General features: G+C 41.1%; 1 protein-coding gene across 1 annotated transcript; it reads left to right on the top strand.

Moving 5' to 3' along the window:
* Positions 1–60,888: 60,888 nt before the first annotated feature.
* LOC128657427 (zinc finger protein 2-like) lies at positions 60,889–284,568 on the top strand. The gene is made up of 11 exons (XM_053711779.1): positions 60,889–60,988; positions 74,441–74,590; positions 162,294–162,398; positions 163,793–163,897; positions 167,395–167,493; positions 169,796–169,900; positions 177,293–177,391; positions 219,703–219,804; positions 221,962–222,066; positions 248,587–248,682; positions 283,616–284,568. The coding sequence occupies exons 2-11, from the start codon at positions 74,545–74,547 to the stop codon at positions 284,419–284,421; spliced, it is 1,668 nt and encodes a 555-aa protein (XP_053567754.1). The 5' UTR covers positions 60,889–60,988; positions 74,441–74,544; the 3' UTR covers positions 284,422–284,568.
* Positions 284,569–288,358: the final 3,790 nt, after the last annotated feature.

The raw sequence follows: 288,358 nt of genomic DNA, 5'->3' as shown, positions 1-288,358 counted from the left end.
GAGCTCTGAGGGGTCTGGGAACCTCGACATCTCAAGTCTCCCGCTATTTCACGATCCTCCAGAAATCTTCAAGACCTGTAACCAGCAAACTGAAATAGCGCACAGTGACCCGGGAACCATCTACAAAAAAGAATCCTCCAAAATACTGGAACAATATCGAGCAGGGTTAGCAGGAAAAAGCTTCAGCCTCACTTTGACCACACCGGGCTCAAGATCTGTGACAGGACATCTATCATGGGGTTCAGTTGTTACCTAGCAAAATTTATGCTAGATAAGCAGAGAGAAGACCCATAGGACTATAGCTAAGTACTATAAGCTTACCAGATTCTAAGTTAAAAAAAAGAAAAAAAGTTTTGTTCTGTTTGGGAATGTTGTTCTATATGCAAATAGGCCCTAAGAATTGTTCATGTGGCATTAACTGTTTAATAATGTTTACATCACTTTTTATGCAGAAATCATATAAGATATGCAGAGTCAAGAATCCTAGGACTGTAGCTAAGTGCTATAATCTTGCTATATTTTAAGTTTTTAAAAAAACAAACAAAAAAAAAACAGAAAAGTCTTATTTTGTCTTGGAATGTTGTTCTTTATGCACATAGGACCTGAGAATTGTCTATGTGGCATTGTCAGATAAATTTTGCATATCTCAATTTTTATGTATATAAATTTATTATAGAACCATATACACATTAGATGGGTAAAGAAAAGTAGAATCATCAGTAGGGTGACTGCATCACACGCATTTATTTTAACTGGAGCTCTCAACTAGTATGTCGCTAGGCAAAGTGCCCACATCTTTCCTCAAACTATGTAAATAGGTGTGTGCCTTGGGGGTTTGTGGGGGGCCCCTGGGTAGAAACTACTCAAGCCATACAGAAGGTGGGACATAAGAATTCACGAAAAGATATTTCAATGGGTGGTGTAGATTCATACATGCTGTCTTGTCTGGCGGTCTGCGGCCGGGACTGCGAGGTGGACACAACATGTGCAGCATTTTGCACCCATGATAATATAGCCAACTTTCAGGCATATATATATATATATATATATATAATTTATTAAGATAGCAAGTCACCCATAGTTAACCACCCTTCTCCTTTTAGGCTATTTTTACAAACATGGTAACCCAATCTTCACTTTCAAATTGAGCCCACAGATCAACTCGTATAAATGGGAAGTTTGTTTTTCCCAAACGGATATGCACTACTTTCCTAGGAAAAATGCAGCAGGTGTAGTTTCTAATCTGTACACTATTGGGTCACAATAGAGAATCTTATTAATCTATAGCGCAACTGTTCAATGGTTAAATAGATTGTGTCAAAATGTTATGCACACCCTATGTTCAGCTCTGGTCTTAGTATCTGGACCATAACTTGTTTATATCACACCTACAATGATCTCATTTATGTCGGATACTTTTTTGTTTTTTTTGCATTATAAAATCCCCTGGACTTCAGCTATATCGCTTGAAAGGTCCAAGAGTGACCTAATATATTACATACGGGGAAGAAAAATGAGGACTTTACATTAAAATACCTACTCTTGTTATAAAAGGAATATATTATTTTGTACACTGTTTATAACTGTTGTATGTCTTCTATCCTCAATAAAAATATTATAAAAAAAAAAAAAAAAAAAATGTAAACATGCAAAATCCAATTACATACTGCCCCCTGCTCTCCCCCCTTGCGATTTCCTGCTGGGAGATAAGCTTTCCTGAGCATAGAAATTATCCTCACCCCATTTTTATTCTGTAAAAGTTTGGTGCATTTTGGTCATATGGTGCAGGAGCAAAAAGTCTGTCCTAAAGTAGGGTACTTTTGTGAGGGGATGGGAAAGATAGTTGAAAAGGGCAGAAAGATCAGAAATAAAGGTGACTGGGGAACCATCTTTTAACCCTAGAGCGAATGTGCGGTGGAAGAAACATCTGGTTTTGTGTCACATTAAGTATTTCTTTTCCAAACAGGGCAAATGCACAAAATTTGCTCTAAGTTCATCTGTAGAACTGAAGGGGTGATTTATTTAGCTCGCTGCAGCCGTTACCTCTTCTATGTGGGCAAAATGACACATGCATTACGTGATTGTACTCTTGGACATCTAAAGGACATTGAAAAGTAGGAGGGGACATTGCACAACATTTTAAATTACATCATAATTCATTGATGTTATGGTTCTTGTATGATATCTTAACAGCCTATAAAAATAATTATTTCTTGATTGGATATTTGTTTTAATATGAGCAAGTATAGAGCAACAGATTATTCACCATAAAGTATCCATTTTGAGGTGTATTAACATTGATACATATATATTGTTTGTTATTTATACATGTTTCAACATTGTTATTTTGTATATAATTTTAAGTGGGTTAGAAAGTATTAATTTAACAGTCTAGCGCAATTAACTGCAATTAGTTTGAGGATGACTGCACCATTAATCTTATAAAGCTATCAGAATTGAGTTGACATGTATGAGCCCTAACGAAGCGAAATATGGTGAAACAATGATTGGCCTTTTACTATACAGGACCATTTACACTCCAGGATTGTCTTTTGGGGTTTCCTTTATCCTCTGTATATGCATTTGCTTTTGTAGTTCACCTTATCCTCCATATTTGACTGAGCTCCAATATATATGTTACGCCTGTCTACCATTGCTCGGTAATAGCTGGGTTGTTATGCTGAACAAAGTTTAACTTCTCCACAGCTAGGATTGGCAGAGGTATCAGTCTACTGCTGTGCTGAGATCTTATCCCCTGCCAAGAGCTTCATTTCCATATTGGGTAGCATTACGGAGCAGAGAAACAGCTTTACATTAAGGAGGCATCGTTTGAGTGGAATAACCAGCAGAGGTTAAGGCCTGATTGCAGCCTAAGCAAACAATATTCAATGGCTATTTGTTTTGGAGGTATGAAATTGTTTAAAGGGATAGAAAGGTCAAAATTAAACTTGCATGATTCAGATAGAACATGTAATCTTGAGACACTTTTAAATTCACTTCTATTTTCAAATGGGCTTTGTTCTCTTGGTAACCCTTGTTGAAAAAGAATACGCACATATTCTACACTAGTGGGAGCTAACTGCTGATTGGTGCCTGCACGCATTTGTCTTTTGTGATTGACTAACTATATGTGTTCAGGCTTCCGGTGTGGGTGGAGTTGGTTTGACAAGTGGAATCGACATCTCAAGGCAGTATCGTGGCCACCACTCACCATCGTTCTCCAGGCCTATTGTTAAGAGCGGCCAGTCGGGCTGCTGCTTATCAGGCGCTGCCCAATTTTTGTGGGCTAGAACAGGAAGCCTAATACAAGCCGCTGGAGGTCCACTGGCTAGGGCCACCACCAGTACTGTTCTTCCTTCCTTATTACTGTGTTAACTACCTCCTGTCCCATATGACAGTCGTTTATTGGGAGACCCTTTGATAGCATTCCAAGACTGTGCAGAACTTGCGGTCTCTTTATCTGCCTACTGCTGCTCTGTTTATTGGTTTCTTATGCTGTTTGAGACTGATGAACCAAACCTCAGTCTGGAAATCTCTGGAAGGATTCTTGGTGTAAAACTATAACTCATACCAGGACTGTATTATAGTTGCATTTGCTCTACTGCTTTTATGCAATAATACATGGTGGACAAATTAGGCTGAGACTGTCCATAAAAGAACTTCTCTCTGTGGAGTTTTGCTACATGCCTTTAAGACTTGCACAGCCACTGGGTGAATATATCATGGACTTGTAAACTGCCTAAGAATCTACTTATAGCCTGGTTAATAGGAGTAACTGCATAAAGGGTGTACTGTGCCCTTCTATAATACTGTTATATACATGCTTTACATATGTTCTATAAATGTGAGGTATTCTTGGTAGCCTAACCTTTGGTGAATTTACGACTTATAAATATTGCAAGAAATTTAAATAATTGGAAAGGTTGTGGGATAGAAAATAGTGATAATAACTGCTGAAGATAAACATTTTAACAACCTAAGTTCCTGCTAATTTAGTGGTACACCTATATCAAAAACCTTTACTAAAGTAATCTTTTTAGGTTTTTATAGGTGTGTTGGTTTCACTAGTATATGCTGATATCCCTTGAGGTTGCCTTCTGACCGTATAGGGGTTTTCCATGTTGACCTTTTTAAGACAAGGGATGATGTCTACTAGATATAATAGATACTCTTCTGCTTTGTTTTTCTTACACTGAATATCGAATTGCTATTGTACACTTGTTGGTACATATATTTATTGATAGTGTTGTATACCTATACATATTCATAATATGATCTAAGATAGAAATTACGTTATCTGTGTGTAACTTGCTGCAAAGTCTTAACAAACTGGGATATAGTAGGGAGGCCTATCCTCATACACACAGAAGGGCCTATCTATCAAGCTCCAAACGTAGCTTGAAGGCCCGTGTTTCTGGCGAGTCTTCAGGCTCGCCAGAAACACAAGTTATGGAGCAGCGGTCTAAAGACCGCTGCTCCATAACCCTGTCCACCTGCTCTGATGAGGCGGACGGGAACCGCCGGAAATCAACCCGATCGAGTACAATCGGGTTGATTGACACCCCCCTGCAGGGGGGTCTGCAGGGGGCGGCGTTGCACCAGCAGCTCACAAGAGCTGCTGGTGCAATGGTGAATACGGACAGCATATTTCTCTCCGCATTCAGCGAAGTCTGTCGGACCTGATCCGCAGTGTCGGATCAGGTCCGACAGACATATGATAAATAGGCCCCAGAGTGTTTTAATTATATACACTCACTCCTCTAAAGCAGGGGAGAGAACATACATATATATATATATATATATATATATATATATATATATATATACATACACATACATACACACACTGTCACGAATATCTCAGGATTCGGCTGCTAAGGAGTTAACTTTGTGTAGCTTGAATTCAAAACAGTTATTTGTTTTTCAAGAAAAATTGTGTTTGTGTCTTCTTTGAAGTGCCAGGAGCATCATAAATGCTTGGCAGTGTAAACAGGACAGACTTTTATGGCCTAAGCTGTCAGCAGCAGGGCATGATGTAAAACAGGGCCCCCCAGCACATCTCCTGAGGAGGTCAATAAAGGGACATGGGTTATGTATAATGTGCTTAAAACTATTATAACCTTAAATGAAGGTAAATATGACAACCTATGGCATATTTGATATCAAACGATTCTTCCAATGAAACTAAAAGGTTCTAGATATGTAAATATAGAAATTGAGTTACCTAGCAGAACTTATAATGGATTGTATAATTTCAGGCAAGAAATTAGTCTATTGAAGGTCATAAAGACAGGGGGGTTTTCTTAGCCCGCCCAGGAGGGTGTGGTCAGGCAACTTGATCTCTGGGAAATGGTATATTATGTTTTAACAATAAGATTGTCATTCCTTTCAAGGGGAGCTGCTGTACAGAAGTAAGGAGCCATCATTTTCATGCCAGCCCCGGGCACAGAGCTTGAAGCTAGTAAAGTATTCAATTCTGTTTTTTCTCCTTTTTATTTTAAAACACTGTTTGCGTGTGTAATTTTATTTGTAACAACTTTTTATTAATAATGCATTGTGCATAATATTTTTGGTATAATAAATAATTCATTTATTAAGTTTGGCCTTTGTCTAATACTTGAACCACGTTACTGAAAGAGACTGGGATATTAGAACTGTATAATTTAGGTTATTTTCTGCTAAATTGTATTTAGAGAGTTAATGTGTAAAGTCTGGGTTTTTTCTTAGGATTTTCCCTTTAATAAATTATAAGTGGTGGCAGTATTGGAGCTATAGGATTGTTGGTTTAGTGTGGGTGGCATTAAAAGGGAGTTTAGGGCATTTCTCTTACGTCTAGTACAGACTAGGGAGTGGGATTAACCCTTGCACCCACTAAACTGAATCACAAGCTTGCCTGGTGTGGCTAGATTGTGACCTATTGGTGACAGAAAAAGGGGGCTGATAACCCTTTCTGTGCCAAATAAGTGACTGGCGCAGGGTTGGATAACCTTGGTTCGTCACATATACACACACACATATATATATATATATATATATATATATATATACACATACACATACACACACACACACACACAAAAGAAAAATACAGTAAACCTTATCCAGCAACCCCATATTAAGCCTCAATAAAAAACAATAAGAGCTACCAGTGACTCAAAAACACACATCGATGTTGGCAGGTAACATTAACGCCTTAGTTATTAACCTTTTAAAGCCGTTATGCCGTTCTATTCCGTCATAATTAGACTGGGCTTTAAAGCCGTTATGACGGAATAGAACGTCGTAGCTAACGGCTGTCCTGAAGCCTTCTGTGCTGTCAGGACTTGATCGCGGTCTTGGGGGCATTCCTAGGGTTGTAGGGACGCCCCCCAGACGCAATCCAATAATTGAAATCTCGCGATCGTGTGCACGATCGCGTGGTTTCAATTTGTCTACATTGGAACAGTTGTTCCGATGTAGGCACTTTAGCCCTGACTCGAAAGGGTTAAGAAGCTATGAGAACAACAAAATAATAATAACTAAACAAAAATACCATCCAATAAATGGTCTGATAACTAGAGCAAAAAATTTAATAAAACTTAAAGATATTTGGCGTCTACAGAACCCAGATGCTAAACTGTTTAACTGTGAATCAAAATCTCATTGAACACTCTCAAGGATTCATATGTTTCTGACTGGAGATAATCTGTCATGCTCTGAGACCAAGGCCGATATCAAGGAGGTCTTGATCTCGGATCATGCAGTCATTACACTGTCAATTAAAATTAGGTGGAGTAAGAAATCCCGGGAAATTTTTATTTCCAACATTTCTTATGAACGATTTTTGGTTTAAGAACTGGTTAACTGAGAAATCGACCGAGTTTAAACATTTTAATATGGAAAATTTAGCAAAAATAATGATATTCGGGGAAACTGCCAAGGCAGTTCTTAGAGGAGAGATAAAAGCATACCTAGTGGAAAAAAAGAAACAATGGAAAGTGAGAGACTTGCAAATGGCTAACCAACTAAAAAATAAATATGCAACATGTATAGAGCATCAGAGCACAGATAATTGGAAAGAATATCAAAAAGCAAAACTCAAAAGGGAAACTTTTCTCAATCAACAACTGGTCCAATCAGAGATTAAAAATAAAGCAATTTATAATAAATATGGCCCCAAGTCGGCAAAATTCTTGGTTAACATGGTAAAAACTAGAAAGAAAAAACAAAATTTATGCTTACCTGATAAATTCCTTTCTCCTGTAGTGTGGTCAGTCCACGGGTCATCATTACTTCTGGGATATTAACTCCTCCCCAACAGGAAGTGCAAGAGGATTCACCCAGCAGAGCTGCCATATAGCTCCTCCCCTCTACGTCACACCCAGTCATTCGACCGAGAACCAACGAGAAAGGAGAAGCCAAAGGGTGCAGTGGTGACTGGAGTATAATTTAAAAATTTAGACCTGCCATAAAAAACAGGGCGGGCCGTGGACTGACCACACTACAGGAGAAAGGAATTTATCAGGTAAGCATAAATTTTGTTTTCTCCTGTTAAGTGTGGTCAGTCCACGGGTCATCATTACTTCTGGGATACCAATACCAAAGCTAAAGTACACGGATGACGGGAGGGACAGGCAGGCTCTTTATACGGAAGGAACCACTGCCTGAAGAACCTTTCTCCCAAAAACAGCCTCCGAAGAAGCAAAAGTGTCAAATTTGTAAAATTTGGAAAAAGTATGAAGAGAAGACCAAGTTGCAGCCTTGCAAATCTGTTCAACAGAAGCCTCATTCTTAAAGGCCCAAGTGGAAGCCACAGCTCTAGTAGAATGAGCTGTAATTCTTTCAGGAGGCTGCTGTCCAGCAGTCTCATAGGCTAAACGTATTATGCTACGAAGTTAAAAAGAGAGAGAGGTAGCCAAAGCTTTTTGACCTCTCCTCTGACCAGAATAAACGACAAACAGGGAAGACGTTTGTCGAAAATCCTTAGTTGCCTGTAGATAAAATTTCAGGGCACGGACTACATCTAGATTGTGTAGAAGACGTTCCTTCTTCGAAGAAGGATTAGGACACAAAGATGGAACAACAATCTCTTGATTGATATTCCTGTTAGTGACCACCTTAGGTAAGAACCCAGGTTTAGTACGCAGAACTACCTTGTCTGAATGAAAAATCAGATAAGGAGAATCACAATGTAAGGCAGATAACTCAGAGACTCTTCGAGCCGAGGAAATAGCCATTAAAAACAGAACTTTCCAAGATAACAGCTTGATATCAATGGAATGAAGGGGTTCAAACGGAACACCCTGTAAAACATTAAGAACTAAGTTCAAACTCCATGGTGGAGCAACAGTTTTAAACACAGGCTTGATCCTAGCTAAAGCCTGACAAAAAGCTTGAACGTCCGGAACCTGTGACAGACGTTTGTGTAAAAGAATGGACAGAGCTGAAATCTGTCCCTTTAAGGAACTAGCGGATAAACCCTTTTCTAAACCTTCTTGTAGAAAAGACAATATCCTAGGAATCCTAACCTTACTCCATGAGTAACTCTTGGATTCGCACCAATATAAGTATTTACGCCATATTTTATGGTAAATCTTTCTGGTAACAGGCTTCCTAGCCTGTATTAAGGTATCAATTACTGACTCAGAAAAAACACGTTTTGATAAAATCAAGCGTTCAATTTCCAAGCAGTCAGCTTCAGAGAAATTAGATTTTGATGTTTGAAGGGACCCTGGATCAGAAGGTCCTGTCTCAGAGGCAGAGACCAAGGTGGACAAGATGACATGTCCACTAGATCTGCATACCAAGTCCTGCGTGGCCACGCAGGCGCTATTAGAATCACCGATGCTCTCTCCTGTTTGATTCTGGCAATCAATCGAGGAAGCATCGGGAAGGGTGGAAACACATAAGCCATCCCGAAGGTCCAAGGTGCTGTCAAAGCATCTATCAGAACCGCTCCCGGATCCCTGGATCTGGACCCGTAACAAGGAAGCTTGGCGTTCTGTCGAGACGCCATGAGATCTATCTCTGGTTTGCCCCAACGTCGAAGTATTTGGGCAAAGACCTCCGGATGAAGTTCCCACTCCCCCGGATGAAAAGTCTGACGACTTAGGAAATCCGCCTCCCAGTTCTCCACTCCCGGGATGTGGATTGCTGACAGATGGCAAGAGTGAGACTCTGCCCAGCGAATTATCTTTGATACTTCCATCATTGCTAGGGAGCTTCTTGTCCCTCCCTGATGGTTGATGTAAGCTACAGTCGTGATGTTGTCCGACTGAAACCTGATGAACCCCCGAGTTGTTAACTGGGGCCAAGCCAGAAGGGCATTGAGAACTGCTCTCAATTCCAGAATGTTTATTGGCAGGAGACTCTCCTCCTGATTCCATTGTCCCTGAGCCTTCAGAGAATTCCAGACAGCGCCCCAACCTAGTAGGCTGGCGTCTGTTGTTACAATTGTCCAATCTGGCCTGCTGAATGGCATCCCCCTGGACAGATGTGGCCGAGAAAGCCACCATAGAAGAGAATTTCTGGTCTCTTGATCCAGATTCAGAGTAGGGGACAAGTCTGAGTAATCCCCATTCCACTGACTTAGCATGCACAATTGCAGCGGTCTGAGATGTAGGCGTGCAAAGGGTACTATGTCCATTGCCGCTACCATCAAGCCGATTACCTCCATGCATTGAGCCACTGACGGGTGTTGAATGGAATGAAGGACACGGCATGCATTTTGAAGCTTTGTTAACCTGTCTTCTGTCAGGTAGATCTTCATTTCTACAGAATCTATAAGAGTCCCCAAGAAGGGAACTCTTGTGAGTGGAAAGAGAGAACTCTTCTTTTCGTTCACCTTCCATCCATGCGACCTTAGAAATGCCAGTACTAACTCTGTATGAGACTTGGCAGTTTGAAAGCTTGAAGCTTGTATCAGAATGTCGTCTAGGTACGGAGCTACCGAAATTCCTCACGGTCTTAGTACCGCCAGAAGAGCACCCAGAACCTTTGTGAAGATTCTTGGAGCCGTAGCTAATCCGAATGGAAGAGCTACAAACTGGTAATGCCTGTCTAGGAAGGCAAACCTTAGATACCGGTAATGATCCTTGTGAATCGATATGTGAAGGTAAGCATTCTTTAAATCCACTGTGGTCATGTACTGACCCTTTTGGATCATGGGTAGAATTGTCCGAATAGTTTCCATTTTGAACGATGGAACTCTTAGGAATTTGTTTAGGATCTTTAAATCCAAGATTGGCCTGAAAGTTCCCTCTTTTTTGGGAACCACAAACAGATTTGAGTAAAACCCTTGTCCGTGTTCCGACCGCGGAACCGGATGGATCACTCCCATTAGTAAAAGATCTTGTACACAGCGTAGAAACGCCTCTTTCTTTATTTGGTTTGTTGACAACCTTGACAGATGAAATCTCCCTTTTGGGGGAGAGGATTTGAAGTCCAGAAGATATCCCTGAGATATGATCTCTAACGCCCAGGGATCCTGGACATCTCTTGCCCAAGCCTGGGCGAAGAGAGAAAGTCTGCCCCCCACTAGATCCGTTCCCGGATCGGGGGCGCTCAATTCATGCTGTCTTAGGGGCAGCAGCAGGTTTCCTGGCCTGCTTGCCCTTGTTCCAGGACTGGTTAGGTCTCCAGCCTTGTCTGTAACGAGCAACAGCTCCTTCCTGTTTTGGTGCAGAGGAAGATGATGCTGCTCCTGCCTTGAAAATACGAAAGGAACGAAAATTAGACTGTCTAGCCTTAGGTTTGGCTCTGTCTTGAGGCAGGGCATGGCCTTTACCTCCTGTAATGTCAGCGATAATTTCTTTCAACCCGGGCCCGAATAAGGTCTGCCCTTTGAAAGGTATGTTAAGTAGTTTAGATTTAGAAGTAACGTCAGCTGACCAGGATTTTAGCCACAGTGCTCTGCGTGCCTGAATGGCGAATCCGGAATTCTTAGCCGTAAGTTTAGTTAAATGTACTACGGCATCCGAAATAAATGAATTAGCTAGCTTAAGTGTCTTAAGCTTGTTTGAAATCTCATCTATAGTTATTGAGTCAAGAGTCTCTTCCAGGGACTCGGACCAAAAAGCGGCCGCGGCCGTGACAGACGCAATACATGCAAGGGGTTGCAATATAAAACCCTGTTGAACAAACATTTTCTTAAGGTAACCCTCTAATTTTTTATCCATTGGATCTGAAAAGGCACAGCTATCCTCCACCGGGATAGTGGTACGCTTAGCCAGAGTAGAAACCGCTCCCTCCACCTTAGGGACCGTCTGCCATAAGTCCCGTGTGGTGGCGTCTATTGGAAACATTTTTCTAAACACAGGAGGGGGGGAAAAGGGTACACCGGGCCTATCCCACTCCTTAGTAATTATCTCTGTAAGCCTCTTAGGTATAGGAAATACGTCAGTACTCGCCGGTACCGCATAGTATCTATCCAGCCTACATAATTTCTCTGGGATTGCAACGGTGTTACAATCATTCAGAGCTGCTAATACCTCCCCTAACAGTACACGGAGGTTTTCGAGTTTAAACTTAAAATTAGAAACGTCTGAATCCATTCTATTGGGATCAGAACCGTCACCTGCAGATTGAAGCTCTCCGTCCTCATGTTCAGCATACTGTGACGCAGTATCAGACATGGCCCTATTATCAACAGCGCACTCTGTTCTCACCCCAGAGTGATCACGCTTACCTCTTAGTTCTGGTAATTTAGCCAAAACTTCAGTCATAACATTAGCCATATCCTGTAATGTGATTTGTAATGGCCGCCCTGATGTACTCGGCGCTACAATATCACGCACCTCCCGAGCGGGAGATGCAGGTACTGACACGTGAGGCGAGTTAGTCGGCATAACTCTCCCCTCGTTGTTTGGTGAAATATGTTCAATTTGTACAGATTGACTTTTATTTAAAGTAGCATCAATGCAATTAGTACATCAATTTCTATTGAGCTCCACTTTGGCTTTAGCACATATAGCACAGAGATATTCCTCTGAGTCAGACATGTTTAACACACTAGCAATTAAACTAGCAACTTGGAAATACTTTTCAAAGCAATTTACAAATAATATGAAAACGTACTGTGCCTTTAAGAAGCACAGAAAAAAAGTTATGACAGTTGAGAAATAATAAACTTGAGAAACTATAACATCAAATTCTTTCCGGTAAAAATACAATTTTAGCAAAGGATTGCCCCCATTAGTAATGGATAACTAACCCTGAATAGCAGAAAAAAAAAGTACAGAAATAAACGTTTTTTATCACAGTCAGTCACAATCTCACAGCTCTGCTGTGAGTGATTACCTCCCTCAAAATAAGTTTTGAAGACCCCTGAGCTCTGTAGAGACGAACCGGATCATGCAGGGAAGACAAGAGACTTCTGACTGAATTTTTTGATGCGTAGCAAAAGCGCCAAAATAGGCCCCTCCCCCTCACACACAACAGTGAGGGAGATCAGTAAACTGTCTTAAATTAAATAAATCGACTGCCAAGTGGAAAAAACAGTGCCCAAAACAATTTTTCACCCAGTACCTCAGAAAATTAAACGATTTAACATGCCAGCAAAAACGTTTAACATCAAATAAATGAAATGTCATTAGAAAGCCTGTTGCTAGTCACTGCAAATTAGGCTAAAGTCTTATGCATACAGTATTATCCCAGTGAAGTGCCATTCCCCAGAATACTGAAGTGTAAATATACATACATGACAGCCTGATACCAGTTGCTACTACTGCATTTAAGGCTGAGCTTACATTATATCGGTATGGCAGAATTTTCTCAGTCAATTCCATTGTCAGAAAATAATATGCTGCTACATACCTCTTTGCAGGTTAACCTGCCCGCTGTCCCCTGATCTGAAGTTTACCTCACTCCTCAGATGGCCGAGAACAGCAATATGATCTTAACTACGCCGGCTAAAATCATACAAAAAACTCAGGTAGATTCTTCTTCAAATTCTACCAGATAAGGAACAACACACTCCGGTGCTGTTATAAAATAACAAACTTTTGATTGAAGGTATAAAACTAAGTATAATCACCACAGTCCTCTCACACATCCTATCTATTAGTTGGGTGCAAGAGAATGACTGGGTGTGACGTAGAGGGGAGGAGCTATATGGCAGCTCTGCTGGGTGAATCCTCTTGCACTTCCTGTTGGGGAGGAGTTAATATCCCAGAAGTAATGATGACCCGTGGACTGACCACACTTAACAGGAGAAATAATCTAATTGAAGCAATCAGAATAGATAGTATTAGGCTGACAAACCCCAAAGTTATACATAATCAATTTAAGTATTTTCTGGAGATATATTCTAAGGAGCACATATGCAAAGTTATTAAGGAAAATTTCTGGGGGATGTTAAACCTGCCAAAGATTTCAGCAGATCAGCTACTTGAATTGAATAAAGAAATACAACAAGAGGATATTATACAGGCAATAAAAAGCTCTGTTAATTTGAAAGCACCAGGGCCAGATTAGATGCCTTCTGAGTTTTATAAGATCTTAGTAGAGCCAATTACTCCAGTTCTTTCTTCTTTATTTAATAAATAGTATAGGCAAAATGACAGGTCATCCAATCTTTTTACATTATCTAATATAGTTTTAACTCTAAATAAAGATAAGGACCCTGAATAAATGGATTCCTACCGCCCAATTTCACTTATCAATTGTGATTATAAATTACTAGCCTCTATCATAGCCAAACGTCTCAAAAAATATTAGGTTCCCTTATACACTCAGATCAAACTGGCTTTATGCAGGGAAGAACATCGATGAAAAATATTAGAACAGTACTAACATTTATTGAATATCACTGGGCCAAATTTCACACACAAAATTCTAAATTACACAAAGTAGCGGATTTTGCTTTGATTACTCTAGATGACGAAAAGGTATTTGATTAGATTTCATGTAACCACCTGTTTACCTCTCTTGAAAACTTTTGACCGACTGGCCACTTTTCAAATTTCATTAAGTTGATATATAAAAACCCTGCCTCCTCCTTAATTATTAAAGGAAACAACTCACCTAAAATCCAACTCCAAAAAGGAACAAGACAAGGCTGCCCGCTATCGCCCCTCTTATTTAATATTTCTTTAGAACCCCTGGCAGTCCTTTGCAGAGACAAGTTAGAGGGTGTCGTAATTGGGGATAGAGAGTTTGTTTAATCCCTATACGCAGACAATATTTTACTTTATATGAGAAAAACATAGGAATCAATACCAAAGCTATTAGATATTTTGAGGATCTATAGTTCCTTTTCAGGATATAAAGTTAATTCTAAAAAAATCAGAAATTGTATTGATTATTAAGCACAAAGATAGCTTTTCAGAAAATCCCATTTCCTTAGCAATAGAGAAAATTATGCAACTTGGGATAGTTCTCTTTAAAAACATTAAACATTGGTATGACCTGAATTATCCACAACTATGGACCAAAATGATTACCTCACTACAGGCTTGGTCAAAACTCCCACTATCTCTCTCTGAAAAAAGTAAGTCTGATTAAGATTATATTATTTCCCAAGATTTTGTTCCTCACACAGAATTTACCGGTCTTTATATATAAAAAGAATATAAGAAAGTTTTATTCTCATTGCTCTAGATTTTTCTGGGGCAAAGGGAAACCTCATATTCCTATCTATAGGCATTGCAAATTTAAAGAGGATGGGGGGCTGGCACTTCCAGATATTTAAATGTATAATTGGTCCAGTATAGCGAAAACTGTGTTAGATTGGGTAGCCGGCACAGACTATATATCTAGTTACCAAGTTGAAGAGAGTCAGTCTTTTCCCTTTTCACTTAGAGCGCTACTACATATCCCTAAGATAGAAAATGTAAAGATTAATATCCCTAAGTATACTATTTACAATATAATTAAGGCATGGAATAGAATATGTAAAGGTTTGAATATAGACAATTCAATTTCTAATCTTTCCCCGCTTCAAGGACATCCTGAGTTTTTACCAAGGGTTTTTTAAAAAAATGGGCCCAGAATTGCCTTAAATTTTTAAGTCAATTTAGGGTTAATTCAACAAACTCTATCAAATTATATACTTACACTTAACAAATACCATATATTTTTTATGTAATGATTTAAGTAGAATAGAGAATTACTACAGCTATCCTCATCTCCAGACAATTGATTCTCAAATCCTGGAAGGATAAACATAGTCCAAGCTTCTCTTTGTTTTTAAGAGAGATTAGGTTTCAAATAGCTGTAGAACAATATGATGCTTAGGTATTGCTGAAAACAAAGTTAAAAAATTCTTTAACAAATGGGATAAGGTGATTATGTCTTTTCCTATAGAATTTCAGTCGCAGATTATCCACCCCATGAGACATTCTATAGAATGTAGGTCTATAATTCTCACAACCTCCTGGTATCAAGAGATATGGAAAAATATGCTTTAGGTAAGAGAAGAATTTGGGAGGGGGGAGAGGAAGAAGAGGAGAGATTACAACAGATAATTTATTTCTACACATAAGGCTTTTTTTTGTGTGTTGTTTTTCGTCTCCTTCCTGGTTAAATATCAAAAATCTCAACAATGGGTACATATGGAATATCGATTTTGATTGGTATGGGGGTTAAGATCGCAACCCTTTAATTCTGATTTTGTTTTATATCTGGTATAACTACTGAAAAGGTGTTTATTAAATGTGGTCTATTTCATTTGTTGATAAAGTGTTTTGTATTTTTATGACTATGAGGCTGGCTTTTTTTTTTTAGGATTTGTTTTTCCTTATGATATTGTACCAATGTACCTCTTGTTTGCCAATAAAAAAAAAAAAAAAAGATAAAAAACCCCCAAAAAACTAGATGTGTTCAGCTAGCTGCCAGTAGTGCAATGCTGTTCCTTCTGCAAAGGATAACAAGATAATGAAGCAAATTTGATAAAAGAAGTATATTGGAAAGTTTCCTGTCCCTTTAAATGGTGCATACGCTCTGGAATCCACACTTTTTTTTTTAAACAGCCTCTTCTTGATTCTTGTGAGTATTTTCTCGCATTAGCATTCTGATAAATAAGTTTGAGAGATGAGTGCTACTATAAAGTCTTTGTTCCCTTTTTATTTTTTAGTATACTTACATTTTGGACTTTAGCACCTGTATGATTATATATGTGTATGGAGGGGTCAAGTCCTACAAAAAAAGTGTGGGAACTCACCACGACTTCCACCCCTCCAACAATAAATAATGTTTTATACACTGTATTTATTTGTATATAATCTATACACTTTTGGTTAATGAAAGCAAAATTAAAACCAATGAAAGGTTTAATTGGACGACTCCTCTGTCACAGACTCTCACCCACTTAGGATGCAATAGTCCTATTTCTGCTGAGGGGAGATAAATGACCCAAAGCAAGCCATGCATACATGTAAGCACCATGTGTTCCACACAGTCACCTAGATTACGAGTTTTGTGTTTGTGTTTTAACGCTGAATAAAATGGCCATTTCAGCTTTAAAACAGTAACGCAGCCATTACGAGTCTTGTCAGTATAGCTGTACCGCAAGCCTTTTAGCCTGTAACGCAACGTCAGCCCCGTACTAAAAAAAAAATACGTTTTTGTGTGGGATTCCATAGCGCTGCCATTACAAGTTTTGGGGTGAGGCTAAAAAGCTTGCGTTACACCCTATACCGACACGATCCGTTTCGTAATCTGAGAGCAGTAGTTATGAGTTTTACACAACAAAACTCATAACTAAACTGTTACAAAGTACACTAACACCCATAAACTACCTATTAACCACTAAACCGAGGCCCTCCCGCATCGCAAACACTATTTTAAAGTTATTAAACACTAATCTGCCGCTCCTGACACCGCCGGCACTAATAAAATGTATTAATGCCTAATACGCCGCTCCCCAACATCATCGCCACTATTCTAAAGTTATTAACCCCTATTCCCCGCACCGCAACATCGCCCACACTATAAAGATATTAACCCCTATTCCGCCGCTCCCCAACATTGCTGCCACTAAATAAAGTTATTAACCCCTAAACCTCTGGCCTCCCACATCAATACCTCTAAATAAATCTATTGACCCCTAAACCGCTGGGCCCCCACATCGCCAAAAACTAAATTAAAACTATTAACCCCTAAACCTAACAACCCCCTAACTTTAAATTAAAATTACAAGATCCCTATCTTAAAATAAATAAAAAAAACTTACCTATGAAATTTTAAAAAAACTAAATTTAAACTATAAATTAAACTAACATTACTATAATACTAAAATTAAAATAACTACAAATTAAAATAATTAATTTACACATTAAAAAAAACTAACCCTACTAAAAAATTAAATCTACAATTACAAAAAATACAAAAATACTAAATTACAAAAAATAACACACTAAATTACGAAAAATAACCATAAAAAATAACCATCAAAATGATCCAAAATAAAAATAATTACACCTAATCTAATAGCCCTATCAAAATAAAAAAAGCCCCCCAAAAAAAAAAAAAACCCCTAGCCTACAATAAACTACCAATAGCCCTTAAAAGGGTATTGCTCTAAAGAAATCAGCTCTTTTCCCTGTAAAAAAAATACAAAGACCCCCCGAACAGTAAAACCCACCACCCAACCAACCCCACAAAATAAAAAACCTAAATCTAAAAAAAAAACCTAAGCTACCCATAGCCCTGAAAGGGCATTTGTATGGGCATTGCCCTTAAAAGGGCATTCAGCTCTCTTTCATTGCCCTTAAAAGGGCATTTAGCTCTTTTAAGAATGCCCAAAACCCTAATCTAACCCAAAAAAAGTTTTAAAAGACCTAACACTAACCCCTGACGATCCACTTACAGTTTTTGAAGTCCGGACTTCCATCCTCATCCAGGCGGTGAAGTCTTCATCCAGGCGACAAGGTCTTTATCTATCCAAGCGGCGTCTTCTATCTTCATCCAGGCGCGGAGCAGATCCATCCTGAAGATATCCGGCGTCATACGGTCGCCTTTTAAGGGCTATTGATAGTTTATTGTAGGCTAGGTTTTTTTTTATTTTTTGGGGGGGCTTTTTTATTTTTATAGGGCTATTAGATTAGGTGTAATTATTTTTATTTTGAATAATTTTGTTTGTTATTTTTCGTAATTTAGTATTTTTTATGTTTTGGAATTTAGTATTTTTTTATTTTTTGTAACTGTAGATTTAATTTTTTTAGTAGGGTTAGGTTTTTTTAATGAGTAATTTAATTTATTTAATTGATAGTTATTTTAATTTTAGTAATAGTAATGTTAGTTTAATTTATAGTGTATACTGAGTCTTCAATGCAAGGGAGCCTTTTCAAAATGGCGTCCCTTGAAATTCCTATTGACTGATTTGATTTTGAAAATTCAAATCAGCCAATAGGATGAGAGCTGCTGAAATCCTATTGGCTGTTCAAATCAGCCAATAGGATAAAAGCTACTGAAATTCTATTGGTTATTCAAATCAGCAAACAGAATTTCAGTAGATCTCATCCTATTGGCTGATTTAAACAGCCAATAGGATTTCAGTAACTCTCATCCTATTGGCTGATTTGAATTTCCAAAATCAAATCAGCCAATAGGAATGCAAGGGTTGCCATTTTGAAAAGGCTCCCTTGCATTGAAGATTCAGTATACGGCGGCGACCATATGAAGAGGATGCTCCGCTCCAGATGTCGTCAGGATGGATCCGGTCCACGCCGCCGGGATGAAGATAGAAGACGCCGCCTAGATGAAGATAGAAGATGCCGTCTGGATGGATGAAGACCTCGCCGCCTGGATGAAAACTTCGCTGCCTGGATGAGGATGGATGTCCGGACTTTAAAAACTGTAAGTGGATCGTCGGGAGTTAGTGTTAGGTTTTTTAAAACTTTTTTTGGGTGGGTTTTACTTTTTAGATTAGGGTTTTGGACATTTTTAAAAGAGCTAAATGCCCTTTTAAGGGCAATGGGTAGCCTAGTTTTTTTTTTAGAGTTAGGTTTTTTATTTTGTGGGGTTGGTTGGGTGGTGGGTTTTACTGTGCGGGGGGTCTTTGTATTTTTTTTTTACAGGAAAAAGGAGCTGATTTCCTTAGGGCAATGTCCTACAAAAGGCCCTTTTAAGGGCTATTGGTAGTTTATTGTAGGCTAGGTTTTTTTTTATGGGGGGGGGCTTTTTTATTTTTATAGGGCTATTAGATTAGGTGTAATTATTTTTATTTTGAATAATTTGGTTTGTTATTTTTTGTAATTTAGTATTTTTTTATTTTTTGTAACTGTAGATTTAATTTTTTTAGTAGGGTTAGGTTTTTTTAATGAGTAATTTAATTGATAGTTATATTAATTTTAGTAATAGTAATGTTAGTTTAATTTATAGTGTAAACTTAGTTTTTTTTTAATTTCCCAGGTAAGTTTTTATTTATTTTAAGATGGGATCTTGTAATTTTAATTTAAAGTTAGGGGGTTGTTAGTTTAATTTATTTTTTTGCGATGTCGGGGGCTGTCATTTTAGGGGTTAATAGGTTAATTTAGTGGCAGTGATGTGAGAAGCCAGAGGTTTAGGGGTTAATAACATTATGTAGGCATCAGCGATGTCGAGGGCAGCAGATTAGGGGTGTTTAGACGTGGGGTTTATGTTAGGGTGTTACGGAGCTTTTCATTCCGCGATCACAGGTGTGAGGTTTTTTTCGAACAGTTTCTCCACATTGATGTCTATAGGGAAAGAATGCACGAGCACGTCAAAGCAGTGCTTGGATTTTGTGTGTTATGGCACTCATCGCAACCATATCACACACACCAGACGGCTTTTTAAAAACTTGTAATGGCAGCACTATGGAGGGTGACATAACATAACTTTTGTTGCGTTTGTTTTGCACCCTCTATAGCGCAAAACTTGTAATCTAGGTGAGTGTGAGGTAATCCCAAAGCAGGACCACTGACAGGCTTGCATTTAGTGTATTGTAGGAAGTGTTACTGACCATTACTAGAGGATCTCACTATCCCTTTAACCAGACTGTGCTCCAGCTCCTCCTACCAACAGCAGCAGTGTTTACTTAAGCATTTCTGTTCTATTGCCAGGGGGAACTTAGTTCCACCTGCAAAAATAGTGCAGGAACTCTGTTCTCAATGCGTTCCCGCTGGACTTGACCTTTGCGTGTTTGCCTACTTTTATTTCCTGTGCACAAAAAAGATTGATGTATTATGGTTATGTAGTAGGGCCTGAGAGAGTCATGCAGCTGGGAAGGGGGGCTTGGGTGCTAGGGTTTTTTAATTTCTTAGTGAAAGATTGTATGCGTATGGGGGATGTTTTACAGTGGATGGTTGTACAGAAGTTCCTGGGTATTGGGGAGGTTTTATGATTAAGGATTGTGCAGGGGACCCTGTGTGCTTGGCGGTGTTTAACAGTTGATAGTGTTCCCTGGTTCTGAGGAACATTTTAAAGGGGACAATTGTGTATGGGGCACTGGGTGCTGGTGAAGGGTTAGTAGTGGAAGGTTTTTCAGGCAACCCAAGGCACCAGGGAGGTTTTACAGTGGATAGTTGTGCAGGGGATGCTGGGGAGGTTTTACAGTGAAGGAATGTACAGGGGATCGTAAGTGCTGAAGGAGGTTTTACAGTGTAGGATTCTGCAGAGGACCCTGGCTGCTGGGTAGGTTTTGCGGATGTAGATTTTGCAGGAGGTTGAATTGAAGTTAGGGTAAGTGAGATAGTCTTGCTATTCTAAAGTGAGGGTTAGTGAGATGGTCTTGCTATTCTAAAGTGAGGGTTAGTGAGATGGTCATGCTATTCTAAAGTGAGGGTAAGTGAGATGGTCTGGGTATACTGAAGTTAGGGTTAGTGAGATGGTCCAGGTGAGCTGAAGTTAGGGTTAGTTAGATGGTCTGGGTATACTAAAGTTAGGAGCCAGCATTAGGCTCTTAGTCATGTACATGACAAAAGAATAAAGGTCTTTTAAAAGAAATTGGTGGCTGGAGTTTCTTGAAATTTATGGACTTTGGTGAGACTTGGCAAGTCTGTTACTCCGTGCCCCACTGAAAGAGGAAAATTGGTGTGCTGTTTTCCATTATTTTGATTCTACTATACTAAAGTTAGGGTCAGTGAGATGGTCTGGGTGAGCTGAAGTTAGGGTTAGTGAGATGGTCTAGGTATACTGAAGTTAGGGTTAGTGAGATGGTCTTGCTATTCTAAAGTGAGGGTAAGTGAGATGGTCTTGGTATACTGAAGTTAGGGTTAGTGAAATGGTCCGGGTGAGCTGAAGTTAGGGTTAGTGAGATGGTCTGGGTATACTGAAGTTAGGGTCAGTGAGATGGTCTGAGTGAGCTAAATTTAGGGTTAATGAGATGGTCTGGGTGAGCTGAAGATATAGTTAGTGAGATGGTCTGGGTAAACTGAAGTTAGGATTAGTGAGATAGGTCTGGTGGATCAGAAGAAGCACAGTAAATAGGACCAGTGTCATTCGCCAGCAGCTCCCACCTCTCCAGTTAGCAGGCAGATGATGCCCAGGGCCTGACTCAGGAACTGCTCTGCCATCTGCTTCCTGTATTTGTTCATCTTGTTTATCGTCAGTGACTAAATCAGATGCTATAAATGTGACACCTGTGAGAAGAAAAGATGATGAAAAAATGAGAGGTGGGTAAGAATCAGAGCTCTTCCTATATTTATGTTATTGTAAAAAAATATTTATGTGACATTAAACATGTTTATCTCACCTCAAATGCCTATAAATACACCCCTCACCACACCCGCAATTCAGTTTAATGAATAGTCAAGTAGTGGGGTGATAAAATAAGGAGTAAGAAAGCATACAAGAAGAGGAACTGGAAAGAAAATTGTGCTTTTATACAAAAATCATAACCACCTAAAAGGGTGGGCCTCATGGACTCTTGCCAATATGAAAGAAATTAATTTATTAGGTATTTCTTACATAAATTATGTTTTCTTTCATGTAATTGGCAAAAGTCCATGAGCTAGTGACGTATGGGATAGAAATACCTAAGATTAAGTTTTTCTCATAAATTGAAGAAAAAAACTTAAAACATAAGCAAAATAATCAAACTGAAACAGCTGCCTGAAGAACTTTTCTTTTTTTTTTTTTTTGCTTTGCAAAACTAAACAACCGAAGCTTCATTTTTAAAAAGCAAAGAAGTGGCTACTGAACTAGTAGAACAAGCTGTAATTATCTGAAGCGAAGACTGTCCGTCTCCAAATAAGCTTTAAGAAACAAAAGATTAACCAAGATGGCAAAGAAATGGTAGAAGTTTTCTGACCTTCCTAGGACCAGAAAAAAACAACAAATAGACTAGAAGTCGTCCTGAAACCTAAAGTAGCTTTGACATAATATTTTAAAGCTCTTAGGATATACAAAGAATGTAAAGATCTCTAAACATAATTCTTTGGATTAGGACATAATGAAGGAACAACAATTTCCCTACTAATGTAGTAAAAATTCACAACCTTAGGAAGAAATTTAAACGAAGTCCGCAAAACAGCCTTATCCTGATGAAAAATCAGAAAAGGAGACTGACAAGAGAGCAGACAATACAGAAAACTCTTCTAGCTAAAAAGATCGTTTAAAAATTAACAATACCTTACAAGAAAATAGTCTAATATACAAAGTATGCATAGATTCAAACAGAAGAGCCTGTAAAAGCCTTAAAAAAACAATTAAAGACTCCAAGGAGGAGAAATTGAGAAAATAACAGACTTGATTCCAACCAAAGTCTGAACAAAACAGCAAATGTCAGGAAGAACAGTAATCTTTTCTTATAAAAAGAAACAGAAAAGGCAAAGATGTGTCTCTAAAAAATACTTATAGACAAATCGTAAACCAAACCATCCTGAAGAAACTAAGAGAATTGCACAAGAATTTATGAGAACACCATAAAATATAGATTTATCAAACCTTATAATAAATGTTCTTTAAAACAGACTTCTAAGTCTGCACCATAGTGATAAAAAACTGAGTCAGAGAAACCTCTATGACTAAACAAGTTCTATACCTTCAAAGTAGTAATTTGAAATCCTGATGGAAAAAATAGCCCCTAAAACAAGAGGGCTAGCCAAAGAAAAAGTCCAAGGATGGCAACTGGACATGCAAACAAGATCCACATACCAAACCTAAGAGGCCATGCTGATGCTATCAGACAAATATGAGACTATTCCAAAATGACCTTGAAGAAAACCTTTGGAAGAAAAAAACAGAAGCGGAAGGATGTAGCCAGGTTGCAAAAACCAAGACACTGCTAAAGTATCCATCATTTCCACCTGAGGATCCCTAGACCTGAAAAGGTATCTGGGAAATTAATAGAACACATCTGTATAGAGGTACCACTCTGCCAGTTGTAAAGACTGATGGTTGAGATAATGCATCTCCCAAATGTCTAAACCTGAGATATAAATCATAAAGGAGAGGAAAACCACCTAAGAACATATTCAAGATACTTCCTAATTGCTTAGGAACTGTGAGACCCTATTAAATGATTGACATATGCCACAATTGTGACATCTGAAAGAAAAAAAACCCTAAAAGAAGCTAAGCCTGAAAGAGCTCTGAAAAAAGAACGGAGTTCAAAATATCGATTGGAAATCTCGCCTCTTGAAGTTTCCAAACCACTTGTGCTGTCAAAGACCCTCAGACAGCTCCCCAACCTGCAAGACTTGCATCCATTAAGAATACAGTCCCGGAAGGACGAACAAAAGAGACCCCCTGAATAAAACGATGATAAACTAATCATCAAAAACAGGGAGAGAAGAGTGTTAGAATTTAAAAATATCAACTGTGATATCTGAAAACAAACCCTGTATCATAGATTCAGTATGCAAAGCAAAAAGATCTCAGAAGAAAAACGAGCAAAAGGGATCCACGCCCGATGCTGCAGTTATGAGACCTAAAAAACTTTCATGCACATAGCCACTGAAAGAAATTAACCAGACTGTAAGTAAAACAGGCTAATGCCAAATACAATTGACTTTTGTCCGATAAAGACAAAGACATGCACACAGAATCAATCTAAAAACCCAAAAAGAAGTGACCCTTGTCTGAGGAATCACAAAACTCTTAGGTAAATTAAATCCTCCAACTATGTTTTGAAGAAACAAAACTTAGTTGATTCATAAGAGATTCCAAAAAAGAAAGATCCACATATATGAATACTACTCCTTCATAAGTATGTATTAGGTACTTGTAAGCATGTCTAATTACACATCAGGGACTTAAAACACTGCTCATTTAATTGACCTCTGAAGAATGAAAGGCTGAATTGACTTTGTCCAGAATCTAATCTGCAACCCAGAGGTTTCTACAGGGCTCAGGCACAGTGCATTAGTATGCTGAGCTATCTGCCCATCTTAATAAAAGAAAAGATTAAGCTAATACCAAGATATCATCCAAATAAGGAAGCACCACCATACCTTGCTGCCTAAAGACAGAAGAAGGGCACCAAAAACCTATGAAAAGATTCATGAAGCCGTCGCTAAACCAAATGGAAAAGTGACAAATTGGTAAAGCTTATCGAAAAAAGAAAATCTCAGAATCCATAAGTGGACTGAACATTAAATATGAGGATAAACATCCTGAAAAATGAGTGGACATGAAATGACCTTAACAAAAATGCATAATAGTACTTATAATTGCCAACATAAAAGTTGAAACTCTAACAAAACAATATAAAAATCTTCAGATCCAAAAAATGAACTGAATAAGGGTTTATTCAGTTCATTTTTTGGATCTGAAGATTTTTTTTCTTCTTTGGGACTGAATAGAAATGAATATAAACCCAAACCCTGTCCCTGCAATAAAAACTGGCATAATCACTCCTGAACATAAATCACAGAGTGTACTGAGAAAGAAGATTCGTCCCATAGAAGGTCTCATTCTAAAAATCTATTCAAATCCTAAGAAAAAATATATAGATTTTGGACTGATCCAAAAACAATTCAATCTGCCCCCCACCAGAATGACTGGATAGAGAACCGCGCCTTCATGCAGTCTAATAACTAGTAAATATATAGCGTATTTCTCCCTAAGAGGATACAAAACGCTATTTCAGTGCTTACACTCAGAATTAACCAACTTAGCAGCTGAGAAAAAAACAGTGGTTCTTATTACCCAAATAAATGGTATACAATAAATTGACCTCAAAAGGCTAAAGGGCTGTAATGACCCTGCCAAAATATGAATATGAGACCCTTGGATCTAGAACAACATTTGTAGTCAGGACATTCACCAACTGATCTACATCACCGGACTTAGGGCAGAAAAATTCTTGACCTCCATCAATAGTGGAGAAAATAGAAATCAAATAAATTATCATCCTATCAAGATAGAGATAATAAAATACATTTGAAATCATAATAATAGATACAGTAAACATAATTAAATGATTACTTTTGAAGTAAATAAACAGTTATATACTTGAGAAACTGAAACTGCTCATACTAACTGTTCAACAAAGGTTGAGAAAACAGCAATGTCCGCCACAGATAAAGCTGAGCTAAAATATAAACAGTACATGAATATGCTCTACCAAGGTTATATTCAAAAGTTCTAAAGAATCCTGAAAATAAGTACCAATCTCCATAGAAATAGTAGTAGTACAGTCCCAAGAGGAAATCAGGATAAACATTCTCTAGAGTATACTACAAATAGTATATTGCATAGGAAAAAACCTCAAGAGCAAAAAAAAAATCTTAAAATCCAGTTTTGAAAAGGATTAATAACATAGGCCTAGATTTAGAGTTTGGCGGTAGAAGGGCTGTTAACGCTCCGCGGGTTTTTTTCTGGCCGCACCATAAATTTAACTCTGGTATCGAGAGTTCTAACAAATGCTGCGTTAGGCTCCAAAAAAGGAGCGTAGAGCATTTTTACCGCAAATGCAACTCTCGATACCAGAGCTGCTTACGGACGCGGCCGGCATCAAAAACGTGCTCGTGCACGATTCTCCCATAGGAAACAATGGGGCTGTTTGAGCTGAAAAAAAACCTAACACCTGCAAAAAAGCAGCGTTCAGCTCCTAACGCAGCCCCATTGTTTCCTATGGGGAAACACTTCCTACGTCTGCACCTAACACTCTAACATGTACCCCGAGTCTAAACACCCCTAGCCTTACACTTATTAACCCCTAATCTGCCGCCCACGCTATCGCTGACCCCTGCATTACACTTTTAACCCCTAATCTGCCGCTCCGTAAAACGCCGCCACCTACGTTATCCCTATGTACCCCTAATCTGCTGCCCTAACATCGCCGACCCCTATGTTATATTTATTAACCCCTAATCTGCCCCCCACAACGTCGCCGACACCTACCTACACTTATTAACCCCTAATCTGCCGAGCGGACCTGAGCGCTACTATAATAAAGTTATTAACCCCTAATCCGCCTCACTAACCCTATCATAAATAGTATTAACCCCTAATCTGCCCTCCCTAACATCGCCGACACCTACCTTCAATTATTAACCCCTAAACTTCCGATCGGAGCTCACCGCTATTCTAATAAATGGATTAACCCCTAAAGCTAAGTCTAACCCTAACACTAACACCCCCCTAAGTTAAATATAATTTTTATCTAACGAAATAAATTAACTCTTATTAAATAAATGATTCCTATTTAAAGCTAAATACTTACCTGTAAAATAAATCCTAATATATCTACAATATAAATTATAATTATATTATAGCTATTTTAGGATTAATATTTATTTTACAGGCAACTTTGTAATTATTTTAACCAGGTACAATAGCTATTAAATAGTTAAGAACTATTTAATAGTTACCTAGTTAAAATAATAACAAATTTACCTGTAAAATAAATCCTAACCTAAGTTATAATTAAACCTAACACTACCCTATCAATAAAATAATTAAATAAACTACCTACAATTACCTACAATTAACCTAACACTACACTATCAATAAATAAATTAAACACAATTGCTACAAATAAATACAATTAAATAAACTAGCTAAAGTACAAAAAATAAAAAAGAACTAAGTTACAGAAAATAAAAAAATATTTACAAACATAAGAAAAATATTACAACAATTTTAAACTAATTACACCTACTCTAAGCCCCCTAATAAAATAACAAAGCCCCCCAAAATAATAAATTCCCTACCCTATTCTAAATTAAAAAAGTTACAAGCTCTTTTACCTTACCAGCCCTGAACAGGGCCCTTTGCGGGGCATGCCCCAAGAATTTCAGCTCTTTTGCCTGTAAAAGAATAAATACAATACCCCCCCCCCCCAACATTACAACCCACCACCCACATACCCCTAATCTAACCCAAACCCCCCTTAAATAAACCTAACACTAAGCCCCTGAAGATCTTCCTACCTTGTCTTCACCATCCAGGTATCACCGATCCGTCCTGGCTCCAAGATCTTCATCCAACCCAAGCGGGGGTTGGCGATCCATAATCCGGTGCTCCAAAGTCTTCCTCCTATCCGGCAAGAAGAGGACATCCGGACCGGCAAACATCTTCTCCAAGCGGCATCTTCGATCTTCTTCCATCCGGTGCGGAGCGGGTCCATCTTGAAGCAGGCGACGCGGATCCATCCTCTTCTTCCGATGTCTCCCGACTAATGACGGTTCCTTTAAGGGACGTCATCCAAGATGGCGTCCCTCGAATTCCGATTGGCTGATAGGATTCTATCAGCCAATCGGAATTAAGGTAGGAATTTTCTGATTGGCTGATGGAATCAGCCAATCAGAATCAAGTTCAATCCGATTGGCCGATCACATCAGCCAATCAGATTGAGCTCGCATTCTATTGGCTGATCGGAACAGCCAATAGAATGCGAGCTCAATCTGATTGGCTGATTGGATCAGCCAATCGGATTGAACTTGAATCTGATTGGCTGATTCCATCAGCCAATCAGAAAATTCCTACCTTAATTCCGATTGGCTGATAGAATCCTATCAGCCAATCGGAATTCGAGGGACGCCATCTTGGATGACGTCCCTTAAAGGAACCGTCATTAGTCGGGAGACATCGGAAGAAGAGGATGGATCCGCGTCGCCTGCTTCAAGATGGACCTGCTCCGCACCGGATGGAAGAAGATCGAAGATGCCGCTTGGAGAAGATGTTTGCCGGTCCGGATGTCCTCTTCTTGCCGGATAGGAGGAAGACTTTGGAGCACCGGATTATGGATCGCCAACCCCCGCTTGGGTTGGATGAAGATCTTGGAGCCAGGACGGATCGGTGATACCTGGATGGTGAAGACAAGGTAGGAAGATCTTCAGGGGCTTAGTGTTAGGTTTATTTAAGGGGGGTTTGGGTTAGATTAGGGGTATGTGGGTGGTGGGTTGTAATGTTGGGGGGGGGGTATTGTATTTATTCTTTTACAGGCAAAAGAGCTGAAATTCTTGGGGCATGCCCCGCAAAGGGCCCTGTTCAGGGCTGGTAAGGTAAAAGAGCTTGTAACTTTTTTAATTTAGAATAGGGTAGGGAATTTTTTTATTTTGGGGGGCTTTGTTATTTTATTAGGGGGCTTAGAGTAGGTGTAATTAGTTTAAAATTGTTGTAATATTTTTCTTATGTTTGTAAATATTTTTTTATTTTCTGTAACTTAGTTCTTTTTTATTTTTTGTACTTTAGCTAGTTTATTTAATTGTATTTATTTGTAGCAATTGTGTTTAATTTATTTATTGATAGTGTAGTGTTAGGTTAATTGTAGGTAATTGTAGGTAGTTTATTTAATTATTTTATTGATAGGGTAGTGTTAGGTTTAATTATAACTTAGGTTAGGATTTATTTTACAGGTAAATTTGTTATTATTTTAACTAGGTAACTATTAAATAGTTCTTAACTATTTAATAGCTATTGTACCTGGTTAAAATAATTACAAAGTTGCCTGTAAAATAAATATTAATCCTAAAATAGCTATAATGTAATTATAATTTATATTGTAGCTATATTAGGATTTATTTTACAGGTAAGTATTTAGCTTTAAATAGGAATAAGTTATTTAATAAGAGTTAATTTATTTCGTTAGATAAAAATTATATTTAATTTAGGGGGGTGTTAGTGTTAGGGTTAGACTTAGCTTTAGGGGTTAATCCATTTATTAGAATAGCGGTGAGCTCCGATCGGAAGTTTAGGGGTTAATAATTGAAGGTAGGTGTCGGCGATGTTAGGGAGGGCAGATTAGGGGTTAATACTATTTATGATAGGGTTAGTGAGGCGGATTAGGGGTTAATAACTTTATTATAGTAGCGCTCAGGTCCGCTCGGCAGATTAGGGGTTAATAAGTGTAGGCAGGTGTCGGCGACGTTGAGGGGGGCAGATTAGGGGTTAATAAATATAATATAGGGGTCGGCGGTGTTAGGGGCAGCAGATTAGGGGTACATAGGGATAACGTAGGTGGCGGAGATTTGCGGTCGGAAGATTAGGGGTTAATTATTGTAAGTAGCTGGCGGCGACGTTGTGGGGGGCAGGTTAGGGGTTAATAAATATAATATAGGGGTCGGCGGGGTTAGGGGCAGCAGATTAGGGGTACATAAGGATAACGTAGGTGGCGGTCGGCAGATTAGGGGTTAAAAAAATTAATCGAGTGGCGGCGGTGTGGGGGGACCTCGGTTTAGGGGTGCATAGGTAGTTTATGGGTGTTAGTGTACTTTAGGGTACAGTAGTTAAGAGCTTTATAAACCGGCGTTAGCCAGAAAGCTCTTAACTCCTGCTATTTTCAGGCGGCTGGAATCTTGTCGTTAGAGCTCTAACGCTCACTGCAGAAACGACTCTAAATACCGGCGTTAGAAAGATCCCATTGAAAAGATAGGCTACGCAAATGGCGTAGGGGGATCTGCGGTATGGAAAAGTCGCGGCTGAAAAGTGAGCGTTAGACCCTTTAATCACTGACTCCAAATACCAGCGGGCGCCCAAAACCAGCGTTAGGAGCCTCTAACGCTGGTTTTGACGGCTACCGCCGAACTCTAAATCTAGGCCATAGTTAGTAGGACTCCTCCTAAAAGCTACAAATAATAAATATTTCCTAAATAAAGAACATTAAAAAAAAAAAGTTCAAATGAAAAATAAGGAGAATTTATAACAAACTGTCTGATACAGTATCTTTAAGACAAAGAAACCTTCATCAGTATAATAAACTTAAAGGGACACTGAACCCAAATTTTTTTCTTTCATGATTCAGATAGAGCATACAATTTTAAGCAACTTTCTAATTTACTCCAATTTTCCTTTGTTCTCTTGCTATCTTTATTTGAAAAAGAAGGCATCTAAGCTATTTTTTTGTTCAGAACCATGGACAGCACTTGTTTATTGGTGGATGAATTTATCCACCAATCAGCAAGAACAACCCAGCTTGTTCACCAAAAATGGGCCGGCATCTAAACTTACATTCTTGCTTTTCAAATAAAGATACCACAAGAATGAAGAAAATTTGATAATAGGAGTAAATTAGAACGTTGCTTAGAATTGCATGCTCTATCTGAATGACGAAAGAAAAAAAATGGGTTCAGTGTCCCTTTAAGTATGCTGTTGGTCAAAAATGAATTACATTTTAACAATTTTGAATAGACCTTGTAAGTTTATTTAAAGGCATAAAAACAGTCATAACCTTTATGATATAAGCAATAACATGTAATTTTTGCAAATTAAATAAAAGTACAAGAACTGAATATGTAAAAAAAAACAGCAAATGTTATTGTACATGTAGAAACATAGCTTTTCATAAAACATAAAAAAAACAAATGCCACGGGGGGCGGAGCTTGGCCGCATAGAGTAATGGCTGCTGAGTAGTACAGCTCCCGGACCCATATCCCCCAGTTGGGCATCAATGATAAAGGTTGCAGGACCAAACAAATAAATTTATATAACTAAGGTCAGGTGAAGAAGTGTGGGACCTGTTGCGGTCGCTCTGCACGCATATTAAAGAACCGGAGCTAGAAGATTGACAGGAGAGGTGCACAACGGGCCAAAACTAAAGCAGATATATAGGGACATCAGACACAGGAGCAAGGGGCTTTGAGGTGAGATACTACACTAACGCAAATGTAAACACTTGTGAGGCTCCGCTGCAAAGGCCTGTGTCCGGTACCTCCCAACAATAGGCACTTAACACACAGAAGGGCCCAGAGCGCAGACCCCTAAAGACACAACACGTACAACTATATTCCGGTTGTATCTCCTTAGTTAAACACACAATGCTCAGTAAGAGGACACCAATATTCAAAGAGCAGACAAAAGTAATAATAAAAAAAAAAAAAAAAAAGAGAGGAAAAGAGAAACTGGACAAGATTGTCTAATATACATGAGGCTAGCAGTGTGCACACAGAGCCTACTGAGAGCCGTTAATAGATTAACAGCTAAAAGCCATAGAAGACAGTGTACAGGGGCAATTTCAGCTACCTGGAACATACAATTTATAATAGGCATTTGCCCTGCAAGATATAGAAAACCCAGTAAAACAAAACTGCAAATTGGGCATGCCAGCAAAAAAAATAAAATCTGACATCTCAGTCAAGGCTAAGAAGGTCAATCAGTACCTGAAACCATTTGAAGGGGATATTTTGCATAGTGAGAATACAATAGAGCTGTCTCAAAAAACCACACAACTGACAGAAGTGCAAATGGATAACCATCCTGGGGAAATCACGAAAGCGGACCTGCTGCTCCTAGCAACTAAAGATGACATAAAAACAGCAATGACAGACATGCGAGATATGTTCAATGAAATTAAAAAAGATATCAAGAAAGTGGAGCGCAAAGTCTCCACTCTAGAAGAAGGCCATAAAATAGCTACGCAAGACATCCAGCATTTATCCCAGCTCTCATATAATCAAGAAGAAATTATTCGCAATCTTACGGATAAGGTAGAAGATTTAGACAACAGGGGACGCAGAAATAATCTAAGGATCAGAGGTGTACCAGAGAGTATACAAAATGCTGCAATCCCAGGTTACTTGCAAGATCTTTTCAGAACAATAAAAGGCAATAATACTTCAGCCGACATAATAATTGAATGCGCACATAGAGCATTGAGACCTAAGCCACCAGCAAAGGCTCCACCACGTGACATAATAGTAAAATTTCTCAATTTTCTGGATAAAGAAGAGGTGCTGAAACATGCTCGCCAGAAGAATCCACTCACCCACGCGGGTATTGCTATACAAATCTTTATGGACTTAAAGGGACATTAAACACTTTGAGATGGTAATATAAAATGATAAATTGTATATATAAAACAACTATGCAATATACTTTAATTATTTATTTTGTCCTCTTTGCCTGTAATTCCATTCTGAAATTGTGAGCTTTTTAGTTCCTGTTAGAAATGAAAGTGCAGAACACTGTTAAATCCAGCACAACCATTGGCTGCACACTCTAATGACCTATGTATAACTGTCCCTAATTGGCCATAGCAGAGACGGTAACACAAGTTACAACATGGCAGCTCCCAGTGTTTTATAGACACTAAAACTTTACACTTATTTTGTCACTTTTTAAACAACTAATGAAACTTTAAAAAATACATCTACATGTTAGTCATGGACTAATCTTTTCTTTGAATGCATCATTCTATCTAGCATGTATTTAGTGTTTAATGTCCCTTTAAGCCCAGCCACTTTACAGAAACGCAGGGATCTACAGTTTGTGACATCGGTGCTGAGAGCACAGAAAATACCATATAGATGGGGGTTCCCTGTAAGCCTCCCAGCTACAAAAGGAGACAAAAATGCAACATTCCGCAATATGGAGGATTTACCCGCTTTTTGAGAAACTTTACAGATACAAATTCCTCTTCCTGAAGATCATCAACAAGTGAGAGCGCATATGTTGAAAAACCTCAACACAGAAGAAGATCCAAGGTTGGATGCGTCACTCCATCAGACCACTTCAACACTAAGAAGCAACAGTCACTAACGGACATTAGCATGCAGAGGCTGAAACATCACACACTGGACAGATGAGTATAAGCAAAAGAACTGACTGCACATTGTCCACTGTATATTATAGAACTGGAATGTGGTCTCCCTTGCTTAGTGCTTTGAATTAGGCTTGTATATTAACAATTGTTTGCTTCCACAGGTAATAAACTCCTCACTATGGGAGATGGAGGAGAGGGGGGAAAATAAAATAAAATATATATAAAAGAGTGGGAGTAACATGATGTAAACCTTGCCTTAGTCTCAATATGCAATTTAACATCCTGCAACTTAAATATCCTAAATATATATGTATATACGTATGCCCCTCTGGGGGTGAGGGCCATGGCCCTCAATATCTGTATTAGATTTGTACCAGACAGGTACAGGTTTGTCCCCAGTTTTAAAGGGTACGGCAGTCAGCACAAATTGTATTAACAGTTGGTAATATATATAGCATTAAGGTAAATCAATACACTGTATGTTTATATTTTTTCTCTTTACTGCTTGTTACTGTTGACCGCACACCTATACCACCTTCCCTTTCCCCCTCCTTCCTCTTCCCCCTCCTACCCATTTTCCAATACCATAGTCATTCAATAATATAAGATACAATTGGGTTTCCCAGAGGTCCGCTTAAACTGTATAAATAACTCTGAAACGGTTGCACTGACACACACTGCTCAATATATCGGGATAAGATGGACAAATCACCCTCAGTACACCCAATAAACATTATCACAATTAATGTCAAAGGGTTCAATATACCCAAAAAAAGAACAATAATACTAAATGACCTACACAGACAGAAAGGAGACTTACGCCTAGATTTAGAGTTCTGCGTTACGCTGGTTTTGGCCGCCCGCTGGTATTTGTAGTCTTGTAGGTAAGGGTCTAATGCTCACTTTCCAGCAGTGACTTTTCCATACCGCAGATCCCCTTACGTCAATTGCGTATCCTATCTTTTCAATGGGATCTTTCTAACGCTGGTATTTAGAGTCTTGGCTGAAGTGAGCGTTAGAACTCTAACGACAAGACTTCAGCCGCAGAAAAAAGTCAGGAGTTAAGAGCTTTATGGGCTAACGCCGGTTCATAAAGCTCTTAACTACTGTGCTCTAAAGTACACTAACACCCATAAACTACCTATGTACCCCTAAACCGAGGTCCCCCACATTGCCGCCACTCTAATAAAAAATTTTAACCCCTAATCTGCCGACCGCACACCGCCGCCACATACATTATCCCTATGTACCCCTAACATCGCCGACCCCTATATTATATTTATTAATCCCTAATCTGCCCCCCCCCCAACGTCGCCGATACCTACCTACACTTATTAACCCCTAATCTGCCGACCGGACCTCGCCGCCACTATAATAAATGCATTAACCCCTAAACCGCCTAACCCAGCCTCAAAAACTCTATAATAAATAGTATTAACCCCTAATCTGCCGACCGGACCTCACCGCTACTCTAATAAATGTATTAACTCCTAAAGCTAAGTCTAACCCTAACACTAACACCCCCCTAAGTTAAATATAATTTTTATCTTACGAAATAAATTTAATCTTATTAAATAAATGATTCCTATTTAAAGCTAAATACTTACCTGTAAAATAAACCCTAATATAGCTACAATATAACAAATAATTATATTGTAGCTATTTTAGGATTTATATTTATTTTACAGGCAACTTTGTATTTATTTTAACTAGGTACAATAGCTATTAAATAGTTAATAACTATTTAATAGCTACCTAGTTAAAAAAATTACAAAATTACCTGTAAAATAAATCGTAACCTAAGTTACAATTAAACCTAACACTACACTATCAATAAATTAATTAACTAAACTAAACTACAATTATCTACAATTAAATCAACTAAACTAAATTACAAAAAAAACAAACACTAAATTACAAAAAAATAAAAAAAAAAGATTACAAGAATTTTAAGCTAATTACACCTACTCTAAGCCCCCTAAAAAATAACAAAGCCCCCCAAAATAAAAAAATGCCCTACCCTATTCTAAAATAAAAATGTAACAGCTCTTTTACCTTACCAGCCCTTAAAAGGGCCTTTTGCGGGGCATGTCCCAAAGAAAACAGCTCTTTTGCATTTAAATAAACATTCAATACCCCCCCAACATTACAACCCACCACCCACATATCCCTAATCTAACCCAAACACCCCTTAAAAAACCTAACACTAAGCCCCTGAAGATCTCCCTACCTTATCTTCACCACACCGGGTATCACCGATCCGTCCATTAGAGGGTCCGAAGTCTTCATCCTATCCGGCAAGAAGAGGTCCAGAAGAGGGTCCGAAGTCTTCATCCTATCCGGCAAGAAGAGGACATCCGGACCGGTAGACATCTTCATCCAGGCAGCATCTTCTATCTTCTTCCATCCGGCGCGGAGCAGGACCATCTTGAAGCAGCTGACGCTGATCCATCCTCTTCTTCCGGCGACTCCCGACGAATGAAGGTTCCTTTAAGTGACGTCATCCAAGATGGCGTCCCTCGAATTCTGATTGGCTGATAGGATTCTATCAGCCAATCGGAATTAAGGTAGGAAAAATCTGATTGGCTGATTGAACTTGAATCTGATTGGCTGATTCAATCGGATTGGCTGATCCAATCAGCCAATCAGATTGAGCTCGCATTCTATTGGCTGTTCCGATCAGCCAATAGAATGCAAGCTCAATCTGATTGGCTGATTGGATCAGCCAATCCGATTGAACTTGAATCTGATTGGCTGATTCAATCAGCCAATCAGATTTTTCCTACCTTAATTCCGATTGGCTGATAGAATCCTATCAGCCAATCGGAATTCGAGGGACGCCATCTTGGATGACATCACTTAAAGGAACCTTCATTCGTCGGGAGTCGCCGGAAGAAGAGGATGGATCCGCGTCGGCTGCTTCAAGATGGTCCCGCTCCGCGCCGGATGGAAGAAGATAGAAGATGCCGCCTGGATGAAGATGTCTACCAGTCCGGATGTCCTCTTCTTGCCGGATAGGATGAAGACTTCAGACCCTCTTCTGGACGGATCGGTGATACCCGGAGTGGTGAAGATAAGGTAGGGAGATCTTCAGGGGCTTAGTGTTAGGTTTTTTAAGGGGTGTTTGGGTTAGATTAGGGGTATGTGGGTGGTGGGTTGTAATGTTGGGGGGGGGTATTGTATGTTTATTTAAATGCAAAAGAGCTGTTTTCTTTGGGGCATGCCCCACAAAAGGCCCTTTTAAGGGCTGGTAAGGTAAAAGAGCTGTTAAATTTTTATTTTAGAATACGGTAGGGCATTTTTTTATTTTAGGGGGCTTTGTTATTTTTTTAGGGGGCTTAGAGTAGGTGTAATTAGCTTAAAATTCTTGTAATCTTTATTTATTGTAATTTAGTGGGGGTTTTTTTTTAATTTAGTTTATTTAATTGTAGATAATTGTAGATAGTTTAGTTAATTAATTTATTGATAGTGTAGTGTTAGGTTTAATTGTAACTTAGGATATGATTTATTTTACAGGTAATTTTGTAATTATTTTAACTAGGTAGCTATTAAATAGTTATTAACTATTTAATAGCTATTGTACCTAGTTAAAATAAATACAAAGTTGCCTGTAAAATAAATATAAATCCTAAAATAGCTACAATATAATTATTCGTTATATTGTAGCTATATTAGGGTTTATTTTACAGGTAAGTATTTAGCTTTAAATAGGAATAATTTATTTAATAAGATTTAATTTATTTCTTAAGATAAAAATTATATTTAACTTAAGGGGGTGTTAGTGTTAGACTTAGCTTTAGGGGTTAATACATTTATTAGAATAGCGGCGAGGTCCGGTCGGCAGATTAGGGGTTAATACTTGAAGTTAGGTGTCGGCGATGTTAGGGAGGGAAGATTAGGGGTTAATAAAATTAATTATAGGGTTTTTGAGGCGGGAGTGAGGTGGTTTAGGGGTTAATACATTTATTATAGTGGCGGCGAGGTCCGGTCGGCAGATTAGGGTTTAAGAAGTGTAGGTAAGGTAGCGGCGACGTTGGGGGGGCAGATTAGGGGTTAATAAATATAATATAGGGGTCGGCGGTGTAAGGGGCAGCAGATTAGGGGTTCATAGGGATAATGTAGGTTGCGGCGGTGTCCGGAGCGGCAGATTAGGGGTTAATAATTTAATGCAGTGTTCAGCGATAGCGGGGGCGGCAGATTAGGGGTTAATAAGTGTAAGGTTAGGGGTGTTTAGACTCGGGGTTCATGTTAGGGTGTTAGGTGCAGACTTAGAAAGTGTTTCCCCATAGGAAACAATAGGGCTGCGTTAGGAGCTGAACGCTGCTTTTTTGCAGGTGTTAGGTTTTTTTTCAGCCCAAACTGCCCCATTGTTTCCTATGGGGATATCGTGCACGAGCACGTTTTTGAAGCTGGCCGCGTCCGTAAGCAACGCTGGTATTGAGAGTTGAAGTGGCGGTAAATATGCCTGTACGCTCACTTTTTGGAGCCTAACGCAGCCCTTCAGAGAACTCTTAATACCAGCGTTGTTTAAAAGGTGCAGGGGGAAAAAAAAAACACGTGTAGCTAACGCACCCCTTCTAACGCAAAACTCTAAATCTAGGCGATAATTTTAATACAAGAAACACACTTCAAAAAAGGGGCAGAACCGAAATGGCATCATCATACGTACACAACAGCCCACTTCTCATCCGGCCCTACAAAAAAAGAGTGGGGTCGGCATACTGATTAACCGCAATAGCCCATTGGAAATCACGCAAATAGAAAAAGATGCAGAAGGGAGGTTGATCATTATAACGGGTCTACTATACTGCCAGCCCATTACAATTGTAAACGTATATTTCCCTAATAAGCAACAAGCAGCGTTTATGCATAAACTCTCGGGGAAAATACTTGATAATACCAAGGGAAGATTATTTATAGGGGGCGATTTTAATACTCCTCTCAATCCAGAGATGGACACATCGAATGGCTCCACCAATATTCCAAAAAGGGACATCAAACACATCAATAACCAAATACAATCCTTAGCACTGCATGACATATGGCGTACTCTCCACCCTTCAACACGAAACTTCACATTCTACTCCTTTCCCCATAAATCATACTCTAGGATTGACTATCTCCTAACAGATTCAATAGGTCTCACACTTCCCAAATGTGTGAAGATAAGCCCAGCAACTTGGTCGGACCACGCCCCAGTTTTATGCCAACTTATATGGCCCGACAGCCCAACAACACCATATATATGGAAGTTAGAGGACAGTTTACTGGATCATCCACTTATCCAAATTGACATAGAAAAGGCATTGACCGAATACTTTCATATCAACGTCACACCGGATGTAGCTTGGGTGGACATATGGGAAGCACACAAATGTGTTATAAGGGGGGAATTATTAAAACACAAAGCGACACTACTGAAACCACATAGAACTAAATACAACACACTCCTCGCAGAACTCCAACAAAGAGCGCTCCCATAAACAAAATCCAAAGGACAATGATACAAACACCGACTTACAAAAGCTAGGTCAGAACTCAATATGTATCTGCAACATGAACAACAAAGCAGGGCTTTAAAATTACAACAAAAATATTATGCTCAAGGAAACAAGGCAGGGAAATTACTCGCTAGATCACTGAAACGCAGACACCTCAAAACACATATTTATAGAATAAAAACCAAGGCAGGCCACACTAAATGTGACAGCTCCTCTCTGGTTGGGGAATTCTGTACATACAATTCATCCTTATACAACTTAGCCCAGAGTGATGACAATGCTAGTGCACCATGTAGCAAGAGACAAGCAATATCTGACTACCTGGCCAAGATAGATTTACCCAGGATAGACGAGGAACAATCGGATATGTTAGACTCTCAGATAAACGTCACTGAAATCAAAATGGTAGTTAAATCATTGCCCACAGGGAAAAGTCCAGGACCAGATGGGTTTAGTACTAAATACTATAAAAAAATACATCCATATTCTTGCCCCAAAAATTATGCAGTTATTTAACTCCTTAGATAGCACAAAAGGTTTCCCTACCTCGATGCTAGAGGCACATATCACAGTGCTACCAAAACCCGGTAAGCCACCAAACACACCAGAGAATTTTAGGCCAATATCCCTCCTGAATACTGACGTAAAAATGTACGCCAGAATCTTAGCAAATAGGCTGAACACCCTTCTCCCACTATTAATTGCACCAGACCAAGTGGGATTTATACCAGGCAGAGAGGCGAGGGACAACACCCTTAAAATCCTACAGCTTATTGCTTTAGCCCAAAACACGCGTCAAGAGCTAGCATTAGTGTCAGCAGATGCCGAAAAGGCCTTTGACAGAGTGTATTGGGATTTTCTCAAGGCCACGCTTCAAAGAATGGAATATGAGTGAAAACTTTATAGGGAAAATATTTTCGCTCTATGCTAACCCAACAGCCAGGGTTAAGGCCAATTCGGTCCTCTCAGAACCCTTCAGAATACAAAATGATTCTAAACTAACAGTTCAGAGTAATACTCACAAAGATGTTTGCACATGCAGTGCAATAACAGGTGAGCCGAAGCTTCAGAGCCGCTCGGCTGACTCGCTAGAGGGTGAAATCAGCTGTTCACTGGGTAATCACTTCACCAACGATGTGGGGAAAAAAGATACCTATGACATAAAATATAGATACCGCCCTTGGTGCAGATTATCCCAGGCACAGAATACACATACAACAGATGTCGAGAAGTTATACTCACAAACGGAGTTGCACAAGCAGTGCAATATCAGGCGTGCCGAATCTTAAAGAGCCGTTCGGCTGACTCCCTGAGGCCTGTACAGCTGCTCCTGGATCGTTGGAGGAGTGGTGGAAAATAAAGGTGGATATGCCGATAGAGGTTAATCCAAGCAAGGGATCAATAAGGCAAATAGAACAATTCACCAGCAAGGTAGACAAAATAAAAGTATTTATTAAAAATATAAAAATTACTTAGCAACGCGTTTCTCGGCTAACATGCCGTTTCATCAGGCTACATAATTCTAAGAGCTACCTTGCTGACTTAAAAGGACTGACAGGACCAATCAAAACCCTGAAAATTCACACACCTCCCTTGCTCAGGTGTACTATCTGATTACAGGGTGTCGCCCTGAGATACATAGCACTTTTGTTAAAAATGAATACAATTTATACAAACTTCAAAAAAATCTTTCTATATATACAAGGGCAATTTAACATGAATCGATAGCAAGTTTTAATCTCAATAATTGTAACAATAATATTTAGATATTTCAGTCTTACAAACAATATAACAATATAAAAGAAATACGATATAATAATCAGATATTTATAAATATAATAGATGAATTCTCAGTAATAAATCTATAATAAACATATAAATCATATAATAACAAATTATATATAAATACAAGAATAAATACTAAAAAAATATATAATTACTAAAAATATATATAAAGCCATATAATCAATCATATTACTACATCTAATGGTCGGATTAGAACTCACGACCTAGTGGCTGGGAAACCATCAACCCAGCCACTAGGCTATAAGCGGGCTTCTGATGCAAGTGTTCATAGTGTACTGAATGTATCTTGACAATGCTGTGACTGGTGCAAGTGGTGCATTATACAAAATAAACGTGTGTGTGAAAAAAGGTGTATAAATGTGATGTACTTGTGCCTAACAGATAGTGGTATTTACCTTTATAGTGATGTACATATAAGGAAAGCAATGATGTACCATTATGTGATGGATTGCTATGTGTGGCCATAGCAGATATGTGTGACATGTTGGTTAACATACTAGTGTGATGGCTAAAAATAAAATAAGAATTGACTAAAAGCCAATATTGGAAGGGGATACTAGTAATTATTATAGTGCTAATATGTTAATAATTTGCTAAAAAGATATTATGAATGATTATTAAGAATACTTGATGTATTCATATGACATATTTACTATGTTAATGTATTCTTAATGTGACAGTATTAAGCCACTATATATAATGTGATATATATTAGTATTAAACATTGACTAGATTGGATCTCCCGACCTCATAGTATAAATATCTAACAAGCTAACCGCTAGGCCATGACTGCCTGTGTGCAAAGAGTGGTCAAATAGTTAAAATACTAATGTGGTGCCTAAATATAAATATTGACTGATAGCCAATATCATAAATAATATTGATTATTAAAGTGCTAATGTATTAAAAGATTTTTAACTAAAAAGATATTGTGGGTGAATATTAAGAATGCTCCGTTTACTCGTGTGACATGTTTGATATGCTAAATATATTCCTGATATAGCAAAATTGTGCATCTATATTGTTAATTTAAAAGATAAAAAATTAAAAAAATATAAATAAAATTTAGTATAAATTAATACTAATAAACAATAATGGCCAGATTTGAACTCCTGACCTAATAATATAAAGACTATCAACCTAACCACTAGGCCACAACTGCATGTGTACCAAGATTGGTCGAATTTTCTTATAATCAGCTGTATATGGTCTATTAAGATTATTCATATGCTAATTCAATACTATACTATTACATAAGATAGGGGTAATTTTGATAGGCAGAGAGAGATTATATAACAGCTTTATACTTTTAGTTAATAAATATAATCTAGAGGGCTGCCAAATCTACATTAATCTAAAAGGCTGCCAGATCTACATTAAGGTTAAGTCCTAATGGGTGTAAAGTTTTTAGTTTATGAATCCAAAAAGTCTCTCTCTGCCTAAGCCTCAAAAATCTATTATATGTATGGGATGGTATAATTTCTTCTATGGGTATTATAGTGTAACAATTGGGGTCCCCTTTGTGATTTTTATGGCAGTGTTTAATAACACTGTGTGATTTCTTGTTTTTTAAAACACTACAATAATGCTCTGACCACCTATGGCTCAATCGTCTAATAGTTCGGCCGATATATTGAATCCCACAAACACAAGAGATAAGATAAACTACATATTTTGAAGCACAAGTCATTCTACTTTTGATCTTGTAAGTTTTTTTGTCTACAAAGGATTGAAACACATGAGTACCATGTCCTATGTGATCACACATTTTACATCTGGATGCTCTACATTTGTATATTCCTCTGCCCTTTATTTGGGAATTCAAATTTCTTCTATTCTTAGATTTATGATTTTCTTGTTTGGCCTTGTGTTTTACTACTTTACTAGGTGCCAAAATATTTTTAAGATTTGGGGCCTTTCTATACACAATGGAGGGAGTATCTCCAATTAGATCCTTTAAAATAGGGTCTCTTTTCAGGATTCTCCAATGTTTTTGGAAAATTTCACTTATATGTTTATAATTACAGTTATACTGTGTAATAAATCTTATTTCAATAGGTTTATCATCTCCCCGTTGGATATTATGGTTTTTGTTAAAGTATGTCTCTCTATTTTCATTTCTAGCTCTTTGATAACTAGAATTAATAAGGTCTGTTGGATAATGCTTTTCCATGAATCTCTCTTTGAGCGTCGTACTCTGCTTATCATAATCCGATATTAGGCTACAATTGCGCCTTATCCGTTTAAATTGTCCGTATGGGACATTCTTTTTCCAAGGATAGTGGTGATTACTTCTAAAATCTAGATAGCTGTTGCTATCAACAGTTTTGAAATGGGTTGAACTATCTATTCCACCCAAATTATTAAAACGCAGGGATAAATCTAAGAAAACCACACTCTCCTTATGTATACAACTAGTAAATTTCAATCCTCTGTTATTGGGGTTCAGGTGGTCTACAAATTCTAAAGCTCTATCTTGAGTGCCATTCCAAATGAAAATTAAATCGTCTATGAACCTACCATAGAACACCAGGTTCGCCCCAAATTCCGATTGGTAGATGTAACTATTTTCAAAGCTCCCCATATATAGATTAGCGAAACTCGGGGCGAACCTGGTGCCCATGGCGGTTCCTTTTATCTGCAAATAATATTCATCTAAAAATAAAAAATAATTGTGCTGTAAAACAAATAATATAAGTTGTAATATAAATTGTTTTTGTAATGGGGGGATATATTGGTCTTCTTCTAAATAAGCTGATATAGCGTTCACACCCAAATCATGAGGAATATTGGAGTATAAAGCCTCCACGTCACAAGTAATCCATATATAGTCATTAGTGATCGGTATACATCTTAATTTATCCAATAGATCCATAGAATCTCTAATATATGATTCCAAGTTAATTACATACTTTTGAAGGAAGTAATCTATATAAGCTGATACATTCTCAGTGAGACTACCTATGCCCGCTATTATTGGTCTGCCCGGAGGGTTGACAGTATCCTTGTGGATTTTGGGCAGATGGTAATAGAAGGCACAACTAGGCTCACTGGGAATCAAAAATTCCTTTTCTCTCTTAGATACAATGCCTTCTTGATGGGCGAAATTAATTAGACCTGTCAAAGTTTTTAGGTATTTGGGGGTAGGATCTTCTTTAAGGGGAGAGTAATATGATTTGTCCATAAGAATTCTATTTGCTTCTTTAATATAATCCAAATAATTTTGAAGGACAATACCTCCCCCCTTGTCTGCTTGGCGGATTATCAGTTCAGCATTATTCCTTAGTGTTTCAAGGGCCTTAATCTCGTTGGGAAATAGATTATGTTTAGAAATATTTTTAGGGAGCTGTTCCAATTCCTCTAATACTAATTCTTTAAAAATTTCTACATATGTATTGTTTGAAACCTGTGGATTAAAGTTGGATTTAATCCTAAAATTTGTCTGGACATAACCCTCACTTAGTTGTGCCAATAGTGTATCTGGTTCATATATGGGAATGCCAGAAGATATTCTTGTTTCCATAGTATCTGTAAGGATAGGTAATGCATTAGATTCTTTGATTCTTTTCTCAGCGAAGTATTTCTGCATAGTGAGTTTCTGTGTGAATCTGTTCAAATCAACAAATAAATCAAATGTGTTGTGTGGATTTGAGGGACTGTAAGATAAACCTTTACCCAATACCCTAATTTCATCATCTGATAAATTATGTGATGATAAATTGTAAATACCCTTTTTTAATCTTTGTAATCTTGTTTTTTTGATGGTGGACCTACGCCCTCTGCACCCCCGTCTACGAATGGTCTTTTTCCTTTCTGGGGCTGGGTATGTGTGCTGATCGGTTCTAAGTAGCTGGCTATTTTTCGTTGAGACCATGTGTGTATTGGTCTTTGGCGCTGTTCTAAAAAAGCAGCATTATCCGTTGAATTGGAATGGCTATTATCGTGACAGATCTCATTATTCCCAGTAATTAATGGTTGTCTGGGGTTATTACCCCTTGGGGTGGTAGATTCATCCAAAATCTCGTATCTATTATAAGTGAGGATATCGGTAGAGACAGGATGGTCATAAGAGACTCTTCTGTTGGATTCATATCTATTATCAGTGTCATACTGAAGATGTGAGTCATTATGCCATACCGGTCTATTAGAATTATGGCTAGTTTTGGGGGGGTTAATGGGGTTAGCCATATGATGATTATATGTATCATAGCTTGTTTGAGGGGGGTGGGAGGGACTATTGTTCGTATTAGTGTTGTTGTATGTTCTATTTGATTGTGTTATATTATGGGGTCTATTATAGTGTGGGTTGTTGTGTCCACCATTCCTATAACCATTATGATATAACAAGAATATCTTCTGGCATTCCCATATATGAACCAGATACACTATTGGCACAACTAAGTGAGGGTTATGTCCAGACAAATTTTAGGATTAAATCCAACTTTAATCCACAGGTTTCAAACAATACATATGTAGAAATTTTTAAAGAATTAGTATTAGAGGAATTGGAACAGCTCCCTAAAAATATTTCTAAACATAATCTATTTCCCAACGAGATTAAGGCCCTTGAAACACTAAGGAATAATGCTGAACTGATAATCCGCCAAGCAGACAAGGGGGGAGGTATTGTCCTTCAAAATTATTTGGATTATATTAAAGAAGCAAATAGAATTCTTATGGACAAATCATATTACTCTCCCCTTAAAGAAGATCCTACCCCCAAATACCTAAAAACTTTGACAGGTCTAATTAATTTCGCCCATCAAGAAGGCATTGTATCTAAGAGAGAAAAGGAATTTTTGATTCCCAGTGAGCCTAGTTGTGCCTTCTATTACCATCTGCCCAAAATCCACAAGGATACTGTCAACCCTCCGGGCAGACCAATAATAGCGGGCATAGGTAGTCTCACTGAGAATGTATCAGCTTATATAGATTACTTCCTTCAAAAGTATGTAATTAACTTGGAATCATATATTAGAGATTCTATGGATCTATTGGATAAATTAAGATGTATACCGATCACTAATGACTATATATGGATTACTTGTGACGTGGAGGCTTTATACTCCAATATTCCTCATGATTTGGGTGTGAACGCTATATCAGCTTATTTAGAAGAAGACCAATATATCCCCCCATTACAAAAACAATTTATATTACAACTTATATTATTTGTTTTACAGCACAATTATTTTTTATTTTTAGATGAATATTATTTGCAGATAAAAGGAACCGCCATGGGCACCAGGTTCGCCCCGAGTTTCGCTAATCTATATATGGGGAGCTTTGAAAATAGTTACATCTACCAATCGGAATTTGGGGCGAACCTGGTGTTCTATGGTAGGTTCATAGACGATTTAATTTTCATTTGGAATGGCACTCAAGATAGAGCTTTAGAATTTGTAGACCACCTGAACCTCAATAACAGAGGATTGAAATTTACTAGTTGTATACATAAGGAGAGTGTGGTTTTCTTAGATTTATCCCTGCGTTTTAATAATTTGGGTGGAATAGATAGTTCAACCCATTTCAAAACTGTTGATAGCAACAGCTATCTAGATTTTAGAAGTAATCACCACTATCCTTGGAAAAAGAATGTCCCATACGGACAATTTAAACGGATAAGGCGCAATTGTAGCCTAATATCGGATTATGATAAGCAGAGTACGACGCTCAAAGAGAGATTCATGGAAAAGCATTATCCAACAGACCTTATTAATTCTAGTTATCAAAGAGCTAGAAATGAAAATAGAGAGACATACTTTAACAAAAACCATAATATCCAACGGGGAGATGATAAACCTATTGAAATAAGATTTATTACACAGTATAACTGTAATTATAAACATATAAGTGAAATTTTCCAAAAACATTGGAGAATCCTGAAAAGAGACCCTATTTTAAAGGATCTAATTGGAGATACTCCCTCCATTGTGTATAGAAAGGCCCCAAATCTTAAAAATATTTTGGCACCTAGTAAAGTAGTAAAACACAAGGCCAAACAAGAAAATCATAAATCTAAGAATAGAAGAAATTTGAATTCCCAAATAAAGGGCAGAGGAATATACAAATGTAGAGCATCCAGATGTAAAATGTGTGATCACATAGGACATGGTACTCATGTGTTTCAATCCTTTGTAGACAAAAAAACTTACAAGATCAAAAGTAGAATGACTTGTGCTTCAAAATATGTAGTTTATCTTATCTCTTGTGTTTGTGGGATTCAATATATCGGCCGAACTATTAGACGATTGAGCCATAGGTGGTCAGAGCATTATTGTAGTGTTTTAAAAAACAAGAAATCACACAGTGTTATTAAACACTGCCATAAAAATCACAAAGGGGACCCCAATTGTTACACTATAATACCCATAGAAGAAATTATACCATCCCATACATATAATAGATTTTTGAGGCTTAGGCAGAGAGAGACTTTTTGGATTCATAAACTAAAAACTTTACACCCATTAGGACTTAACCTCAATGTAGATCTGGCAGCCTTTTAGATTAATGTAGATTTGGCAGCCCTCTAGATTATATTTATTAACTAAAAGTATAAAGCTGTTATATAATCTCTCTCTGCCTATCAAAATTACCCCTATCTTATGTAATAGTATAGTATTGAATTAGCATATGAATAATCTTAATAGACCATATACAGCTGATTATAAGAAAATTCGACCAATCTTGGTACACATGCAGTTGTGGCCTAGTGGTTAGGTTGATAGTCTTTATATTATTAGGTCAGGAGTTCAAATCTGGCCATTATTGTTTATTAGTATTAATTTATACTAAATTTTATTTATATTTTTTTAATTTTTTATCTTTTAAATTAACAATATAGATGCACAATTTTGCTATATCAGGAATATATTTAGCATATCAAACATGTCACACGAGTAAACGGAGCATTCTTAATATTCACCCACAATATCTTTTTAGTTAAAAATCTTTTAATACATTAGCACTTTAATAATCAATATTATTTATGATATTGGCTATCAGTCAATATTTATATTTAGGCACCACATTAGTATTTTAACTATTTGACCACTCTTTGCACACAGGCAGTCATGGCCTAGCGGTTAGCTTGTTAGATATTTATACTATGAGGTCGGGAGATCCAATCTAGTCAATGTTTAATACTAATATATATCACATTATATATAGTGGCTTAATACTGTCACATTAAGAATACATTAACATAGTAAATATGTCATATGAATACATCAAGTATTCTTAATAATCATTCATAATATCTTTTTAGCAAATTATTAACATATTAGCACTATAATAATTACTAGTATCCCCTTCCAATATTGGCTTTTAGTCAATTCTTATTTTATTTTTAGCCATCACACTAGTATGTTAACCAACATGTCACACATATCTGCTATGGCCACACATAGCAATCCATCACATAATGGTACATCATTGCTTTCCTTATATGTACATCACTATAAAGGTAAATACCACTATCTGTTAGGCACAAGTACATCACATTTATACACCTTTTTTCACACACACGTTTATTTTGTATAATGCACCACTTGCACCAGTCACAGCATTGTCAAGATACATTCAGTACACTATGAACACTTGCATCAGAAGCCCGCTTATAGCCTAGTGGCTGGGTTGATGGTTTCCCAGCCACTAGGTCGTGAGTTCTAATCCGACCATTAGATGTAGTAATATGATTGATTATATGGCTTTATATATATTTTTAGTAATTATATATTTTTTTAGTATTTATTCTTGTATTTATATATAATTTGTTATTATATGATTTATATGTTTATTATAGATTTATTACTGAGAATTCATCTATTATATTTATAAATATCTGATTATTATATCGTATTTCTTTTATATTGTTATATTGTTTGTAAGACTGAAATATCTAAATATTATTGTTACAATTATTGAGATTAAAACTTGCTATCGATTCATGTTAAATTGCCCTTGTATATATAGAAAGATTTTTTTGAAGTTTGTATAAATTGTATTCATTTTTAACAAAAGTGCTATGTATCTCAGGGCGACACCCTGTAATCAGATAGTACACCTGAGCAAGGGAGGTGTGTGAATTTTCAGGGTTTTGATTGGTCCTGTCAGTCCTTTTAAGTCAGCAAGGTAGCTCTTAGAATTATGTAGCCTGATGAAACGGCATGTTAGCCGAGAAACGCGTTGCTAAGTAATTTTTATATTTTTAATAAATACTTTTATTTTGTCTACCTTGCTGGTGAATTGTTCTATTTGCCTTATTGATCCCTTGCTTGGATTAACCTCTATCGGCATATCCACCTTTATTTTCCACCACTCCTCCAACGATCCAGGAGCAGCTGTACAGGCCTCAGGGAGTCAGCCGAACGGCTCTTTAAGATTCGGCACGCCTGATATTGCACTGCTTGTGCAACTCCGTTTGTGAGTATAACTTCTCGACATCTGTTGTATGTGTATTCTGTGCCTGGGATAATCTGCACCAAGGGCGGTATCTATATTTTATGTCATAGGTATCTTTTTTCCCCACATCGTTGGTGAAGTGATTACCCAGTGAACAGCTGATTTCACCCTCTAGCGAGTCAGCCGAGCGGCTCTGAAGCTTCGGCTCACCTGTTATTGCACTGCATGTGCAAACATCTTTGTGAGTATTACTCTGAACTGTTAGTTTAGAATCATTTGTAGCCAAGGATCATCTGCACCAGAGCGCCTCTTCTTTTTTTGTTTCTATACAGAACGCAGTCATCTCTTTTTCAACATCTTTGGAGAGAGCAGCTATCGTTTGGGACATCATTTCCAGATTGGACATCACTCTATATTGGGACTTTCACTTGCATCTATGGATGTATATTTCCTAACCATATGACTGTGGTGACTATTGTTATGTATTTGTATTTATAATTATACAGTTCATATTGTTTATTTTTTGTAAGATATAAAACTTAGGATCTATCCATATTATCACTTTTTTGAAATAGCATAAATTAGGCGCACCTTATTTCTGGACACACTACTTAGATATAGTAGAGCCCCATTGTTTTTTTTTAGAATACAAAATGGCACAAGACAGGGCTGTCCCCTCTCACCCATACTGTTTGCAATTTCAATAGAGGTACTCGCATGCAACATTAGATCAAACAACGAAATCAAAGGCATATCCACAGGAGAAAATGAATACAAGTTAGCAAGGTACGCCGATGATGTATTGCTCACACTGATAAACATAGATAAATCCCTACCAGCATTACTAAAATCATTTGAAGAATATGGAAGGTTATCAAATTTTCACTTAAACCTAACCAAATCTGAATTGCTCAATATAAATGTACCCACACATATCTTAAACAAAATAAGGTCCTTATGCCCCATTAAAATTCAGCAAACACAGATAAAATACCTGGGTATTTTTATCACACGCAATACACAAGACTTATTCACTGCAAACTACCGTATGTTACTCAAGGAAATAACAAATGACCTTTCAAGGTGGAAGAATAAAACCATCTCTTGGATGGGAAGGATACATGTTATAAAAATTAACATACTTCCTTGTATATTATATGTGCTACAGGCGTTACCCATCACACTGACAAGAGTTTATCTATCTCAACTGCAAAACAACATAGATCAATTTATTTGGAATGGAATTAGGCCGAGAGTTTCCAGGAAAACTCTACATATGACAAGAGACAGGGAGGGATTGGGACTGCCAGATATACGGCTATATAGAATAGCGACATTGATACAGAGGATAATAGATTGGAGTCATAACTCGAGCTCCAAACAATGGATTCAAATTGATAGAGAAATACTTCAAGTCAAAAATATGAGCTGGTTGGCGTGGATGCAGGCGAAACATAGGCCAAACATTATTCGGGAATTTCCACTGTTGGATGAACTCTTCCTGCAGTGGGATGCGTTGGTAAACACGAGCACACATATAACCACTAGACCTGCTCCTCTAACTCCACTTTTGGCAAATCCAGACTTACCCTTCTCCTCACAGATCAAAATTGACCCGGGGACATCTCCCAAATTAACAAAATATATAATTAAAAGCTTAATATCTGGCGATAAAGTTTGCTCCCGTGAGGAGTTAGCAGATCTACTGGGAAACACTCCATCTAACTGGTTTTTACACTCGCAGATATCACATTATCTGACCACGCACAAAGCAAAACAACACATGCTAAGACAGTTAACCCCCTTTGAAACTATGTGTACATCCGCGCATTTCCCCCGTCATACTATCTCCACTCTGTACAAAATACTTCTAACTTCTGATGGAGACCAACTTCCATCCTATTGCCATAAGTGGCATAAGGAACTACACATGGAAATCACTTATACGGATTGGTTGCGGATATTCCGAAACCATAAAAAAGCATCAGTAGCTGCTAAGACACAGGAAACAAACTTTAAATATTTATCTCGTTGGTACCTCACACCAATGAGGATCAAAAAGATCTACAAGCATGCTAGTGATCGTTGTTGGAGGGGTTGTGGAGAGATAGCCGACATACACCATGTGTGGTGGGAATGTGACAGATTAGGAACTTATTGGGAAGATGTTATCAAACACATTACAAAACGCTGGATACAAAGATAGTCAGAGAACCGAGTTTACTCCTATTTCATAACCTTCCAATTCTGAAAGATGACATAAAACAAACATTACTATTTATAATGCTCAACAGTGCAAAAGCTCTTAAACCCCTAAAATGGAAATCCTCAGAGGTGCCGGATGTGGAGAGGTGGAAACAGCAGGTCGATCAACAACTAATCTTGGAGAGATATCACTTCCTTAAAATAGGCAAGATAGACACTAATGAATATATGACTCTAAGGTGGAACTCTCACAAAGACAATAGATAAATTATAATGACAATTCAGGTATTACCTTTCTAGCCCAGTCGGACACACACCAATTTTAAGTTAGGTCAATACATATCCTGGAGCGACCACCACATAGATACACACATGACAGGAGCGGATCTCTGGGAATTGTATCAAGTAACGTAACATAATTGTTAGGCTCTAAACCCTGGCTTCCCTACCAGGTGCTTCCCTAACCATCCCCCTCTTTACCTTACCCTTCTTTCCTATTAATATCCACTTATGATAAGAATCATATGTGATGTAAAATTATATGTAGTTTTATTATGATATATACTAATAGTTTTGGTCCATAAAGGACCTGGATTTATTTGTATCACTCTACTAGACAAGAAGTTAGTACCTATACAAATGGATATTAGAGCGTCCCCAATCCGCTTGCCCATTCTCTACCAACAGACATTTAAACTAAGGTCCAAAAGTGGCCAAGACATTCACCATTGGGTAAGGATTTAGACGCTACTCAGCACTATATGGAATTACAGACTCAAAGGACATTTGGAAACTCTCACTGTTTATATGCCAAAACACTTATTGTACAATCTTTTACTGTTAATGTTGAATGGCTTATATTGTAACTCGAGCCAAACTTGTTTATCTGATAATTCCACAATAAAGCTCTTTTGAAAAGAAAAAAAAAAAAAAAAAAAACACAAATGCCACATAATTGAACTGAAGAAAACATAATTTATGTAAGAACTTACCTGATAAATTCATCTTTCATATTGGCAAGAGTCCGTGAGCTAGTGACATATGGGATATACAATCCTACCAGGAGGGGCAAAGTTTCCCAAACCTCAAAATGCCTATAAATACACCCCTCACCACACCCACAATTCAGTTTAACGAATAGCCAAGCAGTGGGGTGATAAAGAAAGGAGTAGAAAGCATCAACAAAGGAAATTTGGAAATAATTGTGCTTTATACAAAAAATCATAACCACCATAAAAAGGGTGGGCCTCATGGACTCTTGCCAATATGAAAGAAATTAATTTAGCAGGTAAGTTCTTACATAAATTATGTTTTCTTTCATGTAATTGGCAAGAGTCCATGAGCTAGTGACATATGGGATATCAATACCCAAGATGTGGAGTCTTCCACTCAAGAGTCACTAGAGAGGGAGGGAATAAAAATAAAAACAGCCATATTCCGCTGAAAAAAATTAATCCACAACCCAAAACAAAAATAAGTTTATTTCATCTTTGAAAGAAAAAAACTTAAATCAAAAGCAGAAGAATCAAAGTGAAACAGCTGCCTGAAGAACTTTTTTACCAAAAACTGCTTCCGAAGAAGCAAATACATCAAAACGGTAAAATTTAGTAAATGTATGCAAAGAGGACCAAGTCGCCGCTTTGCAAATCTGATCAACTGAAGCTTCATTCTTAAAAGCTCACAAAGTGGAAACTGATCTTGTAGAATGAGCTGTAATTCTCTGAGGCGGGGCCTGACCCGACTCCAAATAAGCTTTATGAATCAAAAGTTTCAACCAAGAAGCCAAGGAACTAGCAGAAGCCTTCTGACCTTTCCTAGGACCAGAAAATAAAACAAATAGACTGGAAGTCTTCCTGAAATCTTTAATAACTTCCACATAATATTTCAAAGCTCTTACCACATCCAAAGAATGTAAGGATCTCTCCAAAGAATTATTAGGATTAGGACATAAGGAAGGGACAACAATTTCTCTACTAATGTTGTTAGAATTCACAACCTTAGGTAAAAATTGAAAAGAAGTCCGCAAAACTGCCTTATCCTGATGAAAAATCAGAAAAGGAGACTCACAAGAAAGAGCAGATAGCTCAGAAACTCTTCTAGCAGAAGAGATAGCCAAAAGGAACAACACTTTCCAAGAAAGTAGTTTAATGTCCAAAGAATGCATAGGCTCAAATGGAGGAGCCTGTAACACCTTCAGAATCAAATTAAGACTCCAAGGAGGAGAAATTGATTTAATGACAGGCTTAATACGAACTAAAGCCTGTACAAAACAGTGAATATCAGGAAATATAGCAATCTTTATGTGAAATAAAACAGAAAGAGCGGAGATTTGTCCTTTCAAGGAACTTGCAGACAAACCCTTATCCAAACCATCCTGAAGGAACCGAAAAATTCTAGGAATTCTAAAAGAATGCCAGGAGAATTTATGAGAAGAACACCATGAAATGTAAGTCTTCCAAACTCTATAATAAATCTTTCTAGAGACAGATTTACGAGCTTGTAACATAGTATTAATCAGGCCTGAGGAAACGGTTGACACCGAGAAACGCGTTGCATGCTACTTACCTAATGTGCATGAGGAATATATGTATTTTATTGCTTTTAATTTTTATTAAAATCCTTTTTTTAAATCATATATCCTCATTGCAATTGTCCATTTCTGAGCTACCTGCCAATCCTGATTGCTGCCTAGTATCCTGCTTCATACTCTACACAGCTAGCTGGGTTGCTGAGAAAGCCAGCCTGTCTCTACTGGCACAACTGAGTGCCGCTACAGAATGTGAGTACCCTGCACAGATTGCTTATTTACCTGTGTACTCCTACAGATTCACACAGTGGTGTGCCTGTGTTTGCACCTAGCTCCTGTTCCCACATTGCTGGATCCAGTATACACAGTCCATCAAGACATAGAGTCCTCTACCTTGGGTATCCTGGTTAGCCGGTTCAGCCAGCTGGTTTGCTGTGAATACCAGCCTGCCCCTATAGGCACATTGGAGTGCCTTTTCACATTGTGAGTACCCTGCACATGTCTTATATTTGTCGTTGGCTTCTTCAGATTCACACATACGGCGCCTCTTTCCTGTGTTTGATTTTAGATTTATAACCTTTGGAGGGTGAAGATCGAGTGCTGCCTCCAGTCCCATAGAAGAAAGATACCTATACCAGATTGGGTTATCCTGGACTTTGTATATTTGTCTATCATCCTGATCTAGGATTGGGTATAATATTGTGAATACACACACTTACATTGTATCTATGCTATATTAGTACTTTGTTGATTGTTTGTCTGAAACATCCATATATGGTCACGTGGGCCTACATATATATTATACACCGTTCTTAGTAGCGCCCCCTATTGGGTTATTCCCTTTGTTCTTATATTGTTAATTCCCCATATATGAAACTGACAGTCTGCTGAAGGAAATACATGAACCTGACTCATGGCAAATATAAGTACAATACATATATTTAGAACTTTATATAAATGCATAAAGTGCCAAACCATAGCTGAGGTGTCTTAAGTAATAAAAAACATACTTACCAAAAGACACCCATCCACATATAGCAGATAGCCAAACTAGTACTAAAACAGTTATTAGTAGAGGAAATGGTAAATTGAGAGTATATCGTCGATCTGAAAAGGGAGGTAGGAGATGAATCTCTACGACCGATAACTGAGAACCTATGAAATAGACCCCCGTTAGGGAAATCATCGTATTCAAATAAGTGATACTCCCTTCACGTCCCTCTGACATTCGCTGTACTCTGAGAGGAATCGGGCTTCAACAATGCTGAGAAGCGCATATCAACGTAGAAATCTTAGCACAAACTTACTTCACCACCTCCATAGGAGGCAAAGTTTGTAAAACTGAATTGTGGGTGTGGTGAGGGGTGTATTTATAGGCATTTTGAGGTTTGGGAAACTTTGCCCCTCCTGGTAGGATTGTATATCCCATATGTCACTAGCTCATGGACTCTTGCCAATTACATGAAAGAAATAACAGTTTAATAATGAAAAGAACACACTTAGCTTTGTAGAGTTGTGTTCTAGAGCATCATAGTTTCTACAGTAACATCAGAGTCAGGATCAGAATGAGACATCTCGCAAAATGTAACAGAAAAAGAAAAATAACATTAGGCAAAATATTTAATTTCCACAATGTAACAGTTTCAGTAAAGAAAAGCAAAAGCAGGCATAATAGCTTTCAAAAACCTATGAAAACAGCAAGCAATAGAGGGAGAGGGGTAAAAATTACTAATTTTTTGCGCCAAGTATGACGCACAACGCAAAAAAGGGAAGAAAAAAAATTTTGCCGCAAAACTATCACCAGGAAATGACACAATTTCCGTCATAGCAAATGCAATTTTGCGCCAAAAACATCAACAAAGACACCGGAAATGACGAAACTTGTGCCATCAACGCAAGAATGACGCAATAAAAAACAGCATTTTGCGCCCTCGCAAGCCTAGATTTGCCCGCAAAAAATGAAAGTCAAATTGAAAAAGACTGAACCCCAAGTATTAAAAAAAGTTTAAATAAACTTCCCACACATGATTCTTATACTGAAACTGTTTAGACTGCAAAAGGGAAATAAACATAGACCTGACTTATGGCAAATATACGTAAATACATATATTTAAAACTTTATATTAATACATAAAGCGCCAAACCATAGCCGAGTGTCTTAAATAACAATATGTACTTACCAAAAGACACCAATCCACATATAGCAGATAGCCAAACCAGTACTGAAAAAGTATCAGCAGAGGTAATGGTATATAGGAGTATATCGTCAATCTGAAAAGGGAGGTAGGAGATGAATCTCTACGACCGATAACAGAGAACCTATGAAAAGATTTCCTGGGAGGAAAACCATAAAATCAATAGACAATACTTCCTTCACATCCCTCTGACAAACACTGTACTCTGAGAGGAATTGGGCTTCAATATGCTGAGAAGCGCTTATCATAGAAGAAAAATCAAGCACAAACTTACTTCACCACTTCCATAGGGAGGCAAAGTTTGTCAACTGAATTGTGGGTGTGGTGAGGGGTGTATTTATAGGTATTTGAGGTTTGGGAAACTTTGCCCCTCCTGGTAGGATTGTATATCCCATACGTCACTAGCTCATGCATGGACTCTTGCCAATTACATGAAAGAAATCATCTTAGCCCAATGTAACATATATACAGTATATATATATATATACATATACACACATACACATACACGTTATGCAGTATTTTGCTTATCGTACCACACAACACACATATATATAAAATATATATATATATATATATATATATATATATATATATATATATATATATATATATATATATATATATATATATATATATATATATATATATATATATATATATATAAGCTGCAGGAGGCTCCAGCAGTTTTGGCTGTTAAATTACAGCTGAGAGCTGGAGTTCCTGAGCTCATGGCATGTGCCTGGATATGGAATCGGAGCACGATCGGTGCTCCAGTTCCATATGAAGGCAGATGCCAGATCATTACAGACGGTGACACTGTGTGTGTCACCGTCTGTAATGATCATCTGCTGGTGCCGGAAAATAAAGGGAGAGAGTGAAGGGGTCCTACACTACAGAAAAAAGGTGGGGTGGGGTGTGGAGGGTCCCAAACTAATGATCGGTGGAGGCGGGGGGACCACTACACTACAGAAAATAAAAATAATTAAATTATATTTTATAGGTACTGCCCTTCTAACTACCAAAAAAAGCCATGCGTGTCTGCTGTTACTGAACAAATGGGATCCCAGAGAAGTGTTTACAATCCTTTGTGCCATGATTGCACAAGCAGTATGTAAATAATTTCAGTGAGAAACCCAAGGTTTGTAAAAAAAAAAGGTAACAATTTGTTTTATATGATCACATTTGGGGGTGAAATGGTGGCATGAAATATACCAAAATGGGCCTAGATCAATAGCTTGGGTTGTCTACTAAAAATTATATAGTTTTGACAGGTAAATAGAAAAAAAAAACAAAGGCACTACTTTTGTTTAAATGGAGTGATAGCAAAAATGCTAAAAATTCTCTGGTATTTTGGGCAAGTTCTTCTCTGAAAGTCCCGGTAGTGAAGGGGTTAAAAGGCTCATGTCCCCCTTTAGTTTTTACCTCTACTTATGCTATAATTGGTTAATAATAGCAATAATAATACTACTAATAATAATAATAAATATAATTTATTAGGAACTTTTTCCCAGTTATGTCACATCATGTAAGGGACCACCATGCAGAATAACTTCTTGTGACCCCATCATCTCCCCACTCCCACAAATACAGCATACTCATTGTACTAGCCCCCCATTTGCGTCACACCCCTGTCCCTCTACAGTCTCTCAGCCCCTTCTGTTTAACACCTAGGGTTGCCACCTCAGCCATGTTATCCTGGACACTTATGAGTTACACATGATGCAGGGATGAACATGAATAGTGCTGACCAGGATCACTATTTGTGTGCTGTCCAGGCATGCAATTCATGTGCCCCTCTGCTCACCCTGCAGCTTGTGTAACCCAAAAGTGTCCAGGAAAACATTGCTGAGGTGGCAAACCTACTCACACCCTAGCCCCTATAAAGACTCTTAACCCCCCCTCTGTCTTACACCACATTCCTTGTACAGATTCTTATAACCCCTGTCCCACATCCCAAACCTTGTACATTCTCTCAGCCCCCACTGTCTCACACCCCAATCCCTGTAAAAACACTCAGTCCCCACTTGTCTCACACCCAAGCCTCAGTGAGCCCCTCACTCTCTCACACCCCAGCCCGTGTACAGAATATCAGCCCCTCTCTCTCTCACATCCAGTATCTGTACTGGTTCTCAGCCACCCTCTGCCTCACACTTAAAAGGACAGTACACACTAGTTTTCATATAACTGCATGTAATAGACATTAATATAAAGAAGAATATGCACAGCTACTGGTCTAAAAATCCAGTATAAAACCTTTTAAAAATGAACTTAAAAGCTAACAGTTTATCACATTTGATGAGGTTAGGAAGGGACAGCCAGTGAAAGAGGCTGGGAAAACAGAAAAAGCAGCCCCCCCCCCTTTCCCTGAATATGAAAAGGCAGATCACATAAACAATAGCAGCAAGAATCTGTAGACATGAGTCTCTACATCTGATACTTTGGTGCTTGGTAAGGAGTCTGAAAATCAGTACAATGTTATTAATAAATAAGCAAAACTATAGATTGTTACAAAAAAATTCTCAGATGGGCTATTTAAATGGATCTTCTACAAAACCTTTATGCAAAGAAAAATCTAGTGTACAATGTCCCTTTAAGCCCCTGTACAAGTTCTCAGTCCCCTCTGTCTCTCACCTCAGCTCCTATACAGGTTCTCAGCCCCCCCCCCTCCTCCCCTCTGTCTCATACCCCGGCCTATGTGCAGACTTTCAGACATCCTTCTGTTTCACATCCCAGCTCCTGTAGACACACAGTCCACTGTCTCACATGCCAGTCCCTGTACAAGCTCACACCCCAGATACTGTACAGTCTCACAGCCACCTCATCTGCCTCACACCCAAGCCCCTGTACAGGTTTTCAACCATCTTTGTCTCACATCCCAGACCCTGTACAGGTACATTGAGCCCTCTGTCTCACACCCCAGCCCCTGTAGACTCTTAGCCCCCTCTGTTTCATACCCCATCCCCTGTACAGACTCTAAGCATCCCTCTGCCACACACCCCAGCCCTTGTACAGACTCTCAGCACCCCTCTACAGACTCGCAGTCCCCCTCTCTCTCACACCCCTGCCTCTGTATAGACGTTCAACCACCTCTGTCTCACATCCTAGCCCTTGAACAGATTTGCAGGCCCCCTCTGACATACACCCCTGCCTCTGTGCAGAATTTTAGCCCCCTCTGCCTCACACCTATGGTTGCCACCTCAGCTATGTTTTCCTGGACACTTATGAGTTACACATGCTGCAGGGTGTGCTGATAGGAACATGAATGTAAACCCTGGACAGCAAACAAATAGTGACACTGAACAGCACTATTCATATCCCTCTCTACACACCCTGCAGCATGTATAACTCATAAGTGTCCAGGAAAACATGGCCGAGGTGGCAACCCTACTCACACCCCAGCCCTTGTACAAACTCTCTACCCCCCCACCTGTCTCACACCCCAGCCACTGTAGACTAAAACCACCCTGTCTCACACCCAGCCTTTGTAGACTCTAAGCCCCCACTCTTACACCCAGCCCCTGTAGACTTGCAGCCCAATTCTATCTCACACCCCAGGCCCTGTATAGAATTTCATCCCCCCCGTCTCACACCCTAGCCTCTGAGCACTCTCAGCCATGCCTCTGTCTCACATGCCAGTCCCTGTACAGGCTACCAGCCCCCGTCTGATTCACCCCCCAGACCCTGTACAGGTTCATAGACCCCTCTGCCTCACACCCCAGCCCCTGTAGACTATTAGCACCCCTCTGTTTCATACCCCAACCCCTGTTCATACTCTCAACCCCCTTTGTCTCACACCCCATCCCCTGTACAGATGTTCAGCCCCCTTCTGACTCACACCCCAGCCCTTGTACAGACTCTCAACACCCTCTGTCTCACAACCCTGCCTTCTGTGAAGAATTTAATTCCCCTAAGTCTCACACCTCACCCCTTCTACAGACTCTCAGCCCCCATCTGTCTCACATTCCAACCCCCCCCCCCATATCTCACACCTCAGCCCATGTAAACTCACTGCCGCCCTCTATGTCACACCCCAGCCCTTGTACAGACTTTCAGCACCCCTGCCTCTATGCAGACGTTCACCCCCCTCTGCCTCACACCCCAGCCCATGCACAGACCCTCAGCACCCCTCTGTTTTACACCCCAGCCCCTGTACAGACTCTCAGCACCCCTCTGTCTTACACCCCAGCCCCTGTACAGACTCTCAGCACCCCTCTGTCTTACACCCCAGCCCCTGTACAGACCCTCAGCACCCCTCTGTCTTACACCCCAGCCCCTGTACAGACCCTCAGCACCCCTCTGTCTTACACCCCAGCCCATGTACAGACCCTCAGCACCCCTCTGTCTTATACCCCAGCCCCTGTACAGACTCTCAGCACCCCTCTGTCTTACACCCCAGCCCCTGTACAGACTCTCAGCACCCCTCTGTCTTACACCCCAGCCCCTGTACAGACTCTCAGCACCCCTCTGTCTTACACCCCAGCCCCTGTACAGACTCTCAGCACCCCTCTGTCTTACACCCCAGCCCCTGTACAGACCCTCAGCACCCCTCTGTCTTACACCCCAGCCCCTGTACAGACCCTCAGCACCCCTCTGTCTTACACCCCAGCCCATGTACAGACCCTCAGCACCCCTCTGTCTTATACCCCAGCCCCTGTACAGACTCTCAGCACCCCTCTGTCTTACACCCCAGCCCCTGTACAAACTCTCAGCAGAGCACCCCTCTGCCTCACACCCCAGCCCATGTACAGACTATTAGCACCCCTCTGTTTCATACCCCAACCCCCTTTGTCTCACACCCCATCCCCTGTACAGATGTTCAGCCCCCTTCTGACTCTCAGCACCCCTCTGTCTTACACCCCAGCCCCTGTACAGACTCTCAGCAGAGCACCCCTCTGCCTCACACCCCAGCCCATGTACAGACTCTCATACCCCTGCCTCTGTGTAGACTTTCAGCCCCCCACCTGTCTCACATACAAGCCCCCGTACAGGTTCTTAGCCCCCCTCTGTCTCACACCCCAGCCCATGTATATTAAAACCACCCTCTGTCTCACGCCAGCTCCTGTAGACTGACAGCCCTCTCTGTCTCATATCTCAGCCCCCTCTGTCTTAAACCCCATCCCCTATACAGAATTTCAGCTCTCTCCCCCTTTGACTCACACCAGCCCATGTAAACGTGCAGACCCCTCTGCCTCACACCCCAGCCCCTGTAAACTCTCAGCCCCCCTCTGTATCACACTCTGCCCCTGTAGACTCGAAGCCCCCCTCTGTCACACACTCCAGCCCCTGTACAGACTCTCATTCCCCACTGACCATCAAGCGGTTCCCGTTAACTGTTGCGTTATCTCCTGCATTACACAAAACTACTAAATTACCAGGTAGCGACTAGATCCAGTCCAGCTAAAGGACCGATTATGTCAGCAGTCACGTGGCTGCTGTGATTTCACTGATCCTCTAGCTGCACGGGATCTAGCTGCACACTCGAGGTTTATGGCTTCATGATGATGAGGACCCGGTTGAATACAATTACCTGGACATGAAGAGGTTTGTTGTAACGCAAAGTCTGTCATGTGTTAATAAAATGATGCGCAGGGATCATGGGGACTAGTGCATTTCAGATATATAGGGGCAGATACTAGGGTGCTGGGTGTGTGAGCGTTAAAAGGGATGAAGTGACACAATACTGTATAAGATATTTAATTTAGTAAGTGCTGAATGTGTCCTGCATTTGCATCTACCTGTTGTGTAGGAACCTCAATAATAATACATTGTGTGCAAGCAAAGGAATTGAGAACCTCTCTGTAATATTATTTATATATCTGTATATAGGCTTACCATAATTTTTAGAGGTTAAACTGGGACCACCTGGTGCGGTGCTAGTGGGGGTGTGGTCAAGGGGGCGTGGCAATTACCGGTCCTTTTAAAGTAGTAGCTTTTATGTGTGTACTGTTTTGTGGATACTCTACCCTTCCTCAGTCAAACAAGTGAATCACACAGTTTAAATAGACCATAACACCACCCCCTAGTGAAAAAGGCACCATTACGTTGTCATCGCAAATAAATCATTAATCTAAATCTCAGATTCTAAATAATGCCAAACATCAAGCATAATTATCACTTTCATAATTATCAATTTCACAATTTAATATCTGCAGTGTAATATGTGTTTTATGTGTCTAATTAAGGAACAGAGCCAAATACTGATAAGGCATAAATACAACATTGAATGAAAGTAAAAAAGAAACATGTACCTGCTAAAGCTGTTTAAGAGGCTACTCTATACCATAATGCAGGAAGATTATAGCCAAAATGCTATCCTGCATGAAGTAAAGCAAGATCCAGGCCAAAAATCCTACCTGTCTGTACTTCCTAGTCATACCCATATGATTCCCCTAAAGGTGTATTACCGGCAATGTCACCAGGGGTCGGGGGGGGTTGTTAAATGTTTAGAAAAATAAACCAAGTGGTACTACAAAATAAAAAAAAAACCCTATGCTGCTCACTCAGCCTGTATTACTAAATGTAAACTTTGAAGGACACGAACGTTAAGCTAAGCAGGGCTGTATGTAACAAAGTACCAGCATCCAACTATGCTGGAGAGCCACAGTCCCGTCATTTTGAATAATGTGTCTGGGTTTCAGATGGTCTGAGAACCGGACACATGATTTGAAACCTGGAGGTGGCAACCCTACTGGGACAGAATGAACAACTGGGTGGGACACTGGGACAGCTCCTCCAAACCGGGACAATCCCAGTAAAAGTGGGACTTCTGGTAAGCCTATCTGTATATAAGGTACAGGGGAGGGGGCTGTGTGTGTGAGAGAGAGGGGCAATGGGAACCTCTTATATCTGTACATAGGGTAGTTTATGGGCTGTGTTTCTTTGATTGAGGCAATGGGAACCTCTCTATAATATATATCTGTATATAAGGTACTGGGGTGGGGGTTGTGTGTGTCTGTGAGACAGAGGGAACCTCTCTATAATATTATATGTCCATATATAAGTTTCTGGGGAGGGGGTCTGTATATGTGAGGCTCTGGAAGCATCTGCAATATTAAACATCTGTGTATATGGTACTGGGGAGCCATTGTGTGTGTGACTGAGAAAATCTCTCTCGAATATTGTATATATGCATATAAGATAACTGGTAAGAGGGTTGCGTGTGTGTGTACATATAAGGTGCTGTGTGTTTAAGACGTGAAACCCCTCTATATTACTGTATATCATTACGTGAGGTGCTATAGGAGGCGGTGATGCATATGAGGCAGCAGGAATCTCTGTTAAGTGTCTGTATATAAAGTGCTGGGGATGAAGTGTGTGGGTGAGACAGATATAGGGGAGAAAGAAGACGGGTGACAATGGTTATGGAAAATGCATTATTAATTACATAATGCAAATGTTTCACCCACATGGCACCAATGTCTGCTACACCCCTGCAGTACACCAGCCTTTAGTTTTAGTTCTGCAGTGTAGACAATGTACTGTACTGAACTAACCATAAAGCCTGATGTGCTGCAGATGTGAAAGTATTGGTGGTGTTCTGGTAAGAGGGCGAACTTTGGAAAACAGCGAACCATGTCACTTCCTGTGACGTTATATCAGCTGTCACAAAGAAAAAGTAGTTGCTAGAGCGGCTATATAAAACATCCTTTATTGTAGAAATCGTGCATATAAAAATCGACCAACGAGGGTGATACAAGCATAACAAAATTAAAAGCTATTACAAACAGACATCCTCACAGAAAGGACGCGTTTCGGGTTGCCCCGTATTCACACATAGCTGTGTTAGTAGCCTGTTAATACTTATGTCCCCACCTGCACTTACACACCTGATGCATAATTACTAAGTTGCTAGTTCAGCTCCGTTACTTAACTGTTTCTTAACTTCGCTTTTCTTACTGCATCTTGTTAGCTGCTAGCAAAACATATTTTACACTGCACGTATTATCCTTTTCTAACTTATTTACAGTTGCATTAAATGTTTTAACAAGTCATACATATAATACCTTCTTATTTGGTCTGATATCTCAACAATTTCATTATTTAACTTAGCCTCTTCTTGCAACTATATATCACTGTTTGCAATAATTGTATATCAATGACCAAAACTTACACTTATTTAAATGTTTGTTTAAACGAGCTTTTTTGTGCTAAAATTTTTTCGTTCCCAATAATTCAGATATATATGATACCCTTTCATTTGTAAGCATGATATTAAATGTTCAAGAGAAACCTACTTATTAAGCCTGATATCTCAACTATTTATTATTGAACTTAGCCTCTTATTTCAACTTTATATCACTGCTTGCAATTATTTTGTATAAATGACCAAAACTGACACTTTTTTGATTGTTTGTTTAAACATATTTTGCTGTGCTTAAGAATTTTGTTCCCAATACTTCAAATTTATGTGATACCATTTCATTTGTAAGCATAATATTAGTAGTACTAGTAGTTTAAATTGATAACAATAAAGGTACCAGTTACAAATAACATTATATCAATAAAGCCAAAGTGACGTTATACGTGATATACTTTGTAAGTCACTTGGACATTTAACATTTAATTAAGAAACAGTTAAGAAACAGTTAAGTAACGGAGCTGAACTAGCAACTTAGTAATTATGCATCAGGTGTGTAAGTGCAGGTGAGGACATAAGTATTAACAGGCTACTCCCACAGCTATGTGTGAATATGGGGCAACCCGGAACGCATCCTTTCTGTGAGGATGTCTGTTTGTAATAGCTTTTAAATTTGTTATGCTTGTATCACCCTCGTTGGTCGATTTTTATATGCATGATTTCTACAATAAAGGATGTTTTATATAGCCGCTTTAGCAACTACTTTTTCTTTGTGATGATCGATTTAGACGGCTAATGGGCTATTGACATCTATTGGAATACATCCGGCTGACATAGAGGATAAGCGGCCTTTGAAATTCAAGTGTACAGGTGGAACTGCACATTACCCATATCAGGGTTTAACAGCGGATGGAGTAAAACACATAGTGTGAGATCCAAATTAGGTTTCCTGGCTGTTCGGAAGATTGACGCTTCTTGGAAATGTGAGTGCAAGTTCTTTTCCTTTCCTTTTATTCTTGTTATAAGGATGCCGCTATAATATTTACACTGTGATCACAAGAGACTTTATATTTGAACGCTTGCAAGTTGGATATTAGGTGATCTTTGCCCTGGTGCTTAGATTATCACTGAGTGTTTTGTTATATCAGCTGTTTCACACATTTTTTACCTAATGCGCATGCGTGCCAGCGTCATCACATACCTTGCCGCATACGTCACTGGTAAAATATTTAGAGCTGTGAAATTACGGAACCCTTTCTAGAGCGCATGTGTGGGATTTTGTATCACAAATGGTGCTCTCATGGAAAGCTGTTTATTCGGCTCCTCTGCAATATTCGGAACTCCGCCCCCCACTGCAACTACTCCCATTACTACTACTACTCTAAAGCTGAGTCTCTGTGCCGGTGCATGACAAACAGCCACTTGGCTATCGCCACTGATTCTTCTGCTGATCCAATTTCACAGGCTCCCTTCAATGTCATTGTGTTTGATCCATCTCCAATTCATTGTTCTCTTTGTTAATCAAAAGCTGCATTGGATCAGCAGAAGAAGCAGTGGCGATAGCCGAGTGGCTGTTTGTCATGCACAAGCACGGAGACTCAGCTTTAGAGTAGTAATGGGAGTAGTTGCAGTGGGGGCCGGAGTTCCGATTATTGCAGAGGAGCCGAATAAACAGCTTTCCATGAGCGCACCATTTGTGATACAAAATCCCACGCATGCGCTTTAGAAAGGGTTCCGGAATTTCACAGCTCTAAATATTGTATTTGTGAAACAGCTGATGTAACGTCACAGAAAGTGACATGGTTCCTGTTACCAGAACAGTGGCAGTGGAGGGGGAAGTTATTTTTTTATGCACACTGTCACCCAACTCTATGCGCACAAAAGATAATTTTTTAGAGGATTTCCACCATTTTGATCACATGCTCTCAAAAAAGTTCCTTTCCCTGATATATATGTATACAAGCAGCACTAATGTGATGTGGTGCGGGTCAGTAACTCATAAACCACTCAGACTTTTATTACACAGACATCTGAGATTTAAAGGGACATGAAACCCAAAAATTTTCTTTCATGATTAAGGTAGAACATACAATTTTAAATAACTTTCCAGTTTACTTCTATTATCAAATTTGCTTAATTCTTGTGGTATCATTTGTTGAAGGAGCAGCAATGCACTACTGGTTTCTAATTGAACACATGGGTGAGCCAATGACAATCAGTATCTATATGCAGCCACCAATCAGCAGCTAGAACCTAGCTTCTTTGCTGCTCCTGAGCTTACCTAGATAAGCCTTTCAGCAAAGGATAACAAGAGAAGGAAGCAAATTAAATAATAGAAGTAAATTGGAAAGTTGTTTAAAATTGCACGCTCTTTCCGAATCATGAGAGAAAATGTTGGGGTTTCATGTCCCTTTAAGCAACTCTCAATAATGCACACACAATGTAGTTGTGAGGCTGCTTCCATACACTCTCATACGTAACTACTCACCTTGCTGGGAAAGCAGATTTTTTTTTTATTATTAATGCAAGCTGAAGATGTTTTCTAAAAGTGCTTGGCCTGTTGAAAAGCAGCAAATAATTTGTGGGGATAACTCACATAAGAAAACACGGCAATTGAATTTAAAGGGACAGTCAACACCAGAATTTTTGTTTTTTGTAAAAGAAAGATAATCCCTTAATTACCCATTCCCCAGTTTTGAATAACCAACACAGTTATAATAATACACGTTTTACCTCTGCAATTACCTTGTATCCAACCCTCTGCAGACTGCCCCCTTATTTCAGTTCTTTTGACAGACTTGCATTTTAGCCAATCAGTGCTCATTCCACAGTAAATTCATGTGCATGAGCTCAATTTTATCTATATGAAATACATAAACTAATACATAAACTTTTTCTAGTGGTGAAAAACTGTCAAAATGCATTTAGATTAGAGGTGGCCTTCAAGGTCTAATAAATTAGCATATGAACCTCCTAGGTTTAGCTTTCAACTAAAAATACCAAGAGAACAAAGCAAAATTGGTGATAAAAGTAAACTGGAAAGTTTTTGTTTAAAATTAAATTGCAAATGGTTGCGGTTTTGGGACTTCCGGTAGGTGTGGCAAGAGAAGCAGCAAGACGCTGAAGGGCTCACGGAGCCAAGCAAAGGAAAAGTAGCCAGAAAAGATCTGCCTTATCTACAGATTCCCGTTTGCGGGGTAAAAGGTAGCTCTGCCCAGAGAACGGCTTGCAGACGAGCAATCAGAGCATACGGAAGTTCACAGATTGCCGCACATTGGCCGGACAGCACTGGCCCAGACACACGCCACAGTAAGGTGCCGGAAAAGGAACAGACAAAAGGCACGGACAGCGGAGCAGCAGGCAGCATGGCGGGACTTCAAGGAGGTAGCCGCAAATCTTCATAATTCCGTATCAACATAAGTACCTGGCGTAGGCGCACGACGGACATGAGATATCGTGACTGAAGTGGGTCTGAGGTAACAAACGGTGAAGTGGCTTGGAGTCCAAGGAAAACCACCAAAGAGTTGCAAGCTTCGCAGAAAGGAAAACCGGAGTAATAAAAACCACAAGTAACACTAAGTGTAAGGTTGTATTATAAATGCTGTGTAACGTGTGTCTGTGCTGAAGAATCAGAGACTTGATGTATGGTGCAAGTGATTGGAAGTGAAGGCGTATAGGGACAAAGCCTATAATATCAGAGACTCAAAACGCAGGGGCTGGAAGGCAAATATTGTGTCGGGCACTGCCTGGAGGTTCTTAGAATAGGCAGAAAATAACCCAAAATCGACAGCAGAAGCCTGAAGGGATTCTAATAACGGAGGAGTCTGTTTAAAGTATTTCAATTGCCTGGGTGTTTATTAGAAAGTACGACAAGTTGAGACTCAGGAGCAGACTGAGACGAGTATATTTGGGAATCGCCTGCTTGCAGGGTTATATTGGTCTGTACAAGGGGACATTGCCGTAGAGACATTAATACTGCAGAGTGAATCATACGTAGGCATTAACTCGCCACAAAGCAAAGAAGCCATAAGACACACAGGCTTCGCTATCAGTTACCCTTAGGGGTCAGAATAAAAGCTAAAGCGCAATAGTATATACAAATAGAGGAGGATTACTGGAGCCTTCAAATTACTTTGCTGCAAACAGCCTTACCCAGCAAAAGAGAAAACATAGGAACTAAAAATATAGGACGCAAAGAACTATAGGATTTACAACAGTGAAAGAGCAGTCGCTGTGCAGATAAGCAGAGGGAAAGTTGGACAGTCCCTATAAAAGGAGTCATTATTTACACATTAAGGGGGAAGTTACCGCACTGAGGAACTGTTATGGTTACATTGCAAAATGCCATAAGGGCATAGAGGATGTATGAACTGCAACTATGGATATATGAGCACTAGGAATGTTTTGATGTATTATAGAGTTTTAATAGATTGTTGAAAAAAAGTCACAAAAGGATAAGATATATAAGGTTGTGGGAGCAATATATTAAGGAGAAAAAACGCAGAATAAGGTAATTCTGCGTAGGCACTGTGTTCACACATTGAGGAGAAGGTTCCCTCACTGAGGATTTTTTTTTAGAAATACACTGTAAGAAACCATAGAGATACAGAAGGTATAAGTGGCTTAATTTTGGATTTATGGACACTAAAAAATTGTTTGGATATGGTATAAAGTTTTAATAGATACATGAAACAGTCACAAAAGGTCAAAAATAGCACGACCGAGAGAGGAGTATACCTGGGTAGAAGGGGTCGAAGTAACTAATAAAGGGAAGTAAGGTCTGCTTTTTTTTCTCTTTTCTTTCTTCTTCTCTTATTCCTTTTCTTTTCTTGTTTTTTTTTGGTTTAAGTAGCACATTCACTATAAAGTAAGGTAGATAGAGACACAATTCAAGGGAGTACTATTTATTAATAGGGACACAAGGGACCTATATAGTCAGATAAAAAAGGTCCGCCCATTGCTTCGCTCTAAGTGTGCTGTTATAATGTAGGAAGGCTAATCAGAGGGGGTGAGACAGCAAATGATATGGTATCAGGTAGTTGCTGAAGCGCTAAGGCAAAAAGTTGCATGGTGGCTTTTTTAAAAACTTATTGAGCGTATATTGGGTATACCCATCTTACTTAAGAGAATTGACATAGTAATATTTGAAGGCTGAATGGTCGGTGTGGCCTGCTCCTCTATATCCTCATTTTTCTTTTCTCTGTTGGTGTATCTTTCCTCTTGCTGGGGTTGCCTGGTAGTTTGTATATGGATAAATATATTACGAATATGAGAAACAGGTCACCTAACATGCCGGTGAAAAAAGACAAAAAATTGAAATCCCTGCATGAAAGTATTGTAGAAGCAGACTTAGAAAATGCGGGCAAAAATACAGAGACCCAGTTAACAATAAATCAATTAGCTGATCTAATCTTACCACAGTTCGAGATTATAAAGAGAGAGATAGCTGACCTTTCACAAGATGTAAAACAATTTTCAACTAGAATGACTGAGGTAGAAAACAGGGTTTCCGACCTAGAGGATAAAGTATATACACAAGAGAAAGATGTAAGCCTACAGGCAGATCAGATTAAATCATTACAACTAAAGGTAGAAGATCTTGAAGATAAGTCCAGACGCAGTAACGTAAGAATAGTGGGTCTACCAGAGACCAAGGAATTTGAGGACTTACTAAAATTTGGGTCAGTATCTTTACCAAAGCTGATAGGAATGCAGATTCAGGAGGAAAAACTGCAAGTTGAGAGGGCACACAGAATTGGACATTACAGAGAATCACAAGAGGGTAACACTCGTCCACGTATGGTTTTAATGAAATATCTAAATTTTCAAGATAAGATTAACATTATGCGGCAGTACAGGATTAACCAACCACTTATAATAGAACAGAAACAGGTGTATCTATTTCAGGACTTCTCCTTAGAAACTTCTACCAAACGAAAAGCTATGGCGCCATACTGTACAGGATTGATTAAAGCAGGCCTAAAAGCAACAATGAGATACCCGGCAAAAATTACAGTACTAAGTATGGAGGGCACCATAGCTTTAAATTCGATGGATGAAGCTAAAACATTCTGTAAAGAAAATAATATTGCAGTATGAGTCCTTTTTTCTTTATAGAGGGCAGCAGACAAAGAGATTGTGAGGACATGACAGTAGTGATAGGAGTAATAAGGTGGGTGGGGAGGCTTTGGGGGGGGGGCGTATGTGGTTTTTTTTTTTTGTGTTTGTTCTATTCTCTCTCTCCCTCTCTCCCGTTCATCCCTCCTGCGTAAATGGCTAAAATGATGGCTCCATTAAATATAATATCTTGGAATGTGGGGGGTATTACTTCCCCTGCCAAACGTAGGAATGTACTCAGAATGATCAAAAAAGGTAAACCTGATATTATATGTTAACAAGAATTGCAATTAAAAGGGCCAGAGATAGAAAAACTGAAAACGAATTGGATAGCGGAGATCATTGCCACACCATGCAGTAAGCGTAAGAAGGGGGTGGCTGTACTCTTTAATAAAAATTTGGGGTATAATATTATAAAACAAGAGCTGGACACTGCAGGGAGATATATAATAATACAATTAAAGATAGAAAATATAGTATGGACTATTTGCAATATATATGGGCCTAATGGGCTAGAAATAGATTTCTGGCAACAGTTGAAACAAAAACTAATACCATTTCTGGGCCAGAATTTAATCATAGCAGGGGACATGAATATAACATTACGTCCAGAGATTGACAGACACAAGTTAAGATGTAAACAGGCTAATTTCAGAGAAGCAAAATGTCTGAGGAATTTTTCAAGTACGTTGAAAGTAAAAGATATCTGGCGTCTGCAACACCCAGACGATCGGACATTTACGTGCGAATCCAAAACACATAGAAACTTTTCCCGCATAGACATGTTCTTGATAGACTAACAGCTTCTCAGACTGGAAATAGAGACGGATATCGCTGACATAGTCCTGACAGACCATGCTATAATCACTCTGACAATATTTGCCACAGACAGATCTCAAAGAAAGACAAACACATTCCACTTTCCAGGATATTTGTGTAATAACCCGCAATTCACAAACTGGTTGAACCAGAAATGGCAAGAATATTATACATATAACCAACATACAGATAATACGGAAACTTTATGGGAAGCAGGGAAGGCGGTAATAAGAGGGGAGGTGAAAGCTTATATGGTAAAGATGGTACGCAAACTGAAAGCAGGGGAGACACAACTAGCAAATCAACTAAGGAATGCTTTTGGGAGATATAGAAGAAACCCTAATGACTCTAATTGGCGCAGATACTTAAGTAAAAAAGAAGAAAGGGAGAGTTTCCTCAAAGAAAATGGGCTAGGGAAGACTTAAAGGCAAGGGTTATATATCAGGGCCTAAATGCAAAACACTGAGCTAAATTAACCAAATTTCGTAAGAAAAATAATATAGTAGGCGCAATCAGGGTAGGAGATAGATGCCTCAAAACATCTTCAGAAATTAGGGAGGCCTTTTTGGAATATTATAGAAAACTCTATAGTAGGCAAAAGATAAACAGTGTAGAAAAGGAAAGGTTCTGGCAGAGGGTGAATCTACCCCAGATAAAACGGGAGGCACTCCTACAAATAAACCTGCCAATTGCCGAGGCAGAAGTTGCCCAAATAATTAAAAGCTCTAAAACAGGGAAAGCGGCAGGACCAGATAGGCTGCCCGCTGAATTTTATAAGATAACAGTAGATTTAATTCCACCCTTATTAACCAGATTATATAATGATTATTACCAGAAAAAGGAGATGAATTCGAGATATTTTACGGATTCAATAATTACATTGATCCACAAAAAAGGGAAAGACCCAGAAAACTTAGCATCATATCGCCCTATATCCTTACTGAATCAAAATTATAAAATATTAATGTCAATTATTTCAGCAAGACTTAAAAAAATAATAGCAGAACTGATCCATCCAGACCAGGCGGGGTTTATCCCTGGACGAAATGCAGTTCGCAACATGCGCAGGGTGCAGACAATTTTAGATCATTTTTATCAGCTCGGCAAGGTGGAAGGGAAATCACCCAAAAAAGACTTAGCAATTGTCACAATCAACGCAGAAAAGGCGTTTGATTCCATAATATAGAATCATCTTTTTTCAACACTAGAGAATTTCGGATTTACCGGAAACCTTGTCGAGCTGATTAAACTAATTTATAACAAACCGAAATCACAATTATTAGTAAACGGGGAGGTCTCAGAATACATTATATTAGAGAAAGGTACACGACAGGGGTGCCCACTTTCACCCTTACTATTCGATCTAGCACTTGAACCCCTTGCAGTAAAGATCAGGATGGACGTACAAGCACTAACTATAGGGGAGCAGAAGACGTTAATATCTTTATATGCAGATGATATTTTATTGTTTATACAAGATTCCAACAAAAATATTCAGTTAGTGATGGATGTTATAGGGAGATTCAGTACTTTTACGGGATATAAAATTAACCCCTCTAAATCAGAATTATTATGGGTGTTTAAAACCAGATTAAGCACAAATAGTGTTTTCAAAGAGGTCAACCATATTAACTATTTAGGGATTAAAATGGGGAAGAACCCAGGTGAGTGGTACCAGTTAAATTATAAAGCAGTTTTTGATAACATGCAAGCAAATCTTGAGAAATGGAATTTGTATTACCTCTCACTTTCAGCAAGGGTAATGTTGCTAAAAACAATCTTTTTTCCGAAAGTATTATTTCTACTACAAAATATACCAATCTTTATACCACAAAGAGATATAGACAGATATAATAAGGCATGTACGCGTTTCATCTGGGGGAAAAAAGAAATCTCTTCTGTCAATAGAAAAATTAAGCGTAAGAAAGAATTTTGGAGGATTTGCCCTTCCTAATATTAAATATTATAATATTATTACATTAATGAAATTCGGTCTAGACTAGCTTACTAATTCGGAATATGTTACATATTACGACTTAGAATCAGAGTTGATTAAACCATTCAACTTAAAGGCCATATTGCACTGCCCATACAATAAACTACCGAGGAATATTGGTAATCTTGGTACCATAGCAAATATAGTAAGGGCATGGCAAAAGTATTGCAATATATTGAGTCTAAAGTTTCAGGTCTCAAGACAGTTACCCATAGTGGGTTGTGTGGATTTTTTACCAGGATTGCAAAATAAGGTATTTGTCGAATGGAAAGCCAAAGGGATTATTGATTTCGCACAACTAAGGATGGGAGAGAGCGGTGAGATAAAATCTTATGAAAATATAGCTACAGAATTTCAATTGCCCGCAAAAAATTTTTTCGCATACTTACAAACCCGACACTATATTGCAACACAAAACACTTTATTTGGCACTGACTGGCAACAAGCGCAAATAGACTAAGGGCTCAAGATATATAAGGTAGGAATAAGGTCGATTTCATACTGGTATCAACAAATAATGCAGGTATCAGGACAATGTCACATAAATAGCCTGAAAGATAAATTCCTAAAATATTTTAGTACAATACATGTAGAAGAGGTTATGGAAAGTATCAAATTGGCAGAGGAAGCCACAGATAGGGGGAACTGGAGAGAATCGCAACTCAAATTAATAAATCAGTATCATCTGACGCCAGAAAGATTATCTAAGTGGGCAACGCCACAACAAAGTGTGTGTAGCAGATGTAGGGAACAGAAGGCTAATTTATTACACTGCCTATGGGAGTGCCCTAGAATCTTGCAATTTTGGTTAAAAGTACAATACTGGATAAACAAATACCAGGATGTAAGTGTGGCATTGGATCTATTACAAATATTCTTTCTGAGTAAAAAGGGGAACGTGGGTGATAGGCTTTTTCTGTATACAGTAATTCTTGCTGCACAGAACTTAATATTCAGTAAATGGAAAAATAAATCAGCCCCAAGTATAAAGGAGTTAGTAAATATCATTAAACTACAAATGATAATAGAACGGCAAGACTTGAAATTGAGATCCAGAAAATCTTACAGAAAATTTTTAAAAAAATGGAAGAAATATATCTGTTCATGGCCGATGTCAAGCCAAAAACAATTTATAACACCGCTAATAAATGCTATACCCTTTATGGAATTAGTTGCAGCAGAGGCTATACCCGCACATTGGGTATTTTAAAGCTTTTAAGGGTATGAGCAAGGGGTAGGGGATGAAGGGGGATGGGTGTCGGAGAAAGAGCGCGGGGCAATTACTGTTTTTTTTTTTGTTTTTTTTTTGTTTGTTCCCCCCCTTATTAATTAATTAATTAACTATTTATTTACTATTTATTTATTCAAGAGATACATAGAGATCTTAGATGACCAGAATTGAGGGAAACCACTTGGATAAGTGGTTAAAATATTTTCCAGGCAGTAGACCGGTCTTTAGGGTCAGTAATCAGTAGAATTCAGGTTAATCCTTTTTGGATAGAGGCATTATGTTAGCCCGAACTTCATGCTATAAGGGATAAAATATAATTTCCAGGTGTATAAGTTAATTAGACAGATGTCTGTTTATTGTGTTTTTTTTCTATGCCGCTGTACAAATTGAGTTCTCTATTGATTGTGATGTGAAAATGAATAAAGAGATATTTAAAAAAAAAATTGCAAATAGTTAGAAACTGCTTCACCACGGGGTTGTTAAATGGCTTTGAACTAAAAAGGGTTAAAGACCTGTAAACCATGATATTAAAATGTTCTGTTAGAACAGTTTTATTTTTTTATTTATTTATTTTTTGAAAATTACTGTTCCTTGTTATTTTAACCAGTTTTATTCACTTTAATCCCTTTGTGACCAAGAAAAGTGACACTTAAATCAGTTTATGATACTCAGATAAGGGCATTGGTCACCCATAATTCACACTATTTCTCTCTATGACAATGAACTGTAAATGAGACCTCTCTTTCTGTTTAGGGTCCTGTTACTGTAGAGATCACGTACTATACACGTCACTGCATTCGTCAGTAAAAGAGAAACATTACAAGAATATCTGACAAATTCAGTTTCTGAACAAGACAATGTCTGACAAGAACCAAACCTCAGACCTTCCTGATGCACACAGAGGTAAGCAGGACGTCCCGTGCATGTCACCTGGTTTTGTCATCAGAATGGGATAATATTTACAGTTGGGTTTGCCAGCTGTTCCCCAGAAAAATAAGCGCCTGGGCACAGTTAGTAGGTGGGGTTGCACAAACATGAGAGCACACCTTAAACCACATTTGTATTTTTCATAAATGAGTTGTTTTATCCTCTTAGCTGCCAGTAAACACAACAATGATTTTTACCTCTGGCTGCCAGGATCATTACTGGTTTTGCACTCCCATAATACCTAGTACAAAATACAGAGCAGCATTTTAAAAAAAAAAAACAGCCTTTTTAGAAAACACAAGACTTTTCGTTTACCATCCCTGGCTGCCAGTAATGCACGAAGTAGTACACATGAAATGTCACGTCTTTCTGTTTGTAATGCATAGAGGCCTAGAAAGCCTTTAAAATGTAGCTGTCATGCAGGAAACCTTTAAAAACCTGAGCATTTAATTGTCCAGTATTTCTCCAACATTGGTGTGTCCGGTCCACGGCGTCATCCATTACTTGTGGGAAATATTCTCCCCCACAGGGAAAGGCAAGGAGAGCACACAGCAAGAGCTGTCCATATAGCTCCCCCTCTGGCTCCGCCCCCCAGTCATTCTCCTTGCCGCTCTGAACAGGTAGCATCTACCACGGGGATGGCGAGGAGTTTGTGGTGTTAGTTGTAGTTTTTTATTCTTCTATCAAGAGTTTGTTATTTTAAAATAGTGCTGGCTTGTACTATTTACTCTATAACAGAAAAGTGATGAAGATTTCTGTTTAAGAGGGCTATGATTTTAGCAGACAGTAACTAAAATCCATTACTGTTATCACGCAGGACTGTTGAAACAAGAGAACTTCAGTTGGGGGTAACAGTTTGCAGACTCATCTGCTTCAGGTATGACTGGTCTCCTTCTAACAACACAGGCTAATGCTAGATGACAGTCATATTTCCCCTCAGGGGAAAAGGTAAGCCATTTTTCTTTCACCTCAGCAAAAAAGATAACAGGCTTCCCCTTTTTGTTTTTTATGCTGGTAGACACTGTTAGGGGCAAAATCGATTGGTTTTTATTACAATATGATACCATTTGAAATATTTTATAAGCTCACATACACTGGGGAACGTTTTTTATTGATCTGGCTTGTTTTAGACATAAATCTAGTCAGGAAGGCCCCTTCACTCTAGTGTGCTGAGGGAGGAAGCCTCATTTTGGTGCTTCAGCTGCACAGTTGATTTACAAGGCAGTGCATGCAGATAGGGTCCTGTGGCTCAGAAAGTGACTCCAAAAGGCTTTTTTCTGTGAATGGTGACCCCTAAGGAAGGTAAAAAGCTGCAACAAGGCTGTAGCAGGGATTGTAGTGTATAAAAACGGTTAAATCCAACAATTAGCTCCGGTTTGCTTGTTTTAAGAGCTAGAGTCTCCATATTTGCTGTGCAATACTTTCTAAGCATTAAGACACTGGGGTCCAAATTTCAGAAAAATCGGATATTGCCTTCATAGTTTTTTGAACATTCAGAAATAAATGTGTCATTTTATTATTTAAAGAGACAGTAACGTTTTTGTTTAAAATCGTTTTTATTGCATTGTTTGCCTGCCTAAATCTGTTTAACATGTCTGTTCCATCAGATAACCTATGTTCTGTGTGTATAGAGACAAATGTGGTTCCCCTTCGAGTGTTTGTGATAATTGCGCCATAGCGTCCAAACAAAATCAGGACAGCTCTGTTATTTTTCATAATGTTGCCCAAGATGATTTATCTAATGAAGGTAGTGGGGATAGCTCTACATCCTCTCCTTCTGTGTCTACACCAGCTTTGCCCACGCAGGCGACACCTAGTGCGCCAGTGCTTATTTCTATGCAACAATTATCAGTAGTAGTGGATAATTCTATAGCAAATCTTTTATCCAAACTGCCAGCTTTTCAGAGAAAGCGTGATTGTTCAGTTTTAAATACAGATAAAAAGGATGAACAATCAGACGCTGACGATGCCTTATCTATTTTACCCTCGCATCAATCGGAATTGGCTGTAAGGGAAGGGCTGTCTGAGGGTGAAATTTCAGATTCAGGAAAAATTTCTCAACAGGCAGAACCTAATCTAGTGGCATTTAAGTTTAAACTAGAACATCTCCGCGCTTTGCTTAAGGAGGTATTAGCTACTCTGGATGACTGTGATTCCATGGTAGTACCAGAGAAGTTGTGCAAATTGGACAAATTTTTAGAGGTCCCAGTGCACGACGACGCTTTTCCAATACCTAAGAGGGTAGCGAACATAGTGGAAAAGGAGTGGGAGAAGCCAGGTGTACCCTTTGCCCCACCTCCTATATTTAAGAAAATGTTTCCCATAGTAGACCCTAGAAGGGACGCATGGCAAACGGTCCCGAAGGTTGAGGGAGCTGTTTCAACACTAGCGAAGCGCACAACTATTCCTATAGAGGACAGCTGCGCTTTCAAAGATCCTATGGATAAAAAATTGGAAGGATTGCTTAAAAAGATTTTTGTTCAGCAAGGGTTCATCCTTCAACCAGCTACGTGTGTTATTACTGTCACTTCAGTGGCGTCCTTTTGGTTCGAAGAACTAGAAAGGCCGCTCCAGAAAGAGACTTCCTATGAAGAAGTCATGGACAGAATTCACGCATTAAAGTTAGCTAATTCCTTTATATTGGATGCCGCCTTTCAAATAACGAAATTGGCGGCGAAAAACTCAGGTTTTGCTATAGTAGCGCGGAGGGCGCTTTGGCTAAAATCCTGGTCGGCAGATGTCGTCCAAGACTAAGTTACTGAATATTCCTTTCAAGGGTAAGACCCTTTTTGGGCTGGAATTGAAGGAAATTATTTCAGACATCACTGGGGGTAAGGGCCATGCCCTCCCACAGGATAGGCCTTTTAAGGCTAAGAACAAGTCTAATTTTCGTTCCTTTCGCAATTTCAGGAACGGACCGGCTAATAACTCCACTGCCGCTAGACAAGAAGGTAACGCGGCCCAGCCCAAACCCGCTTGGAAGCCCATGCAAGGCTGGAACAAGGGTAAACAAACAAAGAAACCTGCTGCTGCTACCAAGACAGCATGAAGGGGTAGCCCCCGATCCGGGACCGGATCTGGTAGGGGGCAGACTATCTCTCTTCGCTCAGGCTTGGGCAAGAGATGTTCTGGATCCCTGGGCACTAGAGATAGTTTCCAAGGGATACCTGTTAGAATTCAAGGGACTTCCTCCAAAGGGAAGGTTCCACCTGTCTCGCTTATCTTCAGACCAGATAAAGAAACAGGCATTCTTACATTGTGTAAGAGACCTATCAAAGATGGGAGTGATAAACCCAGTCCCCTCCGGGGAACAAGGTCTAGGTTTTTACTCAAACCTGTTTGTGGTTCCCAAAAAAGAGGGAACTTTCAGGCCAATTCTGGATTTAAAGATATTAAACAAGTTCCTCAGAGTTCCATCCTTCAAGATGGAAACCATTCGGACAATCTTACCGACAATCCAGCAGGGTCAATTTTTGACTACCGTGGATCTAAAGGATGCGTATCTGCATATCCCAATCCACAAATCTCATCATCAGTTCCTGAGGTTCGCCTTTCTGGACAAACATTACCAGTTTGTGGCTCTTCCATTCGGTTTAGCCACCGCTCCCAGAATTTTCACAAAGGTGCTAGGGTCCCTTCTAGCGGTCCTAAGGCCGAGGGGCATCGCTGTAGCACCTTATCTAGACGACATCCTAATCCAAGCGTCGTCCCTTTCCAAAGCGAGGGCTCATACAGACATTGTGTTGGCCTTTCTCAGATCTCACGGGTGGAAGGTGAACATAGAAAAAAGTTCACTGTCACCGTCCACAAGGGTTCCTTTTCTGGGAACAATAATAGATTCTGTGGAAATGAAGATCTTTCTCACAGAAGTCAGAAAGGCAAAGCTTCTAAAAGCTTGTCGAGTTCTTCATTCTATTCCTCAACCCTCCATAGCTCAATGCATGGAAGTAATAGGACTAATGGTCGCAGCAATGGATGTGGTTCCTTTTGCTCGAATTCATCTAAGACCATTACAGCTATGCATGCTCAATCAGTGGAATGGGGACTATACAGACTTGTCTCCCCAAATTCAAGTAGATCAGGTAACCAGGGACTCACTTCTCTGGTGGTTGACCCAGGATCACCTGTCTCAGGGAATGAGTTTCCGCAGACCGGAGTGGGTCATCGTCACGACCGACGCCAGCCTCTTGGGGTGGGGCGCGCTCTCGGGGCCTCCCTGAAAGCTCAGGGCCTATGGTCGCGGGAAGAGTCGCTTCTCCCGATAAACATTTTGGAACTAAGAGCTATATTCAATGCGCTCCTGGCTTGGCCTCAGCTAGCGGAAGCCAGGTTCATAAGATTTCAGTCGGACAACATAACGACTGTTGCGTACATCAATCATCAGGGGGGAACAAAGAGTTCCCTAGCGATGAAGGAAGTAACCAAGATAATCCAATGGGCAGAGAATCACTCCTGCCATCTATCTGCTATTCACATCCCAGGAGTAGACAACTGGGAGGCGGACTATTTGAGTCGTCAGACTTTCCATCCAGGGGAGTGGGAACTCCATCCGGAGGTCTTTGCTCAGTTAACCCAATTATGGGGCATTCCAGACATGGATCTAATGGCGTCCCGTCAGAACTTCAAGATACCTTGCTACGGGTCCAGATCCAGGGATCCCAAGGCGACTAGCATATATGTTTCCACCGTTTCCTCTCCTTCCCAGGCTCATAGCCAGGATCAAACAGGAGAAGGCCTCAGTGATTCTGATTGCTCCTGCGTGGCCACGCAGGACTTGGTATGCAGACCTGGTGAATATGTCATTGGCTCCACCATGGAAGCTACCTTTGAGACAGGATCTTCTAGTACAAGGTCCATTCGAACATCCAAATCTAGTTTCTCTGCAGCTGACTGCTTGGAAATTGAACGCTTGATTTTATCCAAGCCTGGGTTTTCAAATTCTGTGATAGATACTCTGGTCCAAGCCAGAAAACCTGTGACTAGAAAGATTTACCATAAAATATGGAAAAGATATATCTGTTGGTGTGAATCCAAAGGATTCTCCTGGAGTAAGATTAAAATTCCAAAGATTCTCTCCTTTCTCCAAGAAGGTTTGGATAAAGGGTTGTCAGCTAGTTCTCTAAAAGGACAGATTTCTGCATTATCCGTCTTGTTGCACAAACCACTGGCAGCTTTGCCAGATGTACAAGCTTTTGTTCAGGCTTTGGTTAGAATCAAGCCTGTTTACAGACCCATGACTCCTCCTTGGAGTCTAAATTTAGTTCTTTCAGTTCTTCAAGGGGTTCCGTTTGAACCTTTACATTCCATAGATATTAAGTTATTATCTTGGAAAGTTCTGTTTTTGGTTGCTATTTCTTCTGCTAGAAGAGTTTCTGAATTATCTGCTTTGCAGTGTAATCCACCATATCTGGTTTTTCATTCAGATAAGGTTGTTTTGCGTACTAAGCCTGGTTTTCTTCCAAAAGTTGTTTCCAACAAGAACATCAACCAGGAAATAGTTGTTCCTTCTTTGTGTCCGAATCCAGTTTCAAAGAAGGAACGTTTATTACACAATTTAGATGTTGTTCGTGCTTTAAAGTTCTATTTAGAAGCAACAAAAGATTTTAGACAAACCTCATCTTTGTTTGTCGTTTACTCTGGTAAGAGGAGAGGTCAAAAAGCTAATGCTACCTCTCTCTCTTTCTGGCTGAAAAGCATTATCCGCTTGGCTTATGAGACTGCCGGACGGCAGCCTCCTGACCGTATCACAGCTCACTCTACTAGGGCTGTGGCTTCCACATGGGCCTACAAGAACGAGGCTTCTGTTGACCAGATATGTAAGGCAGCAACTTGGTCTTCTCTGCACACTTTTGCCAAATTCTACAAATTTGATACTTTTGCTTCTTCGGAGGCTATTTTTGGGAGAAAAGTTTTGCAAGCCGTGGTGCCTTCCGTTTAGGTAACCTGATTTGCTCCCTCCCTTCATCCGTGTCCTAAAGCTTTGGTATTGGTTCCCACAAGTAATGGATGACGCCGTGGACCGGACACACCAATGTTGGAGAAAACAGAATTTATGCTTACCTGATAAATTACTTTCTCCAACGGTGTGTCCGGTCCACGGCCCGCCCTGGTTTTTTAATCAGGTTGAAAAAAAATTCTGTATACACTACAGTCACCACGGCACCCTATAGTTTCTCCTTTTTCTCCTAACCGTCGGTCGAATGACTGGGGGGCGGAGCCAGAGGGGGAGCTATATGGACAGCTCTTGCTGTGTGCTCTCCTTGCCTTTCCCTGTGGGGGAGAATATTTCCCACAAGTAATGGATGACGCCGTGGACCGGACACACCGTTGGAGAAAGTAATTTATCAGGTAAGCATAAATTCTGTTTTTTGTAAAGATTTCACTGAACACTGAACCTAGCAACCCCGACACCTCACAATCTGATCCCACTAAGGGCACATAACAGCCAATAGTGTGCTGGTGGTGTACAGAAGATTTTACTAAGCAGCATTTAAAGGAATATGAAATCCAAAAATGTAATTTTGCGTATCAGACAGAGCATATAATTTCTAAAAAAGTTTCCAATTTAAAGGGACAGTGTACACAATTTTTCATATAACTGCATGATATAGACACTACTATAAAGAATAAAACTCACAGATACTGATCTAAAAATCCAGTATAAAACCTTTTTCAAAACTTACTTAGAAGCTCCCAGTTTAGCTCTGTTAAAAAGGTAGCTGGAACACCCACTGCAAGTGGGAAATAGCAGACTCCCCCTTCCTTTCATATAAATAGACCCTTTACACAAACAGGAGCAAGCTAGAGTAGGTATACATCAGTATTCTCCTAAAACTTTGCGGCTTGGTTGGTGTCTGAAAATCAGAGCAATGTTTTTAAAAAATTAGCAAAACTATACATTTAAAAAACAAACAAACCGGTATGGGCTATATAAATGGGTCATCTACAAAACATTTATGCGAAGAAAATCTAATGTATAATGTCCCTTTAATTCTGTTATCAAATGTGCTTTGTTCTCATACAATTCTTTGTTGAATAGATACCTAGTTAGGCGTCTGGAGCACTACATGGAGAAAGTGCTGCCATTTAGTGCTCTTGCAAATGGCCAACATTCTTGAAAAACTGCTTCCATATAGTGGTCCAGGCACTTAGTTCCTGTTATGTTTTACTGACAAAAAACACCTTAACATGTGTTCAACAACATCTCCCGAGTACAGTGATACCACCCATGAATAGGTTTGTCAGGTTCCCTGGGGGCTAAAAGGGACTTATTTTTAGGGGGCGCATTCCCATTTTCCAACTTGTAATTTTCACATCTGTCATCATGCACCCATGTATTATTTGGGAATTTACCCCATCAAACCATATATTGTTGAAAAGTAGACACCCTAGGCCCGGGTATTTGAGATGCTGGTATTTTAACACTTTCATTGCACTAATTCAACCACCAGTCTTTGCCAAACTTTTGGGTAGTCATTTTTTTGTGTTATTTTTCGCACACACTGTACTTTAGGCATGGATTCTCAGTTCCTGTTATGTGTTACTGCAAAAAAATACCTCAATATGTGTTCAGCAACATCTCCTGAGTACAGTGATACCACCCATGCATAGGTTTGTTGGCTTGTTTGGGGGTTGCAATGCCAAACTTCTGACGTGTTTGTGATTTTTTTTTTCACATTTAACATATCCTCTTTGCCTATCTTCCTTTTGGGGTCCTTTTTACGTACCCCAATTTATTTGCTTGCCATGAATATATTTGAAAAGTTTGATGCAACTGTTTTAGCCCAAACATTTGGAGAAAGTGTATGGTGGTAATTTTTCAGTTTTCATTTTTACATTGCTTTTTGCCTATGATTTAGGAGAGCCTGTTGTAAGTTATTGCAAGAAAACACTCCAGAATATTTTCTAAAAGACCCCTGACTACACCCATGCCCCCCATGCATAGGTTTGCCATGGTTTTGGAAAGTTTCAGTTACAATTGTATGACTTGTAATTTGAGTTGAAAGTGAGAGTATTTCTTCTGATAGGCCTATCTTTAGTTTGGAGCCTATTGCATACCCCAGTTTTATGTATTGCCATGAAAGTGTATATATTTGAAATGTTGACACCCCAAGGTATTGTATATGGAGTGCTTTGATGCCTTTGATGCAACCGTTTTAGCCCAAACAATTGGAGAAAGTGTATGGTGGTTATTTTTAAATTTTTATTTTTACACACACATTGCTTTTTAACTATGATTTAGGAGAGTCTGTTGTAAGTTATTGCAAGAAAACACTCCAGATTGTTTTCTGCAAGACCCCTGTGATTACACACATGCCCCCCCATGCATAGGTTTGTCAGGATTTTGGGAAGGTTCAGTTACAATTGTATGACTTGCAATTTGAGTTGAAAGTGAGAGTATTTCTTCTGATAGGCCTATCTTTAGTTTGGGGCCTATTGCATACCTCAGTTTTATTTATTGCCATGAAAGTGTATATTTTTGAAACATTGACACCCCAAGGTATTGTATATGGTGTGCTTTAATGTAACCATTTTTGCCCAAAAAATTGGAGAAAGTGTATGGTGGTAATTTTTAAATTTTCATTTTTACACACACATTGCTTTTTTACTATATTATGATTTAGGAGAGCCAGTTGTAAGTTATTGCAAGAAAACAGTACAGGTTGTTTTCTGCAAGACCCCCTGAGTCAACCCATGCGTAGGTTAGACAGGGGTTTTGGTAAAATACAGCACCAGTTTTAGAACTTATAAAAAATAGAACAGTGAAATTTAAAAATCTGGCACAGTAAAAGTAAAAAACAAAAAGAAAAAAACTCAGTAACAGTAAATGTAACCAACCCCCCCCCCCAACAAAAAAAAAACACAATTGCAAATGTTAAAAAACAATTAAAAAATTTTTTTTTACCAGTGTGTGATGCCGCTTGAAGCAGTCCCCAATGCAGAGTCCAAGCTGTCCAGGGCAATCAGGACAGTAAAAGGTGGTGTTTTTTCTCTGCCCCCTCTTGGTACAGACTCTGCATTTATTCTGAGATTTCTGCTTCGCCACAGTAGGGGGGATTTTGAAAATAAAATGGGTAGCCTCAACTCTGCTCTCTCCCATCACCGCCGGGGAGCAGGTGCATCTTGGTACAAAATCCCCGAAATGATCTGGAGCTAAAACTGTAAAAAAGTCAGTTTCATTCCGGGGTTTGCTTTTTTGAACAACAAAAAAGCTTTGTGGGTTGCAATCTGCATTAAGTAAATTGCAACCTTTTTGTACCAGGCCTTTGTATTCCGCATAATTAGGGCTGCAGCAGCTGATCTGCCAGATCAACCCCACCCATATGCCGGTTATAAGCCTTAATGCACACTGTCTTCATTGTGCTCTCAGCTCTGCCACGTACAGAGACCTCCACAGTCCACTCTGTGTGGATGGTGGTAAAAAGGTATACATCCTTCTTGTCTCTGTATTTAACTGCCAACAGCTCCTCTTGGCGCAGAGCTGAGGTCTCCCCCTTTACTAGCCGGGTGCGTGCAAGTTGTCTTGGGAAACCTGCGCTGTTTTTTCGAATTGTACTGCAAGCTACTGTATCAAAACAATACAGTAGCTTGAACAAAAGGACACTTGTATAATAAGTGTCTACATACAAGTGGTACCCTTTGTTCAATAGGGGTAAAATCAGGTACCAGACAATCTTGCCAGTGGTTCCCATATGTTCTGGGCAGCCTGGAGGGTCAAGGTGGATATCCTTTCCCTCGTACACCCGGAAGGCCTGAGTATACCCAGTCTCGCTCTCACAGAACTTATACACCTTTACTCCATACCTGGAACGCTTGGAAGGAATTTACTGCTTGAATCCCAGCCTTCCCTTATACTTCATCAGGGATTCATCCATGCATTAATTAAAAAAAAAATCAACACAAAATTTAAATTTAAATTAACTGAATGGCTCTGAAAAAAGACTAAAAAAAAAAATGAACCCTTAAAATACACAGAGAGAAAAAAATTGCTTTCTTTCATGTAATTGGCAAGAGTCCATGAGCTAGTGACGTATGGGGTATACAATCCTACCAGGAGGGGCAAAGTTTCCCAAACCTCAAAATGCCTATAAATACACCCCTCACCACACCCACAATTCAGTTTTACAAACTTTGCCTCCTATGGAGGTGGTGAAGTAAGTTTGTGCTAAGATTTCTATGTTGATATGCGCTTCTCAGCATTTTGAAGCCCGATTCCTCTCAGAGTACAGTGAATGTCAGAGGGATGTGAAGGGAGTATCACCTATTGAATGCAGGTTTTCCTCACGGGAGATCTATTTCATAGGTTCTCAGTTATCGGTCGTAGAGATTCATCTCCTACCTCCCTTTTCAGATCGACGATATACTCTCATATTCCATTACCTCTACTGATAACCGTTTCAGTACTGGTTTGGCTATCTGCTATATGTGGATGGGTATCTTTTGGTAAGTATGTTTTCATTACTTAAGACTCTCTGAGCTATGGTTTGGCACTTTATGTATTTATATAAAGTTCTAAATATATGTATTGTACTTATACAGTATTTGCCATGATTCATGCTTCAGTATACTTCCTTTTGCAGACTGTCAGTTTCATATCTGGGAAATGCATTTTTTAGGAAACATTTTTTCTTACCTGGGGTATAGTCTTTTTTCAATTGACTGTTATTTCAAATTCGTGGGCAGAATTAGGCTCGCGAGGGCGCGAAATGCTAAATTTTTTTGGCGTGAAGTTACGTTCGATTACGCAAATTCATCATTTCCGGCGTCTTTGTCGACGTCGAGTGATTTCACAAGGTTGGGTCTTCAATGACGCTAGTGTGTCATTTCCAGATGTTGTTAGCGCCAAAAAAAAAAATTCTGTTTGTTTGTGTGTCATACTTGGCGCCAACTATTTTCATTATTTTAAACCCCATTAATATATGCCTCTTGCCTTTTTTCTCTATCAGAGGGCTATGTTGTTTGCATTTTGTTCCCATTCCTGAAACTGCCATATAAGGAAATTGATCATTTTGCTTTATATGTTGTTTTTTCTCTTACATTTGCAAGATGTCTCAATCTGATCCTGTTTCAGAAATCACTGTTGGAACCCTGCTGACTGATAACAGTTCTACCAAAGCTAAGTACATTTGTTGTAATATTGTGGAGATTATATCTCCAGCTGTGGTTTGTAATAAGTTGTCATGATAAACTTTTACATGCAGAGAATGTGTCCATCAGTAATAGTACATTGCCTGTTTCTGTTCCTTTAACATCTAATGTACAAGATATACCTGTGAATTTATAAGAATTTATTGCTGATTCTATTCAGAAGGCTTTGTCTGCCATTCCGCCTTCTAATAAATGAAAAGGTCTTTTAAAACTTCTCATAAAGTTGATGAAATTTCAACTGACTGACAACATACTGAATTATCCTCCTCTGATGAGGATCTATCTGATTCAGAAGATCCTTCCTCAGATATTGACACTCACAAATCTACTTATTTTGTTAAAGAAGTGTTGATTATATTGGATATTGAGGAGACTAGTCCTCTTGATATTAAAACTAGTAAACGTTTAAATTCTGTTTATAAACCTCCTGTGGTTATTCCAGAGGTTTTTCCAGTTCCTGATGCTATTTCTGATATGATTTCTAAGGAATGGAATAGGCCTGGTACTTCTTTTATTCCTTCTTTAAAGGTTTTAAAAAAAAATAATTGTATTTTTTGCCAGCAGTTACATTGGAGTTTTGGGAAAAGTTCCCCAAAGTTGATGGGGCTATCTCTACTCTTGCTTAGCGTACTACTATTCTGATTGGCTGATGTTGCAGCTGCATCAACTTTTTGGTTGGAAGTTAGCGCAACAAGAATTGGATTATGATTTGTTTAGCATTGTTCCCTTGCTTTAACATGCTAATCCGTTTATTTGTGATGCCATTTTTTCATCAAAATTGATGTTAAATCTATGTATTTAGCTATTTTAGCTAGAAGAGCTTTGTGGCTTAAATCTTGGAATACTGACATGACTTCTAAATCCAGATTGCTATCTCTATTTTTCCAAGGTAATAAGTTATTTGGTACTCAGTTGAATTTGATTATCTCAACTGTTACTGGGGGAAGGGAGTTTTTTTGCCTTAGGATAAGACTTAAGGGTAAGTCTAAAGCTTCTAACCGTTTTCGTTCCTTTCCACTTCATAAGGAACAGAAACCTATTCCTTCCCCCAAGGACTCTGTTTCCAATTGGAAATTTTATTCAAATTGGATTAAATCCAAGCCTTTTAAAGAACCAAAGCCAGCCCCTACGTCCGCATGTAGGTGTGGCCCTCATTCCAGCTCAGCTGGTAGGGGGCAGATTAAGATTTCTCAGGGGTGCCGAATAGGATTCAGAGTTAGACCTCCTGTGAGAAGATATTTTCTCTCACGCATTCCAGCAAATCGAGTAAAGGCTCAGGCTTTGCTGAAGTGTGTTTCAGACCTGGAGTTTCAGGGGTAATCACGGCAGTTCCGTTTCAGGAACAGAGTTTGTGGTTTTATTCAAATCTATTCATTGTCACAAAGAAAGAAAATTCATTCAGGCCAGTTTTGAATCTGATTTTTTTTTTTAATCATTATGTAAGAGTACCAACTTTCAAAATGGTGATTATAAGGACTATTCTGCCTTTTGTTCAGTAAGGGCATTATATGTCCACCATAGACTTACTTTTCAGTTTCTGAGATTCTCTTTTCTAGACAAGCTTTACCAATTTGTCGCTCTTCCTTTTGGCCTAGAGACAGCTCTAAGAATCTTTTCTAAGGTTCTTGATGCCCTACTCTCTGTAATCAGAGAGCGGGATATTGCGGTGTTTCCTTATTTGGACGATTTCTTGGTATTAGCTCAGTCTTTATATTCCGCAGAATCTTACACGAATCAACTAGTGTTGTTTCTTCGAAAACATGGTTGGAGGATCAATTTACTAAAAAGTTCTTTGATTCCTCAAACAAGGGTCACCATTTTAGGTTTCCAGATAGATTCAGTGTCCATGACTCTGTCTCTAACAGACAAGAGATGTTTTGAATTGGTTGCAGCCTGTCGGAACCTTCAGTCTCAGTCATTCCCTTCAGTAGCTATGTACATGGAAGTTTTGGGTCTCACGACTGTAGCATCGGACGCGATCCCCTTTTGCTCGTTTTCATATAAGACCTTTCAAGGATATCACAATTTATATCCTTAAATCCCAATGTTCGACTATCTCTGATTTGGTGGTTAAATCACCATTGTATAGTTCTAGGGGCCTCTTTTGTTTGTCCAACCTGGACTGTGATTTCAACAGATGTGAGTCTTTCAGGTTGGTGAGTTGTTTGGGGATCTCTGACAGTGCAAGGGGTTTGGAAATCTCAAGAGGCGAGATTACCAATCAATATTTTGTGCGATTTTCAGGGCTCTTCAGATTTGGCCTCTGTTGAAGAGAGAACCGTTCATTTGTTTTGTGACAGACAAGATCACAACTGTGGCATTTGTCAATCATCAGGATGGGACTCATAGACCTTAAGCTATTAAAGAAGTATCCCGGATACTTGCTTGGGCGGATTCCAGCTCCTGTCTAAATTTCTGTGGTTCATATCCCAGGTATAGACAATTGGGAAGCGGATTATTTCAGCCGGGGGAGTAGTCCCTCCATCCAGATGTGTTTTCTCAGGTTGTTCAGATGTGGGGTCTTTCAGAAATAGATCTGATGGCTTCTTATCTAAACAAGGAACTTCCCAGGTATCTGTTCAGGTCCAGGGATCCTCAGGCGGAAGCAGTGGATGCGTTGACACTTCCTTGGTGTTAACAACCTGCTTATATTTTTCCCGCCTTTAGTTTTTCTTCCAAGAGTGATCTTCAAAATCATCATGGAGCAGTAATTTGTGCTGCCGGTGGCTCCAGCATGGCCTCACAGGTTTTGGTATGCAGATTTTGTTCGGATATCCAGTTGCCAAACTTGGCCACTTCCATTAAGGCCGGGCCTTCTGTTTCAAGGTTCATTTTTTTTTCCATCAGGATTTCAAATCTTTAAATCTGATGATATGGAAATTGAACGCTTAATGCTTAGTCATAGAGGTTTCTCTGACTTTGTGATTAATACTATGTTGCAGGCTGGTAAATCTGTTTCTAGAAAGATTTATGATCAAGTTTGGAAGACTTACATTTCATGGTGTTTCTCTTTTAGAATTCCTAGAATTTTACAGTTTCTTCAGGATAGTTTGGATAAGTTTGTCTGCAAGTTCCTTGAAGGGACAAATCTCTGCTCTTTCTGTTTTATTTCACAGGAAGATTGCTAAGCTTCCTGATATTCACTGTTTTTTTCAGGCTTTGGTTCATATCAAGCTTGTCATTAAATCAATATCTCCTTCTTGGAGTTGTAATTTGGTTTTAAAGGCTTTACAGGCTCCTCCATTTGAGCCTATGGGGCATATCTATCAAGCTTGAGGCCCTGTGTTTCTGGCGAGCCTGCAGGCTCGCCAGAAACACCAGTTATGAAGCAGCTGTCTAAAGACCGCTGCTCCATAACCTGTCCGCCTGCTCTGAGCAGGCGGACAGACATCGCCGCAATTCAACCCGATCGAGTACGATCGGGTTGATTGACACCCCCCTCTTGTGAGCTGCTGGTGCAATGTTGAATACGGAGAGCGTATTGCTCTCCGTATTCAGCGAGGTCTGTTGGACCTGATCCGCACTGTCGGATCAGGTCCTCCAGACTTTGATAAATAGAGGCCTATGCATTCTTTGGACATTTAAATACTTTCTTGGAAAGTGTTGTTTCTTTTGGCCATCTCTTCTGCTAGAAGAGTTTCTGAATTATTTGCTCTCTCTTGTGAATCTCCTTTCTGATTTTTTCAGGATAAGGCAGTTTGGGGGACCTCATTTAAATTTTTATCTAAGGTTGTGAATTTTAACAACATTAATAGAGAAATTGTTGTCCTTTCCTTTTGTCCTAATCCTAAGAATTCTTTGGAGAGTTCCTTACATTCTTTGGATGTGGTGAGAGCTCTGAAATATTATGTTGAAGCTACTTAAGATTTCAGGAAGACTTCTAGTCTATTTGTTATCCTTTCTGGTTCCAGGAAAGGTCAGAAGGCTTCAGCCGTTTCTTTGGCATTGTGGTTAAAGCTTTTGACTCATCACGCTTATTTGGAGTTGGGTCAGGCCCCACCTCAGAGTATTACAGCTCATTCTACTAGGTCAGTCTCCACTTTGTGGGCTTTTAAGAATGAAGCTTCAGATGATCAGATTTGCAAAGCAGCAACTTGGTCTTCTTTGCATACATTTACTAAATTCTACCATTTTGATTTATTTGCTTCTTCGAAATCAGTTTTTGGTAGAAAAGTTCTTCAGGCAGCTGTTTCAGTTTGATTCTTCTGCTTATGATTTAAGTTTTTCCTTTCATTTATGAGAATAAATTTATATTTGGGTTGTGGATTAATTTTTTTCAGCGAAATGGCTGTTTTTATTTTATCCCTCCCTCTCTAGTGACTCTTGCGTGGAGTTCCACTTCTTGGGTATTGCTATCCCATACGTCACTAGCTCATGGACTCTTGCCAATTACATGAAAGAAAACATAATTTATGTAATAACTTACCTGATAAATTCATTTCTTTCATATTGGCAAGAGTCCATGAGGCCCACCTCTTTTTTATGATGGTTATGATTTTTTTGTAGAAAGCACAATTATTTCCAAATTCCTTTGTTGATGCTTTTTACTCCTTTCTTTTTCACCCAACTACTTGGCTATTCGTTAAACTGAATTGTGGGTGTGGTGAGGGGTGTATTTATAGGCATTTTGAGGTTTGGGAAACTTTGCCCCTCCTGGTAGGATTGTATACCCCATATGTCACTAGCTCATGGACTCTTGGCAATATGAAAGAAATTAATTTATCAGGTAAGTTCTTACATAAATTATGTTTTTGTGCAAGAGCCAGTGAGCAAAAACAAAATGCTGCTATGCTATTACCAGTGATTTATAGTGATCACTGGCAAGCTAGGGGTTAATGGCTCACAATTTTTTACAAAAATTAATTTAAACTAGCTAAATGGCTCTGATAAGAGCCTTTAGGTCTCACAAAAAAATTCCCAAAAAATATTAACCCCTAAAAAAATGCACAAAGCGCAAATAAAGTGCTGCTATGCTATTGCCAGTGATTTCTGTTGATCACTGGCAAGCTAGGGGTTAATGGCTCTGAAAAGAACCTTTTGTGTCTTACAATTTTTAACAAATATATGAAATAAATCTCTCTCTCCCACAAAAACGCAAGTGAGGAGAGGGAGGGAGATCCACACTGATCAGTGTCAATATTTACTAATATTGACATGATCAGACAAATGGAATATTTTATTATTATTTCTTTTTTTATTCTGGCAAGCTCAGATTGGATAACCCTAGCCTGCCCCTATAATGAGGCAGGCTAGGGACACCCCCAGAAGCCCCATGATGCACTGGGCATCGCCATCTTTGAAGCCACATGGGGGAGGTGGCTATATGGGGGCTATATGGGGCTATTTTTATTAAAACTATTGCTATATATATATTTTTTTTATATTATGTCATTTTACTAAGTGCCTCGACCCACCGAGGCACTTAGCACACTTACAGAGCATCAGAAGCCTGCCTGATGGCTTCCGATGCTCTGCCTGACTGATGGGCTCCTCGTGGAGTGAAAACCGGAAGTGATCGCTCCGAGGAGTGATAAAAATGGAGACCGGCAGTCAAGAACAGTATTGCAGGATGCCTCAACATTGAGGCATCCCTGCAAAACTGTTTGAGTGGCTGGAAGCGATTTTCGATTGCTTCCACAGCTCAGATTACCCGAGGACGTGTCAGGCACGTCCTTGGTCGTTAGCTGACACCCTTTGGAGGACATGCCTGACACGTTCTTGGTCGCCAATGGGTTAAAGGGACACTGAACCCAATTTTTTTCTTTTGTGATTCCGATAGAGCATGCAATTTTAAGCAACTTTCTAATTTACTCCTATTTTCAATTTTTCTTCGTTTCACTTGCTATCTTTATTTGAAAAAGAAGGCATCTAAGCTTCTTTTTGGTTCAGTACTCTGGACAGCACTTTTTATTGGTGGATGAATGTATCCACCAATCAGCAAGAACAACCCAGGTTGTTCAACAAAAATGGGCCGGCATCTAAACTTACATTCTTGCATTTCAAATAAAGATACCAAGAGAATAAAGAAAATTTGATAATAGGAGTAAATTAGAAAGTTGCTTAAAATTGCATGCTCTATCTGAATCACAAAAGAAAAAATTTGGGTTCAGTGTCCTTTTAACAGCGAGATAGGCCCCATGTTCACACGCTTTAGTGTCATTCTGTGCTTAAAGCAACATGAAATTTAAACTTTCATGGTTCAGATAGAGCATTTAATTTGTTCTCTTGGTATCCTTTGTTGAAAATGATTTGTACACACCCTCAACAGCACTGGGACCTAACTGGTGATTGGTGCCCACAAGATGTGCTCAGCTAGCTCTCAGTAATTCTTTGTTGCTCTGGAGATTCTATAAAATGCCTCATCAGTATTTCAAGGCCCCTCAAGGATTTTTTTAAAGGCAATTTGTACCTTGGAAACTACAATACATAAATCAGTGAATTAAAGGGCCAGTAAAAACATTATATTTGCATAATCAACAAATGCATGATAAAAAGACAATACAATAACAATTAGTCTGAACGTCAAATGAGTAGTAGATTTTTTTTTTCTGACAAATATCAAAGTTGTGTCTATTTCCACTCCCCTTGTACCATGTGACAGCCATCAGCCAATCACAAATGCATATACTTATATTCTGTGAATTCTTGCACATGTACAGTAGGAGCTGGTGTCTCAAAAAGTGTAAATATAAAAAGACTGTGCACATTTTGTTAATGGAAGTAAATTGGAAAGTTGTTTAAAATTGCTGCTCTATCTGAATCATTAAAGCTTAATTTTGTCCCTTTAATATGATGATTTCTCTCCATGTTGGTGAGTTTTTCAGAAGCGGGCCCATAATTATATGCAAGCAACATTTTAGAGCATTTTAAGGGACACTACAGTCAAAATTAACCTTTCATGATTCAGATGGAGCATGCATTTAAAAAAACAAATATACTCACATTATCAAAATGTGCACAATCTTTTTCTCTTGTTAAGTGTGTTCAGTCCACGGGTCATCCATTACTTATGGGATATATTCTCCTCCCCAACAGGAAGTTGCAAGAGGATCACCCAAGCAGAGCTGCTATATAGCTCCTCCCCTCACATGTCATATGCAGTCATTCTCTTGCAAGTCTCAACAAAGAAGGAGGTCGCGAGAGGAGATAGGAGTTTTTTACCTAATTATTCTTCAATCAAAAGTTTATTATTTTAAAATGGCACCGGAGTGTGCTGTTTTTTTCTCTCAGGCAGTATTTAGAAGAAGAATCTGCCTGCGTTTTTCTATGATCTTAGCAGACGTAACTAAGATCCACTGGCTGTTCTCGCACATTCTGAGGAGTGGGGTAACTTCAGAAGAGGGAATAGCATGCGGGGTCCCCCGCAAATGAGGTATGTGCAGTAATATTTTCTAGGAATGGAATTGACTAAGAAAACACTGCTGTTACCCATATGATGTAAGTACAGCCTTTAATGCAGTAGTAGCGACTGGTATCAGGCTGATAAATGTATGCGCAGTTGAGTTATTTTCTAGGGACTAGAATTTGACTGAGAAAATACTGTTAATACTAAATAAATGTATGAGCCTTAACTGCAGTAGAAGCGACTGGTAGCAGGCTTAGTGATAACTTTGCATAACAATGGAAAGTTGTTTTTTAAAACGTTTACTGGCATGTTATTCGTTTTGTGAGGTACTTTGGTGATAAATCTTTTTGGGCATGATTTTTTTCCATATGGCTAACGTGTATTTCTCCAACATAGGTGTGTCCGGTCCACGGCGTCATCCTTACTTGTGGGATATTCTCTTCCCCAACAGGAAATGGCAAAGAGCCCAGCAAAGCTGGTCACATGATCCCTCCTAGGCTCCGCCTACCCCAGTCATTCTCTTTGCCGTTGTACAGGCAACATCTCCACGGAGATGGCTTAGAGTTTTTTTAGTGTTTAACTGTAGTTTTTATTATTCAATCAAGAGTTTGTTATTTTAAAATAGTGCTGGTATGTACTATTTACTCAGAAACAGAAAAGAGATGAAGATTTCTGTTTGTATGAGGAAAATGATTTTAGCACCGTAACTAAAATCCATGGCTGTTCCACACAGGACTGTTGAGAGCAATTAACTTCAGTTGGGGGAACAGTGTGCAGTCTCTTGCTGCTTGAGGTATGACACATTCTAACAAGACGATGTAATGCTGGAAGCTGTCATTTTTCCCTATGGGATCCGGTAAGCCATGTTTATTACGATGGTAAATAAGGGCTTCACAAGGGCTTATTAAGATTGTAGACTTTTCTGGGCTAAATCGATTCAGTTTTAAAACATATTTAGCTTTGAGGAATCATTTTATCTGGGTTTATTGATATTATAATATCGGCAGGCACTGTATTAGACACCTTATTTCTCTGGGGCTTTCCCAAAGCATAAGCAGAGTCTCATTTTCGCGCCGGTGTGGCGCACTTGTTTTTGAGAGGCATGGCATGCAGTCGCATGTGAGAGGAGCTCTGATACTTAGAAGAGACTTTCTGAAGGCGTCATTTGGTATCGTATTCCCCTTTGGGCTTGGTTGGGTCTCAGCAAAGCAGATACCAGGGACTGTAAAGGGGTTAAAGTGTTAAAACGGCTCCGGTTCCGTTATTTTAAGGGTTAAAGCTTCCAAATTTGGTGTGCAATACTTTTAAGGCTTTAAGACACTGTGGTGAAAATTTGGTGAATTTTGTACAATTCCTTCATGTTTTTTCGCAATTGCAGTAATAAAGTGTGTTCAGTTTAAAATTTAAAGTGACAGTAACGGTTTTATTTTAAAACGTTTTTTGTACTTTGTTATCAAGTTTATGCCTGTTTAACATGTCTGAACTACCAGATAGACTGTGTTCTGAATGTGGGGAAGCCAGAATTCCTGTTCATTTAAATAAATGTGATTTATGTGATAATGACAATGATGCCCAAGATGATTCCTCAAGTGAGGGGAGTAAGCATGGTACTGCATCATTCCCTCCTTCGTCTACACGAGTCTTGCCCACTCAGGAGGCCCCTAGTACATCTAGCGCGCCAATACTGCTTACTATGCAACAATTAACGGCTGTAATGGATAATTCTGTCAAAAACATTTTAGCCAAAATGAACCCTTGTCAGCGTAAGCGTGGCTGCTCTGTTTTAGTTACTGAAGAGCATGACGACGCTGATATTAATATCTCTGAAGGGCCCCTAACCCAATCTGAGGGGGCCAGGGAGGTTTTGTCTGAGGGAGAAATTACTGATTCAGGGAACATTTCTCAACAGGCTGAACCTGATGTAATTGCATTTAAATTTAAGTTGGAACATCTCCGCATTCTGCTTAAGGAGGTATTATCCACTCTGGATGATTGTGAAAAGTTGGTCATCCCAGAGAAACTATGTAAAATGGACAAGTTCCTAGAGGGGCCGGAGCTCCCAGAAGCTTTTCCTATACCCAAGCGGGTGGCGGACATTGTTAATAAAGAATGGGAAAGGCCCGGTATTCCTTTCGTCCCTCCCCCCATATTTAAAAAATTGTTTCCTATGGTCGACCCCAGAAAGGACTTATGGCAGACAGTCCCCAAGGTCGAGGGAGCGGTTTCTACTTTAAACAAACGCACCACTATACCCATAGAGGATAGTTGTGCTTTCAAAGATCCTATGGATAAAAAATTAGAAGGTTTGCTTAAAAAGATGTTTGTTCAGCAGGGTTACCTTCTACAACCAATTTCATGCATTGTCCCTGTCACTACAGCCGCATGTTTCTGGTTTGATGAACTGATAAAGGCGCTCGATAGTGATTCTCCTCCTTATGAGGAGATTATGGACAGAATCAATGCTCTCAAATTGGCTAATTCTTTCACCCTAGACGCCACTTTGCAATTGGCTAGGTTAGCGGCTAAGAATTCTGGGTTTGCTATTGTGGCGCGCAGAGCGCTTTGGTTGAAATCTTGGTCGGCTGACGCGTCTTCCAAGAACAAGCTACTAAACATTCCTTTCAAGGGGAAAACGCTGTTTGGCCCTGACTTGAAAGAGATTATCTCGGATATCACTGGGGGTAAGGGCCACGCCCTTCCTCAGGATCGGCCTTTCAAGGCGAAAAATAGACCCAATTTTCGTCCCTTTCGTAAAAACGGACCAGCCCAAAGTGCTACGTCCTCTAAGCAAGAGGGTAATACTTCTCAAGCCAAGCCAGCTTGGAGACCAATGCAAGGCTGGAACAAGGGAAAGCAGGCCGAGAAGCCTGCCACTGCTACCAAGACAGCATGAAATATTGGCCCCCGATCCGGGACCGGATCTGGTGGGGGGCAGACTCTCTCTCTTCGCTCAGGCTTGGGCAAGAGATGTTCTGGATACTTGGGCGCTAGAAATAGTCTCCCAGGGTTATCTTCTGGAATTCAAGGGACTTCCCCCAAGGGGGAGGTTCCACAGGTCTCTGTTGTCTTCAGACCACATAAAAAGACAGGCGTTCTTACATTGTGTAGAAGACCTGTTAAAAATGGGAGTGATTCATCCTGTTCCACTAAGAGAACAAGGGATGGGGTTCTACTCCAATCTGTTCATAGTTCCCAAAAAAGAGGGAACGTTCAGACCAATCTTAGATCTCAAGATCTTAAACAAGTTTCTCAAGGTTCCATCTTTCAAGATGGAAACCATTCGAACTATTCTTCCTTCCATCCAGGAGGGTCAATTCATGACCACGGTGGATTTAAAGGATGCGTATCTACATATTCCTATCCACAAGGAACATCATCGGTTCCTAAGGTTTGCATTCCTGGACAAACATTACCAGTTCGTGGCGCTTCCTTTCGGATTAGCCACTGCTCCAAGGATTTTCACAAAGGTACTAGGCTCCCTTCTAGCGGTGCTAAGACCAAGGGGCATTGCAGTAGTACCTTACCTGGACGACATTCTGATTCAAGCGTCGTCCCTTCCTCAAGCAAAGGCTCACACGGACATTGTCCTGGCCTTTCTCAGATCTCACGGCTGGAAAGTGAACGTGGAAAAGAGTTCTCTATCCCCGTCAACAAGGGTTCCCTTCTTGGGAACAATTATAGACTCTTTGGAAATGAGGATCTTTCTAACAGAGGCCAGAAAAACAAAACTTCTAGACTCTTGTCGGATACTTCATTCCGTTCCTCTTCCTTCCATAGCTCAGTGCATGGAAGTGATCGGGTTGATGGTAGCGGCGATGGACATAGTTCCTTTTGCGCGCATTCATCTAAGACCATTACAACTGTGCATGCTCTGTCAGTGGAATGGGGACTATACAGACTTGTCTCCGAAGATACAAGTAAATCAGAGGACCAGAGACTCACTCCGTTGGTGGCTGTCCCTGGACAATCTGTCTCAAGGGATGACGTTCCGCAGACCAGAGTGGGTCATTGTCACGACCGACGCCAGTCTGATGGGCTGGGGCGCGGTCTGGGGATCCCTGAAAGCTCAGGGTCTTTGGTCTCGGGAAGAATCTCTTCTACCGATAAATATTCTGGAACTGAGAGCGATATTCAATGCTCTCAAGGCCTGGCCTCGGCTAGCGAGGACCAAGTTCATACGGTTTCAATCAGACAACATGACAACTGTTGCGTACATCAACCATCAGGGGGGAACAAGGAGTTCCCTAGCGATGGAAGAAGTGACCAAAATCATTCTATGGGCGGAGTCTCACTCCTGCCACCTGTCTGCTATCCACATCCCAGGAGTGGAAAATTGGGAAGCGGATTTTCTGAGTCGTCAGACATTGCATCCGGGGGAGTGGGAACTCCATCCGGAAATCTTTGCCCAAGTCACTCACCTGTGGGGCATTCCAGACATGGATCTGATGGCCTCTCGTCAGAACTTCAAAGTTCCTTGCTACGGGGCCAGATCCAGGGATCCCAAGGCGGCTCTAGTGGATGCACTAGTAGCACCTTGGACCTTCAAACTAGCTTATGTGTTCCCGCCATTTCCTCTCATCCCCAGGCTGGTAGCCAGGATCAATCAGGAGAGGGCGTCGGTGATCTTGATAGCTCCTGCGTGGCCACGCAGGACTTGGTATGCAGATCTGGTGAATATGTCATCGGCTCCACCTTGGAAGCTACCTTTGAGACGAGACCTTCTTGTTCAGGGTCCGTTCGAACATCCGAATCTGGTTTCACTCCAGCTGACTGCTTGGAGATTGAACGCTTGATTTTATCGAAGCGAGGATTCTCAGATTCTGTTATCGATACTCTTGTTCAGGCCAGAAAGCCTGTAACTAGAAAGATTTACCACAAAATTTGGAAAAAATATATCTGTTGGTGTGAATCTAAAGGATTCCCTTGGGACAAGGTTAAGATTTCTAGGATTCTATCCTTCCTTCAAGAAGGATTGGAAAAAGGATTATCTGCTAGTTCCCTGAAGGGACAGATTTCTGCCTTGTCGGTATTACTTCACAAAAAGCTGGCAGCTGTGCCAGATGTTCAAACCTTTGTTCAGGCTCTGGTTAGAATCAAGCCTGTTTACAAACCTTTGACTCCTCCTTGGAGTCTCAATTTAGTTCTTTCAGTTCTTCAGGGGGTTCCGTTTGAACCCTTACATTCCGTTGATATTAAGTTATTATCTTGGAAAGTTTTGTTTTTAGTTGCGATTTCTTCTGCTAGAAGAGTCTCAGAATTATCTGCTCTGCAGTGTTCTCCTCCTTATCTGGTGTTCCATGCAGATAAGGTGGTTTTACGTACTAAAGCTGGTTTTCTTCCAAAAGTTGTTTCTAACAAAAACATTAACCAGGAGATTATCGTACCTTCTCTGTGTCCAAAACCAGTTTCAAAGAAGGAACGTTTGTTGCACAATTTGGATGTTGTTCGCGCTCTAAAATTCTATTTAGATGCTACAAAGGATTTTAGACAAACATCTTCCTTGTTTGTTGTTTATTCAGGTAAAAGGAGAGGTCAAAAAGCAACTTCTACCTCTCTCTCTTTTTGGATTAAAAGCATCATCAGATTGGCTTACGAGACTGCCGGACGGCAGCCTCCCGAAAGAATCACAGCTCATTCCACTAGGGCTGTGGCTTCCACATGGGCCTTCAAGAACGAGGCTTCTGTTGATCAGATATGTAGGGCAGCGACTTGGTCTTCACTGCACACTTTTACCAAATTTTACAAGTTTGATACTTTTGCTTCTTCTGAGGCTATTTTTGGGAGAAAGGTTTTGCAAGCCGTGGTGCCTTCCATTTAGGTGACCTGATTTGCTCCCTCCCTTCATCCGTGTCCTAAAGCTTTGGTATTGGTTCCCACAAGTAAGGATGACGCCGTGGACCGGACACACCTATGTTGGAGAAAACAGAATTTATGTTTACCTGATAAATTTCTTTCTCCAACGGTGTGTCCGGTCCACGGCCCGCCCTGGTTTTTTAATCAGGTCTGATAATTTATTTTCTTTAACTACAGTCACCACGGTACCATATGGTTTCTCCTATGCAAATATTCCTCCTTAACGTCGGTCGAATGACTGGGGTAGGCGGAGCCTAGGAGGGATCATGTGACCAGCTTTGCTGGGCTCTTTGCCATTTCCTGTTGGGGAAGAGAATATCCCACAAGTAAGGATGACGCCGTGGACCGGACACACCGTTGGAGAAAGAAATTTATCAGGTAAACATAAATTCTGTTTTCTGCATAGAAACCGTTGTAACAGGTCTCCCACTGTTGTAATATGAGTGGGAGGGGCCTTTTTTAGCGCCTTGTTGCGCAGTTAAAATTATTGCACAGTCTTCCTGCTTCTTCCTCCTTGATCCAGGACGTCTACAGAGAGCTCAGGGGTCTTCAAAATTCATTTTTGAGGGAGGTAATCAGTCACAGCAGACCTGTGACAGTGTGTTTGACTGTGATAAAAGCGTTAAATCTTAAATTGATTATCCGTTTTTGGGTATTGAGGGGCTAATCATCCGTTTGCTAGTGGGTGCAATCCTCTGCTAAATTCATACAATTGCTGTTAAAATTGTTGGCTATAACTGAATTAGTTCATTGTTATTTCAACTGTGACAGTTTTTTGTGTTTTTAAAAGCGCTGCAGCGTTTTTTTTCAATTGCTTGTAAATTTATTGACAGATTTTTTCCAAGCTTGCTAGCCTTCATTGCTAGTCTGTTTAAACATGTCTGATACAGATGAATCTGCTTGTTCATTATGTTTAAAAGCCAATGTGGAGCCCAATAGAAATATGTGTACCAATTGTATTGATGTTACTTTAAATAAAAGTCAGTCTTTACTGGTAAAGAAATTATCACCAGACAACGAGGGGGAAGTTATGCCGCCTAACTCTCCTCACGTGTCAGTACCTTCGCCTCCCACTCAGGAGGTGCGTGAGATTGTGGCACCAAGTACATCAAGGCCCTTACAAATCACTTTGCATGATATGGCTAATGTTATGAAAGAAGTATTATCTAATTTGCCTGAGTTAAGAGGCAAGCGCGATAGCTCTAGGTTTAGGACAGAGCGCGCCGATGACACGAGAGCCATGTCCGATACTGCGTCACAATTTGCAGAACATGAGGACGGAGAGCTTCATTCTGTGGGTGACGGATCTGATCCGGGGAGACCGGATTCAGAAATTTCAAATTTTAAATTTAAGCTTGAGAACCTCCGTGTATTACTAGGGGAGGTGTTAGCGGCTCTGAACGATTGCGACACGGTTGCAATCCCAGAGAAATTGTGTAGGCTGGATAAATACTATGCGGTACCGGTGTGTACTGACGTTTTTCCTATACCTAAAAGGCTTACAGAGATTATTAGCAAGGAGTGGGATAGACCCGGTGTGCCCTTTTCCCCTCCTCCGATATTTAGAAAAATGTTCCCAATAGACGCCACCACACGAGACTTATGGCAGACGGTCCCTAAGGTGGAGGGAGCAGTTTCTACTTTAGCCAAGCGTACCACTATCCCGGTGGAGGATAGCTGTGCTTTCTCAGATCCAATGGATAAAAAATTAGAAGGTTACCTTAAGAAAATGTTTGTTCAACAAGGTTTTATATTACAGCCCCTTGCATGCATTGCGCCCGTCACTGCTGCAGCGGCATTCTGGTTTGAGTCTCTGGAAGAGGCTATTCGCACAGCACCATTGGATGAGATTATGAACAAGCTTAAAGCCCTTAAGCTAGCTAATGCATTTATTTCGGATGCCGTTGTGCATTTAACCAAACTAACGGCTAAGAACTCCGGATTCGCCATCCAGGCGCGCAGAACGCTATGGCTTAAATCCTGGTCAGCAGATGTAACTTCTAAATCTAAATTGCTTAATATTCCTTTCAAAGGGCAAACCTTATTCGGGCCCGGTTTGAAAGAAATTATTGCTGACATTACTGGAGGTAAGGGTCACACCCTTCCTCAGGAAAGGGCCAAATCAAAGGCCAAACAGTCTAATTTTCGTGCCTTTCGTAATTTCAAGGCAGGAGCAGCATCAACTTCCTCCGCTCCAAAACAGGAAGGGACTACTACTCCTTACAGACATGGTTGGAAAGGCAACCAGTCCTGGAACAAGGGCAAGCAGGCCAGAAAACCTACTTCTGCCCCTAAGACAGCATGAAGAAAGGGCCCCCTATCCGGAAACGGATCTAGTGGGGGGCAGACTTTCTCTCTTCGCCCAGGCCTGGGCAAGAGATGTCCAGGATCCCTGGGCGTTGGAGATCAAATCTCAGGGATACCTTCTGGACTTCAAAACTTCTCCTCCACAAGGGAGATTTCATCTGTCAAGGTTATCAACAAACCTAATAAAGAAAGAGGCATTTCTACGATGTGTACAAGACCTCTTAGTAATGGGAGTGATCCACCCGGTTCCGCGGACGGAACAAGGGCAAGGTTTTTACTCAAATCTGTTTGTGGTTCCCAAAAAAGAGGGAACCTTCAGGCTAATCTTGGACCTGAAGATCTTAAACAAATTCCTAAGGGTTCCATCGTTCAAAATGGAAACTATTAGAACCATCCTACCCATGATCCAAGAGGGTCAGTATATGACCACAGTGGACTTAAAGGATGCCTACCTTCACATACCGATTCACAAGGATCATTATCGGTACCTAAGGTTTGCCTTTCTAGACAGGCATTACCAGTTTGTAGCTCTTACCTTCGGGTTGGCTACGGCCCCGAGAATTTTTACAAAGGTTCTGGGCTTGCTTCTGGCGGTACTAAGACCGCGAGGCATAGCGGTGGCTCCGTACCTAGACGACATCCTGATACAAGCGTCAACTATTCAAAATGAAAAGTCTCATACAGAGATCGTTCTAGCATTTCTAAGGTCGCATGGGTGGAAAGTGAACATGGAAAAGAGTTCTCTGTTCCCACTCACAAGGGTTCCCTTTCTAGGGACTCTTATAGATTCTGTAGAGATGAAGATTTACCTGACGGAGTCCAGGTTATCAAAAATCCTAAATGCTTGCCGTGTCCTTCATTCCATTCCAAGCCCATCAGTAGCTCAGTGCATGGAAGTAATCGGCTTAATGGTCGCAGCAATGGACATAGTGCCATTTGCGCGCCTACATCTCAGACCGCTGCAACTATGCATGCTAAGTCAGTGGAATGGGGATTACTCAGATCTGTCCCCTTTACTAAATCTGGACCAGGAGGCCAGAGATTCTCTTCTCTGGTGGTTGTCGCGGGTTCATCTGTCCAAAGGAATGACTTTTCGCAGACCAGATTGGACGATTGTAACAACAGATGACAGCCTACTAGGCTGGGGTGCAGTCTGGAACTCCCTGAAGGCTCAGGGATCGTGGACTCAGGAGGAGAAACTCCTCCTAATAAACATTCTGGAATTAAGAGCAATATTCAATGCTCTTCTAGCTTGGCCTCAGTTAGCAACACTGAGGTTCATAAGATTTCAGTCGGACAACATCACGACTGTGGCTTACATCAGTCATCAAGGGGGAACCAGGAGTTCCCTAGCGATGTTGGAAGTCTCGAAGATAATTCGCTGGGCAGAGTCGCACTCTTGTCACCTGTCAGCAATCTACATCCCAGGCGTGGAGAACTGGGAGGCGGACTTTCTAAGTCGCCAGACCTTTCATCCGGGGGAGTGGGAACTTCACCCGGAGGTGTTTGCTCAACTGATCCTTCGTTGGGGCGAACCGGAGCTGGATCTCATGGCATCTCGCCAGAACGCCAAGCTTCCTTGTTACGGATCCAGGTCCAGGGACCCGGGAGCAGTGCTGGTAGATGCACTAGCAGCCCCTTTGGTTTTCAACATGGCAAATGTGTTTCCACCATTTCCGTTGCTACCTCGACTGATTGCCAGGATCAAACAGGAGAGAGCATCAGTGATTCTGATAGCGCCTGCGTGGCCACGCAGGACCTGGTATGCAGACCTAGTGGACATGTCGTCCTGTCCACCATGGTCTCTGCCTCTGAGGCAGGACCTTCTAATTCAGGGTCCTTTCAACCATCCAAGCCTAATTTCTCTGAGGCTGACTGCATGGAGATTGAACGCTTGATTCTATCAAAGCGTGGTTTTTCGGAGTCGGTTATTGATACGTTAATACAGGCTCGGAAACCTGTTACCAGAAAAATTTACCATAAGATATGGCGTAAATATTTATATTGGTGTGAATCCAAGAGTTACTCATGGAGTAAGGTTAGGATTACTAGGATATTGGCTTTTCTACAAGAAGGTTTAGAAAAGGGTTTATCTGCTAGTTCGTTAAAGGGACAGATTTCTGCTCTGTCTATTCTTTTACACAAACGTCTGGCAGAGAATCCAGACGTCCAGGCTTTTTGTCAGGCTTTGGCTAGGATTAAGCCTGTGTTTAAATCTGTTGCTCCTCCATGGAGCTTAAACTTGTTTCTTAAAGTTCTTCAGGGTGTTCCGTTTGAACCCCTTCATTCCATTGATATTAAGCTTTTATCTTGGAAAGTTTTGTTTTTGATGGCTATTTCCTCGGCTCGAAGAGTCTCTGAGTTATCTGCCTTACATTGTGATTCTCCTTATCTGATTTTTCATTCAGACAAGGTAGTTCTGCGTACTTAACCTGGATTTTTACCTAAGGTTGTTTCTAACAGGAATATCAATCAAGAGATTGTTGTTCCTTCATTATGTCCTAATCCTTCTTCAAAGAAGGAACGTCTTTTGCATAATCTGGACGTAGTCCGTGCCCTGAAGTTCTACTTACATTCAACTAAAGATTTTCGGCAAACTTCTTCTCTGTTTGTCGTTTATTCTGGTCAGAGGAGAGGTCAAAAGGCTTCGGCCACCTCTCTCTTTTTGGCTTCGTAGCATAATACGTTTAGCCTATGAGACTGCTGGACAGCAGCCTCCTGAAAGAATTACAGCTCATTCCACTAGAGCTGTGGCTTCCACCTGGGCCTTTAAGAATGAGGCCTCTGTTGAACAGATTTGCAAGGCTGCAACTTGGTCTTCACTTCATACCTTTTCAAAATTTTACAAATTTGACACTTTTGCTTCTTCGGAGGCTGGTTTTGGGAGAAAGGTTCTACAGGCAGGGGTTCCTTCTGTTTAATGTTCCTGCCTTGTCCCTCCCATCATCCGTGTACTTTAGCTTTGGTATTGGTATCCCATAAGTAATGGATGACCCGTGGACTGAACACACTTAACAAGAGAAAACATAATTTATGCTTACCTGATAAATTTATTTCTCTTGTAGTGTGTTCAGTCCACGGCCCACCCTGTCTTTTTTTGAGGCAGTTCTAAATTTTAATTAAAACTCCAGTCACCACTGCACCCTATAGTTTTTCCTTTCTCGTCTTGTTTCGGTCGAATGACTGGATATGACATGTGAGGGGAGGAGCTATATAGCAGCTCTGCTTGGGTGATCCTCTTGCAACTTCCTGTTGGGGAGGAGAATATATCCCATAAGTAATGGATGACCCGTGGACTGAACACACTACAAGAGAAATAAATTTATCAGGTAAGCATAAATTATGTTTTATATGCACAGATTCTGATGCACCAGCTTCTACTGAGCATGTGCAATAATTCACAGTATATGTGTGTGTGTGTGTTGTGACGCAGTATCGGACATGGCTCTCGTGTCATCGGCGCGCTCTGTCCTAAACCTAGAGCTATCGCGCTTGCCTCTTAACTCAGGCAAATTAGATAATACTTCTTTCATAACATTAGCCATATCATGCAAAGTGATTTGTAAGGGCCTTGATTTACTTGGCGCCACAATCTCACGCACCTCCTGAGTGGGAGGCGAAGGTACTGACACGTGAGGAGAGTTAGGCGGCATAACTTCCCCCTCGTTGTCTGGTGATAATTTCTTTACCAGTAAAGACTGACTTTTATTTAAAGTAACATCAATACAATTGGTACACATATTTCTATTGGGCTCCACATTGGCTTTTAAACATAATGAACAAGCAGATTCATCTGTATCAGACATGTTTAAACAGACTAGCAATGAAGGCTAGCAAGCTTGGAAAAAATCTGTCAATAAATTTACAAGCAATTGAAAAAAAACGCTGCAGCGCTTTTAAAAACACAAAAAACTGTCACAGTTGAAATAACAATGAACTAATTCAGTTATAGCCAACAATTTTAACAGCAATTGTATGAATTTAGCAGAGGATTGCACCCACTAGCAAACGGATGATTAACCCCTCAATACCCAAAAACGGATAATCAATTTAAGATTTAACGCTTTTATCACAGTCAAACACACTGTCACAGGTCTGCTGTGACTGATTACCTCCCTCAAAAATGAATTTTGAAGACCCCTGAGCTCTCTGTAGACGTCCTGGATCAAGGAGGAAGAAGCAGGAAGACTGTGCAATAATTTTAACTGCGCAACAAGGCGCTAAAAAAGGCCCCTCCCACTCATATTACAACAGTGGGAGACCTGTTACAACGGTTTCTGTGCAGAAATACACGTTAGCCATATGGAAAAAAATCATGCCCAAAAAGATTTATCACCAAAGTACCTCACAAAACGAATAACATGCCAGTAAACGTTAAAAAACAGCTTTCCATTGTTATGCAAAGTTATCACTAAGCCTGCTACCAGTCGCTTCTACTGCAGTTAAGGCTCATACATTTATTTAGTATTAACAGTATTTTCTCAGTCAAATTCTAGTCCCTAGAAAATAACTCAACTGCGCATACATTTATCAGCCTGATACCAGTTGCTACTACTGCATTAAAGGCTGTACTTACATCATATGGGTAACAGCAGTGTTTTCTTAGTCAATTCCATTCCTAGAAAATATTACTGCACATACCTCATTTGTGGGGGACCCCGCATGCTATTCCCTCTTCTGAAGTTACCCCACTCCTCAGAATGTGCGAGAACAGCCAGTGGATCTTAGTTACGTCTGCTAAGATCATAGAAAAACGCAGGCAGATTCTTCTTCTAAATACTGCCTGAGAGAAAAAAACAGCACACTCCGGTGCCATTTTAAAATAATAAACTTTTGATTGAAGAATAATTAGGTAAAAAACTCCTATCTCCTCTCGCGACCTCCTTCTTTGTTGAGACTTGCAAGAGAATGACTGCATATGACATGTGAGGGGAGGAGCTATATAGCAGCTCTGCTTGGGTGATCCTCTTGCAACTTCCTGTTGGGGAGGAGAATATATCCCATAAGTAATGGATGACCCGTGGACTGAACACACTACAAGAGAAATAAATTTATCAGGTAAGCATAAATTATGTTTTATATGCACAGATTCTGATGCACCAGCTTCTACTGAGCATGTGCAATAATTCACAGTATATGTGTGTGTGTGTATATGTATATATATATATATATATATATATATATATATATATACTGTGTGTGTGTGTATATGTGTATGTATGTATGTATATATATATATATATATATATATATATACATACATACATACATACATACATACATACATACATACAGGGCTCAAAATCTCCACTCTTTACTAGCCATTGGCCAGTGGAAATTTAATGGTGGCGAGTAAAAGTTAGTTAGTGAAAAAATGTACACTCCTATTGCAGCATTGACGAATACACATTTTGGTCTATGTGCTAAAAATATTATCTGAAGGGATATTGTATATCCTAGAGAGGACAAGTTTATGTTAGTCTTCTAGGGCTGTAGGGACCCCATTAGTGCTTAGACTGTTACTTCTGAGAGGGTAAACAGAGGCAGAGAGAGAGAGATTGGAGAGGAAAAGTAAAAGTGGAGAAGATATTTTTACGAGAGAGTGGAGAAAAAGAGTAAAAAGATATGAGAGAGGGCAAAGAAAGTGTAAAGAGAAGTTATGACCTGAGAGATAAGAGAGAGGGTAAAAAGGGAGATTGAAGAGAAGAGGGAGGGGAGAAAGATAGTTGAGAGATAATTTATTAAAATAAAATCTCCAGGTTCATCAGATTATTAGCTATGCAAAACATCACTCTATTTTCGTCAGATGCTGAAAAGGCATTTGAGAGAGTGGACTGGAACTTTCTTAGGGAGGTCATGCGCAAAATTAATTTCGGAATCCCTTTCGTAAGCATGTTTTTTTTCCCTATACTCTAACCCTAATGCCAAGGTCAGGGCCAATGGCACCCTATCAGACTCGATCAAAATTTCTAACGGCACACGACAGGGCTTTCCTCTCTCTCCTCTGCTATTCGCACTCTCTATCGAAGCACTAGCTTTAAAAATAAGACTAAACCAAAATATAACAGGCATCACGATAAGGGACAGAGATCATAAAATGATCATGTACGCAGACGACATTCTTTTCGCAGTAACTGACACGGAGCATACACTCCCACAAATACTGAGAGATTTGGACGCTTATGGACAAGTCTCCAACTTCCGTCTAAATGTAACAAAAATGTAACAAATCAGAACTTCTCAACATATCCACACCTCCACACATTTTCACCCAACTAGAAAAAACCTACCACATACATATAGCAAAAGGAAAACTGAAGTACTTAGGGATATACCTAGCAAATAATAACGACCTCTTCACAATTAACTATCAAACGCTTAAGAATGAAATATCGAGAGACTTGCAATCCTGGAGTAACAAACTTTTATATCTTCTTCAAGCTCTCCCCATCCCTCTTCCGTCTCCTTTTATCACACAACTACAAAAAATAATAGATAACTACATATGGCAGGGGAAAAAAGCAGAATTAGTAGACAAACCATGTACCTTCCCAAAAACAGAGGAGGCCTAGGGCTACTAAATCTCACTTTATATTGAAAGGCGGTAATACTAAAGCATATAATAGACTGGAGCCACAACACCGCACAGAAAGCATGGGTTCAAATAGATAACCTAATTTTTTCTAGGGGCAATATGGCGACATTAGCGTGGATCGCACCACGCCACAGACCACCTATACTAACCCATTTCCCAATCACCCAAGAAACACTAAAAGAATGGGACAAAATCATCATCACCTCCAATAAAATCTCCACACCCTTTTCCCCGCTTCTTCCTCTTAGAAAGCATCCCGAGATCCACTTAAAGGGACAGTCTAGGCCAAAATAAACTTTCATGATTCAGATAGAGCATGTAATTTTAAACAATTTTCCAATTTACTTTTATCACCAATTTTGCTTTCTTCTCTTGGTATTCTTAGTTTAAAGCTTAACCTAGGAGGTTCATATGCTAATTTCTTAGACCTTGAAGGCCACCTCTTTTCAGAATGCATTTTAACAGTTTTTCACCACTAGAGGGTTTTAGTTCACATATTTCAGATAGATAACACTGTGCGCATGCACGTGAAGTTATCAGGGAGCAGGCACTGATTGGCTAGACTACAAGTCTGTCAAAAGAACTGAAATGAAGGGGCAGTTTGCAGAGGCTTAGATACATGATAATCACAGAGGTTAAAAGTATATTAATATAACTGTGTTGGTTATGCAAAACTGGGGAATGGGTAATAAAGGGATTATCTATCTTTTACAACAATAAAAATTCTGGTGTAGACTGTCCCTTTAACTCACACAAAGATGGCACGCAGACTCCCATACAAGCTGGGGGACGGCGTGTTGCATTGTGCACTGGAACGGGGCAATATAGCACCACTAACATTCTTATAACAGTGGGATGAGGCCCTCTTTTCATCATAGTTCTACCGAATGCAGATAGCACACTTTCACCTGGATTACGAGTCTTGCGTTAGCCTTAAAAAGCAGCGTTGAGAGGTCCCAACGCTGCTTTTTAACGCCCGCTGGTATTCCGAGTCTGGCAGGTACAGGTGTAGCGCTCACTTTTCTTCCGCGACTCAAGCTTACCGCAAATCCCCTTAAGTCAATTGCGTATCCTATCTTTTCCATGGGATTTGCCTAATGCCGGTATTACGAGTCTTGGAAGAAGTGAGCGGTAGACCCTCTCCTGTCAAGACTCCTACCACATTGAAAAGTCAGTAGTTAAGAGTTTTATGGGCTAACGCCGGAACATAAAACTCTTAACTAAAGTGCTAAAAAGTACACTAACACCCATAAACTACCTATTAACCCCTAAACTGAGGCCCCCCCACATTGGAAACACTTTAATAAATATATTAACCCCTAATCTGCCGATCGGACATCGCCGCCACTTTAATAAATATATTAACCCATAAACCGCCGCACTCCCGCCTCGCAAACACTAGTTACATTTTATTAACCCCTAATCTGCCGTCCCTAACTTCGCCGACACCTACTTACATTTATTAACCCCTAATTTGCCACCCCCAACGTTGCCGCTACTATATTAAAGGTATTAACCCCTAAACCTAAGTCTAACCCTAACCCCCCCTAACTTAAATATAATTTAAAATAATCTAAATAAAATTACTACAATTAAATAAATTATTCCTATTTAAAACTAAATACTTGCCTGTAAAATAAACCCTAAGATAGCTACAATATAACTAATAGTTACATTGTAGCTAGCTTAGGGTTTATATTTATTTTACAGACAACTTTGTATTTATTTTAACTAGGTACAATAGTTATTAAATAGTTATTAACTATTTAATAGCTACCTAGTTAAAATAAATACAAATATACCTGTAAAATAAATCCTAACCTAAGTTACAATTACACCTAACACTACACTATAATTCAATAAATTACCTAAACTACCTGCAATTAATTACAATTACATTAAATAAACTAAATTACAGAAAAAAAGAATTACAAGAATTTTAAACTAATTACACCTACTCTAATCCCCCTAATAAAATAAAAAAGCCCCCCAAAATAAATAAATTACAAATAGCCCTTAAAAGGGCCTTTTGCGGGGCATTGCCCCAAAGTAATCGGCTCTTTCACCTGTAAAAAAAATATACAATACCCCCCCCCCAACATTAAAACCCACCACTAACACACCCAACCCTACTCTAAAACCCACCCAATCCCCCCTTAAAAAAACTTAACACTACCCCCCTGAAGATCTCCCTACCTTGAGCCATCTTCACCCAGCCGGGCACAAGTGAACCTCCAGAGGGGCAGAAGTCTTCATCCGATCCGGGCAGAATAGGTGCTCCAAGCGGCAGAAGTCTTCATCCAGACGGCATCTTCTATCTTCATCCATCCATCTGGAGCGGAGCGGATCCATCTTCAATCCAGCCGACGCGGAGCCATCCTCTTCCAACGACGTCCTAACGAAGAATGAAGGTTCCTTTAAATGACATCATCCAAGATGGCGTCCCTTGAATTCCGATTGGCTGATAGGATTCTATCAGCCAATCGGAATTAAGGTGGGAAAAATCCTATTGGCTGATCCAATCAGCCAATAGGATTGAGCTTGCATTCTATTGGCTGATTGGCACAGCCAATAGAATGCGAACTTCAATCCTATTGGCTGATTGGATCAGCCAATAGGATTTTTCCTACCTTAATTCCGATTGGCTGATAGAATCCTATCAGCCAATCGGAATTCAAGGGACGCCATCTTGGATGACGTCATTTAAAGGAACCTTCATTCTTCGTTAGGACGTCGATGGAAGAGGATTACTCCGCATCGGCTGGATTGAAGATGGATCCGCTCCGGATGGATGTAGATAGAAGATGCCGCCTGGATGAAGACTTCTGCCGCTTAGAGGACCTCTTCTGCCCCGATTGGATGAAGACTTCTGCCCCTCTGGAGGTCCACTTGTGCCCGGCTGGGTGAAGACGGCTCAAGGTAGGGAGATCTTCAGGGGGGTAGTGTTAGGTTTTTTTAAGGGGGGATTGGGTGGGTTTTAGAGTAGGGTTGGGTGTGTGGGTGGTGGGTTTTAATGTTGGGGGATATTGTATTTTCTTTTTACAGGTGAAAGAGCTGATTACTTTGGAGCAATGCCCCGCAAAAGGCCCTTTTAAGGGCTATTTGTAATTTAGTATAGGGTAGGGAATTTTATTATTTTTGGGGGGCTTTTTTATTTTATTAGGGGGATTAGATTAGGTGTAATTAGTTTAAAATTCTTCTAATTCTTTTTTTATTTTCTGTAATTTTAGTGGGTTGTTTTCTCTTGTTAAGTGTGTTCAGTCCACGGGTCATCCATTACTTATGGGATATATTCTCCTTCCCAACAGGAAGTTGCAAAAGGATCACCCAAGCAGAGCTGCTATATAGCTCCTCCCCTCACATGTCATATCCAGTCATTCTCTTGCAACCCTCAACAAAGAAGGAGGTCGCGAGAGGAGCTGGAGTTTTTACTTAACTATTCTTCAATCAAAAGTTTGTTATTTTAAATGGCACCGGAGTGTGCTGTTTTTCTATCTCAGGCAGTATTTGGAAGAAGAAACTGCCTGCGTTTTTTATCTATGATCTTAGCAGGCGTAACTAAGATCCACTGGCTGTTCTCGACATTCTGAGGAGTGGGGTAACTTCAGAAACTGGGAATAGCATGCGGGGTCCTCCGCAAATGAGGTATGTGCAGTACTTTATTTTCTGGGAATGGAATTGACTAAGAAAATACTGCTGTTACCGTATGATGTAAGTACAGCCTTAAATGCAGTAGTAGCAACTGGTATCAGGCTGATAAATGTGTGCGCAGTCGAGTTATATTCTAGGGACTAGAATTTGACTGAGAAAATACTGTTAACACTGAAATAATACTTAAGCCTTCTCTGCAGTGGTAGCGACTGGTAGCAGGCTTAGTGATAGCTTTGCATGACATTGAAAGATGTTGTTTTTTTTTTTTTTTTTTTAAATAAAACGTTTACTGGCATGTTATTCGTTTTTGTGAGGTACTTTGGTGATAAATCGCTTTGGGCATGATTTTTTCCACATGGCTAACATATTTTTCTGCATGGAAACCGTTATATCAGGGCCCCCACTGTTGTGATTGGAGTGGGAGGGCCCTTGTTTTAGCGCCTTGTTGCGCAGTTAAAATTATTGCACAGTCTTTCTGCTTCTTCCTCCTTGATCCAGGACGTCTCTAGAGAGCTCAGGGGTCTGCAAATTTCATTTGTGAGGGAGGTAATCAGTCACAGCAGATCTGTGACAGTGTGCTGACTGTGATTAAAAGCGTTAAATCTTAATTGATATCTGTTTTATCCGTTTTTGGGTATTGAGGGGTTAATCATCCTTTTGCTAATGGGTGCAATCCTCTGCTAATAATACACTTCTTGTTAAGAATTGTTTAATTATATCTGTATTTTTGAAGCGCTGCAGCGTTTTTTATATTGCTTGTAAAACTTATTGAAAGTGATTTCCAAGCTTGTTAGTTTTCATTGCTAAGTCTGTTTTAAACATGTCTGATTCAGAGGAAACTGTTTGTTCATCATGTTCAAAAGCCAATGTGGAGCCCAATAGAACGATGTGTACCAATTGTATTGATATTGCTTTGAATAAAAGTCAATCTGTACCGATAAAGAAGCTATCACCAGACAACGAGGGGGAAGTTATGCCGCCTAACTCTCCTCACGTGTCAGTACCTGCGTCTCCCGCTCGGGAGATGCGTAGGATTGAGACACCTAGTACATCTAGGCCTTTACAAATCACTTTACATGATATGGCTAATGTTATGAAAGAAGTATTATATAATATGCCCGAATTAAGGGGCAAACGCGATAGCTCTGGGTTAAGGACAGAGCGCGCTGATGACACGAGAGCCATGTCTGATACTGCGTCACAATTTGCAGAACATGAGGACGGTGAGCTTCATTCTGTCGGTGACGGTTCTGATCCGGGGAGACCGGATTCAAAAATTTCAAATTTTAAATTTAAGCTTGAGAACCTCCGTGTGTTACTAGGGGAGGTATTAGCGGCTCTGGCAATTCCAGAGAAATTGTGTAGGTTGGATAGATACTATGCGGTACCGGTGTGTACTGACGTTTTTCCTATACCAAAAAGACTTACAGAAATTATAAGTAAGGAGTGGGATAGACCCGGTGTGCCTTTTTCCCCTCCCCCGATATTTAGAAAAATGTTCCCTATAGACGCCACCACACGAGACTTATGGCAGACGGTCCCTAAGGTGGAGGGAGCAGTTTCTATGTTAGCCAAGCGTACCACTATCCCGGTGGAGGATAGCTGTGCTTTCTCAGATCCAATGGATAAAAAATTAGAGGGTTATCTTAAGAAAATGTTTGTTCAACAGAGTTTTATATTGCAGCCTCTTGCATGCATTGCGCCTGTCACGGCTGCAGCGGCATTCTGGTTTGAGTCTCTGGAAGAGGCGATTTGCACAGAGCCGTTGGATGAGGCCTTCAGTAAAGTTAGAACCCTTAAGCAAGCTAATGCGTTTGTTTCAGATGCCGTAGTACATCTAACCAAACTTACGGCTAAAAATTCCGGATTCGCCATACAGGCGCGCAGAGCGCTCTGGCTTAAATCCTGGTCAGCGGATGTAACTTCCAAGTCTAAATTACTTAACATTCCTTTCAAAGGGCAGACCTTATTCGGGCCCGGCTTGAAGGAAATTATTGCTGACATTACGGGAGGTAAGGGCCACGCCCTTCCTCAGGACAGGGCCAAACCAAAGGCCAAACAGTCTAATTTTCGTGCCTTTCGTAACTTCAAGGCAGGAGCAGCATCGACTTCCTCCGCTCCAAAACAGGAAGGAACTACTGCTCGTTACAGACAAGGTTGAAAAGGCAGCCAGTCATGGAACAAGGGCAAGCAGGCCAGAAAGCCTACTCCCGCCCCTAAGACAGCATGAAGTCAGGGCCCCCTATCCAGAGACGGATTTAGTGGGGGGCAGACTTTCTCTCTTTGCCCAGGCTTGGGCAAGAGATGTGCAGGATCCCTGGACGTTAAAGATTATATCTCAGGGATACCTTCTGGATTTCAAATCCTCTCCTCCACAAGGGAGGTTCCATCTTTCGAGGTTATCGACAAACCTAGTAAAGAGAGAGGCATTTCTACAATGTGTACAAGACCTCTTAATCATGGGGGTGATCCACTCAGTTCCGCGATCGGAACAGGGACAAGGATTTTACTCAAATCTATTTGTGGTTCCCAAAAAAGAGGGAACCTTCAGACCAATCTTGGACTTAAAGATCTTAAACAAATTCCTAAGGGTACCATCGTTCAAGATGGAAACCATTCGAACCATCCTACCCATGATCCAAGAGGGTCAATATATGACCACGGTGGACTTAAAGGATGCTTACCTTCATATACCGATTCACAAAGATCATTATCGGTACCTGAGGTTTGCCTTTCTAGACAGGCATTACCAGTTTGTGGCTCTTCCCTTCGGGTTAGCCACGGCCCCGAGAATTTTTACGAAGGTTCTGGGCTCACTTCTGGCGGTACTAAGACCACGAGGCATAGCGGTGGCTCCGTACCTAGACGACATTCTGATACAAGCGTCAAGTTTTCAGAATGCAAAGTCTCATACAGAGATAGTTCTAGCATTTCTGAGGTCGCATGGGTGGAAAGTGAACGTGGAAAAGAGTTCTCTGTTACCACTCACAAGGGTTCCTTTTCTAGGGACTCTTATAGATTCTGTAGAGATGAAGATTTACCTGACGGAGTCCAGGTTATCAAAGATTCTCAATGCTTGCCGTGTCCTTCATTCCATTCCAAGCCCATCAGTAGCTCAGTGCATGGAGGTAATCGGCTTAATGGTCGCGGCAATGGACATAGTGCCATTTGCGTGCCTACATCTCAGACCGCTGCAACTATGCATGCTCAGTCAATGGAACAGGGATTACTCAGATCTGTCCCCTTTGCTAAATCTGGACCAGGAGACCAGAGATTCGCTTCTCTGGTGGTTGTCACCGGTTCATCTGTCCAAAGGAATGACCTTTCGCAGGCCAGATTGGACGATTGTAACAACGGATGCCAGCCTTCTAGGCTGGGGAGCAGTCTGGAATTCCCTGAAGGCTCAGGGATCATGGACTCAGGAGGAGAAACTCCTCCCAATAAACATTCTAGAATTAAGAGCAATATTCAAATCTCTTCTGGCTTGGCCTCAGTTAGCAAAGCTGAGGTTCATCAGATTTCAGTCGGACAATATCACGACTGTGGCTTACATCAATCATCAAGGGGGAACCAGGAGTTCCCTAGCGATGTTGGAAGTCTCGAAGATAATTCGCTGGGCAGAGTCTCACTCTTGCCACCTGTCAGCGATTCACATCCCAGGCGTAGAGAACTGGGAGGCGGATTTCCTAAGTCGCCAGACTTTTCATCCGGGAGAGTGGGAACTTCACCCGGAGGTATTTGCTCAACTGATTCGTCGTTGGGGCAAACCGGATCTGGATCTCATGGCATCTCGCCAGAACGCGAAGCTTCCTTGTTACGGATCCAGGTCCAGGGACCCGGGAGCGGTGCTGGTAGATGCATTAGCAGCCCCTTGGGTTTTCAACATAGCTTATGTGTTTCCACCATTTCCGTTGCTACCTCGGCTGATTGCCAGGATCAAACAGGAGAGGGCATCGGTAATTCTAATAGCGCCTGCGTGGCCACGCAGGACCTGGTATGCAGACCTAGTGGACATGTCGTCCTGTCCACCATGGTCTCTTCCTCTGAGGCAGGACCTTCTAATTCAGGGTCCTTTCAACCATCCAAACCTAACTTCTCTGAGGCTGACTGCCTGGAAATTGAACGCTTGATTCTATCAAAGCGTGGGTTTTCGGATTCGGTTATTGATACATTAATACAGGCTCGGAAACCTGTGACAAGAAAAATTTACCATAAGATATGGCGTAAATATTTATATTGGTGCGAATCCAAGAGTTACTCATGGAGTAAGGTTAGGATTCCTTGGATATTAGCTTTTCTACAAGAGGGTTTAGAAAAGGGTTTATCCGCTAGTTCGCTAAAGGGACAGATTTCAGCTCTGTCTATTCTTTTACACAAACGTCTGGCAGAGCATCCAGACGTCCAGGCCTTTTGTCAGGCTTTGGCTAGAATTAAGCCTGTGTTTAAAGCTGTTGCTCCTCCGTGGAGCTTAAACTTGGTTCTTAAAGTTCTTCAGGGTGTTCCGTTTGAACCCCTTCATTCCGTTGATATTAAGCTTTTATCTTGGAAAGTTTTGTTTTTGATGACTATTTCCTCGGCTCGAAGAGTCTCTGAGTTATCTGCCTTACATTGTGATTCTCCTTATCTGATCTTTCATTCAGACAAGGTAGTTCTGTGTACTAAACCTGGGTTTTTACCTAAGGTTGTTTCTAACAGGAATATCAATCAAGAGATTGTTGTTCCATCATTATGTCCTAATCCTTCTTCAAAGAAGGAACGTCTTTTGCATAATCTAGACGTGGTCCGTGCTCTGAAGTTCTACTTACAGGCAACTAAAGATTTTAGACAAACTTCTTCTCTGTTTGTCGTTTACTCTGGACAGAGGAGAGGTCAAAAGGCTTCGGCTACCTCTCTCTCTTTTTGGCTTCGTAGCATAATACGTTTAGCCTATGAGACTGCTGGACAGCAGCCTCCTGAAAGAATTACAGCTCATTCCACCAGAGCTGTGGCTTCCACCTGGGCCTTTAAGAATGAGGCCTCTGTTGAACAGATTTGCAAGGCTGCAACTTGGTCTTCACTTCATACTTTTTCCAAATTTTCCAAATTTGACACTTTCGCTTCTTCGGGGGCTGGTTTTGGGAGAAAGGTTCTACAGGCAGTGGTTCCTTCTGTTTAATGTTCCTGCCTTGTCCCTCCCATCATCCGTGTACTTAGCTTTGGTATTGGTATCCCATAAGTAATGGATGACCCGTGGACTGAACACACTTAACAAGAGAAAACATAATTTATGCTTACCTGATAAATTTATTTCTCTTGTAGTGTGTTCAGTCCACGGCCCGCCCTGTCTTTTTCAGGCAGGTTCTAAATTTTAAAATTATATCTCCAGTCACCACTGCACCTTATAGTTTCTCCTTTCTCGTCTTGTTTCGGTCGAATGACTGGATATGACATGTGAGGGGAGGAGCTATATAGCAGCTCTGCTTGGGTGATCCTCTTGCAACTTCCTGTTGGGAAGGAGAATATATCCCATAAGTAATGGATGACCCGTGGACTGAACACACTACAAGAGAAATAAATTTATCAGGTAAGCATAAATTATGTTTTTTTTTTAGTAATTTAGTTTATTTAATTTAATTGTAATTAATTGTAGGTAGTTTATGTAATTAGTTTAATGATAGTGTAGTGTTAGGTGTAATTGTAACTTAGGTTAGGATTTATTTTACAGGTATATTTGTCTTTATTTTTTTTTGTAAAATAATTTTTATTGAGGTAATAAGGCATACATAAACAAATTCTTAGTAAAATATCATGGCAACACACCTATTGGACAAACATCAATATCTGTTCATCGAACATAACAGGCATGTCTTCAAGGCAGTAGGCCGTACTATATCAAAAACCCATAGGTAATATATCTAGCCATGGTTAATACCTCTTTTTACATATGTATATTTTCAAACGGACATTTAACATGTAGAGTAACATTCAGCCATCATTAGGCCTAGATTCGATAAAAATTGCTTGGTGTATACAGGCCTTTACTTGTCCATGGAATATAAATCACAACATATACCTAAGTAAAATAACACATGAAAAATAGTGAAATATGTAACTAGATGGATACCACCTAGAATATGATTTCTCCTCGAACTATAACTGGCACGAGGGGTCATATTGCATATAAATAATAACAATTTCCAGGTGAATAAATAATATCATTAGTCATTGAGATCCCCGAGGCGACAGGGTATAGAGGAGGGAGAAGAGAGGAAGAAATAAAAAAAAAAAAAAAGGAAGAAGGTTGGGGGGAAAGAGGGGGACAGGGGAAAGTTTTCATGGGGGGGCTAGGGACAGTTCGGATTCCAACCATCTGCACTTTTGTCTCTCCCTTATGCAGTCCCCTTCTCCCAATTTTCCCAAGGTACCCAAACCTGCCCATGTAGGCCCAGTTTGCCTGTGCAACTCAAAGAGAACTCTTCCATTGAACGGATATATACAATGATATCTCTGACCATATTAAATGTAACCTGTGAGGTTCCCAAGCAACATCTTGCTATTGTCAGTTTCGTGGCCAGGAGTATAATGATACAAAGTATTTTCTCTGGTTGGGTCAATTTCCCTAGCCCGAAATGAAAAAGGGCAGTGTCTGGTGTTAGTTTATGGAGTAAACCTAATTGGTCCAGTACTGTCGCCACCTGTTCCCACACCCCCTGAACTCTATTACAGCTCCACCAAATATGGAAATTAGATCCCTTTTGGCCACACCCCCTCCAGTACCTATCTGAAGTGTGGGGGGACATTTTATGCACTTGCTCTGGGACTCTATGCCAACGCAGCACTAACTTTATAAAAAGCTCATATAATGTAACACAGTGTATTGCCGTTCTTGTACATTGTATGGCCTTCTGCCAATCTAATTCTGTGTGCGCCTGCCCCATTTCTCTTTCCCACTCCAGAACACGAAACGGCTTTACGAAAGTATCTGAACCCAATAGGAGTTGATAATGAATCGTCATGGCTTTTCGGAGTGGTCTACCTACAAGCGATCTTCTCTCCCATTGGTTCATTTCTCTAGGGTTAGTTTTGGGAACTTCCAGACTGTCATCAAGGAAATAAATCTAAAATACTCAAAATGTTATTTCTTAGGAATATCTATATTTGGTAGATCTGCAGCTTGCATAATCAGTCCGCGTGGGGAGTAAAGGTCTCAAGAGTATCTTATACCCCATGCTTCCCACATCTGTCGGTGGGATTCATTTGTCTTTATTTTAACTAGGAAGTTATTAAATAGTTAATAACTATTTAATAACTATTCTACCTAGTTAAAATAAATACAAAGTTGCCTGTAAAATAAATATAAAGCCTAAGCTGGCTACAATGTAACTATTAGTTATATTGTAGCTAGCTTAGGGTTTATTTTATCGGTAAGTATTTAGTTTTAAATAGGATTAATTTATTTAATGATGGTAAATTTATTTCGTTTAATTTAAATTATATTTAAGTTAGAGTGGTGTTAGGGTTAGACTTAGGTTTAGGGGTTAATAAATTTATAATAGTGGCGGCGGCAGATTAGGGGTTGATACATTTAATATAGTTGCGGCGACGTTGGGGGGGGCAGATTAGGGGTTAATAAATATAATGTAGGTGTCGGCGATGTTGGGGGCAGCAGATTAGGGGTTCATAGGGATAATGTAGGTGGCGGTGTCCGGAGCGGCAGATTAGGGGTTAATAATATAATGTAGGTGTCAGCGATAGCGGGGGCGGCAGATTAGGGGTTAATAAGTGTACTATTAGGGGTGTTTAGACTCGGGGTTCATGTTAGGGTGTTAGGTGCAGACATAAAATTAATTTCCCCATAGGAAACAATGGGGCTGCGTTAGGAGCTGAACGCTGCTTTTTTGCAGGTGTTAGGTTTTTTTTCAGCCAGCTCAGCCCCATTGTTTCCTATGGGGAAATCGTGCACGAGCACGTTCAGCCAGCTCACTGCTGACTTAAAGGATTACTTTCTGTTATAATTTTTAAGCTAAACAACTAACATATTAAAGTTAATAAACATTAATTAAAACTTAGTGACCTATATTTTCTCCAAAACGAAGTTTCATAACATTCTAAAAGTTATATCTTTTATTCCCCGATGATGTCACGTTATCCTGCCCACTATTTTCAGCACTGTGTGTTCAAAATACTTAAACCAATTAAATTGTGTTTAAAGCGCCATTTTGAAACCTAGGTATTGTAAACGGATTGGTACAGAGCAAAGGATACCCAAGGAGTGGGTTTGGAAAACAATTAAATTTGCAGACAAGATTTCTGATATACGGTAGAGATATGTTAATGAAATGCTATTGATAAAAAGCGTATTTGGGGTAGTTAGTTAGTAATAGGCATAGAAAATATTTACTTACAGTGGCCCTTTAAGCAACGCTGGTATTGAGGTGAGATGTGGAGCTAAATTTTGCTCTATGCTCACCTTTTTGCGGCTAACGCCAGGTTTAAAAAAACCTGTAATACCAGCGTTGTCTTAAGGGAGCGGTGGGAAAAAAAGGCTCGTTAGCAACGCAAGCCTTACCGACAAAAACTCGTAATCTAGCCGTTTATCTCCACTCACAAACATAAAAACAAGTTAAACAGGGAACTCACTCCCTTCAAACACTTATGTGTGCAGCAGACACACCCAAGACACACTATATCTCTTCTCTATAAATATCTGCTGGTACACGACAACCAACTACTACCTACTTATACACAAGCATGGGATAAAGAAACAAACTCAGACACTACCTCTACTACTTGGGGGAGGTCGTTCCAAACGGCTATCAGGGCTTCTTCATCTGCTAACACTCAGGAAATGCATTTTAAATTCACAAGTAGATGGTACCTTACCCCCTCTAGACTACACAAAACTAATCCACAAATCACAGACCTCTGCTGGAGGGGGTGCGGTCACAGGGGAACAATGCTCCATATCTGGTGGACTTGCCCTGAAATCATCACCTATTGGGAAAAAGTATTTGCAGCTATCTCAGAAATAATTAAAACTGACCTTGCAGCCAAAATACAAATTCTCATGTTCCAAGCTCTCCCCAAACTCCAAAATAAAATTGCAAGCTCATTACTGTTACTTATGATAAATGGCGCAAAAAAAAATAATTCCCAAACACGGGAAATCTACCAAAACCCCATCCTTTAAAGAAGACTGGCATACCCAAATGACAGAGCTCCTAGTACTGGAGTGATACCATTTCATATGGATATACACCAACTCATGATGGAACTATGGGACAGACGCACTCTACCAATCTGACTGATAAATAAAAACAAATAAATTGGACACCACCTAGATTACCACTCCGAGTGAGCACCACGTGGTGTAGGGGCAACTCCCCTCCACCCCCACCAACCAGTCTCACTCCCCCCCCCTCCACCGCGATAAAGAAGTCCTTCTCAAACGCTTCCTTCCATCACCCCCCCCCCACTTTTTTTTTCTCCCCCTTCCATTCTCCTCCCTCTTTTCTCATCTGTAGCTCTCTACTTTATTAACCCTCCTTCTATTAAACAAACTATACTACAAAGTTATTTCACTAGATACAGGGCCCAACCTCCTCTGCGACTCCTGTCAATTACTATCCTGAATAACAACCACTTCTATATAAATAGTAATTGCAGCTGACAATACATTTTTCAGATAGAATATTCTCTGAGCTAGCTCAGAACATGTACTATAGTATCTGAACTCTGTAGACTTTATGTAACTTTTTTTTATATGGAAGAAGAACCAAATACCAGCATGCTAAAATGCCTGTTTTTATTTCAATATGGACTGAAACCAGCAGTGATCACTTTGTAAGGTCTACAACATATGGAACATGCAGTCCTCTTCTTCCTCACTTTACAAATGTCATTGTTAGACCATCTTGTTTACGGTCATTGTGTTGAGAAAAATATTTTGCTGTAATATGGAAAAATATTAATAAAAATTTAGAACAAAAAAACAAACAAAAAACAAAACAATATTTAAACCAATCTAAAAAAACATTAAAAAAATCTCCAGGTCTGCTATGACCTTCCATAACTGTCAGCACTCTCTGCATTCTCTTACTTCCTATTTCTATCCAGCTGTTATCTTACCCAGAACCACCAAGTTGATGTTGCTATCTGCTATGCACTTAGTTAATCTAGTGCTGTATGTTGCATTATTTAATTTGTAACGGTATAAAATAAAAAATATTAAAAATGACTGCATAATAATGTGCTTCACAATAGCTAAACCTATGCAAACAGGGGGTAGAGTAGTAGGTGTGGTGTGGGCAGGTAGTGGGTAGGATCAGAAGCGACGAGTAACATTTTGACCTGGCTAGTAGCTTACAACCTGAAATTTTGAGCCCTGTATGTATGTGTGTGTGTGTGTGTGTGTATATATATATATATATATATATATATATAATCAATGTAAATATTTGCATAGGAAATTAGTACATCTAGGCAAGTAACCCTGCTTGCTTTCCCCCAGAAATTCTTAATATGCAATGTTTCCAATGCACAAGAGAATTGTGGGTAAGATATGCAAATTAGATATGCAAATTCTCAGTTTTTTTGCTTCAAAAATACTGTTTTAACACAGCGATCCTTTTAAACAGGACTATGACAGCAAACCAGAAATCACTCACTAGACAAGCCTGTTTCGTTCTTTTTAGAACTCATCAGTAGGAGATAGATTTCTGGTTGCTGCATTGGAAAAGCTATTTTCATGGTTAAACCAAAATTCATTAAAATTATGGGGGGAGATAAAAAACTGAAATTAAAATCCTCCATGTCTCAAAATTAAATCAATGTAAATATTTGCATAGGAAATTAGTACATCTAGGCAAGTAACCCCGCTTGCTGTCATAGTCCTGTTTAAAAGGATCGCTGTGTTAAAACAGTATTTTTGAAGCAAAAAAACTGAGAATTTGCATATCTAATTTGCATATCTTACCCACAATTCTCTTGTACATTGGAAACATTGCATATTAAGAATTTCTGGGGGAAAGCAAGTGGGGTTACTTGCCTAGATGTAACAAGGAGGACAACAGAGATAGAGAAGACAACGCAATTATCGATCCAGATACCTCAACACAATTGATAGCAGCTCAGGCTCTGACAACGAGGCCGGTAGCAATGACCAACGGTATCAGAATCAAACGCCAACAGCATCACAGACACCTTTTTTAGGGGTTACAACGAGATCCGCAAACACAAGAGGTCGAGGCCGCACCCAAGGAGGGGGAACTATTGTGGACAGAAGACCCCCCCTACCCCCAAGATGAATAACCCTGACATTGTCATCAACCTAAGTGACAGGACTTTAGATGAGGGTGAAGTTAGCCTGTTAAATAAAGGTCTGACTTTTATCCCCACATTTACTAATGATGACTTTGAAAACTTTTTAGATATACACAGATTCCAAAGGAACCTTAAACTAAAGGAACACTTTAAAGACACCCCCATGGAAAAAGAAATAAAGCGATTTAAACCAAAGAGCAAATTTGAACCTAAAGCATGCGGATCAAGTATTAAAACCTACACCAGGATGATTGGAAATGACACTAAGGAACTAGAAAATATGAAACACAGACCCAACCTCAATAGAGCAGAGAGAATGGCACTTAAATCACTATCCAATGACACTGAGATCGTCATTCGCCCAGCGGATAAGGGAGGAGCGATTATAGTAATGAACTATGACCAATATCGCAAGGAAGTACTTCGCCAACTAGATGATCATCAGACTTATAAAAAACTTACCCGAGATCCAACTAACGAGTTTAAGAGGGATATTGATAGTGTATTATCTGAAGCACGACAGCTGAACTGTATCAGCTCGGAGGAATATAATTTCCTCAACACTATGTACCCTATTCATCCAATTTTGTATACTTTACCCAAGATACACAAGAACCAAAAAAAAAACACAGGGAGGCCAATCGTGTCAGCTAGAGGGTCCCTGCTACAACCCCTAGCAATATTCGTTGATGCCCTCCTACAGCCCCTAGTAAGATCAATGGACTCCTACATTAGGGACTCTGGTGACCTCATTACCATACTAAACACCGTGAATGAAATTGGCAACAATTACCTTTTGGTCACCATGGACGTGAGAAGTCTGTATACTGTCATCCCCCACAATGAAGGGCGGTTACACTAGCTTTGACATGATTCCCTTATGTGGGACCTCCGATCTCTCTGATTCTTGATCTACTGGAAAAATGTTTAACCCTAAACTACTTTCGTTTTGAAAGTATGTTTTACCAACAACTCATGGGGACAGCAATGGGGTCAAATATGGCCCCATCATATGCTAATCTTTACATGGAACACTATGAGCGGGATATCATAGACGTGTACAACATTGATACAGTAAGACACTACAAAAGATACATAGACAATGTATTTCTAATATGGCAGGGCACAGAGAACTCCTTGAATGATTGGGTAATACGACTAAACGCACTTGAGTCCCCTATCAAATTTGAGCTAAAGTATGATCTGAATTGCATTGACTTCCTGGACCTTAGAATCTACAAAAAACAAGGCAAACTATTTACCACTCTCTATACCAAGCCTACGGACCGGAATTCAATACTTGAAGCAACCAGCAACCATCCCCCACACACCAGAAAGGCAATCATAAAGTCACAGATGATCCGGGTATTAAGAAACAACACTGAAACCAGCAACCGTGAAACACAACTACAAATGATGACTGAAAAGTTCCTACAAAGAGGATACAAAATGGAACTTATACGAAGTGTTATAGATGAGGTGACCACTCCGCAGGAAAATCAGGCCAACCGTCTGGAACAGACCAAAAAAGAAAGGATGATTTTTACCACCACCTACAATAAAGGGAAGGAGAGGATGGCACAGGACATCAGAAAGAGATGGGAGATCCTAGCGACAGATCCGGGATTACCTTTTGAGCATATGGATCCCCCCATTATGGGGTACAGACGTGGAAGGAGCCTTAGGGACCTACTCATGTCTACAGACCCACAACAATGCTATATGAAAGAACAATGGCTCAAAACCAAGAAGAAGGGCTGTTATAGATGCCTGGGATGCACAACATGCAGTGGAATGATCCCATGTAAAGTTTTTAGACATCCACACACGACTCAGAAGTACACAATAAGACACTTTATCACCTGTACAACTACTCATGTGATCTACCTGTTGAGCTGCTGTTGTGGCCAATTTTATGTTGGAAAGATGACGGACAATGCACGACTTAGGATGGCTAATCACAGATCAGCCATAAGGAGCGCCTTGGATAAAGGAGTATCGGACCAACCTGTGGCAAGACACTTTCTTTTGGCCCAACATAGAGTTACTGACTTAAGGTTCATCTTAATTGACCATGTTCCAGCACTCAAACGAGGTGGGGATAGGGATACAACCCTACTCCAGATGGAGTCTAAATGGATTCATAGACTTGGTACCCTATACCCCAATGGCCTGAATATGTCTAATGACTGGCGCTGCTTCCTCTGATACTAATGTTATCCTACTACTTCTTAGCCCGCTCTTGTGATGACACACCTGGTGTGATTCGCCCGCAATGGTGGGACACAAATAATGGCTGGACTATTGTACTGATATTGCACACCAATTTGACCCTGCTTTGCCATACTCTAGGTGGTTAACTAACCAGTGAGCTTCATATGCCCTAGTGTGATACACACTTGGTGGGACCTACTTAAGAGTGTTTTATGGACCGGTATGGTGGCGGCACACAGAGGTAAGCAGGTCACATTAGCACATGGCATATGGGTAACGGAGGGGTACCTTGGATACTCTGGGACTAGTTGAAGGTCACACTGTGGACCCTGTATAGATGGACAACAACCAAACACATGAACTACCTGAGGGGATGGACACATGCATGTCTAGAGTACTAACTTTACTTTGATAGCACGCCTTTGTTGATACGCTAAGGACATCAGGGCTAAACTTTGATTGCCATTTATAACAGTGAACCAATGATATAGTTTGAGGTTCCGCTGTATGGACAACTGAGGGTCCAGGCACAAGGTCTCATGCTTTATTGTCATATGTTTATACTTTTATATTTTTATATGTATATACGCAATATGGATCACTCTGTTTGGCTTAATTGTCACCACACACATGTTAATCATATGGCAGAAATATACTGTAGTATTCACAATACATAAGCATCCCTCTTCATCTCTAACAATAGCTGTAGGACTGTGGATATTTCATGGCTCTTAAATAGGCAGAGTATAACTCTTACGTATACACACCTTGCTTAGCCTTCTTACATTCAAATATATGCCGATTTCATAGGAGGTTGCTCAAATGTGACATAGCTTTAAATATCTGCTCCTAGCTAACATAAGGATAATAGGTTATGGGGATCGCACACTATTTGTATTTTGGAACGCAACAGTGTCACCATGACGACACGTTAACAAACACGCATACGTCATCAGTTTATGTAAATTAGCCATGCGCTAGGCTAAATGAACACTACAGGCGCCGGAGCCGTTTACTGTTGGCGCGTGATATATTGCAAGGGCTAGACTTGTTAATCATATACGATCCTATCTACACAAAACTTGGGGCTTGTGCTGATTCAAAGTAAATGACCTCTTGATACGCCACATAAGGTAGGATGGTTATTATCGGCATAAGGTTTCTATGTACATAATTTTTAAGCACGATTTGGCATTCACACTCTGCATAAACACCACCTTTATTATGTTTTGGAGAGCTTACATATCATACGATTTAGAATGGATCCACAATATAACTTCACTATGCTAAGTGAACAGTATATGTCGGGTATGATTTGACACATTTCTATTACCCTGTTGACTGCATGTTATAGATTGCTATGTGAAAATCTGTTATATATTGCTATATATAAATCTGCCTTATGTGATTGAATGCCTTTCATTAACTATGACATCATTAAGTATACCTTTGCCTCTGATCTAATGATTAAACTAATGATTGAACAGGGACACATAGATGTCTATATGTATTTATTAATTGACATATTTAGTGACTTGTACAATTATGTTAGCATCTGTATAATATTGAGGCTTATTTGACTTTTTTGGATTAGTAGTATGGTTACACTGAGGGGTGTAGGGTTTATCACCATGACAACCCCAGTTTTGGCGCAATTCACTGTTTTGATTTGGTGGTGGGTAGTGATGCACCGAAATGGAAATTCCGGACCGAAACCGAATCCGAAAATCCGGGATGCACTTGGCCGAAAACCGAAACTGATACCGAAAATGTATTTTTTCAAATTAATTTTTTTTAGTTTTTTTTTTTTTTTTGCATAATTAGAGCCAATAAAAAATCCCACACTTTTGTTGAAAGTAACACTAAAATTGGATAAAAATCTTAAAACAATAATATGCTACACAATAATTTTACCAAGAAAAAAAAAACAGGCAAAAAATAATGCCATTTTCAGCCAAAATGTTTCTGCGACCAAAATTTTGGTGCATCCCTACTAAAAACAATTATAAATATCAATATACTGTATTATTCTTCATTTAGTTCTATGTAACAGAGTCATATTTAACAGTTTTTTTTTTACCAATTATCCAAATAAAGTATAGTCATAGAAAACTCATTATATGCAGAACAGTAAGTCAAGTAATAACCTTAGACAGCAGCTCTAGGCTAGCATCAAATTTGAAATATGCTACACAATAATTTTACCGAAAATAACAGGCAAAAAAAACGAAAACCGAAATAGCCAAAAATGCAATTTTCGGCCGAAACTTTCTGCGGCCGAAATTTCGGTGCATCCCTAGTGGTGGGTGGGGCTTAATGTGTTTATAAATCACTGTGTCTAGTTGCATGTCTATTCTGGTCTGAGGAAGGGGTCTGCGAACCCCGAAACGTTACCTAATAAATAAGTATTTTTTTGGAAATCCAGTGAGTGCAGTCCTTTGTTAAAGATCACTGTGAATATTACTGATCTGGCACCCTGGTTGATGACTATATGACATTGTGAGTGCAGATACACATGGAGGATATATATATATATATATATATATATATATATATATATATACACACACACACACACACACACACACACACACACACACACACACACACACACACACACACACATATATATATATATATATATATATATATATATATATATATATATATATATGTATATTATAATATACAATCACATACACAGTTGCATACATATATATATACACTGCTCAAAAAAATAAAGGGAACACTTAAACAACACAATGTATCTCCAAGTCAATCACACTTCTGTGAAATCAAACTGTCCACTTAGGAAGCAACACTGAGTGACAATCAATTTCACATGCTGTTGTGCAAATGGGATAGACAACAGGTGGAAATTATAGGCAATTAGCAAGACACCCCCAATAAAGGAGTGGTTCTGCAGGTGGTGACCACAGACCACTTCTCAGTTCCTATGCTTTCTGGCTGATGTTATGGTCACTTTTGAATGCTGGTGGTGCTTGCACTCTAGTGGTAGCATGAGACGGAGTCTAAAACCCACACAAGTGGCTCAGGTAGTGCAGCTCATCCAGGATGGCACATCAGTGCGAGCTGTGGCAAGAAGGATTGCTGTGTCTGTCAGCGTAGTGTCCAGAGCATGGAGGCGCTACCAGGAGACAGGCCAGTACATCAGGAGACGTGGAGGAGGCCGTAGGAGGGCAACAACCCAGCAGCAGGACCGCTACCTCCGCCTTTGTGGAAGGAGGAACAGGAGGAGCACTGCCAGAGCCCTGCAAAATGACCTCCAGCAGGCCACAAATGTGCATGTGTCTGCTCAAACGGTCAGAAACAGACTCCATGAGGGTGGTATGAGGACCCAACGTCAACAGGTGGGGGTTGTGCTTACAGTCCAACACCGTGCAGGACGTTTGACATTTGCCAGAGAACACCAAGATTGGCAAATTCGCCACTGGCGTCCTGTGCTCTTCACAGATGAAAGCAGGGGCACACTGAGCACATTTGACAGACGTGACAGTCTGGAGACGCCGTGGAGAACGTTCTGCTGCCTGCAACATCCTCCAGCATGGCCAGTTTGGCAGTGGGTCAGTAATGGTGTGGGGTGGCATTTCTTTGAGGGGCCGAACAGCCCTCCATGTGCTCGCCAGAGGTAGCCTGACTGCCATTAGGTATCAAGATGAGATCCTCAGACCCCTTGTGAGACCATATGCTGGTGCGGTTGGCCCTGGGTTCCTCCTAATGCAAGACAATGCTAGACCTCATGTGGCTGGAGTGTGTCAGCAGTTCCTGCAAGATGAAGGCATTGATGCTATGGACTGGCCCTCCCGTTCCCCAGACCTGAATCCAATTGAGCACATCTGGGACATCATGTCTCGCTCCATCCACCAACTTCACTTTGCACCACAGACTGTCCAGGAGTTGGTGGATGCTTTAGTCCAGGTCTGGGAGGAGATCCCTCAGGAGACCATCCGCCACCTCATCAGGAGCATGCACAGGCATTGTAGGGAGGTCATACAGGCACGTGGAGGCCACACACACTACTGAGCCTCATTTTGACTTGTTTTAAGGACATTACATCAAAGTTGGATCTGCCTGTAGTGTGTTTTTCCACTTTAATTTTGAGTGTGACTCCAAATCCAGACCTCCATGGGTTGAAAATTTTGATTTCCATTTTTTAATTTTTGTGTGATTTTGTTGTCAGCACATTCAACTATGTAAAGAACAAAGTATTTAATTAGAATATTTTATTCATTCAGATCTAGGATGTGTTATTTTAGTGTTCCCTTTATTTTTTTGAGCAGTGTATATATATATATATATATATATATATATATATATATATATATATATACTATATTTAAACTACTAACCCAGAGGGAAAAGGTTAGTAGTCCACTCAATGTTGAAAATATGAAAAAGTCAAATTTCTAAGTTGTCCGCTGCATTTTCTAAGTTGTCAAAATAAACACAGCTGTTCAGCACCCAGGTGGAGCAGGTACGTGCAGGCTGCTAGGGTCTATACCAAAACCCCCAGACAATAGCAAAAACAGTCAAAGTTGCAGCAGCACCGTTACTTAAAAAGGATTTGTTGAGCCAAAATAAACAAACAACGTTTCGGACCTCAGTCCTTAGTCATGTATGAGGCATATACTAGTGTGCTTGAACTGTATAGTGCCAGCATACTACTGACTTCTATATCCCTTTTAATTAACTGAATATTTGCTGGTTTAATAAGGTTTATAAGCACAGAGCTGTGTAGTTACTATAATGTGTATGTGGTGTTGTTCACATACAAGGGCAAAAAATCAGGGGTTTAATAAGGTTTATAGGCACAGAGCGGTGTAGTTACTATAATGTGTATGTGGCGTTGTTGGTCACATAGAGGGAGCGCTAAATCAGTAGTTTAATAAGGTTTATAGGCACAGAACTGTGTAGTTACTATAATGTGTATGTGGTGTTGTTGGTCATATACAGGGCGCACTAAATCAGGGGTTTAATAAGCTTTATAGGCACAGAGCTGTGTAGTTACTATAATGTGTATGTGGTGTTGTTGGTCACATACAGGGAACACTAAAGCAGGTGTTTAATAAGGTTTATAGGCACAGAGCTGTGTAGTTACTTTTATGTGTATGGGGTTTTCTTGGTCACTGACCAATAGTTTTTAAGTATACTTTGTAATTTATGCAATCCTTTGTTAAATTGTGTTATATAGCGGATGATTTACTAATTTTAGGACACTCCCAAATCATATGAAGCAATTTAGCAGAAGGATACGAACATTTTGGGCATTTATTAAAACTGGCATTGCCCCACCTCGCTCTTTTTTTCTGGCATATAATATGTCCTATAAAGCAATCTAACATGGGATTCTGTCCAAGTTGAGGATAATGTAATCTGAGAGACCAGTTGGATAGACTTTTGAACCAAGCACATGTTTATATCCTCCAAGGGGATACATTTTTTCCAGTTTTGAGATATATCTTGTAAGTTTAATTCGCCCCTATAGGAGGTACATAAGTGATACCCTGGAGATATAGATAAACGCCCATTTTTAGCCAGTAACAGCCAATTTTCAATTTTGGCCCAGGACCAGCTCCAACCATGTTCAGCAATTAACTTAGAAGCAAAGTGCCTAACTTGCAAATAAGTAAAGAAATATTTATTTGGGATTTGAAATTCTTGACTAAATGCAGAGAAAGTCTTAACTGCTTGAACCTCATAATCCAAAAATTGGGAGGCCCAGTTTAGACCAAGATTATTCCATCTTTGAAACAAGGCAGACTGTGTACCTTGTTGAAATTCTGGGTTCCCCAAAATAGTTTGGAATTTGGGAATACTGGTATTGATCCCAAGTATTGAGCATAACTTCCACCAAACTAAAATTGGTGTATATATCGTTTTAATTTGTTTTACCTTCTTCGGTATCATATTATTTTGACAGTGTAACACTGCATCCATTGAGAATGGATCAATCATGTTACTCTCAAGTTCGTTATTTGTAGAATAATCCAAATTTAAAATCCAATCACTATTCTAGCAAGGAACACTAGATTGTAAATACATAAATCAGGTAAAGCCAGGCCTCCAAATCTTTTTTGGAAAGAAAGTTTATTGAGTGAAATGTGTGGTTTCCTACTCTGCCATATAAATTGCCGAATTGCAACTTTTAAATCCTGTATATCTTTCGCCTTCAGCAACACAGGTGTATTTTGAAGAACATTTAACATTTTTGGTAAGAGAACCATTTTAAACAATGCAATCCGACCAGATATTGAAAGTGGAAAATTCTGCCAATTTTTCAGGTATTATTTGACTTTGTCTTACACAGGAAGAATATTAAGGTTTTACCATATTTCAGGTTGAAGGGAGATGTGAATGCCTAGATATACAAACAAATTTGTTATTACTTTAAAGGGAATTTCTGCAGAGGAGTCACTATTTTTCCTAATCCAGAGGATTTCTGATTTAGAGGCGTTTATAGCGCAATCTTTAATTCTTTCTGTTCTATTATTATGCCTTCTAGGTGCTGCCGAACCATTATGGCTAAGGGTTCGATCGCTATGTCGAACAGCAATGGGGAAAGGGGACATCCCCGGCGCGTACCCCTGCCAAGAGTTATCCCGGTAGAGAGATTGTTATTGACTATTAATTTTGTATAAGGTTTATTATACAAGTTGGCAATAAAATTAAAAAAAAATCTTTGAACCCAAACTTAAATAAAGACAATAGTAAATGATCATAGTGTACAGAATCAGGCTTTTTCAGGGTCAATTGAAATGATTGCTAAATCCGGGGAGTTAAGTTCCTTCTGTCCTAGATGCTCCTGAAGAAAATTAAAATAGTTAATAGTTAAGAAAAGTTCTCGGATTTTAGCAGCCGAATTTCGTTTATGCAGAAAGCCTGTCTGATCTTTATGAATAAAGTTAGGTAACAAATTCTGTATTCGTTTTGCAAGAATGGCAGTGAGTATTTTGTAGTCCAAGTTAAGTAGTTCTATGGGTCTATACGAATTTTTCTTCATCTGCTCTTTCCCTTGTTTCAAAATTAAAGTGGTCAATGACGCCGTAAAGTTGGGAGAAATTGGTTTATTTTCAAGATAGTAATAATTAAAACGTTTTTCTAAATATGGGGCAATATCTTGAGAAAGAATTCTGTAGAACTCATTCGGGAGTGTGTCTGGCCCCGGTGCTTTATCTAGTGATGAGTCTTGAATGGCTTTTTTAATTTCAGTCTCCGTGATAGGTTAGTAGCTAAGTCTATGGGTACTGAAGGGGTTGAAATCTTGGCCGCTAAATCATCGAATTGTTTACTTTCGGGAAGCCCAACTATCTAGAACGGTTTTCCAAATCCTCTATTTTAGACTGCATTTTTTATTAAAGCAGAGATATTAGTTTCTAATTGGTCCTGAGTGACTCTTTAAAGTCCTTTAGATTTGATATTCTCTGTTCTGCCTCCTGCAACCTATTGGAAAATTGTCTGACTTCATTAGTTAATGCTAATATGTTGTGTTTAATTTCCATTTTTAAAATTTCAAATTTAAGTGTTAGTGCACCTGCAATATTTTCCACCAGAGCTTGCATATCAATGGGCTCATTGCCCCGTACGGGGTTGATTATTTACAAATGTATTTCTACAGAAGTCTCTAGGGTGTTCTTATATTTTCTGTCTCTTGGTTTACCGGCCATAGCTGGAGATGTGGTTTTAGAGTGAGAGGGTGGCTTAAAAAATGTATCCATAAAAAGTGTTTATGAGTGTACAGTAAGAAACACAAGTGAGGAAGAGAAAAAAAAAAAGGGGGGGTGGAGGGAGGTGAAGGAGTGTAAAAGTGAAGGCCAATCTTTCTGCTAGGCTAGAACCATAGGACTGTTTCCCTTTATAAATAAAACTACTATGATAATTCTGCAAGAATCAACTTTAGTTCTCTGCCACAGTAATTAGCTTGATTTAAATGTCACCAGGGAATACAAATGGTGTTATCTCAGTATCCTTTAAAAAGCCAATCTACTTACAGACTCATACCCCAATCATATGAGGAACTGTTGAAGCGATGGAATCTGAAACTTGGGCAGCCCTTTTCCCTTCTAGTACTGTATACTAGATGTAATGAATCAGCTCCTGGATCTTTAACCCGTTGTCTGATTGGCTCAGGACCCCGGGCGGCATGGAGGAATATAGAAGGAGAAGAAAGGACGCAAAATAGTGTAATTCTATTTATTCGAATGGATAAAATAACAAAGGAGGGATTAAAAACACTTACACTATATAACCTCAATGATATGAGGTAACGGAAAAGCATATACGTGGATATCCGAATTCAGCTGTTAGAAAATACACAAGACTGCACCGGCCGGTTGCAGCTACGGAAACACTGCGTAAGGAGATAAATTGAAGAGTCCAATGTACAGCGTGTACTGTTAGTACACAGACGCCTGACGCATTTCGAAGGATTTTAAAAATATTCCCTTCTTCATCTGAGGAATAATGCCGAAGTCAGGTGAGGGGCTCTTTTTGAAGTTTGGCATCGACACTCATCTTAGACTGCTCGCCTTCCCATTGGCTTGGTGGACTCACACCCACAAATATTATAATGAGCGGGTTGGCGAGGACTCTTCAAAGTTAATATGTCATGATTAACTAAACATTGTTAAATATCTATACTTAAATAATAGTTGTTGTTGAACAGGATATTTAAAGCGATAGCACAAATAAATATATCTTTATAATTTACGTTTTGCTATTAAGGCAAATCATTTCATGATAGAGAAAGGGGGGGCTTCATATGATTAAGATCATGATAGAAATAGTAATTAAAATTAAAGCTATTGTAAATACAAAAGTTATTCTAAAAATGTCTATTATTCGTTTTAAAAAGACTCTTCAGTTATTCCAAACAGAGTGCTTGTACATCAATAGAACACATATAAATAACAAGCGTCTACAATCCACATATAAATATGTTTTATATTATACATTTTATAAAAACCTATACAAGTAACCTATATTTAAGACACATGTATTAAAAGTGTATTTAAAAAAAAGGGGAAAATATTTCTTAAAAATAGACTGCTACCTATAGGGATAAACAAATAAGCCATAAACTTGATTATATATGCACGCAACAAATCTTTCTCTCTGTCTAGTAAATCTGTTCACAATTTTGTCTCTATTTTGCACTTTCTACACACTTTCTACATATTTTCACCATTAGTATCTCTCATCCTATCCATGTATAAAAACAAGAGGTCTCAAATGAGCGGTATTAAATAAAATTTTGCTTGTGGTCCTAAAACAACAAACATCGTGACCCAATGTGTAGTGAACAATCTGCATGGGTATATGCCTAAAAAGTGTCTAGATCCAGAAATGTCCTACAGTCTAGTATTTAAATTAAAATTAAAAAGGATATATGAATTAGTTAGATGAGAAAAGCCGCAAGGTCGATATCACCAAGGGGGACAAGAGGCTCCATTTTGTGTATCCAATATGACTCTCTGCGTCTCAGATCAAGGGTCCTACTTCCCCCTCTTTTCCTTTGTTTAACACATTCCAATATTGTTCCCCTCAGGCATTGTGGGTCCTGGTTATGAAAATCCCTATAGTGGAGGGATAGGTTATGTGACTTAAGACCCTATTTGGTGTTTATAATGTGTTCAAGTAATCTAGTTTTGTATGGGCGGGTGGTTTGCCCTATGTATTAGAGAGAAAACCCTCTAAACTAATGAAATCTACTAGTAATGGCTCTTTGTGTGAAATTAACCTGCTCTGTAATTGTAAAACAGACTTTGTTGTTTATTTGGTACAATGTAGTTGTAATTTCCAATACATTGGGCGAACCACCCGCCCATACAAAACTAGATTACTTGAACACATTACAAACATCAAACAGCGTCTTAAGTCACATAACCTATCCCTCCACTATAGGGATTTTCATAACCAGGACCCACAATGCCTGAGGGGAACAATATTGGACTGTGTTAAACAAAGGAAAAGAGGGGGGAGTAGGACCCTTGATCTGAGACGCAGAGAGTCATATTGGATACACAAAATGGGGACTCTTGCCCCCCTTGGTCTTAACAAGGATATCAAGTTGGGGGAGGGGAAGAAGCAAGAGCGCAACTTGGCTAATACCCAGAAATGAGAGGAAATAAACAGTTTAGAACCAAAATGTAATAAAAATGTAATAAAAATAATTTTATTTTATTTTTGAAACATATAAATGATTTTTGCAATATAAGAAAAAAGGTGATGATTAGTACTGAGAGACTCACAGAATTGTTTGTTCAATTTGTTTAAAAGGATGTTAGTAGTGCCATCAATTCTATTATTAATTGTACTGTATAATTAAGGCAAATCTTAACAGATCGGGTTGGAGTGTTAAACCTCTAAAATGACTCTTTAAGCAGTTTTTTTAAAACTCTAAAGTAATTCTACATGAAATAAATCAATACACAATATAAAATAATCAGTTTGGTTGGCCAACCTAAACTTGTATGTTAATAAGTTAAAATTAAAAGATATCTTTATAAAGAAATGTTTGCACTTTTCATCAGAGTTTTTACCTTTATCTTCTTAAACATTCGGTATTCAGACCTGTATTATCTGTCCCTTCTTTTTCTCTTTAGGTCGGTTCTGTACCTGTATGATGTCCGCAAATTGTATACGCCGATTCTGGAACTGTCACTTTCCTCAGCGTTTCTTCAGCGGTTAGTCCCGAAACCGCACCTTCTCCTAGATAGGCTATGATTGGTTGTTTTGTGGGAGTAAGAGCATGCTTGATAAAGGCTGAGGTGCTCAGCTGAAACGCGTTGCAGAAACTCCATACTTGACAATCATACTACCGTTCAGGATTGCCGTAGAGCTGTCACAGCGTAAGCAGCAGGATCTTACTCCCACAAAACAACCAATCACAGCCTATCTAGGAGAAGGCGCGGTTTCGGGACTAACTGCTGAAGAAACGTTGAGGAAAGTGACAGCTCCAGAATCGGCGTATACAATTTGCGGACATCATACAGGTACAGAACCGACCTAAAGAGAAAAAGAAGGGACCGATAATACAGGTCTGAATACCGAATGTTTAAGAAGATAAAGGTAAAAACTCTATCTTTAGTGACAAGTGCACTTGTTAGGTAAATACTCAGAGACATCGGGGCCTCTTTTTTCAAAAGGAAATTACCTCATTAAATGTTCAAAAGAAACTGCCCGATCAACTTTTTATGAACTGTTCCGGCTACACAGCGGGTGTTGTAAAAACTTTGTCGGCATAAATAGCCGGCGTTATTACAAAAGATACACAGTCTATCATTGTTACTTTGACATATGTGCAACATTAGCTATGTGTAAAACTATTTGTAACTAAATAGTATATTACCTGAAAAACGCCTGATGAAAAGTGCAAACATTTCTTTATAAAGATATCTTTTAATTTTAACTTATTAACATACGAGTTTAGGTTGGCCAACCAAACTGATTATTTTATATTGTGTATTGATTTATTTCATGTAGAATTACTTTAGAGTTTTAAAAAAACTGCTTAAAGAGTCATTTTAGAGGTTTAACACTCCAACCCGATCTGTTAAGATTTGCCTTAATTATACAGTACAATTAATAATATACTTGATGGCACTACTAACATCCTTTTAAACAAATTGAACAAACAATTCTGTGAGTCTCTCAGTACTAATCATCACCTTTTTTCTTATATTGCAAAAATCATTTATATGTTTCAAAAATAAAATAAAATTATTTTTATTTCATTTTTATTACGTTTTGGTTCTAAACATTTTTTTTCCTCTCATTTCTGGGTATTAGCCAAGTTGCGCTCTTGCTTCTTCCCCTCCCCCAACTTGATATCCTTGTTAAGACCAAGGGGGGCAAGTGTCCCCATTTTGTGTATCCAATATGACGCTCTGCGTCTCAGATCAAGGGTCCTACATGTACAGAACCGACCTAAAGAGAAAAAGAAGGGACCGATAATACAGGTCTGAATACCGAATGTTTAAGATGATAAAGGTAAAAACTCTATCTTTAGTGACAAGTGCACTTGTTAGGTAAATACTCACAGAGACATCAGGGCCTCTTGTTTCAAAAAGAAATTGCCTGATTAAATTTACAAAAGAAACTGCCCGATCAACTTTTTTTGAACTGTTCCGGCTACACAGCGGGTGTTGTAAAAACTTTGTCGGCATAAATAGCCGGCGTTATTACAAAAGATACACAGTCTATCATTGTTACTTTGACATATGTGTGTCAGGACTGTTGACATCTATTGTTACTATTTCTACTGTGCCTTTAAATCCGGATCACCCTTCACCTTGTCATCCTATTTAAGTACAGCTTATTCCTTCCCTCACTGCTTGGTATTGTTTCGTTAGCCACCTTCTGGTAGCCAACGGTATTGTTTCACCTGAGCCTAACTCTAACCGCAACTCTTTCAAGTAGTCTGGTAACTTCTGAACTTCCAGCCAGATCTACATCGGATCACTCTGCGGTGACGTCACACGCCATCCACGGAGTACACGAAGCTACAGTTTCGCCTGATCCTCTCCTCACACCTATTTGGCACTGGGGATAACTTCTGTTACCGGATCCTTGTCCTATCTTGCAGGGAGTCACTTCATCCAGGTACTTGCGATACATGTTTGCACCGCTGACTGGGAGCTAAGTAAATTAAAACAGCTATAACGTGTTTAACATCCTGGGACATTATAAGCATTCCCTGATTCCTAGCATGCTTAATGTTTATTCTCAGTAACTATATGATCATATTCCTGTTAAGTTGTACAACCTTATGTCCTACTTATATAATGTGACATGTCTGATTCATTATAGCTTATTTCCAAACTTAATGTAAAGATGGTTACTACGTGAGATACTCTGCTGCAACCATTCAGTGTTTCAAACACATGTGGCAGCCATAGAGTACTCCTCACACTCTGACCTGATACTAACTATAGCCAACTGATTTAATTGTTGCTTGACACTATCCTGGTGGACATTAATGTTAAGTAACAATAACTCTTTTGCTACAAACCAACTATATATATATATATATATATATATATATATATATATATATATATATATATATATAGAAGTGCATAGATATATCTCAGCAGCTGAGGTCCCACTCTTACACTATGATTTCTTATTTGAAACACAGTGAACTTGACTGATCCTGACAGAATACCAAGCCCTACTACGATGGACCCAGCTGAGATGACAGCACACATGCAGACTCTAAATCAAAGGGTTGATTTACTCACAGAGGGGTTAACCTCACTTAAAGCCGAAATCGATGCCCTTAAGGCTTATATTAAAGATTATGTTGAACCAAAGATACACACATCAGAACCCCAAATAAGCTTACCAGAGAAATTTTCTGGGGACAGGTCCCAGTTCAGAGACTTTAAAAATGCTTGCCTTCTGCTTTTCACACTTAGGCCCCACTCATACCCCAACGATAGGATACGAGTACTAACTGTAATCTCCTATCTGAGAGGGGAGCCCCGTACATGGGCCAACAGTTTTTTTGAAACAAATGAATCCATACTTAACTCTCTAGATGGGTTTTTCTCAGAAATGGGTCAGTTGTACGAAGACCCTTTTAAGCAACAAACTGCTGAGACAGCACTGAGGGCATTAAAACAAAAGAGAAGAATTGTAGAAGAGTACATCACAGATTTTAAAAAATGGGCAAAAGATTCCCAGTGGAATGATGTGTCTCTTAAAAATCAGTTTAGACTCGGCCTTTCTGAGCCTATTAAGGATGAGTTGTCTCGCATAGACCTCCCCCCTACTCTAGAAGGCTTAATCAATCTCAGTATCACGATAGACAGACGCCTTAGAGAGCGAATGTATGAAAGATCCTATCAAGACACACACTTAAAAAAACACAGTACAGCCACTTCCCCCCATGTCTCTAGTAAGACACTTGCAGAACCCATGGATATAGGGTTCCTGAAGGGGCCCTTGACTACCCAAGAGAAAAACAGAAGACGAGAAAACAACCTCTGTTTATACTGTGCCTCTGAGGAGCATACTGTGAGAGACTGTCCTCTTCAAAGACAACGAAAGGGTAAGACTGATCCTACTGTTTCTTGTTGTAACACTTATGATTCTATGAGAACCTACTGTAAACTCACTCTTTTGTTACAGTGGGATCTCCAACGGGTCAACGTTCCAGCAATAATTGACTCTGGTGCAACAGCATGTTATATAGATAAGGAATTCACAAATAGAAATAAAATACCACTTGTGCAGAAAAAGTCTCCCATTCTTTTGCGTGGTATTGATGGAAAAGTTATTACTTCAGGGCCGGTTGAATTCCAAACTATTCCTCTATTGGTTTCCACAAGTGACCATCATAGAGAATATATCTCATTTGATGTAATAACCTCACCAGTCTCTCCCATAATTTTAGGTTTAACTTGGTTAAGCCTGCACAACCCTCATATATCGTGGGCCACTCTTTCTCTCACATTTAACTCCAAATACTGCTCCACTACATGTTTCCCTATAGGTATTCTCCTTACCTCTCAGACTACACCAGACTACCACATACCCACTGAATACAGTGATTTTTCGGATCTATTAAACAAAACTGAATCCGAGTTTACCCCCTCACAGGAAATACGACTGCCCAATAGACATTCTTCCCGGTGCAGAGATTCCCTGTGGGCACATATTCCCTCTTTCCAAAACAGAACTTGAGCATTTAAAAATCTTATCTAGAAGATAATCTCAGGAAGGGTTTTATATGCACTTCTACGTCGCCTGCGGGAGCCGGAATCTTTTTTGTGAAAAACAAAGACGGCTCCCTAAGGCCCATTATAGACTATAGACAGTTAAATAAAATCACAGTAAAGAATAGATACCCTTTTCCAGAATTAATTGAGAGACTGGAAGGGGCAAAGTTCTTTATGAAGTTGGACCTTAGGGGGGCGTATAATTTGATCAGAGTAAGAAAGGGGGATGAGTGGTTGACGGCATTCCGGACCCGATACGGCCACTATGAATATACAGTCATGCCATTCGGGCTCTGTAACGCCCCGGCCACTTTTCAACACTTGATAAATGATTTATTCAGAGACATCTTAGATGTTTTTATTGTCATATATCTTGAAGACATATTAATATACTCTAAGACCCTTACTGAACACATTCTTCATGTCAGACAAGTCCTGTCTAGATTAAGAGAAAACCACCTTTATGTCAAACTTGAAAAATGTATTTTTAATACACAGAGCATAGCCTTCCTGGGATATGTTATCACCTCCTCAGGAATCTATATGGAGGAAACAAAAATACGAACCATCAAAGATTGGCCAACCCCTAAATCAAGAAAAGACGTCCAAAGATTTTTGGGTTTTGCAAATTTTTATCGCAAGTTTATAAAAATCTTCTCTAAACTTACCAAACCACTAACTACACTTACCAGAACCACAGTACCATTCATTTGGAACCAAGAGTCACAAAAAGCGTTTGACTTTCTAAAATTAAAATTCACCACTGCACCTATACTCAGGTTCCCCAATCCTGATTACCAATATGTTTTAGAGGTTGATGCCTCAGACATCGCTGTAGGTGCAGTTCTCTCACAACGAGAAGCTATCAAACAACCTCTTCACCCAGTTGCTTTTTTTTCTCGTTCTTTAAATGCAGCTGAACAGAATTACCCTATAGGGGACAAAGAATTGTTGGCCATTAAGCTTTCCCTTGAACACTGGAGGCATCTTTTGGAGGGTACTATAGTTCCGATATTGATCTACACAGATCATAGGAACTTGCAATACCTCAAATGCACAAGAACTCTCTCCGCCAGACAAGTAAGGTGGAATCTGTTCCTCACCAGATTTAAATATCAAATAGTCTACCGACCAGCGAACAAAAACCACAAAGCAGATACCCTCTCTAGGTTGCCCTCTTTTGAACGCATCGGGCACCCGACCAGAGCTTGATACCAAAAGAAAGATTTATATCTTTTGTTTGTGATTTTAAGCCACAATTAATACAAGAACAAACAGTTGATCAAACAAAACCCCTAACTCTCCAAGATAGGAGAGATGATGGCTTATATTACCATCAAAATCTTTTGTACATCCCACCTGTTCGCCGACAGATGGTGTTACAGACCACCCATGATTCTTTGTTAGCTGGACACCCAGGTTTCAAAAAGACTCTAGAACTCACAAGGAGATCATATTGGTGTAAAAAATCATGTCTCATCATGCCATAAATGCACAGTTTCCAAATCCGCAAAACAAGCACCTTATGGTTTCCTACTACCACTCAGTACTCCATCTAGACCCTGGTCTGAGATCGCTATCGATTTTTTTAGTCGATTTACCAAAATCAAACAACAATAACACCATTTTAGTAGTAGTAGACCTATTCAGCAAGATGTCTCATTTCATCGCATACAATAAATTACCCACTGCTATGGAAACTATTCAACTGCTTATAACACATGTTTTCAAACTTCATGGTCTCCCAAACTCCATTCTTAGTGACAGAGAGACTCAGTTTTCTAGTAGATTATGGACAGAGTTCTGTAAGATATTCAACATTGACAAAAAACGCACAACAGCTTATTATCCTCAAAGTAACGGACAGACAGAAAGATGTAACCAATGGATCGAACAATACTTGAGACTTTATTGTTCCGCTCAACAACATCTATGGTCCACTCATCTTCCATATGCTAAATTCTGCTTTAATAACTCTGTCCACTCCACAACCAAAACCACACCTTTCTTTTCCAACTATGGTTTTCACCCCAGGTTCCATCTACTCCCAGATAATCATAGTCTTTTTCCCAACATATCCGATCTCTGATACTATTTCATCCAAATTCACTATTATACAAACAGCTATTGAAGAATCCAAGAAAACACAGAAAATGTACTACGATAGGAAAAGAAGGAAACCACCGTCCTATGCCATCGGAGACCTTGTGTGGTTATCCACCAGAAATCTAAAACTTAACACTCCCACCAAAAAGTTCTCTCCTTTGTACATCGGACCCTATCCTATAACTCACATTATTAATGTCAATGCTGTAAGGCTCAAACTACCAGACAACATGAAAGTACACCCTACTTTCCATGTTTTTCTCCTCAAACCATATAAAGCCTTAAGAAACCTTTCCTCTGACTACGCTCCTCAGGTCTCCATAGATCCAAATACGACGTTCGTACCATCCTAGATTCTCAGCGTTTTCGTGGAACCCTGCAGTATCTTGTCAGCTGGAAGGGCTACTCTTCAGATCATGATTTCTGGGAACCTGCTGGTAACATCTCGGCTCCCACACTGCTCTCCTTATTCCACCGCAGGAATCCTGAACGCTCTCGCCCCTGAGCACCGGTGTTGCTCTTAGAAGGGGGGATATTGTCAGGACTGTTGACATCTATTGTTACTATTTCTACTGTGCCTTTAAATCCGGATCACCCTTCACCTTGTTATCCTATTTAAGTACAGCTTATTCCTTCCCTCACTGCTTGGTATTGTTTTGTTAGCCACCTTCTGGTAGCCAACGGTATTGTTTCACCTGAGCCTAACTAACCGCAACTCTTTCAAGCAGTCTGGTAACTTCTGAACTTCCAGCCGGATCTACATCGGATCACTCCGCGGTGACGTCACACGCCATCCACGGAGTACACGGAGCTACAGTTTCGCCTGATCCTCTCCTCACACCTATTTGGCACTGGGGATAACTTCTGTTACCCGATCCTTGTCCTATGTTACAGGGAGTCACTTCATCCAGGTACTTGCGATACATGTTTGCACCGCTGACCGGGAGCTAAGTTAATTAAAACAGCAATAACGTGTTTAACATCCTGGGACAATATAAGCATTCCCTGATTCCTAGCATGCTTAATGTTTATTCTCAGTAACTATATGATCATAATCCTGATAAGTTGTACAACCTTATGTCCTCTATATAATGTGACATGTCTGATTCATTATAGCTTATTTCCAAACTCAATGTAAAGATGGTTACTACGTGAGATACTCTGCTGCAACCATTCAGTGTTTCAAACACATGTGGCAGGCCATAGAGTACTCCTCACACTCTGACCTGATACTAACTATAGCCAACTGATTTAATTGTTGCTTGACACTATCCTGGTGGACATCAATGTTAAGTAACAATAACTCTTTTGCTACAAACCAACTATATATATATATATATATATATCTATATATATATATATATATATCATTAGCAAAGATGTGCACTCTCACTTTGTAACAACTGCCAGGGTGCTAGTAAAAATCAATATAAAAAAGTAACAAACTTGCACTCGCTGGTCTTTTTAATGGAATAATTTACTGAAAATTTGTGACGTTTCGAGGACAAAAATCCCCTTCCTCAGACAATGTGTTTAACAAACAATAGTGACTTTATACACTGTGTAAAACCAAACCCCTCCCCTCAATTAGACAAAAAAAACCGCCAAATTGGTAACTATGGTGACCACTAAGTCACATTATACACAAACAAGTGCTATCATATAAAAATATGTATCAATGAGCCATCCTGGCTCTAACATGATAGTGACAGCCCAAGTGCACAATAAGGAAACTGTGATACAATGGAAACAGACGTGAAATACGAACAGATCACATAATCAATAGAATGAGGGTTTCCAATTGATCATTCATACCACCATTTGTTGCTCCATATAATGTCTAAAGATACTAGAGATCAGAATCACAACACTAGTTAATAACTCACCAGAATAGGGACGCATACCAGAGACTCAGTGTCCATTCACTGCCGCACCGGTACACAACGCCGGGTAGGGAACCCGGAACTGCACAGGACTCTCACGTGGGGGGCAATCGGCCAATCACCGGAATTGTTTACCGTTGCCGCAGTGACCATTAGCATCAAGTCACACGTAAGTCTGCAGCGCTGGAATACACACACGCATGATGTTAGCTGAGCGCAGCACTGAATCAAATTAAAGTACAGCAGAATAAGGGTCAATGATGTAAAATCAGACTACACACATCAGGAATACATATCACCACAGTCAGAGATACACCGATAGTCACACCTTCATATACTCTGTCAGACAGAAGCTTCCACATTCAAAAGGGCCCACTTTCACAAAAGATAGAGCTGTAGTTTCCACATTGACCATACTGTGCAATAATGATTGCCAGGAAGATAACCCCCATTCATATGAATATTACAGCCATAAATATCCCAAAGATTAGGACCATAGAAAAGGTTAAGACTAACAAAGATATAGTCACCGGACAACAGACAATATGATAAAATGTCACCCCCAAAAAAGAAATACCTAAATTCAATAGTAACCTACAAATAACATCTCCCAAGCTCTCTACATACCATCAATTAGAGACACATTCAGAGTACAAAGAAAGAAGGGGGAATATACATAGTTAAAAGCCCAAATCACCAATACAGGGTGTAGGAAATGTCAACAGAGCTTAGGTGAATTAAATTGAATTAAATGATAAGTGGACTCTCCCAATCTGTCTATGTGGGTTCCAAAAATTATTATTATGGCACAGGGCAGGAAACTTCAATCTATAAAAAACAGTGCTAATCAAACATAGGGGGGTAGTTATCAAGCTGTCTACTTTTCTGGATTCGCCGGCCCAATACGTCCGCCTAAGCTCGCCTACCTTCGCCGCCGCGGACCTTGAATACGTTCGCCTAAGTTATCAAATAAAGCTGTCAAAAAGCCGCAGGGCGATGAGCAGCGGACTGTGACAGTTATCACTCATCCGATCTCGCTGCCCTTCAGCTTTTTCCCAGCTTTATTGCTAGCCTGTCACTAAGCACTCACACTAAACTACACTGTTCTACCCCCTATACCGGCGCCCCCGGAGCCCCCCGCAACTAAATAAAGTTACTAACCCCTAAACCGCCGCTCCTAGACCCCGCCGCAACTCTTATAAATGTATTAACCCCTAAACCGCCGCTCCCGGACACCGCTGCCACCTACAGTATACCTAGTAACCCCTATCCTGCCCCCCCTACACCGTCGCCACCTATAATAAATTTATTAACCCCTAATCTGCCCCCCCTACACCGTCGCCACCTATAATAAATTTATTAACCCCTAATCTGCCCCCCCTACACCGTCGCCACCTATAATAAATTTATTAACCCCTAATCTGCCCCCCCTACACCGTCGCCACCTATAATAAATTTATTAACCCCTAATCTGCCCCCCCTACACCGTCGCCACCTATAATAAATTTATTAACCCCTATCCTGCCCCCCACTACGCCGCCGCCACTGTAATAAAATTATTAACCCCTAAACCTAAGTCTAACCCTAACCCTAACGCCCCCCTAACTTAAATATTAATTAAATAAATTAACTCTTATTAACTAAATGAATCCTATTTAAAACTAAATAATTACCTTTAAAATAAACCCTAATATAGCTACAATATAAATAATAATTATATTATAGCTATTTTAGGATTTATATTTATTTTACAGGTAACTTTCCATTTTATTTTAACCATGTCCATCAGCCAATCAGATTTTTCCTACCTTAATTCCGATTGACTGATAGAATCCTATCAGCCAATCGGAATTGAGGGGACGCCATCTTGGATGACGTCCCTTAAAGGAGCCGTCATTCGTCGTAGTCCGTCGGGGAAGAAGGTGGTTCCGCGTCGGCGGAAGGAAGATTCAAGACCCGGCTTGGAAGATGACTTCGCCCGGATAGAAGACCTCTTCAGCGCCTCTTTGAAGATGACATCGGCCGGATCGAAGACTTCTTCAGCGCCGCCTGGATGATGACTTCATCGGATGGAAGATTTCTTCAGCGCCACTTGGATGATTAACTTCTTCCGCTCCGGATGTCCTCTTCAGTTCCATCGGTGGCTCGGCTGAGTGAAGACGACTCAAGGTAGGATGATCTTCAGGGGATTAGTGTTAGGTTTTTGTAAGGGGGGTTTGGGTTAGATTAGGGGTATGTGGGTGGTGGGTTTTAATGTTGGGGGGGGGGGTTGTATTTTTCTTTTACAGGCAAAAGAGCTGAACTTTTTGGGGCATGCCCCCACAAATGGCCCTTTTAAGGGCTGGTAAGGTAAAAAAGCTTTGAAATTTATTTAATTTAGAATAGGGTAGGGATTTTTTTTATTTTGGGGGGGTTTGTTATTTTATTAGGGGGCTTAGATTAGGTGTAAGTAGCTTAAAATTGTTGTAAGATTTTTAACATGTTTGTAACTTATTTTTTTATTTTTTGTAACTTAGCTTTTTTTATTTTTTGTACTTTAGTTAGTTTATGTAATTGTATTTAATTGTAGTTATTTGTATGTAGTTTATTTAGTTAATTTAATGATAGTGTAGTATTAGGTTTAATTGTAACTTAGGTTAGGATTTATTTTACAGGTAATTTTGTATTTCTTTTAGCTAGGTAGTTATTAAATAGTTTATAACTATTTAATAACTATTCTAACTAGCTAAAATAAATACAAAGTTACCTGTAAAATAAATATAAATCCTAAGATAGCTATAATATAATTATTAATTACATTGTAGCTATCTTAGGGTTTATTTTACAGGTAAGTATTTATTTTTAAATAGGAATAATTTATTAAAGTATAGTGTAGTGTTAGGTGTAATTGTAACTTAGGTTAGGATTTATTTCACAGGTACATTTCTCTTTATTTTAGCTAGGTAAGCTATTAAATAGTTAATAACTATTTAATAGTTATTGTACATGGTTAAAATAAATTGAAAGTTACCTGTAAAATAAATATAAATCCTAAGATAGCTATAATATAATTATTAATTATATTGTAGCTATATTAGGGTTTATTTTAAAGGTAAGTATTTAGTTTTAAATAGGATTCATTTAGTTAATAAGAGTTAATTTATTTAGATTTATTTAATTAATATTTAAGTTAGGGGGGCGTTAGGGTTAGACTTAGGTTTAGGGGTTAATAATTTTATTACAGTGGCGGCGGCGTAGTGGGGGGCAGGATAGGGGTTAATAAATTTATTATAGGTGGCGACGGTGTAGGGGGGGCAGATTAGGGGTTAATAAATTTGTTATAGGTGGCGACGGTGTAGGGGGGGCAGGATAGGGGTTAATACATTTAATATAGGTTGCGGCGGGTTCAGGGAGCGGCGGTTTAGGGGTTAATATGTATAGAGTAGCTTGCGGTGGGCTCCGGGAGCGACGGTTTAGGGGGTAATAACTTTATTTAGTTGCGGCGGTGTAGGGGGGGTCAGATTAGCGGTGTTTAGACTCGGGGTACATGTTAGGGTGTTAGGTGTAGACATCTCCCATAGGAATCAATGGGATGTCTGTCAGCAGCGAACTTGTACTTTCGCTATGGTCAGACTCCCATTGATTCCTATGGGATCCGCCGCCTCCAGGCTGGCGCTTTGAAAACCAGGTACGCTGGGCCGTAAAAGTGCCGAGCGTACCTGCTAGTTTTTTGATAACTAGCAAAAGTAGTGAGATTGTGCCGCACTTGTGTGCGGAACATCTGGAGTGACGTAAGAATCGATCGGTGTCGGACTGAGTCCGGCGGATCGAAGTTTACGTCACAAAATTCTACTTTTGCCGGTCTCGAGCCTTTGATAACTAAGGCGAATCAGCCGCGCCACAAATACGCTGCGGAATTCCAGCGTATTTGAGGTTGACGGCTTGATAACTAGGCCCCATAGTGTTCAGTCCATGTGGTTGAAGGGTGTTTAATCAAAAGATCCACTTGGCCTCAATTTGTAGAAGGAATGTATCCCTGTCACCCCCTCGCCTCAATGGGGGGACATGGTCTATTAGTGTAAATCTTAAGTCCTGGAGTCCATGTCCTTTTTCCACAAAGTGTCTAGCTACTGGCTGGTCACTCGAACCCTTTTTAAGTGATGTCCTGATTGAAGACCTATGGTTGGCAAACCGAATTCTGGCATCGTCTGTGGTTTTACCCACATAAAAACGCCCACAGCTACAATTTAATAAGTATACCACATGGGTGGTGGTACAAGTTAATACATGCCTAATCTTGTATCTCTGGTTGCGGTGAGGGTGGCCAAAGGTGGCCCCTGGAATCATAGAATTGCAGGTCGTGCATCCTAAGCACCTATAACACCCTGGTTTCTTTTTCTGTGACAACCATGTCTCAGGGGTATAGCAATGAGTCGGATCTGTTAGCATCAGAAGATCTTTAAGGTTCTTATCACGTTTGTACCCCACTCTAGGATGTTGCCAATTACTGAATGGAAGTGATGGATCACCCTGTACAATGTGCCAATGTTCTCTTAGTGACTTTCCCAAAGATCTCGTCAGGGGACTATATATAGTCGTAAATGTCATTCTCTGCTCATCCTTGTTCCTGAAAGTAGTCAGGGTTTTATCCTCATTTTCAGCTAGCACTCTACTCTGATAGACCAGGCGGGGATTGTATCCTCTTTGCGTGAAGCGTTGTTGCATATCTTCAAGTTGCTGATCTCTTCTAGTCTTGTCACTATTATTCCTAATAGTCCGACAGAGTTGGGCTTTCGGAATTGCTTTGAGAAGTGCTACTGGATGATTGCTAGTAGCATGAAGAATTGAATTTCTGTCGGTCGGTTTCCTAAACAGTGAGGTCCCTAATTGGCCATTATCCCTTTTGAAGATATTTAGGTCTAGGAACTCAATGCTTGACATATCATGCTTCAACTTAAACTTTACTGGATTGCAAAGAGAGTTCAGCTGCGCAAACCATGTTTCAAGCTCAGAGACTGTGCCATTCCAGACAATTAACAAATCGTCGATGTACCTTTTATAGAATAGTACTTCAGGCTTGTGGTAGATTCCCATCACTGCTGTTTCGTAGTGCTCCATGTAGATGTTGGCTAGTGAGGGGGCCACATTCGATCCCATGGCCGTACCTGATATTTGCTGATGGTACTTTCCCTCAAACTTAAAGTAATTTAACCGCAGACTTAGATCTAGCAGTTTAATAAGAAAATCTCTCGGAGGACCCACATACGGATATCTATCCAAAGCATCAGACACTAGTTGCTTCCCTGCCTCATGTGGGATGATAGTGTAAAGACTGTTAACGTCGGCCGTTACCAAGATACACGGCTCTTGGAACGTAATAGTTCTTATCTCTTCAATGAGTTGTGTGGAATCCCTTAAGTAGGACCTCATGTTCTTCACCAATGGTTGTAAAAAAAGTCCACAAAAATGGCCAGCCTAGAAGTGATGGAATCGCGAGCAGAGACGATAGGCCTACCAGGAGGCCTCTCCAAGTTTTTATGAATCTTGGGGAGTGTGTATAAAATTGGGCACACTGGATGTTTGATCTTCAGAAACCCCACTGTGTCTTCATCAATCCATCCTTCATGGAACCCCTCTTGCACAACCTGGTCTATGAGTGTTTGAAATTGCTTAGTAGGATCCATATTTAATGCTTGGTAGGTGTCAGTGTCACTGAGTTGGTGCTTGATCTCCTCACTATAGTACTTGTAGTTTAGTACCACCACTGCACCTCCCTTGTCCGCAGTCCGGATTACAATGTCCGGGTCCTTAGAGAGTGTAAAAATCGCTTCTTTTTCTTGTGCAGATAAATTATTATGGTATCTATTGGATCCATAATTTTTCAAATCTTGCGAAACCGATCTCATAAAGGTCTTGATACTAGCATTATTGCTTGAAGGATCAAAAGAGCTTCTTGTCTTAAACATTTGTTGGTTTCCATCGGCAGAGTAATCTTTAAAGAATTCTTTTAGTCTAAGTGACCGTTGGAATCTTTGGCAATCAATATAGGTAGTAAAATCATCACCTTTACCTGATGGCACAAAGCTTAAGCCTCTATTCAAGACACTTCTCTCTGCCATAGAGAGGACTCTATTACTGATATTCACTACTAAGTCCTCCCTGGGGCTAGTAGTTGTTATTGCCTGGATGGTAGTGGTGGCTTTTTCTCTCCAGCCGCCCCTCCGAACATGCGGCCTCTTCCTCGTCTTTGTTGGCCGGCTCGGGTAGTGACCCCTTGAAAAACCTGGTGGCTAGAAGATTGGCCATCCATTACTCCTCTCTGGCCCTGTGTAGCTTCTGAATCAGATCCAGAACTACTATCTACTGTTTGCAGAGACTGTTTTGTATGAAATCTCTGTCTCCTACGGCGCTGTGGAAAGGGTCTTCTGTTGTCACTGCCATTCAACCACCTATAGACCGTTTTTTCTTTATGATCTTCGGTTACCGTTTGCAATTTTCTATTTTTGAATTGCACCAGGGTATCCTTGTATTCTTTAATTTGAGAGGCTAACTTGTCCAGCCACTGTTCAGAGGGATCCTCGGTCATAATCAGCACCTTATCTCTCTCCCATTCTTGAATCTCCACTTTGATCCTATCAAGTTGGTTCCTGACTTCCTCTGTAACCAAAAGAATAAGGTCTAAGGAGCATTTATTGAGTATAGCGCACCAGCGCTTGCAAAACTCTGGGTTGTTGCGTCCAATTGTAGGTTGGTTACGAATTCTAAAGCCCCTTGGGATCATATGCCTTCTATAATATTCGGACAAGTAAACCCCATGTAGTCGTAGGTCAGCTTCTTTCTTTTTTAATTTCAATATTGCCAAATAGATGGCCTGTGCTGTATTGCCACCAGTGGTCTCATCTTCAGGGTTAAATAAAATTCTGGCTGCATCATCCTCAGAAAGGGGGGGGTCTGTATGTTTTCCACATCAGAATCCATTGTAAACTACCACAGTCCAATGGTGGTGCTGGTGATAGGTGTAAGTGTAATAAAACAGAGTCTAATTTAGGAGAGGTCTCTTCCTTGTGGGTGCAACAACGAAAATTGGATATCAGTAGCAAAGTTGTGCACTCTCACTTTGTAACAACTGCCAGGGTGCTAGTAAAAATCAATATAAAAAAGTAACAAACTTTCACTCGCTGGTCTTTTTAATGGAACTGAAAATTTGTGACGTTTCGAGGACAAAAATCCCCTTCCTCAGACAATGTGTTTAACAAACAATAGTGACTTTATACACTGTGTAAAACCAAACCCCTCCCCTCAATTAGACAAAAAAAATGCCAAATTGGTAACTATGGTGACCACTGAGTCACATTATACACAAACAAGTGCTATCATATAAAATATGTATCAGTGCTCCGCTCAGCTAACATCATGCGTGTGTGTATTCCAGCGCTGCAGACTTACGTGTGACTTGATGCTAATGGTCACTGCGGCAACGGTAAACAATTCCGGTGATTGGCCGATTGCCCCCCACGTGAGAGTCCTGTGCAGTTCCGGGTTCCCTACCCGGCGTTGTGTACCGGTGCGGCAGTGAATGGACACTGAGTCTCTGGTATGCGTCCCTATTCTGGTGAGTTATTAACTAGTGTTGTGATTCTGATCTCTAGTATCTTTAGACATTATATGGAGCAACAAATGGCGGTATGAATGATCGATTGGAAACCCTCATTCTATTGATTATGTGATCTGTTCGTATTTCACGTCTGTTTCCATTGTATCACAGTTTCCTTATTGTGCACTTGGGCTGTCACTATCATGTTAGAGCCAGGATGGCTCATTGATACATATTTTTATATGATAGCACTTGTTTGTGTATAATGTGACTTAGTGGTCACCATAGTTACCAATTTGGCGGTTTTTTTTGTCTAATTGAGGGGAGGGGTTTGGTTTTACACAGTGTATAAAGTCACTATTGTTTGTTAAACACATTGTCTGAGGAAGGGGATTTTTGTCCTCGAAACGTCACAAATTTTCAGTAAATTATTCCATTAAAAAGACCAGCGAGTGCAAGTTTGTTACTTTTATATATATATATATATATATATATATAAGTGCATAGATATATCTCAGCAGCTGAGGTCCCACTCTTACACTATGATTTCTTATTTGAAACACTTAGTGAACTTGACTGATCCTGACAATGTGCAACATTAGCTATGTGTAAAACTATTTGTAACTAAATAGTATATTACCTGAAAAAAAACCTGATGAAAAGTGCAAGCACTTGCTCTCACTCCCTCTCTTTTGCTCTCTCTCCCCGTCTCTCTTGCTCTCTCTCTCCCCTCTCTCTTGCTCTCTCTCCCCCTATCTTTGTCTCTCTCTCTCTCCCCTCTCTCTCCCCTCTCTCTCCCCTTTCCTTTGCTCTCTCTCCCCCTCTCTCTCTCCCCTTTCTTTTGCTCTCTCTCCCCCCTTTGTTTGCTCTCTCTCCCCCATTTTTTTTGCTCTCTCTCCCCTCTCTCTTTGGCTCTCTCTCCACCTTCTTTGGCTCTCTCCCCCCTCTCGTTTGCTCTCTCTCCCCCCTCTCGTTTGCTCTCTCTCCCCCCTCTCGTTTGCTCTCTCTCCCCCCTCTCGTTTGCTCTCTCTCCCCCCTCTCTTTTGTTCTCTCTCCCCCTCTTTGGCTCTCTCCCCCCTCTCTTTTGCTCCCCCCCTCTCTTTTGTTCTCTCTCTCCCCCCTCTTTGGCTCTCTCTCTCCCCCCCTCTTTGGCTCTCTCCCCCCTCTCTTTTGCTCTCTCCCCCTCTCTTTTGCTCTTTCTCTCCCCTCTTTGTCTCTCCCCCTCTCTTTGGCTCTCTTCCCCCTCTTTGGCTCTCTCTCTCCTCTCTTTGGCTCTCTTTCCCCCCCCTCTCTTTGGCTCTCTCTCCCCCTCTCTTTTGCTCTCTCTCCCCCCTCTTTGGTTCTCTCCTCCCTCTCTTTTGCTCTCTCTCCCCCTCTTTGGCTCTCTCCCCCCTCTCTTTTGCTCTCTCCCCCCTCTCTTTTGCTCTCTCTCTCCTATCTTTTGCTGTCTCTCTCTCCTATCTTTTGCTGTCTCTCTCTCCCCCCTCTTTTGCTCTCTCTCTCCCCTCTTTGGCTCTCTCCCCCCTCTCTTTGGCTCTCTCCCCCCTCTCTTTGGCTCTCTCGCCCCTCTCTTTGGCTCTCTCCCCCCTCTCTTTGGCTCTCTCCCCCCTCTTGTTTGCTCTCTCTCCCCCCTCTCTTTTGTTCTCTCTCCCCCTCTTTGGCTCTCTCCCCCTCTTTGGCTCTCTCCCCCTCTTTGGCTCTCTCCCTCCTCTCTTTTGCTCCCCCCCTCACTTTTGTTCCCCCCCTCTCTTTTGTTCCCCCTCTCTCTTTTGTTCTCTCTCCCCCCTTTTTGTCTCTCTCTCTCCCCCCTCTTTGGCTCTCTCCCCCCTCTCTTTTGCTCTCTCCCCCCTCTTTTGCTCTTTCTCTCCCCTCTTTGTCTCCCCCCCCTCTCTTTGGCTCTCTCCCCCCTCTTTGGCTCTCTCCCCCCTTTCTTTTGCTCTCTCCCCCCTTTCTTTTGCTCTCTCTCTCCCCCCTCTTTTGCTCTCTCTCTCTCCCCCTCTTTTGCTCTCTCTCTCCCCCCTCTTTTGCTCTCTCTCTCTCCCCTCTTTGGCTTTCTCCCCCCACTCTTTGGCTCTCTCCCCCCTCTCTTTGGCTCTCTCCCCCCTCTCTTGTTCTCTCTCCCCCTCTTTGGCTCTCTCCCCCCTCTCTTTTGCATAGCGATTACTTTGCAAGACATGGCTGCAATCATGAATAATACCCTGTCACAAGTATTAGCCAGATTGCCAGAATTAAGAGGCAAGCGCGATAGCTCTGGGGTTAGACGAGATACAGAGCGCGTAGATGCTGTAAGAGCCATGTCTGATACTGCGTCACACTATGCAGAACCTGAGGACGGAGAGCTTCAGTCTGTGGGTGACGTCTCTGAATCGGGGAGACCTGATTCAGAGATTTCTAATTTTAAATTTAAACTTGAGAACCTCCGTGTATTGCTTGGGGAGGTATTAGCTGCTCTAAATGACTGTGACACAATTGCAGTGCCAGAGAAATTGTGTAGGCTGGATAAATACTTTGCAGTGCCAGTGAGTACTGATGTTTTTCCAATACCTAAAAGGCTTACAGAAATCATTAGTAAGGAGTGGGATAGACCCGGTGTGCCCTTTTCCCCACCTCCTATATTTAGAAAAATGTTTCCAATAGATGCCACTACACGGGACTTATGGCAGACAGTCCCTAAGGTGGATGGAGCAGTTTCTACTTTAGCAAAGCGTACCACTATCCCGGTTGAGGACAGTTGGGCTTTTTCAGATCCAATGGATAAAAAAATTAGAGGGTTACCTTAAGAAAATGTTTGTTCAACAAGGTTTTATTTTACAGCCCCTTGCATGCATTGCACCTGTCACTGCTGCGACGGCATTCTGGTTTGAGGCCCTGGAAGAGGCCATCCATACAGCTCCATTGACTGAAATTATTGACAAGCTTAGAACACTTAAGCTAGCTAATTCATTTGTTTCTCATGCCATTGTTCATTTGACTAAACTAACCGCTAAGAATTCCGAATTAGCCATCCAGGCGCGTAGGGCGCTATGGCTTAAATCCTGGTCAGCTGATGTGACTTCAAAGTCTAAATTACTTAACATTCCTTTCAAGGGGCAGACCTTATTCGGGCCTGGTTTGAAAGAAATTATTGCTGACATTACTGGAGGTAAGGGTCATACCCTTCCTCAGGACAGGGCCAAACAGTCTAATTTTCGTGCCTTTCGAAATTTCAAGGCGGGTGCAGCATCAACTCCCTCTACCTCAAAACAAGAGGGAACTTTTGCTCAATCTAAGCAGGCCTGGAAACCTAACCAGTCCTGGAACAAGGGCAAGCAGGCCAGAAAGCCTGCTGCTGCCTCCAAGACAGCATGAAGGAGCGGCCCCCTATCCGATAACGGATCTAGTAGGGGGCAGACTCTCTCTCTTCGCCCAGGCGTGGGCAAGAGATGTTCAGGATCCCTGGGCGTTGGAGATCATATCTCAGGGATATCTTCTGGACTTCAAAGCTTCTCCCCAACAAGGGAGATTTCACCTTTCAAGATTATCTGCAGATCAGATAAAGAAAGAGGCATTCCTAAACTGCGTGCAAGACCTCCTTGTAGTGGGAGTGATACATCCAGTTCCGCGGACGGAACAAGGACAAGGATTTTATTCAAATCTGTTTGTGGTTCCCAAAAAAGAGGGAACCTTCAGACCAATTTTGGATTCAAAGATCCTAAACAAATTCCTCAGAGTTCCATCATTCAAGATGGAAACTATTCGAACCATCCTACCCATGATCCAAGAGGGTCAGTACATGACCACAGTGGACTTAAAGGATGCCTACCTTCACATTCCGATTCACAAGAATCATCACCGATTCCTGAGGTTTGCCTTTCTAGACAGGCATTACCAGTTTGTAGCTCTTCCATTCGGGTTGGCTACAGCCCCAAGAATTTTTACAAAGGTTCTGGGCTCACTTCTGGCGGTTCTAAGACCGCGAGGCATAGCGGTGGCTCCTTACCTGGACGACATCCTGATACAGGCGTCCAGCTTTCAAATTGCCAAGTCTCATACAGAGATAGTTCTGGCATTTCTGAGGTCGCATGGGTGGAAAGTGAACGAAGAAAAGAGTTCTCTATTTCCTCTCACAAGGGTTCCCTTCCTAGGGACTCTAATAGATTCTATAGAAATGAAAATTATCAAAACTTCTAAATGCTTGCCGTGTTCTTCACTCCATTCCGCGCCCCACGGTGGCTCAGTGCATGGAAGTAATCGGCTTAATGGTAGCGGCGATGCACATAGTACCATTTGCGCGCCTGCATCTCAGACCGCTGCAATTATGCATGCTCAGTCAGTGTAATGGGGATTACACAGATTTGTCCCCTCTACTAAATCTGGACCAGGAAACCAGAGCTTCTCTTCTCTGGTGGTTATCTCGGGTCCATCTGTCCAAAGGTATGACCTTTCGCAGGCCAGATTGGACCATTGTAACAACAGACGCCAGCCTTCTAGGTTGGGGTGCAGTCTGGAACTCCCTGAAGGCTCAGGGTTCATGGACCCAGGAGGAGAAACTCCTCCCAATAAATATTCTGGAGTTAAGAGCAATATTCAATGCTCTTCTAGCTTGGCCTCAGTTAGCAAAACTGAGGTTCATCAGATTTCAGTCGGACAACATCACGACTGTGGCTTACATCAACCATCAAGGGGGGACCAGGAGTTCCCTAGCGATGTCAGAAGTCTCCAAGATAATTCGCTGGGCAGAGACCCACTCTTGCCACCTGTCAGCGATCCATATCCCAGGGGTAGAGAACTGGGAGGCAGATTTTCTAAGTCGTCAGACTTTTCATCCGGGGGAGTGGGAACTCCATCCGGAGGTGTTTGCTCAATTGGTGCTCCGTTGGGGCAAACCAGAACTGGATCTCATGGCGTCTCGCCAGAACGCCAAGCTTCCTTGTTACGGATCCAGGTCCAGGGACCCAGAAGTGGCACTAATAGATGCTCTAGCAGCGCCCTGGTTCTTCAACCTGGCTTATGTGTTTCCACCGTTTCCTCTGCTCCCTCGCCTGATTGCCAAGATCAAACAGGAGAGAGCATCGGTGATATTGATAGCGCCTGCGTGGCCACGCAGGACCTGGTATGCAGACCGAGTGGACATGTCATCCTTTCCACCATGGACTCTGCCTCTGAGACAAGACCTTCTAATACAAGGTCCTTTCAATCATCCGAATCTACTTTCTCTGAGACTGACTGCATGGAGATTGAACTCTTGATTCTATCAAAGCGTGTCTTCTCCGAGTCAGTAATTGATACCCTAATACAGGCACGAAAGCCTGTTACCAGGAAAATTTACCACAAGATATGGCGTAAATATCTTCATTGGTGTGAATCCAAGAATTACTCATGGAGTAGGGTTAGGATTCCTAGAATATTGTCCTTCCTCCAAGAGGGTTTGGATAAAGGATTATCAGCTAGTTCTTTAAAAGGGCAGATTTCTGCTCTGTCTATTCTTTTACACAAGCGTCTGGCAGAAGTTCCAGACGTTCAAGCTTTTTGTCAGGCTTTAGTTAGAATTAAGCCTGTGTTTAAACCTGTTGCTCCCCCATGGAGCTTAAACTTGGTTCTTAAAGTTCTTCAAGGGGTTCCGTTTGAACCCCTTCATTCTATTGATATCAAACTTCTATCATGGAAAGTTATTTTTCTGATGTCTATTTCCTCGGCTCGGAGAGTCTCGGAATTATCTGCCTTACATTGTGATTCTCCTTATCTGATCTTTCATTCAGATAAAGTGGCTCTGCGTACAAAACCTGGGTTTTTACCCAAGGTGGTTTCTAACAAGAATATCAATCAGGAGATTGTTGTTCCGTCATTATGTCCTAATCCTTCTTCAAAGAAGGAACTCCTTTTGCATAATCTAGATGTAGTCCGTGCATTGAAGTTTTACTTGCAGGCTACTAAAGATTTTCGTCAAACATCTAACCTGTTTGTTGTTTACTCTGGACAGAGGAGAGGTCAAAAGGCCTCGGCAACCTCTCTTTCCTTTTGGCTTTGGAGTATAATCCGTTTAGTGTATGAGACTGCTGGACAGCAGCCCCCTGAAAGAATTACAGCTCATTCTACTAGAGCTGTGGCTTCCACCTGGGCCTTTAAAAATGAGGCCTCTGTTGAACAGATTTGCAAGGCTGCGACTTGGTCTTCGCTTCATACCTTTTCAAAATTTTACAAATTTGATACTTTTGCTTCTTCGGAGGCTGTTTTTGGGAGAGAGGTTCTACAGGCAGTGGTTCCTTCCGTTTAAGTTCCTGCCTTGTCCCTCCCATCATCCGTGTACTTTAGCTTTGGTATTGGTATCCCACAAGTAATGGATGATCCGTGGACTGGATACACTTAACAAGAGAAAACATAATTTATGCTTACCTGATAAATTTATTTCTCTTGTAGTGTATCCAGTCCACGGCCCGCCCTGTCCTTTTAAGGCAGGTCTAAATTTTAATTAAACTTCAGTCACCACTGCACCCTATGGTTTCTCCTTTCTCGATTTGTTTCGGTCGAATGACTGGATATGACACTGAGGGGAGGAGCTATATAGCAGCTCTGCTGTGGGTGATCCTCTTGCAACGTCCTGTTGGGGAGGAGAATATCCCACAAGTAATGGATGATCCGTGGACTGGATACACTACAAGAGAAATAAATTTATCAGGTAAGCATAAATTATGTTTTTGTTCTCTCTCCCCCCTCTTTGGCTCTCTCCCCCCTCTTTGGCTCTCTCCCCCCTTTCTTTTGCTCTCTCTCTACCCCCTCTTTTGCTCTCTCTCCCCCCTCTTTTGCTCTCTCTCCCCCCTCTTTTGCTCTCTCTCTCTCCCCTCTTTGGCTTTCTCCCCCCACTCTTTGGCTTTCTCCCCCCACTCTTTGGCTCTCTCCCCCCTATCTTTGGCTCTTTCCCCCCTATCTTTGGCTCTCTCCCCACTATCTTTGGCTCTCTCCCCCCTCTTTGGCTTTCTCTCCCCCCTCTTTTGCACGCTCTCCCCCCTTTCTTTTGCTCTCTCTTTCAAACCCTTTGCACACTCTCTCACAGCCCGTCTCTGGCCACGCCCACATCGAGGCAGCCCGCCCGGCCACGCCCCAATCTCGGCACCCCAGCCAGCCACGCCCCTCGCCGTGCCCCATCATGGCGCTCCTGTCGGTCACACCCCCTGACACGCTGCTTTGCTCTGTGCTCTCTGCTGTGAGGATCCAAACTCTACTGCGCATGACTGCATCTGACAAACATACTTGGCCGTTTATTATATAGGATATTTGTGCTATCGCCTTAAATATCCCGTTCAACAACAACAACAACAACAACAACTATTATTTAAGTATAGATATTTAACAATGTTTCGTTAATCATGCCCTATAAAATTTGAAGAGTCCTCGCCAAACCGCTCATTATAATATTTGTGGGTGTGAGTCCACCGAGCCAGTAGGAAGGTGAGCAGTCTAAGGGGAGTGTCAGCGCTAAACTTCAAAAAGCGCCCCTCACCCGACTTCAGCATTATGCCACTGATGAAGAAGGGAATATTTTTAAAATCCTTTGAAATGCGTCGGGCGTCTGTGTACTAACAGTACACGCTGTTCGTTGCCGTACATCGGCCTCTTTAAGTTATCTCCTTACGCATTGTTTCCGTTGCTGCAACCGGCCGGTGCAGTCTTGTGTATTTTCTAACAGCTGAATTCTGTTATCCACGTATACGCTTTTCCGTTACCTCATATCATTGAGGTTATATAGTGTAAGTGTTTTTAATCCCTCCTTTGTTATTTTATCCATTTGAATAAATAGAATTGCACTATTTTGCGTCCTTTCTTCTCCTTCTATATTCCTCCATGCCCCCCGGGGTCCTGAGCCAATCAGACAACTAGAGAACGGGTTAGAGATCCAGGAGCTGATTCATTACATCCAGTACACCATACTAAAAGGGAAAAGGGCTGCCCGAGTTACAGATTCCATCGCTTCAACCTTTCCTCATATGATTGGGGTATGAGTCTGTAAATAGATTCCAAATAGGGGCAGAACCTTGGGGTTTCTTTTTTCTCAACTTTGTGTCTCTCCTGTTTGCCATCAGGAAACTCCAGGAACTGCATATGGAGAGATTTTGACATCACCCTTTACTCTGTTTCATCATGTTTTATTGTTGATTATTTTATTATATATTTTTTTACCACTTTATTTCTTTTTCACCATTTTATAACTATCCTAAGATCTTAGCCAGCGTGCATTGTGTCTCTCTGCATTTTTTGGGACTTTAATTTTACCATTACGACCAGTATTGCTTGTGAACCAATCAGTTGTTTTCATTTTATTACACTTGTTTGTGTATTTTGATCCAGTATTTGTATTTGTATCCTGTATCTAACTAAGCACTTATTATATCCCAGTACCTTTGTATTATATTTTCTATCATTAGGGACTGAGTGAAAGAGTTACATTACCCCTTTGGGTATTGTATTTTCTAGCAGCTGGTGTAGATCATACTTTTGTCAGACTTTTTTGAGCTGCACTGTCACCAGAGCCACAGGCAGTTAACCCCAGACAGGTCTGGGTGCAAGGTCCATAGGGAAAATTACAAAACAAATTATTACAGCACACAGAGAAAGTCCAGCACTCACTTACAAGCTCTCAGCTAAGATTAAAGGGATACTAACCCCACATTTTTTTCTTTCATGATTCAGATAGAGCATGCAATTTTAGGAAACTTTATAATTTACTCCTATTATCATTTTTTCTTTGTTCTCATGTTATCTTGATTTGAAAAAGCAGTAATAAAAGGTTAGGAGCCGGCCCATTTTTAGTTCAGCACCTTGGTAGAGCTTGCTGATTGGTTTGCTACATTTAGCCACAAATCAGCAAGTGCTACCCAGGTGCTGAACAAAAAATGGTCCAGCTCTAAAGCTTACAGTACTGCTTTTTCAAATTAAGATAGCATGAGAACAAAGAAAAAGTGATAATAGGAGTAAATTAGAAAGGTGCTTAAAATCTCATGCTCTATCTGAATCATGAAAGAAAAAAATTGGGTTTAGTATCCCTTTAAAAGCAAAAATGGAAGAGTTAGTTACCGCATCTCGCCAAATGGGATAAGCCCAGGTACCACGTCAAGGTCTCTTCCCTAAACAGCCACACAATGCAAGCTCTCAATCCAACAAACTGGGAGCAAGTGAAGGGTGCACAGGCTTATGTAATCACCCTAGACATATACAAAACACGGAAGGGGACTGCACTCTCAGACCGGACCGGGTACACATATTATGACCAAGCAAGAGAGTGCAGTCCCCTTGAGTGCAAATGCCTCACTGAATCCGCTGTTGCAACTCAGGGATGTCCGTCTTGAGCCTGTAATGGCCCGTAGATGTTTTCCTCGAGGGTTAGGCTTAAAGACGCGACACCGCCGTCACAATCTGAAAAGTAGATCCGGTGGTGAAAAGTAGATCCGGTGGCGCGGGGTAACAGAGCACAGTGCTAGCGTGACCTGCACTTAGCTCCTACTCCAGAAGTGATCTCAGAGCATGTCATTTTAAGACACTTTTTAATTTAACTTCTATTTTCAAATGTGCTTTGTTCTCTTTGTATGTGGTATGGGTGTGGTATGCACATATCCTACACTAGTGGGAGCTAGCTGCTGATTAGTGCCTGCACACATTTGTCTTTAGTGATTGGCTAACTAGATGTGTTCAGTTAGCTGCATAGTGCAAAGCTGCTCCTTCAGCAAAGGATAACAAGAGAATGAAGAAAATTTGATAATAGAAGTAAATTAAAAAGTTGTTTAAAATTGTGTGTTCTATCCAAATCATCATAAAATTAGGGGGTTTCCTTTCCCTTTAAACTTAATATATTTATATCTTTATATCTGTATATACACTTTTAGTATATTTTCTATAAGTATTTGAATAAAGGTTTTGAGGTACGAGTGCTATTATAAGGTCACTACTTGTCTTCTGTGATATTTACATATTATGTTTATGGACCTTAGCACCGTTATTACTATATACCAGTTTGCCTGCCTATATTACCAGTGCACAAATAACATTGAATATATAAATAGTTTCATTACTTACTTTGCACCTTTTCCTGTAATTTGAGCCGGAAAATTGTGTAATTTCCAGCAAATACATTTAGAAATGCACATGGCAGGTCTCACAAGCCTAACACTGCTACATATCTGCCCCATAATAGCTTCAGCAGACATGATAAAGATACTTCAAAGCAATGGATTTTTCGCTTAAAGGATTACTTTCTGTTATAAATTTTAAGCTAAACAACTAACATATTAAAGTTAATAAACATTAATTAAAACCTACTGACCTATATTTTCTTCAAAACGAAGTTTCATAACGTTCTAAAAGTTATATCTTTTATTCGCTGATGATGTCACGTTATCCTGCCCACTATTTTCAGCACTGCATGTTGAAAATACTTAAACCAATAACTTTGTGTTTAAAGCGCCATTTTGAAACCTAGGTATTGTAAACGGATTGGTACAGAGCAAAGGATACCCACTGAGTGGGTTTGGAAAACAATTAAATTTGCAGACAAGATTTCTGATATACGGTAGAGATATGTTAATGAAATGCTATTGATAAAAAGCGTATTTGGGGTAGTTAGTTAGTAACAGGCATAGAAAATATTTACTTACAGTGGCCCTTTAAATAATGAAATTGACAAGCCTTGTCTACTCCACTAACAAGTCCAGATTGTTTGCTGCAATAGTTTTTTCAGTAGCCAGAGTGTTAATGTATTCCAAAAAAGTCATACTCACCTAGTATGTTAATTTTTTTGCAATACTGCAGAAAATCTTGTAATTACCTGGTATTTACTGTCCCTTTAAGCTAAGAAAAGTAAAAGCACAGAGGAAAAGCACCAGTGTGTATTTGGTGCTATTGTCTATCTGGGAAATACACAAACTGTTTTATGGTAAAGTTATAAAAACTAGATCATGTGATATAAAAACTGAATCTGCTTTATTTGTACAGATACAGATAACACTGACATAGTGAAAGATGAGATAACAGAAGATCTCTGTGTTAGGCGTCAGCTGGGAGCCCCTGATGAGAAAACTAGTGACAGTATCAGCTCAGGTAAGTGTGCGTGTGTGAGGGATGTGATTTACAGGTGAGTGTGCACGTATGTTGTGTGGGAGGGGTGTGAGTTACAGATGAGTGTTCATGTATGATGTGTGTGAGTTACAGGTGAGTGTGTACGTATGATACGTGTGAGAGGTGTGAGTTACAGGTGAGTGTGCACCTATGTTGTGTGTGAGTTACAGGTGAGTGTGCATGCAAGATATGTGTGAGGGGTGTGAGTTACAGGTGAGTGTGCATGCAAGATGCGTGTGAGAGGTGTGAGTTACAGGTGAGTGTGCACCTATGTTGTGTGTGAGTTACAGGTGAGTGTGCATGCAAGATGTGTGTGAGGGGTGTGAGTTACAGGTGAGTGTGCATGCAAGATGTGTGTGAGGGGTGTGAGTTACAGGTGAGTGTGCACCTATGATGCGTGTGAGAGGTGTGAGTTACAGGTGAGTATGCATGTATGACATGTGTGAAGGGTGTGAGTTACAGGTAAGTGTGCACCTATGTTGTGTGTGAGGGGTGTGAGTTACAGGTGAGTGTGCAAGTATAATGTGTGTCAGGGATATGGATTACAGGTGAGTGCACGTATGATGTGGGTGAGGCATGTGAGTTACAGGTGATTGTGTACGTATGATGTGTGAGGGATGTGAGTTACAGGTGAGTGTGCACATATGATATGTGTGAGGGATGTGAGTTACAGGTTAGTGTGCACATATGATATGTGTGAGAGATGTGAGCTACAGGTGAGCGTGCACATATGTGTGTGAGGGATGTGAATTACAGGTGAGTGTGCATGTATGTTGTGTGTAAGGGATGTGAGTTACAGGTGAGTGTACACTTATAAAGTGTGTAGGGGTTTGAAGTACAGGTGAGTGTGCACATATGATGTGAGTTACAGATGATTGTGCATGTATGATGTGTTTGTGAGGAATGTGAGTTACAGGTGAGTGTGCACCTATGATGTGTGTGAGTGATGCGATTTACAGGTGAGTGTGCACATATGTGTGTGAGGGATGTGAGTTACAGGTGAGTGTGCATGTATGATGTGTGTAAGTGGTGTGAGTTACAGGTGAGTGTGCACCTATGATGTGTGTGATTGATGCGATTTACAGGTGAGTGTGCACATATGTGTGTGAGGAATGTGAGTTACAGGTGAGTGTGCACGTATGATGTGTGGGAGCGATTGTGCACGTATTATGTGTGTGAGTTACAGGTGAGTGTGCACGTGTGAAGGGTGTGAGTTACGGGTGAGTGTGCATGTATTATGTGTGTGAGTGATGTGAGTTACAGGTGAGTGTGCACGTACGATGTGTGTGTGAGGGATGAGTTACAGGTAATTGTGCATGTAAATTATAAAAACTAGATCATGTGATATAAAAACTGAATCTGCTTTATTTGTACAGATACAGATAACACTGACATAGTGAAAGATGAGATAACAGAAGATCTCTGTGTTAGGCATCAGCTGGGAGCCCCTGATGAGAAAACTAGTGACATTATCAGCTCAGGTAAGTGTGCATGTGTGAGGGATGTGATTTACAGGTGAGTGTGCACGTATGATGTGTGTGAGGGATGTGAGTTACAAGTGAGTTTGCACGTATGATGCGTGTGAGGGATGTGAGTTACAGGTGAGTATGCATGTATGATGTGTGTTAAGGGTGTAAGCTACAGGTGAGTGTGCACGTATGTTGTGTGGGAGGGGTGGGAGTTACAGGTGAGTGTGCAAGTGTGATGCGTGTGAGAGGTGTGAGTTTCAGGTGAGTGTGCACGTATGATGCGTGTGAGTTACAGGTGAATGTGCACGTATGATGTGTGTAATGGATGAGAGTTGCAGGTTAGTGTACACGTATGATGTGTGTGAGGGCTGAGAGTTACATGAGAGTTACATGTGACTGTGCATGTGTGATGTGTGTGAGTTACAGGTCAATGTGCACGTATGATGTGTGAGCGGTGTAAGCTACAGGTGAGTGTGCATGTGTTATGTGTGTGAGTGTTGTCAGTTACAGATGAGTGCACGTATCATGTATAAGCTACAGGTGAGTGTGCATGTGTTATGTGTGTGAGTGTTGTCAGTTACAGATGAGTGTGCACGTATGATGTGTGTTACAGGTTAGTGTGCATGTATAATGTGTGGAATGGATGAGAGTTACAGGTTAGTGTACACGTATGATGTGTGTGAGGGCTGAGAGTTACATGTGACTGTGCATGTGTGATGTGTGTGAGTTACAGGTGAATGTGCACGTATGATGTGTGAGCGGTGTAAGCTACTGGTGAGTGTGCATGTGTTATCTGTGTGAGTGTTGTCAGTTACAGATGAGTGTGCACGTATGATGTGTGTTACAGGTTAGTGTGCATGTATAATGTGTGTAATGGATGAGAGTTACAGGTTAGTGTACACGCAGGGCCACCATCAGGGGGTGACAGGGGTGACTCCTGTCAGGGGCTCAATGGGCCCCTGTCAGCCACTAGTGGGTACTACAACAGAGTGCTAATTGAGCATGGGGAATGTTATAACAAGGAGTAAAGTATTAGCATTTGAGAGGATTTCTGAGTGTGCACTAAACCACTATGCACAGTGTGAGACAGACTTAGCACTTTGTTTGTACAGTGTGTGCCTGAGTCAGACGGCAGATCACTTTCATTTGCAGAGGAGGTAGGACTTACTTAGTAAATGTTTTTTTATTTCTTTGTGCAATTTCGGATTGTAACTTCAGTGTGGTAGTAGTTGTATGGTGGGGCCAGAGGTCCATAAAAACACTTTTTTTTTTTAGCAGCAGTGTATTTATGATTATTTGACAATGCTGTAGAAATTCTATATTTAAAACCATGCAGAAATGTTTCCTCCTCAATACACAAATGGTAGGTGCCCTTTTGGCAGATATGCATTTATATATATATATATATATATATATATATATATATATATATATATATATATATAAAATGCATATCTGCCAAAAGGGCACCTACCATTAATTGCATTCCAGTTTATTGCCCCTTTATGCAAGGACTTTCCAGATGCAAGGAGGCATTTTATTTAAGATTTTTACATCTGCATAAAATGTTATACTCTCAGACTAAGATTGCTAAGTGTTTGAAATGAGACAGGTTAACTTAAAACTGTTCAGTTTACACTACAGCTGACTTAATTTTGAAATACATACCAACAAGCCTAAATCCTGCATTTAACCAGATCTAATGGTATGAGTACCACAGCTTATGGTTCCACCAAGACCATATAGAGTACAGCTGACAGATGGGAACCTTTGTACACTATATTTGAAGTGGTGCTCTTGGTTGGGGAAAAATCAAACAAACATATGTCAACCTTTTAAAAGTACTTTTCTTCATCTAGCCATCTACCCAGATCATTAATGTACAATTTTGAATTCATAGAATTATTTTTGTTTGCACGTTTACAAATATGATTCTTTAAAAATTGAGCTCTTAATTTCTGCAATTTTTTTATCATGCATGTCACACACTGTTGATTTAGGGGATTCAAGGTGCATAAATGTTTCCTCCTGTGAGTGTTTCTGTGGATGTCTGTGTTCACGTCTTTGTGCTTTGGTTTGTGTCTCTGAGTATGTATGTATTTTTTTTCTGTGGGTTTCTCTGTGAGGGTGGGTGTGTATGTCTGTGTTTTCTGTGGATGTCTCTGTGAGGGTGTATGTTTGTATGTATGTCTGTGTTTTCTGTGGATGTCTCTGTGAGGGTGTGTGTATGTCTGTGTGTGTTTTCTGTGGATGTCTCAGTGAGCGCGTGTGTATGTATGTCTTTCTGTGTTTTATGTAGTTGTCTCTCTGTGTGTGTATGTCTTTGTGTGTTTTCTGTGGGTGTCTCTGTGTGTGTGTGTATGTCTTTGTGTGTTTTCTGTGGTTGCCTCTGTCGGTGTTTCCTTGGGTGTATGTGCAAGCTTGAGTTTGTTTGTGTGTGTGTGTCCATTGTCTGTTCCTTTTTATGACATTTTGACCTTACTACTGATTATTCACATCTTTCTACAGTCTTTGAGACTAACGAGACCTTTTCGTAAGTCACCAATTCACCATTTAACCTTAAAATTATTATTTAGGCAGTTCAGGGCCCTTCCTTTCAGCCACTGCATGCTGTTGTCATGATTTAGTTGGCATCTTCCTTTATAAAAAGATAATCAGAACTCCATATTTTGTTTTCTAAATCTCCTTTCTTTACAAAACTGTAGTTTACCTCATTACTTGTCAGGTCAATGTAAACAAGTGCTAAGTGTCTGTGTGGGTGTCTGTGTCTGAGTGTGTTTCTTTTCATGTTGGCTAGAGTGTCTATATGTGAAGCCTTATGTGTGAGTGTGTGTGTGTGTTTCAGTGTATGAGTATGTCTGTGTGTTACTACCTTTACAACATTTCCAAGTTAAAATAGACACTTAAGAATAAAGTGCATATACGTTTTAGTCACTTGGTCAAAAATTGCACATGTCAAAGAAGGGGGGTGGGGGCTGATCAATGGTTAAGTCATGGGCCCCAAAATTTCTAGTGGCGGCTCTGTGTACACGTATGATGTGTGTGAGGGCTGAGAGTTACATGTGACTGTGCATGTGTGATGTGTGTGAGGGGTGTAAGTTACAGGTTAGTGTGCATGTATGATGTGTGAGGGCTGAGCGTTACATGTGACTGTGCATATATGATGTGTGTGAGTTACAGGTGAGTGTGCACGTGTGATGTGTAAGTTACAGGTGAGTGTGCCCGTATGATATGTGTGAGTTACATGTGACTCTGCATGTGTGGTGTGTCTGAGGAATATGAGTGTGCATGTATAATGTGTGTGAGTTACAGGTGAGTGTGCACATATGATGTGTGTAAGGGGTGTGAGTTACAGTTGAGTGTGCACGTATGATTTAACATTGTAAAATAATTAAACAATAAGAAGGAAAAAGACCAGTGTTTCTATCTGGTGCTATTGTCTGTCTAGGAAATAAAAAAAAAGGTTTTATTATTAATATATAAAAACTGAATCTGCTTTATTTGTACAGTAGAAGATAAAGCTGATATAGTGAAATTTGTGAAAACAGAAGATCTGTGTGTGAGGCATCAGCTGGGAGATGTGGAAACCAGTGACATCATCAGCCGAGGTAAATGTGCACGTGTGTTGTGTCTAAACTATTGTTATAGCTAAAAAGATTAGGGATAGACTGATATCGTTTTTTCAGGGCCAATACCAATTAATGACCTTCTTTCAAGCCGATAACCGATAACAGGGGCCGATATTCTGTACATTTAAAATTTTGAAAAATCAACACAATTTCTACACAAATCTGGTATAAACTGAACATGGTTATTAAAATTTTAAACATTAAAAGTAAACAACTGGGAAAAATAAAGTGCTTGAAAATTAACTTCTTAAATGGCTTCCCAAAACATAGAAAAATGGCATAAATCCCTTTTAAACTGTACACTGGTATAAAATAAATTTAAGTCACTACTGCAAAGCTAGACACTACATGATTTCTTAATACTCCCAGTTAAGTGGAAAAACATTATAGTGCAGAAAGCATAACATTTCAGTATGTTCTCCTGTTAAAAGGCTTTACAGATAACGGTTAAACGTAAAGTTAAAAAAAATAAAATATATATCCTGTTTATACTGCCACTTGACAGGGAAAGACAGGACATGCAGGAATATCAGTGCTAGATTTTTTTTATTTGCTTTAATTTTTAGTATGCTCATATATTTACTGGATTGCAAATACCTTCTCTGGTACTGAGGAGTGAACTATAAGTTTCTTTATTATGTCACTTATGGGCAGTTTTATACATGTTTATTAGCGCCACCTAATGGTCAGAGCATTGTTATCCATTCCTAGAGAATATTGATACTAGTCTCCTATACTGCATAGCTTTCTACTCAAGGTTTTCTTCTATGCCCATGAAAGGGAAAAATAAAATATTTAAAGGGACAGTCAACACCAGAATTTGTTTTGGTTAAAAAGAAAGATTATCCCTTTTTCCATCTAAAGGGGAGGAGAGTCCACGGCTTCATTCATTACTGTTGGGAATTAAGAACCTGGCCACCAGGAGCAGGCAAAGACACCCCAGCCCCAGTATGATGTGTGTGAGGGATGTGTGTTACAGGTCAGTGTGCACGTATGTTGTGTGGGAGGGGTGTGAGTTACAGATGAGTGTGCATGTATGATGTGTGCGAGTTACAGGTGAGTGTGTACGTATGATGCGTGTGAGAGGTGTGAGTTACAGGTGAGTGTGCACCTATGTTGTGTGTGAGTTACAGGTGAGTGTGCATGCAAGATATGTGTGAGGGGTATGAGTTACAGGTGAGTGTGCATGCAAGATGTGTGTGAGGGGTGTGCGTTACAGGTGAGTGTGCATGCAAGATGTGTGTGAGGGGTGTGAGTTACAGGTGAGTGTGCACCTATGATGCGTGTGAGAGGTGTGAGTTACAGGTAAGTGTGCACCTATGTTGTGTGTGAGAGGTGTGAGTTACAGGTGAGTGTGCAAGTAGAATGTGTCAGGGATCTGGATTACAGGTGAGTGTGCACGTATGATGTGGGTGAGGCATGTGAGTTACAGGTGATTGTGCACGTATGATGTGTGAGGGATGTGAGTTACAGGTTAGTGTGCAAGTATGATATGTGTGAGATATGTGAGTTACAGGTGATGTGTGTGAGGGATGTGAATTACAGGTGAGTGTGCATGTATGTTGTGTGTAAGGGATGTGAATTACAGGTGAGTGTGCACTTATAAAGTGTGTAGGGGTTTGAAGTACAGGTGAGTGTGCACATATGATGTGAGTTACAGGTGAGTGTGCATGTACAATGTGTGTGAGTTACAGATGATTGTGCATGTATGATGTGTTTGTGAGGAATGTGATTTACAGGTGAGTGTGCACCTATGATGTGTGTGAGTGATGCGATTTACAGGTGAGTGTGCACATATGTGTGTGAGGGATGTGAGTTACAGGTGAGTGTGCATGTATGATGTGTGTAAGTGGTCTGAGTTACAGGTGAGTGTGCACGTGTGATGTGTGTGAGGGGTGTGAGTTACAGGTTAGTGTGCATGTATGATGTGTGTGAGCAATGCAAGTTACAGGTGAGTGTGCACCTATGATGTTTGTGATGCGATGTATAGGTGAGTGTGCACATATGTGTGTGAGGGATGTGAGTTACAGGTGAGTGTGCACATATGATGTGTGGGAGCGATTGTGCACGTATTATGTGTGTGAGTTACAGGTGAGTGTGCACGTGTGAGGGGTGTGAGTTACGGGTGAGTGTGCATGTATTATGTGTGTGAGTGATGTGAGTTACAGGTGAGTGTGCACGTATGATGTGTATGTGAGAGATGAGTTAAAGATAATTGTGCATGTAAGTTATAAAAACTAGATCATGTGATATAAAAACTGAATCTGCTTTATTTGTACAGATACAGATAACACTGACATAGTGAAAGATGAGATAACAGAAGATCTCTGTGTTAGGCATCAGCTGGGAGCCCCTGATGAGAAAACTAGTGACAGTATAAGCTCAGGTAAGTGTGCATGTGTGAGGGATGTGATTTACAGGTGAGTGTGCACTTATGATGTGTGTGAGGGATGTGAGTTACAAGTGAGTGTACACGTATGATGCGTGTGAGGGGTGTGAGTTACAGGTGAGTATGCATGTATGATGTGTGTTAAAGGTGTAAGCTACAGGTGAGTGTGCATATATGTTGTGTGTGAGGGGTGTGAGTTACAGGTGAGTGTGCATGTACAGTATGATGTGTGTGAAGGGTTTGAACTGCAGGTGAGTGTGCACGTATGTTGTGGGTGAGGGGTGAGAGTTACAGGTGAGTGTGCATGTAAAATGCGTGTGAGAGGTGTAAGTTACAGGTGAGTGTGCATGTGTGATGTGTGTATGGGGTTTGTGGTACAGGTGAGTGCACGTATGATTTGTGCGAGTGATGTGAGTTACAGATCAGTGTGCACGTATGATGTGTGTGAGTGATGCAAGTTACAGGTCAGTGTGCAAGTATGTTGTGTGGGAGAGGTGTGAGTTACAGGTGAGTGTGCATGTATGATGTGTGCGAGTTACAGGTGAGTGTGCACGTATGATGCGTGTGAGATGTGTGAGTTACAGGGGAGTGTGCACCTATGTTGTGTGTGAGGGGTGTGAGTTACAGGTGAGTGTGCATGTATGATGCGTATGAGTTACAGGTGAATGTGCACGTATAATGTGTGAGCGGTGTAAGCTACAGGTGAGTGTGCATGTGTTATGTGTGTGAGTGTTGTCAGTTACAGATGAGTGTGCACATATGATGTGTGTTACAGGTTAGTGTGCATGTATAATGTGTGTAATGGATGAGAGTTACAGGTTAGTGTACACGTATGATGTGTGTGAGGGCTGAGAGTTACATGTGACTGTGCATGTGTGATGTGTGTGAGTTACAGGTGAATGTGCACGTATGATGTGTGTGAGGGATGTAAGTTACAGGTTAGTGTGCATGTATGATGTGTGAGGGCTGAGAGTTACATGTGACTGTGCATATATGATGTGTGTGAGTTACAGGTGAGTGTGCACGTGTGATGTGTAAGTTACAGGTGAGTGTGCCCGTATTATATGTGTGAGTTACATGTGACTCTGCATGTGTGGTGTGTCTGAGGAATATGAGTGTGCATGTATAATGTGTGTGAGTTACAGGTGAGTGTGCACATATGATGTGTGTAAGGTGTGTGAGTTACAGGTGAGTGTGCACGTATGATTTAACATTGTAAAGTAATTAAACAATAAGAAAGAAAAAGACCAGTGTTTCTATCTGGTGCTATTGTCTGTCTAGGAAATAAAATAAGATTTCTCTTGTTAAGTGTATTCAGTCCACGGGTCATCCATTACTTATGGGATATATTCCCTTCCCAACAGGAAGTTGCAAGAGGATCACCCAAGCAGAGCTGCTATATAGCTGCTCCCCTCACATGTCATATCCAGTCATTCTCTTGCAACTCAACTAGATAGGACGTTGTGAGAGGTCTGTGGTGTTTTTATACTTAGTTTATTTCTTCAATCAAAAGTTTGTTATTTTAAATGGCACCGGAGTGTGCTGTTTGTTCTCAGGCAGTATTTGGAAGAAGAATCTGCCTGCGTTTTCTATGATCTTAGCAGAAGTAACTAAGATCCACTGGCTGTTCTCGCACATTCTGAGGAGTGGGGTAACTTTCAGAAAGGGAATAGCGTGCGGGGAATCCTGCAAACAAGGTATGTGCAGTAAATTATTTTTCTAAGGAATGGAATTGACTAAGAAAATACTGCTGATACCGATGTAATGTAAGTAAAGCCTTTAATACAGTGAGAGCGACTGTTAGCAGGCTGATTTAAATATATACAGTAAAGTAATTTTCTAAGGAATGGAATTTGACTGAGAAAATGCTATTAATATTGAAGTGATGTTATAAGCCTTAAATGCAGTAGGAAGACTGGTATCAGGCTTATCAATAGAGATTCATACTCCTTAAAAAAAGGATGTTTAAAACGATTTTGCTGGCATGTTTATTCGTTTTGTGAGGTACACTGGTGATAAAACTTATTGGGGTATACATTTTTTCCACATGGCTGACCGGTATTTCTGCATAGAGACAGTTAACTGAAACTCCCAATGTTGTAATTTTGTGTAGAAGGGGCCTATTTTAGCGCTTTTTTGACGCAGTAAAAATTCAGGCTCAGTCTTCCTGCTTCTTCCTGCATGACCCAGGTCGTCTCCAGAGAGCTTAAGGGACTTCAAAAGTCATTTTGAGGGAGGTAATCAGTCACAGCAGACCTGTGACAGTGGTTTTTGACTGTATTAAAAAATGTTTTTTTCTTTACTGCTTATAAAAATCCGTTTTGGGTATTAAGGGGTTAATCATCCATTTGCAAGTGGGTGCAATGCTCTGCTAACTTAATACATTTACTGTGAAAATTTGATTGCTATAACTGATTTGGTTCATTGTTATTTCAACTGTGACAGTTTTTTTGTGCTTCTTAAAGGCACAGTAGCGTTTTTCTTTATTGCTTGTAAAATTATTTACAGTGTTTTCCAAGTCTGCTAGTTTTATTGCTAGTCTGTTTAAACATGTCTGACACAGATGAATCTGTTTGTTCACTATGTTTAAAGGCCAGTGTGGAGCCCCATAGAAATATGTGTACTAAATGTATTGATTTCACTTTAAATAATAAAGGCCAGTCTTTATCTATAAAGGAATTATCACCAGACAACGAGGGGGAAGTTATGCCGACTAACTCTCCTCACGTGTCAGTACCTTCGCCTCCCGCTCAGGAGGCGCGTGATATTGTGGCGCCAAAGTGCATCAGGGACGTCCATACAAATCACTTTACAAGACATGGCTACTATTATGAATAATACCCTGACAGAAGTATTATCTAAATTGCCAGAATTAAGAGGCAAGCGCGATTGCTCTGGGGTAAGAATAGAGCGCGCTGGTGCTACAAGAACCATGTCCGATACTGCGTCACAGTTTGCAGAACATGAGGACGGAGAGCTTCATTCTGTTGGTGACGGATCTGATCCAGGGAAACAGGATTCAGAGATCTCTAATTTTAAATTTAAGCTTGAGAACCTCCGTGTATTGCTAGGGGAGGTTTTAGCGGCTCTGAATGACTGTAACACAGTTGCAATTCCAGAGAAATTATGTAGGCTGGATAGATACTATGCAGTACCGGTGTGTACTGATGTTTTTCCTATACCTAAAAGGCTTACAGAAATTATTAGCAAGGAGTGGGATAGACCTGGTGTGCCCTTTTCCCCACCTCCTATATTTAGAAAAATGTTTCCAATAGACGCCACTACACGGGACTTATGGCAGACGGTCCCTAAGGTGGAGGGAGCAGTTTCTACTTTAGCTAAGCGTACCACTATCCCGGTGGAGGATAGTTGTGCTTTTTCGGATCCAATGGATAAAAAAGTGGAAGGTTACCTTAAGAAAATGTTTGTTCAACAAGGTTTTATCTTGCAGCCCCTTGCATACATTGCGCCTGTCACTGCTGCTGCGGCATTCTGGTTTGAGTCTCTAGAAGAGGCCATTCACTCAGCTCCATTGGATGAAATTATGGACAAGCTTAAAGCACTTAAGCTAGCTAATGCATTTGTTTCTGATGCCATTGTACATTTAACTAAACTAACGGCTAAGAACTCCGGATTTGCCACCCAGGCGCGCAGAGCGTTATGGCTTAAATCCTGGTCAGTTGATGTGACTTCTAAATCTAAATTGCTTAATATTCCTTTCAAGGGGCAAACCTTATTCGGACCCGGCTTGAAAGAAATTATCGCTGACATTACTGGAGGTAAGGGTCATACTCTTCCTCAGGACAGGGCCAAATCAAAGGCCAAACAGTCTAATTTTCGTGCCTTTCGAAATTTCAAGGCAGGAGCAACGTCAACTTCCTCCGCCCCAAAACAGGAAGGAACCGTTGCTCGTTACAGACAGGCCTGGAAAACTAACCAGTCCTGGAACAAGGGCAAGCAGGCCAGAAAACCTGCTACTGCCCCTAAGACAGCATGAAGGGATGGCCCCCTATACGGAAACGGATCTAGTAGGGGGCAGACTTTCTCTCTTCGCCCAGGCATGGGCAAGAGATGTCCAGGATCCCTGGGCGTTGGAGATCATATCTCAGGGATGTCTTCTGGACTTCAAGGCTTCTCCTCCTCAAGGGAGATTTCATCTTTCAAGGTTATCAGAAAACCAGATAAAGAAAGAGGCATTACTATGTTGCGTACAAGACCTCCTAGTAATGGGGGTGATCCACCCAGTTCCGCGGTTGGAACAAGGACAGGGGTTTTATTCAAATCTGTTCGTGGTTCCCAAGAAAGAGGGTACCTTCAGACCAATTTTGGACCTAAAGATCTTAAACAAATTCCTAAGAGTTCCATCATTCAAAATGGAAACTATTCGGACTATCCTACCCATGATCCAAGAGGGGCAGTACATGACCACAGTGGATTTAAAGGATGCCTACCTTCACATACCGATTCACAAAGATCATCATCGGTTCCTAAGATTTGCCTTTCTAGACAGGCATTACCAGTTTGTAGCTCTCCCCTTCAGGTTGGCTACGGCCCCGAGAATCTTTACAAAGGTGCTGGGCTCTCTTCTGGCGGTTCTAAGACCGCGAGGCATAGCGGTGGCTCCATATCTAGACGACATCCTGATACAGGCGTCAAGCTTGCAAATTACCAAATCTCATACAGAGATAGTTCTGGCATTTCTAATGTCGCATGGGTGGAAGGTGAACGTGGAAAAGAGTTCTCTATCACCACTCACAAGAGTCTCCTTCCTAGGGACTCTGATAGATTCTGTAGAAATGAAAATCTACCTGACAGAGGCCAGGCTATCAAAACTCTTAAATGCTTGCCGGGTCCTTCATTCCATTCCACGCCCGTCAGTGGCTCAGTGCATGGAAGTAATCGGCTTAATGGTAGCGGCAATGGACATAGTGCCATTTGCGCGCCTACATCTCAGACCGTTGCAATTGTGCATGCTACGTCAGTGAAATGGGGATTACTCAGATTTGTCGCCCCTACTAAATCTGGATCAAGAGACCAGAGATTCTCTTCTCTGGTGGCTATCTCGGGTCCATCTGTCCAGGGGCATGACCTTTCGCAGACCAGATTGGACGGTTGTAACAACAGATGCCAGCCTCCTAGGCTGGGGCGCAGTCTGGAATTCCCTGAAGGCTCAGGGATCTTGGACTCAGGAGGAGAAACTCCTCCCAATAAATATTCTGGAGCTAAGGGCAATATTCAATGCTCTTCTAGCTTGGCCTCAGTTAGCAACACTGAGGTTCATCAGATTTCAGTCGGACAACATCACGACTGTGGCTTATATCAACCATCAAGGGGGAACCAGGAGCTCCCTAGCGATGTTAGAAGTCTCAAAGATAATTCGCTGGACAGAGTCTCACTCTTGCCACTTGTCAGCGATCCACATCCCAGGCGTGGAGAACTGGGAGGCGGACTTTCTAAGTCGTTAGACTTTTCATCCGGGGGAGTGGGAACTCCATCCGGAGGTTTTTGCTCAACTGATCCATCATTGGGGCAAACCAGAGTTGGATCTCATGGCGTCTCGCCAGAACGCCAAACTTCCTCGTTACGGATCCAGGTCCAGGGACCCGGAAGCGACGCTGATAGATGCTCTAGCAGCTCCTTGGTTCTTCAACATGGCTTATGTGTTTCCACCGTTTCCTCTGCTCCCTCGACTGATTGCCAAAATCAATCAGGAGAGAGCATCAGTGATTCTGATAGCGCCTGTGTGGCCACGCAGGACCTGGTATGCAGACCTAGTGGACATGTCGTCCTGTCCACCATGGACTCTACCTTTGAGGCAAGACCTTCTAATACAAGGTCCTTTCAATCATCCAAATCTAATTTCTCTGAGACTGACTGCGTGGAGATTGAACACTTGATCCTATCAAAGCGTGGCTTCTCCGAGTCAGTTATTGATACCTTGATACAGGCACGAAAGCCTGTTACCAGAAAAATCTACCATAAGATATGGCGTAAATACCTGTATTAGTGCGAATCCAAGAGTTACTCATGGAGTAAGGTTAGGATTCCAAGGATTTTGTCCTTTCTCCAAGAGGGTTTGGAAAAAGGCTTATCAGCTAGTTCTTTAAAGGGACAGATTTCTGCTCTGTCTATTCTTTTGCACAAGCGTCTGGCAGATGTTCCAGACGTCCAGGCCTTTTGTCAAGCCTTAGCTAGGATTAAGCCTGTGTTTAAAACTGTTGCTCCTCCGTGGAGCTTAAACTTGGTTCTTAAAGTTCTTCAAGGAGTTCCGTTTGAACCCCTTCATTCCGTTGATATTAAACTTTTATCTTGGAAAGTTCTGTTTTTGGTGGCTATTTTCTCGGCTCGAAGAGTCTCGGAGTTATCCGCCGTACATTGTGATTCTCCTTATCTGATTTTCCATTCAGACATGGTAGTTCTGCGTACTAAACCTGGGTTTTTACCTAAAGTAGTCTCTAACAGGAATATCAATCAGGAGATTGTTGTTCCGTCATTATGTCCTAATCCTTCTTCAAAGAAGGAACGACTTTTGCACAATCTGGACGTAGTCCGTGCCCTGAAATTCTATTTACAGGCAACTAAGGATTTTCGTCAAACTTCTTCACTGTTTGTCGTTTACTCTGGGCAGAGGAGAAGTCAAAAAACCTTCGGCAACCTCTCTCTCCTTTTGGCTTCGTAGCATAATACGCTTAGCCTATGAGACTGCTGGACAGCAGCCCCCGGAGAGAATAACAGCTCATTCCACTAGAGCTGTGGCTTCCACCTGGGCCTTTAAGAATGAGGCCTCTGTTGAACAGATTTGCAAGGCTGCGACTTGGTCTTCGCTTCACACTTTTTTAAAATTTTACAAATTTTACACTTTTGCTTCTTCGGAGGCTGTTTTTGGGAGAAAGGTTCTACAGGCAGTGGTTCCTTCCGTTTAAGTTCCTGCCTTGTCCCTCCCATCATCCGTGTACTTAGCTTTGGTATTGGTATCCCATAAGTAATGGATGACCCGTGGACTGAATACACTTAACAAGAGAAAACATAATTTATGCTTACCTGATAAATTTATTTCTCTTGTAGTGTATTCAGTCCACGGCCCGCCCTGTCCTTTTTAAGGCAGATCTAAATTTTAATTAATACTCCAGTCACCACTGCACCCTATGGTTTCTCCTTTCTCGTCTTGTTTCGGTCGAATGACTGGATATGACATGTGAGGGGAGGAGCTATATAGCAGCTCTGCTTGGGTGATCCTCTTGCAACTTCCTGTTGGGAAGGGAATATATCCCATAAGTAATGGATGACCCGTGGACTGAATACACTACAAGAGAAATAAATTTATCAGGTAAGCATAAATTATGTTTTTATGATTAATATATAAAAACTGAATCTGCTTTATTTGTACAGTAGAAGATAAAGCTGATATAGTGAAATTTGTGAAAACAGAAGATCTGTGTGTGAGGCATCAGCTTGGAGATGTGGAAACCAGTGACATCATCAGCCGAGGTAAATGTGCACGTGTGTTGTGTCTAAACTATTGTTATAGCTAAAAAGATTAGGGATAGACTGATATCGGTTTTTCAGGGCCAATACCAATTAATGACCTTCTTTCAGGCCGATAACAGGGGCCGATATTCTGTACATTTAAAATTTTGAAAAATCAACACAATTTCTACACAAATCTGGTATAAACTGAACATGGTTATTAAAATTTTAAACATTAAAAGTAAACAACTGGGAAAAATAAAGTGCTTGAAAATTAACTTCTTAAATGGCTTCCCAAAATACTCCCAGTTAAGTAGAAAAACTTAGTGCAGAAAGCATAACATTTCAGCATGTTCTCCTGTTAAAAGGCTTCTGTTTTTTTCATATATTACTGCCACTTTACTAAAAACACGCTCACTTTTTACAGATAAAGGTTAAACGTAAAGTTAAAAAAAAAATAAAAAAAAAAAATATATATATATATATATATACTGCCACTTGGCAGGGAAAGAAAGGACATGCAGGAATATCGGTGCTAGATTTATTTATTTGCTTTAATTTTTAATATGCTCATATATTTACTGGATTGCAAATACCTTCCCTGGTACTGAGGAGTGAACTATAAGTTTCTTTATTATGTCACTTATGGGCAGTTTTATACATGTTTATTAGCGCCACCTAATGGTCAGAGCATTGTTATCCATTCCTAGCGAACATTGATACTAGTCTCCTATACTGCATAGCTTTCTACTCAAGGTTTTCTTCTATGCCCATGAAAGGGAAAAATAAAATATTTAAAGGGACAGTCAACACCAGAATTTGTTTTGGTTAAAAAGAAAGATTATCCCTTTTTCCATCTAAAGGGGAGGAGAGTCCACGGCTTCATTCATTACTGTTGGGAATTAAGAATCTGGCCACCAGGAGGAGGCAAAGACACCAAAGCCAAAGGCTCAAATACCTCCCCACTTACCTCATCCTTCAGTCATTTCTTTCGTCACAGGAGGATGGCAGAGAAGGGCCGAAGATCGGAGTAGTCTCTTATGGAGGGTAGTACTCTTCGCATTGGGACTGGAGTTTTAAGTAGTCCTGTGAGCCTCTCAGTGAGAGCCTGGCCGAAAGTTAGAGTCCGGAGATGTAGGGAGAGTCTTTCTGCAAAACCATCCTGACTCATATTAACAGCTCCACAAGCAATTGGCGTTGACAAGTTTTGCTGCCTGCTTTCTACACTCAAGTCCATGTCAGGGGCGAGGCTACTAACCTGTCACACTTGAAGGGCCGTGTTCCTGTTCAACTGTGTAGATTCTGGTAAGATCGTTTCATTTTTTATTAATATTAACTTAGAAGACAGGGTCATAGTGTGACACCTTTTTTATCTTTACAGAATCAAGGGTTAATATTCCTGGAAAGGGGATTATTGAACAGGGGGGGTTAATACATGATATTGTTTATTGTGCCATTGCTGCGTTATGTGCGAGATGGGGCTCTGGCAATGTGTGGAACTTTCAGGCTATTTGTGGGAATCTTGCACGGCCATTTTTTGCACGTTTTTCCCTAGTGCAGGGGCGGTCCTGCCAGGCACTCCATGTGACTGGGTGTGCCTATCTCTCCTTCTCTGTTGATCTGTGGCGCAGGAGACGTAGAGGTTTCTGTAGTCCGGGTCCTAGGAGGTGGTGAGTGCCACGGCCATTGGCGGTATAAAGGTGCTTTTTTGTAAATTAAGTTAGTCTGAACAAGAGCGCAAGCTATGGAAGACTGACGCGTTAGAGGGCTCTCCCTCTTTAACAAAGTCTCATTCCTGTGTTTATTGTAAGGAGGTTCTGGTAGATCAGGCTGCTCAACTATGTTCCACATGCCTTGATAAAGTTACAACATCTAAATGTAAACGGATATCTAGTACTACTGAGCCCTTCCACCTCTGAGGGTTCTTCGTCTTGTTAGGTGCATTCCATACATTCATCTCCGATTACACATGCAGCGCCCCGGGGTCCAACGTTACTCCTTTGGGAGAGATTTGTTGGCCGTCAGACTTTGCGGACCAACTGGAATCGGCGGTTTCAAAAGTGATCCATGGCTTACCACTTCTTCTAGGCGCAAGCGTAGGGTGTATCATGGCGGCCCGGCCCAGGGTTTGTGTACGCTGATGGAAGATCCAGAGGCTCTATACAATGACGAGGCCCACTCCGACTCTTCGGAGGAGGTGCCTTCTGGGTCAGAGTCCATGTCATCTAAACCTCCGGCTGCGGAGGAGCCTGGTTATAGGTTTAGGATAGAGAATTTGCGCTTTCTGCTGTGGCAGGTGCTTGCTATTCTGGAGGTTCCGGAACCTAAGATCCTGGAGAAACCTGTGATTCCTAAGCTTGACAAGGTATACGAGGACAGGGTAGTACCTCAGACTTTCCCGGTTCCCGTTAAGATGGCAAATATTATTAAGAACGAATGGGAGCGATTAGGTTTGTCCTTTTCCCCTTCTTTTAAAAAACTGTTCCCCGTTCCGGACTATCAGCTTGAGCTGTGGGGGACCATTCCTAAGCTGGATGGGGCTATCTCTACGCTTGCGAAGCAGACAATTATTCCCCTCGAGGATAGTTTGTTGTTTAAGGAGCCCATGGCTCAAAAGCTGGAAAACATGTTGAGAAAGATGTTTCAGCACACAGGGTTTGTTTTTCATCTAGCAGCGGTTGTTGTGGCGGTCACTGGAGCTGCAACATATTGGTGTAAATCCCTGTGTGTAATTGTCGAAGGGGAGACCTCCATCAACGAGATACAGGAGAAGATTAAGGCGCTAAAGGCCGCCAATTCTTTCATCTGTGATGCCAATATGCAAATTATTCGCCTGAATGCTAAGGTGTCAGGTTTTTCTTTGGGCTCTTTGGCTAAAATCTTGGTCTGTGGACATGACCTCTAAGTCGAGGCTGTTGTCCCTATCTTTTCAATGGAAGATCCTGTTCGGTCCAGTGTTGGATTCGATCATATCCATGGTTACAGGAGGCAAGGGAGCTTTCCTAGCCCAGGATAAGAAGGCTAAGCCTAAGGGATCTACTTTTCGTCCCTTTCGTGCGGACAAGACCCAGCACCAGCAACCCACCGCAAAAGTGGACCAGTCCAAGGGATCTTAGAAGCCGGCTCAATCTTGGACAAGTCTAAGCAGAGCAAGAAGCCCGCCAAGACGAAATCGGCATGAAGGGGCGGCCCCCGACCAGTCTCCGGATCATGTAAGGGGAAGGTTATCTCTATTCTCAGACGCATGGTTGCAAGACGTTCAGGACCCTTGGGTTCTAAAAGTTGTATCCCAGGGTTACAGGATAGGGTTCGGATCCCATCTGCCCGAGGGCAGATTCCTCCTGTCAAACCTGTCTTCAAGACTAGAGAAGAGAGACGCCTTACTAGAGTGTGTGAGAGATCTCGCCTCTCTCTGGGTTATTGTACAATTCCAAACTTTTTGTGGTTCCAAAGAAGGAGGGCACGTTCCGTCCGATTCTGGTTCTAAATTGTTTAAACAAGTTTCTGAATGTTCCATCGTTCAAAATGGAATTAATCAGATCTATTCTGCCCCTAGTTCAAGAGGGACAGTTCATGACAACTGTAGACTTGAAGGATGCTTACCTTCATGTGCCAATCCACAGGGACCACTTCAGGTTCCTAAGATTTGGACCAACACTTTGGTCTGGCAACAGACCCGAGAGTCTTCTCGAAGGTTCTGGGGGCACTGCTTGCAGTGGCCAGATCCAGGGGCATTGCAGTGGCACCTTACCTGGACGACATCCTGGTTCAGGTGCCGTCGCTCAGCCTCGCAAAGGATCATTTGAGGGCTCTTCTTCTTCTGCTCCAATCTCACAGTTGGAAGATTAACTCAGGAAAGAGTTCCCTGGTTCCCAGCAACAGGGTGGAGTTCCTGGGCACGATAATAGACTCTATGTCCATGAAGATATTTCTCTTGTAAGATGTATCGAGTCCACGGATTCATCTGTTCTTGTGGGATATTCTCTTTCCCTACAGGAAGTGGCAAAGAGAGCACCCACAGCAGAGCTGTCTATATAGCTCCTCCCTTAGCTCCACCCCCCAGTCATTCTCTGTGCCTACTCTAAGTACTAGGAAGGGCAGAGCGAGTGTGGTGACAAAAATGTTTAGTTTTTTTATTTATCATGCAAAAGTTTGTTATTTTAAATGGTACCGGTGTGTACTATTTACTCTCTGGCAGGAAAGGGATGAAGATTTCTGCAAGGAGGATGATGATCTTAGCACTTTGTAACTAAGATCCACTGCTGTTCTCACAAGGGCTGAAGAGTGCAGGAAAACTTCAGTTGGAGGAACGGTTTGCATGCTAAGCTGGATATGAGGTATGTTCAGTCTATATTTTTCTAGACAGACTGTGTTAATTCTAGAAAAGGCTGGCAATATCCCCATGAGGGAAGGGTAAGCTGTATTCAGACACTTGGATAGGAATTTCAGCTTGCATAAAGGGCTCATTAGTTACTGGTGACACTGTTAGAAAAAAAAAATAACAACGTTTTTGTTTATTCAGTAAATGATGCAATTATAACTTTTTCTCTTGTAAGGTGTATCCAGTCCACGGATCATCCATTACTTGTGGGATATTCTCATTCCCAACAGGAGGTTGCAAGAGGACACCCACAGCAGAGCTGTCTATATAGCTCCTCCCCTAACTGCCATATCCAGTCATTCTCTTGCAACTCTCAACAAACATGGAGGTAGTAAGAGAGAAGTGGTGAAATGTAGCTGTTATTTTACTTCAATCAAAAGTTTATTATTTTTAAATGGTACCGGAGTTGTAATATTTTGTTCCAGGCAGAAAAATAGAAGATTCTGCCTGTGATTTCTATGATCTTAGCAGGTTGTAACTAAGATCCATTGCTGTTCTGACACATGACTGAAGAGAGAGATAACTTCAGCGGGCGAATGGCGTGCAGGTTATCCTGCTATGAGGTATGTGCAGTTAAGATTTTTCTAGAAGATGTGAATGCTAGAAAATGCTGCTGATGCCAAATTTATGTAAGGTAAGCCTGAATACAGTGATTTAATAGCGACCGGTATCATGCTTGCTTTCTGAGGTGATAAAACTTTATTGGGGCCTAGTTTTTTTCCACATGGCTGGCTTAAATTTGCCTAGAAACAGTTTCCTGAGGCTTTCCACTGTGTTACTATGAGTGGGAGGGGCCTAATTTAGCGCTTTTTTTGCGCAGTAACTTTTACAGACTGAGACATCCAGCTTCCTCCAGAGTCCCCTGAATGCTATAGGACATCTCTAAAGGGCTCTTAGGCTTTCCAAAATCGTTTGTTGGGGAAGGTAGGCCCACAGCAAGGCTGTGGCAGTTTGGTGTGACTGTTAAAAAACGTCTATATCGTTTTTTTGATCCGTTTTTTGAACTAAGGGGTTAATCATCCATTTGCAAGTGGGTGCAATGCTCTGTTAGCTTATTATACACACTGTAAAAATTTCGTTTGATTTACTGCCTTTTTTCACTGTTTTTCAAATTCTGACAAAATTTGTTTCTCTTAAAGGCACAGTACCGTTTATTATAATTGCTTGTTAACTTGATTTGAAATGTTTTCCAAGCTTGATAGTCTCATTGCTAGTCTGTATAAACATGTCTGACATAGAGGAAACTCCTTGTTCATTATGTTTAAAAGCCATTGTGGAGCCCCCTCTTAGAATGTGTACCAAATGTACTGATTTCACTTTAAGCAATAAAGATCATATTCTGTTTTTAATAAATTTATCACCAGAGGAATCTGACGAGGGGGAAGTTATGCCGACTAACTCTCCCCACGTGTCAGATCCTTTGACTCCTGCTCAAGGGACTCACGCTTAAATGGCGCCAAGTACATCTAGGGCGCCCATAGCGTTTACTTTACAAGACATGGCGGCAGTCATGAATAATACACTGTCAGCGGTATTAGCCAGACTACCTGAATTTAGAGGAAAGCGAGATAGCTCTGGAGTTAGACGAAATACAGAGCATACTGACGCTTTTAAGAGCTATGTCTGATACTGCCTCACAATATGCAGAAGCTGAAGAAGGAGAGCTTCTTTCTGTGGGTGATGTTTCTGACTCAGGGAAGATGATGCAACCTGATTCTGATATTTCTACATTTAAATTTAAGCTTGAACACCTCTGCGTGTTACTCAGGGAGGTTTTAGCTGCTCTGAATGACTGTGATACAATTGCAGTGCCAGAGAAATTGTGTAGACTGGATAAATACTATGTAGTGCCGGTGTGTACTGATGTTTTTCCAATACCTAAAAGGTTTACAGAAATTATTACTAAGGAATGGGATAGACCAGGTGTGCCGTTCTCTCCCCCTCCTATTTTTAGAAAAATGTTTCCAATAGACGCCACCACACGGGACTTATGGCAGACAGTTCCCAAGGTGGAGGGAGCAGTTTCTACTCTAGCAAAGCGTACTACTATCCCTGTCGAGGACAGTTGTGCTTTCTTAGATCCAGTGGATAAAAAGTTAGAGGGTTACCTTAAGAAAATGTTTATTCAAAAAGGTTTTATCCTACAGCCCCTTGCATGCATTGCTCCTGTCACTGCTGCTGCGGCGTTCTGGTTTGAGTCTCTGGAAGAGCCTTTACAGGTAGCGACTCCATTGGATGACATACTTGACAAGCTTAGAGCACTTAAGCTAGCCAATTCTTTTGTTTCTGATGCCATTGTTCATTTGACTAAACTAACGGCTAAGAATTCTGGTTTTGCTATCCAGGCGCGCAGAGCGCTATAGCTTAAATCATGGTCAGCTGACGTTACTTCAAAGTCTAAGCTGCTTAACATTCCCTTCAAGGGGCAGACCCTATTCGGGCCTGGTTTGAAGGAGATTATTGCTGATATCACTGGAGGAAAAGGTCATGCCCTTCCTCAGGATAGGTCTGAATCAAGGGCCAAACAGTCTAATTTTCGTGCCTTTCGAAACTTCAAGGCAAGTGGGAACTTTTGCTCAGTCCAAGACGGTCTGGAGACCAAACCAGACCTGGAACAAGGGTAAGCAGGCCATTTTTGGCCTGCTGCTGCCTCTAAGACAGCATGAAGGAACGGCCCCCTATCCGGTAACGGATCTAGTAGGGGGCAGACATTCGCTCTTCGCCGAGGCGTGGGCAAGAGATGTCCAGGATCCCTGGGCATTGGAAATTATATCCCAGGGATATCTTCTGGACTTCAAGGCTTCCCCCCAAAAGGGAGATTTCACCTTTCTCAATTATCTGCAAACCAGATAAAGAGGAGAGGCATTCTTACACTGCGTACAAGACCTCCTAGTTATGGGAGTGATCCATCCAGTTCCAAAGGAGGAACAGGGACAGGGATTTTACTCAATCTGTTTGTAGTTCCCCAAAAAAAGGGAACCTTCAGACCAATTTTGGATCTAAAGATCTTAAACAAATTCTTCAGAGTTCCATCATTCAAGATGGAGACTATTCGTACCATCCAACCTATGATCCAGGAGGGTCAATACATGACTACAGTGGATTTAAAGGATGCTTATCTTCACATTCCGATACACAAAGATCATCATCGGTTTCTCAGGTTTGCCTTCCTAGACAGGCATTACCAGTTTGTAGCTCTTCCCTTTGGGTTAGCTACAGCCCCAAGAATTTTTACGAAGGTTCTGGGGTCGCTTCTGGTGGTCCTAAGGCCGCGGGGCATAGCAGTGGCCCCTTATTTAGACGACATCCTGATTCAGGCGTCAAACTTCCAAATTGCCAAGTCTCATACGGAAATAGTGTTGGCATTTCTGAGGTCGCATGGGTGGAAGGTGAACGAGGAAAAGAGTTCTCTATCCCCCCCTTACAAGAGTTTCCTTCCTAGGGACTCTGATAGATTCTGTAGAAATGAAAATTTACCTGACGGAGTCCAGGTTATCAAAACTTCTAAATTCCTGCCGTGTTCTTTATTCCATTCCTTGCCCTTCGGTGGCTCAGTGCATGGAAGTAATCGGCTTAATGGTAGCGGCAATGGACATAGTGCCGTTTGCACGCCTACATCTCAGACCGCTGCAACTCTGCATGCTCAGTCAGTGGAATGGGGATTACACAGATTTGTCCCCTCTACTAAATCTGGATCAAGAGACCAGGGATTCTCTTCTCTGGTGGCTATCTCGGGTCCATCTGTCCAAAGGTATGACCTTTCGCAGGCCAGATTGGACAATTGTAACGACAGATGCCAGCCTTCTAGGTTGAGGTGCAGTCTGGAACTCCCTGAAGGCTCAGGGATCATGGACTCAGGAGGAGTCACTCCTTCCAATAAACATTCTGGAACTAAGAGCGATATTCAATGCTCTTCAGGCTTGGCCTCATCTAGTGACAATGAGGTTCATCAGATTTCAGTCGGACAACATCACGACTGTGGCTTACATCAACCATCAAGGGGGAACAAGGAGTTCCCTAGCGATGTTAGAAGTCTCAAAGATAATTCGCTGGGCAGAGATTCACTCTTGCCACCTATCAGCTATCCATATCCCAGGTGTAGAGAACTGGGAGACGGATTTTCTAAGTTGACAGACTTTTCATCCGGGGGAGTGGGAACTCCATCCGGAGGTGTTTGCACAATTGGTTCATCGTTGGGGCAAACCAGAACTGGATCTCATGGCGTCTCGCCAGAACGCCAAGCTTCCTTGTTACGGATCCAGGTCCAGGGACCCCAAGGCAACGCTGATAGATGCTTTAGCAGAGCCTTAATCATTCAACCTGGCTTATATGTTTCCACCGTTTCCTCTGCTCCCTTGTCTGATTGCCAAAATCAAGCAGGAGAGAGCATCAGTGATCTTGATAGCGCCTGCGTGGCCACGCAGGACTTGGTATGCAGATTTGGTGGACATGTCATCCTTTCCACCATGGACTCTGCCGCTGAGACAGGACCTTCTTCTTCAAGGTCCCTTCAACCATCCAAATCTAATTTCTCTGAGGCTGACTGCCTGGAGATTGAACGCTTGATTTTATCAAAGCGTGGTTTCTCCGAGTCAGTCATTGATACCTTAATTCAGGCACAAAAGCCTGTCACCAGGAAAATCTATCATAAGATATGGCGTAAATATCTTTATTGGTGTGAATCCAAGGGCTACTCATGGAGTAAGGTCAGGATTCCCAGGATATTATCTTTTCTCCAAGAAGGATTGGAGAAAGGATTGTCAGCTAGTTCCTTAAAGGGACAGATTTCTGCGATATCTATTCTTTTGCACAAGCATCTGGCGAATGTCCCAGACGTTCAGGCATTTTGTCAGGCTTTAGTTAGAATCAAGCCTGTGTTTAAACCTGTTGCTCCACCATGGAGTTTAAATTTGGTTCTTAAAGTTCTTCAGGGGGTTCAGTTTGAACCTCTTCATTCCATAGATATCAAACTTTTATCTTGGAAAGTTCTTTTTTTGGTAGCTATTTCCTCGGCTCATAGAGTTTCCGAGTTATCTGCCTTACAATGTGACTCTCCTTATCTGATCTTCCATGCAGATAAGGTAGTTCTGCGTACCAAACCTGGGTTTTTACCTAAGGTGGTATCTAATAAGAATATCAATCAGAGATTGTTGTTCCGTCTTTGTGTCCTAATCCTTATTCAAAGAAGGAACGTCTATTACACAATCTGGACGTAGTTCGTGCTTTAAAGTTTTACTTACAAGCTACTAAAGATTTTCGTCAAACATCTGCTTTGTTTGTTGTCTACTCTAGACAGAGGAGAGGTCAAAAGGCTTCGGCAACCTCTCTTTCTTTTTGGCTAAAAAGCCTCCAGAAAGGATTACAGCTCATTCTACTAGAGCTGTGGCTTCCTCATGGGCCTTTAAAAATGAAGCTTCTGTTGAACAGATTTGCAAGGCGGCGACTTGGTCTTCGCTTCATACTTTTTCAAAATTCTACAAATTTGATACTTTTGCTTCTTCGGAGGCTATTTTTGTGAGAAAGGTTTTACAGGCAGTGGTACCTTCTGTTTAATTACCTGCCTTGTCCCTCCCTTCATCCGTGTACTTTAGCTTTGGTATTGGTATCCCACAAGTAATGGATGATCCGTGGACTGGATACACCTTACAAGAGAAAACATAATTTATGCTTACCTGATAAATTTATTTCTCTTGTGGTGTATCCAGTCCACGCCCCGCCCTGTCATTTTAAGGCAGGTATTTTTTAATTTTAAACTACAGTCACCACTGTACCCTATGGTTTCTCCTTTCTCTGTTTGTTTTCGGTCGAATTACTGGATTTGGCAGTTAGGGGAGGAGCTATATAGACAGCTCTGCTGTGGGTGTCCTCTTGCAACTTCCTGTTGGGAATGAGAATATCCCACAAGTAATGGATGATCCGTGGTCTGGATACACCACAAGAGAAATACATTTATCAGGTAAGAATAAATTATGTTTTTTGAAGGGACTAAAGGGGTCATTGGGGCTTGTTTAGGGTTTTTTAACCCACATGGTTAATTAAGAGACACTCTGGTGTTTTTCTGATAGGCCTCAAAACATCGAGTGAGGTGGGAGGGGCCTATTTTCGCGCCTCAGTTGCGCAGTTTATTTTTCTCAGAGACATCTAACTGCTTCTCCAGAGGTTCCTGCTGTGTTTGAGGGCTGTAAAAGAAGTTTTTTTTCCCCACAAATCGTTCTGAAGGGCAGGTAGGCACCACAGCAGAGCTGTGGCAAGGTGCTGTGGCAATCCGATTTTGCCATTAAGGGGTTAATTGTTTATTTCCATAGCTGTGCAAAGTTACTAAGGCTGTATGATACTACTGTAAAAATGTTGTTAAGTTTACTGCTTTTTTACACTGTTTTGCAGAATTTGTGCAGCTTTTTTTCTCTTAAAGGCACAGTACCGTTTTATTTCTAAGTGTTATTTACTTTGATTACAGTGTTTTCCAAGCTTGCTTGTTACATTACTATCCTGTGTAACATGTCTGACACCAAGGAAAATCCTTGTTCAATATGTTTGGAAGCCATTGTGGAACCCCCTCTTAGAATGTGTCCCAATTCTACTGAGACATCTTAATTCAGGCGTCGACTTTCCAGCTAGCCAAGTCTCACACGGACATCGTGTTGGCTTTTCTCACGGGTGGATGGTGAACATAAAAAAGAGTTCTCTCTTCCCTCTTACAAGAGTTTCCTTCCTAGGGACTCTGATAGACTCGGTAGAAATGAAAATATTTCTGACGGAGGTCAGAAAATCAAAACTCTTAACTACTTGCCGAGCTCTTCATTCCTTTCCTTGGCCATCAGTGGCTCAGTGTATGGAGGTAATCGGACTCATGGTAGCGGCAATGGACATAGTTCCTTTTGCCCGCCTACACCTCAGACCACTGTAACTATGCATACTCAAACAGTGGAATGGGGATTATGTAGATTTATCTCCTCAACTGCATCTGGACCAGGAGACCAGAGATTCTCTTCTCTGGTGGTTGTCTCAGGAACACCTGTCTCAGGGAATGTATTTCCACAGGCCAGAGTGGCTCATTGTAACGACAGATGCCAGCCTGCTAGGCTGGGATGCAGTCTGGAACTCCCTGAAAGCACAGGGCTTATGGTCTCGGGAGGAATCTCTTCTTCCGATAAACATTCTAGAACTGAGAGCGATATTCAATGCGCTTCAGGCGTGGCCTCAGCTTGCTGCGGCCAAATTCATCAGGTTTCAGTTGGACAACATCACGACTGTAGCTTATATCAATCATCAAGGAGGAACAAGGAGTTCTCTAGCGATGATGGAGGTAACCAAAATAATCTGATGGGTAGAGAATCACTCTTGCCATCTCTCAGCAATCCACATCCCAGGAGTGGAGAATTGGGAGGCGGATTTCCTAAGTCGTCAGACTTTTCATCCGGGGGAGTGGGAACTCCATACGGAGGTATTTGCCCAGCTGATTCAGCTATGGGGCACACCAGAATTGGATCTGATGGCGTCCCATCAGAATGCCAAACTTCCTCGTTACGGGTCCAGGTCCCGGGATCCCAAGGCGGTACTGATAGATGCTCTAGCAGTGCCTTGGTCCTTCAATCTGGCCTATGTATTTCCACCGTTTCCTCTCCTCCCACGTCTGGTTGCCAGAATCAAGCAGAAGAGAGCTTCAGTGATTCTGATAGCAACCTGCGTGGCCACGCAGCACTTGGTATGCAGACCTAGTGGACATTTCCTCTGTTCCACCATGGACTCTGCCAATAAGGCGGGACCTTCTAATCCAAGGTCCGTTCACGCATCCAAATCTAATTTCTCTGCGTCTGACTGCTTGGAAATTGAACGCCTGATTCTGAGTCGGTCATTGATACCCTGATTCAGGCTAGAAAGCCTGTCACCAGGAAGATCTATCATAAGATTTGGCACAAATATCTTTATTGGTGTGAATCCAAAGGTTACTCGTGGAGTAAGATTAGGATTCCTAGAATATTGTCTTTTTCTCCAAGAAGGTTTGGAGAAGGGATTATCAGCTAGTTCCCTAAAAGGACAAATATCTGCTTTGTCTATTCTACTACACAAACGTCTGGCAGATGTCCCAGACATTCAAGCATTTAGTTAGGCTTTGGTCAGAATCAAGCCTGTATTTAAACCTGTTGCTCCGCCATGGAGCCTAAACTTAGTTCTTAAAGTTCTTCAAGGGGTTCCGTTTGAACTTATGCATTCCATAGATATTAAGCTTCTATCTTGGAAAGTTTTGTTTTTAGTAGCTATCTCTTCGGCTCGAAGAGTTTCTGAGCTATCTGCTTTACAATGTGATTCCCCTTACCTTGTTTTCCATGCAGGTAAGGTGGTTTTGCATACCAAACCTGGGTTTCTTCCTAAGGTTGTTTCTAATAAGAATATCAATCAAGAGATTGTTGTTCCTTCTCTGTGTCCTAATCCTTCATCAAAGAAGGAACGTCTGTTACACAATCTTGATATGGTTCGAGCTTTAAAGTTCTACTTACAAGCAACTAAGGATTTCCGTCAAACATCTTCATTATTTGTTGTTTATTCTGGTAAACGGAGAGGTCAAAGGGCTACGGCTACCTCTCTTTCCTTTTGGCTGAAAAGCATCATCCGTTTGGCCTATGAGACTGCTGGACAGCAGCCTCCTGAAAGAATTACTGCTCATTCTACTAGAGCTGTGGCTTCCACATGGGCTTTTAAAAATGAGGCTTCTGTTGAACAGATTTGTAAGACGGCGACTTGGTCTTCGCTTCATACTTTTTCCAAATTTTACAAATTCGATACTTTTGCTTCTTCGGAGGCTATTTTTGGGAGAAAGGTTCTACAAGCAATGGTGCCTTCCGTTTAAGGTATCTGTCTTGTCCCTCCCTTCATCCGTGTCCTAAAGCTTTGGTTTTGGTATCCCACAAGTAAGGATGAATCCGTGGACTCGATACATCTTACAAGAGAAAACATAATTTATGCTTACCTGATAAATGTATTTCTCTTGTGATGTATCGAGTCCACGGCCCGCCCTGTTTTTTAAGACCGGCATATATATTTTTATTTTAAAACTTTCAGTCACCACTGCACCCTATAGTTTCTCCTTTTTCTTCCTAACCTTCGGTCGAATGACTGGGGGGGAGCTAAGGGAAGAGCTATATAGACAGCTCTGCTGTGGGTGCTCTCTTTGCCACTTCCTGTAGGGAAGGAGAATATCCCACAAGAAAGGATGAATCCGTGGACTCGATACATCACAAGAGAAATAAATTTATCAGGTAAGCATAAATTATGTTTTCTCACAGATGAGCGACGCAGGAAGCTTGCGTCCACCTGTTTTGCCCTTCGGTCCTCCACAAGCCCATCGGTGGCTCAATGTATGGAGGTGATAGGTCTCATGGTTTCAAGCATAGATGTCATCCCATTCGCCAGGTTCCATCTCAGACCTCTTCAATTGTGCATGTTGAGACAGTGGAACGGCGATCATTCAGATCTATCACAGCTGATATCAATGCTCGGACCCAGAACTCCCTCTTTTGGTGGATTCGTCCGGAGCAACTGTCCATGGGGCATCCTTCTTGAGACCGTCCTGGGAGATTGTGACCACGGACGCCAGTCTGACGGGATGCGGAGCTGTTTGGGGTGCCAGGATGGCACAAGGAAAGTGGTCCAGGGAGGAGTCTCTCCTTCCGATCAACATCCTGGAACTACGAGCAATTTACAATGCTCTGAAGGCATGGCCTTCTCTGGGGTCGGTCAGTTTCATCAGATTCCAGTCCGACAACATTACCTCGGTGGCTTACATCAACCATTAGGGGGGTACGATGAGCCTCCTCGCGATGAGGGAGGTCTCTCGGATTCTGGAGTGGGCGGAGTCCCACAACTGCTCGCTCTCAGCGATTCACATTCCAGGTGTAGACAACTGGACAGCGGAATTTCTCAGCAGGCAATCCTTCCATCCGGGGGAATGGTCTCTTCACCCTGAAGTGTTTGCGGATATTTCTCTCAGATGGGGTACACCGGAGATAGATCTCATGGTGTCCAGACTCAATTACAAGCTACCTCGATACGGGTCGAGGTCCAGGGATCCCCATGCAGAGCTGATAGATGCCTTAGTGGTGATTTAGCCTAGCTTACATTTTTCCACTGTTACCACTTCTACCTTGTGTAGTGGCAAGCATGAAACAGGAGCGGGCCTCAGCCATACTGATTGCTCCTTGGGTGCAGAGGACGGGGTTTGCGGATCTGATGTGGATGTCATCCTCTGCGCAGTGGAGGTTACCCTGTCGCGGGGACCTGCTAGAATAGGGCCCCTTTCAACATCGAAATCTAGATTCTATGAGGCTGACTGCGTGGATATTGAACGCCTAGTCTTAGTCAAGAGATGCTTTTCTGAAAGTGTGATTGATACTCTAATTCAGGCAAGGAAGCCAGTCACTCATCGCATCTACCATAAGGTGTGGAGGACTTACTTGTCCTGGTGTGAGAAGCATGGATATCCTTGGCATAAGTTGAAGGTATCCAGGATTCTTTCCTTTCTCCAAGATGGTTTGGAGACGGGTCTTGCCGCTAGTTCCTTAAAGAGACAGATTTCAGCATTATCAGTTTTGTTGCATACAAGACTCGCTGAGCTCCCTGACATCCAATCTTTTGTTCAGGCTCTGTCTAGGATCAGGCCTGTCTTTAGACAGTCGGCTCTGCCTTGGAGCTTAAACTTAGTCCTTAGGGTTTTGCAGAGGGTTCCGTTTGAACCTATGCATTCCTTAGACATTAAGATTCTGTCCTGGAAGGTTCTCTTCCTGTTGGCTATTGCATTAGCAAGCAGAGTGTCGGAACTAGCTACCTTGCAAAGTGATCCTACTTATCTGGTGTTTTATGCGGATAAGGCTGTACTTCGCACTGGGTTGGGGTTTCTCACCAAGGTGATGTCTAACCGTAACCTCAATCAGGAAATAGTTGTTCCTTCTTTGTGTCCTAACCCTTCTTCTTCTAAGGAGAGGTTACTTTATAACCTGGATGTGGTTCGTGCTTTGAAGTTTTATCTTCAGGCTACAAAGGGTTTCAGACAGTCTACATCTCTTTTTTGTGGTGTATTCAGGGAAGGGCAAGGGGCAAAGGGCCTCTGCTACTTCTGGCTTATGAGACAGCGGGACATAAGCTGTTTTTGGGAGAAAGATTTTGCAGGCTGTGGTGCCCTCAGATTAGGGTCCGCCTTTTACCCTCCCAGTTTCATTCAGTGTCCTCTAGAGCTTGATATTTGTTCCCAATAGTAATGAATGAAGCCGTGGACTCTCCTCCCCTTTAGATGGAAAACTATGAATTATGCTTACCTGATTTCATTTCCATCGAGGGGAGGAGGGTCCACAGCTCCCGCCCTTATCTCCGTTGAGCGGACCTAAATTTCATCATCTTCTGGCACCATTTATACTCTGATATTTCTCCTACTGTTCCTGGTTCCCTCGGCAGAATGACTAGGGGATTAGGGAAGTGGGGGAGGTATTTAAGCCTTTGGCTGGGGTGTCTTTGCCTCCTCCTGGTGGCCAGGTTCTTAATTCCCAATAGTAATGAATGAAGCCGTGGACTCTCCTCCCCTCGATGGAAATGAAATCATCAGGTATGCATAATTTCTTTCATGAAATTAGCAAGAGTCCATGAGCTAGTGACGTATGGGATATACATTCCTACCAGGAGGGGCAAAGTTTCCCAAACCTTAAAATGCCTATAAATACACCCCTCACCACACCCACAATTCAGTTTTACAAACTTTGCCTCCCATGGAGGTGGTGAAGTAATTTTGTGCTAGATTCTACGTTGATATGCGCTTCGCAGCAGGCTGAAGCCCGGTTTTCCTCTCAGAGTGCAGTGAATGTCAGAGGGATGTGAAGAGAGTATTGCCTATTTGAATACAATGGTCTTCCTCTAGGGGATCTATTTCATAGGTTCTCTGCTATCGGTCGTAGAGATTTCTTCTCCTACCTCCCTTTTCAGATCGACGATATACTCTTATATACCATTACCTCTACTGATTCTCGTTTCAGTACTGGTTTGGCTATCTACTATATGTAGATGAGTGTCTTGGGGTAAGTAAATCTTATTTCTATTTATGACACTCAAAGCTATGGTTGGGCACTTTATATGTAAAGTTCTAAATATATGTTTTAAACTTATATTTGCCATGATTCAGGTTAATCAGTATTCCTTCTTTCAGACTGTCAGTTTCATTATTTTTGGGAAAATGCATATGAATAAATATTTTTTTCTTACCTTCAAAAATTTTCAAATTGACTTTTTTCCTTGCAGGCTGTTAGGCTCGCGGGGCAGAAAATGCTTCAATTTATTGCGTCATTCTTGGCGCAAACTTTTTTGGTGCAAAATATCGTCATTTCCGGCTCCATAGTTGACGCTGGAAGTTTACACATGGTTGAGTCATGTGTGTTACAGACGTTTTTTTGCGCCAAAAAATGTGGGCGTCATTTTTGGCGCCAAAAAATATGGGCTAGAGGCTTGTTTGTTTTGCATTTTTTCCCATTCCTGAAACTGTCATTTAAGGAATTTTATAATTTTGCTTTATATGTTGTTTTTTTCTATTACATATTGCAAGATATTTCAAAAGCTGTTCCTGTATCAGAAAATACTGAGGGATTCCTGATGACTGATATCAGTCCTACCAAAGCTAAGTTCATTTATTTTAATGTTATGAATGTTTATATTTAGCTATGGTTTGTAATAAGTTTTTATGATAAACTTTTACATGCAGAGTCCATTAGTATTTATGCATTATCTATTGCTATTCTTTTTACATCTTATGTACAAGATATATTTAGTAATTTATAAGAATATTAATCCTAAAGCCCGTGTACACGGGCCAATTTTTTAGGTACCGCGGTTCCAACCCTTGCTCCCTCTCTCTCCCCCCTCTCTTTTGCGCTCTCTCCCCCCCTCTCTTTTGAGTTCTCTCTCTCCCCCTTATTTTGCACTCTCCCCCCCTCTTTTGCTCTCTCTCTCTCCTCTTGTGCTCTCTCTCCACCCTCTTTTGCTCTCTCTCTCCCACCTCTTTTGCTCTGTCTCTCTCCTCTTTTGCTCGCTCTCTCTTTCCCCCCCCTCATCTGCTCTCTTCCCCCTCTTGCTCTCTCTCGCCCTCTTTTGCTCTCTCTCTCCCCTATTTTGCTCTCTCCCCTCTCTTTTGCTCTCTCTCCCCCCTCTTTTGCGCTCTCTCTCCCCCCTCTCTTTTGCTCTCTCTCCCCCTCTTTTGCTCTCTCTCCCCCTCTCTTTTGCTCTCTCTCCCCCCTCTCTTTTGCTCTCTCTCCCCCCTCTCTTTTGCTCTCTCTTCCCCTCTCTTTTGCTCTCTCTCTCCCCCTCTCTTTTGCTCTCTCTTCCCCTCTTTTGCACTCTCTCTTCCCCTCTTTTGCGCTCTCTCCCCCTTCTCTTTTGCGCTCTCTCCCCCTTCTCTTTTGCGCTCTCTCCCCCTCTTTTGTGCACTCTCTCTCCCCCCTCTCTTTTAAACTCTCTCCCCCCCTCTCTTTTGAGCTCTCTCTCCCCCCTCTCTTTTGAGCTCTCTCTCCCCCCTCTCTTTTGAGCTCTCTCTCCCCCCTCTCTTTTGAGCTCTCTCCCCCCCCCTCTCTTTTGAGCTCTCTCTCCCCCCTCTCTTTTGAGCTCTCTCTCTCCCCCCCCTCTCTTTTGAGCTCTCTCTCTCCCCCCACTCTTTTGCGCTCTCCCCCCCCTCTTTTTTGCGCTCTCTCCCCCTTATTTTGCACTCTCCCCCCTCTTTTGCTGTCTCTCTCCCCCTCTCTCTTTTGCTGTCTCTATCCCCCCTCTCTTTTGCTGTCTCTCTCCCCCTCTCTCTTTTGCTCTCTCTCTCCCCCTTTCTTTTGCTGTCTCTCTCCCCCTCTCTTTTGCTGTCTCCCCCTCCCTTTTTTGCTGTCTCTATCCCCCCTCTCTTTTGCTGTATCTCTCCCCCTCTCTCTTTTGCTGTCTCTTTCCCCCTCTCCTTTGCTGTCTCTCTCCCCCTCTCCTTTGCTGTCTCTCTCCCCCTCTCTCTTTTGCTGTCTCTCTCCCCCTCTCTTTTGCCGTCTCTCTGCCCCTCTCTTTTGCTGTCTCTCTCCCCCTCTCTCTTTTGCTGTCTCTCTCCCCCTCTCTTTTGCTGTCTCTCTCCCCCTCTCTCTTTTGCTCTCTCTCTCCCACCTCTTTTGCTCGCTCTCTCTCTTCCCCCCCTCATCTGCTCTCTCCCCCCTCTTGCTCTCTCTCGCCCTCTTTTGCTCTCTCTCTCGCCCTCTTTTGCACTCTCTCTCCCCCCCCTCTCTTTTGCGCTCTCTCCCCCCTCTTTTGCGCTTTCTCTCTCTCCCCCCTCTCTTTTGCTCTCTCTCCCCCTCTCTTTTGCTCTCTCTCCCCCTCTCTTTCTCCAACATAGGTGTGTCCGGTCCACGGCGTCATCCTTACTTGTGGGATATTCTCTTCCCCAACAGGAAATGGCAAAGAGCCCAGCAAAGCTGGTCACATGATCCCTCCTAGGCTCCGCCTACCCCAGTCATTCTCTTTGCCGTTGTACAGGCAACATCTCCACGGAGATGGCTTAGAGTTTTTTAGTGTTTAACTGTAGTTTTTATTATTCAATCAAGAGTTTGTTATTTTGAAATAGTGCTGGTATGTACTATTTACTCAGAAACAGAAAAGAGATGAAGATTTCTGTTTGTATGAGGAAAATGATTTTAGCAACCGTAACTAAAATCCATGGCTGTTCCACACAGGACTGTTGAGAGCAATTAACTTCAGTTGGGGGAACAGTGTGCAGTCTCTTGCTGCTTGAGGTATGACACATTCTAACAAGACGATGTAATGCTGGAAGCTGTCATTTTCCCTATGGGATCCGGTAAGCCATGTTTATTACGATCGTAAATAAGGGCTTCACAAGGGCTTATTAAGACTGTAGACTTTTTCTGGGCTAAATCGATTCATTATTAACACATATTTAGCCTTGAGGAATCATTTTATCTGGGTATTTTGATATAATAATATCGGCAGGCACTGTATTAGACACCTTATTCCTTAGGGGCTTTCCCAAAGCATAAGCAGAGCCTCATTTTCGCGCCGGTGTGGCGCACTTGTTTTTGAGAGGCATGGCATGCAGTCGCATGTGAGAGGAGCTCTGATACTTAGAAAAGACTTTCTGAAGGCGTCATTTGGTATCGTATTCCCCTTTGGGCTTGGTTGGGTCTCAGCAAAGCAGATACCAGGGACTGTAAAGGGGTTAAAGTTTAAAACGGCTCCGGTTCCGTTATTTTAAGGGTTAAAGCTTCCAAATTTGGTGTGCAATACTTTTAAGGCTTTAAGACACTGTGGTGAAAATTTGATAAATTTTGAACAATTCCTTCATGTTTTTTTGCAATTGCAGTAATAAAGTGTGTTCAGTTTAAAATTTAAAGTGACAGTAACGGTTTTATTTTAAAACGTTTTTGTACTTTGTTATCAAGTTTATGCCTGTTTAACATGTCTGAACTACCAGATAGACTGTGTTCTGAATGTGGGGAAGCCAGAATTCCTATTCATTTAAATAAATGTGATTTATGTGATAATGACAATGATGCCCAAGATGATTCCTCAAGTGAGGGGAGTAAGCATGGTACTGCATCATTCCCTCCTTCGTCTACACGAGTCTTGCCCACTCAGGAGGCCCCTAGTACATCTAGCGCGCCAATACTACTTACTATGCAACAATTAACGGCTGTAATGGATAATTCTGTCAAAAACATTTTAGCCAAAATAAACACTTGTCAGCGTAAGCGCGGCTGCTCTGTTTTAGATACTGAAGAGCATGACGACGCTGATATTAATATCTCTGAAGGGCCCCTAACCCAGTCTGATGGGGCCAGGGAGGTTTTGTCTGAGGGAGAAATTACTGATTCAGGGAACATTTCTCAACAGGCTGAACCTGATGTGATTGCATTTAAATTTAAGTTGGAACATCTCCGCATTCTGCTTAAGGAGGTATTATCCACTCTGGATGATTGTGACAAGTTGGTCATCCCAGAGAAACTATGTAAAATGGACAAGTTCCTAGAGGTGCCGGGGCTCCCAGAAGCTTTTCCTATACCCAAGCGGGTGGCAGACATTGTTAATAAAGAATGGGAGAGGCCAGGTATTCCTTTCGTCCCTCCCCCCATATTTAAAAAATTGTTTCCTATGGTCGACCCCAGAAAGGACTTATGGCAGACAGTCCCCAAGGTCGAGGGAGCGGTTTCCACTTTAAACAAACGCACCACTATACCCATAGAGGATAGTTGTGCTTTCAAAGATCCTATGGATAAAAAATTAGAAGGTTTGCTTAAAAAGATGTTTGTTCAGCAGGGTTACCTTCTACAACCAATTTCATGCATTGTCCCTGTCGCTACAGCCGCATGTTTCTGGTTCGATGAGCTGATAAAGGCGGTCGATAGTGATTCTCCTCCTTATGAGGAGATTATGGACAGAATCAATGCTCTCAAATTGGCTAATTCTTTCACCCTCGACGCCACTTTGCAATTGGCTAGGTTAGCGGCTAAGAATTCTGGGTTTGCTATTGTGGCGCGCAGAGCGCTTTGGTTGAAATCTTGGTCGGCTGATGCGTCTTCCAAGAACAAGCTACTTAACATTCCTTTCAAGGGGAAAACGCTGTTTGGCCCTGACTTGAAAGAGATTATCTCTGATATCACTGGGGGTAAGGGCCACGCCCTTCCTCAGGATCGGCCTTTCAAGGCAAAAAATAAACCTAATTTTCGTCCCTTTCGTAGAAACGGACCAGCCCAAGGTGCTACGTCCTCTAAGCAAGAGGGTAATACTTCTCAAGCCAAGCCAGCTTGGAGACCAATGCAAGGCTGGAACAAAGGAAAGCAGGCCAAGAAACCTGCCACTGCTACCAAGACTGCATGAAATGTTGGCCCCCGATCCGGGACCGGATCTGGTGGGGGGCAGACTCTCTCTCTTCGCTCAGGCTTGGGCAAGAGATGTTCTGGATCCTTGGGCGCTAGAAATAGTCTCCCAAGGTTATCTTCTGGAATTCAAGGGACTTCCCCCAAGGGGGAGGTTCCACAGGTCTCAGTTGTCTTCAGACCACATAAAAAGACAGGCATTCTTACATTGTGTAGAAGACCTGTTAAAAATGGGAGTGATTCATCCTGTTCCATTAAGAGAACAAGGGATGGGGTTCTACTCCAATCTGTTCATAGTTCCCAAAAAAGAGGGAACGTTCAGACCAATCTTAGATCTCAAGATCTTAAACAAGTTTCTCAAGGTTCCATCATTCAAGATGGAAACCATTCGAACTATTCTTCCTTCCATCCAGGAAGGTCAATTCATGACCACGGTGGATTTAAAGGATGCGTATCTACATATTCCTATCCACAAGGAACATCATCGGTTCCTAAGGTTCGCATTCCTGGACAAACATTACCAGTTCGTGGCGCTTCCTTTCGGATTAGCCACTGCTCCAAGGATTTTCACAAAGGTACTAGGGTCCCTTCTAGCTGTGCTAAGACCAAGGGGCATTGCTGTAGTACCTTACTTGGACGACATTTTGATTCAAGCGTCGTCCCTTCCTCAAGCAAAGGCTCACACGGACATTGTCCTGGCCTTTCTCAGATCTCACGGATGGAAAGTGAACGTGGAAAAGAGTTCTCTATCCCCGTCAACAAGGGTTCCCTTCTTGGGAACAATTATAGACTCCTTAGAAATGAGGATTTTTCTAACAGAGACCAGAAAAACAAAACTTCTAGACTCTTGTCGGATACTTCATTCCGTTCCTCTTCCTTCCATAGCTCAGTGCATGGAAGTGATCGGGTTGATGGTGGCGGCAATGGACATAGTTCCTTTTGCGCGCATTCATCTAAGACCATTACAACTGTGCATGCTCAGTCAGTGGAATGGGGACTATACAGACTTGTCTCCGAAGATACAAGTAAATCAGAGGACCAGAGACTCACTCCGTTGGTGGCTGTCCCTGGACAACCTGTCACAAGGGATGACATTCCGCAGACCAGAGTGGGTCATTGTCACGACCGACGCCAGTCTGATGGGCTGGGGCGCGGTCTGGGGATCCCTGAAAGCTCAGGGTCTTTGGTCTCGGGAAGAATCTCTTCTACCGATAAATATTCTGGAACTGAGAGCGATATTCAATGCTCTCAAGGCTTGGCCTCAGCTAGCGAGGGCCAAGTTCATACGGTTTCAATCAGACAACATGACAACTGTTGCGTACATCAACCATCAGGGGGGAACAAGGAGTTCCCTAGCGATGGAAGAAGTGACCAAAATCATTCTATGGGCGGAGTCTCACTCCTGCCACCTGTCTGCTATCCACATCCCAGGAGTGGAAAATTGGGAAGCGGATTTTCTGAGTCGTCAGACATTGCATCCGGGGGAGTGGGAACTCCATCCGGAAATCTTTGCCCAAGTCACTCAGCTGTGGGGCATTCCAGACATGGATCTGATGGCCTCTCGTCAGAACTTCAAAGTTCCTTGCTACGGGTCCAGATCCAGGGATCCCAAGGCGGCTCTAGTGGATGCACTAGTAGCACCTTGGACCTTCAAACTAGCTTATGTGTTCCCGCCCTTTCCTCTCATCCCCAGGCTGGTAGCCAGGATCAATCAGGAGAGGGCGTCGGTGATCTTGATAGCTCCTGCGTGGCCACGCAGGACTTGGTATGCAGATCTGGTGAATATGTCATCGGCTCCACCTTGGAAGCTACCTTTGAGACGAGACCTTCTTGTTCAGGGTCCGTTCGAACATCCGAATCTGGTTTCACTCCAGCTGACTGCTTGGAGATTGAACGCTTGATTTTATCGAAGCGAGGGTTCTCAGATTCTGTTATCGATACTCTTGTTCAGGCCAGAAAGCCTGTAACTAGAAAGATTTACCACAAAATTTGGAAAAAATATATCTGTTGGTGTGAATCTAAAGGATTCCCTTGGGACAAGGTTAAGATTCCTAGGATCCTATCCTTCCTTCAAGAAGGATTGGAAAAAGGATTATCTGCAAGTTCCCTGAAGGGACAGATTTCTGCCTTGTCGGTGTTACTTCACAAAAAACTGGCTGCTGTGCCAGATGTTCAAGCTTTTGTTCAGGCTCTGGTTAGAATTAAGCCTGTTTACAAACCTTTGACTCCTCCTTGGAGTCTCAATTTAGTTCTTTCAGTTCTTCAGGGGGTTCCGTTTGAACCCTTGCATTCCGTTGATATTAAGTTATTATCTTGGAAAGTTTTGTTTTTAGTTGCAATTTCTTCTGCCAGAAGAGTTTCAGAATTATCTGCTCTGCAGTGTTCTCCTCCTTATCTGGTGTTCCATGCAGATAAGGTGGTTTTACGTACTAAACCTGGTTTTCTTCCAAAAGTTGTTTCTAACAAAAACATTAACCAGGAGATTATCGTACCTTCTCTGTGTCCGAAACCAGTTTCAAAGAAGGAACGTTTGTTGCACAATTTGGATGTTGTTCGCGCTCTAAAATTCTATTTAGATGCTACAAAGGATTTTAGACAAACATCTTCCTTGTTTGTTGTTTATTCCGGTAAAAGGAGAGGTCAAAAAGCAACTTCTACCTCTCTCTCTTTTTGGATTAAAAGCATCATCAGATTGGCTTACGAGACTGCCGGACGGCAGCCTCCCGAAAGAATCACAGCTCATTCCACTAGGGCTGTGGCTTCCACATGGGCCTTCAAGAACGAGGCTTCTGTTGATCAGATATGTAGGGCAGCGACTTGGTCTTCACTGCACACTTTTACCAAATTTTACAAGTTTGATACTTTTGCTTCTTCTGAGGCTATTTTTGGGAGAAAGGTTTTGCAAGCCGTGGTGCCTTCCATTTAGGTGACCTGATTTGCTCCCTCCCGTCATCCGTGTCCTAAAGCTTTGGTATTGGTTCCCACAAGTAAGGATGACGCCGTGGACCGGACACACCTATGTTGGAGAAAACAGAATTTATGTTTACCTGATAAATTACTTTCTCCAACGGTGTGTCCGGTCCACGGCCCGCCCTGGTTTTTTAATCAGGTCTGATAATTTATTTTCTTTAACTACAGTCACCACGGTACCATATGGTTTCTCCTATGCAAATATTCCTCCTTAACGTCGGTCGAATGACTGGGGTAGGCGGAGCCTAGGAGGGATCATGTGACCAGCTTTGCTGGGCTCTTTGCCATTTCCTGTTGGGGAAGAGAATATCCCACAAGTAAGGATGACGCCGTGGACCGGACACACCGTTGGAGAAAGTAATTTATCAGGTAAACATAAATTCTGTTTTTGCTCTCTCTCTCCCCCTCTCTTTTGCTCTCTCTTCCCCTCTTTTGCACTCTCTCTTCCCCTCTTTTGCGCTCTCTCCCCCTTCTCTTTTGCGCTCTCTCCCCCTCTCTTTTGCACTCTCTCTCCCCCTCTTTTGTGCACTCTCTCTCCCCCCTCTCTTTTGAGCTCTCTCTCCCCCCCCTCTCTTTTGAGCTCTCTCTCCCCCCCTCTCTTTTGAGCTCTCTCTCCCCCCCTCTCTTTTGAGCTCTCTCTCCCCCCCTCTCTTTTGAGCTCTCTCTCCCCCCCTCTCTTTTGAGCTCTCTCTCCCCCTCTCTCTTTTGAGCTCTCTCTCTCTTCCCCCATTCTTTTGCGCTCTCTCCCCCCTCTTTTTTGCGCTCTCTCCCCCTCTTTTTTGCGCTCTCTCCCCCTCTTTTTGCGCTCTCTCCCCCTCTCTTTTGCGCTCTCTCCCCCTCTTTTTTGCGCTCTCTCCCCCTCTTGTTTTCTATGTGCTGTGTAGCACATACATAAGTCCTGAGCAAATCTTTTTTTTTTTTTAACTAAAATTTTTGTTTTCTATGTGCTGTGTAGCACATACATAAGTCCTGAGCTTTCAATTGACTGTGAGGTATAGCGGAGCGTTGCACTGTTTTTTATTAACTTTTGTCCAGCCTCGCGACGCTTGTAACTGATAGTCACGCGACTACTCGCGCTAGTCTGGATTCAGCTGCTGTCTCGCGCTGAGGCTAAGTGTGTGGATGCGCGTGCAATGTTGCTGTCTCGCGCTGAGGCTAAGTGTGTGGGTGCGAGGGTGCGCGTGCGAGGTATAATGTGCGCTAGGTGCGCGTGCGGCCAAGTTTGTGGGTGTGTGGGTGCGAGGGTGCGCGTGCGCGATATAATGTGCTGCGGCCAAGTGTGTGGGTAGGTGCGCGTGCGGCCAAGTGTGTGGGTGCGCGTGCGAGGTCCTGTTAGCTGTGCGCTTGCGAGGTGTCTTCTCAGCTCGGAGGTGTGCGTGCGAGGAGGTCAAACTAAGGCCAAGTGTGTTTGTCTCTACTGCGCATGATGGCTTCAGACAAACACACTTGGCCTTTTATAATATAGGATTTTTATGATTCTAGTATAAAGGCTTTGTCTGCTATCCCGCCTTCTAATAAAATTTTTAGGTCTTTTTTAAACTTCTCATTTAGTTGATGAAGTTTCAAATGACCAACAACATACTGAATTATCCTTCTCTGATGGTGTTTTTTCTCATTCAGAATATTCTTCATCAGATATTGACACTAACAAATCTACTTTTTTATTTTTAAATAGAGTACATTCGTTTTTTGTTGAAAAGGTGTTGATTATTTTGGATATTGAAGTAACTAGTTCTTTTGATTAAGACTAGCTAACATTTAAATTCTGCTTATTAACCTTCTGTAGTTTCTTCAGAGGTTTTTTTCCAGTTCTTGATACTAGGGAATGGAATAGGCCGGGAATTTCTTTTATTCCTTCTTTAAGGTTTTTTGTATCCTTTGTCGGCAGTTAGTTTTAAGTTTTGAGGAAGATCCCTCAAGTTAATGGGACTATCTCTACTCTTGCTAACATTCTACTATTCCTATAGCAGATAGTATTTATTTTTTTCCTTGGGAAACTTGTATCTTATTTAAGGAAAATTATTTATTTTCAGGTACTTTTCTTAGACCTGTAATTTATTTGGCTGATGTTGCAACTGCTTCAGCTTTCTGGTTGGATACTTTAGTGCAACAAGTATCGGATTATGATTTGTTTAGCATTGTTAAGTTGATCAACATGCTAATAATTTCATTTGTGTCGTCATTTTCTTGATATTTTTGCAAATGAGGTTTAATCTATGTCTTTAGCTATTTTAGCTAGAAGAACTTTATGATTTCAATCTTGGAATGCTAATTTGATTTCTAAATTCCATATTTCTTTTTTTTCCAAGGTAATCAATTATTTGGTTCACAATTGATTCAATTCTTCAACTGTTACTCTGGGCTTCAAGATTGAGTTCTAAAGCTAAATGTTAAGCTTTTTTTCTTACTAAGGAACGGAATTCTAAATTCTTCCCCAAGTAACATGTTTATAATTGGAAGTTTTCTTCATTCAATTTAAGCCATTTAAAAAATCAAAGTCAGCTCCCCAAATTTGCATTTAGGTGCAGTTCTTATTCCAGCTTAGCTGGTAAGGGGCAGGTTAAGACTTTTTTAAAAAATTTGTTTGGTTCAATTCGGTCCAAACTTCTTAGATTTGGATACAGAATAGGATTCAGAGTAAAACCGTCTGTGAGAAGTATTTTTTTCTCTCTCTAACATATTCCAGCTATTCCAGTAAGGCTCACACTTTCCTGAAGTGTGTTTCAGTCCTATATGTATTGGGTACTTGTGAAGCGCGGCTGGTCACCCTTTGGGGCTCAAGGCGCTGCTCAGACCTGGAGTTTTCTGGGGTATTTATACCAGTTCCTTTTTAGGAACAGGATTTGGGGGTTTTATTCAAAACTATTCATTATTTCAAAGATAGAAAATATTTTTGAATTGTCATATAACTATACCATCTTTTAGAATGGAGTTTATATGGTCTATTCTGCCTTTTTGGTAAGTAATGGCATTATTAGTTTACAATAGATACAATAGATGCATATCTTCATTTTCTGTTTTCATTCAGATTATTTTCATTTTCTGAGATTCTCTTTTTTTGACAAGCATTACCAATTTGTTGCTTTTCCTTTTGGTCTAGCGACAGCTCTAAGAATCTTTTCAAGGTTCTCAGTTTTTCCTTATTTGGACGGTCTCGTGGTACTGGCTCAGTCTTTTCATTCTGCGGAATCTCATATGATTCAACTTTGTTTTTGCTTCAAGACATGGTTAAAGTATCTTTTTATCAAAAGCTCCTTGATTCCTCAGACAAGGGTCACCTTTTTTCAGGTTTCCAGATAGATTGTGTCAATGTCTTTGTCTCTAGCAGACAAGTGACAATTTTATTGGGTTCCGTTTGTCGGAACCTTCAGTCTCTATTATTTCCTTCACTTGCTATATGCATGGAAGTTTTAGGCACTATGGCTGCAGCATTGGATTCGATTCCCTTTGCTCATTTTCATAAGAAACCTTTCCAGTTTTTTTTATACTGAATTAATGGTGCAGGGATTCTAGGATATCACTTTTTATATCTTTGAATCCCAATGTTCAACTATCTTTGATTTGGTGGTTAGATCACTATCATATAGTTCTACGGGTCTCTTCGGTTCATTCAGCCTGGACCATGATCACTACAGATGCAAGTCTTTAAGGTTGGGAGGCTGTCTGGGGATCTCTGTCAGCACAAGGGGTTTGGAAATCTCAGAAGGCGAGATTACCGATCGATATTTTGGAACTCCGTGCATTTTTCAGAGTTCTTCAGTTTTGGCTTCTTTTTGAAGAAAGAGACGTTATTGTTTTTCAGACAGATAATGTCACAACTGTGGCGTATGTCAATCATCAGGGTGGGACTCTCAGTACTTAGGCTGTGAAAGAAGTATCTCGGATACTTGCTTGGGCTAAATCCAGCTCCTGTCTAATTTCTGCGGTCCATTTCCCAGGTATAGACAATTGGGAAGTGGATTATCTCTGTCAATCAAGCTTTACATCTGGGAGAATGGTCTCTTTACCCAGATGTATTTTTTCAAATTGTTCAGATGTGAGGGCTTCCAGAAATAGATTTGATGGCATCTCATCTAAACAAGGAACTTCCCAGGAGCCTATTCAGGTCCGGGGATCCTCTGGCGGAAGCAGTGTATGCATTGACACTTCCTTGGAGTTATCAATCTGCCTATATCTTTTCGCCTCTGGTTCTTCTTTTTAGAGTGATTTTCAAAATCATCAGGGAGCAATCTTTTGTGTTGCTGGTGGCTCCAGCATGGCCACACAGGTTTTGGTATATGGTTCTTGTTCGGATGTCCAGTTGCCAATCTTGGTCACTTCCATTAAGGCCAGACCTTATATCTTAACATTCATTTTATCCATCAGGAACTCAAATTATTAATTTGATGGTATGGAGATTTAACGCTTAGTACTTAGTTTTTGAAATTTCTCTGACTCAGTGATTAATACTATGTTGCAGGCTCATAAATCTGTGTCTAGTAAGATGTATTATCGAATTTGAAAGATTTACATCTCTTGATGCTCTTCTCATAAATTCTCTTGGCATTCTTTTAGAATTCCTAGGATTTTATAGTTTCTTCAGGATGGTTTAGATAAGGGTTTTTGTCTGCAAGTTCCTTAATTTGGTTCTGAGGGCTTTACAGGCTCTTCCGTTTGAGCATGAGCTTTCTTTGGACATTTAAATTACTTTCATGGAAAGTATTGTTCCTTTTAGACATCTGTTCAGCTAGAACAGTTTTTGAATTATCTGCTCTTTCTTGCGAGTCTCCTTTTTCTGATTTTTCATCAGGATAAGGTGGTTTTGCTGTCTTCTTTTCAATTTTTACCTAAAGTTGTGAATTTTTAACAACATTAGTAGTGGAATTATTGTCCCTTCCTTGTGTCCTAATACTAAGAATTCTTTGGAGAGATTCTTACATTCTTTGGATGAGGTAAGAGTTTTGAGATTATGTTGAAGCTACTCAGATTTCAGAAAGACTTCTAGTCTATTTGTTATTTTTTTCTGGTTTTAGGAAAGGTCAGAAGGCTTCTGTCATTTCTTTTCCATCTTGGTTAAAGCTTTTTTGATTCATCTTGCTTATTTGGAGTCGGGTTAATCCCCGCCTCAGAGGATTTCGGCTCATTCTACTAGGTCAGTTTCTACTTCCTGGACTTTTAAGAATGAAGCTTCTGTTGATCAGATTTGCAAAGCAATGACTTGGTCTTCTTTGCATATTTTTACTAAATTCTACCATTTTGATGTTTTCTCTTCTTCAGAAGCAGTTTTTGGTAGAATAGTACTTCAGGCAGCTGTTTAGGTTTGATTCTTCTGCCTATAACTTCAGTTTTTTTCATTATAAAAATTGAAACTTTTGATTTGGGTAGTGGATTAATTTTTCAGCGGAATTGGCTGTCTTTATTTTATCCCTCCCTCTCTAGTAACTCTTGCGTGGAAGTTCCACATCTTGGGTATCTGCTATCCCATACGTTCCCATACGTCACTAGCTCATGGACTCTTGCTAATTACATGAAAGAAAACATAATTTATGTAAGAACTTACCTGATAAATTCATTTCTTTCATATTAGCAAGAGTCCATGAGGCCCACCCTTTTTGTGGTGGTTATGATTTTTTTGTATAAAGCACATTTATTCCAATTCCTTATTTCTCTTGTTAAGTGTAGTCAGTCCACGGGTCATCCATTACTTATGGGATTATATCTCCTTCCCAACAGGAAGTTGCAAGAGGATCACCCAAAGCAGAGCTGCTATATAGCTCCTCCCCTCACATGTCATATCCAGTCATTCTCTTGCAACTCAACATAGATAGGTCGTTGTGAGAGGTCTGTGGTGTTTTTAAACTTAGTTTATGTCTTCAATCAAAAGTTTGTTATTTTAAATGGCACCGGAGTGTGCTGTTTGTTCTCAGGCAGTATTAGAAGAAGAATCTGCCTGCGTTTTCTATGATCTTAGCAGAAGTAACTAAGATCCACTGGCTGTTTCTCGCACATTCTGAGGAGTGAGGTAACTTCAGAAAGGGGAATAGCATGCGGGGCCCCCCTGCAAACGAGGTATGTGCAGTAAATTACTTTTCTAAGGAATGGAATTGACTAGAAAATACTGCTGTTACCAATGTAATGTAAGTACAGCCTTGAATGCAGTGGTAGCGACTGGTATTAGGCTGATTAGTGTACGTGCACTGAAGTATTTTTCTAGGGAATGGAATTTGTCTAAGAAAATACTGTTAATGCTGAAGTAATGTTTGAGCCTTAACTGCAGTAAAAGCGACTGATAGCAGGCTTATTAATAACACTTCATAATCTTTTAATGTTCAAAACGTTTACTGGCATGTTAATCGTTTTTTGTGAGGTACTTGGTGATAAAACTTATTGGGGCATGATTTTTCCACATGGCTAACGTTTATTTCTGCATAGAAACAGTTAACTGAGATTTCCCACTGTTGTAATATGAGTGGGAGGGGCCTATTTTAGCGCTTTTTTGCGCAGTAAAAATTCAGTCACAGTCTTCCTACTTCATCCTCCATGATCCAGGACGTCCCTAGAGAGCTCAGGGGTCATCAAAAAACATTTTGAGGGAGGTAATCAATCACAGCAGACCTGTGACAGTGTGTTTGACTGTGATAAAAACCTTATTTGTTAAGTTGATATCCGTTTTTGGGTATTAAGGGGTTAATCATCCATTTGCTGGTGGGTGCAATCCTTTGCTAATGTAATTCATTTACTGTGAAATTTTGGTTGCTATAACTGATTTGGTTCATTGTTATTTCAACTGTGGCAGCTTTTTGTGCTTCTTAAAGGCGCAGTAGCGTTTTTTATATTGCTTGTAAATTTATTTGAAGTATTTTCCAAGCTTGTTAGTCTCATTGCTAGTCTGTTTAAACATGTCTGACACAGATGAATCTGCTTGTTCACTATGTTTGAAGGCCAATGTGGAGTCCCATAGAAATTTGTGTACTAAATGCATTGATGCCACTTTAAATAAAAGTCAATCTTTACATGTAAAGAAATTATCACCAGACAACGAGGGGGAAGTTATGCTGACTAACTCTCCTCACGTGTCAGTACCTTCGCCTCCCGCTCAGGAGGTGCGTGATATTGTGGCGCCAAGTACATCAGAGAGGCCCATACAAATCACTTTGCAAGACATGGCTACTGTTATGACCGAGGTTTTATCTAAATTGCCAGAATTAAGAGGCAAGCGCGATTGCTCGGGGTTAAGGACAGAGCGCGCTGATGATGGGAGAGCCATGTCTGATACTGCGTCACAATTTGCAGAACATGAGGACGGAGAGCTTCATTCTGTGGGTGACGGATCTGATCCAGGGAGACTGGATTCAGAGATTTCTAATTTTAAATTTAAGCTTGAAAACCTCCGCGTACTGCTAGGGGAGGTATTAGCAGCTCTGAATGATTGTAACACGGTTGCAATTCCAGAGAAATTATGTAGGCTGGATAGATACTATGCGGTACCGGTGTGTACTGACGTTTTTCCTATACCTAAGAGGCTTACAGAGATTATTAGCAAGGAGTGGGATAGGCCCGGTGTGCCCTTATCCCCCCCTCCTATATTTAGGAAAATGTTTCCAATAGACGCCACCACACGGGACTTATGGCAGACGGTCCCTAGGGTGGAGGGAGCAGTTTTTACTTTGGCTAAGCGTACCACTATCCCGGTGGAGGATAGTTGTGCTTTTTCAGATCCAATGGATAAAAAATTAGAAGGTTACCTTAAGAAAATTTTTGTTCAACAAGGTTTTATCTTACAGCCTCTTGCATGCATTGCGCCTGTCACTGCCGCTGCGGCATTCTGGTTTGAGTCTCTGGAAGAGGCCATTCGCACAGCTCCATTGGATGAGATTATGAACAAGCTTAAAGCACTTAAGCTAGCTAACGCATTTGTTTCTGATGCTGTTGTACATTTAACCAAATTAACGGCTAAGAACTCTGGTTTCGCCATCCAAGCGCGCAGAGCACTATGGCTTAAATCATGGTCAGCTGACGTGACTTCTAAATCTAAATTGCTTAATATTCCTTTCAAAGGGCAGACCTTGTTCGGGCCCGGCTTGAAAGAAATTATTGCTGACATTACTGGGGGTAAGGGTCATACTCTTCCTCAGGACAAGGCCAAATCAAAGGCCAAACAGTCTAATTTTCGTGCCTTTCGTAACTTCAAGGCAGGAGCAGCATCAACTTCCTCAGCTCCAAAACAGGAAGGAACTGTTGCTCGTTACAGACAGGGCTGGAAAGCTAACCAGTCCTGGAACAAGGGCAAGCAGGCCAGAAAACCTACTTCTGCCCCTAAGACAGCATGAAGAGAGGGCCCCCTATCCGGAAACGGATCTAGTGGGGGGCAGACTATCTCTCTTCGCCCAGGCTTGGGCAAGAGATGTCCAGGATCCCTGGGCGTTGGAGATCATATCTCAGGGATAACTTCTGGACTTCAAAGCTTCTCCTCCACAAGGGAGATTTCATCTTTCAAGGTTATCAGCAAACCAAATAAAGAAAGAGGCGTTTCTACGCTGTGTACAAGACCTCTTATTAATGGGGGTGATCCACCCAGTTCCGCGGACGGAACAAGGGCAAGGATTTTACTCAAATCTGTTTGTGGTCCCCAAGAAAGAGGGAACCTTCAGACCAATCTTGGACCTAAAGATCTTAAACAAATTCCTAAGAGTTCCATCATTCAAAATGGAAACTATTCGAACCATCCTACCCATGATCGAAGAGGGTCAGTACATGACCACAGTGGACTTAAAGGATGCCTACCTTCACATTCCGATTCACAAGAATCATCACCGATTCCTGAGGTTTGCCTTTCTAGACAGGCATTACCAGTTTGTAGCTCTTCCCTTCGGGTTGGCTACGGCCCCGAGAATCTTTACAAAGGTTCTGGGCTCTCTTCTGGCGGTACTAAGACCGCGAGGCATAGCGGTGGCTCCGTACCTAGACGACATTCTGATACAAGCGTCAAGTTTTCAAATTGCCAAGTCTCACACAGAGATAGTTCTGGCGTTTCTGAGGTTGCATGGGTGGAAGGTGAATGTGGAAAAGAGTTCTCTATTACCACTCACAAGGGTTCCCTTCCTATGAACTCTTATAGATTCTGTAGAGATGAAAATTTACCTGACGGAGTCCAGTTTATTAAAGCTTCAGAATATTTGCCGTGCCCTTCATTCCATTCCACACCCGTCAGTAGCTCAGTGCATGGAAGTAATCGGCTTAATGGTTGCGGCAATGGACATAGTACCATTTGCGCGCCTGCATCTCAGACCACTGCAATTGTGCATGCTCAGTCAGTGGAATGGGGATTACTCAGATTTGTCCCCTCTACTAAATCTGGATCAAGAGACCAGAGATTCTCTTCTATGGTGGCTTTCTCGGCCCCATCTGTCCAAGGGGATGACCTTTCGCAGGCCAGATTGGACGATTGTAACAACAGATGCCAGCCTTCTAGGTTGGGGCGCAGTCTGGAATTCCCTGAAGGCTCAGGGATCATGGACTCAGGAGGAGAAACTCCTCCCAATAAATATTCTGGAGTTAAGAGCAATATTCAATGCTCTTCTAGCTTGGCCTCAGTTAGCAACTCTGAGGTTCATCAGATTTCAGTCGGACAACATCACGACTGTGGCTTACATCAACCATCAAGGGGGAACCAGGAGTTCCCTAGCGATGTTGGAAGTCTCAAAGATAATTCGCTGGGCAGAGTCTCACTCTTGCCACCTGTCAGCGATCTACATCCCAGGCGTGGAGAACTGGGAGGCGGATTTTCTAAGTCGCCAGACTTTTCATCCGGGGGAGTGTGAACTTCATCCGGAGGTCTTCGCTCAACTGATTCGTCGTTGGGGCAAACCAGATCTGGATCTCATGGCATCTCGCCAGAACGCCAAGCTTCCTTGTTACGGATCCAGATCCAGGGACCCGGGAGCGGCGCTGATAGATGCTCTGACAGCCCCTTGGGTCTTCAACATGGCTTATGTGTTTCCACCATTCCCGATGCTGCCTCGACTGATTGCCAAGATCAAACAGGAGAGAGCATCGTTGATTTTGGTAGCGCCTGCGTGGCCACGCAGGACCTGGTATACAGACCTAGTGGACATGTCGTCCTGTCCACCATGGTCGCTGCCTCTGAGGCAGGACCTTCTAATTCAGGGTCTTTTCAACCATCCAAATCTAATTTCTCGGAGACTGACTGCATGGAGATTGAACGCTTGATTCTATCAAAGCGTGGCTTCTCGGAGTCGGTTATTGATACTTTAATACAGGCTCGGAAACCTGTTACCAGAAAAATTTACCATAAGATATGGCGTAAATATTTATATTGGTGCGAATCCAAGAGTTACTCATGGAGTAAGGTTAGGATTCCTAGGATATTGTCTTTTCTACAAGAGGGTTTAGAAAAGGGCTTATCTGCTAGTTCGTTAAAGGGACAGATTTCGGCTCTGTCTATTCTTCTACACAAACGTCTGGCTGAAGTTCCAGACGTTCAGGCTTTTTGTCAGGCTTTGGCTAGGATTAAGCCTGTGTTTAAGACTGTTGCTCCGCCGAGGAGCTTAAACTTAGTTCTTAACGTTTTGCAAGGTGTTCCATTTGAACCCCTTCATTCCATTGATATCAAGCTGTTATCTTGGAAAGTTCTGTTTTTGATGGCTATTTCCTCGGCTCGAAGAGTCTCTGAGTTATCTGCCTTACATTGTGATTCTCCTTATCTAATTTTTCATTCAGACAAGGTAGTTCTGCGTACTAAACCTGGGTTCTTACCTAAGGTAGTTTCTAACAGGAATATCAATCAAGAGTTTGTTGTTCCATCTTTGTGTCCTAACCCTTCTTCAAAGAAGGAACGACTTTTGCATAATCTGGACGTAGTCCGTGCTCTGAAGTTCTATTTGCAGGCAACTAAGGATTTTCGTCAAACTTCTTCTCTGTTTGTCGTTTACTCTGGACAGAGAAGAGGTCAAAAGGCTTCGGCTACCTCTCTCTCTTTTTGGCTTCGTAGCATAATATGTTTAGCCTATGAGACTGCTGGACAGCAGCCTCCTGAAAGAATTACAGCTCATTCCACTAGAGCTGTGGCTTCCACCTGGGCCTTTAAGAATGAGGCCTCTGTTGAACAGATTTGCAAGGCTGCAACTTGGTATTTTTGGGAGAAAGGTTCTTCAGGCAGTGGTTCCTTCCGTTTAAAGTTCCTGCCTTGTCCCTCCCATCATCCGTGTACTTTTTGCTTTGGTATTGGTATCCCATAAGTAATGGATGACCCGTGCACTGGCTACACTTAACAAGAGAAAACATAATTTATGCTTACCTGATAAATTTATTTCTCTTGTAGTGTAGTCAGTCCACGGCCCGCCCTGTCTTTAAGGCAGGTTTAAATTTTAATTAAACACCAGTCACCACTGCACCCTATGGTTTCTCCTTTCTCGCCTTGTTTCGGTCGAATGACTGGATATGACATGTGAGGGGAGGAGCTATATAGCAGCTCTGCTTTGGGTGATCCTCTTGCAACTTCCTGTTGGGAAGGAGATATAATCCCATAAGTAATGGATGACCCGTGGACTGACTACACTACAAGAGAAATACATTTATCAGGTAAGCATAAATTTTGGGGTTTTTTATGCTTTCGCTCCTTTCTTATCACCTCACTTCTTGGCTATTCGTTAAACTGAATTGTGGGTGTGGTGAGGGGTGTATTTATAGGCATTTTAAGGTTTGGGAAACTTTGCCCCTCCTGGTAGGAATGTATATCCCATACGTCACTAGCTCATGGACTCTTGCTAATATGAAAGAAATGAATTTATCAGGTAAGTTCTTACATAAATTATGTTTTTATTATTAGATGCTATGCAATGTCCAGCTTATATGTGCTATAGATGATTTGTGTCACTTAAAACTACATAGTTTCCCTGAAGTACACAGAGCTAAATTTCTTTTGATTTGCTCCATATCGGTAATATTGGTAAGTTTCTGGCCGATACCGATATTTCTCCAACATTGGTGTGTCCGGTCCACGGCGTCATCCTTACTTGTGGGAATATCTCTTCCCCAACAGGAAATGGCAAAGAGTCCCAGCAAAGCTGGCCATATAGTCCCTCCTAGGCTCCGCCCACCCCAGTCATTCTCTTTGCCGTTGCACAGGCAACATCTCCACGGAGATGGTTAAGAGTATGTGGTGTTTAGTTGTAGTTTTTTTTATTCTACTATCAAGAGTTTGTTATTTTAAAATAGTGCTGTTATGTACTATTTACTCTGAAACAGAAAGAGATGAAGAATTCTGTTAATGAGAGGAAGATGATTTTAGCAGACAGTAACTAAAATCCTTTGCTGTTTCCACATAGGACTGTTGAGATGAAGTAACTTCAGTTGGGGGAAACAGTAGCAGACTTTTCTGCTTAAGGTATGACTAGCCATATTTCTAACAAGACTGTGTAATGCTGGAAGGCTGTCATTTCCCCTCATGGGGACCGGTAAGCCATTTTCTTAGTCTCAAGCAGAATAAAGGGCTTAATATGGGCTATAAAACTGGTAGACACTTTTATGGGCAAAATCGATTGCTTTATTTGGGCATTTTATACATGTTTATGCTGGTATTTCACATTTATAAACTTGGGGAACGTTTTTTAACGTCAGGCACTATGTTAGACACCTTTTCCAGTCAGGAAGGGCCTTCCCAGTTGTAGGCTGAGCCTCATTTTCGCGCCATTACTGCGCAGTTGTTTTTGAGAGCAAGACATGCAGATGCATGTGTGAGGACCTGAAAATAGTTGGAAAAGTTCCTAGAAGGCGTCATTTGGTATCGTATTCCCCTCTGGGTTTGGTAGAGTCGCAGCAAAGGCTGTAGCTGGGACTGTAGAGGGGTTAACTGTAACCAGCTCCGGTTTCGTTATTTTAAGGGTTAAAGCTCTGAAAATTGGTGTGCAATACTTTTAATGCTTTAAGACACTGTGGTGAAATTTTGGTAAATTTTGAACAATTCCTTCATATTTTTTCACATATTCAGTAATAAAGTGTGCTCTGTTTAAAATTTAAAGAGACAGTAACGGTTTTGATTTAAAACGTTTTTTGTGTTTTACTGACAAGTTTAAGCCTGTTTAACATGTCTGTGCCTTCAGATAAGCTATGTTCTATATGTATGAAAGTCAATGTGTCTCCCCCTTCTAAATTATGTGATAATTGTGCTAAAGCGTCCAAACAAAGTAAGGACAGTACTGTCACAGATAATGAAGTTGCCCAAGGTGATTCATCAGATGAAGGGAGTAGACATGGTTCTACATCATCTCCTTCTGTGTCTACACCAGTTTTGCCCACGCAGGAGGCACCTAGTACTTCTAGCGCGCCAATGCTTATTACCATGCAACAATTGACGGCTGTAATGGATAACTCCATAGCAAATATTTTATCCAAAATGCCTGCATATCAGAGAAAGCGCGATTGCTCTGTTTTAAACGCTGAAGAGCAGGAGGGCGCTGATGATAATTGTTCTGTCATACCCTCACACCAATCTGAAGGGGCCATGAGGGAGGTTTTGTCAGATGGGGAAATTTCAGATTCAGGAAAAATTTCCCAACAGGCTGAACCTGATGTTGTGACATTTAAATTTAAATTAGAACATCTCCGCGCACTGCTTAAGGAGGTGTTATCTACTCTGGATGATTGTGACAACCTGGTCATTCCAGAAAAATTATGCAAGATGGACAAGTTCCTAGAGGTTCCGGTGCACCCCGACGCTTTTCCTATACCCAAGCGGGTGGCGGACATAGTGAATAAGGAATGGGAGAAGCCCGGCATACCTTTTGTTCCCCCCTCCTATATTTAAGAAATTATTTCCTATGGTCGACCCCAGAAAGGACTTATGGCAGACAGTCCCTAAGGTCGAGGGGGCAGTTTCTACTCTAAACAAGCGCACTACTATTCCTATCGAGGATAATTGTGCCTTCAAAGATCCTATGGATAAAAAATTGGAGGGTTTGCTTAAAAAGATTTTTATACAGCAAGGTTACCTTCTTCAACCCATTTCGTGCATTGTTCCTGTCACTACAGCAGCGTGGTTCTGGTTCGAGGAACTAGAAAAGTCGCTCAGTAGAGAGACTCCATATGAGGAGGTTATGGACAGAGTTCATGCACTTAAGTTGGCTAACTCTTTTATTTTAGATGCCGCTTTGCAAATAGCTAGATTAGCGGCGAAAAATTCAGGGTTTGCAATTGTGGCGCGCAGAGCGCTTTGGCTAAAGTCTTGGTCAGCGGATGTATCATCCAAGACAAAATTGCTTAATATCCCCTTCAAGGGTAAAACTCTCTTCGGGCCAGAATTGAAAGAGATTATCTCAGACATCACTGGGGGAAAGGGCCACGCCCTCCCACAAGATAGGCCTTTCAAAGCCAAGAATAAGTCTAATTTTCGTTCCTTTCGTAATTTCAGGAACGGACCGGGCTCTAATTCTGCATCCTCTAAACAAGAGGGTAATACCTCACAGACCAAACCAGCCTGGAAACCGATGCAAGGCTGGAACAAGGGTAAGCAGGCCAAGAAGCCTGCCGCTGCTAACAAAACAGCATGAAGGAGTAGCCCCCGATCCAGGACCGGATCTAGTGGGGGGCAGACTCTCTCTCTTTGCTCAGGCTTGGGCAAGAGATGTTCAGGATCCCTGGACGCTAGAAATAGTTTCTCAGGGTTATCTTCTGGAATTCAAGGAACTACCCCCAAGGGGAAGGTTCCACATGTCTCACTTATCCTCAAACCAAATAAAGAGACAGGCATTCTTACATTGTGTAGAAGACCTGTTAAAGATGGGAGTGATACACCCAGTTCCAATGGCGGAACAAGGAATGGGATTTTACTCAAATCTGTTTGTGGTTCCCAAAAAAGAGGGAACTTTCAGACCAATCCTGGATCTAAAGATCCTAAACAAATTTCTCAGAGTACCATCGTTCAAGATGGAAACCATTCGAACGATTCAACCCACAATTCAGGAAGGTCAATTTATGACTACCGTGGATCTAAAGGATGCGTATCTACATATCCCTATCCACAAGGAACATCATCAGTTCCTAAGGTTCGCCTTTCTGGACAAACATTACCAGTTTGTGGCCCTCCCATTCGGGTTAGCCACTGCTCCAAGGATTTTCACAAAGGTACTCGGATCCCTTCTAGCGGTTCTAAGACCAAGGGGCATTGCAGTAGTACCGTACTTGGACGACATTCTAGTACAAGCGTCGTCTCTTTCAAAGGCAAAGGCTCACTCAGACATCGTTCTGGCCTTTCTCAGATCTCACGGATAGAAGGTGAACATAGAAAAAAGTTCCCTGTCTCCGTCGAGAACAATAATAGATTCCTTAGAAATGAGGATTTTCTTGACAGATGTCAGAAAGTCAAAACTTCTAAACGCTTGTCAAGTTCTTCATTCTATTCCTCGTCCTTCCGTAGCTCAGTGCATGGAAGTAGTAGGATTGATGGTTGCAGCAATGGACATAGTTCCTTTTGCGCGAATTCATCTAAGACCATTACAACTGTGCATGCTGAAACAGTGGAATGGGGATTATACAGACTTGTCTCCAGTGATTCAAGTAGATCAGAAGACCAGAGACTCACTCCGTTGGTGGCTAACCCAGGATCACCTATCCCAGGGAATGAGCTTCCGCAGTCCAGAGTGGGTCATCGTCACGACCGACGCCAGCCTAGTGGGCTGGGGCGCGGTCTGGGAATCCCTGAAAGCTCAGGGACTGTGGTCTCGGGAAGAGTCTCTTCTCCCGATAAACATTCTGGAACTAAGAGCGATATTCAATGCTCTCAAGGCTTGGCCTCAGCTAGCAAAGGCCAGATTCATAAGATTCCAATCAGACAACATGACGACTGTTGCGTATATCAATCATCAGGGGGGAACAAGGAGTTCCCTGGCGATGAAAGAAGTGACCAAAATAATACAATGGGTGGAGAATCACTCCTGCCACCTATCTGCGATCCACATTCTAGGTGTGGAAAACTGGGAAGCGGATTATTTGAGTCGTCAGACATTCCATCCGGGGGAGTGGGAACTCCACCCGGAGATCTTTGCCCAGTTGACGCAACTATGGGGCATTCCAGATATGGATCTGATGGCGTCCCGTCAGAACTTCAAGGTTCCTTGCTACGGGTCCAGATCCAGGGATCCCAAGGCGACTCTAGTGGATGCACTAGTAGCGCCTTGGACCTTCAACCTAGCTTATGTGTTTCCACCGTTTCCTCTCATTCCCAGGCTTGTAGCCAGGATCAAACAGGAGAGGGCCTCTGTGATCTTGATAGCTCCTGCGTGGCCACGCAGGACTTGGTATGCAGACCTGGTGAATATGTCATCGGTTCCACCATGGAAGCTACCTTTGAGACAGGACCTTCTTGTTCAGGGTCCATTCGAACATCCAAATCTGGTCTCCCTCCAGCTGACGGCTTGGAGATTGAACTCTTGATTCTATCAAAGCGTGGGTTTTCAGATTCCGTGATAGATACTCTGGTTCAAGCCAGAAAACCGGTAACTAGAAAGATTTACCATAAAATATGGAAAAGATATATCTGCTGGTGTGAATCCAAGGGATTCCCATGGAATAAGATAAAGATTCCTAGGATTCTTTCCTTTCTACAAGAAGGTTTGGATAAAGGATTATCTGCAAGTTCTCTAAAGGGACAGATTTCTGCTTCATCTGTCCTACTGCACAAACGACTGGCAGTTGTGCCAGATGTTCAAGCATTTGTTCAGGCTTTGGTTCGGATCAAGCCTGTTTACAGACCTTTGACTCCTCCCTGGAGTTTAAATCTAGTTCTTTCAGTTCTTCAAGGGGTTCCGTTTGAACCTTTACATTCCGTAGATATTAAGTTGTTATCTTGGAAAGTTTTGTTTTTGGTTGCTATTTCTTCTGCTAGAAGAGTTTCTGAGTTATCTGCTCTACAATGTACTCCACCCTATCTGGTGTTCCATTCAGATAAGGTTGTTTTGCGTACTAAGCCTGGTTTTCTACCAAAGGTTGTTTCCAACAAAAATATTAATCAGGAGATAGTTGTACCTTCTTTGTGTCCGAATCCAGTTTCAAAGAAGGAACGTTTGCTACACAATTTAGATGTAGTCCGTGCTCTAAAATTCTACTTAGAAGCTACGAAAGACTTCAGACAAACTTCTTCTCTGTTTGTCGTCTATTCTGGTAAAAGGAGAGGTCAAAAAGCAACTTCTACCTCTCTTTCTTTTTGGCTTAAAAGCATCATCCGATTGGCTTATGAGACTGCCGGATGGCAGCCTACTGAAAGAATCACAGCTCACTCCACTAGGGCTGTAGCTTCCACATGGGCCTTCAAGAACGAGGCTTCTGTTGATCAGATATGTAAGGCAGCGACTTGGTCTTCACTGCACACTTTTGCCAAATTTTACAAATTTGATACTTTTGCTTCTTCGGAGGCTATTTTTGGGAGAAAGGTTTTGCAAGCCGTGGTGCCTTCCGTTTAGGTGACCTGATTTGCTCCCTCCCTTCATCCGTGTCCTAAAGCTTTGGTATTGGTTCCCACAAGTAAGGATGACGCCGTGGACCGGACACACCAATGTTGGAGAAAACAGAATTTATGCTTACCTGATAAATTACTTTCTCCAACGGTGTGTCCGGTCCACGGCCCGCCCTGGTTTTTTAATCAGGTCCGATTAATTATTTTCTCTAACTACAGTCACCACGACACCATATGGTTTCTCCTATTTTTTCCTCCTGTCCGTCGGTCGAATGACTGGGGTGGGCGGAGCCTAGGAGGGACTATATGGCCAGCTTTGCTGGGACTCTTTGCCATTTCCTGTTGGGGAAGAGATATTCCCACAAGTAAGGATGACGCCGTGGACCGGACACACCGTTGGAGAAAGTAATTTATCAGGTAAGCATAAATTCTGTTTTCAGAAATTCCAAATATCAGCCATAAAAATCGGCCGCTCCGATATATATTGGTCTATTCCTAAAAAAGATATTTGATAAGTCAGAGAATAAAGGAAAAGCACTACAGTGTGTTTGTATCTGGTGCTATTGTCTGTCTGGGAAATACACAAACTGTTTTATGGCAAAGTTATAAAACTAGATCATGTGATATAAAAACTGAATCTGCTTTATTTGTACAGATGAAGATAAAGCTGATATAGTGAAAGCTGAGATAATAGAAGATCAGAGTGTAAAGCAACAGCTGGAAACTCCAGATGAGGAAACTAGTGACAGTATCACATGTGAGTGTGCACATGTGATGTTTGTGAGTTACAGATGAGTGTGCACGTATGAAGTGTGAAGGATGTGAGTTACAGGTAAATGTGCACATATGATGTGTGTGAGGGGGTGAATTACAGGTTAGTCTGCTCTTATGATGTGTGTGAGGGATGTGAGTTACAGGTTAGTGTTCATGAATGATGTGTGTGAGGGGTGTGAGTTACAGGTTAGTGTTCATGTATGATGTGTGTGAGGGGTGTGAGTTACAGGTGAGTGTGCATGAATGATGTGTGTGAGGGGTGTGAGTTACAGGTGAGTGTGCATAAATGATGTGTGTGAGGGGTGTGAGTTACAGGTAAGTGTATATGTATGATGTGTGAGTTATAGGTGAGTGTGACTGTGCATGCATGATGTGTGTGTGAGGGGTGTAAGTTACAGGTGAGTGTGCACATATGAGGTGTGTGAGTGTGCATGTGTGATGTGTGTCAGGGGTGTGAGTTACAGGTGAGGTGACTGTGCACGTATGATGTGTGTGAGGGGTGTGAGTTACAGGTTAGTGTGCACGTATAATGTGTGTGAGGGATGTGAGTTACAGGTTAGTGTGCACATATGATATGTGTGAGGGATGTGAGTTACAGGTGAGTGTACATGTATGATGTTTGAGTTGCAGGTTAGTGTGCACGTATGATGTGTGTGAGGGATGTGAGTTACAGGTGAGTGTACGTGTACGAGTATGATGTGTGAGTTATAGGTGAGTGTGCATGTATGAAGTGTGTTAGGGGTGTAAGTTACAGGTTAGTGTGCATGTATGATGTGTGTGAGGGGTGTAAGTTACAGGTGAGTGTGCACGTATGATGTGTGTGAGGGGTGTCAGTTACAGGTTAGTGTGCACGTATAATGTGTGTGAGGGATGTGAGTTACAGGTTAGTGTGCACGTATAATGTGTGGAAGGGATGTGAGTTACAGGTTAGTGTGCACGTATGATGTGTGTGAGGTCTGAGAGTTACATATGACTGTGCATGTGTGATGTGTGTGAGTTACAGGTGAGTGTGCACGTATGATATGTGTGAGGGGTGTGAGTTACAGTTGAGGTGAGTGTGCACGTATTATGTGTGTGAGGGGTGTGAGTTACAGGTTAGTGTGCATGTATAATGTGTGTGAGGGATGTGTGTTACAGGTTAGTATGCACGTATAATGTGTGGAAGGGATGTGAGTTACAGGTTAGTGTGCATGTATGATGTGTGTGAGGTCTGAGAGTTACATGTGACTGTGCATGTGTGATGTGTGTGAGTTACAGGTGAGTGTGCACGTATGATGTGTGTGAGGGATGTAAGTTACAGGTTAGTGTGCATGTATGATGTGTGTGAGTTACAGGGGAGTGTGCACGTGTGATGTGTGTGAGGGCTGACAGTTACATGTTACTGTGCATGTGTGATGTGTATGAGTTACAGATGAATGTGCACGTATGATGTGTGAGCGGTTTAAGCTACAGGTGAGTGTGCATGTGTGATGTGCGTGAGTGTTGTCAGTTACAGATGAGTGTGCACGTATGATGTGTGTTACAGGTTAGTGTGCATGTATAATGTGTGTAATGGATGTTAGTTACAGGTTAGTGTGCACATATGATGAGTGTGAGGGCTGGGAGATACATGTGACTGTGCATGTGTGATGTGTGTGAGTTACAGGTGAATGTGCACGTATGATGTGTGTGAGGGATGTAAGTTACAAGTTAGTGTGCATGTATGATGTGTGAGGGCTGAGAGTTGCATGTGACTGTGCATATGTGATGTGTGTGAGTTACAGGTGAGTGTGCACGTGTGATGTGTAAGTTACAGGTGAGTGTGCCCGTATGATATGTGTGAGGCGTGCAAGTTACATGTGACTCTGCATGTGTGGTGTGTCTGAGGAATATGAGTGTGCATGTATAATGTGTGTGAGTTACAGGTGAGTGTGCACATATGATGTGTGTAAGGGGTGTGAGTTACAGGTGAGTGTGCACATATGATGTGTGTAAGGGGTGTGAGTTACAGGTGAGTGTGCACGTATGATTTAACATTGTAAAATAATTAAACAATAAGAAGGAAAAAAACAATGTTTCTATCTGGTGATAGTGTCTGTCTAGGAAATATAAAAGGTTTTATGGTAAAGTTATAGAAACTGAATCTGCTTTATTTGTACAGACGAAGATAGCGCTGATATAGTGAAATTTGTGATAACAGAAGATTTGTGGGCGAGGCCTCAGCTGGGAGCTCCAAATGAAGAAACAAGTGACAGTATCAGCTCAGGTGAGTGTGCACGTATGTTGTGTATAAGGGTTGCGGGTACAGGTAAGTGTGCACATATGTTGTGTATAAGGGTTGCGGGGTACAGGTAAGTGTACACGTATGTTGTGGGTACAGGTAAATGTGCACGTATGTTGTATATAAGGGTTTTGGGTACAGGTAAGTGTGCACATATGTTGTGTATAAGGGTTGCGGGGTACAGGTAAGTGTACACGTATGTTGTGTGTAAGGGTTGTGGGTACAGGTAAATGTGCACGTATGTTGTATATAAGGGTTTTGGGTACAGGTAAGTGTGCACGTATGTTGTATATAAGGGTTTTGGGTACAGGTAAGTGTGCACGTATGTTGTGTATAATGATTGAGGGGTTGTAATGGCTTGTTTGTATTTGGATCTGTTTTTGCAGAAAAGAAGAAATATATATAATTATTATTACTTAAGGATATATAGTGTGTTGCTGCATTAACAAATTCCTACTTATTATGAAATAAATGAGCAGCATTAATTAAGCAGCTTTTATATACTAACATATTCAGTAAGATTACTTGCTATGATTAAAAGTAAGTAACCTCCTATGGCCACGAATCTGCTAATATGTAACAATTGCTACAGAGAATGTGGTAATGGTACATAAGATCTTACTTCAATAATTACGGTAGTGACAATTCTGAATGAAAGATCAAACAACTTCCCAAGTGTTGAAAATACCTAAAGACTTGTTAGAACACTTCCTAGGAATGTGTGACACAAGTATAAATGGAAACAGTAAGACCGGTACTTACATACTATTTAGCAGCTGATTTTGCAGAGCAGTTGGAGAGAGGACTTAATTCCTTCAGCGTCTAGCTGGGGTTATGAGCTGTGACGAAAACGAGGCTGTCTTCCTTCAGTATCGATGATGACAGCAGAGAGACGAATTTCAGGCAGCAATGAGTTGCGGTTTGTTTGAACGGCACTTTACTTCTGATCAGGAGAGGATTCAAGCTGTGGTTGTAAGCTGAAGCAGTAGTGGCTTACAGATAATGGACTGAGGTACAAGTAATTTAGCAAAATATCGCAAGTCTAACTTCTGACCTAGTAACAAGTATCAAAGAGCTCCGAATAACTGTGAAGCAGCAATACCAAGCAATTAGGTTAATGAGGAACAGGTTGAAATAGGGTAGAGGTAAGACAGGCGGGGACTGAATTAAAGGTACAGGCTTGACAGTACCCCCCCACAAAAGGAAACCCACTGTAAGGATTCCACTCCTGGTTTTCCTTCTTTTTCTACAGCTCACCTTCCACCTCTATTTAAGTCATGTCTCCGCCCCAAACAAGTGCTTAGTTATTAAGTTCATGTCAGCTAAGCTCTATGCATCCAATTCCTATCCTGTGTATAAATTCATGAATTGAAGATATATGCTATTACAAGTTATTGGATTTACAATTACCAGCAGGAACTGCTCCTATAAACAACTTTTCCAGTGAACGGAATTAAATCATCTAAGTTACTTATTGTTTGCTCTGCAGCCAACACAAGCTTTTACACTGAGGATTGGATCTGTTTCATCAGACACCTGCAAGCAGGACAAACCGGGACTTTCAAGGAGTAACCGCAAGTAAAATAAAATCTTAAGTTGCTTCCACAAAGTTAACTGATCTATTTACTGCACTTACTAGCATATCGCTACTTTTTGTTTCAATATATTATTTGTATCAAGCCGGTTTCACTGTAACGCTACGGAACAGCTCTGACGTCATCAGCTGGGGAACTCCTGTGTACCTGACACGCCCCTGTCAGCAGCTGCATGTTTCAGTGTTCTCTCTCACTACATACCAGACGGATACTATTACAAACAGCCTTACAGTGGCTAGTCCACATTTCACTCGCTCATTATCTGAACTTAAGTCTCAATACTGAATTTCACTGATTATCATTTCTGAATTCTAATTCAAAGTTATTGAACTACCTTTGCAGTTATAGATTGGAATATTGCTACACATTAATAGTACCTAATTACTATAACTATATTCTCAGTCTTCAATTCATCATAAATTAAAACTCACTCTAAATCATCACAGCCTATGCTGAAATAATAGTCTGTATTTTAGAGTGAAACATTCATACTTTTACGGCAGTTGAGATCCAACATTAATAAACACATTACAGAATAACTAAGCCATTATTATGGATCCAGCCGAGCTCCCACAAATTGTCTTTAACCTGTCACAAAGGGTAGACCAACTCAGCCAGGGTCTAAGAGAATTACAATTGGAGAATGAGACTTTGAGAAACGTTATAAAAGATTCCATCAATCCTAAGCTACCAGCCCAAGAGACCTCTCCTGAACCCTTTGTTGCTCCTCCAGAATGTTTTCAAGGAGACAGAAATCAATACCGCCACTTTAAGAATGCTTGCCTTCTTAATTTTTCTCTCAAGCCTAGGACTTATCCAAATGATAGGGTAAAAGTTCTCAGCATGATAAGTTATTTAAGGGGAGAACCCCGTATATGGGCTGACACACTATTCGAGACTAATAATCCGGTCCTATCATCCTTTTCGGCATTTCTTGACGTCATGGATGAATTGTATAATGATACCAACCTCCAAATAACAGCTGAGAGCAAAATGAGGAAATTGAAGCAAGGATCCAGACCTGTGGAATATTACATAACGGAGTTCAAACAGTATTCCATTGACTCCCAATGGAATGCCATAGCCCTCAGAAATCAATTTAGGCTTGGTCTTTCTGATGCAGTCAAGGATGAATTAGCCAGAACAGAATTGCCAGAGACACTTGAGGCTCTTATGAAATTAAGTAGCCATATTGATAGAAGATTAAGGGAGAGAAGATCCGAACGACAATATTCAGACCAGCCAAACAAAAAGTTTTCCAGTCCTAACCAACCTACTCTTAGGTCTACTAGTCCCACCGGAGCTGAAGCTATGGATATCAGTATCTTCAGGGGACCTCTATCACCGGATGAACGTATGAGAAGAAAGACCCGGGGCCTTTGCATGTATTGTGGTGATCCAGCTCACAGTCTTAAGGACTGCCCTATCATACCCCAGAAAAAGAACAGTAAGTGTAGCACTATCTTCACCTCTCAAGTAGTACTTAACAAATCACTTCACTGTTCTCTACTTTTGTCTTTACAGTGGGCAAGTAAACAGATCTCAGTCCCTGCTATCCTTGACACCGGAGCTCAAGGCAACTACATCGACAGCTCATTAGTGTCTATCAATAAAATACCCCTGATTAAGAAATTGTCTCCTATTTCACTTCGTGTTGTTGATGGCTCTGAGATTTCTTCTGGACCTATTACACATCATACCATTCCTCTTTCTGTCACTACATTAAACAATCATCATGAACATCTCTCTTTTGATGTGATTACATCTCCCTTATTTCCAATTGTTCTTGGATTGGCTTGGCTACAACTACATGAACCTCAGATCAGTTGGAAATCTTTAGACATACATTTAAACTCACAATATTGCCAACAAACCTGTATTAGGCAGTCATTACTTTCTCTGAACCCCACTTCTGACACTCTTGTACCAATTGAATACAGTCACTTCGCTGAGGTTTTCAGTAAAAAAGAGGCTGAAACACTTCCTCCCCATCGATCCTATGACTGCCCCATAGAGTTGAAACCAGGTACAACTCCCCCCATAGGACATTTATATCCTCTATGTCAATCCGAATTAGACCATCTGAAAAGCTACTTAGATGAGAACTTGAAGAAAGGATTCATTCGTCCTTCTGTCTCACCAGCCGGTGCTGGTATGTTTTTTGTCCGAAACAAGGACAACTCTTTACGCCCTATTATCGATTTTAGACAACTAAATAAGATCACCATAAAAAATCGCTACCCACTTCCACTCATTCCGGAACTCATAGAGAGACTAAGACATGCTACTATCTACACTAAATTGGATCTGAGGGGAGCATACAACCTTGTACGCATCAGAGAGGGGGATGAATGGCTCACGGCTTTTAGAACAAGATATGGGTTGTATGAATACCTAGTTATGCCTTTCGGACTCACCAATGCACCAGCAACCTTCCAATTCTTTATAAATGACATTTTTCATGATTTACTCGATATCTGTGTCATAGTTTATTTAGATGACATTTTAATTTATTCCTCCAATACTACTGACCACATCAAACACGTTAGTTGGGTTTTATCTCGCCTCCAGGTTCACCGACTATATGCCAAACTGGAAAAATGTATTTTTCATACTACAACGATTGATTTCCTGGGTTATTCCATCAGCCCTGAAGGCATTCAAATGCAAGAGGGAAAAGTTGAGGCAGTAAAATCATGGCCAACTCCTATGAACAGAAAGGATCTACAAAAATTCCTCGGATTCAGTAATTATTACAGGAAATTCATCCGAAATTTCTCAAGGATTTCGAAACCTCTTACCAAACTTACTAGCTCCAATTGCGTGTTCCGATGGTCGAAAGAAGCTGCTGATGCTTTCAGTTTCCTCAAGGAGTCTTTTTCTTCAGCTCCTATTTTAAAGTATCCTGACCCCGATCTGCAATATATATTGGAAGTGGATTCTTCGGACTATGCACTCGGTGCAGTCTTATCACAACGTAAGACACTCAAAGAACCTCTATTCCCTATCGGCTTCTTCTCAAAAATTATGTCCTCTGCAGAAATGAATTACTCCATTGGGGATAAAGAATTACTGGCCATCAAAAGAGCTTTGGAATTTTGGAGACATCTCCTGGAAAGTACATCTCATCCCATCATAATATATACAGACCATTGTAATCTTGAATTTCTACAGAACAACAAAACCTTATCTGGAAGACAGGTTAGATGGAGCCTATTCTTCAGTCGTTTTGACTTCCAGATTTTGTATAGACCTGGATCGAAAAATGGAAAGGCAGATGCCCTCTCCCGCAGAGATCCTAGACCTATTCCTGAATATACACCTAGTTGTATCCTCCCACCTACTAAATTTCTCGCTTCACTATCTATATCAGTTCCAGATTATGAAACCGCCTTAGGTTTGGAAAAACAAACACTTCTGAACTCCCTAATTAAGAAAGATGGGTTATATTTTCATGGTTCTCAGATTTACGTACCTGAACCACTCAGAGCACAAATAATTAAAGAACACCATGATCCTCCCTTACTTGGTCATGTAGGTATCAGACGCACTAAGGAATTAGTAAGCAGAACTTACTGGTGGCCATCCATGGAAAATTCTATCAAGCTTTACATTCAACAGTGTAATACTTGCTCTGTATCCAAACCCGAGAGAAGACCTCCGTACGGTCTCCTCATGCCTTTGGACATACCCAATTCACCCTGGGCTCACATTGGTATGGATTTTATAGTAGAACTACCACCAAGCTCTGGTTTCACCACCATTTTAGTCGTTACTGACCACTTTACTAAAATGGCACATTTCATTGCTTACCACAAGTTACCTACTTCCTCAGAAACTGCACATTTGTTTCTAAACAACGTTGTAAGGCATCATGGTTTACCGACTGTTTTGTTCACAGATAGAGGTAGCCAATTTACCTCAAGGTTTTGGAAAACACTCACTACAACTCTGCAAATTGAACAACGGCTCAGTACTGCCTTCCACCCGCAAACGAACGGACAAACTGAAAGATTGAACCAATGGCTTGAGCAATACTTACGTTGTTACTGTTCATACCATCAACATAAATGGTCATCTTTTCTTGCTATGGCAGAATTTTCCTACAATAACACTATCAACAGTACCACCAATTACTCTCCATTCTTTGCTAACTACGGTTTCAATCCTAGATTCAATTTTCAGCACTCCTCTTCTGAAAATACACCATCTGTTGACGAATTATTACAACGCCTATCAGAAAACTTCCATCATTTATGTACGAACATACAGCATGCACAAGCATCTCAGAAAAAGTATTATGACTTACGACGAAGAGTTGCTCCAAAGTATAAAATAGGGGACTTTGTATGGTTGTCAACAAAAAATATCAAGTTACATCTTCCCAAGAAGAAATTGGCTAGTCTATTCATAGGCCCATTCAAGATCACTCACATAGTAAATGAGAATGCAGTTACCTTGGATCTGCCTGATACTTTGGTAATACACCCTACCTTCCATGTCTCTTTACTTAAGCCTTATACAGGTCAACACCCTCCTACACCTTTCCTTCCTCCTGATCCGGTATGCCTGGACGCAAACATGTATGAAGTTCAGGATCTCCTGGATTCAAGATATTGTAATGGTGAACTTCAGTATCTTGTAAGATGGAAGGGGTTTTCATCTGACGAAGACTCCTGGGAACCTCATACCCATATTGATGCTACTAGGCTTGTTGCACGTTTCCATAGACGTTTTCCACACAGACCTAAACATCCAGCCGTGGTCGGCTTGCTTGAGGGGGGGCACGTGTAAGGATTCCACTCCTGGTTTTCCTTCTTTTTCTACAGCTCACCTTCCACCTCTATTTAAGTCATGTCTCCGCCCCAAACAAGTGCTTAGTTATTAAGTTCATGTCAGCTAAGCTCTATGCATCCAATTCCTATCCTGTGTATAAATTCATGAATTGAAGATATATGCTATTACAAGTTATTGGATTTACAATTACCAGCAGGAACTGCTCCTATAAACAACTTTTCCAGTGAACGGAATTAAATCATCTAAGTTACTTATTGTTTGCTCTGCAGCCAACACAAGCTTTTACACTGAGGATTGGATCTGTTTCATCAGACACCTGCAAGCAGGACAAACCGGGACTTTCAAGGAGTAACCGCAAGTAAAATAAAATCTTAAGTTGCTTCCACAAAGTTAACTGATCTATTTACTGCACTTACTAGCATATCGCTACTTTTTGTTTCAATATATTATTTGTATCAAGCCGGTTTCACTGTAACGCTACGGAACAGCTCTGACGTCATCAGCTGGGGAACTCCTGTGTACCTGACACGCCCCTGTCAGCAGCTGCATGTTTCAGTGTTCTCTCTCACTACATACCAGACGGATACTATTACAAACAGCCTTACAGTGGCTAGTCCACATTTCACTCGCTCATTATCTGAACTTAAGTCTCAATACTGAATTTCACTGATTATCATTTCTGAATTCTAATTCAAAGTTATTGAACTACCTTTGCAGTTATAGATTGGAATATTGCTACACATTAATAGTACCTAATTACTATAACTATATTCTCAGTCTTCAATTCATCATAAATTAAAACTCACTCTAAATCATCACAGCCTATGCTGAAATAATAGTCTGTATTTTAGAGTGAAACATTCATACTTTTACGGCAGTTGAGATCCAACATTAATAAACACATTACACCCACTGGGTTTCAGGGCTTAGGTCTATCCGGATGTCTTCCGTGAAAGATCGAAACGAGACGATCTGCAGAGAGGTTCGTAGAGGTTTCCCAGGAATCCTCATCAGCAGAATACCCCTTCCAACGAACCAAGTATTCTAAAATACGTCCACGTCTTCTGGAATCAAGCATTTCAGATACCTCATATTCCGGTTGATCGCTGTAAGCGGAATGGTTTAAAGGAATTGGAACTCCTTGAATGTGTTGGAATGGTTTCAGTAAGGAGACGTGAAAGGTAGGGTGAATTCGTAATTCACTAGGTAAGTCCAAAGTGACCGCGTTGTTATTTACTATCTTAGTGATAGAATAGGGACCAATGTACAAAGAAGTAAGCTTCTTACAGGGTGCACGTAACTGTATGTTCTTTGTGGAGAGCCAATCTGATAGGTAGGGGGTTTTCTGTGCCTGAGGTCGTAGTAATGTTTTTGGGTGTTTTGGGCTGCTGCAATGTTAGATTTCAGGTCTTGATGAATCTGTGACAACTTGTTTGTGAGATCCAGAACTGTGGGAGAACTAGATGAATAATCCGGAAACGGATGGAAAGAGGGATTATAACCATAATTGGCAAAAAATGGTGAATGTTTGGTTGATCTATTAGTTGCATTGTTGTACACAAATTCAGCGTAAGGAAGATAATCAACCCAATGGTCTTATTGATGGGAACAATATGCTCTGAGATATTGTTCGAGGCATTGATTTGCCCTTTCGGTCTGCCCATTCGATTGAGAATGTTTAAAGAGGTACAAAGCTCTTTCCAAAACTTGGAGGTAAATTGGCTACCTCTGTCTGTGGTTATAGTGATAGGTAATCCATGTAATTTTACGATGTTAGTTAAAAATAGTTGAGCAGTCAAAGAAGCATTAGGCAATCTAGTCGAAGGAATGAAATGTGCCATCTTAGTAAGGCGGTCGATTACAACAAGTATTGTTGTATGGTTTGACGATTTTGGTAGGTCTACTATAAAATCCATAGCAACCGGGGGGCGGAGCTAGCCACGATACCGGGTGGCTGCACATAAGAAGAGCTCCGTGAGCCAAGCAAAGATAAACTAATTTTTATTTATTATTTTGAATCCCAGGCTTTTTATTATTGGATCCCTAGGATAGCCATTTCTACCAGGCACCTCAATGTGTGATTTGTTGGGTGAGGCGCAAAAATAACATTAATATTAGGACGTTCGTTGTTCTAGCAGTCACTTGCGCACAGAGGCGGGAAACCACTTCCGGCTCCTTCTTGGCCCTGTATTACTGCCAAAGTGAGACTGACTCTACCTGTCCAGATCCCCAGCTCTTAGGACAGATATACACTAGCACTATAGCAGCCCGCTCAACTCTCCTCCTCAGACTGAGACAGATTCTACTGCCTGCAGCGGAACCGGGAGACCTACTGAGGTGAGAGGGGCCGACCGCCACAACAGACTCATCCGCAAGCCGCGGATGCACTTACCCCTACCACTTTGCTCTGCATCTGGCGCTCTCTGCGAAAGCAGTACACGCTGCAGTCTGGACCGCTGCACTCTTGTAATTGTCAGGCGGACACTGACAGGGACCTGCCGAAGGCTGTGGTTAACACCGGGTAAGCAACTGCGCTTTGTTGCGCACTTGATAACTGCCTCACACGAACTCACTCATCTCAGTTCCTCCACATTTATCTCAATGCTCCCTGCCTTGCTATTTTGACAAGACGCATCATACATACTTGGAGACAGATTTCTGAGAGCTCCAGCATTACCTATAAAACAACACAAACAGGGGCCTAGTAACTGACCGGGACTCTTTCATTGAAAAGCCACAGGCCTACTATATTTATCCCATCAGTTACTGCAACAGTATCTATAAGTGCTGCAAACACTGCACAGTAAATTAAGGACAGATTACTAGAGAAGAACATCTACCACTATCTCTCCCTCTCCTTTCCTGTTGGCCCATCTGCCTACGGGTCATACCCCCTGTTCCCTTTTCCTTAGTCGCTCTGGAGTGAGCAAATTCCCTGGGGAGAGATAGCACATTAGCATTCTGGATGGAGGCCTTATAACAACTGTAAGCTCTCCTTAGATATTGCTTTATTATTGTTCCTACTGCCCTTACCCCTTATCTGATGGAGGCATAAAAACGCTGTAAGGGGAGTGCCGACTTATTTATGTTCATATACCACGCACTTACAAACCTATCCCTCCAGAGAACAACAGTTGACAACTGCGCACCAGACCTAAATTACAATGTCTAATACTCAAAGAAAGAAGCAGAAGCAATCTGATGCTCCTAAAAGGACTCTCTCTTAGGACAGATATACACTAGCACTATAGCAGCCCGCTCAACTCTCCTCCTCAGACTGAGACAGATTCTACTGCCTGCAGCGGAACCGGGAGACCTACTGAGGTGAGAGGGGCCGACCGCCACAACAGACTCATCAGCAAGCCGCGGACGCACTTACCCCTACCACTTTGCTCTGCATCGGGCGCTCTCCGCGGAAGCAGTACACGCTGCAGTCTGGACCGCTGCACTCTTGTAATTGTCAGGCGGACACTGACAGGGACCTGCCGAAGGCTGTGGTTAACACCGGGTAAGCAACTGCGCTTTGTTGCGCACTTGATAACTGCCTCACACGAACTCACTCATCTCAGTGCCTCCACATTTAACTCAATGCTCCCTGCCTTGCTATTTTGACAAGACGCATCATACATACTTGGAGACAGATTTCTGAGAGCTCCAGCATTACCTATAGAACAACACAAACAGGGGCCTAGTAACTGACCGGGACTCTTTCATTGAAAAGCCACAGGCCTACTATATTTACCCCATCAGTAACTGCAACAGTATCTATAAGTGCTGCAAACACTGCACATTAAATTATGGACAGATTACTAGAGAAGAACATCTACCACTATCTCTCCCTCTCCTTTCCCGTCGGCCCATCTGCCTACGGGTCATACCCCCTGTTCCCTTTTCCTTAGTCGCTCTGGAGTGAGCAAATTCCCTGGGGAGAGATAGCACATTAGCATTCTGGATGGAGGCCTTATAACAACTGTAAGCTCTCCTTAGATATTGCTTTATTTTTGTTCCTACTGCCCTTACCCCTTATCTGATGGAGGCATAAAAACGCTGTAAGGGGAGTGCCGACTTATTTATCTTCATATACCACGCACTTACAAACCTATCCCTCCAGAGAACAACAGTTGACAACTGCGCACCAGACCTAAATTACACTGTCTAATACTCAAAGAAAGAAGCAGAAGCAATATGATGCTCCTAAAAGGACTCTCTCTGACCATTTTTCAAGTAAAGCTCACTATGAGCAAGAATTCTCAGATGAAGATTCTAGGGAGTCATTAACATCTAGCAGAAGCACACACAGGGCAACCCCGCTACCTAGTGAGAGATACACAACTACAAATGCTTCTATTCTAGACTCCATAAAGGAGTTATCTGAAAAAATGGACTCACATCATGCATCCATTAAACATGATCTAAAAACATCAGTCACAGAGCTAAAAATAGAGATTTCATCCCTGGGTGATGGAACAGAAACATTGGAGAAAAAACAGGAAGATCTTCATCTGGATCACTCCAATTTGTTAGCATACACTCAATCATTAGCGGAAACTATCTCAGACCTAGAATCAAAGATGGCGGACATGGAGGATAGGTCACGCCGCAATAATCTGAGGATCTGCGGCATTCCGGAAGATGTTGATACTCCTGCCCTCCCCAAATACCTCATGGAACGGTTCAGTGAACTGGTGGGCCCTGTTCAAACGCAGGATGCCATTATTGATAGAGCTCACCGAGCTCTCTGCCCAAGAACATAACCCTCAGGCTCTTCTAGAGACGTCATAGTAAGATTACATTACTACACATTCAAAGAAAAAGTTCTTAGAGCTTCATTCCACAATAAAACATTGAAAGAACCTTTTCAAATGATACAGATCTTCCCAGATCTCTCAACACATACCCTATTCCGAAGGCGCACTTTCCAACAGGTCACCCACTGTCTGAGACAGAACGATATCAATTACCGCTGGGGGTTCCCTGTCAAATTATATTTTCAAATAGAGGACCATTCATATTCTGTATCCTCCCCAGAACAGGGGGTCAGACTTCTACAGTCTCTACAATTACTCCATGCACCAGTCCAGCTGAAGGATTCTACAGCACGTTCAGTGGGACTGAACACCTCTGCACCTAGCTGGAGACCTCTGCCGCAAACCTTCAATTACCAAGCCAAGAGGAAAGACCCTACTCAATCTACAGAGGACACTTGAACTTGGACTCCTAGGAATCCTGGAACGAGAGATTACCCTAGTAATATCCATATGCACATAATATTTCTACTTCTTCATCTTAGGATGGCTGCGCCTAGTTTGCGCCTTTGCCACATATCTTCTACTGTCAAACCAGGGGGAAAGATGTTTATCAGCCTGTAGAGGACTTTTGAACATGGTCTTCCGGAATTACTAGAGCAGGCAATATCTTTGGTAACATTCATTTGCTCACCACTCCTTTTTATATTTAGATAGTCGCTCTTCTAACCCCCTGGTGGAACAGGTCACTGTGGCTTTTGTAATAAACTCCAGTTATTATGAAGAGATTGTACCTGGTGGTAAAGTATTATTCAAATTATGTCATGTTTGTTTCTATGTTGATCTGGTAACTTGTTTTATGTTTTTAAGATTTAGGTTATCTGCTAAGACATATAGTATAGTCATACACTAAAATGGCAGACATTTTATTCTCCCCTGACCATCAGTTAGTTTATATTTCAGGGACTCACCCTTCTATGGTCTACTTATCCATTTGCACTTTAGGTTAACTACTCCACCCATTTGAAAACACGCTCTTGAGACCTAAATCCCATTTTAGTATACCTTCCCAAGCACAGATAGCTGGAATCATGACAAGCTACACTGACTACATGTGCTCTCACCCTCAGATTGTACTCTAAACCAGGTATCTATCTAACACATATATACGTTAGGATAATCCCAATCCCCAGACCACCTACACTCAGGTAGGCGGAAAGGATAAGAATAGACATCGTAACATCATAATCTTCTTAGCTTTAATCACCCTTACCCTTTTGTAGCAATGTGTACTATTATGACACATATCTCTATCGCCTTCACAGGAACTAGTACGTATAGGTATCTACACACTCCTTTATGAGTTATGTATCATATGATTATCCTGGTATTCTATCTCACTTGTTATTGCCTATATATATGCCTTTTGTTGTTGTATCTACAAAATCTTTATCTATTGATATTAGCCTGGATTAATCTCACCCTAGTAAAACACATTGTATTACAGGTATGTCTTCTCTATATAGGTATGTTTCTCTATATAGGTATCAGTAATATGTCTTGCATTTGTTTATATTTATGCATAAACTCCTCTTGTTGTAATAGAAGTGTCTAAATGTACTGAGAGACAGTTAATATGCATCCCTCATTTCCTCTTACTGATCCCTCACCCCCCCCCCCTATTCCATTAATCTCTAGACACACATACACCTTTCCATGCTAGATGGAGATCTCTTACGCAACCCCTAGTCCTTTTGGCACTCCCCTACCCTTCGCATGCATCATAATTTCTCACTTCTCCCACGTTTAACATTCTGAAGTGCTTGATTCCATCTAAAGACGATAACATTTACTCACCTCCCCCCATACCTTTACTTATCCTACCTATTTTAAAAGCTTGGCTTACTACCATCATAAAGCTCTTGGTGCACCCCCAAGAACTTCTCTTAACAATCTAACTGCTGCTCCCCCCCCCCCTTTTTGCTCCCCCACTCCCCAAGCCCTCCACCACTTTCGAGTGGCTCTTGCCCCCTGAACTCCTTCCCCCTTATTATAACCTGAGTTCTTATCCCATTTAAAGCATTATTCTTTACTTGATAACACTAGTCTCGTAGGCTGCTCGTTCCACCCCCTCCCCCCGGTACCCTCTCTTCCCCTTTTTTTTTTTTTTTTTTTTTTTTTTTTTTCTCTTCCTCCTCTTCTCTTCTCCTTTCTCTCTTTCTCCTCTCCAGCCCTCCCCGCCCCAACTTCCACCTACTGTAGGTTTTCTATAATTGCCATACGTTCCCAAATATGGCGCAACTACTCATACTTACACTCAATACTCAGGGCCTTAACTCCCCTACTAAGAGTAGCCTCTTGTTAAACATGCTCCAGAAGACCAGAGTTGATATTGCCTTTATCCAGGAGACACATTGGCTGACAAACACAGACTTTCCCAAGCTAACTAGGAAATTCCCAACCATCATTTCTGCTTTCTACACCTCTAAATCCAGAGGAGTTGCAATTATAATCAATTCCTCCCTTACGCTCGAAATCAAGTATACTGAAAGAGACACACAAGCCAGATTTGTTAAATGATAAATTAATCACCCTGGTAAACGCTTATGCTTCTAACATGAGGCAAATCAAATTCCTCAAACAACTCCTGACTTCAGTATCGGCGGTGAAACAGGGTGAGCTAATCCTAGGAGGGGACTTTAATTTAATATGGGACCCCCTACTCGATAGAATGGGACCTAAGATCTCTATCTCAGAGAGAACCACACACCCCCTCTCAATAGCCTCCAAACATTATTCCGCCAATATGACCTCTACGACGTATGGCGAGCCTTTCATCCAACAGATAAAGAATTTACGTTCTACTCTTCTCCACATAGGTCTTACACTCGCATAGACTTTTTTTTTCTTAGCTCTCGTGCATTAGAACATGTCACCTACACAAAGATCTCCCCTATATCTTGGTCTGATCATGATTCTTTATTGATTATTATAGGCTCAAATCTGGCTGGCCCCCATCCTCCAATGTGGCGACTCAAAGACTTCCTAGTCACGCACCCCACTTTTCAAGTGGAAACTGGAGAGGTCATATCTAACTTTATATCCACTAATGATACGGCACAGGTCACTGCAGAGATTCTATGGGCATCCCTTAAAGCCTATCTTAGAGGCCACTACATTGCTAAAGCCTCCCAACTGCGGAAAGTACGTGGTGCTACTCTAGCCTCACTTAATTGCCAATTAAGGTCTATTAAAAGCCAATTATCTTCTTCCTATTCAGCAGTACTTAACACTCAACTCACTGAAGTAATACAGCAAATCAGAATGATTGAGTATCAGAGGACTCAAGCTAATCTTGAAAAACTTAAACAGATCTATTATTATAAGAGCAACAAGGCTTCTTCGCTATTAGCTATGAAGCTAAAATGTAGAACCGCCCAGGCAAAAATACCACGAATAAAAGCATTAAACTGTATAGTCACTTCCCCAAGGAGATTTGGGAGACATTCAGGAGATTCTACTCCACACTGTACAACCTAGAGACGAGCGAGCCTCAAAAACTGCTTCCCTCAGAGGAGGTATCAGCATTCTTAAAAGCATTGAATTTGCCCTCCCTCCCACAGGAAGCATGGTCGGGACTTACTGCCCCAATCTCTCCTGAAGAGGTACGTCTCAGTATAAAAGAGATTAAGGTGTCCAAATCTCCAGGACCTGATGGCTTCACAGGGCAATTTTATAAAACGTTTGACCCTATCCTCACCCCCGTACTATGCAGGATGTTCAATGAAATAAAAAGCAAGGGATGTTTTAGAGCAGAGTTCCTAGAAGCTACCATTACCACAATCTTGAAACCTGGCAAAGACCCGTTAGAATGTGGCAGTTACCACCCCATCTCCCTCCTCAATATAGATACGAAGTTGTACGCAAAAATCATTGCCACTCGACTATCCAAGGTAATCCCAAATCTTGTCCACACGGACCAAGTGGGATTTATCCCTCAGAGAGAAGGCCTGATGCCACAAGGAGGGTCCTGGACATTTTATTAGAAGCAGCTAAGACGGAGATCCCCATGCTCGCCCTGTCACTAGACGCCGAGAAGGCCTTTGACAGGGTGGGCTGGGACTATCTTTGGGAAACTCTTAGAACCTTTGGATTTCCGAGTGACTTCATAACAGCTGTACAGGCTCTATATTCTTGCCCCACAGCTACGGTAAGAGGAGTGGGATTCCAGTCCGTATCCTTAGAGATCACCAATGGAACTAGACAGGGGTGCCCCCTCTCGCCGCTCCTCTTCGCTCTTTCAATAGAGCCCCTAGCACAGGCGATCAGATCAGATTAGATCCAGCCATTTCGGGGCTCACGCTTGGGAAATCACAGCATAAAATAGCATTGTATGCGGACGATATCACGCTTCTCCTTACTAATCCATCCACCTCAGTACACGCTGTTTTTAAACTCTTGACCCGCTTTGGTAAATATAGCTACTATAAGCTGAACATTAACAAGATGGAAGCTCTTCCTGTGAATATTTCGCAGCTAGAACTAGCTGCACTTAAGAAACATTTTAAATTCCAGTGGTCTACTCATACTATAAAGCTATTGGGCACCTATCTCAGCATATCTACTCCCATAGTGATTGCTAAAAACTTCACGGATAGGATCCCAGAGTGGCGGAGGCTACTAGAATCCTGGGAATTCTGGGAGATTTCCTGGACTGGTCGGATAACGGCCGTTAAGATGTCTTTTGTTCCTAAGATTCTGTACTTATTCCGTTCTCTCCCGGTCAATGTTCCTAGACCTATAATAAACAGACTACAGAGCCTGATTACCAATTATATTTGTAAAAATAGAAAACCTAGAACCTCTACGCGCACACTACAGAGGGACACTGCCCGAGGTGGCCTAGGCCTACCTAACATTCTCTGCTATTACCAAGCAGCACGTCTATCACACCTGATAAATTGGAGCGACACTGTGAACCCCTCTTCTTGGAGAGAGATTGAACAATCACTTCTCCCCTGTGGACTCTTGCTTTCTGATCTCCCATGGATCCTCCCGCATGGACAGGGATCTCTCAAGACTTCCCATCCTGTTATCCTACACCTACTCCAGTTCTGGAATCAAATTCGCCACCTTCTTTCTATAGCTCCTCATCCCTCCCCACAGCAGACGATCGCAGGATCCCTCTTTTGTCTCCCCGACTCACACATAATGGCCTGGCGGGGATTTGGGGTAACTACAGTTTCAGATCTCTATGGGCGTACAGGTATACTTTTACACAGCAGTGTCTGTGCTGATATACAGATCCCCCCCACACTTCAGTTTGAGGCCTTCCATCTCTGCTCTTTTCTTAGATCTTGGGGTTTCCCCAGACAAGACGTTAGAGTGCCCACTAAATGGGAACATAGAGGGATTTCACCTTCCTCGTTAGGGGGAAATCTTTCCTTTCACTACGATCTTCTGCTTGACTCTCAATCACATCTGAAGATCTCGCAACATTCCGCCTGGGAGGGAGTGCTCAAGTTCACCGTCGATACTGAAACATGGCATAGGGGAGATACTCTTCACGAAGAAGCTGCTTCATTGCGCGACCTTATGGGAGGTATACTACAAGATTACAGTTAGGTGGCATTTGGTCCCTTATACCTTGCACAAGATCCATGTCAATCACCCTCCCCACATGTTGGAGAGGGTGCGGTATGTTGGGAACACAGAGTCACATATGGTGGTCCTGCCCCAAAATCACACAAGTTTGGACACAGTTATTTCACATTTGCAACTCTATCAACCTTACTTATACCCTGAATTCTCACACCTGCCTGTTGCATATAGGGTTCCCAACAATGCTCCAAGCTCACAAGTCCCTTTATATCTATCTATTTATGGCCACTAAACTGGAAATTGCTAGGGATTGGAAACAGAAATTACCCCCACTATTTCACAAATCATGAACACTGTACATTATATCCAGAAAATGGAATCCTACTCATATTCTGTACTGGATAAGATGGATTCATTTATAGAGATCTGGTCCCCTTGGATAGAGAAATTCCCGAACTAAAGACCCAATATCTTACTCCACTCTCACACTATGTAATTCTCCATTCCTATTCCCCCTCCCTTTTTTCCCCTTTTTTTTTTCCCTCTCTCTTTCTCCCCCCCCCCCCCCTTACCCTCCCCGCCCTAGAAGCAGCCTGCGAGACAACTAGTAACACGGGACTTTATATACTATATGATGTAATAAGTAAAATTGAGAACTGTCAACCCTATCCCGTCTATTTAAGGAATGTAGTCATCTTGTTACTCCTGGTGGCCATACTATATATATTATTAACTTCTTCTCTTCAACCTTAATATATTCTACACCCCAGTCTACTGTTCATGTCAAGCATTTATTGACCTATGTAACCCTACGGTCATATTGATAACTGTTGTTCCCTGTGTGGACATATTTGATGACTTTGTTCCTTCAGATTGTTTGTTATTATTGTTCTCACAATAAAAAGATTTAAAAAAAAAAATCCATAGCAACCTCAGACCATGGTCTATCTGGTATAGACAAAGATAGTAACATCCCATAGGGCTTTTTTACTTGAGGTTTTGTTTGGATGCAAGTTGTACAGGAATTTATGTAATTGGTTACTGTCTGTGCCATATTTGGCCACCAGAATGCACGTTGTAATAGTTTTAAAGTCCTTTTTATACCAGGGTGTCAAGTGAGGACTGAGTCGTGTACCATACAGAGAATTGTATTTTGTGCAGATGGAGGTACATAAAGTAAGTTATTATGGTAGTACAAATTATCTAGGAATATTTGCATCATTTTGTTGAGCTGTCTTTATTTGTTCATGCATAGTGGTGTTCAAGGCCACAATATGTTGTCTGGGAATGATAGTCGTTGGATTAGTAGAGTGTGTTGGTATTGCAGGCAATTGGGAAAGAGCATCCGCCTTACCGTTACGTGAACCTGGTCAATGTATAATGACGAAATTAAATCTAGCGAAATAGAGACTCCATCGGACTTGTCTGGCAGAGAGGGTACGATTAGTTTGTAAATATTCCAGATTTTTATGATCTGTGTAGACAAGAATAGGTTGTTCTGTACCTTCCAGTAAATGTCTCCAGTGTTCCAATTAAGTTTTTATTGCTAAAAGTTCTTTCTCCCCAATGGGGTAATTAAGTTCTGATGGAGTCATAGCTCTTGAAAAGAAAGCGATTGGATGTATTGGTAGATCATGAGATTTCCTTTGGGAAAGGATTGCTCCTACCTCATACTCACTGGCATCTATTTCCAAAATGTATTGTAGGTTGTGGTAAAAAAAGTGTAAGATGGGAGCTGATGTAAAACTCTGTTTTAGCAATTCAAATGCTGCCTGCACTTCTTTAGTTCAAAGGAACTTGGTGTTTTTTCCTGTCAACTTAGTGAGTGGTTTTACTATAGATGAGAAACCTTTAATACATTTGCGATAAAAGTTTGAGAAGCCAAGAAATTTTTTAACTAATTTTTTGGAGGTTGGTACTGGCCAATTTGTAATTACAGATACCTTATTGTCTTCCATTTGAATACCCTGGGGAGTGATTCGGTATCCTAAGAATGACAACTCTGAAGTATGAAATATGCACTTCTCAGGTTTTGCAAATAGTTGATGTTTCCTTAGTCTGTCTAGGACGATTTTAACATGTTGGATGTGTGTTTCTATAGTATTCGAATATATTAAAATATCGTCTAAATAAATTATCATAAATACATCCAGTAAATCATGAAAAATATCATTCACAAAGAACTGAAAGGTTGCAGGGGCATTACAAAGCCCGAACGGAATAACCCTGTACTCAAAAAGGCCGTATCTGGTCCGAAAAGCCGTCAACCACTCGTCACCACTACGTATCCTGACAAAGTCGCACCCCTAAGATCCAACTTGGTGTATATATTTGCACTGGATAACTGTTCTATGAGCTCGGGTATGAGTGGCAGTGGGTATCTATTTTTCTTTGTTACTTTGTTAAGAGCTCTATAGTTTATGATAGGTCTTAGGGTACCATCCTTGTTCCTAACAAAGAACATATCTGCGCCAGCAGGTGAAGTGGATAGGGTTATAAAACCCTTTTCTCCAACATAGGTGTGTCCGGTCCACGGCGTCATCCTTACTTGTGGGATATTCTCTTCCCCAACAGGAAATGGCAAAGAGCCCAGCAAAGCTGGTCACATGATCCCTCCTAGGCTCCGCCTACCCCAGTCATTCTCTTTGCCGTTGTACAGGCAACATCTCCACGGAGATGGCTTAGAGTTTTTTAGTGTTTAACTGTAGTTTTTATTATTCAATCAAGAGTTTGTTATTTTGAAATAGTGCTGGTATGTACTATTTACTCAGAAACAGAAAAGAGATGAAGATTTCTGTTTGTATGAGGAAAATGATTTTAGCAACCGTCACTAAAATCCATGGCTGTTCCACACAGGACTGTTGAGAGCAATTAACTTCAGTTGGGGGAACAGTGAGCAGTCTCTTGCTGCTTGAGGTATGACACATTCTAACAAGACGATGTAATGCTGGAAGCTGTCATTTTCCCTATGGGATCCGGTAAGCCATGTTTATTAAGATCGTAAATAAGGGCTTCACAAGGGCTTATTAAGACTGTAGACTTTTTCTGGGCTAAATCGATTCATTATTAACACATATTTAGCCTTGAGGAATCATTTATTCTGGGTATTTTGATATAATAATATCGGCAGGCACTGTTTTAGACACCTTATTCTTTAGGGGCTTTCCCAAATCATAGGCAGAGCCTCATTTTTGCGCCGGTGTTGCGCACTTGTTTTTGAGAGGCATGACATGCAGTCGCATGTGAGAGGAGCTCTGATACTTAGAAAAGACTTTTGAAGGCGTCATTTGGTATCGTATTCCCCTTTGGGCTTGGTTGGGTCTCAGCAAAGCAGATACCAGGGACTGTAAAGGGGTTAAAGCTTCCAAATTTGGTGTGCAATACTTTTAAGGCTTTAAGACACTGTGGTGAAAATTTGGTGAATTTTGAACAATTCCTTCATGTTTTTTCGCAATTGCAGTAATAAAGTGTGTTCAGTTTAAAATTTAAAGTGACAGTAACGGTTTTATTTTAAAACGTTTTTTGTACTTTGTTATCAAGTTTATGCCTGTTTAACATGTCTGAACTACCAGATAGACTGTGTTCTGAATGTGGGGAAGCCAGAATTCCTATTCATTTAAATAAATGTGATTTATGTGACAATGACAATGAGGCCCAAGATGATTCCTCAAGTGAGGGGAGTAAGCATGGTACTGCATCATTCCCTCCTTCGTCTACACGAGTCTTGCCCACTCAGGAGGCCCCTAGTACATCTAGCGCGCCAATACTCCTTACTATGCAACAATTAACGGCTGTAATGGATAATTCTGTCAAAAACATTTTAGCCAAAATGAACACTTATCAGCGTAAGCGCGACTGCTCTGTTTTAGATACTGAAGAGCATGACGACGCTGATAATAATGGTTCTGAAGGGCCCCTAACCCAGTCTGATGGGGCCAGGGAGGTTTTGTCTGAGGGAGAAATTACTGATTCAGGGAACATTTCTCAACAAGCTGAACCTGATGTGATTACGTTTAAATTTAAGTTGGAACATCTCCGCATTCTGCTTAAGGAGGTATTATCCACTCTGGATGATTGTGACAAGTTGGTCATCCCAGAGAAACTATGTAAAATGGACAAGTTCCTAGAGGTCCCGGGGCTCCCAGAAGCTTTTCCTATACCCAAGCGGGTGGCGGACATTGTTAATAAAGAATGGGAAAGGCCCGGTATTCCTTTCGTCCCTCCCCCCATATTTAAAAAATTGTTTCCTATGGTCGACCCCAGAAAGGACTTATGGCAGACAGTCCCCAAGGTCGAGGGAGCGGTTTCCACTTTAAACAAACGCACCACTATACCCATAGAGGATAGTTGTGCTTTCAAAGATCCTATGGATAAAAAATTAGAAGGTTTACTTAAAAAGATGTTTGTTCAGCAGGGTTACCTTCTACAACCAATTTCATGCATTGTCCCTGTAGCTACAGCCGCATGTTTCTGGTTCGATGAGCTGATAAAGGCGGTCGATAGTGATTCTCCTCCTTATGAGGAGATTATGGACAGAATCAATGCTCTCAAATTGGCTAATTCTTTCACCCTAGACGCCACTTTGCAATTGGCTAGGTTAGCGGCTAAGAATTCTGGGTTTGCTATTGTGGCGCGCAGAGCGCTTTGGTTGAAATCTTGGTCAGCTGATGCGTCTTCCAAGAACAAGCTACTTAACATTCCTTTCAAGGGGAAAACGCTGTTTGGCCCTGACTTGAAAGAGATTATCTCTGATATCACTGGGGGTAAGGGCCACGCCCTTCCTCAGGATCGGCCTTTCAAGGCAAAAAATAAACCTAATTTTCGTCCCTTTCGTAGAAATGGACCAGCCCAAAGTGCTACGTCCTCTAAGCAAGAGGGTAATACTTCTCAAGCAAAGCCAGCTTGGAGACCAATGCAAGGCTGGAACAAGGGAAAGCAGGCCAAGAAACCTGCCACTGCTACCAAGACAGCATGAAATGTTGGCCCCCGATCCGGGACCGGATCTGGTGGGGGGCAGACTCTCTCTCTTCGCTCAGGCTTGGGCAAGAGATGTTCTGGATCCTTGGGCGCTAGAAATAGTCTCCCAAGGTTATCTTCTGGAATTCAAGGGGCTTCCCCCAAGGGGGAGGTTCCACAGGTCTCAGTTGTCTTCAGACCACATAAAAAGACAGGCATTCTTACATTGTGTAGAAGACCTGTTAAAAATGGGAGTGATTCATCCTGTTCCATTAAGAGAACAAGGGATGGGGTTCTACTCCAATCTGTTCATAGTTCCCAAAAAAGAGGGAACGTTCAGACCAATCTTAGATCTCAAGATCTTAAACAAGTTTCTCAAGGTTCCATCGTTCAAGATGGAAACCATTCGAACTATTCTTCCTTCCATCCAGGAAGGTCAATTCATGACCACAGTGGATTTAAAGGATGCGTATCTACATATTCCTATCCACAAGGAACATCATCGGTTCCTAAGGTTCGCATTCCTGGACAAGCATTACCAGTTCGTGGCGCTTCCTTTCGGATTAGCCACTGCTCCAAGGATTTTCACAAAGGTACTAGGGTCCCTTCTAGCTGTGCTAAGACCAAGGGGCATTGCTGTAGTACCTTACTTGGACGACATTCTGATTCAAGCGTCGTCCCTTCCTCAAGCAAAGGCTCACACGGACATTGTCCTGGCCTTTCTCAGATCTCACGGATGGAAAGTGAACGTGGAAAAGAGTTCTCTATCTCCGTCAACAAGGGTTCCCTTCTTGGGAACAATAATAGACTCCTTAGAAATGAGGATTTTTCTGACAGAGGCCAGAAAAACAAAACTTCTAGACTCTTGTCGGATACTTCATTCCGTTCCTCTTCCTTCCATAGCGCAGTGCATGGAAGTGATCGGTTTGATGGTAGCGGCAATGGACATAGTTCCTTTTGCGCGCATTCATCTAAGACCATTACAACTGTGCATGCTCAGTCAGTGGAATGGGGACTATACAGACTTGTCTCCGAAGATACAAGTAAATCAGAGGACCAGAGACTCACTCCGTTGGTGGCTGTCCCTGGACAACCTGTCACAAGGGATGACATTCCGCAGACCGGAGTGGGTCATCGTCACGACCGACGCCAGTCTGATGGGCTGGGGCGCGGTCTGGGGATCCCTGAAAGCTCAGGGTCTTTGGTCTCGGGAAGAATCTCTTCTACCGATAAATATTCTGGAACTGAGAGCGATATTCAATGCTCTCAAGGCTTGGCCTCAGCTAGCGAGGGCCAAGTTCATACGGTTTCAATCAGACAACATGACAACTGTTGCGTACATCAACCATCAGGGGGGAACAAGGAGTTCCCTAGCGATGGAAGAAGTGACCAAAATCATTCTATGGGCGGAGTCTCACTCCTGCCACCTGTCTGCTATCCACATCCCAGGAGTGGAAAATTGGGAAGCGGATTTTCTGAGTCGTCAGACATTGCATCCGGGGGAGTGGGAACTCCATCCGGAAATCTTTGCCCAAGTCACTCAGCTGTGGGGCATTCCAGACATGGATCTGATGGCCTCTCGTCAGAACTTCAAAGTTCCTTGCTACGGGTCCAGATCCAGGGATCCCAAGGCGGCTCTAGTGGATGCACTAGTAGCACCTTGGACCTTCAAACTAGCTTATGTGTTCCCGCCGTTTCCTCTCATCCCCAGGCTGGTAGCCAGGATCAATCAGGAGAGGGCGTCGGTGATCTTGATAGCTCCTGCGTGGCCACGCAGGACTTGGTATGCAGATCTGGTGAATATGTCATCGGCTCCACCTTGGAAGCTACCTTTGAGACGAGACCTTCTTGTTCAGGGTCCGTTCGAACATCCGAATCTGGTTTCACTCCAGCTGACTGCTTGGAGATTGAACGCTTGATCTTATCGAAGCGAGGGTTCTCAGATTCTGTTATCGATACTCTTGTTCAGGCCAGAAAGCCTGTAACTAGAAAGATTTACCACAAAATTTGGAAAAAATATATCTGTTGGTGTGAATCTAAAGGATTCCCTTGGGACAAGGTTAAGATTCCTAAGATTCTATCCTTCCTTCAAGAAGGATTGGAAAAAGGATTATCTGCTAGTTCCCTGAAGGGACAGATTTCTGCCTTGTCTGTGTTACTTCACAAAAAGCTGGCAGCTGTGCCAGATGTTCAAGCCTTTGTTCAGGCTCTGGTTAGAATTAAGCCTGTTTACAAACCTTTGACTCCTCCTTGGAGTCTCAACTTAGTTCTTTCAGTTCTTCAGGGGGTTCCGTTTGAACCCTTACATTCCGTTGATATTAAGTTATTATCTTGGAAAGTTTTGTTTTTAGTTGCAATTTCTTCTGCTAGAAGAGTTTCAGAATTATCTGCTCTGCAGTGTTCTCCTCCTTATCTGGTGTTCCATGCAGATAAGGTGGTTTTACGTACTAAACCTGGTTTTCTTCCAAAAGTTTTTTCTAACAAAAACATTAACCAGGAGATTATCGTACCTTCTCTGTGTCCGAAACCAGTTTCAAAGAAGGAACGTTTGTTGCACAATTTGGATGTTGTTCGCGCTCTAAAATTCTATTTAGATGCTACAAAGGATTTTAGACAAACATCTTCCTTGTTTGTTGTTTATTCCGGTAAAAGGAGAGGTCAAAAAGCAACTTCTACCTCTCTCTCTTTTTGGATTAAAAGCATCATCAGATTGGCTTACGAGACTGCCGGACGGCAGCCTCCCGAAAGAATCACGGCTCATTCCACTAGGGCTGTGGCTTCCACATGGGCCTTCAAGAACGAGGCTTCTGTTGATCAGATATGTAAGGCAGCGACTTGGTCTTCACTGCACACTTTTACCAAATTTTACAAGTTTGATACTTTTGCTTCTTCTGAGGCTATTTTTGGGAGAAAGGTTTTGCAAGCCGTGGTGCCTTCCATTTAGGTGACCTGATTTGCTCCCTCCCTTCATCCGTGTCCTAAAGCTTTGGTATTGGTTCCCACAAGTAAGGATGACGCCGTGGACCGGACACACCTATGTTGGAGAAAACAGAATTTATGTTTACCTGATAAATTACTTTCTCCAACGGTGTGTCCGGTCCACGGCCCGCCCTGGTTTTTTTAATCAGGTCTGATAATTTATTTTCTTTAACTACAGTCACCACGGTACCATATGGTTTCTCCTATGCAAATATTCCTCCTTAACGTCGGTCGAATGACTGGGGTAGGCGGAGCCTAGGAGGGATCATGTGACCAGCTTTGCTGGGCTCTTTGCCATTTCCTGTTGGGGAAGAGAATATCCCACAAGTAAGGATGACGCCGTGGACCGGACACACCGTTGGAGAAAGTAATTTATCAGGTAAACATAAATTCTGTTTTTAAGGTTTTCATCAAGATATTCTTTTAGGTATTTTAACTCGGGCTGTAATAAGGGGTAAATATGTCCTACCGGAATAGGTGAACCAGGTAACAGTTCAATAGGACAATCATAGGTTCTATGTGGTGGGAGCGTCTCAGCTTCCTTTTTACTAAAGACATCTTTGTATTCTGAGTAACACTCTGGTATTTCATTGTCGGTGACTTGAGCTAAAACATGGGATATACAATTATCTTTACAAAAAGGGGAATTAAAAGTAATGGAGAGATCTGCCTATTGTACAGAAGGTTGATGTAATTGTAGCCATTTCAGACCAAGTACTATAGGGAAAAGTGGAGAAGAAGTAACATCGAATGACAACATTTCACAATGACCATCAAGTGTAGTAACCTTCAAAGGAACAGTGTGTGTGGTGATGGCAGCAATGAGTTTCTGTTTGTTTGAACAGCACTTCTGATCAGGAGAGGATTCAAGCTGTGGTTGTAAGCTGAAGCAGTAGTGGCTTAAGATAACAGACTGAGGTAAAAGTAATTTAGCAAAATATCGCAAGTCTAACTTCTGACCTAGTAACAAGTATCAAAGAGCTCAGAATAACTGTGAAGCAGCAATACCAAGCAATTAGGTTAATGAGGAACAGGTTGAAATAGGGTAGAGGTAAGACAGGCGGGGACTGAATTAAAGGTACAGGCATGACAGGGGTACAGGTAAGTGTGCACGTATGTTGTGTATAAGGGTTGCGGGGTACAGGTAAGTGTGTTACGTATATTGTATATAAGGGTTTCAGGTAAAGGTACGTGTGCACATATGTTGTGTATAAGGGTTGTGGGGTACAGGTAAGTGTGCACGTATGTTGTGTATAAGGGCTGCAGGGTACAGGTAAGTGTGCAGGTATGTTGTGTATAAGGGTTGCGGGGTACAGGTGAGTGTGCACGTATGTTGGGTCTAATGGTTGTGGGGTACAGGTAAGTGTGCACATATGTTGTGTATATGGTTTGTGGGGTACAGGTGAGTGTGCACATATGTTGGGTCTAATGGTTGTAGGGTACATGTGAGTGTGCACATATGTTATGTATATGGGTTGCGGGGTACAGGTGAGTGTGCACATATGTTGTGTATATGGGTTGCGGGGTACAGGTGAGTGTGCACATATGTTGGGTCTAATGGTTGTGGGGTACAGGTAAGTGTGCACATATGTTGTGTATATGGGTTGCGGGGTACAGGTAAGTGTGCATGTATGTTGTGTATAAGAGTTGTGGGGTACAGATAAGTGTACATGTATGTTGTCTCTAAACTTTCCTTTTAGCTAAAAAGATGTAAGATAAGCAAGAGAATAAAGATGCTGTTGTCTGTCTTGGAAATACACAAACTGTTTTATGATAAAGTTATAAAAACTAGATCATGTGATATAAAAACTTAACCTGTTTTATTTGTACAGATGAAGATAAGAAAGTTGAGATAACAACAGAAGATCTGTATACGTGTGATCAGGTGAAGACTGAGGAGGATGAAGTTCCTATAAATACGGCTACAGGTGATTAGCGCATATCAAGTAAATGGAAGGTTCTGTGATGGTGAAATTTTGTCTCATGTAAATAAGTTATTTGCTCAGATAGTTACACGACAGACACGTGTTAGTGTGTAGCTTAGCTTTATATGATTTTGCTTTGTCATAGATAAAACATAGAATAAAGTGATTATGTAGAGACAGGCAGAGGGCTAGGGTGGCTTATCACAATCTCCCCTTCCATGAATTGTGAGCTCTGTGCATTATCTGCCACACGTAGTTGCTCCCAGATCTCTTATGGACAACCCAATGCCACCCATTCAATATCATGCTTGTCACTGAGAAACCCAAGATCTTAGCTCCATGTTCCTTATATAAAGGTCTCACAGTGTACACAAGCTCTAAGTTTTATTCAGATAAAAATAAAACCGGCAAAATGTTAGCAAGGACCCTTAGGAAAACACAATGTAAAGCCTTTGTTAATTCCCTAAGAGATAAGGGCACAACATTAGCTTCAAGTAAGAAATTTGCAGAAGTTTCCTTCTTAATATAAGGAGAGTCCATGGCTTCATTCCTTACTGTTGGGAAATACTGAACCTGGCCACCAGGAGGAGACAGACACCCCAGCCAAAGGCTTAAATACCTCTCCCACTTCCCCTATCCCCCAGGCATTCTTTGCCTTTCGTCACAGGAGGATGGCAGAGAAGTTTCAGAAGATTTTGGAGTTGTTCCTCAGGAGGGGTATTTGCCCTTCAATATGGGACTGGAGTTTTAAGTAGTCTTGTCAGCCTCTCAGTGAGAGCATTGACGAAACTTAGAGTCTGGAGATGCAGGGAGAGTCTTCTTGTGAACCCATCCAGACTGCCTGCTAACAGCTCCTTAAGCAACCAGTGTTGACGAGTTTTACTGTCTGCTTTTTCTTCACTCAAGTCCATGTCAGGAGCAAAGCTACAAGACTGTCACACTTGAGAGGCTGTGTTTCTGTTCCACAGCACAGATTCTGGTAAGATCGTTTAAATGTTTACGGCTTGCTCTCAAGTATTTTTGTATTGTTTCTATTGGTAGTTCTGAATCCCAGCCAGAATACATCTGACACTGTTAGTCAGCATCACATTGGTCTGTATTTCTTTACTACTGATTTGTTATATTATACTCTGATTTGTTCTTTCTTTTATTATTCATTGAAGACCTAATAAAAAAATAGTACACTTTATAAAAGTCTAACAGTGACTCTTTGTACCCTGCTTGTAACCCTTCTGATCTACCGTAGAAGAAGGTAATAGGGCCTGAGAAGCCCTGATTGTGAGACACACTGATCTTTATTTCTGCTAGGTTGTCATTGACGGGCCTTGCTCTGTCTTATTAACATCCTGGTTTAGCACCTTTGGTTTCTAAGTGTTACACACCTTTCTTCAGTTACTGTCCCCATATTCCTGGATCTGTCCCTCAGTCAAGTAAATTACCTGCCAGTGCTTTTAAGAATTTCTTGAATTTTATTGTGATGTGTACTGTATTTTTTTTTTTTTTTTTAAAGCTTTATTATGTAATTCAAAAAGTACAAAGTTTTTGCATCAAAGTCAATATAACAAAGCTTGACATCTATTTTCAATATAATACAGTATTCTTATACAGTTTTTTTGTTACAGAACTATTTTATATCATTCTGTCTTGCACCCACGGTATCCCTTAGTAGAACTTTAAGCACTCCCATACCTCTCCTCCCACCTCCAGGGTTGGTTGCTCCCCCCTGTCTCCCTATGTTAAAAACTATATGTTCTCTCTGCTGCGCCCCTAGTTATGTCTGATACGAGTGACACTACCCTAAGTGTAAAGTAGGTGAGTGAGCGGGTGGGTTTGTGCCTATTAGTGGGAGAGTTGGTATCTGTGAGCGGGGGAGGGAGGGGGGTGGGGGCGGGCTGGGAGCGGGACAATGTTTATCTTCACGCCAGTATAACATTTGCATTACTAGTGTTTACTCCAAATTTGTAGCATAGTTTTGTGTATTTCTGTTGTGCCATTTCTAATATGGTGGTATCTTTCTAGTTGTATTAGCAAATCTACTTGTCTTACCCATTCCTGCTGAGTGGGGGATGTAGCTGTTTTCCAGTGTCGGGGAATTAGAACTTTCGCGCTATTCAGCAGTGTCATTAGCAACTTTCTTTTTTCAGCGCATTTGATCTGGGGTAGCCCTGCATATAGGAGTACCAGTTTAGGGTCTCTGGGAATTATGATCTCTAGTGTCTTACTGATGCATGCGAGAGTATCCGTCCAAAATTGCTGGATCTCTGGGCACTCCCACCATACATGCACCATACATGCAATACGGTACCTTCCATCTCCCAACCTCTCCAACACCTACCCTATGTGTTTGGGTACAATTTTTTTAGCCTGCTTGGGGTGAGGTACCACCTGGTAAGAAACTCTGTGCCGATATGGAGGCGGTTTTGTTATTGAGAAATGTGTTTTTCCATATTTTTACATTTAACTCTTCTCCTATCTCCTTCTCCCATGTTTTGGTGTATGTTGGTAGGCAGCCTTAGTTAGTTTGTCGGAGTTTCTTGTAGATGATAGATATTAGGTGCGAATGTGTGAGCCCTGTATAGCAGAGTTGTTTGAAGTCTGTCAGCTCTCTAAGTAATGAGTTTTTTTCTTTATGTGTTGAGATAAAGTGGGAAATCTGAGCATAGGCCAGCCAATTTAGGTGTGTTTCTGTGTCTTTGATGTCCTCCCATTTTTTGATTTTGTGTTGCTGAGTTAGTGTGGAGAATGTGTTCTGCGCTACTTGTCGGCCCTGGTGTGTGTAAATCCTTGTTACTCCCAACGCTAAGGCTGGGTTGTCCATATATGGTGTCATGGGGGATGTCGGTGTGGAAATTCGTGATGACATTTGGATGAGTTTATCCCACACCTTGAATAGCTCTTTGTATAGGGGGTACTTATCTACAGTCAGTGGTCGGTCCTTCTTTAGTATCCATGCTATATGCCCCGGGTTGTTAGTGTGTAATATTGCCCTGTCAATCTGTATCCATTGTTTTGTGGTGTCATTGGAGCACCATTCTACTATTCTTTGTAACATTAAAGCCTGTCTGTATGTTTGGGACTCCCAGTCCACCATCCTCCTTTGCTAAATACATTGTTTGCTTATTGATTCTGGGTCGTATGCCGCCCCAGATGTATGATTCTAGGGCGTTTTGAAGTTTGCTCAAAAAATCTACTGGTAGAGGAATGGGCAGAGCTTGCAGTATATAAAGTATTCTGGGGAGGATATTCATGTTGATAACACTGATTCTACCCAGCCATGACAAGTTTTTGCTTTTCCAATTGTATAAATCTCCTAGTATCGTTTTTTCTAAGTGTTTATAGTTAGATACAAAAATGGCCTCAATGTCTCCTGCCAATTGTATTCCTAGATATTTCATTGTGACTGGCTGCCTTCGCAGTGGGCAAATGGACATCAAATGGGATATGTTATCCTCTGTTAGATTTATATTTTGTACCTCTGATTTACTGATATTCAATAAGAAGTTGGAGTGAATGCCATATTCCTGAATTATCTTTAAAGTTTGCGGCAACGACACCTCGGATTTTGTAAGGGTTAACAGAATGTCGTCCGCATACATAGCTAGCTTGTGTTCTGTGCTATCCAGTTCTATTCCTGACACTTGAGGGTCTGCTCGGATCTTTAATGCTAAGATTTCTATCGATATTGCGAACAATATAGGGGAGAGAGAGCAACCCTGCCGGGTCCCATTTGTGATGTCAAAACTAGCAGATAAAAGGCCATTAACTTTAATCCTAGCGGACGGGGCGGTGTATAAAGAGAAAACAATTTCAATGAAGTGTGTACTGAATCCCATCTTTGACAGGGCGAACAGCAAAAACTTCCAGCTCACCCTGTCAAAGGCTTTCTCTGCGTCTAGGAATGTCAGTGTTATTGGGGTACGCTCCAGTTTAGCGTATTGTATCAGCTGCAATACTTTCAAGGTATTGTCCCTTGCCTCCCTGCCTGGGACGAAGCCCACCTGGTCTGAGTTTATTATCCCTAGGAGAACCCTATTTATTCGTGGGGCCAGTATCTTCGCATAAATTTTTACGTCCGAATTGAGTAAGGAGATGGGGCGAAAGTTTTCAGGCTTATCCAGGGTCTTTCCCGGCTTGGGGAGGACAGTGATATGTGCTTCTAGAAGATTCCGTGAAAAACCCCCGTCTCTATGTAGTGTGTTGTATGTGTCTGCGAGGTAGGGGGCCAGCAGCTGTCCGAATTTTTTGTAGTAAGCTATGCCAAAACCGTCCGGTCCCGGACTTTTTCCTGCAGGTGTGTCTTTTATCGCGTTTAAAATTTCGACTGGCGTTATGCACACTTCCAGTTTTTCCGCGTCTTCCGTACTGATTTGGGGGATGTCTATATCGTCTGCATATGTCTCTAACTCATGGTCTGTGTTCCTAACTTCTGGGTGCTCGTCAGATGGCCGTGCATGTCCTTTTAAGTTATAGTTGAGTAGTATAGCCTCAAAGTCTCTGCAATATTTTTGCTATCGTCATGTTTTTTCCCTTGCTTATCTATAATCCCTGAAACGTAGGCCCTGTATTGTTTTCGTTTAAGTGCTTTTGCTAGTGAATCCCCAGGTTTGTTACTGTATTCGAAGTAGTGTTGTTTTAAGTGGAGTGCTTTAGTTTGAGCCTCTTTGATTTGTAAGTTTTGTAATTCAGTCCTGACCCTTTTCAGGGATGTGTATACATTTATATCAGTTGTGTCTTTTTTGTGTTCCTTTTCCCAGTATACGAGTTGTGCTTTCAACGAGTTATAATATTGCCTGTTCTGTTTGTTCTGTTGTGCCTTGATTTTAATCATTACGCCTCGTATCACCGCTTTGTGCGCCTCCCATATCATAGATGATTTAGTCTAAAGTACTCATCTAGTTCTTTTGTTATCTCCATTACAACTATCGGGTTATTTAGTAGGTTCTCATCTAGCCGCCAGATATAGGGGAGAAATGGTTTTTCTTGCCACTCAAATTCGCATACTACAGGCGCGTGGTCTGACCATGAGATAGGGAGTATGTCCGTGTGAGTAATTTGTGAGAGCATAGCTGGGTCAGCCAGTATGACATCTATTCTAGAGTATAGATGATGTGGGTGCGAGTAGAATGTATAAATCCTTTCTTTTGGGTGCTGCGCCCGCCATGTGTCCCGAAGTAATAGCTGCTGTAGTTGCGCTATTATTGATTTAAGGACTTTTTTGGGGGTATTAGAAGACTCATTGGAGGTGTCTATCTTTGGGTCTAGGGGTGTGTTAAGATCCCCTCCGACTATCATTTCCCCTTTGCTTAATTCCAGGAGTTTTAGTGTTACTTTTTTCAAGGCTATGTGCTGCTGTTGATTGGGTAAGTATATGTTTGCTAATGTCACATGTCTATTGTATAAGAGTCCCACTACTATGAGATATCTTCCTTCCTTGTCCTTCTCTACATGGGTGGCTTGGAACTGTATGTTGTTATTGATAAGAATTCCCACCCCTCCTGTCTTTGTAGGGCCTGAGGCCAGGAATTTTGTTTGATATCTAGGGTTCAGTACCTTCGGTTCTCTCCCCCTCTTAAAATGAGTCTCCTGTATGAATAATATATCGCCTTTTTGCTTTCTCAAGTCGTTAAAGGCGATGGATCTCTTTGCCGGGCTATTAAGGCCTTTGGCATTAATGGAGATGAGGCGCAGTTTGTGCCCTCTAATTCGGTCCCTCTCCGCCTCTATATCTACTGAGTTAATCATTTCGCGACCTGGAGGTGGTATTGTTCCCCTTGCGGTGTTAACTGGCTTGGGCGACCGTCAGAGAGGCGCGAGGAGTGTCAGTCCCTATACCGCGAGTGCAACTCACCTAGAAAGGTGACTTGTGTTCCCTGTGTTCTGTATAACACGTAGTATCCCAAAAATCTACGTTAAGTTGGAGGGTGTTATCCCTTGTCCCCAGGCCAATCTTCTGATAAAAAATTGCCCTCCTGTGTATTAGATCTGGCTGCCCTATTTATGGATATTTAGATCACTAGTTAACTCGGGTTGGCTAAGAGGTGCCCCGTGTAGAGTCCTATAGTGCACTGCGCGTGCGGGTCTTCTGCAGGTTTGAGTATTTTGGGTGTGATGTGATGTATGCCCCCATGTTCTGATCAGTGCCGTGAACGTGCAGGTGTCTAGGGCATGGGGTGTAGTTTATTATTGTGAAGTCGCCTGTGTGTGGATGCCTTATCATGTCTTCTTCATAATGATCGTTACGCTAGCGCCCCAGATCATACCTGTCCCTGTTAACCTGCTCTATCTCCCTTTGGTTATGTGTTTAGCAATTCCATTAGCGTGCAGAAAGGCTGTGAGGTCTCCTAATCTTTAGTCTGTGAAAGAGGTGTGCTGGGCAGATCAATATCAACATTTCTAGGATTTATAACGAGTGTCTATTCACCAAGTCAGCTCCCAAGGCCCATATTATTATTAACCATATGTCTAAACAATTTATAAGACATTCCCCACATTGCATATTGTTGTATTTTATATCAACCTCTGTGTCCAAAACCTCCCTTAAGCAGAGATTAAATCATGTGTGTCAAACATTCTTACAGTAATTGCCTAACATACTAGATTCTGTTCATTATAAAAACAGCGCCAGACTTTTATGTGTTAGTCTTTTCTCCAACATAGGTGTGTCCGGTCCACGGCGTCATCCTTACTTGTGGGATATTCTCTTCCCCAACAGGAAATGGCAAAGAGCCCAGCAAAGCTGGTCACATGATCCCTCCTAGGCTCCGCCTACCCCAGTCATTCTCTTTGCCGTTGTACAGGCAACATCTCCACGGAGATGGCTTAGAGTTTTTTAGTGTTTAACTGTAGTTTTTATTATTCAATCAAGAGTTTGTTATTTTAAAATAGTGCTGGTATGTACTATTTACTCAGAAACAGAAAAGAGATGAAGATTTCTGTTTGTATGAGGAAAATGATTTTAGCAACCGTTACTAAAATCCATGGCTGTTCCACACAGGACTGTTGAGAGCAATTAACTTCAGTTGGGGGAACAGTGAGCAGTCTCTTGCTGCTTGAGGTATGACACATTCTAACAAGACGATGTAATGCTGGAAGCTGTCATTTTCCCTATGGGATCCGGTAAGCCATGTTTATTAAGATAGTAAATAAGGGCTTCACAAGGGCTTATTAAGACTGTAGACTTTTTCTGGGCTAAATCGATTCATTATTAACACATATTTAGCCTTGAGGAATCATTTAATCTGGGTATTTTGATAAGATTATATCGGCAGGCACTGTTTTGGACACCTTATTCTTTAGGGGCTTTCCCAAATCATAGGCAGAGCCTCATTTTCGCGCCGGTGTTGCGCACTTGTTTTTGAGAGGCATGACATGCAGTCGCATGTGTGAGGAGCTCTGATACTTAGAAAAGACTTTCTGAAGGCGTCATTTGGTATCGTATTCCCCTTTGGGCTTGGTTGGGTCTCAGCAAAGCAGATACCAGGGACTGTAAAGGGGTTAAAGTTAAAAACGGCTCCGGTTCCGTTATTTTAAGGGTTAAAGCTTCCAAATTTGGTGTGCAATACTTTTAAGGCTTTAAGACACTGTGGTGAAATTTTGGTGAATTTTGAACAATTCCTTCATATTTTTTCGCAATTGCAGTAATAAAGTGTGTTCAGTTTAAAATTTAAAGTGACAGTAACGGTTTTATTTTAAAACGTTTTTTGTACTTTGTTATCAAGTTTATGCCTGTTTAACATGTCTGAACTACCAGATAGACTGTGTTCTGAATGTGGAGAAGCCAGAGTTCCTTCTCATTTAAATAAATGTGATTTATGTGACAATGACAATGATGCCCAAGATGATTCCTCAAGTGAGGGGAGTAAGCATGGTACTGCATCATTCCCTCCTTCGTCTACACGAGTCTTGCCCACTCAGGAGGCCCCTAGTACATCTAGCGCGCGTCAATATTCCTTACTATGCAACAATTAACGGCTGTAATGGATAATTCTGTCAAAAACATTTTAGCCAAAATGAACACTTATCAGAGTAAGCGCGACTGCTCTGTTTTCGATACTGAAGAGCATGACGACGCTGATAATAATGGTTCTGAAGGGCCCCTAAACCAGTCTGATGGGGCCAGGGAGGTTTTGTCTGAGGGAGAAATTACTGATTCAGGGAACATTTCTCAACAAGCTGAACCTGATGTGATTACGTTTAAATTTAAGTTGGAACATCTCCGCATTCTGCTTAAGGAGGTATTATCCACTCTGGATGATTGTGACAAGTTGGTCATCCCAGAGAAACTATGTAAAATGGACAAGTTCGTAGAGGTCCCGGGGCTCCCAGAAGCTTTTCCTATACCCAAGCGGGTGGCGGACATTGTAAATAAAGAATGGGAAAGGCCCGGTATTCCTTTCGTCCCTCCCCCCATATTTAAAAAATTGTTTCCTATGGTCGACCCCAGAAAGGACTTATGGCAGACAGTCCCCAAGGTCGAGGGAGCGGTTTCCACCTTAAACAAACGCACCACTATACCCATAGAAGATAGTTGTGCTTTCAAAGATCCTATGGATAAAAAATTAGAAGGTTTACTTAAAAAGATGTTTGTTCAGCAGGGTTACCTTCTACAACCAATTTCATGCATTGTCCCTGTCGCTACAGCCGCGTGTTTCTGGTTCGATGAGCTGGTAAAGGCGGTCGATAGTGATTCTCCTCCTTATGAGGAGATTATGGACAGAATCAATGCTCTCAAATTGGCTAATTCTTTCACCTTAGACGCCACTTTGCAATTGGCTAGGTTAGCGGCTAAGAATTCTGGGTTTGCTATTGTGGCGCGCAGAGCGCTTTGGTTGAAATCTTGGTCAGCTGATGCGTCTTCCAAGAACAAGCTACTTAACATTCCTTTCAAGGGGAAAACGCTGTTTGGCCCTGACTTGAAAGAGATTATCTCTGATATCACTGGGGGTAAGGGCCACGCCCTTCCTCAGGATCGGCCTTTTAAGGCCAAAAATAAACCTAATTTTCGTCCCTTTCGTAGAAACGGACCAGCCCAAAGTGCTACGTCCTCTAAGCAAGAGGGTAATACTTCTCAAGCCAAGCCAGCTTGGAGACCAATGCAAGGCTGGAACAAGGGAAAGCAGGCCAAGAAACCTGCCACTGCTACCAAGACAGCATGAAATGTTGGCCCCCGATCCGGGACCGGATCTGGTGGGGGGCAGACTCTCTCTCTTCGCTCAGGCTTGGGCAAGAGATGTTCTGGATCCTTGGGCGCTAGAAATAGTCTCCCAAGGTTATTTTCTGGAGTTCAAGGGGCTTCCCCCAAGGGGGAGGTTCCACAGGTCTCAGTTGTCTTCAGACCACATAAAAAGACAGGCATTCTTACATTGTGTAGAAGACCTGTTAAAAATGGGAGTGATTCATCCTGTTCCATTAGGAGAACAAGGGATGGGGTTCTACTCCAATCTGTTCATAGTTCCCAAAAAAGAGGGAACGTTCAGACCAATCTTAGATCTCAGGATCTTAAACAAGTTTCTCAAGGTTCCATCGTTCAAGATGGAAACCATTCGAACAATTCTTCCTTCCATCCAGGAAGGTCAATTCATGACCACGGTGGATTTAAAGGATGCGTATCTACATATTCCTATCCACAAGGAACATCATCGGTTCCTAAGGTTCGCATTCCTGGACAAGCATTACCAGTTCGTGGCGCTTCCTTTCGGATTAGCCACTGCTCCAAGGATTTTCACAAAGGTACTAGGGTCCCTTCTAGCTGTGCTAAGACCAAGGGGCATTGCCGTAGTACCTTACTTGGACGACATTCTGATTCAAGCGTCGTCCCTTCCTCAAGCAAAGGCTCACACGGACATTGTCCTGGCCTTTCTCAGATCTCACGGATGGAAAGTGAACGTGGAAAAGAGTTCTCTATCTCCGTCAACAAGGGTTCCCTTCTTGGGAACAATAATAGACTCCTTAGAAATGAGGATTTTTCTGACAGAAGCCAGAAAAACAAAACTTCTAGACTCTTGTCGGATACTTCATTCCGTTCCTCTTCCTTCCATAGCGCAGTGCATGGAAGTGATAGGTTTGATGGTAGCGGCAATGGACATAGTTCCTTTTGCGCGCATTCATCTAAGACCATTACAACTGTGCATGCTCAGTCAGTGGAATGGGGACTATACAGACTTGTCTCCGAAGATACAAGTAAATCAGAGGACCAGAGACTCACTCCGTTGGTGGCTGTCCCTGGACAACCTGTCACAAGGGATGACCTTCCGCAGACCAGAGTGGGTCATTGTCACGACCGACGCCAGTCTGATGGGCTGGGGCGCGGTCTGGGGATCCCTGAAAGCTCAGGGTCTTTGGTCTCGGGAAGAATCTCTTCTACCGATAAATATTCTGGAACTGAGAGCGATATTCAATGCTCTCAAAGCTTGGCCTCAGCTAGCGAGGGCCAAGTTCATACGGTTTCAATCAGACAACATGACAACTGTTGCGTACATCAACCATCAGGGGGGAACAAGGAGTTCCCTAGCGATGGAAGAAGTGACCAAAATCATTCTATGGGCGGAGTCTCACTCCTGCCACTTGTCTGCTATCCACATCCCAGGAGTGGAAAATTGGGAAGCGGATTTTCTGAGTCGTCAGACATTGCATCCGGGGGAGTGGGAACTCCATCCGGAAATCTTTGCCCAAGTCACTCAACTGTGGGGCATTCCAGACATGGATCTGATGGCCTCTCGTCAGAACTTCAAAGTTCCTTGCTACGGGTCCAGATCCAGGGATCCCAAGGCGGCTCTAGTGGATGCACTAGTAGCACCTTGGACCTTCAAACTAGCTTATGTGTTCCCGCCGTTTCCTCTCATCCCCAGGCTGGTAGCCAGGATCAATCAGGAGAGGGCGTCGGTGATCTTGATAGCTCCTGCGTGGCCACGCAGGACTTGGTATGCAGATCTGGTGAATATGTCATCGGCTCCACCATGGAAGCTACCTTTGAGACGAGACCTTCTTGTTCAGGGTCCGTTCGAACATCCGAATCTGGTCTCACTCCAGCTGACTGCTTGGAGATTGAACGCTTGATCTTATCGAAGCGAGGGTTCTCAGATTCTGTTATCGATACTCTTGTTCAGGCCAGAAAGCCTGTAACTAGAAAGATTTACCACAAGATTTGGAAAAAATATATCTGTTGGTGTGAATCTAAAGGATTCCCTTGGGACAAGGTTAAGATTCCTAAGATTCTATCCTTCCTTCAAGAAGGATTGGAAAAAGGATTATCTGCAAGTTCCCTGAAGGGACAGATTTCTGCCTTGTCTGTGTTACTTCACAAAAAGCTGGCAGCTGTGCCAGATGTTCAAGCCTTTGTTCAGGCTCTGGTCAGAATCAAGCCTGTTTACAAACCTTTGACTCCTCCTTGGAGTCTCAACTTAGTTCTTTCAGTTCTTCAGGGGGTTCCGTTTGAACCCTTACATTCCGTTGATATTAAGTTATTATCTTGGAAAGTTTTGTTTTTGGTTGCAATTTCTTCTGCTCGAAGAGTTTCAGAATTATCTGCTCTGCAGTGTTCTCCTCCTTATCTGGTGTTCCATGCAGATAAGGTGGTTTTACGTACTAAACCTGGTTTTCTTCCAAAAGTTGTTTCTAACAAAAACATTAACCAGGAGATTATCGTACCTTCTCTGTGTCCGAAACCAGTTTCGAAGAAGGAACGTTTGTTGCACAATTTGGATGTTGTTCGCGCTCTAAAATTCTATTTAGATGCTACAAAGGATTTTAGACAAACATCTTCCTTGTTTGTTGTTTATTCCGGTAAAAGGAGAGGTCAAAAAGCAACTTCTACCTCTCTCTCTTTTTGGATTAAAAGCATCATCAGATTGGCTTACGAGACTGCCGGACGGCAGCCTCCCGAAAGAATCACAGCTCATTCCACTAGGGCTGTGGCTTCCACATGGGCCTTCAAGAACGAGGCTTCTGTTGATCAGATATGTAGGGCAGCGACTTGGTCTTCACTGCACACTTTTACCAAATTTTACAAGTTTGATACTTTTGCTTCTTCTGAGGCTATTTTTGGGAGAAAGGTTTTGCAAGCCGTGGTGCCTTCCATTTAGGTGACCTGATTTGCTCCCTCCCTTCATCCGTGTCCTAAAGCTTTGGTATTGGTTCCCACAAGTAAGGATGACGCCGTGGACCGGACACACCTATGTTGGAGAAAACAGAATTTATGTTTACCTGATAAATTACTTTCTCCAACGGTGTGTCCGGTCCACGGCCCGCCCTGGTTTTTTAATCAGGTCTGATATTTTATTTTCTTTAACTACAGTCACCACGGTATCATATGGTTTCTCCTATGCAAATATTCCTCCTTAACGTCGGTCGAATGACTGGGGTAGGCGGAGCCTAGGAGGGATCATGTGACCAGCTTTGCTGGGCTCTTTGCCATTTCCTGTTGGGGAAGAGAATATCCCACAAGTAAGGATGACGCCGTGGACCGGACACACCGTTGGAGAAAGTAATTTATCAGGTAAACATAAATTCTGTTTTTGGCCAAGGCTGGTCCGTTGCCGTTTAGTGTATGAGAAAAACCCATATTACTGTCCTTATAAGAGTCTCATCCATCAGCAGACATGACGGGAGCTCACCATGACACCAATTAAATTGTCCGCAATGGTATAGTTGGCGTAGTATTGGTAACCGCCTAGTAAATGTCCACAGTTACATATGTATTATATCAACTTAGGCGCCTTAGGTTGTTTAAGACTATACAGTTAACTAGAGCATTATACCAGTATCTATCATTATAACTTTTAACCAAGTTATCGAGACTTCAGTTATGAGTAACATAGGGATAAGTGGATGAAATTACTGTGGAACTAACATCTAGAAACATGAGCATTCTGACAAATAAAATGTGTTAAATTATAACTTTACAACTTTGATAACTTTACCCGGTCTTTCTTTCATGCAATTAGCAAGAGTCCATGAGCTAGTGACGTATGGGATATACATTCCTACCAGGAGGGGCAAAGTTTCCCAAACCTCAAAATGCCTATAAATACACCCCTCACCACACCCACAATTCAGTTTTACAAACTTTGCCTCCTATGGAGGTGGTGAAGTAAGTTTGTGCTAGATTCTACGTTGATATGCGCTCCGCAGCAAGTTGGAGCCCGGTTTTCCTCTCAGCGTGCAGTGAATGTCAGAGGGATGTGAGGAGAGTATTGCCTATTTGAATGCAGTGATCTCCTTCTACGGGGTCTATTTCATAGGTTCTCTGTTATCGGTCGTAGAGATTAATCTCTTACCTCCCTTTTCAGATCGACGATATACTCTTATTTATATACCATTACCTCTGCTGATTTTCGTTTCAGTACTGGTTTGGCTTTCTACAAACATGTAGATGAGTGTCCTGGGGTAAGTAATTCTTATTTTCTGTGACACTCTAAGCTATGGTTGGGCACTTTATTTATAAAGTTCTAAATATATGTATTCAAACATTTATTTGCCTTGACTCAGAATGTTCAACATTCCTTATTTTTCAGACAGTCAGTTTCATATTTGGGACAATGCATTTGATTCAATCATTTTTTCTTACCTTAAAAATTTGACTTTTTTTCCCTGTGGGCTGTTAGGCTCGCGGGGGCTGAAAAATGCTTCATTTTATTGCGTCATTCTTGGCGCAGACTTTTTTGGCTTAAAAAATCTTTTCTGTTTCCGGCGTCATACGTGTCGCCGGAAGTTGCGTCATTTTTTGACGTCCTTTTGCGCCAAAAATGTCGGCGTTCCGGATGTGGCGTCATTTTTGGCGCTAAACAATGTGGGCGTATTATTTGGCGCCAAAAAATATGGGCGTCGCTTTTGTCTCCACATTATTTTAGTCTCATTTTTTCTTTGCTTCTGGTTACTAGAAGCTTGTTTATTGGCATTTTTTCCCATTCCTGAAACTGTTATTTAAGGAATTTGATCAATTTTGCTTTATATGTTGTTTTTTCTCTTACATATTGCAAGATGTCTCACGTTGCATCTGAGTCAGAAGATACTTCAGGAAAATCGCTGTCTAGTGCTGGAACTACCAAAGCTAAGTGTATCTGCTGTAAACTTTTGGTAGCTATTCCTCCTGCTGTTGTTTGTATTAATTGTCATGACAAACTTGTTAAAGCAGATAATATTTCCTTTAGTAATGTACCATTGCCTGTTGCAGTTCCCTCAACATCTAAGGTGCAGAATGTTCCTGATAACATAAGAGATTTTGTTTCTGAATCCATCAAGAAGGCTATGTCTGTTATTTCTCCTTCTAGTAAACATAAAAAATCTTTTAAAACTTCTCTCTCTACAGATGAATTTTAAATGAACATCATCATTCTGATTCTGATGACTCTTCTGGTTCAGAGGATTCTGTCTCAGAGATTGATGCTGATAAATCTTCATATTTATTTAAAATGGAATTTATTCGTTCTTTACTTAAAGAAGTACTAATTGCTTTAGAAATAGAGGATTCTGGTCCTCTTGATACTAATTCTAAACGTTTAGATAAGGTATTTAAATCTCCTGTGGTTATTCCAGAAGTTTTTCCTGTTCCTAATGCTATTTCTGAAGTAATTTCCAGAGAATGGGATAAATTGGGTAATTCATTTACTCCTTCTAAACGTTTTAAGCAATTATATCCTGTACCGTCTGACAGATTAGAATTTTGGGACAAAATCCCTAAAGTCGATGGGGCTATTTCTACCCTTGCTAAACGTACTACTATTCCTACGTCAGATGGTACTTCGTTTAAAGATCCTTTAGATAGGAAAATTGAATCCTTTCTAAGAAAAGCTTATCTGTGTTCAGGTAATCTTCTTAGACCTGCTATATCTTTGGCTGATGTTGCTGCAGCTTCAACTTTTTGGTTGGAGACTTTAGCACAACAAGTAACAGATCATGATTCTCATAATATTATTATTCTTCTTCAGCATGCTAATAATTTTATCTGTGATGCCATTTTTTGATATTATCAGAGTTGATGTCAGGTTTATGTCTCTAGCTATTTTAGCTAGAAGAGCTTTATGGCTTAAAACTTGGAATGCTGATATGGCTTCTAAATCAACTCTACTTTCCATTTCTTTCCAGGGTAACAAATTATTTGGTTCTCAGTTGGATTCCATTATCTCAACTGTTACTGGTGGGAAAGGAACTTTTTTACCACAGGATAAAAAATCTAAGGGTAAAAACAGGGCTAATAATTGTTTTCGTTCCTTTCGTTTCAACAAAGAACAAAAGCCTGATCCTTCATCCTCAGGAGCAGTTTCAGTTTGGAAACCATCTCCAGTCTGGAATAAATCCAAGCCTTCTAGAAAGGCAAAGCCTGCTTCTAAGTCCACATGAAGGTGCGGCCCTCATTCCAGCTCAGCTGGTAGGGGGCAGGTTACGTTTTTTCAAAGAAATTTGGATCAATTCTGTTCACAATCTTTGGATTCAGAACATTGTTTCAGAAGGGTACAGAATTGGTTTCAAGATGAGACCTCCTGCAAAGAGATTTTTTCTTTCCCGTGTCCCAGTAAATCCAGTGAAAGCTCAAGCATTTCTGAATTGTGTTTCAGATCTAGAGTTGGCTGGAGTAATTATGCCAGTTCCAGTTCTGGAACAGGGGATGGGGTTTTATTCAAATCTCTTCATTGTACCAAAGAAGGAGAATTCCTTCAGACCAGTTCTGGATCTAAAAATATTGAATCGTTATGTAAGGATACCAACGTTCAAAATGGTAACTGTAAGGACTATCTTGCCTTTTGTTCAGCAAGGGCATTTTATGTCCACAATAGATTTACAGGATGCATATCTGCATATTCCGATTCATCCAGATCATTATCAGTACCTGAGATTCTCTTTTCTGGACAAGCATTACCAGTTTGTGGCTCTGCCGTTTGGCCTAGCTACAGCTCCAAGAATTTTTACAAAGGTTCTCGGTGCCCTTCTGTCTGTAATCAGAGAACAGGGTATTGTGGTATTTCCTTATTTGGACGATATCTTGGTACTTGCTCAGTCTTTACATTTAGCAGAATCTCATACGAATCGACTTGTGTTGTTTCTTCAAGATCATGGTTGGAGGATCAATTCACCAAAAAGTTCATTGATTCCTCAGACAAGGGTAACCTTTCTGGGTTTCCAGATAGATTCAGTGTCCATGACTCTGTCTTTAACAGACAAGAGACGTCTAAAATTGATTTCAGCTTGTCGAAACCTTCAGTCACAATCATTCCCTTCGGTAGCCTTATGCATGGAAATTATAGGTCTTATGACTGCTGCATCGGACGCGATCCCCTTTGCTCGTTTTCACATGCGACCTCTTCAGCTCTGTATGCTGAATCAATGGTGCAAGGATTACACAAAGATATCTCAATTAATATCTTTAAAACCGATTGTACGACACTCTAACGTGGTGGACAGATCACCATCGTTTAATTCAGGGGGCTTCTTTTGTGCTTCCGACCTGGACTGTAATTTCAACAGATGCAAGTCTCACAGGTTGGGGAGCTGTGTGGGGATCTCTGACGGCACAAGGAGTTTGGGAATCTCAGGAGGTGAGATTACCGATCAATATTTTGGAACTCCGTGCAATTTTCAGAGCTCTTCAGTCTTGGCCTCTTCTGAAGAGAGAATCGTTCATTTGTTTTCAGACAGACAATGCCACTACTGTGGCATACATCAATCATCAAGGAGGGACTCACAGTCCTCTGGCTATGAAAGAAGTATCTCGAATTCTGGTTTGGGCGGAATCCAGCTCCTGTCTAATCTCTGCGGTTCATATCCCAGGTATAGACAATTGGGAAGCGGATTATCTCAGTCGCCAAACGTTGCATCCGGGCGAATGGTCTCTTCACCCAGAGGTATTTCTTCAGATTGTTCAAATGTGGGAGCTTCCAGAAATAGATCTGATGGCGTCTCATCTAAACAAGAAACTTCCCAGGTATCTGTCCAGATCCCGGGATCCTCAGGCGGAAGCAGTGGATGCATTATCACTTCCTTGGAAGTATCATCCTGCTTATATCTTTCCGCCTCTAGTTCTTCTTCCAAGAGTAATCTCCAAGATTCTGAAGGAATGCTCGTTTGTTCTGCTGGTAGCTCCGGCATGGCCTCACAGGTTTTGGTATGCGGATCTTGTCCGGATGGCCTCTTGCCATCCGTGGACTCTTCCGCTACGACCAGACCTTCTGTCGCAAGGTCCTTTTTTCCATCAGGATCTCAAATCCTTAAATTTAAAGGTATGGAGATTGAACGCTTGATTCTTGGTCAAAGAGGTTTCTCTGACTCTGTGATTAATACTATGTTACAGGCTCGTAAATCTGTATCCAGAGAGATATATTATAGAGTCTGGAAGACTTATATTTCTTGGTGTCTTTCTCATCATTTTTCTTGGCATTCTTTTAGAATTCCGAGAATTTTACAGTTTCTTCAGGATGGTTTAGATAAAGGTTTATCCGCAAGTTCTTTGAAAGGACAAATCTCTGCTCTTTCTGTTCTTTTTCACAGAAAGATTGCTAATCTTCCTGATATTCATTGTTTTGTACAAGCTTTGGTTCGTATAAAACCTGTCATTAAGTCAATTTCTCCTCCTTGGAGTTTGAATTTGGTTCTGGGGGCTCTTCAAGCTCCTCCGTTTGAACCTATGCATTCATTGGACATTAAATTACTTTCTTGGAAAGTTTTGTTCCTTTTGGCAATCTCTTCTGCCAGAAGAGTTTCTGAATTATCTGCTCTTTCTTGTGAGTCTCCTTTTCTGATTTTTCATCAGGATAAGGCAGTGTTGCGAACTTCTTTTGAATTTTTACCTAAAGTTGTGAATTCTAACAACATTAGTAGGGAAATTGTGGTTCCTTCATTATGTCCTAATCCTAAGAATTCTAAGGAGAAATCATTGCATTCTTTGGATGTTGTTAGAGCTTTGAAATATTATGTTGAAGCTACTAAGTCTTTCCGAAAGACTTCTAGTTTATTTGTTATCTTTTCTGGTTCTAGAAAAGGCCAGAAAGCTTCTGCCATTTCTTTGGCATCTTGGTTGAAATCTTTAATTCATCTTGCCTATGTTGAGTCGGGTAAATCTCCGCCTCAAAGGATTACAGCTCATTCTACTAGGTCAGTTTCTACTTCCTGGGCGTTTAGGAATGAAGCTTCGATTGATCAGATTTGCAAAGCAGCAACTTGGTCCTCTTTGCATACTTTTACTAAATTCTACCATTTTGATGTATTTTCTTCTTCTGAAGCAGTTTTTGGTAGAAAAGTACTTCAGGCAGCGGTTTCAGTTTGAATCTTCTGCTTATGTTTTTCATTAAACTTTATTTTGGGTGTGGATTATTTTCAGCAGGAATTGGCTGTCTTTATTTTATCCCTCCCTCTCTAGTGACTCTTGCGTGGAAAGATCCACATCTTGGGTAATCATTATCCCATACGTCACTAGCTCATGGACTCTTGGTAATTACATGAAAGAAAACATAATTTATGTAAGAACTTACCTGATAAATTCATTTCTTTCATATTAGCAAGAGTCCATGAGGCCCACCCTTTTTTTGGGGTGGTTATGATTTTTGTATAAAGCACAATTATTCCAATTCCTTATTTTATATGCTTTCGCACTTTATCACCCCACTTCTTGGCTATTCGTTAAACTGAATTGTGGGTGTGGTGAGGGGTGTATTTATAGGCATTTTGAGGTTTGGGAAACTTTGCCCCTCCTGGTAGGAATGTATATCCCATACGTCACTAGCTCATGGACTCTTGCTAATATGAAAGAAATGAATTTATCAGGTAAGTTCTTACATAAATTATGTTTTCCCAGGCAGCTTCTGATAAAGGTGGTTAGGTCAGTCCATCCAAGAAGAGATAATGTCCATGACAATGACCTTGTATTAGTCCTTATGTTTCCTTTTGAGTAGCACCTTTCCGTGCCTGTAGGTCCAAAGGTGTGCTTCTATCTTGTGATAAGTGATCTCTAGGTGGTGCAATGGTCACTTGGAGGGTTTCGCAAAAGCGATCCAGGTCATCTGGGCCTCTGTATGTAGCTGATTTGTCGCCTTTTGTGGCGTTTATGCAAACTAAGAAACCCCATCTATATTGTATGCCTTTCTCTCTCAGGACCAAAGTAATAAAGTGGAGCTCCCTCCGCTTCTGGAGAGTTACCGGGCTGAGGTCTGTGAATACTTGTATGGGTATTCCCGCATGCATAAATTGAGGCTTTTGTCTTGCATGTCGCAGAATGTCCTCCTTTTCCTGATAATTAAGGAACTTTATGATTACGTCCCTTGGCGGGGCTTTTGGAGAGGGTTTAGCTCTCAGGGCCCTATGTGCCCTTTCCATTATCACTTCTGCCGCATTGCTGGAGCCCTTGAGAGTTCTGAAAAGGTCCTGTAAATACCCTGATAGGGCTGACGGTTGTACACTCTCTGGGATACCCCTAATTCGCAGGTTGTTTCTGCGCCCTCTGTTGTCGAGGTCTTCCACTTTTTCTTGCAGATTCTGGATGGTTTCCTCTTGGTTGTACATAAGCTGCGATAAGTGGTGCATGTCCTGAGTGGTGACCTCATGGTTTTTTTCGAGATTGACCACTCTGTTTTCTATTCGTTTGATATCCCTTTTCATCTCTTGAAACATGTTCCTCATGTCTGCCATGGCGGATTTGATATCTTCTTTAGAGGCTAATAGTTTCAGGTCCTCCCTTGTAATTGCTACTTGGTTGGTAGGGATATCTGGAGATGTCCCACTGTTCCTGCTTATCTCTGACGATAGTGGTGTAGTCTGTGTGGTTTCCTGGGGGGCTGATGTTGGGTCTTCTGTTGTCTTTAGGTAATGCTCTATCATCTTTGCTTTGGGGTTAATATCCATTTTTACAATCTTTTTGGCCTGCATTCCCCTTCTGTGGAACTGTCACACTATTTATTTTTTTTAGTTGGTCAATCTACTAATTTTAAGCTTTAGGGTATTGTGCAAATTATTGCAGGTGCTGTTAGGGCCTAGCCTTCCATAATTCGGTTCCCAGCTTTTACTGTTGGCTGTTATGCTAATTACAGTGCCCAAATTTTATTATTCACTTAGAGGATAAGTATGCAAGTTCAATGGGGCTATATATGCACTCCTACTGTCAGATTTCAATTGCGGGGCACCTACTGCTTTCACCAGGTTCCCCTGAATGTTAGCTTAAATGCACTGTCCCGTTAGGCCCAAACTGCGTACTTATTAAGTAGCAGTGAAAACTATTATCTCCCATAGATCTCCCGTAGTGTTTTAGCCCCTAGGTTGTGTGGTGGGTGTCGGGTCTTAGGGGAGTTGTAGGCAAATGTATTGTAGCTATGAGCTTACCCCTTTTGCTTAACTTGAACTGCTGTGCAGATTGTGCCGCTGTCTGCCAGCCACGTGGAATGGCTGAAAGGAGCCGTCTTACTGGCCTGTCTTGCGGTGTGCACTCAGCTTATTACGCTGCTCTATCTGCCGTTTTGTCGCCGCCGATTGTGGCGGTGTTATCACCTGGGTATGGTGTTAGAAGTCGGGTCCTCTTCTATGTGCGCTGCCTTCTTGAAGTGTCACCCACACGCCTTCCCGCCGTCCAAGCGCGGCCGTGCTCGATGTAACCCTCGTCCTGCCCGCTCTCTCTGCTGCGTTCTCCGCTGGCAGTGGTAAGTCCCGCCAGCGGTATTTATGCCCCTGGGTTAAGTGTACCGGGCTCGGTGTCTTTCTCTTTCACGGCAGTCAAGGCAGTGTTTGTGTTTGCCTGGGGGCCGTCTGCAGTGTGCTTGCGGTTGTTGCTTTGGTCAGCGTGTGAGAAATATCGCACTTAGGACCTCTCCTCCGTCCCTGGTGCTCAGTTAGGGCATTAGTGTAGTTAGGTAGGGCTTGTGGCTTGACAGTTACATTTTATTTAATTGACCTGGGGACAAGGGCCTAGGAGCTGTGCTAACAAGCTGCCATCTCGGTCCGTGGCCAAGCTCCGCCCCCGTGTACTGTATTTTTAAATAGAATTAAGTGCTGCATTTGAATCCCATCTTGTCTGTCTTTTGCTGTTCTCATGTTTAGTTGTAAAAAGACTTGCCCAATCCATTTGGTCTACACTTCTATTGGTTTTACTCAATAGATTTGCATTATATCACTTCTCTAGAAATGGATTTGTAAGAATTTTTGCTTCTTCCTCAAAATCATCCTTCCTAGTGCAAATACGTTTAATACATTGATATTGCCCAACCCCAGTTTATCCTTTTATTGTTATAAGTGCCCTCTATGTGCATTTAATAATCCATTCCTATCAGTAGGGTTAAGATCATTTTTAACTGCTAATGTGTGGTCTTGATGGTTATGGAACAGGGTCAGGTCTAGGAAAGCAACTAAAGTATCAGAATAACTACAAGTGAATTTAAGATTAAAGTCATTATTATTATTCAGATATCTAATGATTTCCTCTATTTAACCTGTTTGTCCTTGCCAGATCATTATGATGTCATCTACTGAAAATGTCTTATTATTTTAGATTTATATGCATTGTCAGATCAAATGTATTTTTCTTCAAAATTGTTTGTGTATAGGTTGGCATAAGATGGGGCAAATGTCGTCCCCATCATTGTGCCCTGAATATGTTTTGGTTCAAGATGAATAGGTAGAATGGAGTCTAATATAAATTGGATCTGTATATTAGGTAAATTAATCTTTTCTCATTTTTACTGGATTGCTCTAATACCCTTAGTATGGGGAATTGTAGTGTTTAAGGCTGTTCACATGTAATCCATAAAAAAATCATGATACCATTCTATTCCCTCAAGTGTATTTATTACATTGATGGTATCTCTCAGAAAAGCTCTTGTATGTGCGAAAAAAGGTTGTAAATAGAAGTCTATATACTTGGCCATTCTGTCTTGGGCAGAGGAAAACCTCTACACCCTATCGGCCATTCACATTCCCCAACTGAAAAATTGGGAAGCAGATTACCTAAGTCGTCAGTTCATCCATACAGGAGAATGTTCTCTTCATCAGGGCATATTGGATTAATTTGTGGTGGGGTCTTCCAGAAATAGATCTAATGGCGTTTAAATTGAATCGCTAACTTCCAGTTTATTGTGCCAGTTTAAGAGATCCAAGAGCTCACATGATAGATGTTCTAGTCTGTCCTTGGAACTTTACTGGCCTATCTATTTCCTTAGCTTGTTCTTCTTCCAAGAGTCATTGCCAGAATCAAACCGGAATCAGCTTCAGTAATTCTCATAGCACCAGTGTGGCCCTGCAGAACTTGGTATGCAGACCTAATTCAGATCTTTTCCGCTATGGTCTTTACCCCTAAAAATGATCTGCTGTCTCAGGAATCCTTGTATCATCCGGATCTCAGAACTCTCAGTTGGACGGCATGGAGGTTGAACGTCTCAGATTCTGTTATCTCTACTCTACTGCAAGCCAGAAAGCCTGTCACACAGATAATTTATCATAGAATTTGGAAAGCTTACTTTCTTTGGTGTTCTTTTAGAGGTTTCTCTTGGAAATCTTTTAGAATTCCCAAAATTCTCACTGGATAAGGGTTTATCGGCTAGTTTTTTAAAGGGCCAGATTTCTGCATTATCTGTTATGCTTCATAAAAAGCTGGCTAAGTGCCTGATGTTCAAACTTTTGTACAAGCCTTTGTGAGCATTCACCCTGTTATTAGGCCCATTTCTCCCCCTTGGAATTTGAATCTGAACCTAAACATTTTTTCATGGAAAGTTCTCTTCCTTTTAGCCATTTCTTCCACTATAAGAGTTTTTGAATTATCAGCTTTGTCTTCTGATCACTCCTTCTTGGGGTTTTTTCAGAGAATATTAATTCGGCAATTGTTGTTCCTTCGCTGTGCCCAAATTGACTACTACACAATTTGGATGTAGTCAGAGTTGTACAATTTTATCTTCAGGCTACTAAAGATTTTATACAGACTTCTAGCTTATTTGTCCACTTTTCAGGTCCCAGAAGGGGTCAAAAGGCTACAGCGGTGAATTTGGCATCATGGCTGAAGCAGTTTATTCATAAGGCTTTTTGTTTGTGGGAAAACTATCTCCAAAAAGAGTAACTGCTCATTCTACTAGGTCTGTATATACTTCATAAGGCCTTCAAAAAAATTAGGTCTTCTTGGAACAGATTTGCAAAGCGGCAACTTAGTCTTCTCTCCATACCTTTTAATAAATGTTTTCATTTTGATATTAATGTTTCTTAAAAAGCTGCTTGTAGTAGGAAAGTCCTTCAGGCCGCAGTGCTGGCAAATATAAACTGCCATCATTTTGTCCCACCCGTCGTCAACATGGACTCTCAGCTTAAATATTGTACCCCACATGTTATGGACACCTATGGACTCTCATCATCTTACGAAAGAAAACTATTTACAATTAAATTTCTTTCGGGGGTCGGCGGCCAACTGGGAACGCGAGCAGTCACATTCAGTTGCAGTGCTGGCAATAATTTGATTTAAACGCCAATTATGGAACGCTTCAAGTAAATATAAACGTTCTGGACAAACATCCTATCTTCTTGGTGATCACACTGCTGATCTTTGGAACACGGAGTAGTCCGTATAACACATTGACCTTATAGCTGACAGACATGTGGAGTACAGTGATCACAGACATGGTGGCCATCTTTACATGCTGCGCAGCAGAGGGAGAATCTACCACTACAAGCAACCTCAAGTATTGGTACTTTACATTCAAGTGTGGTAATTGAGAAGCTATTTTTTTCAAGAGATACCTAATCTTGATTTTGAAAGCCACATTGGAAGAAAGGATTTAATGTAATCCCATGACATTACTGGCTCCCCCACAGGCCTAGCACAGCCTGTCTTTCTACAGACACATAGTTATACGGCTAGCTTTGCAAATACTGCAAGCAGTGCAGAAACACTTCAGCCTTTTCTCCTATGCTATACCTAAAAGGATACTATGGCAACTTATCAGAACCTAATAGCTAAGATAACAAAGCTGCTCAAAGACCATCATGACTCCATTACCAAAACACTGGCAGGAGCTTTCTATCCTGTTAATATGGATATTACTGTTAAGGATTCCGTTAAAAGCGACATTGAGGATTCTGGTAGAGTAGAACTTATTGCAATAGAACCCGCGCAAGGATTGAAGCCGAAGAAACTGAGATATATAGCTCCATATGTGGACTCCAGTATCCATTTCGAGAGAGATAGTATTGTGCAAAGCAGTTACCGGAATAAAAAAAATCTACAGAACTGTGTGACTCTGAAAACCTCTATGCGCGACCTTCTACACATACAGCAATACTCTACATTCCAAATGTGAGAGTTGGTGTAGGCTGACTTTTTTTCTTTTCTGTATAGTGTTAAGTCTGGCCATACTTTCACTTGGCTAACTAGTTAACCCTACTCTGGACTTTTAGATACTTTTTACTGCATTTTGAGGTTTTTCTTTTCTTTATTTGCAAGATTGCTTTAAATTTCGCAATTGCTTACGCTAGAAAGTACATATGTGAGCTGTGGAATCAGAGCAACTGGTCTTGGAATTTCACAATGGACTTTTAAATATATAAACTTGTCGCAAAATGTATTTCTCATTACGAATTTATATGCCGTGTTTGGTTTGTGTAGGTTTTGATATTTGTTTTCTTACAGGCTATTTGTAAGCTTATTTATTGTTTATTTTAATTACTATCCTTCCACAGGAACAAAGTTCTGTATGAGGACTGTAGTGTCTGATTCACCAGAGGACGCTTAGTTATGTGGCTAGAAATATATCCCCATAGTGTGTTAAATATGTTAGCTTTCACTTTGTAGCAAACCAATATTTCTCCAACATAGGTGTGTCCGGTCCACGGCGTCATCCTTACTTGTGGGATATTCTCTTCCCCAACAGGAAATGGCAAAGAGCCCAGCAAAGCTGGTCACATGATCCCTCCTAGGCTCCGCCTACCCCAGTCATTCTCTTTGCCGTTGTACAGGCAACATCTCCACGGAGATGGCTTAGAGTTTTTTAGTGTTTAACTGTAGTTTTTATTATTCAATCAAGAGTTTGTTATTTTAAAATAGTGCTGGTATGTACTATTTACTCAGAAACAGAAAAGAGATGAAGATTTCTGTTTGTATGAGGAAAATGATTTTAGCACCGTAACTAAAATCCATGGCTGTTCCACACAGGACTGTTGAGAGCAATTAACTTCAGTTGGGGGAACAGTGTGCAGTCTCTTACTGCTTGAGGTATGACACATTCTAACAAGACGATGTAATGCTGGAAGCTGTCATTTTCCCTATGGGATCCGGTAAGCCATGTTTATTAAGATAGTAAATAAGGGCTTCACAAGGGCTTATTAAGACTGTAGACTTTTTCTGGGCTAAATCGATTCGTTATTAACACATATTTAGCCTTGAGGAATCATTTATTCTGGGTATTTTGATATGATTATATCGGCAGGCACTGTTTTAGACACCTTATTCTTTAGGGGCTTTCCCTAATCATAGTCAGAGCCTCATTTTCGCGCCGGTATGGCGCACTTGTTTTTGAGGACAGCATGGCATGCAGCTGCATGTGTGTGGAGCTCTGATACATAGAAAAGTCTTTCTGAAGGCATCATTTGGTATCGTATTCCCCTTTGGGCTTGGTTGGGTCTCAGCAAAGCAGATTCCAGGGACTGTAAAGGGGTTAAATATAAAAACGGCTCCGGTTCCGTTATTTTAAGGGTTAAAGCTTCCAAATTTGGTGTGCAATACTTTTAAGGCTTTAAGACACTGTGGTGAAATTTTGGTGAATTTTGAACAATTCCTTCATACTTTTTCGCAATTGCAGTAATAAAGTGTGTTTAGTTTAAAATTTAAAGTGACAGTAACGGTTTTATTTTAAAACGTTTTTTGTGCTTTGTTATCAAGTTTATGCCTGTTTAACATGTCTGAACTACCAGATAGATTGTGTTCTGACTGTGGGGAAACCAAGGTTCCTTCTCATTTAACTATATGTATTTTATGTCATAAAAAAATTTAGTAAAAATGATGCCCAAGATGATTCCTCAAGTGAGGGGAGTAAGCATGGTACTGCATCATCCCCTCCTTCGTCTACACCAGTCTTGCCCATACAGGAGGCCCCTAGTACATCTAGTGCGCCAATACTCCTTACTATGCAACATTTAACGGCTGTAATGGATAATTCTATCAAAAACATTTTAGCCAATATGCCCACTTATCAGCGAAAGCGCGACTGCTCTGTTTTAGAAAATTCTGTAGAGCATGAGAACGCTGATGATATGGTTTCTGAAGGGCCCCTACACCAGTCTGAGGGGGCCAGGGAGGTTTTGTCTGAGGGAGAAATTTCAGATTCAGGAAACATTTCTCAACAAGCTGAACCTGATGTGATTACTTTTAAATTTAAGTTGGAACATCTCCGCGCTCTGCTTAAGGAGGTGTTATCCAATTTGGATGATTGTGATTATCTGGTCATTCCAGAACCACTATGTAAAATGGAAAAGTTCTTAGAGGCCCCGGGGCCCCCCGAAGCTTTTCCTATATCCAAGCGGGTGGCGTACATTGTTAGTAAAGAATGGGACAGGCCCGGTATACCTTTAGTACCTCCCCCATATTTATAAAATTGTTTTCCTATAGTCGACCCCAGAAAGGACTGATGGCAGACAGTCCCCAAGGTCGAGGGGGCGGTTTCTACTCTACACAAGCGCGCCACTATACCCATAGAAGATAGTTGTGCTTTCCAAGATCCTATGGATAAAAAATTAGAAGGTCTGCTAAAGATGTTTGTTCAGCAAGGTTCCCTTCTACAACCAATTGCATGCATTGTCCCTGTCACTGCAGCCGCGTGTTTCTAGTTTGATGAGCTAGGAAAGGCGATTATTAGTAATTCTTCTTCTTATGAGGAGATTATGGACAGAATTCGTGCTCTTAAATTGGCTAATTCTTTCACCCTAGACGCCACCTTGCAATTGGCTAGGTTAGCGGCGAAAAAATTCTGGGTTTGCTATTGTGGCGCAGAGCGCTTTGATTAAAATCTTGGGCAGCGGATGCGTCTTCCAAGAACAAATTGCTTGACATTCCTTTCAAGGGGAAAACACTCTTTGGCCCTGACTTGAAAGAGATTATCTCTGATATCACTGGGGGCAAGGGCCACGCCCTTCCTCAGGATAGGTCTTTTCAAGACCAAAAATAAACCTAAGTTTCGTCCCTTTCGCAGAAACGGATCAGCCCCAAGGGCTACGTCCTCTAAGCAGGAAGGTAATACTTCGCAAGCCAATCCAGCCTGGAGACCTATGCAAGGCTGGAACAAAGGAAAGCAGGCCAGGAAACCTGCCACTGCTACCAAGACAGCATGAAATGCGGGCCCCCGATCCGGGACCGGATCTGGTGGGGGGCAGACTCTCTCTCTTCGCTCAGGCTTGGGCAAGAGATGTTCTGGATCCTTGGGCGCTAGAAATAGTCTCCCAAGGTTATTCTCTGGAGTTCAAGGGGCTTCCTCCAAGGGGGAGGTTCCACAGGTCTCAGTTGTCTTCAGACCACATAAGAAGACAGGCATTCTTACATTGGGTAGAAGACCTGCTAAAAATGGGAGTGATTCATCCTGTTCCATTAGGAGAACAAGGGATGGGGTTCTACTCCAATCTGTTCATAGTTCCCAAAAAAGAGGGAACGTTCAGACCAATCTTAGATCTCAAGATCTTGAACAAGTTTCTCAAGGTTCCATCGTTCAAGATGGAAACCATTCGAACACTTCTTCCTTCCATCCAGGAAGGTCAATTCATGACCAAGGTGGATTTCAAGGATGCGTATCTACATATTCCTATCCACAAGGAACATCATCGGTTCCTAAGGTTTGCATTCCTGGACAAGCATTTCCAGTTCGTGGCATTTTCTTTCGGATTAGCCACTGCTCCTAGGATTTTCTCATAGGTACTAGGGTCCCTTCTGGCGGTGCTAAGACCAAGGGGCATTGCTGTAGTACCTTACTTGGACGACATTCTGATTCGAGCGTCGTCCCTTCCTCAAGTAAAGGCTCACACGGACATTGTCCTGGCCTTTCTCAGATCTCACGGATGGAAAGTGAACGTGGAAAAGAGTTCTCTATCTCCGTCAACGAGGGTTCCCTTCTTGGGAACTATAATAGACTCCTTAGAAATGAGGATTTTTCTGACAGAAGCCAGAAAAACAAAACTTCTAGACTCTTGTCGGATACTTCATTCCGTTCCTCTTCCTTCCATAGCGCAGTGCATGGAAGTGATAGGTTTGATGGTAGCGGCAATGGACATAGTTCCTTTTGTGCGCATTCATCTAAGACCATTACAACTGTTCATGCTCAGTCAGTGGAATGGGGACTATTCAGACTTGTCTCCGAAGATACAAGTAAATCAGAGGACCAGAGACTCATTCCGTTGGTGGCTGTCCCTGGACAACCTGTCACAAGGGATGACCTTCCGCAGACCAGAGTGGGTCATTGTCACGACCGACGCCAGTCTGATGGGCTGGGGCGCGGTCTGGGGATCCCTGAAAGCTCAGGGTCTTTGGTCTCGGGTAGAATCTCTTCTACCGATAAATATTCTGGAACTGAGAGCGATATTCAATGCTCTCAAAGCTTGGCCTCAGCTAGCGAGGGCCAAGTTCATACATCAACCATCAGGGGGGAACAAGGAGTTCCCTAGCGATGGAAGAAGTGACCAAAATCATTCTATGGGCGGAGTCTCACTCCTGCCACCTGTCTGCTATCCACATCCCAGGAGTGGAAAATTGGGAAGCGGATTTTCTGAGTCGTCAGACATTGCATCCGGGGGAGTGGGAACTCCATCCGGAAATCTTTGCCCAAGTCACTCAACCGTGGGGCATTCCAGACATGGATCTGATGGCCTCTCGTCAGAACTTCAGAGTTCCTTACTACGGGTACAGATCCAGGGATCCCAAGGCGGCTCTAGTGGATGCACTAGTAGCACCTTGGACCTTCAAACTAGCTTATGTGTTCCCGCCGTTTCCTCTCATCCCCAGGCTGGTAGCCAGGATCAATCAGGAGAGGGCGTCGGTGATTTTGATAGCTCCTGCGTGGCCACGCAGGACTTGGTATGCAGATCTGGTGAATATGTCATCGGCTCCACCATGGAAGCTACCTTTGAGAGACCTTCTTGTTCTAGGTCCGTTCGACCCACTCCAGCTGACTGCTTGGAGATTGAACGCTTGATCTTATCAAAGCGAGGGTTCTCAGATTCTGTTATTAATACTCTTGTTCAGGCCTGAAAGCCTGTAACCAGAAAAATTACCACATAATTTGGTATATCTGTTGGTGTGAATCTGCAGGATTCCCTTGGGACAAGGTTAAGATTCCTAAGAGTCTATCCTTCCTTCGAGAAGGATTGGAAAAAGGATTATCTGCAAGTTCCTTGATGGGACAGATTTCTGCCTTGTCTGTGTTACTTCACAAAAAGCTGGCAGCTGTGCCAGATGTTCTAGCCTTTGTTCAGGCTCTGGTTAGAATCAAGCCTGTTTACAAAATTTTGACTCCTCCTTGGAGTCTCAACCTAGTTCTTTCAGTTCTTCAGGGGGTTCCGTTTGAACCCTTACATTCCGTTGATATTAAGTTATTATCTTGGAAAGTTTTGTTTTTGGTTGCAATTTCTTCTGCTAGAAGAGTTTCAGAATTATCTGCTCTACAGTGTTCTTCTCCTTATCTGGTGTTCCATGCAGATAAGGTGGTTTTGCGTACTAAACCTGGTTTTCTTCCAAAAGTTGTTTCTAACAAAAACATTAACCAGGAGATAGTTGTGCCTTCTTTGTGTCCTAATCCAGTTTCAAAGAAGGAACGTTTGTTGCACAACTTGGATGTAGTTCGTGCTCTCAAATTTTACTTAGCAGCTACTAAGGATTTCAGACAAACTTTGTCTTTGTTTGTTGTTTATTCTGGTAAACGGAGAGGTCAAAAAGCAACTTCTACCTCTCTCTCCTTCTGGATTAAAAGCATTATCCGATTGGCTTATGAGACTGCCGGAAGGCAGCCTCCTGAAAGAATCACAGCTCACTCCACTAGGGCTGTGGCTTCCACATGGGCCTTCAAGAACGAGGCTTCTGTTGATCAGATATGTAAGGCAGCGACTTGGTCTTCACTGCACACTTTTTCTAAATTTTACAAATTTGATACTTTTGCTTCTTCTGAGGCTATTTTTGGGAGAAAGGTTTTGCAAGCCGTGGTGCCTTCCATTTAGGTGACCTGATTTGCTCCCTCCCTTCATCCGTGTCCTAAAGCTTTGGTATTGGTTCCCACAAGTAAGGATGACGCCGTGGACCGGACACACCTATGTTGGAGAAAACAGAATTTATGTTTACCTGATAAATTACTTTCTCCAACGGTGTGTCCGGTCCACGGCCCGCCCTGGTTTTTTTAATCAGGTCTGATAATTTATTTTCTTTAACTACAGTCACCACGGTAACATATGGTTTCTCCTATGCAAATATTCCTCCTTAACGTCGGTCGAATGACTGGGGTAGGCGGAGCCTAGGAGGGATCATGTGACCAGCTTTGCTGGGCTCTTTGCCATTTCCTGTTGGGGAAGAGAATATCCCACAAGTAAGGATGACGCCGTGGACCGGACACACCGTTGGAGAAAGTAATTTATCAGGTAAACATAAATTCTGTTTTTGTGAAATTAGTAAATCATTTGTCTCAGACTATCTCTCCAACACAATGGGCATTAAAATTATCATTCATGTAACTAAGGGAGGTTAAGCAGACAACTACCAGGATTACTCACTTACAAATAAAATTGTCCTACCTGTCATTTGGGTATAGGGCTCATATCTAGGTGACAGGATATAAAAACACAAGATTGCGGAAAAACCATACTCCCTAAATTAGCTATACTCCCTAATTTAGCTATACTCCCTAATTTAACCATACTCCCTAATTTAACCATACTCCCTAATTTAGCCATACTCCCTAATTTAACCATACTCCCTAATTTAGCCATACTCCCTAATTCAACTATTGGTATAGCTACACTCTAGATCTTCCTATTATTTAATTTCTCACTAGCTATGATGGCAATTGTGCCTGACAGTAAAATATTTTATTACTAAGTGATGAAAGGCGTGATGGGTAGAGGATGGTAGCTGACCCATACCTTTATCTATAGTTCTTTGATCTGATTCATTCAAATAAAAATACAGTTAGTATTTGCATAGCCGGCTGGCTCCAAGGTTCTATTCCCCCCACTTACTAATTTACTCTGGCATCAGCTGATTTTGTCCAAAGGCAGATTCTGCGGTTTATCTCGCGAATACTGCTACTTTAATTATATTTCTTTGCATTAAAGAATTTTTAGAAGCTTTAGTTTTTATTGAAACTCTTATATTTAGAAGTATATATACAGAACATATCTATATATGTAGGTTTGGCTGTTTATACATTTAAGTTTGCATTTGTCAACCTATATTAAGAAGTAGATCCTCTCATATTCCAATTAACAGATAGCTGACATACAGTAAAAGTTAGCATTTTATCTACCTACTTTACTTAGCTGGTTACAAGGGTATATAGACCCAATTATGTTGAATAAGGGAGTCTTATATTTACTGAGTTAGTCTCCTATATACCAATATTTGAAAATGTTATATTGCAGTAAACAGCTTTATAGTATGCAACTGTTATTTTGAGACCTAATTGTATTATTCTCCAGCTCATTATATACCTTATACCTTATATTATAGTATTATATATAGCTACCTCACTACTAGTCTCTTAATAGTATTTAATGAGTGTATAAAATATATAGAGTGCTACATATTTTACCTAGCTGCTTACTCAAGTACCGTGAATTAAACTATTAATCAAAGTTGATTTATGCCAATAGTAAATTCATATTTTGCAGTAAGCAGTTTTACAGTTTATAGATTTTACTTTAGGATCTACTAACATTAAGCTCCAGCCTATTCATGTTGTTTGCATTAAAGAATCTTTAGAAGCTTTCGTTTTTTTATTGAGACTCAGATACAATAAGTATATATGCATATTTATATATGTAGGTCTGGCAGTTTATACATTTAAGTTAGAATTTGCCAACCTATATTACAAAGTAGATCCTCTCATATTCCAATGAACAGGTAATTGACATATAGAAAAAGTTAGCATTTTATCTACCTATTTTACTTAGCTTGTTAGTCGGTTTTATAGACAAAATATGTTGAATAGAGGAATATGATATTTACTGAGTTAGTCTCTTATTTGCTAATATGATTAAATTATATATTTAGGCAAACAGCTTTATAGTCTGTAACTGTTATTTTGAGACCTAATCTTCTTATTCCCCTGCTCATTATGTATATATTATATTTTATATTATAGTATTATATAGTGATTCACCGATACCATTTTTTTTTTAAGACCGAGTATAAGTACCGATACTTTTTTCAAGTACTCGCCAATACCAATTACCGATACTTTACTCCCTCCCCATAGCTGTCTCTCACCCTCCCCCCCATAGCTGTCTCTTCCTCCCTCCTCATAACTATCTCTTCCTTCCACACTTGCCATAGCTGTCTCTTCCTCCCTTCCCATAGCTATCTCTCCCTCCCCATAGCTGTCTCTTTCTTCCTCCCTCCCCATAGCTGTCTCTTCTTCCTTCCCTATAGCTCTTACTCCCCCTCCCCCCCCATAGCTGTCTCTCCCTCCCTCCGAGCCTGCTGTTTACAATATTCCTGTGCCCATACAAACACAGCCCAATCTAATGGCCACAGTTAGGACCCTATCTAGGGGATAGGACCCCTATATTGCCTACCTAATCTATCTGTCCTGAAGCTGTGCTTATGTATGTAGCTGCACAACTGTACATAACTTTTCTTTCACTGTTGCAGACTCTGTGGTACAACCTGTGTAGTGGTACATCTCTCAGTAGTTCTATGGCAGCCGAGGTACATTACTGTAAGTGCTCTTCCAGTAAACTGCTCCCTTGCGCGCCTTTTAATGATGCCTGTGACATCATTTCCGGCTCCCGATATCATTACAAGGCGTGCTAGGGAGCAGTGTACTGGAAGAGCACTTAGAGGAATGTACCTCAGCTGCCATAGAACTATTGAGAGATGTGCCACTGCACAGGTCGTACCGCACTAAGGGCAGAAGTTCCCTTGCGTCGCGTCCCTCCTTCCCTCCCTCACAGTTTCCCTCACAGTGATGTAATTCATTACTGCATTACAGTATCGGTTTAGGTATCAGAGCATTTTGCACAATTGGGATGATGAATCCATAGGACCCGTCCAGATTTTTGCTAATATTGGTGACCGTTCTTATTTGCACCTCTTAACCCTGCTTTCTGTCTTTACTACCTTTTTAAGTCTCTCTCCTCTGTTCGACTATACGTAAAATAAGTGGGGAGAGCCAATAGGAGGGATTAGAAGCTCTTGTGATGGTTCTTGACCTCCTCCTAGTGGTGGAAAATATATCCTGTGTTATGGACACCTATGAGCTCTCATCATCCCAAAAGAAAGAAATGTATTGGTAATTATACATTCTGTTTTCTGTTCGCACCACTGTGCCCCCACTACGCCACGTGAAAAACTATATCTCTTTTTTCAAAAAGATTTTTAATTGCTATTTTTTCTTGATGTATTATTATTATTATACTTTATTTATGAAGCACCAACATATTCCGCAGCGCTGTCCGTGGGTACAATTCTTTTAAATACAACAATGATGTAAAACTTGTAAGACACAAGACAAAATTTGAAAAATACATACAGGAGGAATTGAGGGCCCTATTCCCGTGGGAACTTACAATCTAGAAGGGTAGGAGGATGAGAAACAGGAGGTGAGGACTGCAAGAGTGAGAAAAAAGAGGTTTCAAATATTGTTTTTAAATAAACTTTCATTTCACTTTTATTTACTAAAAGCTTTGAAAACATAAAAAGTAGAATTATATAGCAACAATATAAATAAAGCAATAGTTATAAAGAGTAGTCATGATTTATCTTTATAAGCTGAAATGTTATGTGAACATAATTTTAAAAACTCTAAATATGTTTTAATTACATTAAACAAAATATTATAGCTAATATAGACGATATTATAGCTTTCTAGAAATTCCAGAAATATTTATTTGCCTATGTTCAGTATATATTTATTATTATTATAAATAACTTTTTTTCTACTAAATTATATTCTGATGTCGATGTCTAAAAGTACATCAGAATAAAGAACATGTGGCATGTTAGCAACATTTTAAAAAATAGATTAAATGCTTCATGAACACAAGGAATAGTTATAAAGAGTAGTTTCGGGACAGGAATAATTGTACTAAAATGGTCTGTGCACAATTTTAAAAGCTCTGAATACATTTAAGTAAAATAAAAGCTAAACAAAATTACAAAAGATTTTTTATGTTTTTATCAGTGATTGACAAATATTCGATGCTGCGAGTCCTTAAGCAAACTGCCCTTAAAAGGACATTAAACACCTGGAGATGGTAATATAAAATGATAAATCATATAAATAAAAATAACTCTGCAATATACTTTCATTATTTATTTTGTACCCTTTTCCTGTAATTTCACTATGAAATTGTGAGCTTTTCAGTTCCTGATAGAAATGGAAATGCAGAACACTGTTATATTCCACACAGCCATTGGCTACACACTCTAGTGACCTATTTATAACTGTCCCTAATTGGCCACAGAATAGACTGTAACCTAAGTTACAACATGGCAGCTCCCATTGTTTTATAGACAGTAAAAGTTTACACTTATTTTGTCAATATTGAAAACAACTAATGAAATGTTAAAAAATGTCTACATTTTATTCTCAAGCGAATCTTTTCTTTAAATGCATCATCCTATCTAGCATTTATATATTGTTTAATGTCCCTTTAAGCCTTAGAAATGGAGGTTGAAGAAAGGTGTAGGTGTCATTGAAAGTTCCCCCATTGTAGTAGACACTAATTCAGAACAGTAAACATGATCTAAAGATAAAATAATTATGTCAGTAATAAATAACATTATTCCCATTGTATTTCTTTTCAACAGGTAGCTTCACAAATCACAGTTATCCTAGTCATGGTCAGAGTGCTGATACCCCTCTCAATCTTTATCAAGGACAAAGTCACCTGGGAACTTTATGCACTGAATGTGGGAAATGTTTTGCCAAGAAGTCAAATCTTCTTAGACATCAGAAGATTCATGCAAGAGAGAAAGGATTTTCGTGTTCTGAATGTGGAGAATGCTTTTCTCTCAAATCACATCTTATTACACATGAGAAAATTCATACATTAGAAACAACATTTATATGTTCTGAATGTGGGAAATGTTTTTCCACAAAATCAAATCTTGTTACTCATCAAAAAATTCATACAGGAGAAAAGGCATTTTCATGTTCTGAATGTGGGAAATGTTTCACCCAGAAATTCAGTCTTATTAAGCACCAGAATATTCACAAAGATGAGAAAGCAGCATTTGTATGTCCTGAATGTGGGAAATGTTTTACACTGAAATCGTACCTTCTTGCTCATCAGAAAATTCATACAGGAACCAAAGCATTTTCGTGTACTGACTGCGGAAAATGTTTTTTCCTTAAATCTGATCTTATTAGACATCAAAAAATTCACACAGGAGAGAAAGCATTTTCATGTATTGAATGTGGGAAAAGTTTTACTCTGAAATCACACCTTACTACTCATCAGAAAATTCATTCAGGAGAAAAGCCATTTTCGTGTTATGATTGTGGGAAGTGTTTTATTCAGAAAATACAACTTATTAAACATCAGAAAGTTCATCGTAAAGATAAAAAAAATAATGTTCTGAATGTGGGAACTGTTAGGAAATCAGATATTTAGAATCCCCAACTTCTCCACTACATACCCTGCTTAATATAGTAGTGCTGAAAATTATTCAAATTTTCTCTACTGAACTTTGGTCATTTTAATGGAACATTGTAGTTATTTTAAAAATCAGAACTGATTAAATGCTTACTATGTGAATAATATTGTAATTACATGTTTTATGTCTTGAGCTGTTTATTATATATTTACCTATTTATTTTATACTGTTTCTACTATATTCCAAACATTAACAGTGGTGTTGAATCAGCAGTGGCATATGCATATATGCCTATACTTGCAGGTCGGGTTACTATTGCAGGCTTCCATCCATTATGTATCCAGCTGAGAATATGAAATAATGAAAACAACTCACTGCTCAACTCTCTGCAACAAGCAAGGCAAGAGATGCTTGTGTGTGCTGACAGTCTGTATAAAGTCTGAGCTGCCTATACAAGCCTCCTCTATCAGCCTTAGCTATTTCTCTTTAAAATAAAAACAGGATCCTACCTGCCTACTCTCAGCTCTACAAATTGTCTAAACTGCACAGGAAGCCTTTTTTTTACCTGACCTGTTTATCGCTTGTTAAAAAAAGGATCCTGCTTGCATTCTCTGAGCTCTGCACATTGTCTAAACTTCACAGGGAAGTCTGTCTTACCTGATCTTTTCATCTCTCCTTAAAAATGTGATACTGCTTGCATGCTCTCAGTTCTGCATATGGTCTCAACTGTACAAGGAAGCCTACCTTACCTGATCTCTCATTAAAAAAATGATCCTGCTTGCATGCTCTCAGTTCTGCACATTGTCTAAACTGCATAGGGAAGCCTGAGTTACTAGATCTGTTTATCCTTTACCCCTAACGACCAAGGACATGCAGGGTACGTCCTACAAAAAAAATGTTCATGACCAAGGGCGTACCTTGCGCGTCCTCAGTGTTTTCAAGCGCTGGAAGCGAACGTTATCGCTTCCAGCCACTTTCAGGGTATTGCAGTGATGCCTCGATATTGAGGCATCCTGCAATACCTTTTATTTACCTAGCGACGCAGAGAGAGACACTCTGTGGCCCTCTCTGCATAGGCCAGTGATGGTGCCGATCGTTGGTGGGTGGGAGCCATAGAAGGGAGGCGGGTGGGTGGCTGGATCAGTTCCGGCAGAGTGTTTGAGGAGGGGGCGGGATTGCGTGATAAGTGCTGTAGTGGAAAGAGGGAGGGGGAAATAAGTGCTGGGAAAGGGATCTGGGAGGGGGCAGGGTATTGAGGGGGGCAGTTACACTACTAAAAAAATGTTTTGTATAAAATAAAGCAAATTTGTTAGCAAACTGGGTACTGGCAGACAGCTGCCAGTACCCAAGATGGCGGCAAATAGGTAGAGAAGGGGATGGTTAGAGAGCTGTTTGGGGGGGATCAGGGAGGTTGGGGGCTAAGGGGATCCACCACTGCAGAATAATATATATATATATATATATATATATATAAGAGCCTTTTCATTTTAGTACTGGCAGACTTTCAATGACAATTGTGAGGTGGAGGAGGGAAGAGAGCTGTTTGAGAGGGATCAGGTGGTGGGATGTGCCAGGTGGGAGGTTGATCTCTACACTAAAGCTAAAATTAACCCTACAAGCTACCTAATTAACCCCTTCACTGCTGTGCATAATACAAGTGTGGTTCACAGCTGCATTTAGCGGCCTTCTAACTACCAAAAAGGAATGCCAAAGCCATATATGTCTGCTATTTCTGAACAAAGGGGATCCCAGAGAAGCATTTACAACCATTTGTGCAATAATTGCACAAGCTGCTTGTAAATAATTTCAGTGAGAAACCTAAAGTTTGTGAAAAAGTTAACAATTATTTTTTATTTGATCGCATTTGGCAGTGAAATGGTGGCATAAAATATACCAAAATGGGCCTAGATCAATACTTTGAGTTGTCTACTAAAGAATATATATATATATATATATATATATATATATATATATATATATATATATATATATATATATATATATATACATTTGAAGGGTTATTTAGGGATTCCTGACAGATATGAGTGTTACAATGTAACTATCGCTAATTTTGGAGAAAAAAAATGGTTTGGAAATAGCAAAGTGCTACTTATACTTATTGCCCTATAACTTGCAAAAAAGCAAAGACCATGTAAACATTGGGTATTTCTAAACTCAGGACAACATTTAGAAACAATTTAGCATGGGTGTTTTTTGCTGGTTGCAGATGTGTAACAGATTTTGGGGGTCAAAGTTAGAAAAATTGTTGGGTTTTTCCCATTTTTCCTCATATTTTGTCATTTTTTTTATAGCAAATTATAAGATATGATGAACATAATGGTATCTTTAGAAAGTCCATTTAATGGCGAGAAAAATTGTATATAATGTGTGTGGGTACAGTAAATGAGTAAGAGGAAAATTACAGCTACACACAAACATAGCAGAAATGTTAAAATAGCCCTGGTCCCAAACTGTAAAAAAAATTGCAAAATGGTCTGGTCACTAAGGGGTTAAAATCAGGATTAGGCTTGCATGCTCTTAGCTCTGCACATTGTCTTAACTGCACAGGGAAGTCTGTCTTACCTGATCTGTTCATTTAAGAACGGGATCCTGCTTGCATGCTCTCTCAACTGCACAAGGAAGCTTATTACCAGACCTGGTTATATATCCTTAAAAACAGGATCCCTGGTTTCATGCTCTCAGTTCTGCACATTATCTTAAAGGGACACTGAACCCAATTGTTTCCTTTCATGATTCAGATAGAGCATGACATTTTAAGCAACTTTCTAATTTACTCCTATTATCAATTTTTCTTCGTTCTCTTGCTATCTTTATTTTAAAAGCAGGAATGTAAATCTTAGCAGCCAGCCCATTTTAGGTTCAGCACCATGGATAGCACTTGCTTATTGGATGCTTACATTTAGCCACCAATAAGCAAGTATAACCCAGGTTCTCAACCAAAAAGGGGCCGTCTCCTATGCATCACATTCCTGCTTTTTAAATAAAGATAGCAAGAGAACGAAGAAAAAATTATAATGAGTAAATTAGAAAGTTGCTTAAAATTGCATGCTCTATCTGAATCATGAAAGAAAAAATTTGGTTTTAGTGTCCCTTTAATCTTGATTGCGGTCTACAAATTGTCTTTAAAGGAACAGTAAACACTTTATAATCACACATTTTTTTCTGTTGTCTTCTAATAGTTTGATATACAGATTTAGCCTTGTTTTCTGTCATTTGTTTGCAATGGACTCCAACCACTACTTTCCAAGCAGGATCCTGTTTTAAGGAGAGATAAAAAATATGGTAAGGATGCGTTTCACATTGAGTTTAGGCATATGTGCAAAGTTAAGACACGTGCGAGGTGAGAGGATGAAAACCGGATCTAACATCTGATAAGGCAGACTTAAAGTTCAGTTTAGACAATGTGCAGAGCTGAAGGCAGGAAAGCGGGATCCTTTTTAAAGAGAGATAAACAGATCAGGTATGACAGGCTTCTGTGTGCAGATAAGGCATTGTGTAGAGCTAATAGCAGGCATGCAGGATTGAATTATTAGTTAAGGACACATATACACTAATACAATTTTTTCTGATTCTCCTTACTATAATATTCACATGTAGGTGTCAGTCATGTTGCACAAGCGCTGGGTGCTCTGTCAGACGCTATGTACATGCACTGAAAGAGATACTGATATGACCACAGCATTTAAGTTTGGACATGGTAAAGTTGTACTGAAATGGACTATTTTATTACTTAAAATGTTTATGGTTTTATTTTTTTTACTACATACATTGCATTATTTTAACTAGTAAACTCAATTTCAATATCAGTGAGACATCTAATCATTTTATTTATACAAATTAGCGACTTTTATTAGCACTAAGTACATAGAACTGGCTAATTTGTTGCCAGTCTGGCTCCCACAGCGGTTCGATATTACCAAGGAGGATGAGTTA

Source organism: Bombina bombina, chromosome 4, assembly GCF_027579735.1.
Source record: "Bombina bombina isolate aBomBom1 chromosome 4, aBomBom1.pri, whole genome shotgun sequence".
Taxonomy (NCBI): domain Eukaryota; kingdom Metazoa; phylum Chordata; class Amphibia; order Anura; family Bombinatoridae; genus Bombina; species Bombina bombina.
This window is presented reverse-complemented; position numbering and strand designations above follow the sequence as displayed.

What these genes read in the sequence shown, in the direction of transcription:
- LOC128657427 (XM_053711779.1), top strand. Translation starts at nt 74,545, where the DNA reads ATGTCTGACAAGAACCAAACCTCAGACCTTCCTGATGCACACAGAG. An exon ending in TAGTGACAGTATCAGCTCAG is followed by an intron (nt 162,399 to 163,792) that starts GTAAGTGTGCGT and finishes TTATTTGTACAG; the next exon opens with ATACAGATAACACTGACATA. An exon ending in TAGTGACAGTATAAGCTCAG is followed by an intron (nt 169,901 to 177,292) that starts GTAAGTGTGCAT and finishes TTATTTGTACAG; the next exon opens with TAGAAGATAAAGCTGATATA.